General features: G+C 41.3%; 1 protein-coding gene and 1 long non-coding RNA gene across 6 annotated transcripts; one reads left to right on the forward strand and one right to left on the reverse strand.

Annotated features, from left to right (window-relative positions):
• Nucleotides 1-32,979: 32,979 nt before the first annotated feature.
• LOC140734411 (uncharacterized) lies at nucleotides 32,980-192,419 on the forward strand. 2 transcript variants are annotated; one of them, XR_012100538.1, is made up of 4 exons: nucleotides 32,980-33,088; nucleotides 63,615-63,698; nucleotides 168,474-168,520; nucleotides 191,847-192,419. It is a non-coding gene; the product is annotated as an uncharacterized lncRNA (long non-coding RNA). The 2 variants fall into 2 exon arrangements; XR_012100537.1 differs by lacking the exon at nucleotides 191,847-192,419 and adding an exon at nucleotides 181,872-182,523.
• Nucleotides 192,420-196,684: 4,265 nt separating this feature from the next.
• Nucleotides 196,685-203,690, reverse strand: LOC140734410 (protein sprouty homolog 2). Of its 4 annotated transcripts, none has more exons than XM_073058317.1 (2): nucleotides 203,190-203,690; nucleotides 196,685-201,319 (listed from the first exon to the last, which is right to left on the reverse strand). In XM_073058317.1, the coding sequence occupies exon 2, from the start codon at nucleotides 201,268-201,270 to the stop codon at nucleotides 200,368-200,370; it is 903 nt and encodes a 300-aa protein (XP_072914418.1). In that variant the 5' UTR covers nucleotides 201,271-201,319; nucleotides 203,190-203,690; the 3' UTR covers nucleotides 196,685-200,367. The 4 variants fall into 4 exon arrangements, with proteins under 4 accessions (XP_072914418.1, XP_072914421.1, XP_072914419.1 ...); XM_073058320.1 differs by lacking the exon at nucleotides 203,190-203,690 and adding an exon at nucleotides 202,766-203,152; XM_073058318.1 differs by lacking the exon at nucleotides 203,190-203,690 and adding an exon at nucleotides 202,225-202,728.
• Nucleotides 203,691-288,358: the final 84,668 nt, after the last annotated feature.

Raw genomic sequence — 288,358 nt, forward strand, 5'->3', positions numbered from 1 at the left:
AAGCTGGTGTGGGGCGCTTTGGTCGAGGGTTACGGAGGCCAGAGTTGAACTGCCGTCTTGGTGCCCGATAAGCACCGGTGGGTCGGGGACGGGGCGAGGTGGCGCCGACAAAGATGGCCGCCCCCATCCGGGCAGGCAAGATGGCGGCCCCCATGCCTCACATGCAGCGCTGCCCGACCCCGCTCGTGGTTCAGACTTACAGACCTTGGCGAAATGGCCCTTCTTCCTGCAGCTGGAGCAGGTAGCTTCTCGGGCTGGGCAGCGTTTTCGGGGGTGCTTTTCGAGTCCGCAGAAGTAACACTGCGCGGACTTGCGACTGGCAGCAGCCGTGGTCGGTTTCGGGGAGCTCGTGGACTCGCGACTGGCAGCGGCGGCGGTGAATTCGCTCGCAGGTGGCAGGGTCTGTGGTGTCCATGGGACCGGCGGGGGATCACGCGGCTGGACAGCGTCAGCGTTGTGCAGAGCAGCCTCCAGCGTGTCGGCCGTCTCGATCGCCGAGCGTAAGGTAAGATCGGCATTTTCCAGCAGCCAATGGCGCACGTACACTGACCTGATTCCCGTAACGAAGGCGTCTCGTACTAGCAGTTCCGCATGTTGTTCCGCCGTCAGTCCCTTGCAGTCACAAGTTCGCACGAGTGTCTGTAGGGCTCGGAGAAACTCCCCGCTCGACTCATCAGGTCGCTGTCACCGCGTCGCTAAGCGATGTCTGGCATAGACGGTGTTCACTGGCCGCAGATACTGTCTTTTGAGGGCGTCCAGTGCCCCTTCATAGGTCGGCAGGTCCCTGATAAGTGAGTAAACTTTGGGGCTGACCCTCGAAAGGAGGATTCTGTGCATAATAGCGGGCTCAGTCACACGAACCTCCTCCAAGTATGATTGGAAGCATGCAAGCCAGAGTTCAAAGGCAAGAGCTGCTTCTGAGTTTTGAGGGTCCAAGTCTAATTTTTCCGGATGTAAAATACTTTCCATGTTTTAAAACTTCCAGTCAATAAAATTGATGCACCATCAATAACTCTCTGAGACGTGAGGCGAGATATTGGCTTTTATTGACTGGAAGAAAGAACAAGCAGCAATTGACCACCATGCTACATCCTGGAGACTGAGAGGCAGGGCTCAGGCCTCAACCGCCTTTATACCGGGGTCTGTGGGAGGAGCCACAGGAGCAGTCAGCGGGGGGGGGCGTGTCCAGACAGGTATATGTAGTTCACCACAATCGGCAGCTTCTGAGGTACTCTGGCACCAACCATCATTCCACAAAATCACTTAAGCACATTTCCTGGTATGTGGTCTGAACAGCAACTGAGTGGCTTGACCACGTCTGCGTACTTTTATATACCAAATTGTTGCCACGTGATTGGCTGATTTTATATTAGCTTTCATGAGCAGGTTTACAGGTGTCCACAGAGTGTAATTATATTTATTCTTAATATATTTCTGTAAAGCAACTCATTTCTGGTTGCGATATGCCTTGCTCCTCAAAATGATGGGGACATTGAAAGCACTGTTTAAGGATGTTCCTTGGACCTAATTATTTGCCCATCATGATACTGGTTAAACTGATAGATGAAATTTATCATGTATTTTCAGAAACCCTGAAGGAATAATTGGAAATGATAGCTGAATAAAGAAATGGAGATGGGGATATGGCTTACATTTTTTTTATGAAGGTATTTTTCTGGAAATGACAAGCCAGTAAACCTCTCATAGGTTCAATGTTGACAGCTAATGCAGCTATTGCAATGACAATGATCATGAATCACTACAGTGAGCTTGGACAAGGCAGCTTTCTATGTATTAACAGATTGGGCAGGGTAGGCACCAGATGGCAAGGATTGCTGAAACCACTTAGAATTCTTAGGATAATGCAGAAGTGTATGGTTAAAGGGAATTACAGTTCAGCCAGACTTCACTAAAAGTTTTAATGTCCCGCAGTGGAAGTAGAAAATCATGGGCTTTCTACGTCCACTGCAAATGCATTTATGAATTTTCTTCACCAAAATGACCATAGGTCAACTTGGACACTGAGCAGCCAGTGAAACTCCATGAAACTTCTGTTATTCAGAAGATCCTGAGAAGAGAAATGATAAATATTACCCAGGCTGGCCACTAACTCCGGGACTGTGATGGGGTGGTCCAAACAACCACAACCATGTTGATTGGGTGCAGAAGCTCAGGACTTAACGGAAAGGTGAACTGAGAAATTAGGGGCTGGTAGTGTTTGTCTTAATCCTTCTGAAACTATCTTTAGCAAAATCAGATGGATAGATTTCCCAACTTTTAACCAAACTGTCTCATGGCAGTATATGGCCTATTCTATGAGTCCTGATGAAGGGTCTCGGCCCGAAACGTTGACTGCTCATTTCCACAGATGCTGTCCATCCTGCTGAGTTCCTCCAGCTTGTTGTTCATGTTGCTATGGCCTGTTCTGTAGCAAACTTCCGGTTTAAGAAGGTGCTATTGAAGGCAAGCGACAGCTTACTGGTAGTGCAAAAGGCAAGAAATTCGTCAAAAATCATCATTAAAAATGCCTTTCCTGAAGTAAATTGTAGCAAACTTTCACTGTAAATAATGAAGAGGCGAACAAAGGCAAAGTGAATTTGAGGGATGAGTCATGCTGGTACGTTACAAAATCGATGCAGATGGAATTGGAGTGAACACTTCAGAGAGGAGAAGTTGAGGCAGGGGAGTTTTGATGCCTGGGTGTGAGGTTGGCCCTCTCTAAGCACTGTGCCTAGAATGGCTTCAGGCTGAGCGATGAGGCCCAGAGTGAATTGTTGCTCCGTGTGGCATGGAGCATTTTGCTGCGGCGGGGCCTGGATTTTAATACAAGGCACAATCCGCTGTTTGGACAATTTAAATGCTGGCCCAGAGAGACTGGAAAGGCAGGATGTCGGGACCAGAGGTGAGAGTCAGGGTGATTTTGCTCGCTCTCCCACAATGTTCCCTCCTCCCTCCATGACGCTGAGTACATGAGACTGCCCCGGTTGCCGGGATTCGTATCTGCAAGCTTCGTGGCAATTTGCCCCGCCAGTATGACGAACTGAGACTGAAGCTATGGCCTGCTCCGGGCTGCTCCGGGAATTCAGACCCAAGGACTCAATTTGGTTGGAAATGCTGCTGCTCACTTATATTGTTTGCATGATTTGTGTTTTTTTCTCTTTCACTGCGGATTGGATGTTGGTTTTCTTTTTTAATTGGGTTCTTTTGGGTTTCTTGCATTGTGGCTGCCTGTAAGCAGACAAATCTCATATAATTTATACATTCTTTGATAATAAATGTAATTTAAATCTTTGAATCTTGAATATTCTCCTATTTCAATTGCTATATCTATTATGCAGCCATATGATGTCCCAGGGAACCAGGAGAACTGGATGGAGCTCATACGCCTGAAGCAGAAGTCATCTTGCATTACTATTAAACACAGCATAGGCCTATGCACCATCTCCACCCTCCTCCACTCCCACTGCCACAACAGCCAGCCCTCCACCATCTGCAGAACTACTGTGAAATTAACTGCAACTATCACGTATTGGATAAAACTAATGAATCATTTGGCATCCATAGTATACAAGGCTGATAAAGTGAAGCCCATAGCACAGCTTCATTTCTACTGCTGACACAGCTAGTTGGCAGAATCCTCTGCATAGCAAAAGTCATCAGTTCACGGTTTCCCACGAGGACACAAAATGGCTACCAGAAGGATAAAACCATCCTGCCTAGAATGACCCTTGTACCATTAAAACAAGTGGCATTACTCCTTGGGTTGCAGCATGTGACAAACATTGAATGGGTACATGAGTGAAATTTATCACTCTGGGATAGATAAGGCAACTATATTCTTGGGTTTTACAACTTAATAAACAAATAAACAGAATACTAATTTTAGAATGGAATCTTGAGACAAATTACGATATTTTTTATTCCCATTGAAAATATTGCAACCTGTTCTGGTCACTATATTGGAAGAAAGATAACATAGTGTTCAAAAAGATACAAGAGGAGGGCTACCCATTTGCTCTCTGCAAAGAAAATACAGACATTTTATCTGTATGCAACGTTTAACACAGAAGCATAAAAAATGCTGCCTGAGCTTTTGAAGTTTTGCAGCAGTTTCTAATGCAAATTGAGATAGCTTAACCTTAAAAGACTGAGGAGGTCTTATTGCTGATCCAAACTAGAAATGATGAGGGTACAGGTAGAAGTATAGATCATAAAACATTATTAACAAGGAGTTCTGAATAGTTGCAATGGAATAGCCAGGGACGTAATTAAGATTGAATTCAGGCTTATAGTTGCTGAATAATGTACTCTGAACTGCAATGTCTTCAAGGTACACCAAAAATTCTTTTTGGGGTATTGTAAATATGCCTTTGTATGGTCTGGTTACACAGTTAAAGTAAATCCTGATAATTAATTTTATTGCAGTAAATAAAAATGCAGTGGGAAATATATGAGGTTGTCCCCATTATAAAAAGAAACTTAATAATGTGAAATTGAACATTTCCACATCCCAATCCACTAGTGCATCATACCTATAGATTGTCTGTTAATCTGAATAGAACTTTATTACTGTGTTTCTACATCAGTTCAAGTGCTTTTTATATACTGAAGTTTCTGAGATTACTGATGTACTGCATATGGATGTCATTATATAGGTTGAATTATAAGCCTTCATTGAAGGAATTACATCTCCAGCATGCCTGCTGGTGGCTGCATTTTAAAAGTGCTGTCCACATTTATAGTTGGTGTCATTTAACTTACCTTTTAAAAAAACCCTCTCTCCATGAATAGGGCTACTCATTTTGGTTTTGGCTGTACATTCCGATTTACCTGAAGTACCCCACACAATGGTCCCAAACTGCTGGGAATTTAAAAAATTATTACTGGTTGGAAGTGCTGGGGAGTTGGTGCAACTACAGAACTCTGGGAGTTCTGGCTATCAACAGTGTGAGAGAAATGTCTAAAAGAAAAAATTAGAATTTAGTAGGTCCTTCATACAAAGGTATGTAATGTGGGACTTTGAGTATGAAATTATACAAACTTTTAAGTAACTAGATGCTTTATCTAGGATTATTTTACCTGTATCATTTTCAAATGAAGCTCACTGTTTACCAAATGTTTCTTACTCTACTATGACACAGAAGTAGGCCACTGGCTCATGAAACCCATGCCAGTTCTAATCAAGGAAATCCTGTTTGTCTCAGTTCCTCCCTCCTTTCTTTCTTCTCACACCAGGTTCCTGCTACCTGGTGATGCTTAGGGGAGATGTACAGCCAGCTAACCAAACTGTGTATCGGTAGGACAGTAGACCACCCAGTAGAAACTATTTGTTAATGAAGAGAATATGCAAAGACCATGTTACAAAGAACTCAGGAAGGGAATTAAGAAGGCCAAGAGAGACCATGAAAAGCCTTTGGCCGAGTGTGAATAAAGAGAAACCCAAGGCATTCTATACATACATCAGGAGCAAGAGGATAATTAGGGAGAGGGTAGGGATCACTCAAGGACAATAAGGGGGTGTATTTGCTTGGGTGTGTAGGATATGGGTGGAGTCCTTAATGAGTACTTTACTTCAGTATTTACCAAGGAGAAGGATGAGGAGGATAGGGAGATCAGTGCTGAGAGTATTAATATGCTAGGGCATTTCAAAGTAGAGGAGGATATAATATCGGGTCTTTTAAAGAGCATTAAGGTGGATAACTCCCCAGGTCCTGATGGGATATACCCCAGGTTATCGAGAAAGGCAGCTGAAGAAACTGCTGAGGCCTCAATCAATAGCTTTGCATCCTTCTAGCCACAGGTAAGGTCCCAGAGGACTGGTGAGTAACTAATGTTGTTCCATTATTCAAGAAGGGAACCAGAGATAATCCTGGAAACTATAAACTGGTGAGTCTCACATAAGTGGTAGAGAAGCTTCTAGAGAGATTTCTTGAAGATGGGATTTATAGAGAGACAGAATGGCTTTGTGCAGGGCAAGTTGCGTCTTACTAACTTGATTCAGTTTTTTGACAAGGTGATGTGGGTTATTGATGAAAGTAGAGATGTGGGTGTTGCCTACATGGATTTTAGTATGGCATTTAACAAGTTCCCTTGTGGGAGGCTCATCCAGAAGATTAAGATGCATGGGATCAATGGTGAATTGGTCATTTGGATTGAGAATTAGCTTGCCCATGGAAGAGAGAGGGTAATGATTGAAGAGACTGGAAGTCCTCGATTAGTAGTGTTCCACTGGGACTTCTGCTGTTTGTGTTGTACAAAAATGAACTGAAAGAAAAATGGGTGGGTTAGCAAGTTTGCAGATGATACGAAGGTTGGGGGCATTGTGGATAGTGTAGATCATTGGCAAAGAATAGAGTGGGATATAGATTAGTTACAGAAAGGGACAGAGAAATGGCAGGTGGAGTTTAACCCAACCCGAAATGAAGTGTTGCACCTTGGTAGGTCAAATGTAAAGAAACAGTACATTGTTAAGGGAAAGACCCTGAAAGTGTTGATGAGCAGAGGGATCTTGGGGTCCAAGTTCATAGCTCCCTGGAAGTGGCTATACAGGTTGGTAGGGTGGTTAAGGTGGTTATTAGTTGAGGTCAAAAGTCAGGAAGTTATGTCGCAGCTTTATAAGACTCTAGTTAGACTGCCTCTGGATTATTGCATATAGTTCTGGTCACTCCATTGCAGAAAGGATATTGAGGCTTTGGAGAGGGTACAGCAGAGGCTTACCAAGATGCTGTCTGGATTAGAAGGTGTGCGCTATAATGAGAGGTTGGATAAACATGGGTTGTTTTCTCTAGAGCAACAGAAGCAAAGGGGGAGATCCGATAGAAGTTCATAAGGTTATGAGGCATAGATAGAGCAGACAGACAACATCTTTTCCCAGGTTTGAAATGTCTAATACTCACGGGCATGCATTTAAGGTGAGAGGGGGTAATTTCAAAGGAGATGCGAAGGGTAAGTTTTTACACTGAGAGTGGTGGGTGCCTGGGGTGGCAAATACAATAGGAACTTTTCAGAGACATTTAGTTAGGCACATGAATGTGAGGAAAATGGAAGGATACGGATGTCGTGTAGGGTTAAGGGATTAATTTAGTTGGACATTTGATTACTAATTGAATTGGTTCAGCACAACATTGTGGGCGGAAGGAGATTCCTATGCTGAACTGTTCTATGTTCTGTTTTCAAACATATGCAAAAACAAATGTTCAGTAAGAGTGTGTCATTGAACTTGAAACTGCATTCAGTGAACAAACCTGACACAAATATTAATCCAAACGATTCACTCTTCAGCTGATGAATCACAAGCTGAACCCTCCCGCTTACCGCAGCTAAGAGTGTTAACAAAACCCAAATGGTTCTGGCTCTCCATTGTCACTGAGAAAGTGTGTGGGCCTTCTGCATTCCAAGACTACTTCCCATCTGTTTCAGGAGAGCTCAGGATTCATCGGCTGTCATCCACCTGTGTTTCGGGATCCTCCATCACCATTCAGCCTGTCCCTGACTCACTTTCCCCAGGGACGGCAGCGAGATGCTGCTGCAACTTCATCACCTGATACTCACTGCTGATACCTGACACCAACCATTCCACGCATGTGGCAGACCTGCTGGCTTGAAGTTTAAAGGACTGCCTTGGTGACTGCAAAGGGTTTCCCTGTGGGGGTCAAATGACTTGCCCCTTTATCTGAGAGCAGGATATTCCTCTTACATGCTAATACAATGTGATATAATCCCACAGGTTTCAGACTTTTATCTCCAATTCCACACACATCCAGCTGTCATCTGAATTCCCTGCCTTTATTTTATCCGTGTGTTTTGAGATTTTATTACAAATTTCTTTTTGAAGTGTGAGAAATTTTACGTATTTTAGCGATAACTCGCAGTTTAAGTGCTGATTAGATAAGAGTATATAAGGTTTGCACTCTTTTTTCTGTAGAAAGGCACAGCTGCCTGCAGATCTGCCTCTTACAGAACTCCACCTTCAGGTGGCAGAACAAATCGTAAGTGATTATTGCCGTGGGTTAGAGGTGTTCTGTGAGGGAGCAGATCTGGCATTGTGTAAAAGGTGGTATTGTGGTACCGTGGACTACCATTTCAATGAGAAATCTTGACCTGAGCTTAAAGTACCTGCCTCCTGTCATTTCTTAAAGTAATAGTAATCGCCCACATAATCACAGACATTACTAATAGATATTTAATACATATAATCGGATACACGTTGTAGAATGTCACTTCAGCTATTTGGAACCCTCAGTGTAAATCGCACAGAGCAACGAATAATCTGCCGGAGGAACTCAACGTGTCAGAAAGCATCCGAGGGAGGAATGGAACCGTCGATGTTTTGGGTTAAAACATTGACCTCCCTTTCCTCCAACAAATGCTTCTCAACCCATTGACTCCCTCCAGCAGGTTGTTGGTGGCTCCATATTCAATTATCTGTAGTTTCTTGTGTTTGCATAAATCACATGCTCCTGACTGCTGTACACCTGCTAACTTGACGTAAGTAGAGACCATAGCTTCAAACTTAATTCGATTGTTTTGAGTTAACAAATCCCAACCAAAATAGTAAAACAAATAAAAACATCAACATTTATATTTTTAAAAACTCTTAATATAGTGTAATGCTTCAAGGTCACCTCACAAGAAAACTTGCACTCATAAGAAACATTAATATCCTTGGCAAGCAGGTGAAGAAAAATAGCTACTGATGCCATCTTTTTTTTAAACTGTGTCAGATTTGATGTTGATGCCCTGCATTGTTAATGTGCTGCAGACACTAGCTGCTTCACAGATGGAGAATGGTCACAGATAGTGCCAGTGAGCAACTAGTGCAGTGAATTGCAGTGGCAAAGAGGTTTAGAAAACAGGATTGTGGCAAAGACATCACTCCCTATACATAACATATTGTCAGAATGAGATTATGTGACTTGTGCCATTAATTTCCTTTCCTTTGCAAATGCCATACAACAAAAGAGGAACACCATGACCAAGGTCACAAATTAAAGCAGCAATTAAAAGTTGCCTGTTATTTTGAGGGAAACCCGCACATCCTTCATGTCATGCATAAAATGATTCTTCCAGTTAGTTGGATTCTTCTTTTAACAGATCTGTGCCCGTGTTTGCATCTTCTTATCTATATCCCTATATGCGAAACACATGGCAGAGCCAAAGCTCTCCGAAATGACTCAAAATTCAAAGCTTAATGCACTATCAAGGTACATATAAGTTACCATATAATATCTTGAGATACATTTTCTTGCAGGTATTTACAGGAAAAGTAAAGAAAACTACTGACCCTCTTCACCTCTGATCCCCTGATGAGGTATGGTTCACGAAGCAGCTCCAGCTTCTTCCCCTGGTAGTTGATAGTCATCTGTTTGGTTTTGCTGATGTTGCATGAGAATTTGTTATTGTGGCACCATTCGATCAGATTTTCAGTCTCCCTCCTATATGCTAATACATTGCCACTTTTGATTCAGCCTACAACAGTGGTGTTGTTAGCAAACTTAAATACGGATAATTGGAGCTGACTTATTCACACAATCATAGCTACAAGTGAGTAAAGCAGAGGGCTAAGCACTTGAATCCAGGTTCCCATTAAACAATTTACAAGAGCTATCAATATTTATAAACAATACGGACTGTCGGTCGGACAATAACACCTGAAAATGTCAAGCATGGGCCATGTCCATGTCAGTTCCAGAGACCAAAAACCAAAGAAAAGTCCTAGGTAAAATCTGTAAGGAAAAAATAAACACTAGAAGAACCCACAGTGATTATCCACATGCACACTTGCTCCACCTGCCCCTTTACACCCATCCATCACTTCAGGAAAACCATCGACCGGCTCTGACTGATAATAGGAGAAGAATAACCAGAAATATTCCAACATGCCATCTAATGGAACAAGTATATGACCATGGTTCTTCCAAACATTAGGACATCCAGGATAATAAAATAACAGTTAGGATTCAAAATTCTCTTTATTTCTCCATATTTGGTTTCTTTCAAGCCCCTGATTTTGCACTCAGCCTCTGGGTAACCCCCTTCAGAGGCTCTACACTTTGGGAAATCCCAGCAGAAACCTTTTTGCCTTCCTTTAACAGTTTACATTAATCCCACATTGTTGGCCAAGCACCAAGCCTGCTACCTCCTAATGTGACCTAAGGCAGGTTTTATTTTTATATATAATATCCCAGATTACAACAAATAGCAAACTAGAGTTATAGTTCAGAAAACTGGAATTTAATGGCAGTTGTGGAATTTAAATTAGCTTATAATTGGGAATTTATATAATTCAGTTATTTATATTAATGACCACTAAAGAGATGGATTGTCACCAAGACCAAACTGTTCACCACAAGTAAACTCAAAGGCACTAACCTTCATCACTGGTGGTCCAGCTACCTACTTTAGCTATTCAATAAAAATTGCCAACACAGAAAACCCTACCATCAACATTCTAGGGAATCACCATTACCAAAACCTTAAGCACAAAGCAGAGCTTATTCGGAAATCTCCAGTTCTGAATATCTCTGTTTTACATTGTGCAATGTACAATTGTCATTAATACTGTAGCTACATGGCCGCGTAAGAGGCTATGAATCCTGCAGCAAGTGACTCACCTTTTGACACCTCAAAGCCACTCCACCACCTACAATGTACAAAAGCAGGAATGAAATAGTATTCTCATCACTTGCCTGGTTAACTGCAGTCACAACAATATTCAAGGCATTTAACACCATCCAGCATAAAATAGTCTGCTTGACGGGTATTCCATCCTTAAAAAAATCACTTTGTCCATCATCGTCAGCATCTACAAATGCAGCAACTCCCAAAAATGCAAAATCTATAAACAAGAAGGGCAAATGGATCGGGTGCAAAGAAAGACCCATAGCTCATCAGGAGAAATGCAACAGTTCAAGAAGATGAAATTCTACTAACTTACCAAAGTCACTTAGAGTTGTGAAAAAACACTAGCATTGCCAGCAGTGTTCAGATGCAAAAAAAAAAGAATAAATACAAATCTTCAGAATAATTGCATCATTTCAACAGCATTGATCACAGCTGGGATGGAGTTATCAGTGATACAATCCTCTTAGCATCTTCAACTGGGAAGAGAAGGCCCATATTTCTCCTAAAATTAACACCTGTATCCTTGTCAAGGAGGGCAGACACATGCTTCCACTAATGGATGATTATTTTTGGGAGTAAGTGTTGGCTTTCATTCCAATTGACAGAGACTGTTCATTAATGAGAACTAGGGGGCAGTCTTGCCCTACTGGAGTCAAACTCTTCAAGTCAAAAGGGAAGAAACTGGAAGAAAGACAAAGCAAATAACTCTCTGCAGATGTCAACAGAATGACATCTCTTTCTAACATCAGGAAGAGCTCCAAGAACCAAAGAAGCTCTTGAAATCCAATTTGGGCATTAAATTTGCTTAGGAAATAAAATGTACGAGCAGAATTATCTATTTGGCCCATCGAGTTTGCTCCACTATTCAGGCATGACTGATTTATTTTCCCTCTGACCCATTCTCCTGCCTTGTCCACATAACCTTTGAAACCCTTACTAATCAAAATCCTAAAAATTACATATATAAGTTATATATACCCAATTAGTTCCACAGCCATCTGTGGCAGTAAATTCCACTGATTCACCATCCTCTGGCTGAAAGAAATTCCACCTAATGTTGGTTTTATGACTGCAATTGGATATAAAAATATAAAAACTTTAAATGTTAACAGTTATCTAGCTCAATCATTTAATGTTGGTACATCCGCAAATTGAAGGATGCTTTTAATTTTCCCTGAAGGCTCAATGGTAAATGCACAATGTAATACAGAGATATTCAGAGCTGGAATTTTCTGGAATAAGTTCTGTTCTGTGCTTAGCTATGTCATCCGATTGAGAACACTGATGGGAATGTTATCCTTGGCCTCAAAGTTTCTTGATTATTATCAGGAGACTTCAGCTGTTAAGTAAGCATGCAGGTGACCTTGGATGAAGACAAATCTGACCTTGGCATTCATACTTCCAGTGATGGAGTAAACTGGAAAAACACTCACACTTTCATTAGCTTTGCTGTGCTGTTAACCAACTCACTCTCGGTAAATTAAAGCCAACGTTGAATTAAAGGAGGTGGTAGAATCTTGGCTTCATTGTTATGGATCATGATGAAAAGCACCGTGAACATAATGAACATAACCAAGCACTAGTGGAACATGATGCAGTCTACAAACATAAATTCCCATCATCTCATGATGGTTATTGAAGTTCCTCTAATGGAATTGATGTCCACACATTTTAAATTTAAAGTTAGTTTGTATTCTCTAATTTATTTTTTTGAACTTTACCTATTCTACCAGCTGGGTGGGGGTAACGTCTTTACCTAAGGTGGTGTAAGACGCTCCTTCACTCCGCTTGCTTGCAGGTCGCCTTCGGGCAATGTGTAGCACCTGCTTAGGCCCTTCGGTCGGGGCCACATGAAGCTATGGGGGCAGGCGATGGATAGGTCGTATGAACAGCTGGGGTATTTCACAATCCTGGTTATGCGATTACTGACACCAGGCAGACAATCTCTGAAGAATATTGATAATGACTGGGGTCAACCATCTTGTAAAGACACTGCCCAGAAGAAGGCGATGACAAACCACTTCTGTCGAAAGGTTGCCAAGAACATTCATGTTCACCCACATCACAGGACATAACACACAACAAACAAATGACAAGGAAGTGTACAGGAGTGAGGTAGTTCAGCTGGTTGAGTGGTGTCACAGCAACAACCTTGCATTCAACATCAGTAAGACCAGGGAATTGAATGTGGACTTCAAGGAGGGACGCTTGAGGGAACACACACCGGTCTTCATCAAGGGATCAGAAGTGGAAAGGATGAGCACTAAAAGGAGTTTAGCTTGTATCAGTTTACAAGTATAAAGATAAAAACACAGAGGTACAACAGGCATATTTCATTTCTGTGTGCAAAGCTACTTTTGCAGGAAAGTATTAACTTGCTAACAGTTAATCCAATAAATGCAAACAACTCATTCAATAATTTTGCATGTCATAGTTGATATGAAATAAGTAAGTAAAGCTTTGCCTAAGTGCAATATTCATTTTCCAGTTGACGGGGTTATTGGTGCATGTGTATAATAGCAATAACTAGCACTTACATAATATTTAAATATGGTAATAGACTGTTAATTGGAATAAGGAGATGATCATATGATGAAAGATTGGACAGGCTTCACTGTATTTGCAGTACTTTAAAAGAATGAGAGATGACGATGATGATTGAACACTTCTCGGGGGTCTCGATAATTTTGACGGTGGCAGAATGGCTATTCTTGCAGGAAAATTCAGATCTAAGAGCCACTGTTTAACAAATAATGGGTCACCCATTTAAGACAGAATTGAGGCAAATAATTTTCAGATATTATGAGTTATTGGAGTTATCTTCTTTAAAAGCAGTAGAAGGAGTCTTTGAATATATCTAAGTACAGCAGAGGTATATTGATTCTTGATAAGTAAGGGATTGAAAGATTATGTTGATAGGTGAATGTATGGAGCTGAAGTAATAACCAAATTATACAACTAAATTTAAAATCAGTATTGCCTGGTACAGCAGACTCAGGGGCCGAGTGTCAACTCCTGCTCCCAATTTATATGTTACAAAGTGTTACAAATAAGCGGAATGGATGATATAGGAGAGAATTAAAACAGAGATGATATTACTTTAGTTGACGAAGTGGAGAGGCTGTAGTCAGGATTTTAAAGGAAGGGATGAAGGGTTTATTAAAAACTTTCCATACTTTGGGACGCACACAAAGCAGAGTGTGTACGTATAGCATAAATGGGGATTTTCATGGAGGAGACTAGTATCAGAAAACTGATATGTTTGGGAAAGGAGGAAGCTAGTGCTTGAAAGACCAGAGTAAATAACAAAAATTAGGGGAAGGAGAGGTGGGAAAAAGTTGGAGGAGGATACTCAGTAAGAAGAATGAAAAATTTAAGTTGGAAACATAGAGAACAGAGAGTCATTATGGTTTAGAAGGACAATGGTGATGTGTGATGAGGAACTGATGCAGGTCTGAATCAGAACAATAACATTTTGATGAGTTAAAATTTACTAAAAATAGATGTGGGAAGGCATATCTGGAGATGACAGAAACCTGGATTAGAATTTCAATGGCAGATGTGGACCGTGGTCAAGCTGCCTGTTACCACAGGTAATTTATTACATGTGGATAGATTCCTCGTGATTAGGAAGCTACAGGGTCAAAGAATCATCTCAGCATTAAATAAAATACTCAGCTTGCAGTCAGTGGGGGCAAGAGAACTTGTAAACAGGTAAACAGGTAAATGTCTAACATTACTCTGACCTTTTTTACCGCAGCGTGGTCACAAACTAATGCCCGGTCATCTGCTATTTTTATGTCTTACTCACACTATGTGAAACTTGATAATATCAGTCAAGAACCTGTTTAGCTTTGAAACATTTTCAAATAATGTTGAGGACTTTCCAATTCTTTAATTTTCTGATCTATCTGCCTTAAACAATCCTAAATATCATGTTATTGTACCAGGTATTCAACAGCTATTCAAATGAATATTTACAAGCTGCAAAAATCCATACCCTTACATTCATTAAATCCCAGAAGTTTCCAAGTGAACTGGAGTTCAATGCTGATGATTATGAATTCCAAATACTTCCGTAATATAATTATTATTCCAACAGTTGTTTTTCATTGTTTTCCTCCAAAAGTGTTATCCCTTTCATTTAAGGGTCATCTTGAGTGTGTTCTCCTGGGATCTTCTGTTCCTCTGTACATTTCCCTCTGTGTCAGCCTCTGCCACAGTTGGTTACAGGAGCTATGGAAGTTGGAAATGATCCGGACAGATATTCAAGCATTTATTCTTAGTGAAGATCATGGGACATCAATGAAAAGAGAGCATCTAGGATTCTATTCCAGGAACAATGGGACCAGCTGTAATACTATAGGTGGCAATTTAGTTGAATACAGCTACCCAGCAGAGGCCAAAAACCAGATTTGTTTCTCTCCTGCATTGTCTGCACACCCTTGGTTAACACAGCTGTGCCACCAGAGATATTTAATGATTTTGATTTATTTTCTGTCATAGCACCCTCTGAGTGTTCAGCATTCTCAATATTGAAGATATATTGTTAGTCCTACTCCAGGCACAGTAGTGCATAATCTAATATAACTCTTCAACATAGTACTGGCAGAATGCAGCACTACCTGAGATAGTGTATTTCGATTGAGAGTGTTAAGTTGAGGCGCCTTTCTGCTCTCTCAAGCAGAAGTAAATTTTCTCTGGCCCTTTTACAAGAAGAATGATGTCTTTCAGTGTCCTAACCTATGTTAGCTTATCTAATCATTATCTCACAGATCTTTGATGCTGTATTTCCCATTGTCAAGCATTTCAAAAAGTTAGTTGTTGGCTATAGCACAATTTGTGATGCCCTGGTAGGATGTAAATACAATATTTTCCTTAAATTTACATAATGACCAATGCTAGCATTTCAAGTGTAGACCCTGTTGCAAAACTCCATTTGCTATGAGATGCAAATCATTAGTTGGGATTAAAATCCTTGGGAAATATAATTAATGTAAACAACATTAAAAACAAAGTCCTGCTTCTGACCTCTGTAAATGCAGCCTACGTCCTGGGTAAGTCAACTTTATCTATACAGGCTGCATTGTGATTTTATTCTTTTCTTTTTCTCTTCTTCTATGAAAAGGTGCTAAACTAAAGGTAAGTTGCTCATAAATATCTAGAGATTTATGTGACATGAATTTCCGGTATCTACTGGTTACTGTCCAGAAGATCTCAGCCTTGACATCAGCAAGAAGAGGAAGGAAGAGGCACGACTTTAAGAAATATTTTTGTAGGTTTTATAGAACGGAAATAAATAATGGAACTGGTAATATATTGTAAATAAACATTCAAGAACTATGAACATTTATTATATTTCAAAATATTAATACGAGGGAATTGCAATCTGTATTACTTTTCAGGGCTGCAGTATTTGCTATGTAATCATTACAAATTAAAATGCTGAGAAAAATTCACATGAAGGAACAAATTACATAATGTTTCTCTGTGAAATAACCTGAAAATGCTTTGTCAATCTTAGAAATTTTTATCCTTTCAACTGGTTTCCATTGCGCTGGGTGAAGACCCCCAACAGCTGTCTGTGGAGGTGTGGATTTCTGCTTTAAATTACATTTGTGCAGAAATTGCAACGTTGCCATCAGCTTCACAGCGGGATATGACAGTTTTGGCATTGTTGCACTTGTTGTATCCAAGCCATTTAGTGGTTCTATTTAACAAAATGAGCTTGCTGGAAATCAGACCATGTTGCCAGGAAATTATCAATCAGCAGTTTGAAGAACATAATACAACATCCTGAATAATCCCAATTCACTGACTACTACAATAGAAATCTTTTTTTAAAAACTGCACAGTGGGAACTATTTTCGCTGAGATTTATTCTGTTAATCTTCCTTCAGAGAACATGCTGAAGTACTCCCAAAGTAGAGCATTTCTTCCTAATGGCCGGGTTAATGACAGTCAGAGAAATAATAAAAGCACCAGGCTCCCAAGATAAAACTCTGCTTTGAAAAGATACAGTTCTCAAAGAGACACTGAGTCTAATGTCTTGAGTTCATTCCTAATGTTGAAACTGTCCTTTTTGATTAGGATATAAATCCTTACCAATGGCCTGTGCAAAAGATCCAAAGACACAAGCTCAAGCCCACCACTGCATGAGGAAAATTTAAATTTGATTTTAAAAAAATAAATAATGAAATCTTGCATTTAAAAAAAAAGTATCTGTAATGGTTCTTGAAAACTGCTTAGTTGTAATTGAAACTCACCTAGCTGACAGATGCCCTTTGGAGAAAGAAACCTGCCATCTTTGTTCTTGAACACATGAACTCAAGAACATATAAATAGATAAAAATAGGAGTAGATCACCAGGTCCCTCAAGTTTACCCCATCATTCAACTTGACCACTGCTGATATTTGCTGGCCTTAACTTTTCTTATGTACCAGTTACCCAAAACCTCAAATTCCCTGTACTATCATGTACTTGTCAATGTCCACCTTAAATATCTATCTATTTATTTATTTATTTATTTAAGGTGGAGATTTTATATATGTGTGTGTGTCTATATACACATATATTGTATACACTATATATATATAATTATCTGGTCTGCACTACTGTTTGGGGCAGGGGATTGCGGAAATTCACAAGTCTCTGAGTGAAGACATGTCTACACTGCTGTGTTCAAAGTCACCAGAGAGACAGTGAAGCTGGTGATATTAATGTCTTTATTCATCACATCACAACAAGCAGGCATTCTTCTGGAGACTCTCACAGTAGGGTCTCACAAACTCAAAAGTACATCACACTTTTATACCCGTAAGATTGAAAGTAACAGTAGATGATAAAATGCAGTTTCAGTAGTTTGTAATTAGTAAGTAAAGCCAAGATGACTTGATGTTTCAATCCCTATGGTAAGTCGGCCCTCTCGATGTTGGCAGTGGGCTTGGAGTGGTGACAGGAGGGTAGGTACCTCATTGGGGTCATCAGGTGGGCACCCTCCTTCTTTGGCATTTCGTTGATAAGTCCACAAAGTCTCCAGAGGGCTCAGCAGTGCTACCTGGCATCCCAGATACACCCCCCTCAGTTCCGTACCCTCCTGTCTTCATCTTGCAGCCCAGTTGTTGTCTTTCCTTTTAATCCAAATCCAATTGCTGCTTTCTTCTGCTGCATTTGACAAGGACTTGATTGCTTGTTGGAATAACTAACCCCTCACCCCCATCTTCTTCAATAGACTGGTCGTAGACGTAGCCACAGATCTCCTGCATCCCACTTCTACAGGGAAAAGCTTGGTCTTCCAGCTGTTCTGGGCAGCTTCAGTTGCCATTCAGAGTACTTGGTCTTTTTCCTCTCATAAGCTTCTTCAACACCATCTTCCCATGGTACCGTCAATTCCACAACATATGCCAGCTTTGTTGTTGTGGACCACAGGACCATGTCTGGCCAGAATGTTGTAGACGCAATGTCTGGGGGGAAACACAAGCTTTTTTTCCAAGTCTGCATCCATTTTCCAGTTCCAAGCAACCTGCAGAACGCTTACCTCTTTTTATATTATACGGTCCTGTAGAGGGTGGCCTGCTGATACAAATCGTGTGATGTGAACATTTCTTGCTAATGTTTGTGGGAGAACATTTGTGGTGATTCGCCTCTGATTGATGCCAGCTGTCTGAGAACTTGGTTATGCCGCCAGGTGTACTGCCCCTGGCTGAGGCTCATAGTGCATCCTGTTAAAATGTGCCTCAGTAATCCAGGTGCTTGGCAAAGAGAGTATTGTTTACTTCAATATTTTGGGTTAACAATGCTTCCTTAAAATATCTATCTCCAGTGGGAGATACCTCTGAATATTCAAACACCCTGGTGGAACAATCTAATTGACACAGGTGTTCTAAAAACTTCCGAAGACTCTCTGAGTACACAAAAGTTCAGCAATTTGATATGCTAAGTGATAGTATCAGTCTGGTTTGCAAGCTTCCTTGAATTTCTTTACAATGGTGCAAATGACTTAAACATATAGTTGTTTGGATTTATGCAGGCCAATGAATACAACCCCATTGTCTTAAAATTTGGCTGAAGCATATGTAAACTTTTGCAGATCATTTTGCAGACCAAATCTCAGACTACGTCCACACTAGACCGGATAATTTTGAAAATGCTGGTTTTGCGTAATAACGATAGGCATCCACACTATGCGTTTTTGAAAATATCTCTATTCACACTGAAACGGAGATTTCGGTGAATCTCCTCCTACTGCGCATACTCAGGACACATCTACCGAAAACAAGCGACATGTTTGGTGTCGAATCTTGCCGTAAAAGTGCGGCATTTGTGTAGTTACAGACTAGAAAAACTTAAAAGACAGACAGCTGTTGGCTCTCACACGGGAGAACTTAAAACTAAAAAAAAACAAATACTGGAGCATATGGAGGCAACCAACAGGGAATTCACGGACTGTATGACCCGGCTGACGACGAACATTGAAAAACTGACTAACTCTATTGCATTAATAAAGCACCTTGTTAAATGTATAAAACATGTCTGCATCAGTATTATCTTGTATTTCCATACAATGTTACGTTAGGCTGTTACACATCTATTGTCAGAGCAGTACTTGCATAAACAGGTAAACCACCTTCATACGAGCAAGGACAGAAAACAGGGCAAAGTGAGTACAGTATACTTATTTATTCAGTAAGTTATGGGTCAAAGTATTTGGTGAGTACATTTCTAACTCTTCTGGCTTCAGTCTCGTTGCCGTCTGTTCTGAAATTGTTAGGCTGCGTTCAAGAAAACAATGAAATAGTGCGCTGCCATCTGATAGCGTTTTCAAAAGTCTCCGGTTACCCCGTCCACACTGATCTGCCCGAACAGCGTTTTCAAAAGTATCCACCTTGGAAAGCGTTTCTATAAAGCTCGGGTTTCGGGGGACGAAAACGCCGTTTTAGTGTGGACGGAGGGTAAAAATGAAGAGAAAAAGCTTCGGTTACGGATTTATCCGGCATAGTGTGGATGTAGCCTCAGTCTGTGGGGCCAGACTGAGATTTTATTTGCAAAGATGTGTTTTAATGTCAATTTAATGCTTGCAGTTTACAATTTATATCAAGAACCAAAGACTAGTTCTGTTTAAGGTATTATCTGTTATAGTTACATATCTCCAGAATGCTCCCTAACATGCATATCTGAATTTAAAATGTCTGGTCCCTTCTTTTCTATTGACAGCCCTTTTTTCATAACTCTTCCAGTAGTGAGGACATCCCAACAACTATGTTGTCAACATTTGGAAGCTGGGACTGAGTGTAGCGTAGCAAAATTTGCTGATGACACTAAACTGAGTAGAAAAGCAAATTGTACAGAGGATGTAGAGAGTCTGCAGAGGGATAAGTGAATGGGCCAAGGTCTGGCAGATGGAATACAACATTGGTAAATGTGAGATCATCCATTTTGGAAGGAATAATAGAAGAGCATATTATTATTAAAATGGTGAAAGATTGCAGCATGCTGTTGTGCAGAGGGACTTGGGAGTGCTTGTTCATGAATCACAAGAAGTTGGCTTACAGGTACAACAGGTTATTAAGAATTCAAATGGAATGTTGGCCTTCATTGCCAGAGGGATTGAATTCAAGAGCAGGGAGGTCATGCTGCAACTATGCAGGGTACTGGTGAGGCCGCACCTGGAGTACTGTGTGCAGTTCTGGTCTCCATACCTAGGGAAGGATACACTGGCTTTGGAGGCAGTGCAGAGGAGGTTCACCAGGTTGATTCCAGAGACAAAAAGGTTAACCTATGAGGAGAGATCGAGTTGCATGGGACTATACTCTCTGGAATTCAGAAGAATGAGAGGGGATCTTATAGAAACACACAAAACTTTGAAAGGGATAGATAAGGTAGAAGTAGGATAGTTGTTTCCATTGGTAGGTGAGACTAAAACTAGGGGACATTGTCTCAAGATTCAGGGGAGAAGATTTAGGATGGAGATGAGGAGAAATTGCTTTTCCCAGAGAGTGGTGAATCTGTGGAATTCTCTGCCCAGGGAAGCAGCTGAGGCTTCTTCACTAAGAATATTTAAGATACAGTTAGGTAGATTTTTACATAGTAGGGGAATTAAGAGTTATGGGGAAAAGGCAGATAGATGGAGCTGAGTTTATGGACAGATCAGCCATGATCTTATTGAATGGCGGGGCAGGCTCGATGGGCCGGATGGCCTACTCCTGCTCCTATTTCTTATGTTCTTATGTTCTTATAACTCCATCAAGCACCCTCGTGATCATATTTGTTAGAATAAAGTCACTCTTCATTCTTCTAAACACCAAAGAATACTGGCCTACATTATGTTAATTTATCTTTATCCTGTCTGTCCCATAATTTCTCCAAATTCACCATTGACTATCAGTTGGTCTCTGAAGTGCCCCTAAAAGTCCATTTATTTCACCATCACCTTTCAAGACTTATTATCAACACCCATACCATGTGAAAGAATTTTTAAAAAGTAAACCTGACATGCACATGTTATCACATTTTTAAATTAGGAACTCCTTTATCCTCTGCGCTACTTAGAGATGTCAAGGCATTTGATCTTGTGTAAGTATCCTTTTTCATTATGAAGTGCATTTTTCCCTTATGTGTTAGCTTCTTCAGCAAGATATCGAGGTCCAAGAATAAGAGAGAAAGAAAGAGCAACAGTCAATATTTACACTTCAGCTTTAACATGTTAAAGAATTTCACTGATCCATTCCCAGACAAAAATTGGAAGCCATGCCAAAGAAGAGGATATTAAGAGGAGTGATTTAAAGCTTGGTCAAACAACTAGATAAGAAGGGAAATTCTTATTTTAGAAAATAACATAGAGATGTTTTAAACAGTTAACTTGAAACAATGGCCAAGAGAGGAATAACTAAACTATGAAGCTTATAAAGAATACGTTATGTTGTGTTTAAAATGTTTAACTGGATCTGTTACTAATCATATTGGAATAGTTATAAATACATGTACAAGTGACAATTTTATACTGCTGAATGAAATTTAAAAACTTGGACCGTCATACTGGAAAATTACTGTTAACAACTGATACTCTCTTGAAGAAGCTGGTGCTGTTATACTATTATTTATTTATTTGAGAGTACTCAATCAAAGATCTCCTAAAGTCCACAGTGTGTGCTTCAGCTGGCTGTGGATGTTTTCTCCAGCATTTAGTTGCTAAGATAGTTAACAAATTGGTGCCTTGGGAGGCACTTATGCAGTAATGCCTGGAGACACAGTGGAATTATCACTCACAGAGCCATTGCTATGTAGCATTCACATACATTTCTTTAATAATAAGGAGGAAGAAGGTCATGTGGCACATCATGTGTTGGTTCTCAGAGCATCTTCATCTATCCATTCACCATGTATTTCCCTGTGACCTCTCATCTCTCTCATACCCATCAACTCCACCAGAGGCAATATACAGAAATCAAGTTATCTGCAGAGCTTTGGGACATGGGAGGAATGCACCACATGGGGAAACCCCACACTGCCACAGGAAAAATACATAAACTGCACACCAACAGTGTAAAGCATTACCTTCTGTACCGCTGTGCCACCTGTCTACAGAAAGAGCCTTCAGCCACGCTGCTTCACTGGGATTGCTCTCTTTGTTTAGTTAAGGTCACCTTGAATGAGATAAGTAATGCAAAAGGAGACCGAAAACAGTGAAATAGTGTACATCAGTTCATTGTCAATTCAAAAATCTGATGGTCGAGGGGAAGAGCTGTTTCTAAAATGTGGACTGTGTGTCTTCAGGCTCCTGTACCTTCTCCTTGATGGTAGGAATGAGAAGAGGGAATGTTCTAGGTGATGGGGGTCTTTAATAATGGATGCAGCCTTTCTAAGGTATCACCTTTTGAAGATGCCCGTGATGCCGGGAAGGTTAATGCCCATGATGGATGGGGCTGAGTTTGCAGCTTTCTGCAGCATTTTCCAATCATATCCACTGGCTCCTCCATATCAGATGGTGATGCAATCAGTTAAACTGCTCTTCATAGTACATCTGTAGAAATTCTCTAGAGTCTTTGATGATATATCAGACTCCTAAAGAAATATAGCTGTTGTGCTTTCTTTGTAATTGCATCAATATGTTGGACCCAAGATAGATCTCCAGAGATTTTGACACGCAGGAGCCTGAAATGCTCGTGCTTTCCACTGCAGATCCCTCAATGAGGACTCCTATGTATTTCCTCGACTTTCCCTTCCTGAAGTCTACAAATGATATTTTTTGTGATCTATCTCACTCATGTATGCCTCTTTGTCACCATCTGAAATTCTGTCAACAATAGTTATGTCATCAACAAGGTCTTCTTTCTTCAGCATCGGTGAGGTCACCCAAGCACTTGTATTTGAGGGGAGATGATTGAGTCTCCTTTGGCTTTGGTAAGGAACAATTAATATGAAAGGTTTCCACTCTCTTGATGAATCATCAGAAGAAGTTACTGACGGTCACTTTCATGTACTTTGAAAACACACACATCCTCAGGGAGATCAAATTGCCTGGCAGTTCTGTGCCTGGGCAGGATCTATGGGAATGGCTCCCACTTCCTTCCCTGACTGTTAATCCCTAGTCTCAACAGCTGAGTGACACTACAAGGAGAGCCACACAAGAGGAAAATTCTATAAGTCATTTTAAATGAGACTCCATTTCATATATTAGTCTACAATCTTGTTGGAATATACACCCAACAGATCAGGAGACTTCATCTTCATGGGTTGGTTTAGGCATGACTGAGTAATCTGAAAATTGCAGCCAATACCAGAGCAAGATACTGTGAGGTACAGTCTGAAGAACAACAAAAACAAAAGGAGGGGATAATGAGGAAGAAAAAGACACCGAAATGCACAAATCAAAGGAGTGGCTCAACTATCTGTGTACAGTTAACACTATTATACATACTGTTTACACAATGAGAAAAAAGAGTTTGATTTTCTTGGAATGACCCAGGCACTATGACAACAGCAGAGAGTCCTACCCTTACACCTGGAGTTTTTCTTAATAATAGGTGCGAGGGAAATGACAATTTATTGTTCTCAAAGGAGAATTATTTGCCTGTAAGTTAATCCTTGCAAAATATTTGCAGAGATTCAGTGAGTTACTAATATCTGGTATGACTCAGCTCATGACAAGTGAACTTTTTAGCCTAATGCTCACACCTCTGTTTCTTTGAGTCTCCAAGGTGAAGCAATCGAACAGATAGTGAAACATGATTTAGTACCAGTTATTAAATTGTTCCATCTTGCAGTAAGTTGAATAAACATAGCAACAATTAGAAGAAGAATCAATTATTTGTAACTCATATCTTATAATACCTATTTCAATAGATTGCCTGTTAAATGTAATACCTATTTTAACACATCATTCATATTTTGTACTTCTAATGGTCTTTTGCTGCCCAAAATTTCAGCAGTTCTCCCTTTTTAAAGAAGCTCACTCCAGTGAAAGCTAATAATAAATTTGTTTAGTCTTCTCAAGATTTCTTCACCTCTTCTGGCAATGACTGCTTGTGAAATATAAATATATCGAATATTGAAAAGCCTAGATAGAGTAGATGTGGAGAGGATGTTTCCAATAGTGAGGGAGTCTAGTACAGAGGGCACAGCCTTAGAATACGAGGACCTCTCTTTAGAACAGAGATGATGAGGAATTTCTTTAGCCAGAGGGTGGTGAATCTATGGAATTTATTACCACAGATGACTGTGGTGGCCATTGGGTATATTTAAAGCAGCTACTGATGTTTTTTTGATTTGGCCATAAGACCATATGATATAGGAGAAAAATTAGGTCATTCAACCCATCAAGTCTTCTCTGTCATTCCATCATGACTATCTTATTATCCCTCTCAACCCCCAATGTCCTGCCTTTGCCCCTTAACTTTTGATGCCCTGACTAATCAAATACCTTTATGATTTCTGATTTTTAATTTTTCACACCGTTTGGACAGTGCCTTTATTCCTTCTACCAAAGTGCATAACCAGACACTTCCCTATGCTCCTGTGTATTCCATCTTCTGTTTCTTTGCCCATTCTCCCAATCTGTTCAAGTCCTTCTGCAGACTCCCTGCTTCCCCAACACTCCCAGCCCCTCCACCTATATTTCTATCATCTACAAACTTGGCCACAAAGCCATCAATTCCATCATCCAAATCATTGACATATAATGTGGAAGAAGTTGTCCCAACATCGATCCCTGTGGAACATCATTAGGCACTGACAGCCACCCAGAACAGGCCCCTTTTATTCTGACTCTTTGCCTCCTGCAAATCAGCTAATCTTCTATCCATGTGAGCACCTTGCCTGTAATATCATGGATTCTTGTCTTGTCAAGCAGCCTCAAGTGTAGTACCTCATCAAAGGCCTTCTGAAAATCCAAGTAACCAATATCCGCTGACTGTCTTTTGTCTATCTTGCCTGTTATTTCCTCCAAGAATTTCAAAAGATTTGTCAGGCAAGATTTCCCCTTAAGGAAGCCATGCGGACTTTGGTCTACTTTATCATGTGCCTTCAACTTCCCTGAAACCTCATCCTTAAGGATGGACTCCAACATCTTCCCAGCCACTGAAGTCAGGTTAAATGGCCTTTCTTCTGCCTCCCTTCTTTCTTAAAGAGTGAAGTGACATTTGGAATATTCCAGTTCTCTGGAACAATTTCAGAATCTAGTGATAGTTAAAAAATCATCTAGTCCAGGTGATTTATCTACTTTCAGATCTTTCAGCTTCCTAAGCACCTTCTCCTCAGTTATAGCAATTGCACTCTCCTCTGCCCCCTGACACTCTTGAATTTCTGGCATACTGCTAGTGTCTTCCACAGTAAAGACTGACTCTGCCCATTACCACCTATCCAGCGTAATTTTTCCAATAGTCCAATATCTACTCTTGACTCTCCTTTACTCCTTATATATCTGAAAAAAAATTGGTATCGTCTTTGATGTTTTTAGTTAGCTTACTTGCATATTTCCTCTTTTCTCCCCTTACAGTATTTTTAGTTGCCTTTGGTTGGTTTTTAAAATCCTCCCCGTCCTCTAACTTCCCACTAATTTTTGCTGTATTATATGCCCTCTCTTTGCTTTTATGTTGCCTTTGACTTCCCTTGTCAGCCATGGTTGAGTCATCCTCCCTTTAGAATACTACTTCTTCTTTGAGATGATCTCCCCAGCACTTTCCAAATTTCTCCTAGGAACTCGAGCCACTGCTGTTCTGCATCATCCCCGCTAATGTCCCCTTCCAATCAACTTTGACCAACTCCTCGCTTGTGACTCTGTAACTCCATTTACTCCACTGTAATGTTGATACATCTGACTTTATCTTCTCTTTCTCAAACTGCAGAGTGATTTCTATCATATTACGATCATTGTCTCCCAACGTTCCTTTACCTTAAGATCCCTAATCAAATCTGGTTCATTACACAACACACGATCCAGAATTACCTCTCCAGTAGTGGACTCAACCACAAGCTGCTCTAAAAACCCATCTTGTAGGCATTATACAAATTCCCTCCCTTGGGATCCAGCACCAACCTGATTTTTCCAATCTACATATACACTGAAAACCCCATGACTATCATAAACATTTCCCTCCTTGCATACCTTTTCTATTGCCCATTGAAATTTATATTCCACATCCTGGCTATTGTTCAGGGGTCTGTATGTAATTCCCATCAGGGTCTCTTTACCCTTACAGTTTCTTAAACTCTATCCACAAGAATTCAACTGTACATCTTCTGAGCTTATGTCACTTCTTTGATTTCAGCTTTTACCAACAGAGCCGCCCCACACCCTCTGCCTATCTGCCTGTTCTCTCAATACAAGGTGTATTCTTGGATGTTAAATTCCTATCTGTGATCTTTCAGCCACAACTGCCGTGTGAGGAGACTATTAACATTTTATGTCAGTTATCTTTCATCAGAACTGGACAAGTGAGAAAGCAACCATGTTTTGAACTATAAAGAGGTGATGAGTAGAGGGAGCAAAGGAAATGTCTGTGGCAGGGTGCAGACCATGATGTCAAAGTGACATAAATATTGTTGGTGCCATCTAAGATAACTACAGAGGATAATGTATGCCGAATAATCTTAGCTGGTTTGTTTGGAGGAATATAATGTGAAGGCGATGAATCAGAGTGGTAGAAAAATAGGGGGGAAATCATGTTGGAATGTTGGAATCATATGATGCAGAACACAATAGTTGCTGGATCTGAAATAAAGGAGAGTGTTGGACAATCAGCTGGAGAGAGAAAGCCTGGGATAGTGTGAACAGGAGGATGCCCCTTTTATCTGAGCTGGACACCAAAACTGAGGAATGCAGTACAGAATCAGTAAGGGTTCAATTTGTCTCGAGCAGGGGTTCCCAACCACGGCCCCCTACCATTTACCTGGGAACCCTGGTCCTGGTCCAGAGGGACGATGAGCTGCTGTTACTCATGCTCACAATCGCTCTTTTGGAGCAGAGCAGGGGGCTGGTTCACTGCCCTTCCAGCTTTTTCGTTCCATCAATAGTTCGCCGTGTCATCTTCCTAAACACTCCCCTACTCAAGCCCTTTCCAGCCCATTGTGCCTCTGGCTGGCAACCTATTCTTGGCACCTAAACTTAGAGCTCAGTGGCCTGGTACCTGCTGAAGATCTACAGGTTTCCCACACAGACAAAAAGAACCTTTTCCCTGTCCAAATTGTCCACTGATACTCCATGGCCACCAAGGGAGAAGAAATTATTTCAGCAACACGCTGTTAGGAACAGAAGATCTGCAGATTGTGCTGCTTTGCCTGGCATAATTTATTTATTGGTTTAAGAGACCTTGTTGCTCATCTCGGGTTTTCCTGGCCTCCCATGCTACCTGTCATAAGAAATGAATTTGTTTTATTGCCATCACTATTTCCTACTGTGAGGGATGTCAATCTCCACAAGACTCTCGGTAGTTGTTTATACTCTCTTTATTTAGATGAACAAAGGTGTTAATTAGTTGCTATCATGAATTGTTAATCACAAAAGCCAGTTTTGTAATTAGACTGTTAACACAATTAACACTGTAGAGGACCTATTAGTGGTAATACAACCAAATGTGTGAACTTCCCTTCCTTCTGTTTTGTCACCACTTTGTCCACGGGATCCTCAAATTTCAGGAGCAAGTACCCACTGAGCCAGATATGCCAAACATATCAGACTCAGAATAATCCTCACACATGAGTAGAGCTCCAATTTTAACCTGTGGCAGTTGTTGGTCTACTTTAGTTGGAAGTTTTTCAACTGAATCTACAAGAGAAAAAAGCAAGAACTCAGGGGATCCCAAGGTGCTTTACAGTAAAGTAGTTTGATGATGAGCCCCTGAATTGAAATCCTTGTAATTATTTTTAATCTATTGTCAGTTTATTCTCCATGCAGTAAATTGATTTTACAGCTTCCTCATTGAAGCTATACTTTTCTATGGTGATGATGCATTTCATTGTTTCCAGCCAAGCTTCACATCTTGCCTCTCTGTTCATACAGGAATTTTATTATTCCTGTAATCTTCTGCCAACACACATTAAAGGCAGAGCTTTCTTTCTAACAAAAACATGAACAATTGTTTAATTTACACCTTGATAGTTTAACTGATACTTTGAAATGATAATTTCAGGCTGCTGATGTCATGACATCTAAAGGTTTGATAAATAACTACAGGTGTGTAGTGGACAGTATATTGATCAGTAGCATCACAGCCTGGTATGGAAACACCAATGCCCTTGAATGGAAGATCCTACAAAAAGAAGTGGATACAACTCCCTCCATCACGGGTAAAGCCCTTCCTACTGTCGACCACATTTGCACAAAGTGTTATTGCAGGAAAGTGCCATCCGTCTTCAGGGATCCCCACCACTCAGGACATTCTCTTTTCTCATTGGTACCATCAGGGAGAAGGTACAGGAGCCTCAGGACTCACACCACCAGGTTCAAGAACAGTTACTATCCTTCAAACATCAGGCTTTTGAACCAAAGGGGGATAACTTCACTCAACCTCACTTGCCCATCATTGAAACGTTCTCACAATCTATGGACTCATTTTCAAGGACTCTTCATTTCATGTTCTCAATATTTATTGCTTATTTATTTATCATTGTTACTTCTTTCATTTTGCATTTGCAGAGTTTCCTGTCTCCTGCACACTGGTCGAACACCCATGTTGGTTCGATCATTCATTGATTCTATTATGGTTAGTGTTTCACTATGGATTTACTGAGTATGCCTTCATGGAACTGAATCTCAAAGTTATACTATATATGGTGACATATATATGTATTTTGATACTCTGAACTTTGAACTTTGATGGCAAGACACATTGCAAGGGATTGAAGAAATCACAGCAGTGAGGTGAGCTAGAAGACTAGTAGTATCCATAGATCTATATCTTTCATTAGGCTGGCTGGAGATGGTTCAAGAGAAGCCTCTTGATGATTTTGCCCATTGACTAAATGCACCATTAAGCCTCAATTACTATTTCAGCTAAGAACTTGCAATTGATCTGTTATCCAAAAATTAGCCAGTCAACACCTGACAGCCTTGGTCAAATCAGTGCTGGTGATGCAAAAAGACGGAACAAACTCATCAACAAGCCCGGACCCGTCCTTGGCTACAATCCAGACTCTTTTGAGTTAGTGGCGGAGAGGAGGTCACCAAACAAACTGTTATCCATTATAGACAATCGGGCACATCCTCTCCATGACCTACTGAATAAGCAGCGGAGCATCTCTCTGAACAGACTCATTCAGCTCCGCTGTCACAAGGATCGTTACAGGAAATCTTTCCTACCAAATGCAATAAGCATGTACAACAGTTCATCTCTGTGGAACAGGAGAACACATATCATAGTAAAATAGTCTCTGCTTTAATATTTTGTACATTACTATTGCACATTATTGTAAATTATCATTGTTGTGTATATTATAATTCTGTACTTCATTATTAGTTCAGTCTGCACACTGCTCAGTGTGTTTTTAAACGTTGCTGCTGTAACAAAATAATTTCCCACTCAGGATCAATAAAGTAATCATTATTAATGTTATTAGAAGGAGGAACACCTTGTCCTCAAATAACTTATTTACTATAGTGAGCAAATGTTAATCATTAATGACTGTAAAGAAAGTCACACACAAAAAGAAATTTGGACTGGCCATCTTAACTGCCTACTTTTACATCAACTAAATACCTGCTGTACCAAACCAAACCAAACCAAAAGTAAAATTCTTCCACTGAAGAAGCCACTGAAAGTGGTAACAATTTAACCGTGTTGCAAGAATACCAATAATAACTTTAAGCATGAAATACAGAACTAGTTTATTTGCAGTCTTGAAGACTCCACAATTCCCAACATAGTTCACAGCTCATCAAATATTCTGAAGTGCAATTATTGTTGGGAAATATGGTGTATAATGTAGTGAAATATGCTAAACTGTGCATACTACTAACAATAGGAAATGCAGGACTAAATTATGTTTTATTTTATTGTTAATTGAGAATTAGACATTGACAGGATATAAAGACATTTCATCGGAGAAATGCCTTTTGATCTACAACATCCATTTCAGAGGGCTAATGGGTTCTTGGCTAGATATTACATTCAAAAGGTGACATCTCCAATCACATAATATTCTTTTTAATGTAGAAATTATATGCCAATAATAATAATTCTCAGAACTATCCCTGCGATTGACAATGGATTTTTATTCAAGATAATAAAAATATTACTTTCTCTTATAGTCTTATCCACTGGACAATTCAGATACCATTCAAAAAGAAATTTTTCTTATCCACTCTTCAAAATTCTCTTAACTGTATCTTTATTACATCATGAAATCTTCACATCTATGTGCTGACAAAAATTAAACTCTCAAAACCACCACGTGTCCTATCCTTTACTATACATTGATTTCAACTCATCTTCTTGCTTCTTATTCTCATGGAATTCCAATTGCCAATCACACCTGGTCAACCAATTATATTCGTTCTCTGGTTCTTGTAGCAGTTAACTATAGAACAAAACAAACAGAGTAAAGCTTTTGTTAATAAAGTCGCAGTCCGTAAAAGGATTCAGGAAGCAAGGTATTTAGTAGAAGAACTTATTACCCAGAAAAGGAAAGGTCATACAGTTGATGAGAACCTAATAATGCCAGCATGTAAAATTATTATGAGTAAAATGCTAGGACAAGATGCAGTATGAGAAATTGAAAAGGTTTCACACTCAAACAGCACTGATGACATGTCATATGATGCTGAAGAGGTTTTGTGTGATAAACTGAAAAACAACATCTTCTCTATCCAGGTTGATGAGTCAATAGATGTCTTGTTGTAGCATTTGTAAGATTTGTAAATGATGGTGAAATTCAAGAAAATTCTTGCTGTTACAATGAGCAGCCAAAAAAAGCAAAGGCCAAGATATATTTAATGTTTTGTCTTCATATCTGCAAACAAAAGGTCTGTGTTGGAGGAATTGACAATTATTTCTACAACTTAATGATTTGCTAATGTACCATGAGCTGCAGATACTGTGTACATACATCTACTGATGCTCCTGGACAGATCTTCAGTGATGTTCCTGGAATCAACGGGTGTTTCAGGTCTTTCAACATCATACACCCTCCTCCAGGTGACCCAGCTGGGGCTGATCAGACCCCAGCTTGTGTCCAGATGGCCAGCTACACATGACTCCATGGCTCCCCTCTCTTGAGCCACAGCCATCTTGAGGCCCTCTCTGCCACATCGGTGGTACTGCGGATGGCTCTCCTCTTCTTCTCTCCCTCGATGCCCAAATTGCTGTAGGCTCTGGCTAAGGAATGGGCTGTGAATCCCCTACAACCAACCTCCACTGGGAGACACCTCGCTCTCCATCCAGCCTGCTGGCAATTGCTGACCAGTCCTGCATACTTAGATAGCTTCCTTTCAAAGGCCTCTTCCGAGCGATCTTCCCATGGGACCGTCAGCTCCAGCAGCACCACCTGCTTGGTAGACTCAGACACAAGGACAATGTCTGGTCGCAGAGTGGTGGCTGCGATATGGTTGGGGAACCTCAGCTGCCTTTCGAGGTCCACCAACAGCTGCCAGTCCCTTGCAGAGGACAGGGTGCCTGCAGATGTTCTTTTGTCGGGTATTGGCTGCTCCCCAGCTCTGACAAAGGCAATGGTCTGCTTGGAGGGTCGGGTCTGCTTCGCCCACTCCACTCCTGCACTGATGGCTTCAGCGATGGTCTTCAGGACCTGATCATGCCTTCATACCTCACCCAGTACCTCTGTGCAGCCGCTGAGGATGTGCTCCAGGGTTCCTCACTTGGAACACAGTGGGCACGCAGATGACTCTGCTGCGCCCCATGTGTGCAGGTTTGATGGGCTTGGAAGCACATCATACACTGCCTAGATGAGAAATTAGATGCGGTGTGGCTCGGCTTTCCAAAGCTCAGCCCAGGTCACTTTCCTCTCCACCACATTCTCCCATCTTGTCCAAGCTCCCTGTTGCTTCATTCCCATCGCCTTGCTGGTTCTCGTCTCCTCCACTGCTGCTCTCTCCTCCTCCTGAACTAGGCAGCACCTTTCCTTCCCTCTGATGGTGGAATTGACAAATATTTCTACAACTTAGTGATCATGCTAACGTATCGTAAGCTGCAGATATAATAGTTTTTACACAGAAGTTCCCCAAGACCTGAAAATTATTTCAAGGGTCCTTCCAGGTAAATAGATTGAGAAAGGCTTCTGTAGCCTCTTGAACACCATCCTTTGCCTGCACGTGTTCCCGATCTCCAGGAACAACTTTCATAAGCTTAGCTACTTCCCTCTGAGACCCAACTTTTGATCTTCCTGAAAACTTCCTTCCTTTGGTTCAGTAACTATTTTATTATGGAGTGTTAGAGGTACCCCATAACTGAAACCTCTTGCTGATTTTCCTTCTGAATAGACTGAATAGTATTATTATGATTATTTCAGTATCAGGTGCCCATTAATCACTGATAAATCCCCTAGAATTTAGAATATACTATTAAATATGGGAAAAATAAGAGCTGAGCATCCTCTTTAATGGAGTTCTCATTTGGTCCAAGTGAAGATTTGATTTGGAAGAGCTCTACACGTTAGTCTTAGTCTTTGCTGATCATTACTGGTAATCTCCATACTTGTAAACAGAAAATTTAAAAGAAACTAAGAGCCCAAGATGTGTATCCATAGCTATTGATTCATCCATATTTAATGTGTACAATAAGACAAGACTTCAAAGGCATAATCCCTCTGCAGGGTAATTAACTCTTAATATGTTCCTGATGCTGTCTGGGTAATCATTTCTGCTTAATGCCATCTTTAGGGACACTTACTTTCACAAACATATGGGAGCTAGTTGCAACAACAGCTGTCTGTTAGATACATCGCAGAGTTCAGGTGTTCTCTCCGCAAATAGATGTAACGAAATATGTATCAACAGGCTCAAATCCACAGTCAGAACAGGTTAGTATTCATTCTGACAATGAACTATCAATAATGAGCTAATCCATGTAAACAAGCAAGCAACTGGGCTGCTTTTAATCACAGCAGTGTTAATTACTGAACTGTCACAGTATGGCAGCAGTAAGCAAGAGCAAAGTAATGTTATGTGCTGTAATCTTTATGATTTAATTAACTAATCAAGGGAATAGGGATGAAGGCAACATTGTAACACTCGAATTGTAAATGCATTGAGTTGGATTTTGCAATTAATTTACTTCATATGAAAGATGAAACCTTTGAGCAGTAACAGAATGCTTGAAAATGATATCAATCTTTTACATACCACATACAGGGGAAATGTCTTTAAATGTTCTTACATGTTAGTGTAAAGACTTAGACTATTTCTTCAGGAGAAGGGGCTGTTGAGAGAAGGGCATGGATTGTCTCTAGCTACCATTCTAAAGCAAGTCTGACTCTTCCTGCAAATGTAGTATCATAACACTCAAAGGAAGTGACACTAGTCTGTAGCCATATAAAGTTTTAATCCAACAAGGGAAAAATGGTTCAAAACTGTTTCATATAATTCAATGATATGCATATTATCCTGGATATGACCTGCAGAAATAATTGTGTACATATACAAATATAATCTTCATAAATAAATATAAATCTGTAAAATTTATAGAAAAAGCTTTGAGTGGAAATCCTGTTGCTCCTCAACCCTTATTAAATGAGCAGCTTACAAATTGGGATTATAATATAACTGAATTTAATATTAGGTTTGGGAGGAGAGATCCAAAAACCCATAGCACCTCAAACCTTATTAAATGAGCAGCTTACAAATTGGGATCGTAAGGTTAGTATACGTAAATGAATATAGCAATAGGTTTGGGAGGAGAGTACTAAGCCAAACTTGGAAGGAATAAGAAAAATCTGATAGAATCTTAGTTTAAGGAGATTCTATCTAAGGTAATGATGTTATTGAACAGTAGAAAATGCAGACAAATTACCTGGTTGTGTTTCAGTTTATTATGTTCTTGTGTTCCTATTACAAAAATTGACCCATTCGAGACTGGATGAACAGTAAATAAGTAAACCCATAAGTAATAGAAAGAATACAAAGATGTATTTGGTGAGGTTTAATATCAAGTTAAACACTTAAAAGACAAAGGCCATAAATTCTTTCTGTGCATTGTATCTCAGACATAGGTGAACAGTGGACAGGCTGCCATGAAAATAATGTGCAACCTGTGTTTCCATTCTGCTTTTACAAATTTTTTCATGCAGCTGAGGTATGTAAAAACCATGAGCTTCACACACAGAGGCAAGCCATGAGTGAAGAATTGAGGCTCACTTTGTCGTTATATTAAAGATAGTCAAACCACGCATCTGCAATTACAAGGAAGGGTAAATAATCTATTATTGTGTAGAGAGGTTCTTCTTTAAGTACTCCTCAATTTACATTGCTTCTTTTCACTATCTCTGCCAATGGATTTCTTCAGTAACTGTACCCAACCCTCCCCATCTTTGTCTTGGGCATTGCTCTAACCAAATCATCGCTTAATAATCTCCCAAATCATTTCTCCAATCAATAGCCTCCAAGCAAACCCCACACCTCCCCTAATCCTCTACAATTATTTCTTTTCCCCTCTGATTCCTGATCCCTGACCATCCCCACTGAGCTTCTAAGTTCACCTCAGTCATGAGTTCCCCTCACCTTTATGGCTGAAGCAGACATGCGAAAAAGAGTTTGGAAGTACACTGCTAGGCAACAGAATTAATATCAGGGAACCAGCAATATCAAGCGTTTACATGATCAGCCATGCTTGTAAGCAACAAATGAAAGTTTCACATTATCTTATTGTTTTTTTAATTGGGTGATCTTAAATGTTGATGATTTTAATTTTTTTTATATTTTTCCAGAGTTTTAATCATTTTATATTTTTAAACTTCTTAAAATTATCAATAATTATAATTTGAACAAATTACGAACTCTTTTAATAGTATCGATTTTGGAAAAGCTTTTTGCATATTCTCTTAATTTTAATATGTCCAGGAACTTCCAGATCTTTTGATAGTTTTAACACTGATGGTGTAGGAAGTTTACTTAACCAGATGTCAAAACAGTTTTACTGGTGGCCTTTCTGTTTATGGTAGTTAAGCTCTATGCTGCACAGGTCCTTAACAATCAGATGCTGGCTTCCGGAATTTGCTTGAATAGTTGCAGATAAGAGATTAGTGAGCGTAGCACCTAATTGTTCACTCTGGTGGTCAGGATAGAAATGTGAATGTAGTACATTCCTCCACTGGCCATTAAAAGAAATAGTTTGTAAATTATAGGAAATACCTTCAAGTGGTTAGATTGTGTAACTGAGCCATGATTGTGCATGCCAATTTGTAAATATCACATATGCTGGATCTAGCCTACAGTACGTAGTGAGGGAAACAACATTTAAAAAGTATAAACCTACTAGTTTTCACTCTTACCAGTTTACCTGAGCATAGTGCATGATATCAACAGAAGGAATGAACACCAGAAAGCCACCGTTGACTCCAGCTTCCACAGTGAGCACTGCCTCTATCACACTGGCAGCCATTACATTCATGCTCTATGGGATTGATTCAGAACAAAGAGTAGTATCTCAAAGCTGGGCATTTGCGAGATGTTATACACTATCAGAAGCAACAGAATCAAACTTCACCATAGTTTGCAACTTCACTCACTGGAATATCCCACAAGTGATCATTTCCATCAAGTCAGGGTAAGAACCTTGGTTCATTAAAGAGCATATAAGGAACACCAGCGGGTGTACCTGAAAATGAATTGCCAGCCTGGCAATCTACAGCAGAACTACAGCAAAGCCAGAGAAAGAAAGCAACCAGCCATCTACTGGCTTCAATCAATGCTCTAGCTTTTTCTTATTCTGTACAAATGGTGACAGGCATTTTTATAATTAATGGAAGTATTTTTCACAACCATCCCCATCTTAGTAAAAGTAGAGCTCACCAGGAGTGTACAAAAGGAACAAATGAAATGCCAACCATCTTCAGCCATAGGTGATCCATCCCAGCCTCTAGCTTTATCTCCAATCATTTCTGAAGCCTGATTTCTATGAATTAAATTTATTCATTGGGAGATGGGTCCAGTTGCTTGGCATTCAAGATACGATAGTAAATTGGATTAGACATTGGCTTTGTGGAAGAAGCCTGAGAGAGGTGTAGATGGTTGCCTCTCTGACTGGAGGCCTGTGGCTAGAGGAGTGCCGCAGGGATTGGTGCTGGGTCCATTGTTGTTTGTCATCTATATCAATGGTCTGGATGATAATGCGGTTCATTGGTTCAGCAAATTTGTGGATGACACCAAGAATGGGGATGTAGTGGGCAGTGAGGAAGTCGATCAAAGCTTCCAGCAGGATCTGGAGCAGCTGGAAAAATGGCAGATGGAATTTAAAGCAGACAAGTGCAAGGTATTGCACTTAGGTAGGACCAACTAAGGTAGGTCTTACACAGTGAACAGTGGGGCACTGAGGAGTGTGGTAGAGTAAGGGGATCTGGGAATACAGGTCCATAATTCATTGAAAGTGGTGTCACAAGTAGATAGGGAAATAAAGAAAGCTTTTGCCATTTTAACCTTCATAAATCAAAGTATTGAGTACAGTAGGTGGGATATTATGTTGAATTTGTATAAGACAGTAGTGAGGCCTAATTTGGAGCATTATGTGGAGTTTTGGTCACCTACCTACAGGAAAGATGTAAATAAGGTTGAAAGAGTTCAGAGAAAATTTTCAAGGATGTTGCTAGGACCTAAGTTATAAAATAGAATAGGTTAGGACTCTATTCTTTGGAATGTAGAAGACTGAGGGGAGGTTTGATAGAGGTATACAAAGTTATGAGGGGTGTAAATAGGGTAAATGCAAGCTGGCTTTTTCCACTGTGGTTGGGTGGGATACAACTAGAGGTCGTGGGTTAAGGGTGAAAGGTGTGTGGTGAACTACATATACCTGTCTGGACATGCCCCCTGCTGACTGCTCCTGTGGCCCCTCCCTCTGACTGTGGCTCCTCCCACAGATCCCGGTATAAAGGCGGTTGAGGCCTGAGCCCGGCCCTCAGTCTCCAGGATGTAGTATGGTGGTCAACTACTGCTTGTTCTTTCTTCCAGTCAATAAAAGCCGATATCTCACCTTCACGTCTCAGAGAGAGTTATTGATGGTGCATCAAGGTGAAAAGCTTAAGGGGAACTTCTTCACTCAAAGGATTGTGAGAGTGTGGAAAAAGTTCCCAGCACAAGTGCTGCATTTGAGCTCAGCTTCAATGTTTTACAGAAGTTTGGATAGGTACATAGATGGCTGTGGTTCAGGTTCAGGTCGATGGGACTAGGACAGTTTTTACTTTACTTTACTTTATACTTTATTGTCACCGAACAATTGATACTAGAGCGTACAATCATCACAGTGATATTTGTTTCTGTGCTTCACACTCCCTGAAGTACAAATCAAAATAAATATAATAAAAATTTAAATTATAAATCATAATTAGAAAACAGAAAAGGGGAAGTAAGGTAGTGCAAGTCAGGTCCAGATATTTGGAAGGTACGGCCCAGATCCAGGTCAGGATCTGTTCAGCAGTCTTATCACAGTTGGAAAGAAGCTGTTCCCAAATCTGGCCGTACGTATCTTCATCAGAATCAGAATCAGACTTTAATCACCAAGTACCTGTGCACATACAAGGAATTTACTTCTGGCAGATGTTGTCTCTCTGCTCATAACAATAATAATGATAAATATAAATGAAAATATAGATTATACATACAGGTAGTGCAATCCAAGTAATAGTTAGCCAACAGTTAACCGGCAGTTAACTGTTCAGCAAAGTGACCGCAGTAGGGAAAAAACTTCTCCAGTGCCTATTAGTCTTAGTCTGGAGGGATCTGAAGCACCTACCAGACGGAAGCAGATCAAACAGTCCATGCGCAGGATGGGAGGAGTCCTTTATGATGTTCCCCGTCCTCTTCTTCAACCTGGAAGAGTACAGGTCCACAATAGAGGGCAGGGAGGCTCCAATGATGCGCTCGGCAGTCCTCACTGTGCGCTGTAGTCTGGTTCTATCCTGCTTGGTGGCAGCTCCAAACCACACAATGATGGAGGTGCACAGGACAGACTCAATGACTGCAGTGTAGAACTGCAGTAGCAATTCCTGAGGCAGACCGTATTTCCTCAAGAGCCACAGGAAATACATCCGCTGCTGGGCCTTCTTCAGGATGGAGCTGATATTCTGCTCCCACTTCAGATCCTGAGAGATGGTTCATGCTCCTGAACCTTCTCCCGGAGGGAAGTGGGACAAAAAGTGTGTTGGCTGGGTGGGTCTTGTCCTTGATTATCCTGGCAGCACTGCTCCAACAGCATGTGGTGTAAAGTGAGTCCAAGGATGGAAGATTGGTTTGTGTGATGTGCTGGGCTATGTTTACAATCTTCTGCAGCTTCTTCCGGTCTTGGACAGGACAACTTCCATACCAGGTTGTGAGGCAACCTAGAAGAATGGTTTGAATGGTTTGGCATGGACTAGATGGGCTGAATGGCCTGCTTATGTGTTGTGTTGTTCTATGATTCTATGATTTTATATCAAGAAAAAGTTAAGTATATTTGTAACACTGAGGGCAATTGGGCCTAATAATATCTTAACTGCACTTCCAAATGTCACTATTATCCTGAAACTTAAATTGCCTATAGCAAAATCTGTGTATATCAGGGCAAGTCCGAATTCAGAATTCTACAAATGATTCATCTTTGGGCAGAGTTTCATATTCCCTACAAGCCATATGCCTGCCTTAGAAACTGCCCCAAGGTAGCTTTGTAATGATTAACCTTTAACAGGGAAATCACCTATCTGAATTTTCTAGCTCGTTTTAGACTGGCTTTGTCTGTATGTTACCTCTCATGAAGGAAATATTTCAGATCTGGCTTGTTCTACTACGTGCCTATATTGCATACATAATCTGGTGAAAATCTCCCACTGGCACTTCTTTCCTCTGTACCACATACAATGTCTGTAGTTCTCGTTCACTCTAGAGTCTACTTTGTGCCTACTGTTCTCATTTTCTACCTGCTGTGTATATATTAGCAGTGGTTCATAACTTTTTCCCTTTGGAATATGGCTCATGTTCTTTGATCCCTTCAGCGTATATTCACTGACAGACATTCAAAAATGAGCATTACTTCATCAGCATGTTCCATTCAGAACCACTGCTTAATCCTTGCGTATTCTGTATTTGTGAAGGTGTTTAAAATGCTTGAATTTCTGGGTGTTCAGAAATCTTATTAAAAAAGCAACGAAATGATTTATGTATTTCTTCTTCCTGTCCGAGTCAACCCAGATCCATTTAACATCCCCAACTTTAATGTGACAATGTTAATTTTGAGCAGCTAAATGAAGTCAAAAGGTGAGGGGACTGGACTGAGTGACTCATCCCCAAGAGCTTCTATGGGACAACTTCAAAGGGAATCAAACCACTGATACAAAACTGAAGAAAAACTGATTGCAGATTTTTCTAAATTATCTAACTAATAGAGAACAAGGGCACGTAATCAATATGCCACTATTGGAGTATAATTTAAAGCAGTTAGCTGTTATAGTTCACAGCTCAGTGGCTTGGAAAACCTACAATTAATGCAATGTTTCTCCAGCAAAATGCCAATAATTAAATCCTGAAATACTTCACAGATACTACTAGATCATTTGCTTGAGGAGTTTTGTACTTAATGAGGCACACAAGAAAAAAAAATGAACAAAAGCTATCTCACCCTTCACACGTGCTTTGACCCTCTAAGGACAATTTAGCTTACATGGTAGAGGTAGACACAAAGAAGGTATTCAATACTTAACATGGATAAAACATGGAAGAGTACAAAAAAAGTTGTATAAAAGACATGATGAAAAGTAAGATGTTCAATCATACCACCAAGTTCTGATCTAAGCCACAAAGCAGCTTCTAACGTTGGGGGGAAAAAAAAGAGAACTTCTGAGGAAGTCAGTCCAAATTATTACTAAACTCCTTATTGTGGCTGAATGGAAGCAGCTTCTGAAGACACTGGGAAAAGGTCGCTCATCCTGTTAACATTCAATGGTTCATTGCCTCTGTGATGAAGGAAGCAGGGAATAAAATGAAAGATTGTGATAGTCTCAGAAAAATATTACAAAACATAAATGTGTTCCTAATGCCTAAGTAACATTCCAACTGAAAACCTGCTGCGCATTTTCAATGCATTTGCACAAATCTACAGTTTTGTGGATAACCTCACTTTGAGATAAGTTTCAAACATTATTTGAAAGAGTCTAATAAAAAGCACAGGAAGGACAACAGTATTAGCTGTGATACCTGCTTTTTACACCCTATCTTCTGATAGTGGCTGTAGGAACAATACACAAGTAAACATATACACATACAGTATGAATTAGACAACACACACAAAATGCTGAAAGGAAAGATCAGTTAGTCCTGACGAAGGGTCTCAGCCCGAAACGTCAACAGTGCTTCTCCTTATAGATGCTGCCTGGCCTGCTGTGTTCCACCAGCATTTTGTGTGTGTTGTTTAAATTTCCAGCATCTGCAGATTTCCTCGTGTTTGCAGTATGAATTAGAATGAGGATGAGGTGACATGGGGCTTTCAAGGAATTTAAAAAGATAATAGTTCAATTATGTACACCAACAGTAACCTTTCACACCTTTGCATAACAAATACCTATCTACTATCCCTGCCTTAGAAATATTCAATAATATTGCATTCATTGCCTTTAGAAGAAAAAGTCATCATGTTTTAAATAGCTGACTGCTTATTTTTAAACAGTGGCCCTCAGTTCTAAATTTCCTCATGAGGAAACATTCTCTAAACATCCGCCAGTTAAGACCCCAGTGATCTTAAGAGTTTCATTCAAATCCTCTCTTGCCAGTGGATACAAGCTTGTACTATCCAGCCTTTCCTCATATGATAACCTGCTTATTCCAAGTATCAATCTAGTACAAATCCCTGTACTGTCAGGAAATGTAGAGAAGGCTTGATCCAAAAGCAGAGTAGTGGAGATGATTTAGTACTGAGCAATAATTTTAATAATAACTGCAAAATAATAAGCCACAAGGGGCATGAAACAAGAAAGAACAAGTACTAAACACCTCAGGCAACAAGGTAAATGAAGACTAAGATAAACTGTTTGAGACTGGCTGGTTCAATGAGTACGCAAGGGCTGTGGGTGAGAGCTGGGTTTAAAAAGGCTGCAGGTGATGAGTTGGAAACACGTGGCAGGTGATTCCAGAGTGGGGATTGGGAAATGCCTCCTTTAGCTGTCACCCATTGGCCCAGGTTGATTCGGGGGGTTCGGTGGAACTCCTTGATGAGCAATGATATAAGATGAAACCGGACACAACCGAGATACAGTGCGGAATAAGGCCTTCAGCCCTTCGAGCCTCACTGCCCAGCATCCCCCTAATTTAATCCAAGCCTAATCATGGGACAATTTACAATGACCAATTAATTTACCAACCAGTACGTCATTGGACTATGGGAGAAAACTGGAGCTCCCAGAGGAAACACTCATGGTCACAGGGAGAATGTGCAAACTCCTTACAGGCAGAGGTGGGAATTGAACCTGGTACTGGTACTGTTAAGTGTTGTGCCAACCACTACACCACCATGCCATTTGGGCTAAGCAACGCTATGTATCCTGAGCTCTCAGACAAAGCTTTGAGCCAACACTTTCATTTAGACCATCCCTAGATGACCAACATGTAGATCCTCTAACACTTTAGATGGTTCAACTCTCAATCCCAAGACAAGGCAACACCAAACAAGGGCAAGTTCATCCTGGTGTTAATAAAAATGGGGAACTGGAATTTCTGCTGAACATTCCAGCCATTTTGGGTTGCCATGCAGACCTGAGACAGTGGGGGCTTTTCTGGATTCGCTTTGGATTGTATCTGTAGTAATCATCTGCAGCATGCTGCCACCCACACTGGACCCCCTACAATTCACCTACTGACAAAACCGATCGACAGGTGACACAATAGCCACATTTCTTACACATCTGGAGAAGGAGCATGCTTATGTGAGAATGTTGATCTTGGCATACAGTTCAGCATTCAACACCATAATTCCCTCCAGGCTTGACAAGAAGCTCAGAGACCTCAGCCTTCACCCTCCATTGCATAGTTGGATCCTGGACTTCATGTCAGATCACCAGCAGGTGGTAAGAGTGGACTCCCTCACCTCTGCCCCTCTGACCCTCAACACAGGTGCCCCTCAGGGCTGTGTACTAAGCCCCTTCCTTAACTCTCTGTACACCCATGACTGTCACCATCCACAGTTCCAATCTGCTAATTCAATTTGCTGACGACACTGCACTGATTGGCCTAATCTCGAATAATAATGAGGCAGCCTGCAGAGAAGTCATCACTCTGACACAGTGGTGTCAAGAAAACAACCTCTCCCTCAATGTTGCAAAAACCAAGGAACTGGTTGTGGATTACAGGAGGAATGGAGACAGGCTAGCCCATATTGATGACAATGGAACTGAGGTTGAGAGGGCGAACAGCTTTAAGTTCTTCAGCATAAACATCACCAAGGATCTCACGTGGTCTGTACATACCAGGTGTGTTGTGAAAAAGGCACAACAGCGCCTCTTTCACCTCAGACGGTTGAAGAAGTTTGGTATGGACCCCCAAATCCTAAGAACTTTCTACAGAGGCACAATTGAGAGCATCCTGACTGGCTGCATCACTGCCTGGTGAGGGAACTATACTTCCCTCAATTGCCCGACTCAGCAGAGAGTGGTGCAGACAGCTCAGAGCATCTGTAGATGTGAACTTCCCGCTGTTCAGGACATTTACAGAGACAGATGTGTAAAAAGGGCCTGAAGGATCATTGGAGACCCAACTCTACCCAGCCACAAACTGTACCAGCTGCTACCATCAAGGGAATGGTACCACAGCATAAAAGCCAACACCAGTAGGGTCCGGGACAGCTTCTTCCACCAGGCCATCAGACGGATTAATACATGCTGATACAATGTAAAGATTTTTACTTCTCATGTACATGAAGGATGTAAGTAATAAAGGCAATACAATTCAATAAGGAGACTTTCAATTTGCATTAGAGAGAATATGTCCAGAGCAATGTCCCTTTTTGTAAAATTTTCAGGTATTTCCTTTTCCAAGGGTCAATGGGACAATCCATCAGCATTTTCATGATTAGTTGTCCTCTTGAATTTGGTCTGGTAATTTTATCCTCCAAGAAACAGAGCCCATCTCTGCATTCAAGCTGATGCTGTCAGTGGAACACTCTTCTGTGGATTGAAAATGGACACTGGTGGTTGATGATTAGAAAGGAGGGTAAACTCTCTTCTGTATAAGTACTAGTGGAAATATTTTACTCCCCAAACCAGACTCAAGGACTCTCTATCAATCTGTGCATATTTGTATCTCTCTGCAGTGGAAAGGGAACGTGATGCAAAGGCTATGGGACATTCACTTCTATCTCTCATAACATGTGACATGACTGCACAATTACCATAAGACAAGGCGTCACAAGTAAGCTTCACTGGAGAATCTGGATTATAATATGCGACTGCAGTGTCTGACATCGCCATTTTGCCTTGACCTTTTTTTTAAAGCTACCTCACACTGCCTTGTCTATTGCCATTTCTTCCCGACCTGCAGTAATGAGTTCAAGGGGTGGAGCACAGTAGCTGGGATTGGAAGGACCCTGTTATAGTAATGGACAAATCCTATAAGTATCTGCAATTGTGACACATTCTTTGGCCTTGGGGTGTCCACCACTACCTGAATTTTCTCTGCATACCTGTGCCGTGAATGGTCAATCTTGAATTTTTCTGAGTACCCTGCTGAAATGTCTTTAATAATAGCCCGACATTTTTCCTATGACACATGCTAAGCTAAATGGCTTGTAGTTTCCTGCTTTTTGTTCCCCCTCCTTTTTAAAAAATTGAGTTAAATTTGCTAATTTTCAATCTAGAGGAACTTTTTCTCAAATCTAGGCAATTTTGGCAAGTTAAAATCTATGCATCAATCATCTCGCCGCCCACTTCATTTAACAACCTGAATGAAGTTCATCAGGACCCAGGGATTTGTCAGCCTACAGTTTGCTCAGCATCTCTTCATGTTGACTGCAACTTTCCTCTGCTCCTCCCTTCCTTACAGTTCCTGCTCTAGTGATAGTTCTGAGCTATTATGTGATCTTTTATAGTGAAGGTGAAGGTTCCTGTTTAGATTAGTTATCATCCCTGTGATTTCCATTATAAATTCTCGGCCGTAAATTGCTAAACCCAAAGGACACCAAAATGCCTCAATTTGGAGAAACATTGACAGCAGCTCTAGAATTGTATGCCAATTTGAAACATAAATCATTGTAACATTTCTTACTTCTCTCTCAAGTTTTTATCCTTCTCTCAAATGATATGAATGTTCAATAGTTTCTTCTCAATAAAACCTCAATTCCATTTCTTTGGTCAATGCATAGACGGAGAATTTTCAGGAACTGGATCTTGTTTCTCTCAGATGCTCAGTAGCCATTTTTATTGATTGCCTATCCATTAGATTACCTCCTGCTTTTGTTTATATATCCAAAATGTTTCCTTAAAGATCATTATTAGAATGTTTAGCACCTTCTGCACTCCATTTCCTTCTCCATCTCTAAGCCCACCCTCTCATTCTTCAGCCTAGTTGTCAAGTAGATTGAATTGTTCAATTGTTTTGATCTGATCGTTAAAGGTCAGAGCCTATCTGAGAAGAACATATTTAAAATAAGCTGGATCTTTATACCCCATATCTACTGTATATTAATCATGATAATTATGTATGCATGTACTGTGCCATGAAAAATGGAGTTTATGAAGTTGCTTTGGCTCCTCATCTTACTTTCTCCAGTCCTGCTGAAGGGTCTTGGCCAGAGACGTTGACTCTCTTTTCCATAGATACTGCCTGGCCTGCTGAGTTCCTTCGCATTTTGTGAATATCGCTACCATGTCTTGAGAGGGAGAAGAAAGTATAAAGAAAATGAGTCTGTATTCAAACACAGTAATCGGGGTGGTTGGAGTTTGACTCTGGATTCATTCTGGCATCTGTGCTGAATTAGTTGCTGTCAGCTGAAGCATTGATGTGGCACTTTTCCCCAGGCCGGAGGAAAGAATTAGCCACTGCTTATACGGTGATCAGTATTAGAAAGTTCACAGCCCTCATTTGTGAAGCAACTCAGATTTGAACAACCTATTAACGGTCAATGCCTTTGTCTGCATCAAACACATGATCTGGTCATTACCACATTGTGAGAGTTTGCTGTGATCAGATTAGTTGCTATTTCCACCATTGCTTTAAAACTCTTTGTCTTTCCAGAGTAATGCCTAATCACCTTCAGTACAGAATCTTTGTTATTCCTTTTAATCATAGTTCTAACATGCCCAGTTTGTGCAGTGTTAGAGAGTTACCAGTGGTACCACTATATTCTACATTTTCTTGGTGTTACTTTAATGAACCTATCATTTAAAATGAACCATATGGACGACATGCAAATCTGAGTCTTTAACTGTTCCTCAGTACATGTGACAATAATAAACCAATTCCAATTCACCTTCATTTTTAATGTAAGCTAATATGTTGTAAACAATACATGCTATCTCCAGAACATCACAATTGCTAGATCCCATCTATTAAGGGCTAGCATTCTGTATTGCAACTTATTTTGTATTGTTGCATGCGAAGCTGTGTCCTACGGTTTAAAATTTGCTGTGACCTAATTTTCTGGTCTGTATGCTAGCATTGCTACCATTAAATGTAGTGGACATGGTGGTACCAAAAGATCTACACCAGGAAGTGGTGTGGGGCTGAAAACTTCTAAACTACCCAAGGACACACAGAACTGTAAATGTGTTCTTTCCAGCCCCTTGATGTGTGTTTATCCTTGTCAGAGAGGGAGTAGAATCAATAATCTCTCCCAAAAGGTTTAACCTCAGCTTCACTGCTAATTTTTCTTACTCAAAATCTGAGTTAATGTGTCTGAATTAGTGCCACTTCCACCGACTTTCTGAGGGGAAGCTTAAGGAAGATTAATGAGAAATTGTACTGAGCTCTGAATCTTCTTGTGCGTCAGATGAAGCCTCTGTTAACATTTTTAATCAATGGTTTTGTGCTTTCCTTGTGATTTGCACCCTTCTACTGAGCTTCAGTCTGGCAGCTGGTATCTCATCATTCAGTAAATGGCCACTCTATGTGTGTGAACCTTCTCGATGGATATCAGTTGCATCATTGCCTATAGGCTGCTGAGTGAAAATGCCCAATTCTGCCTTCACCAGCATTCACGGCATGCACTGCATCATGGGAGAGCGGCAAAGGCCACTGGGTAATGATCACCACCTCACCCTCTGTTAGCCCCCGTGTCCAGAAGGGCAAAGCCGGGGGAGACTAACCACCCCAGCAGGAGTCAAGAATCAATGACTGTCACTGAGTTCACTAATATGGTATTTCCGTTTGTGGTATGAAGAGTGATTTTTGACAGAAGTAGTTGATTGTATCACAAAAGCAGCAATGAGTAAAGATCTTCAGCTCTGAAGGAAAGAGACAGAATCCAATTTGAGTTCTTGGTTGTGATTTAATTTAAATAAGGGAAGGATTCAGCCTTTAGGTACTGACCTTTCTGTCTGTGCTCTTCATTTAAAATGCTGTATATTACAACTGTTGCTATTCAATTCATGGTTTTCCTCAGAAACAAATATCAGCAATAATTTAAATTTATATTTACATAAAATGAATAATCCCAGCTCATCTCACAGAATGAGATGAAAACCAGTGCACTTCCACTTGAACGTAACATTTCCTCTGCATTTAATCAAACATCAGTGCCTTGAGAACCAAGGTACGCATGACATGTTTTATAAATAATCCAGAAAAATCTTCCTCCAGTTTGCAGAACCCATGATAAAATGAGACACTCTGTAACTCTTTGCAGTCTGATACAAGGATGTTTCAGACTCTGTACAATTCCTACCTATCACGTTCCTGCATTCCACTATTCAAACGTGACAATAAGTGGAGTAATATTAGGTGCATTTGTATCTGTGCCTGATTCATCATATGACTTGGACTCGTGAAAACCGTAAGTTCCCTTCTCCCCAGTTCCCACATGCACATTCATAGAGCTGCCGTAACAATCAGTACATTCTGCATCCATTAGTTTGTCACGGTATTTCCCGTGGTGAGGCTTGCCACACTGTAGAAGCTGTATGGAAAGCTGTGTCCTGTGGTTGAAAATCTTCTATGGCCTAATCCTGTGTTCTGCATGAAGATTTTAATTGGATCACAAATTCTGACTCACTGGACAATTCTCCACTATTTATATTTATTCCATGGCATGGCGCTTTGGCCTCTTCCCTTCTGTGCTTACATTGTAAGGCAGGAAATGTCATCAGGTTTATGCGTGGTCAAAACAACACGTACAACACACTGGAGGAACTCAGCAGGTCGGGCTGCATCTGTGGAAACGAGCAGTCAACGTTTATGGCCGAGACCCTTCGTCAGGACTGAAGAGGGAGGGGGCAGGGGCCCTATAAAGAAGGTGGGGGGAGGGTGGAAAACCAATCAGAGGAAAGATCAAAGGGTGGGGGAGGGGAAGCAGGGAGGGGATAGGCAGGAGAGGTGAAGAAGGAATGTAAGGGGAAAGCACTATGGGTAGTAGAATGAAGGCAGAATCATGAGAGAGGTGATAGGCAGCTAGAAGAGGAGGCAGAGTGAAGGTGGGATGGGGGAAGAGAGAGGGAGGGAATTACTGGAAGTTGGAGAATTCAATGTTCATGCCATGATTGAAATCTCCAACTTCCGGTAATTCCCTCCCTCTCCCTTCCCCCATCCCAGTTTCACTCTGCCTTCTCCTCCAACTGCCTATCACCTCTCTCATGATTCTGCCTTCTTCCACTACACATAGTGCTTTCCCTTTACATTCCTTCTTCACCTTTCCTGCCTATCCCCTCCATGCTTCCCCTCCCCCACCCCTTGATCTTTCCTCTGATTGGTTTTTCACCTGGCACCTTCCCCTCCCCCCACCTTCCCCCTCACCTTCTTTATAGGACCCCTGCCCCCTCCCTTTTCAGTCCTGACGAAGGGTCTCAGCCCAAAACCTTGACTGCTCATTTTCACAGATGCTGCCCGACCTGCTGAGTCCCTCCAGTGTGTTGTACGTGTTGCTTTGGCCACAGCATCTGCAGTGTACTTTGTGTTTATTATGGGTGATCAACAGTCTGCTGAATGGTATAACTTTATATCCCAACTTCCCAATTACTAATGTCTGCTGGTGTAAAGTAGCTTATTTTGGTACTAACAACATATTCTGGTCATTTTACATGTTGAGACGTTATAATTTATTCTAATACTTTGAAATATTTCTTTGAAAATGAACATTATTAAAAATTGTAAATTTATTTGAAGCCCATCAATCAGAATATTAGCAAATAATAAAAAGCAAAATGAAGTGCAAAAGAAAATAAGTATGTACCTGTAAAACACTTGCCTTTTTCCAAAGGGTCGACACACACAGTCCAAGTGAGATCATTATTCATTTATCAGTCATTCCTGATCCAGGTACATTGGAACCAGACCCATTCTTCAGTGGGGTATTGCTCTAACATTGGGTTCAATGGTGGGACTCCAGCAGTGAGCAGATAGCCAGTCTGATCCAGTTCACTGTCTTCCAGATGAAATGTAATTATTACATCTGATTTGTCTATGCATATATTGTAAGGAAGTGCAGTGTTTTTTATTTTTTGCTTCAACTTTCCATCACTTGCAGCTTTTTGCTTTTAGTTTCTCCATTAAATACCAAGCTCCATCTCCTGCACCCTTCCTGGCAAAATGCTCCCAATATTTCTTTATCTCTTTTCTAGATTCCAGTTTTTTTCATTTTCCTGCAGGGCAATACACCTATAAGGCAACCCTTTGGTTAATGACAGGAAAGATATTCCTAGTCTTGAGAGAGCATACAATATTGGTCTGAGAAACTATAATTCTTAAAATTATCAGTGAAATTAGGTTTGCCATCTTTGCCTGCTGTACCTCAATGATAACACTCTCTTCTCAGTTAGTGAGGCTGGGTTTAATTCTCAAACTAGGGCATTTTAAAGAACATGGATAGTGCCTCTTCAGTGTAACACTGTCAGAGATTATGCCATTTAGGCAAGTCACATTTGTCCCTCAAAGGAATGCAAAAGATCTGTGACCTTAGTTTGTTGAAGAAAGGTGTCTCTGATTGTCCTATGTTTATCACTAAAGCAACATCAATATAACAGGTTGTCTGGTCACATCCACAATTTAAGATGAACACATTTTCTCATGGAGTGTTGGTGTAGTTTATTTGAAGGTGGTCTTTGAATTAGTCTAAAATAATCTCCAGGAAAAACCCAGCAACTTGAGAATATGTGTGCACCTTATCGTTAACTAACAACAACTAACACATGCATTTATGTTATATATGTTGAGATGACATTATTGCTTGCACAACTAATTCAAATATTTACTTAGAAGTAAAACACAGTTTTCTCTCTTTGTAATAACACGTACTTATATACAGCAATTATAAGCTTAGTCAGACAACTTGCTTTTTCATTTTCCAATCTCTAGTCATAGTTAATCCTTGATCTGAAGAATGTGCATCATCATGACTCAATTCACTGTTGATTTATGGCTGTTTCCCAGCGTCTGATCCCCTATTCTTTGCCAAAATAAATTCATCACCACAATACATACTGCTGTACCTCCCAGTGCATTCATTTAGTCTGTGACCTTTTGGACCATTCCTCCAAGTTATAAAGATATCATAAAGTTCTGCAGATACAGTGTACTATATTGGCAATGTTCCACTTTACTGTGTCATTTCCTCAGCAGCTCCAACACTTATTTCTTGTGTTGTTTAAACTGATTTTGCTTTTCTTTCCACTCACTTAGACCCTTCATCAGAACTGAGTTTCTAAGGAAGGGTTGCTGACCCAAAGTAGTAACTTGTTTCTCTTTCTGCAGATGCTGCTTTCCTAGCTGGTACCTTCCAGCATTTTTGTTGCTTTCCAATTCATTTAGTGTGTGTCAATTAAATTATCATTACCTTTCTGACAAAAAAAATAACGAGATCTCCAAAATGGTGGCATCAATTGCCTCCGTGCTTATAAAGGTATTTTGGTGTTTTTTCTCTCACTTTTGACAGACTGATATAAAAACCTCTGGGTCTGTCTCAATGTCTTGTCAATATACAGATATTCTGGAATTGTCTTCATTGGTAAAATATTGCTTTGTTCTGAATGTAACTTACCTGACATTCATCCTATAACAAAGCATATTCTATGACTCTGCTCCAGGTATCCGTAATCAGTGGACTATTTAAATGTTCAATTGTAAATGGGTTGTATTTGAGGACTTTAAAAGAATGAAGCTAAAGTTTAGAACAATGAGGGGGGTCCTCATTGAAACCTATTGAATATTAAAAGGACTTGATAGAGTGGAAGTGGAGAGGTTGTTTCCAATAGTAGGTGAGTCTAAGACCAGAGGGCACAGCCTCAGATTAGAAGGACGTCCCTTTAGAACAGAGATGAGAAGGAATTTCTTTAGCCAGAGGATGGTGAATCTGTGGAACTCATTACCACAGATGCCTGTGGAGGCCAAGTCATTGGGTATACTTAAAGCAGAGGTTGATAGGTTCTTGATTAGTAAGAGTATCAAAGGTTATGGGGAGAAGACAGGAGAAAGAGGTTGAGGGGGTTAATAAATCAGCAAAAATTGAACGGTGGAGCATATGCAATGAGCCGAATGGCCTCATTCTGCTCCCATGTCTTATGGGCTTATCTAAATTGGTCCAACCTTTCTGAGTTCCAAAACGTATCTTACTGTGTGGTTTCAGGAATTTCAGCAGCTTTGACTGGAAAAGCCATCATTAATCAATAGTCAACTAAAGATTATGTTCTCATTTCCTACAGAAGAACAGTTGTGTGGAAGTTTGGATGAAACATTATGTTTTGTTTGGGAGAATGATATTCAATTGTATAGTTGCACTAATATAATGGAAATTGCCTACCGCTGCATTCTGGGAACTGTCATGATTGGAATTGTTGAATTTGGATCTAGAGTGGCTAATGAATTTATTATATGTAACTAAAATTAAAAATCTTCTTAATGGAAATTGATAAAGCTTCATAAAGCTAGCACCTATATCTCTATCAATGCAAAATTGCAAAATTCTATTCACATTTACTTAAGAGTGTAAGATGCAAATGCTGTTGGCTGCTTATGGATGTCATCCAAGATGTGACTAATAATAGCTCCTACACTATATCCAACATCAAAATGAACTCTCCCACATTCTCTGGTCTCATTGATTTAACCTTCAATCTGAGGAGCTGGGGTTGAGCAGAAACACAGCTCTTTGAGAATCTGTTCTAAAATACAAAACTTGTCTTCCTCAAGAGTAATGGTCATGAGGACATTATCTTGGTATGAAGTCATGCTCTATACAGGATCTCCTTCAATCTTAATTTTAAAATTTCTAGTGATCACTTAACTCGATGTGGCAGTTTAGAATAAGGGCAAAGCTCCTTTTGTGTCTTTATGATGAGGTAAGCCTTACTTTTCTCACTTCACTTAGTTGAGCATATGCATGTGTCGTACTAACAACTTGAAGAAAACGGTCCCGACCAATTCCCCTCGCTGACCTTGATGTGCCAGCAGCAGTTAGTATATGTTACTGAAGGTCACTTCAAAGTTGCTACAAAACCTTGCCATCTTGCTGGCTTTGGGTACCAGCGACTGGGGATGTCCGTTCATTCTGAAAAGTTTTTACTAAGTCTTCATCCTTCTTTAATGCGCCAAGATCTTTCTCTACCTGATTTTACTTTAGCATGTATGCCAGGGTGGATTTAGCATTAGGGTGGATGTGAGTGTCTGCTTTGAAGACAGTAAGGCTGGTTTAATCATCCTTAAATGTTTTCTCAAATTTGTACAATAACAATTCCAAATAGGATGTTGCAGTATCTGCATGGACACTAAAGATGGTGTTGGTCTGTGGGTTTCTTAGCCACTCCATCAGTCCATCAGTTGTTACAGAGTAACATCAGTCTTTCTTTACGGTCAGCTATGACTAATAATATTTTAATCATACACACAAAGCATTATATATTTCACTATATTTCTTTCCTGTAAATCTCCAGTCTAACAATACTCTATCAAAGGATGATGATTGAATTTCTTCTGTAAGTGTCTCTAGCATTGATAGAGTGATTTGCAATTATATGAATATTCATTCCAAAGCCTCACACTGAGTACTTTTATCTTACCATATTGCTGCATCCCACTATTTCTATTGCTGTCATACCTGCTGTACAATCGTAATTCTGTTCTCTTTAAACGAGCTTCAGTCTTATGCAAAGACCCTCTGTCTATATCACTGCTGTACACATTTCTCTGTGTGAAGGGGTCACATTGGTAGGGTTGCTTTGGTTAGTTGATGTGAATTAGATGTCCTGTCTTCTGACATGCAAAACACCTTGCTTCTTTAAAAGGAGGACTCTTGTCAAGAACAGGAAGAATTCTTACCCTCAAATGGTGCTGACCTAGTTTCTGAAATGGAGCTTTCACTGGTGTTTGCTGCCATGTTTGAATCTGACGATAGATAAAATTAGCAGAACAAGTGCTACACCTGCCCTTACACTTCCTCCCTCACCACCATTCAGGGCCCCAGACAGTCCTTCCAGGTGAGGCGACACTTCACCTATGAGTCGGCTGGTGTGTCCAGTGCTCCCAGTGTGACCTTTTATATATTGGTGAGACCCGACGCAGACTGGGAGACCGTTTCGCTGAACACCTATGCGCGGTCCACCAGAGAAAGCAGGATCTCCCAGTGGCCACACATTTTAATTCCACGTCCCATTCTCATTCTGATATGTCTATCCGTACTGTTAAAATGAATCCAAACTCAGGTTGGAGGAACAACACCTTATATACCGGCTGGGTAGCCTCCAACCTGATGGCATGAACATTGACTTCTCTAACTTCCATTAATGCCCCTCCTCCCCTTCTTACCCCATCCCTGACATATTTAGTTGTTTGCCTGTTCTCCATCTCCCTCTGGTGCTTCCCCCCGACTTTCTTTCCCTCGGAGGCCTCCCATCCCATGATCCTCTCCCTTCTCCAGCTCTGTATCACTTTCGCCAATCACCTTTCCAGCTCTTAGCTTCATCCCACCCCCTCCAATCTTCTCCTATCATTTTGCATTTCCCCCTCCCTCCACTACTTTCAAATCTCTTACTATCTTTCCTTTCAGTTAGTCCTGACGAAGGGTCTCGGCCCGAAACGTTGACAGTGCTTCTCCTTATAGATGCTGCCTGGTCTGCTGTGTTCCACCAACATTTTGTGTGTGTGTGTTGTTTGAATTTCCAGCATCTGCAGATTTCCTCGTGTTTGATAGATAAAATTCCTTGGAGTTTTCATTACATTCTTATCAGGATTGTAGTGGCTGAGTTGGGTCAACTGGAAGGCTAACTGTTAAAAAAATGGAATAAATCCTCTTGTTTTGTAAGTCAAACATGAATCTATGCTTTGTTGATCAGCTTCAGAATTCACCAAGGTTGTAATGTCTGATACACTTTTAACGCGACGACACAGTCACTGACTGTTTCTCCTTCTGCTCTCCTGTATGATAAACCTGTCTGTGGTGGTTGTCCATCATATTCAATGATGACAGGAGCCTCTGAGGGAGAGTTTTTATAGTGGAAAATCTGTTTCACTGGGGCAGTTCCACACTCTAGACTTCAGAAGTCCAGTTCCAGTGCCACAAGTAGTCATCACAACTGGACTTTTCCTTGGTTGCAGTGGATGACTATGACTTCCTCAATGCCTTGTCAAGCCCTTCGCTCTCCATAAAACGTTGCACAATTGCCTTCCTAGCCATTCAATCTCACTGTGGATCTCATCTGCCCAGTCTGCTGGAGCTGACTTCACATGGTAGGACATGCATGTCCCTTATCTCACTGGGATAGGAGACACTGCAGCTAACCTCACCAGGTTCAGCCCGCTTATCGAAGTGCTGTACCGGGGTGTGGCCGCTGTCACATGCAAACAACTACTTGGAACTCCAGGTGAGAGCTGAGTGTCTGGTGGGGACCAAAGGTAGTGAGGTAATGAACCTGTAATTCTCTGCTATTTCTCATGGCCGTTGATTGAAACAATCACTCTTCTGCATGTTGTCTATGAATCGGGCATTTGTGTCTTTCTGTGGGACTCCTAGTTTGATAAAGTGTGGTAGTTCTCGGAGCTAATTTCTATCAACAGCTATTTAGGATTTCATATATTCTCCCATAGAGTAGTAAGTGCTGGCACATTTTTTGCAACATCTACTTGAAGAATATTGTTAGCCCTGAAGAACATCTCTATTCCTGCCATGTTCCCCATAAAGGACTCACATTCTCCACTTTACAATCCCAAGTTGTCCAAGTAGCCATTTTGTCCCCATTCATAACTGAATAGTAGCATTGATCCACACATATCTCCTCTGTCTTACATTGATAGCTTCCGTAATTATTCTTTTCCCTTGTGCTACTCGACTATCGTTGTTCTTCTCTTTTACTGGGATTTGCTGCTGTCTGTACATGTTGATCAACTAACCCCATCATCATCAACAGCATTCATCATCAAAGACCATAACCATCCAAGTCAAGATCTCTGCTCGTAGTTGTCATCAGGAAAGTGATACAGACGCTTCAGGTCTCATACTACCAGGTTCAGGAACAATAATTACCCCTCAACATCATGCTCCTCAGCCAGAGTGGATAACTTCACTCACGTCAGCACTGAACTCATTCCACAACCTATGGACTCACTTTCAAGGTCTCTACAACTCAGGTTTTCAATATTATTTTTCTTTGTGTATTTGCTCATTTTTGCACATTGGTTACTTGTTTGTCTTTTTGTGTGTTTCTTTATTGATTCTAGTATGTTTCTTTGTATTTACTGTGAATACCCACAAGAAAATTAATCTCAGGGTAGTATATGGGGACATATATGTACTTTGATAATAAATTTACTTTAGACTTTGAACTTTGAATTTTAACTGTACACCAAGGAAAACTTTGATGTTCCATATGAAGTTGGGTCGTGAGTGCTCAGTCACTTTCCAACATCAAAGTCATGAGAAGTATAAGCAGCAGCAGGCCAGTTGGTTGCTCTTGACTTCAACATTATCATGGCTGATCTTCCACTTCAGTTCAATTCCCTGTTCCAACTCCATAACATTCATTCCTTTAACATCTAAAGGTATTCACTGTCTCCAGAAAACACCAGGAACTTCCGAACATGGCTCTGTATCTTTTAGCAGACCACTAACACATGTGCTTATATAACAAATGATAATGTCTTTATGCCATGGAGATACAAGGGACTGAGTTGCTGGAATCTGGAGCAAGAAAATATAAGCCCCGGAAGGAACTCGGGCAGCATCTGTGGAGGGAAATGGACAACTAAAAGTTTGGGATAAAACACATTTGACTCATCTACATATTTACATATAAATACTCCAGGGTTAGCTACCCTTTCAAAGTTACATCTATTGCCCATCCTGAAGAAATTCCTGAACCGCTGAGGTCCGTGCGATGTCGGAGCTCTCACAAGGCAGGTACCTAGTAACTGTAGCGCCTATGGCCAAAAACACAGCCCTGAGGAAATCCTGCATTGTTTTGGAACTATTAACATTGGCCTTTGAAAGCTAAAACTCCCTTATTTAGCAGAAGGCATAGTTCCATTCAGTGGAGATGATCCCCACCACCACTAACACCCCCCACCCCCCCCACGCCACTTCTTTACAATTTTGCCAGGATTCATTGATGTCCACCAATGCTGTCTTGACATCAGGAGATGTGGCAGAATGTCAGGTAGATGGGAACAAGATTTATATGGAGAGAAGAGCTGGTCAATGCTTTTTTGAAATTATCCTGGAACTCCTGTTTTTGCTCAAGCCATTTACACTAACTAAGCAATGCTGCCATCTTGTGCTGCAATGGTTGCATTACAGAAGAGTCAGCTACGGAAACATTAAACCAACAATAATAGCTTGTTTTACCCTGTAATTACAGCACAGTGTATTCACATTGAGAAAGTTTCAATTGCAAGACATGGTGTGAAGCATCAGCTCGTTTGTACAGGAAAGGAGAGACATAAGTTTATACCTGGGGATAATGGCAGCTTAACTGAAATGTTCAAAGTGTCCAACAGCTCTGCATTGCTTAGTTCCCTGAAAATACGATATTGCACAAGTGATGAATTTACCATCAATGCAAATGCTTTGAAGAGGACTTGGGAGCTTGTGCTGAGTAAATCAAACATAAGATAATTATTAAATGCAGCAAGTTAATGACAGTCACTGTTAAAATGGTTTGCTCTCTGTGTTGTTCCACTGTTGCTGACAAGGTGGAGACATTGCACAACAGTTGAATTCAAGGAGAATTTGTAACTGATGATGTTCTCCAATGGCCAGTGAAATTTTGAGAGCAGTGAGGCTGGTCTGGTGGGGACTATTCCCTGTGTTTTCATGCCAGTGGATTTTCTTGGTCCTAGCTGAAGGAGGTAACTGATGATTTGCCTTTCCCTTTTATGAAGACATAGACACAGCAAGTGGTTAGACTCTCTTGGCAGTGTGGAGGATCAGAGGGATCTTGGGGTCCGAGTTCATAGGACGCTCAAAGCAGCTGCGCAGGTTGACTCTGTGGTTAAGAAGGTGTATGGTATATTGGCCTTCATCAATCGTGGAATTGAATTTAGGAGCCGAGAGGTAATGTTGCAGCTATATAGGACCCTGGTCAGACCCCACTTGGAGCACTGTGCTCAGTTCTGGTCGCTTCACTACAGGAAGGATGTGGAAGCCATAGAAAGGGTGCAGAGGAGATTTACAAGAATGTTGCCTGGATTGGGGAGCATGCCTTATGAGAATAGGTTAAGTGAACTCTGCCTTTTCTCCTTGGAGTGAAGGAGGATGAGAGGTGACCTGATAGAGGTGTACAAGATGATGAGAGTCATTGATCGTGTGGATAGTCGGAGGCTTTTTCCCAGGACTGAAATGGTTGTCACAAGAGGACACAGGTTTAAGGTGCTGGGGAGTCGGTACAGAGGAGATGTCAGGGGTAAGTTTTTTTTATTCAGAGAGTAGTGAGTGTGTGGAAAGGGCTGCCGGCAATGGTGGTGGAGGTGGATACAATAGGGTCTTTTAAGAGGCTTTTAGATAGATACATGGAGCTTAGTAAAACAGAGGGCTATAGGTAAGCCTAATAATTTCTAAGATAGGGACTTGTTTGGCACAACTTTGTGGGCCGAAGGGCCTGTATTGTGCTGTAGGTTTTCTATGATTCTATGTAAGCAGAGATCAGCTGCTTTGGCCCACCAAGTTTGCAGTAGCTATCAAGCACTCATTTCCACTAACCCTACGAGGGGTGATTGATAAGTTCATGGCCTAAGGTAGAAGGATTCAATTTTAGAAAACCTAGCACATTTATTTTTCAACATAGTCCCCTCCTACATTTACACTCTTAGTCCAGCGGTCGTGGAGCACACGGATCCCTTCTTTGTAGAAGTCGGCATCTTGGACCCCCAGAAAGTGTCCACAGCATGGGGTGATTCATAAGTTCATGGCCTAAGGTAGAAGGAGATGAGTTATACAGCTCTCGTTACATGCACATGCAGTTCAACTCTTTGAGTGATTATGCAGAAAGTTTTAAGTTAATAACTCATCTCCTTCTACCTTAGGCCACAAACTTATCAATCACCCCTTGTATATCTTGTTGATAGTTCCCTCATCAGAGGTCAGTTTCTACTGTGTAACATTAAGGTATAGACTGCAAATATAAGGCACCAACTTGATATATTTACTTTTGTACCAGATGTACCATGTTAAACCTAAAATTCCCATTGTTAGTGTTTAGAAGTGTGGGTGTTGTTGTGGAAGTATAACCACTCTGAAATTGAATACACTTCCATAAAGTTGTAAAGTTAAACATTCGTGTATAAGACCATAAGACATAGGAGCAGAATTAGGCCATTTGGCCCATCTAGTCTGCTCTGCCATTCAATCATGGCTGATCCTTTTTTTCTATCTCCTCCTCAACCCCAGTTCCCAGCCTTCTCCCCGTAACCTTTGATGCCACGTCCAATCAAGAACCTATCAATCTCTGCCTCATATACACCCAACAACCTGGCCTCCACAGCTGCACGTGGCAACAAATTCCACAAATTCACCACCCTTTGACTAAAAATATTTCTCCGCATCTCTGTCTTGAAAGGGCGCCCCTCTATCTTGAGGCTGTGCACCCTTGTCCTAGACTCTCCCACCATGGGAAACATCCTTTCCACATCTACTCTGTCTAGGCCTTTCAACATTCGAAAAGTTTCAATGAAATCCCCCCTCATCCTTCTAAATTCCAGCGAGTACAGACCCAGAGCCATCAAACATCCTTCGTATGATAATCCTTTCATTCCTGGAATCATCTTTGTGAACCTCCTTTGGACTCTCTCCAATGCAAGCACATCTTTTCTAAGATGAGGGGCCCAAAACTGTTCCCAATTCTCAAGGTGAGGCCTCACCAGTGCCTTATAAAGCCTCACCATCACATCCCTACTCTTGTATTCTAGACCTCTTGAAATGAATGCTAACATGGTATTTGCCTTCCTCACCACCGACTCAACTTGCAAGTTAACCTTCAGGATATTCTGCGCAAGGTTCCTGGATTTTCTCCCTGTTTAGAAAATAGTCCACACATTTATTTCTACTAGCAAAGTGTATGACCATACATTTTCCAACATTTGCCACTTTCTTGCCCATTCTCCTAATCTGTCTAAATCCTTTTGCATCCTACCTGTTTCCTCAACACTACCTGCCCCTCCATCAATCTTTGTAGCATCTGCAAACTTGGCAATAAAGCCATCTATTCCATCATCTAAATCATTTATATACAGCAATAAAAGAAGAGGTCCCAACACCAACCCCTGTGGAACGACACTAGTCTCTGGCAGCCAACCAGAAAAGGATCTTTTTATTCCCAATCACTGCCTCCTACCAATCAGCCATTGCTCTAACCATGTTAGTAACTTTCCTGTAATAGCATGGGCTCTTAACTTGGTAAGCAGCCTGATGTGTGGCACCTTGTCAAAGGCCTTCTGAAAGTCCAAATATACAACATCCTCTACACCCCCTTTGTCCATCCTACTTGTAATCTCCTCAAAGAATTCCAGCAGGTTCGTCAGGCAGGATTTTCCCTGAACCCTGATCTTGTCCTGTGTCACTATTCCATCACCTCATCCTCAACAATTGACTCCAACCTCTTCCCAGCCACTGAGGTCAGGCTATCTGGTCTATAATTTCCTTTCTTAAAGAGTGGAGTAATATTTGCAATTTTCCAGTCCTCTGGCACTATGCCAAGAGTCCAATGATTTTTGAGAGATCATTTCTAATGCTCCCACAATCTCTAACACTACCTCTTTCAAAACCCTAATGTGCAGTTCCTCTGGTCCAGGTGACTTATGTACCTTTAGGTTTTTCAGCTTTTTGAGCACTTTCTCTCTTGTAACAGTAACTGCACACACTTCTCTTCCTTCACACACTCCAACATCGGGCACACTGCTAGTGTCTTCCACTGTGAAGACTGACGCAAAATACTCATGTAGTTCAGGACGTACAAAAAAAGCTGAATGAACTCAGCAGGTCGGGCACCATCCGTTGAAAGGAGCAGTCAACGTTTCGGGTCGAGACCCTTTGTCAGGACTAAAGAAGGAGGGGGCAGGGGCCCCATAAAGAAGGTGGGGGGAGGGTGGAAAACCAATCAGAGGAAAGATCAAGGGATGGGGGAGGGGAAGCAGGGAGGGGATAGGCAGGAAAGGTGAAGAAGGAATCTAAGTGGAAAGCACTATGGGTAGTAGAAGAAGGCAGAGTCATGAGAGGTGATAGGCAGCTAGAAGAGGAGACAGAGTGAAGGTGGGATGGGGGAAGGGAGAGGGAGGGAATTACCGGAAGTTGGAGAATTCGATGTTCATACCAAGGGGTTGGAGACTACCCAGACGGTATATGAGGTGTTGTTCCTCCAATCGAAGTTTGTCCTCATCATGGCAGTAGAGGAGGCCACGTATGGACATATCCAAATGGGAATGTGAAGGAGAGTTGAAGTGAGTGGCAACCGGGAGATCCTGTCTGTTGTAGCGGACGGAGCGTAGGTGCTCGATGAAGCGGTCCCCCAATCTGCGTCGGGTCTCTCTGATGTAGAGGAGGCCACACCAGGAGCACCGGATACAATAGATTACCCCAACAGACTCACAAGTGAAGTGTTGCCTCACCTGGAAGGACTGTTTGGGGCCCTGAATGGTGGTAAGAGAGGAAGTGTAGGGACAGGTGTAGCATTTACACTTGCAGGGATAAGTGCCAGGTGGGAGATCTGTGGGGAGGGACGTGTGGACCAGACAGTCGTGGAGGGAATGATCCCTGCGAAAAGCAAAGAGGGGTAGAAAGGGAAAGATGTCCTTAGTGGTGGGGTCCTGTTGAAGGTGGCAGAAGTTGCAGAGGATAATATGCTAGATCTGGAGGCTGGTGGGGTGGTAGGTGAGGACAAAGGGGACACGGTCCCTGTTGTGGTGACGGGAGGATGGGGTGAGGGCTGAAGTGCGGGAAATGGAGGAGATAATTGATGACGGCAGAAGGGAAACCACGATTCTTAAAGAAAGAGGACATTTGGGATGTCCTGAAACGGAAAGCCTCATCCTTGGAGCAGATGTGGCAGAGATGGAGGAACTGGGAATAGGGAATAGGCATTTGGCAGAGGTATAATCAAGGTAGTTTTGGGAGTCAGTGGGTTTATAGAAGATGTCAGTGGACAGTCTGTAGCCAGAGATGGAGACCGAGAGATCGAGAAAGGGGAGAGAAGAGTCTGAGATGGACCAAGTGAATCTGAGGGCTGGGTGAAAGTTAGAGGCAAAGTCGATGAAATTGACGAGCTCAGCATGTGTGCAGGAAGCAGCACCAATGTAGTTGTCAATGTAGATTGGGGGACCGCTTCATCGAGCACCTACGCTCCATCCGCCACAACAGACAGGATCTCCCGGTTGCCACTCACTTCAACTCTCCTTCACATTCCCATTCGGATATGTCCATACATGGCCTCCTCTACTGCCATGATGAGGCCAAACTCAGGTTGGAGGAACAACACCTCATCTACCGTCTGGGTAGTCTCAAGCCCCTTGGTATGAACATGGAATTCTCCAACTTCCAATAATTCCCTCCCTCTCCCTTCTCCCATCCCACCTTCGCTCTGTCTCCTCTTCTAGCTGCCTATCACCTCTCATGACTCTGCCTTCTTCTACTACCCATAGTGCTTTCCACTTAGATTCCTTCTTCACCTCTCCTGCCTATCCCCTCCCTGCTTCCCCTCCCTCACCCCTTGATCTTTCCTCTGATTGGTTTTCCACCCTCCCCCCACCTTCTTTATAGGGCCCCTGCCCCCCCTTCTTTAGTCCTGACAAAGGGTCTCGACTTTTAGTTCATCTAAAAGTCCCCTGTTATTATTTCTCCTGCCTTATTTTCTAGCGGTTTCTATATCCACTCTCATTTCTCTTTTATTTTTAACATACTTGAAAAAACTTTTACCATCCACTTTGATATTATTTTCTAGCTTGATTTCATATTTCATCTTTTCCCTTCTAATGATTTTTTTTAAGTTGCTTTCTGTAGGTTTTTAAAAACTTCCCAATCCTCTATCTCCCCACTAATTTTTGGTTTGTTGTATGCCCTTTCTTTTGCTTCTTCAATACCTTTGACTTCCCTTGTCAGCCATGATTGTACTATTTTTCCATTTGAGTATTTCTTCATTTTTGGAATACACATGTCCTGCACCTTCCTCATTTTTCCCAGAAATGCACACCATTACTGCTCTGCTGACATCCCTGCCAGCAGCTCCTTCCAATTTACTTTGGCCAATTCCTCTCTCATACCACTGTCATTTCCCTTACTCCACTGAAATACTGCTACGTCAGACTTTACTTTCTTCCTAATTGCCTCCGGTTCATTACATAACACCCAATCCAGTATAGTTGATCTCCTAGTAGGCTCGATGACAAACTGCTCTAAAAGCCATCTCATAGGCAGTTAACAAACTCACTCTCTTAAGATCCATTACCAACCTGATTTTCCCAATCAACCTGCATGTTAAAATCTCCCATGACTATCATAACATTGCCCTTTTGACGCGCCTTTTCTATTTCCTGTGGTAATCTGTGGTCCACATCCCAGCTACTGTTGGGAGGCCTGTATATAACTGCCATCAATGTCCTTTTACCCTTGTAGTTTCTCAACTCAACCCACGAGGATTCAACATCTTCTGATTCTACATCACATCTTTCTTCTGATTTGATGCCATTCTTTACCAGTACAGCCTCCCCTCTGCCTACCTTCCTATAGCTCCGATATAACATGTAACCTTGGACATTCAGCTCCCAACTTCAGCCATGATTCAGTGATGGCCACAACATCATACCTGGCAATCCGTAATAGTGCAACAAGGTCATCCACCTTATTTCTTATACTACGTGCATTTAGATACAAGACCTTGAGTACTGTATTTGCTATCCTTTCTGATCCCACATCCCTAATGATTTGATACTCAGCCTATTGGCTGCAACTAAGTCCCGTCACCTGCCTGCCCTTCTTGACAATCTGACTGCATGCTATCTTTACTTTTTTACCATCTGTCCTTTCCTGAGTCCCTTCACTCTGGTTCCCACCCCCTGCCAAGTTAGTTTAAACCTTCCCCAACAGCTCTAACAAACCTGCTTGTGACAATATTGGTCCCCCTCAGGTTCAGGTGCAACCCGTCACTTTTGAACAGGTCATTCTTCTCCCAGAAGAGACCCCAATTATCCAAGAACCTGAAGCCCTGTCCCCTGCATCAGCTGCTCAGCCACACATCGATCTGCCAAATCATCCTGTTTCTCCCCTCACTGGCACGTGGCACAGGCAGCTTTCCCTTAAAATTACATTAAGTCATGTGCAAGCCCCTTTCACTGTCCCACATTCTCTTACTATAGACCCCTATTGACCCAGTCACTCCTTACACATTAGTATTGTCATTCTGTAATTATGTCTACTGTAAATAGCTGCAGCCCAAAGCAGTGAATCTTTTATCATCTCATTAATCTCCATCTGCCACCTGTAGTCCTCACTCTGTTATCTAACTCTCACCATAATGCCAATATATTGCCCCTAATCCAATTAGTTTTAATTTTGCTCACTTCTCCCTTATGCCATCTGAATGTCCAAGTATGCCACGTACACCAGTTTTGAGGATTTTACTAGTTACGTCGACAAAAATTCCGGTTAATTTGTTAAGCAGGTTTCCCTTTCATAAGCCCATACTGATTTTATTCAATCCCGTCACTTGTTAATTGTAGCCTTCTCTTTGTTCCGTAAATTCCTTGTTTTTCTCATGTCCGTGTTTCTGCTTGCAGGGGACTCATCATTGTACTCAGATTCTTCTGTCTAGAGGAGGCCACATTGGGACCATCAAAAGCAGTACACTCGACTGGAAAAGTGTAAGCATACCACTGATTCACCTGGAAAGACCCACTAGTCTGTTAATTACTCCTTTCTCATTGATAAAATCCAATGCTCTTTAGTTAGTTCCTCAATGCATTGATCTCAAAAAAAGCATCATGTACACACTCCAGGAATTCTTTCTCCATAGTTCAGTAGCATAAATGAGTTTAACCGTGTAATAGAATTTAAATCGTGTATAACAGTTGCATAGACTTGGATTTTGTGTTGGCAGAAGAGGATGGAGTTTGCCATTGACCTTGAAGAATGCTCGGCTGAAAACATCTCTTTTTCCATTTTCACTTGCGATCTAGGGATCTCGGATGTGCAAAGCCAAGCAAGCTGAGCAACCAGTCTCAGCAAAGAAAACTAGAAATACAGACCAGGAAGGAAAAAAGCTAAATTTTTAGCTGAAGTCAGCATTTTCAAAAGATTAATCAATTATCTAAGAATAAGCTGATTGCTGAAATATTACAAATCTTTGAAAAACATTATTTTAAAATATTTGTATTAGGATAATTACATTCATTAGTAAGCTGTAATAATGGGTGGCAGGGAGGCGATATATCTCTACCAAAGGAGGTGTAGGACGCTCCTTCCCTCTGCTAGCCTGCAGGTCACCTTTGGGCAATGTGTAGTATTGCTTAGCCCCCCGATCAGGGTCAGGTGAAGCCATGGGAGCACATCGTACGAGCAGATGGTGCATATCATAAGTCTTGGTTATGCGACCCCTGGTGCTAGGTAGACAATGTCTGAAGAGCACCGATAATAGCTAGAGTCACCCATTTTGTAAAGACACTGCCCAGAAGAAGGCAATGGCAAACCACTTCTGTAGAAAAACTTGACAAGGACAATCACAGTTATGGATAAAGAGAGGAAGACCATGGTTATCATTCATCATACGACATGGCACATAATGATGATGATGAATAGTGGGTTTATATGCTTTCAAAGTCCCACAAGCAACATTTTTCAGGATAGTCTATCATGAGACTTATTCATAAATATCTAAAATTTTATTTTTTTAATGATTTCCCATGCATGCGGTGGAGAAACCCAAGGGGTATACGCATATACAGTATCCAGGATTTCTGTGTTTAACCGTGCACGTATGGAAATCCTGAAGTTGCAATCAGTATCACAATCTAGTGACGACAGAAAATGATAACTTTGTTTTCATTACGTTTGCAAAATGTGAGTTGCTGTTAATGTGGCCATGGTATATAATATGATCCAGCAAGTTCAGCAGGTTTAAACCATTTGATTATTATTATTCTAATAGTTTACAGCATTATGAAGGGAAGCAGGGAGCAACATCCAATCTGATTGGCAATCATATCCATTTGTCAACTTTTTTGGAATGGGATTGATGGAGTCATGGCACTAACAGAATCTGTAATATCATGTCATGGCACTACAGTAGCGGAGTGGTTAGCGCAATGTTGTTACAGCTCAGAGCATTGGAGTTCAGAGTTCAATCCCGGCATACCCTGTAAGGTTTTTGTACGTTCTCCCCATAATCGTGTGGGCTTCCTCCCACATCCTAAAGACGTACTGGTTAGTAGGTTTATCCGTCATTATAAATAGTTGTGTGATTAGGCTAGGGTTCAATCGCTGGGTTGCCAGGTGGCACGGCTTGGTGGCACACAAGGGCCTATTCTGCACTGTATCTCTAAATAAAAATAAGTGAAATATTGTTCCTCAGCACCTGAGAGATTGAATTAAGTCTAACTGTATAGACTTAGTAACAAACACAAAAGGTTGGAGGAACTCAGCAAGTCAAGCACCATCTATGGAAGGAAATAAACAGTCAATGTTTTGCGCCAAGACCTTTCATCAGGATCCCTTAGTGTAAAATAATCATAAACAAGTTGATAGACGTGTTAGAGGGAATACAGTAAACTGGAGAGGCACAGGGAAACAAGGAGTGAGGGAATGGACTAGGAGATAGCATAGTGCCAAGGCACAGAAGGGCTTCTTTCACTTTCCTCTTTATCTTCAGATAAAATTAGAAGACACAGTGTGAATAATTACAACAGAAAAACTGAAGGGCAGAGGGACAGATGGGGAGGACGTCAGGGAGAAAAACCAGGAAAAAGACTAGTACTTAGAAAAATTCCTTCCTCAGTTTTCCAGCTCATTGTAATCAGGCATTTTATTTTGCCTGGCCAGCTTGGGAACTGCTCAGGAGTGCCCTGTCACTCACAGCCTTCAGTTCTTTGCCTGAACAATGACTTTTGAACTCTGCTCTGACCAGACGATAGCTTCTCATTCACCCCATCGGATCCGTGAAAGGCAAGAGGCGGATCTCAGCAAAAACGAGTTGTGTAGCATCACCCTGATTGTTCTGAACTATACATTCGCTTCTCAGATCACAGTGAGACTCTTTCAGGAGCTTTTCATGCGCACTGTCCCTCAGAGCTGCTCTCGTTCCTCTTGAGGAGGCGGAGGGTGAATTTATTTGCAAAAGCATTCTACGGAGTCAGGACTATTCACTGGAAGCAGCCTTCCGTTTGACAGCTGGATGTGTCCTGGGAATTCCCGGAGCATGCATTGCAAACAAAGTTCGAGGGCAAAAGAAAGCAGTTAAATGTCAGCCTCACCCCCTCCACAAGCTGAGAGACAAAGGAAACGCTTCGGCAGCTTCAAATGTCAGCAAGGCATGCTGGGAATGAAAGCCAAACAGAAAGAAAGCGAGGTTCAGGGATACAGAAAGAGTTACCTAGTAGCTGGATTTCACCATTATAACAAGGATGGGTTTTGTGCTCTGAAGCCCAAATAAAGAATCATGCAATTGGCTCCAATCCAGGTTGAAATATCACGAGGGTAGTTTGCATTCAATAGAAGCAGTAAGCAGAACCCAATGAGACCGTACCCAAATCTGTTCAGCCCCCAACACTCCATTACACAGCACTTCAAAGGGTTGATCATCCTTAGATTGAGCGGGTTGTTTTGTCAAATATAGTTGCTGGAGCCACTGAGTATACCTATCAAGTGGAGTGTATTCCATTACAGTCCTGACTTGTAACCAGTAGATGGTAGAACGGAGTTGGGTTCCAGGAAGCAAGTTACTTGCCGCAGGATACCCAGCTTCTGACCAGCTCTTGTAGCCAAAGTGCTTACATGACTGTGCCGGATAATTTTCTGAATGTCCGTTAAGTATAAGGGGTAGGACATTTGAATCCTTTTGATGGGAGAGTTATTGCTGGCACTTCCATAGCACTTCATAGTGTGAAGAGCCACATTCAACATGTTGAGAATAGCTTCTTACCCTCATATGAAAATTCTGAACGGCCCATGAACCCATGAACACTACCTCATTATTCACACTATTTATTGATTTTTGTCCCTTACCATATATTTCATGTCTTACACTGTATTTCTAACACAAAACAACAAATTTAAAGACATATTTCGCTAATAACAAACCCAATTCTGATTCTGAATATTACTTGATACTTATAAGCCCATGCCTGAATATTGCCTAAATCTTGTTACTTCCAGGCAAGGTCTGCTTCATTTGCCAAGAAATTAATTATTGAAAGGTATATCATCCAATCATTAGTAAACATCTCCACTTCTGATGTTGTGGTGGAAGGAAAACTCTTCGATGAAGCAGTTGAAGGTGGCTGGGCCTAGGACACTGCTCTGTGAAACTGCATGGTGTAGTTCTGGTACAGTACTGGGTCTTGACATCAGCAGAGGGATCAATCCATGCATGACAGGGTGAACAACAAACTTCTGTGGGAAGTTACATACTTCGACGGTGTCAGCAGCAGAAGAGTTGAGTTTACGAAGGCATTCTTCTTCAGAGACTGCTGTCCCAAACTCCATGAGTCAGCCAAGGTGGCCAGCCTGGACCATAAGGACAACTCTAGGCATAGAAAAGAAAATGTCATCTACTCTCAGTGGGTCAGGCAGCAGCTGTGCAAAGAGAAACATTTCAGGCCCAAGGCCTTCTGTCAGAACAGAAAGAGGAATAGAATGTGTCAGTTGCAAAGCCACAGAGGCAGCCATTCCTTAACAGCCCACCAACTAGAAACCATTCTCTGATAACTCTAGTGGGAATTCTGTCATGTAAGTATACTTTGCTGCAGTAATATAGAGGTCTAGTGAGATTATATTGCATGTAGATCTGGTCTCCCTATCTTAGCAAAGAAGATTCACTGTGTGATTTCTTCAATGATTTATTTTGCTGCATAAGTTGGCTGAACCCGTACTCTCTACGGTTTGAGCCAATGAAAGGTGATCTCATTAAATTTACAAAATGCATCAGTGCTTGGCAGAGTAGATGAAGAATTGGTACTTCATCTGGCAACCTAGAGTTTGTCAAAATAGGGGGTTTCTCATTCAGGTCCTGATGGATTTCCCATCTGGTACAGCTTCACCTGGAAATGATCTCCAGTGTGGCCTACTCGGAGTGAAGTTGAAATTGAAGCCCAAGATGTGAGCACATCTTGCTCCATTTTCTAGTTAGCCAGTGATATTACAGATCCACTGAGACAGAGACAGAAACGCCTGTGAAATGGAAATGTCACAGTTGAGAACATAAATGTTAGATTGAGTGGACCAATGTATCAAAGAGACTGAATGTTGAGGCAGCAAATAATCAGGAGAATGAATGAAGTGGAGGCACAGGTAGAGCAAGAGAGAGAGGAAGGTCTGTTTTACTGAGAAATCTCAAACCTTGTAACTCTCCCTAAATGAGCTGACCAACGGGCTAAAGCCTTCCTAAGGTCTGTGTTGTAGGTGCTTATTGTTTAGTCATTCCCAACATGGAGACACCAGAAAGTCTGCTCATGCCTTCTGCAGTTTTATGCCATTTCAACAAGTTTTTGACCCAGCATTTCATCAGCCTGCTAATGGCAGCCATTGAGTTTCCTCATCAAAAACAACCCAGCAAGAATTGGGACAAATGTCAATAACACTTGTAAATCAGATCATCACCAGGTAGGAACAGGCTACGTGACGATGCCCTTTTCATTTATTTTATTTTTGTTTCTTGAGATACAGCACTGGACAGGCCCCTCCAGCCCTTCGAGCTCTCCAAGCCACGGTGAACAGCAACATCTAATTTAACCCTAGCTTAATCTCGGGACAATTGACAATGACCAATTAACCTATCGATCTGTATATCTTTGGACTGTGTGAGGAAACCGGAGCACCTGGAGGAAACCCACACAGTCACGGGGAGTATGTACGAACTCCTTACAGACAGCAGTGGGAATTGAAGGCGATTGCGGTCTCCTTTTCTCGGCATTGGGTTTTATCTCTCTCAGTCTTCACTGTCTCCCGTGTCTGTAGGATCTTTGGTACCAAAACCCTGCTGCCTGACCAGCACTTACTGGTTTTTGTCTAATTTGTGGTGGGGTGAATCCAGAAAAGTGGCTGCATAAGCTAATAGTAAAAAAATGTTGCTGACCTAACTCAAAAAAAAACATTCTCTTTCTTTTTCAAAAATGCATGCTGAAGGCCAGGATGATTTGGTCGTAAAGAATCCATTCCACAGAATCTGCAATCCTACACTTAAATGATACACTTTACTGAGAACCCCAAGGATCAGCAAATGATTCAGAAAGAAATTAAATGAATAATAAATAAAGCAGGAAGCAATTTAGAGGTGAAATGGTCAAAAAGATTGACTCCCCTAGACAATATAGCAGCAGTGTAGTGAATTCTCTGGAGCACAGTTAGACACATGGGATATTTTACTTATTCCACAAAGGAATCATCTGCACAATATACTCATGTCAGCATTCAGCTGTATTTACACAGACAGCAGGCCTACATGTCTGTATATAGCAACTTGACAGGCAGGAATTCACAAATTAATAGGGTAAATATTTACTGATTAGAGCCCTTTGATAGTTGGCTGCTTCATTGTACTTGCCAATCGATCATTTCCTGTCCAGAGATTATCTTCCATCTCCTCTACTTGCTGTGACATCATCCGTGTTCTTTCCACACTCTTTGAAGAAACCAGGCATCAAACAATTCTTTCCTGCCACTGTCTGGGGGAGAACTTCGGATTTCCTGCAACCTTCAGAACATAAAATAAAAAAAGTAACCTTCAGATTATGAATGGCATCCTCTACTCAGAGCCCTAGACTCCTTCCAAATTCTTTTATTGGCAGCATTAGTAAAGGAAAAGTATATAATTCTTACATATTTGCTTGATAAAATAGCATAAACTCATAGGCATCATACTCCAATGTGACCTTTCGCCTGCTGATGAAAATGTTAATATTATTCTCTTAACCTCTGGACACTGCTTTGCATTTTCTGGTTAGGCCTTTCTCAATTAACGTTACTTTAATAGAGCTGATTATTTTCCAGATAGTTACCTCTGGTGACCACAAGAGGTGGTAACTTATTTCTGGAGTGATTACAAGCATATTAGATAAAAGCAGCAAGTTATTTAAACCAGACAGTCTAATTTGTGGAGCTTCTGTCGTGTTTTAACTGGTTATTTTACTTACAAGTTGAAAGCCCAGGGATATTAGACACCTGAAAGAAGGCAAAACAAATCTAAAGAGCCCAGTTTCAAAATGTTTGCATATTTCTGTGTTGTTGTTGGTACTGCTGTGTTGCTGTCAAATATTCTGATATGTGCCTTGGCTATTTGTTACAAGTTGTTTCATACAGGTCACAAAGAATTTTTACTCATAACTCTCTGCCTTATCAAAAGCTATTGGAAACTAATAAGCACCTGGTTGTCCAACCTGTATTCAGGGGGCTCTAGTATGGAGGGTGAGGTGCTATTATTTGACCTCCTTTGCCCTTCATTGAGATAGTGTTCGGGAAAAACAGCCACCACAGGAATGGAGTGAAAAATTTAAATGGCAGGGAATTAAAAGCTCATCGTTATACTTGTAAACTGAACAGGGTGCCCTGTTACTATGTAATTCATCTTCCAATGCAGAGGCCACATTGAGCAGCCAAAACGAAAAATTATGCAGATCTCTGTTTTACATAGAAACCTTATGTGAGGCTTTGAATGATAGGGAAGGAGAAGTGGAAAGGGTATGTGCTGCAGTTTCTGAGATTGCTTGTGAAGGCGAGACAATATTGGCAGAAATGGAAGAGTAAACCAGCCCATCACAAAGGAAATTATTCTTTTAGAACAATGAGAGGGAAAGAGAGAGAACCACGTGTCCAAAATGTGGCATTATGTTGGGGATGCTTTGAAGATGGGGGGAAATGGCGTGGAAAGTGAGGAACAGGGAATCGCTTGCTCGGGAAGTGAGAAGGGATAAGAACAAAAGTGCGGGAAATGAAATGGTTGAGCACACTATTGACTATATGAAGGGTAAGCCTCAGCAGGGGGTAAAGGAAGACATTCAGAGGCATAGTGTGGAAAGGTGCATTCATCAAAACAGGTGTGGATGAAATAAGGGACTGTGAGAAATTATAGTCCTTAAAGGGCTGGAAGTCAAGAATAATCATGTTGAGTTCTAGCGACTCTGAGTCATAAGCATATCCTCTGAATAGAGTTGAAAGCAGATAAAAGAGGCAAGGAAATAGCATTATTGGAATCATGTGAAAGAAAGAGATTCATTTTAATTTCTAAATTATTTTCCTAATAATTTGCCAGGTAATTCTATTGTGGTATCAGAGAGTGGGAGAACAGACAATAGGGATTCTGAAATCTAAATTAAGCTCTTGGCAAGTAATTCTCCTATGCAGTTCTCAGAGACTAAACATTCCCAGTATGGCATTTCTAAGCAATGCTTTTCCTTGTGCCAAGTATTCCTACATAGAATGCTCAGTATCCACTCAGGCAGCCATATGCTTGATGGTTAACAAAACAATATTATATATCAGAGGTTTCACACAAGTAAACAACTGCAAAGCAAGCCCCATTCCTCCCTCCTATTCTTGCACGTACACTGCCCTCCAACCCCAAGACTTCTTTGGCCTCCAGCCTCCGATGGACACAGAGACTTCCAAGGCAGCCCTTGGGCCCCAGTCTTCGGCATTGTCACAAGGACCTGGTGATCACCAAACATCAGAACTCAAAATCTAGACTCACCAGTGATAGGACCCCAAACACTAGGCCTCGAACTCCTGTCTCATTAACTTGCAAAGCCAGCGGGTCATCCAGACCTCATTCCTCCTGACCACATGGAACCCTGACTCCAACTTCCTAACCTTGGTGGGGGTGGTTTCAACAACCTTTGTCCAACCAGCCCAGCTTGGCTCACTGATGTCCCATATCAGTGTTGTGGGGGCTCATATAAGTCTCTGGCCTATCCTTTAATTCCCCCACATCCCCATCCTTAACCCCTAAACTGACCCAACTCCTCTCTCTGTCCCCAGTATCATCCCCATGAACCAAAAAAAGACACTAAATATCAGCTAAAACTGAGTGCAGCCTCCATGGAGGAACATTTGCTAAGAATTCGTTAGTGAATGCTGATATACTGAAAGTAGCTTTCTTTTAATAGATGGGTTCTTGATGTCTGTGGCCTGGGCTTTCCTCACTGTCCTCTCAGCTTAGAGCAGATATGCATTATCTACTGCACACTTGAAATAAAATATTGCTATGTTGAAGATTCTGATTCCTTGTGCTGCAATAAGCAAATTGATTTTAAAATGGTGGTTAATGTTTTTCCAGAGATTTGAGGATGGACAGGACTGTTAGATATTCTATAAATCATGACAGGTTATTAAAAAAGCAAGTGCTATGTTTCTGTCTCTTGGCACATCTGGTGAGATCAGGTGTTATTTCCTGCGTTGCTTCTAGTTCTCGGCAAAGTGTTTATGTTTTGCTACTTTTTCCTGTTGTTGATGAGAAAGTTGCCTATACTGTACATTTGTAACATGACTGGTGCAGAAATCTCCTTCCTGTTACTTACTAGGTACAGAATTGCTGTACATTAATACTCCTCTCCTAATCTGGCCCCTGTCAATTTGTCATCAGAATACAGTATTATCTTGGCTAGTGTCCAGTATTTGAAGTTTACACTTTAACTTAAAGAGGTACAAGTCATTGTTAAATAGTGGAATCTGGAAATCACTCTCACACGTCTGTGAGCTGTGTAAAGAGTTGCTAACAGCGCACTCTGCATTTTACAATATGAGTATATACTATAATTGTATATTCTTATATATTGAATTATACAATATAATTCTTATAGGTGTCACCAAACCTTTAGCTGTGCAGGAGCATTTTGTACTGCTCTGGAGATACGCAAAACTTGACCACTTTTTCTTTGACGTTTTTTATTTCAGACAGTTTTAAGATAATTCTAAATTGAACACACTTCCATCTATTTAAAGTATGAAGTTATTTTTAGCCCATGCTTTCTTCTAGTAACCTTTCTGATTGTTCTTGCAATTCTGCCAGGCGTTATCTGTGAAGCACAGCATCATTTCAAAAATAACTTCCCATTGCCTATGTAATCCATTTAGTAACCACATTCATTCAGATTTATATTTAGACCTAGCTTCCTGCTTCTGAGAAATTGTCTCTTAAGGTAATATCACAATCTTTAAAAAAAAAATTGTGCCTTTTGAAGTGTTCTCTACTTTTTAGTATCAAAAGGAAAATAAGGTGAATAATACTATTAGGAAACAAAACAATCTCAGCCAAATGTTATTATCCTACTGTGCTTTGGGGACACGTTTTAAAGGACTATGAAGCACTATTAATAGTATTTTCAGGTAAACATTTCAATTCTTGACAATTTTTATCAGGGATACTAACAATTTTCCAATAACCTAGGAAAGTGGTTACAAAAAATATTATGAAGAGTCAATAGAAGCATTAAACAGGGAAGGACCAAACCTGATTATAATGTGAAGATCTGACCTACGTGGTCATTCAGCTTACCCTGTAAATATGAGTCAAAATGAACTATTCCACTCATATCTGAGCTCTTGGTTCATTGTTCATTGCCTTATGAGATATGATTCTTTAAGTACTCATCCAAAGATCTTTTATTAGTGAAAGTGGCTTATTCCAGGACCCCATTACAATCTTGATAAATTATGAACATAGAAACATAGAACAATACAGCACAGTACTGGCCCTTCGGCCCACAATGCTATGCTGACCCTTAAACCCTGCCTCCCATATAACCCTCCACCTAAATTCCTCCATATACCTGTCTAACATTGATAAACATAGAACATATTTTCTATCTTTTACATCTTCATTACTATTTTCACAAATTAACTTAAATTTATGTGCTCTGCTTATCAACTCTTTGCCAAGGTCTTTCTTGTTCAGCCAGTTCCAGCCTTCTGTAACACTGCATGGCTTAATTAAATCTCCTTGTGTACCCATTGTTCCACAGAAAGCCACAGAGATCTCTGCTTATAACTATATTTTTCTAGCTGGCAATATCTTCATAAATCTCCACTGTGCTCTCTATAATGGCATTACATTCTTCATCATCATGGAATCAGATCAGAATCAGGTTTATTATCACCAGCATGTGACGTGAAATTTGTTAACTTAGCAGCTGCAGTTCAATGCAATACATAATCTAGCAGAGAGGGAAAATAATAATAATAATAATAATAATAAACAAGTAAATCAATTACATATATTGAATAGATTATTAAAAATGGGCAAAAACAGAAATACTGTATTAAAGATATTAATATTAAATATTAAAGAAAGGGAGGTAGTGTCCAAAGCTTCAAAGTCCATTCAAGAATCAGATGGCAGAGGGGAAGAAGCTGTTCCTGAATCGCTGAGTGTGTGCCTTCAGGCTTCTGTATCTCCTACCTGATGGTAACAGTGAGAAAAGGACATGCCCTGGGTGCTGGAGGTCTTTAATAATGGACACTGCCTTTCTGAGACACCGGTCCCTAAAGATGTCCTGGGTACTTCGTAGGCTAGTGCCCAAGATGGAGCTAACTGGATTTACAACCTTCGGCAGCTTCTTTTGGTCCTGTGCAGTAGCCCCTCCATACCAGACAGTGATGCAGTCTGTCAGAATGCTCTCCATAGTACAACTACAGAAGTTTTTGAGTGTATTTGTTGACATGCCAGATTGCTTCAAATTCCTAATAAAGTATAGACACTGTCTTGCCTTCTTTATGACTACATGAATGTGTTGGGACCAGGTTAGATCCTCAAAGATCTTGACACCCAGGAACCTGAAGTTGCTCACTCTCTCCACTTCTGATCCCTCTATGAGGATTTGTATGTGTTCCTTCGTCTTACCCTTCCTGAAGTCCACAATCAGTTCTTTCGTCTTACTGACGTTGAGTGCCAGGTTGTTGCTGTGGCACCACTCCACTAGTTGGCATATCTCATTCCTGTACGCCCTCTCGTCACCACCTGAGATTCTGCCAACAATAGTTGTATCATCAGCAAATTTATGATGGTATTTGAGCTATGCCTATTCAAACAGTCACGTCTATACAGAGAGTAGAGCAGTGGGCTAAGTACACAGCCCTGAGGTGCACCAGTGTTGATCGTCAGTGAGGAGGATATGTTAACTCCAATCCGCACAGATTGTGGTCTTCAGGTTAGGAAGTCAGGGATCCAATTACAGAGGGAGAAACAGAGGCCCAGGTTCTGCAACTTCTCAGTCAGGATTGTGGGAATGATGGTATTAAACGCTGAGCTATAGTTGGTGAACAGCATCCTGACATAGGTGTCTGTGTTGTCCAGGTGGTCTAAAGCCATGTGAAAAGCCATTGAGATTGCATCTGCCATTGACCTACTGTGGCAATAGACAAATTGCAATGGGTCCAGGTCCTTGCTGAGGCAGGAGTTCCGTCTAATCATAACCAACCTCTCAATACATTTCATCACTGTCAATGTCAGTGCTACCGTGCGATAGTCATTAAGGCAGCCCACATTATTCTTCTTTGGCACTGGTATAATTGTTGCCTTTTTAAAGCAAATGGGAATTCTGCCCATACAGTGAGAGGTTGAAAATGTCCTTGAATACTCCAGCTAGTTGGTTGGCACAGGTTTTCAGAGCCTTACCAGGTACTCCATCGGGACCTTCTGCCTTGCAGGGGTTCACTCTCTTTAAAGACAGTCTAACATTGGCCTCTAAGACAGAGATGACAGGGTCATCAGGTGCAGCAGGGATCTTCACAGCCATAGTTGTGTTCTCCCTTTTAAAGCGTGCATAGAAGGCATTGAATTCATCGGGTAGTGAAGCATTGCTGCCATTCATACTATCGAGTTTTGCTTTGTAGGAAGTAATGTCTTATAGTCCCTGCCAGAGTTGCTGTGCATCTGTTATTGCCTCCAACCTCATTCAAAATTGTCCCTTCACCCTTGATATAGCCCTCCACAAATCATACCTGGTTTTCTGGTACAGGCCTGGGTTGCTGGAGTTGAATGCCACAGATCTAGCCTTCAGCAGACAATGTACCTCCTGGTTCACCCACAGCTTTTGGTTTGGGAATGTACAGTATGTCTTTGTGGGCACACACTCATCCACACAGGTTTTAATGAAGTCGATAACAACTGCAGCATACTCATCCAGATTCAAAGATGAATCCCTGAATACAGACCAAAGCAGTCCTGCAGGTGCTCCTGTGCTTCCCTTGTCCAAACCTTCTTGGTCCTCACTACTGGTGCTGCAGTCTTCAGTATCTGCCTATACTCAGCAAATAGAAGTACAGCCAGGTGATCAGACTTCCCGAAGTGAGGGCGTGGAATAGCACGGGAAGCATTCTTGATGGTGGTGTAACAATGGTCCAGTGTGCTGTTTCCTCTGGTATTGCAAGTTATCTGTTGATAGTAATTGCTTAGTGATTTTTCAGACTGGCATTGGTAAAATCTCCCAACACAATGGTGAAGGCATTAGGGTGGCTGTTTTGTGCACATTGATCCCATTGCTCAGATCATCTCAAGCCTGCTTTGACATTGGCCTGAGGTGGAATGTAAACTGCTACCAAAATGACCCCAGAGAACTCCCATGGTAGGTAAAAAGGAAGACACTTTACTGCTAGATACTCCAGGTCAGGTGAGCAGGATTGGAACAGCACTAATATATTTGGGCACCATGAAGAGTTGATCATGAGGCATACTCCTCCACCTCTGCTTTTGAGAGACTCTCTAGATCTGTCCTGATGGTGTATAGTAAACCCGTCGATCTGAATCACTGCATCCAGTACGGAAGGGGTTAACCAGGATTCCATGAAACAAAGGATACATGCAGTCCTAATGTCCCACAGATTCGGCACCCTGGCTCTGAGATCATCGGTTTTATTCACCAAAGACTGCACGTTCTCCAGCAAGATCATCGGTATAGGGAGTTTAAAACCCTGCTTCCTTAAACACACTTGCAATCCTGATCTCCACCCACGCTTTCTCTGAGGTTTTCTCCGTGGGCCCTTCCGACCACAGACTGTGTTGTTTCCATTGGTTTTAAGCAGAGATAGTTCATTTAAACGCATTAAGACATCTTTGTTGACGGTACTGACCTTGGGAGCAGTTGTGCTTTTTAGCTGTAACAGGGTGAAACAGGAATATTTAATCCTATCCATTGAGAGTACTGCTGCTACTCGAGTCACCCTAGGCTCCCCGGAATCAAACAGTATGGAAACAAACCCTTCAGCCTCATGGGTCCTTGCTCACCAAAATACCCATCCAAGTTAGACCCTTTTGCCAATGTTTGACCCTTAACCTTCTGAGCGTTTCCTATCCATGTACCTGCTCAACTGTCTATTAAAGATTGTTATTGTATCTGCCTCAGCCACTTCCTCCGTCAGTTCATTCAACATACATACTACCATCCGTGTAAAATGGATGCCTCTTAATTTCAACTAAATCCTTCCCCTCACACCTTAAACTTGAGCCCTCTCATTCCTGCAAAAGAGATTGAATGTAATTACACTATCTATGACCTTCAAGATTTTATATAACTGTCCGAGATCAGCTTTCGGTCTCCTATACTCCTAGTCTATCTAACCTCTCCCTATAACTCAGTATCCAAAGTCTGGGCAACATACCTGTAAATCTTTTCTGCACTGTTTCTTGTTTATTAACTTTTTTCCTAGAGCAGGTTGACTAAAACTGAACACAATACTCTTAAGTGCAGCCTCAGCAGCATCTTGTACAGCCATACCAGAAACTGCCAGCTTACGTATTTAACACGACAAAGGGCAGCATCCCAAAAGCCTTATTCACTTTTCCTGTAGTGTAGTTACCAGAACTGTTCACAAGTCATCCAGCAGAGGAATAAACTAGGGCTTTGATTCATTTTGGCACAACTTCTCTGCACTTATATTCTGTAAGATACTTAATTGATAGTTTTAATGGATGAATGATGTTTTAAACTAATCATAATTAATTTTGCCCTGATGACATGACTTTAGAGAGGTAATCCCTCAGGTTTCAGCTTTGGATGTTAAACAGTACACACATATCAAATATATAGGCAGAAATAAACACTTTATTTGCTCAGGATTTTATCCATATTACAAAGTTAGTTGAAAGAAAAGCCCATTTGAGGCACTATTGTTCTCAAGAGATACTGCTCACACCATTAATTTGTTGATATTTGTTCCTAAAGATTTCTCAAAATTTTAACATTTGATTCCCAATCTAGTTAAGGCCTAATCCATGATCACTGTGGCTTTATGACTGGTTTCAACACCATCATAATTCCTACCCATATGCTGTTGCTGCTGATTTCCAACAATAATCCCTACTAGCACTGTGTTTTATCTGATAACCAATATATAGCTTGATGTTATTAGCTTCCGCAGTTGGCTAGCCTTCTGACACAATATTAACATGGCAGAAGTACAGTATATACCCTTCCATTGGTACTGCCCTCCAGTGTTCACTCAGTACTGCTCTCCAATGTTTGCTCAGTGAAGCTCTCCAGTGTTTGCTCAGTGGAAGATCAAGCTGGATCAGGACAATTCAGGGACTTGGCCTATATTTTTAAATTATTTTTTCTTCTCTTTGTGACTGTATGTTTTTCGTGAAATTCCAACCATATGTATTTTTGTGCTATGTGCGGACTGCTGTGCGCTGTTGGTAATGTGTTTTGTAACTTGGCCCTGAAAGAACACTGTTCAGTTTGGCTGCATTCATGTATGGTTAAATGATAAATAAACTTGAAACCTAAAACTATATTCAGTGCCTTGAGGACTTAAACAAAGGGAAAACACATAATTCTTATTCAGTTGTTTGATGAAGGGGTTAAGTTCTTTCTGCAAGGCTCCAGTGCAATTCTTGATCATTTTTATTGATTTATTTTAATATTCCCAGTGCAGCGAGGCTTGAAATTTAATCTGGAGTTATGCACATCTTGGAGGCAAAACTGGGTTTTGTGTGACAAGTATACACAGAGGAGCCAGGAGCACATACACACATAATGTTCCTGCACTTGCTGTATTCATCCAAGAAAACAAAATAATCCTTCTCCAACCATTCATAACTTCTGAATATCCACATATACAATCTCTAGATTAAATGGATAAATTAGAGGTTAACAATAGGAAAAATATGCATAGTGTATGTATGGAAGGACGAGCATGATGGACTTGATGTTTGCTTCATATCTTCAATTTAATAGCAGCTTCATTTTGGTTTCAAAATTCAGGTTTCTTTTTAACATAGAGATCTCACCTTCTCAGCTACTGAGTAGCCAGTATTCAAATTCTGTGTGTATTAATGATGAAAGAACAGTTCACTCATCTGACACTGCAGGACTGGGTCAAGGGCATAGCTGAGGTCACTACAAAAGAGATCACAGAACAGACTAAAACAAATAATTCAATCTTTTAATAGTAATTTTAGCAAATTGATCATATAAATGAAACAAACTAGTTTTATTGTGAAGATCCTTCGCTGTGAAATTACAGCTATGTATGAGGCTGATTCCATTTCTAAATGATAAATTGACATGGCAGGTGGATAATCACAGTTGCTTGTCTCTTTCTTGGTCCTTAAGGTTGTCATAGCCGAGGGGTGTGGGGAGGGTAGGAGGGGTGCAGTAGGGATGAGCTCCCACTACCTATTAAAAGCTCCCAAAGGTATGAATCTCAAATAGCCTCTGACAACCAGTACAACTCCTGGCCTTCTCATATGGCTCAGCTACTAAGCCATGTCTATTGACAGAAGGGGCAATGTTGAGCGACAATATTAAAACTTGTTGCTCCAGGAAGATGGGGGCTTGTCCGCCATGGTTGGCAGTTCATCTAAAAGAAGGAAAGCTCTGAGTTCAAACCTTCACTGCCTTGTGGCTATACCCATACACCGGGAAGGCTTTGGGAGCAAATCCGAAGAAAACTCCGGAGCTGGAGTCCCTAAGACAGTCCTATGTTGACAGGTAATTCCTGCGAAATCGCGGACACCAAACTGTATCACTCTCTGCTGTTCCTTTGGATTCATCAGCGGAATAAAGAGGAGGAGCATGCAGCGTGGTCAACAGCTTGCTGTCCGTACTATACCAACCTGGCTTGTGTATGTAGTCAAATGGAATGTATCATCCATGGTCAACCCTGACCAACAGAGGACCTCCTTATCTCTTCCTTGCAAACTACTTCTATTCCACTTATTAATTCTCTATTAGCAAGATTCCTAAGGAATCCTCTTGCTCCCTTAATGTAAAATGTCATTTGATAGTTTTTGCTATGTTTAACTATTAACCGCAACAATTCAATCTCTCTTGTTTCACGTTCCCCCTTCGTTATATTGATGATAACATGGTCAGTGTCTTTGTATACTTTACTTTGATTCCACTAAAAATTCAAACAGACTATTATTCATCCATTTACCTTGTCTGCATTCGTATCAGAAATATTTCGCTAAAATGAAAACCCTATGACAATGTTCCTCTTCTCCTTGTACAGTACATAAACTTGCAACATTTCTTTAAAGTTCAAAGTAAAAATTTATCATCAAAGTACATACGTCACCACATACAACTCTGAGATTCATTTTCCTGTGGGCATACTCAATAAATCTATAGAAAGTAGCCATACCAGAATCAATGAAAGACTGCCCAACCAGGACATTCAACCAGAGTGCAGGAGCCAACAAACTGTGCAAATAAAAAAGTAACAACAACAACAACAACAACAACAACAACAACAACAACAGTAATAAATAAATAAATAGATAGATAGATAGATAGATAGATAAATAAATAAGTAATAAATATCAAGAGCATGAGACGAAGAGTCTTGAAAGTGTATTCATTGATTGTAGGAACTTTTCAATGATGGGGCAAGTGAAGTAGAATGGAGTTATCCCTTTTGGTTTAAGAGCCTGGTGTTTATATAAAATAAAGAATATGTTGTAATTACTGAGCAGTTTAAGTAGCATCTGTGAAGAGAGAAATTGAGTTAACATTCCAAGTCAATAATCTACTAGGGATTATTGATGCAAAACATTGGCCTGGATCTTTGTGAGTGCATTCCACCATCTGGACTTGCTGCTAGAATATGTTGGTATCACACAGTCACTACATCTGCATCCAGAGGGGCAGTGTTGCTGGCTGAGTCCATCCTGGATCTAAGTCGGGAGACCGGAGATGACAGGATCTAAAGCTGGCTAACTTAAGCATTTGTCTCCATTAGAAGAATAATAAATTTTTTTATTGATGAGAAAGCTTCACCAACCCCATAGTTGCCTCCTGCACCTGATATTCAGAAAGATTTTAAAATGATTGAAGATGTCAAAGAAATTTAAAAATTGTAAAAATATTTTTAAATCTGGAAACTATTATGTATAATAGTTGTATATTAATTAATAAATTAATAATTGGAAACTGCTACAAACGGAAAGAAATTGAGAAGTTGTAACATTTTCACTTGAATGAATGAGCTCACAGATCTTTCCACTGGTTTAACCTGACACAGGATCTCAGAATAGAATCTGCACCATTCACACTGGGGAATTCTAGTTGGCTTCATATAAAATTGAGCAGTGGAGTGCAAATGAGAACTGGTAGGTTTGGAACTTCCACTTCAAATTGGACTGCCAAACTTGTCAGCATTTTTAGAGGTAAAATAATCCAAGCAAAATCTGGGCCATCAACTCTGCTCCTCACTCAACAGTTGTTCCATAACCTGATACGCATTTCCAGAGCTTGTTGCTTTCATTTGACATTTTTAGTATCCACAATATTTTGATTTGGTAATATCTTTACTTCTACTCTAACCATATTGGCAAACATTAGTAAAGAGACTCTTTGTGCAAAATGGAAGTCATCGCTGTACAGTTGGGCTGCTTTATTGCATTCTTCCTGAGAACATTCTATGGCATTGCAGAGACAGTTTTAATCAGCATCCAATTAACATTTTACATGATTTAATGGCACTGGATTGGAAAAACAAAGGGAGATTTATATTATTTCCAAGCTTTTACACCTAACTTGGAATGGATGAAGTTTCCCATCACTTTCCATTAGCTTAAATAGATGAAGATTGTTCTGCAAATATCCCTTTCCTCAACATGGGAATTGTCCATTGGATCAATATAAAAATTCAGAGTTTGCTTATATAAAAATGCAACCAACTGGATCTAAGCCAAAAGTAAATTGAGAAGCCTTTATGTATATACATGTAATATATAAAATAGCAGTTAGCATATACCTATTAAGTCCTGTCAGTTGGATCAGACAATATTTTCCTTTTCTTTTCTCCTAAAGGTTTGTGGCACAAGGACTATGGCCTCACAAGGATTGTATGCCTTCCAATATTTCATTCAACTAAGATAAAAACAGTGATTACTGTATAGAAATCAGAAGCAGAAATATGGTTTGGTTTTCCCTCTGTCTAGTCTAGAGACTCTGACCTTAGTTGTGCTACCTCTACAGCAACTTATATTTAAAAACATTTACTGTAAGAAATGTCCTAAGGTACTTGCTGCATTATTATCAAATAAAATTTGACATCGAAGCACAAAAAAGGTGGTGAATATGAGCAAAAACATGGAGACTGAGTAATATTTAAAGGTGTATCTTCATTTAGAAAAGAAAATGGTTTCCAGTTTTCCAGATGATGGTTTCTGAACTTTAGGCTTTGAGGAGGGATTGAGAATGCAGAAGTTTTTTTCTTTTCAATATTTATTTGCAGGAAATTTCTGTCAATCCAGTAGTGGATGTCAAAAAAAATATCAATTTAGAAGTAAAGGCAGAAGTGGAACTATGCAAAGAAAATGGTCAATACTGTGTTTGCAGTACAAGCATTACATTAATCTACTGGTAAGGAATTTAAACTATTTTCAATTCTGAATAGAGGGATCAAGAGAGGTCACGGTAGAATGGAACTGGTACAATTTCTTGCATGTATATGACACATATAAAGTATCCCAAACTGCTTCATGAAAGGTGATTAGTCAAAATTAGACATCAAATAAGAGAAATATATGGTAGAAATGGTGGTGAGGTGCCCCAGCTCTAGAATCAGAGATCAGGCATGCAGCCTCCTCTAGGTATATGGCTCAGTACCAAGCATTCTTATTTCATTCAGGATTTTTTCTTTCATGCTGGGAACAGTTCAACATTTTACTGAGAGTCGGCATATTGATTCCAGGAGTTTATCGGCTACTGACAGTTTTTGGCCCCGATGCTGTCTAGCCCGTTGATCTCACACAAGTGAGTTCATCACAGCATCATTTCCTGCGAACCTCCACATTCCTTCCCACCACCCCCACAAGAGCCTGATTCATATTGCTGAGTGCAGATGACTACTCAACCGGTTATACTCAGCCTAGATCAACTGTGCCTGCAGGATCAAGAAACTCCTTTTGGTTACACAAAGTATTAGACCAGGATGTTAGTCATTCCAAGGATTTTCTGTTCTGAGTTATTCCAAAATCATCTTGCTTATTCGTGTGTGATTCACCTGCCGTCCACTGTATGAAATCCCAGTTGACCTCACTCCAGTTAGTGCTCATGTCTTTGGAGCATTCTAAACTTATCATTCATAATTCTGACAAGTCATTCCAGCTGGAAATGTTTTATATTACAATTTCATCTATTTTAATGCCAATAGAAATACTTCAAAAATACCAGTGTAGTGAATTCCAAATGTTCCAATCGAGCCTTAAACTCCCACTAATGAACTTCTTCACCTCTTGGTTTTACCTTTTTTCCTCATATATGTTATATACCATTTCACTGATTAACGTATTCCTACATTCCAGTGAATTTTGTCTTATTTTACAGTTATTCTCTTTCTAATGCTTTTCCTTCCTTTCTGAAGGCATCATCACAGGTGATTCTCTAATGAGAATCTTTAGATAATGAGTGTTGATAGGCTGATCAATCCTGGTAAGTGCCACAGCTGACTTTAGCCTTCTATCCATCTAACATATGAGAAAACACGAGAAAAACCCTGGAGAATTTTGCTCCATCTCAGCCAGACTCTGTAGACATTGGTGGTATTCCACTTGTCACCGATCTGAGGTAAGCTAGCTCGGGGAGAACCCAGAGATCAAAACGGGAACATGAGACTTTGTTCCTCTTTGCCAGGGTGTTTATTGATTTGGGTTTCTCCTTTCTGTACACACTCACCCACAATTCTCCACCCATTAAAGTAGGTGGGTGGAAAGCCACAGGCTGGCAGGTGTAGACGTGGAAAATCTTGGCTGTTGGCTTAGTCACTTGTGGAGTCAACATTTAAATAGGAATTCCTGATCCATTTCAAGCATTATGTTGAAACAGCATTGGCTAAAATGAGAATTATAGCACAATTCCTGATATTAATCTTACAAGAATATTTATTCATGTGAATTAAAATCACTCCCATTCTCTTCAATTCCGTGGATTAAAATCTCTTTCAAAAGTATTTAGAAGAGTTAAAAGTGAGAACTGATAACAATAAGTTCCACAATTACCAAGTAGTTCGAGGAATTCAGAGTTTATTTTACTGCTGCATTCAATTATTTTTGAGCGATTATCACCACTGGTGTTGGCAGAATCTCAGATGGTGATGAGGAAGTGAACGACACACTGCATCCGCAAAGCAAACAGCATTATGAAGGACCCCACGCACCCCTCATACAAACTCTTCTCCCTCCTGCCATCTGGGAAAAGGCTCCGAAGCATTCGGGCTCTCACGACCAGACTATGTAACAGTTTCTTCCCCCAAGCTATCAGACTCATCAATACCCAGAGACTGGACTGACACCTTACTGCCCTATTGTCCTGTTTATTATTTATTGTAATGCCTGCACTGTTTTGTGCACTTTATGCAGTCCTGGACAGGTCTATAGTCTAGTGTAGTTTTTTTTCTGTGTTGTTTTTACATAGTTCAGTGTAGTTTTTGTATTGTTTCATGTAACAACATGGTCCTAAAAAACGTTGTCTCGTTTTTACTGTGTACTGTACCAGCAGTTATGGTCGAAATGACAATAAAAATGACTTGACATGAAAAGTGAAATAGATTGGTTTGTCCAGTCTTGTTGCAACAATAACCTTGCACTCTACACTAGCAAGACTAAGGAATTGATGGTAGACTTCAGAAAGGGGAAGTCAGGAGGACACACAGCATTCCTCATTGCAGTGGGTAAGGGGAGCAGTTTCAAGCTCTGAGGCATCAACAGAGCATCTGTCCTGGGCCCAGCACATTAATGTAATCATGATGAAGACAAGCCAGTGGCTATAATTCAGTAGGAGTTTGAGTAGATTTGGTAAGCCAATGAACACTCCAGTGAGTTTCTACAGATGTACTGTGGGGAGCGTTCTGTCTGAATCCATCACCACCAGGTATGGAGGCACCAAGACTTGAGAGGTTTATAGACTCATCCAGCTCCATCATGGGTACTACCCTCCCCATCCCCCAAAGGTGGAGCTTCAAGAAGCTGATAACCATCAGCAAGGATTGAGACCACTCCCATTGGGACATGCTCTCTTCTCACCACTATCAAAGAGGAGGTGCAGGAGCCTAAAGACCCACGCTCAATGTTTTAGGAACAGATTCTTCCTCTCTGCCATCAGATATCCCAATGGTAGATGAACCCATGAGCACTCCCTCACTATTCCTCTTCTGAACAATTAGATCTATATATTTTTATTGTAACTTATTGTAACTTGCTATGCCTGCACTGTACTGCTGCACCAAATCAACAAGTTTCCCAGCTTATGGCTGTGGCAGTTAACGTGATTCTGGGTCTGAGATTCCTGCCCATATTTAAATATTATCAGCTTGGAAAATACAGAAAGGATAATGGAAACACATTGGCTTCAAAGTCCCCCAAAAAAATCTAAAGCTGTTTTATGTATATCGTGAACAAAAAGAAAATAATGGAATGAGTAAAGAACTTTTTAAGGCCCCTAAGGTCAGCATTTACATGTATATGGATATTAAAATCATGGGTGTCATTCTAATTGTGAGGTGCTACATTTAGGGAAGTTAAATTAAGCAATAAATTGCAGGATTTTGAGAAATGTGGAGGAATGAAGAAATGTTAGTGCACTTAACGTAAAAGTCGAGTCACTACATTCACAGGAATGCTGAGATAACATGAGGGAAGTGGAGCCGAGATTTAGAATTAGTTCCAGGACTGGATAATTTTAGATTGGCTAGCTATAAATGTTTTCCTTGGAACAAAAAGGACTAAGGAAAGACTTAATTTACATGAATAAAATTATGAGAGTTCTAGACAGAATCAAATGACCACCTTCCTAGAAGGCATAAATTCAATTAGTGGATGAATTACAGTGAATTTCAGAAAGAATAATGAAACTAAAGAGAAATGGAATTCTAGAACTATTTGCTTGATTGGTCTGGAGAGACAAAAACTGGATTCTGGAATGTATCCTGAGGAATCGAAAATTGTAAATGTCATTCCACCCTTTATGAAGGGAGGGAAGCAAAAGACAGGAAATTATGGGTCAGTTAGCTTGAAAGCAATGATTGGTAAGATGTTAGAGTCCATTATTAAGGATGGAGATTTGGAGTACTTGGAGGCACATGATAAAATAGGCTGAAGTCAGCATGATTTCCTTCAGGGGAAATCTTGCCTAACAAATTTGTTCAAATTATTTGAGAAAGTACCAGGCAGGATAGACAAAGGAGAATCAGTGAATGCTGTTTACTTGGATTTTTAAAAGGCCTTTGATGAGGCTGCTAAACAAGATGGAACCTATGGTATTAAAGGAAAGACAGTAGTATGTATAGAAGATTGGCTGATTGGCAGTAGACAAAGAGTGGGAATAAAGGTTGGTTGCCCGTGACTAGTGGAGTTCTGCAGGGGTTGGTGTTGGGGCCACTACTTTTTACTTATGTAAATGATCTGGATGACAGAATTAATTGACACAAAATGCTGGAGGAACTCAGCAGGCCAGGAAACGTCTATGGAAAAGAATACAGTCAACCTTTTAGGCTGCGATCACTTGCTTGTGGGTGACAGAATTGATGGCTTTGTGGCTAAATTTAAAAGTGATACAAAGATAGGTGGAAGAGCAGGATGTATTGAGGAAACAGGAGGTCTGCAGAAAGACTTGGACAGATTAGGAGAATAGACAAAGAAAGCGGCAGATGAAATGTAGATAGGTGTATGGTAATGCACTTTGGTAGAGGGAATAAAGGTGTAGATTATTTTCTAAATGGAAAACAGGTTCAGAAATTGCAGGTTAAAAGGGAATTGGAATTCTCTAAAGGTTAACTTGCAGGTTGTTTCGGTAGTAAAGAAGGCAAATGCAATGTTAGAATTCATTTTGAGAGGACTATAATAGAAATGTAAGGATGTAATGCTGGGGCTTTATAAGTCATTGGTCAGACACACGTTTGACGTATTGTTAGCAGTTTTGGGCCCCATATCTAAGGAAGGATGTGCTGGTATTAGAGAGTGTACAAAGGAAAATTACAGGAATGATCTCAGAAATGAACGGGTTATTGTATCAGGAGCACTTGATGGCTCTGGTCCTAGTACGTGCTGGAGTTTAGCAAAATGACAGGGGGATTTCAGTGAAACCTTCTGAATGTTGAAAGGCCTGGATAGAGTGGAGGTGGAGAGCATGTTTCCTATGCTGGGGGAGACCATGATCTGAGGGCACATCCTCAGGATAGAGGGACATCCATTTAGAAAGGAGTTGAGGAGGGATTTCTTTAGCCAAAGGATGGTGAATACATGGAATTTATTATCACAGATGGTGGTGAAAACCAAGTCATTGGGTATACTTAAAGCAGAAATTGATAATTCTTGATTAGTAAGGGTGTCAAAGGTTACAGGGGGACACAGGAAAATGGGGTTGAGATGAAAAGTAAATCAATCATGATTGAACAAGAGCAGATTTAATGGGCCAAATGGCTCAATTCTGCTCCTAATTCGTATGGGCTTCAGTTGAGAAAATACCAAAACAGACAGTAACTAAGGCTACTGACGAACAGCTGAAATGTCAGGTGAATCTACAGTACATGGTTCTTTTGTGGCAAGCACGGATGTGACAGGCTGAAGATTCTTCTTCTCTGTTGTACATTTCTATAATATCTATAATTCAGAGTGGGAAGCTGATCATCCTAACAGATGAAATTCCGTTCTTGATATTTTAAATGGCATCTTCCCAGAAGAAATTATGCAAATTGCAATTTAGAAAATCCATGGCATAAAACCTTAAATGCATCACCACTACCTCTTCATTAATTTCAACATTTATTTTAAAGTGCGTGATAAGTATTAGTCCTTGTTTTTCAAATCACTCTCAGTTACATTCTTATGTTCAATCCTGTCATATTTCTTCATTAGTGGTCTGTACCTCTTTTACTGAATAAAGGTGACTCCCACATTCATTCTTGATTCGTTAGCAGGAGCAAATAAAAGTAAAGTAGGGTGAAAGCAGAGCGGCCATTGTGTGAGTGGATCAGTGTAGGAGTGGGAACTTGAGACTTTGGCGAGGAGGCACAGGCAAGTAGCAGGTAAGGCTTTTGTAGTGGTTCAATAAAATAGTCACTAAATTACAGCCAATTAAATAAAGTAGGGATGATGCAGGATCAGGTAATGTGTTGTAGCTGCATGATGTGGGAGCTGATGGACCCTATTGTGGTTCCTGGTGACCACACCTGTGGCAAGTGTTGGCTGCTCAAGGAACTCGGGCTCAGAGTTGATGACCTGGAATCTGAGCTTCAGACACTGTGGCACATCAGGGAGGGGGAGAGTTACCTGGACTCTCTGTTTCAGGAGGTAGTCACACCCATTAGATTAGCTGTCACAAATTCGGTCTGTGGTCAGGGACAAGAGGGTGTGACTGCAAGTGAGGCGGGCAGTGGGATCCAAGGCTCAGTGCTGGAGGAGCCTCAGCCCTTGAACTTGTCCAACAGGTCTGAGATTCTTGCTCCCTGTGTGGATGATAGTGGGGGCTGTAGGAAGGATGAGTGTGGCACATTAGTTCAGGAAACCATTCAAGAGGGGGGAAAGAAGAGAAATTTGGTAGTAATTGGGGATAATATAATGGGGGAATAGACAGAGTTCTCTGACATGATGATAGAGCATCCCAAAGACTGTGTTGCCTGCCTGGTCCCTGACCTGCAGAGGAATTTGCAGTGGGAGGGGAAAAATCCAGTTGTTCTGGTCCATGTGGATACCAAAGAGAAAGGTATAACAAGGAAAGAGTTTCTGCTGAAGGAATTTGAGCTGCTAGGGACTAAATTTAAAAAGCAGAACCAAAAAGGTAATAATCTCTGGATTACGACCTAAGCCACATGCAAATTGGTATAGGGTCAAGAAAATTAGGGAGTTGAATGTGTGGCTCAAGGATTAGTGCGGGAGAAGTGGGTTTGAGTTCATGGGAAATTGGCACCAGTATTGGGGAAGGAGGGAGCTGTACCAATGGGACAGGCTCCACCTGAACCGCAATGGGACCTGGATCCCAGCAAATCCCATAATGAGGGCTGTGGAGAGGGCTTTAAACTAAATAATAGGGGGGTGCATTCAACAGATTGGAGAAGTGTGGATAAAGTAAAAAAGAAAAATGTGGATAAAAATAAAGAAAAACAAAAGATAAAGAGAAAAGTAAGAGTGGAGCGAAGAAAAACCAAGTGCAAAAGAGTAAAAGATTAAGTACAAGATTTTAAAAGGACAGTGGGTGTAAGGTCACTTTATTTGAATGTCCATAATATTCGAAACAAGGTCAGTGAACTTGTGGCACAAATCAGTACAAGGAGGTATGATTTAGTGGCCATTATAGAGATGTGGCTGTTGGGTGGAGAGGACTGGGAGTTGAATATCCAAGGATTATGAGGTGATATGGAAGGATAGAAAGGAAGGTAAGTTAGGTGAGGTAGCGTTCTTAATTAAAGATGAGATCAGGACAATAGTGAGAGTCAATATAAGATCTAAGGAGTAGAATGTTGACTCCATCTGGGTAGAGATTAGGAGTAGTAAAGGGAGAAAATCACTGGTAATAACATTACAGTGACACAGGCAATAAACAGAAATATCTGAGGCATGTAAGAATGGAACAGCAGTTATCATGGGAGAATTTAACGCACATAAAATGAATGAATCAATTTGGTTGAGGCAGTTTTGAGGAGGACTTCATCAAATGGATCCATGATGGCTTTCTTAAATAGCATGTTACCGAACCTACAAGGGAACATGCTATCTTAGATCTGGTCCTGTGCAATGAGACACGTACCATTAGTGATCTTGTAGTTAGGGATCCTCTTGGAAAGAGTGATCACGGTATGATTGAATTTCTCATACAAATGGAGGGTGCAATAGTTCGATCAAAAACCAGTGTGTTATGCCAATACAATGGGATGAGGGAGGATTTGGCTAGTGTAGACAGGAATACAGGCTATATGGTGAGACAGTTGAGAAACAATGGAAGACTTTCAAAGAGATTTTTCAGGGTGCTCCAATTAAAAGGAAGGACAGTAACGGTAGAGAAAGCCAGCCATGGATAATTAAGGAAATAAGAGAAGGCATCAAACTAAAAGCTTGTGTGTACAAAGTCACCAAGAGTAGTGGGAAACTGGAAGATTGGGAAAACTTTAAAGAGCAACAAAGTACCACCAAGCGAGCAATAAAGAAAGGGATGCTAGATTATGAGAATAAACTACCACAAAATATAAAAGTGGATAGTAAAAGTTTTTATAATTATATAAAGTGGAAGAGGGTGGCTAAAGTGAATGTAGATCCCTTGGAGTTTGAGAAAGAGGAATTGATATTGAGTAAGGAGGAAATGCCCAGGGCTTTGAATGTCTATTTTGTGTTGGTCTTGACAATGCAGGACATATCTAACATGCCAAAGAGAGGAGGTAAAGAACTATCATTGAAGAGGTAGTGCTGAGCAAACTTGTGGGCCTGAAGATAGACAAGTCCCCTGGTCCCAACGGAACGCATCCCAGGGTACTGAAAGAAATGGCAGAAGTTATAGTAGAGGCTTTGGTGATAATTTACCGAAATTCTCTTAACTCTGGGCAGGTCCTGGTGGACTGGAAGACCAGATGTAGGCAAAAGGCAGATAACTATAAGCCAGTTAGTTTAACATCTGTAGTTGGGAAAATGCTTGAAGCTATCATTAAAGAAGGAATAGCAAGGCATCTGGAAAGAAATGGATCCTTTAGGCAGATGCAGCATGGATTCAGCAAAGGCAGGTCCTGTTTGACAAACTTACTGGAGTTCTTTGAGGATATAACGAGCGCAGTGAATAGAGGGGAACAGATGGACGTTATTTACTTGAATTTCGAGAAGGCATTCAATAAGGTGCCACATAAAAGACTTACCCCTAAGATAAGGATGCATAGAGTTATGGTTGATGTATTAGCAAGGAGAGAGGATTGGTTAACTAATAGAAAGCAGAGAGTTGTGATACATGGGTGGTACTCTGATTGTCAATCAGTGGTGAGTGGTGAGCCACAGGGGTCAGTGCTGGGCCCGCAACTGTTCAGGATATACATTAACGATCTGGAAGAGGGGACCGAGTATAATGTATCTAAGTTTGCTGATGATACTAAATTGAGCGGAAAACCAAATTGTGCAGAAGATGTGGAGAGTCTGCAGAGAGATATAGATAGGTTAAATGAGTGGGCAAGGGTCTGGTTGATGAAGTACAATGTTGGCAAATGCGAGGTCATCCACTTTGGAAGGAAAAATAAAAGAGCAGATTATTATTTAAAAGGTAAAAAAATTGCAGCATGCTGTTGTGCAGAGGGACTTGGGAGTACTTGTGCATGAATCACAAAAGGTTGGTTTGCAGGTGCAGCAGGCTATCAAGAAGGCAAATGGAATATTGGCCTTCATTCCTAGGGGGATTGAATTCAAGAGCAGGGAGGTTATGCTGCAACTGTACAGGGTACTGGTGAGGGCACACCTGGAGTACTGTGTGTAATTCTGATTTCCTTATTTGAGGAAGGATATTCTGGCTTTGGAGGTGGTGCAGAGGAGATTCACCAGGTTGATTCCAGAGATGAGGGGGGGTTAGACTTTGAGGAGAGATTGAGTCGCCTGGAACTGAACTCACTGGAATTCAGAAGAATGAGAGGAGATCTTATAGAAACATATAAAATTATGAAAGGGGTAGATAAGATAGAGGCAGGAAAGTTGTTTCCACTGGTAGGTGAAACTAGAACTAGGGGATGTAGCCTCAAGATTTAGAGAAGTAGATTTAGAACAAAATTTAGGAGATTTAGCAGGAACAGCTTTTCCCAGAGAGTGGTGAATCTGTGGAATTATCTGCCCAATGAAGCAGTGGAGGCTACCTCAGTTAATATATTTGAGACAAGGTTAGATAGATTTTTGCATAGTAGGGGAATTAAAAGACAGGGAGGTGGAGGTGAGTCCATGGCCAGATCAGCCACGATCTTACTGAATGGCAGAGCAGGCTTGATGGACCAGATGGCCTACTCCTGCTCCTATTTCTTATGTTTATGTTCTTATAAACAGGAAGGGCATTTTTTTAAAATTCAGTTTTGTGTTCCACCTGTAAATCATAATTAAATAAGTACTGGGTATTAAATTGCAGGGGCTCGATACTGTTATTATGGTATTGTCATGGGATCTGGAATGCACCCCACACTCAACCCCTCTTCATACACCTCCAACTCCACTTATCTGGACTTAATATTAAAACAGAGGCTTGTATTTCTAGTTCCCAGCATTCTCTCCTGTCTCTGTTCCATTTTCTCTTCTCCATTATCCATTCTTTGCTATCATGTTCTGACCTTTTGTCAGTGGTACAGTTACAGAGATCCATCTAATTAGTTGTGCTTAGCAATTTGTATCACTGCCAAAAAATGGCAAGAATGCACTCCAGCTTCCTGTTTTCCTGCATCTTGACAAGGTCAAGCCTGGCTGATAGCAGCTAGTGCACAATCTGACTCACACTGGGGTCTTAACCCTTTCATCAGGGCACCAACAAATGACTGCAACTACAATTATTCGTCAATGCCAGATTAGTAAAAGAACCAAATATGACAGCCCTTGTTAAAGACTGAATTTCTAATATAAATTTGTGACATTTATTTTTGTTAATAACCAGGGTCAAGCCTCCCTGATAATTTTTTGAGTAAATACACCCCTTGCTTTCCACAGAATGCAAAGCAGGAAAATTCCAGGCATGAGATCCAGACTGTGCTACATCACTGATTTCAGATGGGATGATTGTGGGGATGTTGCTACTGACCATGAACTGACTGTTCAGGTTTGCGAGTGTTTACTAGGACAAGGTACAGAAGCACTAATGTGGAATCGGAGTATACACATCTTCAGGTGTTTGACATCTCATATACATTTTGAATTCAAAACATCAAGCTTTTTCTGCACTACCTCAATTAAAGAAGGATATTGTATATAAAGTTAATTGTTGTAGAGTAATTTAAATCCCAGGGCCCTGAGGACCCAACTCTTTACCATACTCTGGCTAAAGTACACTTCCTGAAAAATAATATTGAAGACCTCAGATCAAGATTACAGTACCTGTGTAACATCAGGGTCTGCGGTGTACTTTGGTTCACAGAAACATGGCTCGGCCCCAGCTCTGTGGAGACAATGCATCAACCCGAGAGCTTCACCTTCTGTCACATGGACAGGACAGCAGTGTCAGAAAAATACAGAGGCGACAGCGTTTCTTCTGGATTAACTCTTCTTGGTGCACAGATGAATATGTTCTGTCTCAGTCCTGCTGCCCCAATCTGGAACATGTGGCAGTAAAGTGGAGTCCATTCTGTCTGCCAAAGGAGTTTTCCACTATGTTCCTGGTTCCAGAGTACATTCCACCCCGGCCAATGTCAGGCTGCCACTGAAGGAGCTGCACACTGTTATCAGCTTTTCCCAATCATTGAGGCACTTCAACCAGGCTATCTTGAAGAAGTCACTTACCAACTACCACTAACGTGCCACCTGCGGAACCAGAGGAGCAAACGTACTTGACCACTGTTATACCATCATCAAGAATACTTACTGTGCCTTCCCATACCCGCGCTTTGGCAAATCCGATCATCTGGCTGTACTTGTACTCCCGACATACAGGCAGAGACTGAGGACCAAAGCACCAGTGGTAAGGACCACAAAGGGATGTCCAAGGGAAGTGGAGGAGTCTTACAGTCTCACCGGATGTGGTGCAAAGCGGGGGGCAAACATAAGTGGAGATGTGGAGAAAGCGAACCAGCTGAACAACTTCTTCAATAGGTTCGACAGCACAATCTCACCCTCACTGCAGAACTCCACACCAGGCTTACTTCCCTCACAGGAAAATATCCACTCACAGGAGACCTGGCCCACGTCCAGGTTTACGGCTGCACAGGTGGAAGGTCAACTGAGGAAGATCTGTACCAGCAAGGCGGCTGGACCGGATGGAGTTTCCCCACGATTACTAAGGGCCTGTGCGACTGAACTGGGAGAACCACTACAGCGCATCTTCAACATGAGTCTAGATCAGAGAAGAGTACCCAGACAGTGGAAAACATCTTGTATTGTCCCGGTACCGAAGAAACCACAGCCAAAGGAGTTGAATGACTTCAGACCTGTTGCCTTGACGTCGCACGTGATGAAGACCATGGAGCGGCTGATAATACAGAATCTGAGACCACAAACCAGGCACGCCCGGGATCCGCTTCAGTTTGCGTATAAGGAGAAGGTGGGAGTGGAGGATGCTATCACGTATTTGCTGCACAAATCACTCTCTCACCTAGATGGGGTCAGTTGTGCTGTGAGGATTACATTCCTTGACTTCTCTAGTGCCTTTAACACCATCCAGCCCAAGATCTTAAAGCACAAACTAACGGAGATGGGAGTAGACTCTTACATGGTGGATTGGATAGTGGACTACTTGACAGATAGACCTCAGTATGTGCGGTTGGGAGACTGTAGGTCTGACACAGTGGTCAGCAGCACAGGAGCGCCACAGGGAACCGTACTCTCTCCGGTCCTGTTCACCCTGTACACATCTGACTTCCAATATAACTCGGAGTCCTGCCATGTGCAGAAGTTCGCTGATGACACGGCCATAGTGGGGTGTGTCAGGAATGGACAGGAGGAGGAGTATAGGAAACTGATACAGGACTTTGTGATATGGTGCAACTCAAACTACCTGCGTCTCAATGTCACCAAGACCAAGGAGATGGTGGTGGACTTTAGGAGATCTAGGACTCATATGGAGCCAGTGATCATTAATGGAGAATGTGTGGAGCAGGTTAAGACCTACAAGTATCTGGGAGTACAGTTGGACGAGAAGCTAGACTGGACTGCCAACACAGATGCCTTGTGCAGGAAGGCACAGAGTCGACTGTACTTCCTTAGAAGGTTGGCGTCATTCAATGTCTGCAGTGAGATGCTGAAGATGTTCTATAGGTCAGTTGTTGAGAGCGCCCTCTTCTTTGTGGTGGCGTGTTGGGGAGGAAGCATTAAGAAGAAGGACGCCTCACGTCTTAATAAGCTGATAAGGAAGGCGGGCTCTGTCGTGGGCAAAGTACTGGAGAGTTTAACATCGGTAGCTGAGCGAAGGGCGCTGAGTAGGCTACGGTCAATTATGGAAAACCCTGAACATCCTCTACATAGCACCATCCAGAGACAGAGAAGCAGTTTCAGCGACAGGTTACTGTCGATGCAATGCTCCTCAGACAGGATGAAGAGGTCAATACTCCCCAATGCCATTAGGCTTTACAATTCAACTGCCAGGACTTAAGAACTTTTTAAAGCTATTATTAATGCTTTTTGAGCTAGTGATTTAGATGCATATCATATTATTACTGAGTTAAGTATTGTATTGTATGTAATGAGTTTTTGCTACAACAAGTGTATGGGACATTGGAAAAAATGTTGAATTTCCCCATGGGGATGAATAAAGTATCTATCTATCTATCTATCTATCTATCTATCTACAGGACTGCTTTGAATCGGTGGATTGAACAATATTCTGGGACTCATCTTCAGATGTGAAAGAATATGCCGTAGTTGTCACTGACTTCATCAGGACCCGTGTGACTTTGAGAACACACTGGATATACCCAACCAGAACCAGGGTTCATTGTCTGTTCAGAATGATGGAGGGGAAGAAGCATTGAGAATGTGTGTATTCAGGCTCCTGTACCTCCTCCTTGATGGAAGCGATGAGAAGAGGGCATGTCCTAGTTGATGGGGATCCCTAATGATGAATGCTGTCTTTTTGAGGTATTGCCTTTTGCTGTCCTCTGCACTGGGGGGGCTAGTTCCCATCATGAAGATGGTTGAGCTTACAACTTTCTGTAACTGTTTTATGATCCTCTCCATACCAGACCATGATGCAACAAGTTAGAAAGCTAACATCATAAATGGCTGTTATCCTTCGCTCCGCAATGAACTAAATGCCTTTCATGCACTTTTTCAAAGGGAGAATAAAATTATAGCTGTGTGAATCCCTGTGGCATCTGTCAACCCTGTGATATCTATCTCAGAAGCCAACGTCAGAACATTTTTCAAGAGGGTTAACATTTGAAAAGTCCCAATTGCTTACCTGACAGGGCACTGAAAACCCATGCCAACCAAATGGCAGGACTGTTCTAATACATCTTCAATCACTGAATGCACACAGCAGTTCTAGAGGGTCAGCAATGGAAATGGTTAGCAGCTTCATGTTCCTGGGTGTCAACATTTCTGAAGATCTATCCTGGGCCCTACATATGGATGCAATTACGAAAAGGCACAACAGCAACTATAATTCATTAGGAGTTTGAGGAGATCTGGCATGTTCCAAGGAAGTCTCCAAAGACTCTAGCAAATTTCTACAGATGCATTATGGGAGACATTCTGGCAGTTTGCATCACCACCTGGCCTGGAGGTGCCAATGCACAGGATTGGGAAAATCTACAGAGGGTTGGGAACTCAGCCAGTTTCATCATGGGCACTAGACTCCCCACCATTGAAGAAATGTTCAAAAGGCAATGCCTCAAGAAGGCAGCATCCAATATGAAGGGCACTCACCACCCAAGCCACAACCTCTTCTCATTGCTACCATCAAGGAGGAGGGACAGGAGCCCAAAGATGCAATGTTATAGGAACAGCTTCTTCCCCTCTGCCATCAGCTTTCAGAATGTGCCATAATCTTATAAACATTACCTCACTTTTTGCATTATTTATTTATTTGATAATTTATCTATCCATTTACCTGTTTGCTTACTTATTTATTATTTTTGAAATATTCTTGTTGTAACTTAGAGTAATTTTTCAGGATTGCACTGTACTGCTGTTGCAAAACAATAGATATTATACACTTATTTCTCTTCAGATCATATCAATCTTCTGCTTTTACTGGAGATTTTATGACATTTGTCAGTGATAAGAAATCTGCTTCTGCTTCTGATTCTGATTCGAGATCCACCGCACACCCACGTATAAGGAGCAATTTACAGCGGCCAACTAAACTAGCAACGTGCACATCCTGAGAACGTGAAAGCTGAGCACTTACAGGAAGGTCATACAGGCTTCATATGGATAGCACCAGGATTGAAGTTGTGGAAAAGAAAAAGGGGATGGAAGGTTTCTTGCTGTTCTTTGGGAATTACCATCTCTGGAAGCATGGATACTGAATTCTTACCTGCTGACAGCGGCTTTCGATTTCACTAACTGAATTTCATACATTGTTGTAGTTTTGCTGCTGCTGCTGTTTTAACTGAGATGCTCAACTTCCATAGCCAGTATTCCTGCTATTTTCCAGCCAATCCAGCATGAGGAAACATATCCAATTTGTGCCAAATAGACAAATGGCAACATTCTTTGAGGCCAGTAGAACAGCAGCATTTCCCAAATCTAGGAGTTCCAGATTGCTCCCATGGGGCCTTACACTGGGCAATTGTACAAATGAATGGAATTCCACATTATTTAGAATTGACGTTTTATCGCACAATTCTGCGGCATCCACACTCTTCTCCAAATCACTCACCCCATCTTGGTCAGGATCCTTCTTTCACAGCCTTACCGCAAGGCCAAACATTTTCCTTGTCTGTTCCAGAACTACATCATCTTTGATTTTTCCTTCCAATTGGGCCGCAGCAGAAGGCCTGATTGTCCCACAACTTACACATTCTGATTTATACCCCACCTCCACACTTTACCCCATCCTCAACACCTCCTATGATTCTCTGGCTCAATCACTGGCAGCATGACTTGATTAATAAAATGTTTGATGTCAGTTCACTTGTGCCTTAAGGTTCAAAAGCAACGCATACCAATCCTCATAGAGGGATCAGAAGTGGAGAGAGTGAGCAGTTTCAAGTTCCTGAGTGTCAAGATCTCTGAGGATCTAACCTGGTTGTAACATATTGATGTAATCAAACTAATGCCCTTCCCTTGGACAACATTGGTGGCATGGAGAGGAGAGACTTGCAGCTTGGGCAACTGCCAGTCTTCCATAAAAAAACCCTGCCCAGGCTTGCGCCCTGGAAATTTTCCAAGGTGCAAATCCATGGTTTATCGAGACTAACGGAGGCCTACATAATCATAAAGAAGACAAGACAGCAGCAACTATACTTCATTAGGAGTTTGAAGAGATTTGATATATCAACAAATACATTCAAAAACTTCTATAGATGCACCGTGGAGAGCATTCTGACAGGCTGCATCACTGTCTGGTATAGCGGTGGGGGTTGGCTACTGCACAGGACTGAAAGAAGTTGCAGAGGGTTGTAAATTTAGTCAGCTCCATCTTGGGTACTAGCCTACAAAGTATACAGGACATCTTCAAGGAGCAGTGTCTCAGAAAGGCAGCGTCCATTATTAAGGACCTCCAGCACCCAGGGCATGCCCTTTTCTCACTGTTACCATCAGGTAGGAGATACAGAAGCCTGAAGGCTCACACTCAGTGATTCAGGAACAACTTCTTCCCTTGTGCCATCCGATTCCTAAATGGACATTGACCCCTTGGACACTACCTCACTTTTTAAATATATATTATTTCTGTTTTTGCACGATTTTCAATCCATTCAATATATGTATGCTGTAAATGATTTACTTATTTATTATTATTATTATTATTATTATTATCATTATTTTATTTTGTTTTTTTCTTCTATATCATGTATTGCATTGAACAGCTGCTAAATTAACAAATTTCACATCACATGCTGATGATAATAAATCTGATTCTGATTCTGATAAACATGACCCAAATCCAAGGTTAATGGCACCCCATTGCTTTGTCCATCTAGTGCACTCTTTAAATTAAAATGTTGGTGATGATTAAACCTTGGTTGATAGTAAACAGTTATAATGCTTCCAATTCAAGCCTATCAAGTGCCCCAACTATAACGGAGCTTAAAAGTAAAGAGAATCCTTGCTGATCAAAACCGCACACTTGAATTTAGTTTGATAACTGATTTATTTGAGGAAGTTAGATTAATTAGGCATTTTAAGGTCCATGTTTCATTTAATAATTCATGAGCCATATATAAGCTGTGTTCAATCAGTACCTGTGCTATATATCTGGATTTCTGATAGAGGATGTTTAAAGTTTGGAGTTTCTGCACTATTATACCCTGCACAGAGCATCATGATGAAGATCCTGGCGTAAGTAACTGTGCAGCTGCAGTAGCAGGACCAACAAATGGATTAGGAGGTGCTTGAAGAGGCTGCGGAAGAGAACCCTTGCCAAATGCGAGAGACATTCAGCAAAGTCTCTCATAGAGGAGACCTTGTTCTCCTTTGGAAAACTGCCCACTGCATTAACAATCTTTTTTTTTACATCCTCCACATGTTTCTCCACAAACATTCCTTCACCTATATTACTCTAAAAATCCCACTCAATGCACAGATTTCCCTTTCCCAGCACCTGCTCAAATATGATGCAAAACACATCCGACGCACTACCAGGGATGTTCCGTTGCATCTGATATATGTGTTGGTGCTTATTGTTTGTATGGTGCTTTGCATACACTGTTTGAATAATAACAGAGGAGTTCTGTCAGTGCCGTAGCCAGCATTTATCTGCATATCAACGTCACACACACAAATTATTCAGTTTCCCATCTTTAGCCTGTGCACAGATCAATTACTGAACTTGCCAACATGATTACCATGGCTGTACTTCCAAATAATTTAATCAAATGCAAAGCAGTTATACAAGTTGTGAGGTGATGGAATGCACAAGATAAATGCAAATTCCTTCTTCTTGTTTTTCCCATTGGAGTCAGCATGTGACATCTGTCCATTTGGACCTTTTCTTTTGCTTTGTGGGGCCACTGGCTGACTGTTCATAACAGCTCGATTCTACTGTTGCAGGTACCAAAGGTGGACAATGGCCACTTTGACCTCCTCAAAATCATACCTGGAATCTGTCAGAAGTGTTTAAATTATCGATTCCAGAATATTTCCCCCCCCACCCCCCACCCAGCTGGAAAAAAATGTTCACCAGGAAAAAAGTAATAAAGAAATCAACTGGTTCACTCATATTTGTTACTCATTCCTGTGAAACAGTTCTTAATTCTTAGCTTTCCAATCTTAATCAGTAATGCAGAATTTGCTACTGATAAACATATAAAACACCCCAAGATGGTAAGATGATTAGGCTACCACAGACAAAGGAGAGAATAAGACCACAAAACCATAAACTAAAGGAGCAGAATTAGGCCATTTGGCCCATCGAGTCTGCTCCGCCATTTCACTATGGCTGATTTATTATCCCTGTCAACTCCATTCTCCTGCATTCTCCCCGTAATATTTGGCACCCTTACTAATGACTGTGAGGAAGGACAGGCAGATGATAGGGAAAAGTTGTCTTCAGTGGGATGAGCTGAAGTATAACATGGGGGCAAAATCAAAAAGGGTGATGTTGAATGCATGCAGCATACAGAATAAGGCAGATGATCTTGTAGAGACTGGCTGGTATGACATTGTGGGCAGCACTGAGTCGCGGCTGAAAGAAGATTATAGTTGCAAGTTTAACATCCAGGGTTACACATTGTATTGCAAGGACAGGCTGATAGGCTGATGGGGGGAGGCAGAGTGACTCTTGATAAAAATAATATAAATCAAATCTTTAAAGGAGGCGGCATAAGATCAGAGGATGTGGAATTCTTGTGGGCAGAGTTAAGAAACCGCAAGGGTAAAAAAACCCTGATGGGAGTTATATACAGGCCTCCAAACAGTAGTCAGGATATGGAATTCAAATTATAATGAGAGATAGAAAAGGCATGTAAAAAGAATAATATTACAATAGTCCTGATGGATTTCAATATTCATGTAGATTGGGAAAATCAGGTTGTGCTGGATCCCAAGAGAGGGAACTTGTAGAATGCCAATGAGATGACATTTTGGAACAGCTTGCGATTGAGCCAAGTAGGGAAAATGCTATTCTGGATTGAGTGTTGTGTAATGAACCAGATTTGAATTGGAAGCTTAAGATAAAGGAACCCTTAGGAGATAGTGACCATAATATGATAGGATTCACCCTGTAGTTTGAAAGGGAGAAGATAAAATCCAGTGTATCAGTATTACACGAGGAAATCTGCAGATGCTGGAAATTCAAGCATCGCACACAAAATGCTGGTGGAACACAGCAGCCCAGGCAGCATCTATAGGGAGAAGCGCTGTTGACGTTTCGGGCCGAGAAGGGTCTCAGCCCAAAACATCAACAGCGCTTCTCCCTATAGATACTGCCTGGCCTGCTGCGTTCCACCAGCATTTTGTGCGTATCAGTATTACTGTGGAGTACGGAGAATTAAAGAGGGATGAGAGAAGAGGTGGCCAACATTGATTGGAAAGGGATTCTAGCAAGAATGACACCAGGACAGCATTGGCAGGAGTTTCTGGGAGCAACTTCAAAGGTGCAGGATAGATGAAGAAGTATTCTAATGGGAGGATGACACAACCATGGCTGACAAGGGAAGTCAATGACAGCATAAAAGCAAGAGTGAGGGTATATAATATAGCAAAAATTATTGGGAGCATAGAGGATTGGGAAGCTTTTAAAAGCCAACAGAAGGCAACTAAAAAAGCCATAAGGAGAGAAAAGATGAAATATGAAAGTAAGCTAGACAATAGTAAGAAAGAGGATACCAAAAATAGAGGGCTATGCACTAGGGAAATTCTAAGGCACTCTCTAGAGTAGGTTACATGGTTGGCACAACATTGTGGGCCGAAGGGCCTGTAATGGTAAAATTTCTATGTTCTGTGTTCTATGTTCAGAAGTTTTTTTCTGAGACATAAAGAGTAAAAGAGAGGTGAGATTTGGTTTTGGACTGCTGGAAAATGACACTGGAGAGATAGTAATGTGGGGCAAAGATATGGCGGATGAACTTAATAAGAATTTTGCATCAGTCTTCATTCACTGTGAAGTACTGGCAGTATGCCAGAAATTTGGGAGTGTGATGGGGCAGAAGTGAGCATAGTTGCTATTTCTAAGAAGAAGGTGCTTGGGAAGCAGAAAGGTCTGAAGATAAATAAGTCAACTGGACCAGATGGACTACACCCCAGGGTTCTGAAAGAGGTTGCTGAAGAGATTGTGGAGGCATTGGTAATAATCATTCAAGAATCACTAGATTCTGGAACGGTTCCGGAGGACCGGAAAATTGCAAGTGCCATTCCACTCTTTAAGAATGGAGGGAGGAAGAAGAAAAGAAATTTCAGGCCAGTTAGCCTGACTTCAGTGGTTGGGGAGATGTTGGAGTCCATTATTAAGGATGAGTTTTCGGGGTACTTGAAGGCACATGATAAAATAGGCCAGAGTCAGCATCATTTCCTTCAAGGGAGATCTTGTTTGACCAATCTGTTGTAATCCTTTGAGAAAATAACAGTCAAAATAGACAAAGGAGGGTCTGTGGATGTTGTTTACTTGGATTTTCAGAAGGCCTTTGACAGGGTGCCACAAAGGGGTCTTTTCTGGTTGGCTGCGACAAGTGGCGTTCTACAAAGGTCTGTGTTGGGACCACTTCTTTTCATGTTATAGGTCAATGGTTTGGAAGACTGAATTCATGGTTTGTGATCAACTCTGTGTATAATACAAAATAGATGGAAGGGCAAGTAATGTTAATGAAGTAGGGAGTCTGAAAAATGAAAGGGTTAACGTACGAGGAGCATTTGATGGCTCTGGACCTTACTTGCTTGAGTTTAGTAAAAAGAAGGGGGATCTCTTTGTAACCTATTGAACATTGAAAGGCCTTAATAGAGTGGATGTTGAGAAATTGTTTTCTGTAGTGAGAGAGTTTAGGACAAAGGGCACAGCCTCAGGACAGAGGGACCTCTATTTAGAACAGAGACGAGGAAGAATTTCTTTAGCCATAGAGTAGAGTATCTGTGATAATCATTGCCACAGATGGCTGTGGAGGCCAAATCATTGGGTATATTTAAAGTGAGATTGATAGGTTCTTGATTGGTCAGGATGTCAAAGTTTTGAGAAGAAAACAGGAGAATGGGGTTGAGAGAGAGAATAAATCAGCCATAATGGAATGGCAGAGCAGACTCAATGGGCTAAATGGCCTATTTTTTCTCCTACATTTTATGGTCTAATCAAGAACCTATCAAGCTCAATTTTAAATATACCAAAAGACTTGGCCTCCACAGAAGTATGTGGTAATGAATTCCACAGATTCACTACCCTCTGGCTAAAGAAATTCTTCCTTATCTCTGTTCTAAATGGATGTCCCTCTACTAAGAGGCTGTGCCCTCTGGTTCTGGTCTTCCCCCACTAATGGAAACATCCTCTCCACATCCTATCTAGGCCTTTCAATATTTGATAGGTTTACATTTCACGAGCAGTCATTGCCAGAATAGGTGAAGGAACCTTGAGAGGGCCGAACAGATTTATTATTAGTTACACTGGAGCGAGCTTCCTTAAAAAGGGAGAACTGCTGAAGTCTTTGTGCAGTGAAAGACATGAAGAAGGACAACGTCCTCATTGCGGGACAAAATATAAATGAGATGTTACATTAGGTATAACATTTATTAAGGTAATTCATTGAAATACTGTGGGTATCATAGGATATTTGTTATAAATAATTGATTCCTCTTGTAATTGTTGCTATGTTTGTTCAACTTACTGCAAAATGGAACAACTTAATTTGTGGTAAATCATGTCTCACTATCTGTTCAATTGTTCCACGTTGGAGATTCAACGAAGCAAAGGTATGAGCATTCGATCAGCATTAGACTAAAACCTTCACCTGCCTTGAGCATAATCATACCAGATATTAGTAACTCACTGAATCACTGCAAATATTTAGCAAGTATTAATATGTGTATGTGTGTGTGCGTATTAACTCCTGGTGGAGCCATCGGGGTGCTGTTGCACCGATGTTGCAAGCTTTTTTCACTGATCTTTTTGGTGATTGCTCATCGTACGGCGTGTCTTGGGCATCTGAAACCTCGTGGAGCCCATCCCTCTCCAGGTTTCTTTTTACGAGGCCGAGTTGCTAGCTTGACACTCAACCCAGGCACAGATGGAAAGCGTGCAAGGGAGCTGGCCAGATTCGAACTCAGGACCTCTTGTCCCGAAGTCTAGCGCTGATGCCACGACGCCACCAGCAGGAAAAAGTATTAATATACAGGCAGATAATTCACCTTTGAGAACAACACATTGTCATTACCCTCACAACTATTTTTTTTTAAATTCCAAGTGTAAGGGTTGGATTCTCTGCTGTTGTCTTCGTGCCTGGGTCATTTTGAGACAAAATCAAATACTTTTTCCTCATTGTGTAAACATTATATATAACTGTGTCATCTGCACACAGATAGCTGAGAAACTCCTTCAATTTGTGCTTTTCAGTGTCTTATTCCTCCTTTATATCAGAAGCCCATAACTTCAAAGAACTTGATGTGCCAGCTCTCTAAGGAGACCAATATTCCACCTGCTTTGTTTCATGCACTATGCTAAATCACTCATTGATTTGTTCTTTGCTCAATACATAGTGCAGTGCATTGCTTATACACCAGAGGATTAGTTACAATGTCTGAGGATAAGAAACTTCCCGCTTTTACTTATTGAGAACACAAACATAGGAGGATTCATCTCTTCATGACTAAAATGAAGTAGAATATTCCGTAGATTTTGTGAGAAATGTTGAGTAATATGCACAAAATGCTGAAGGAACTCAGCATGTTAGGCAACATCTATGGGGGAGAATAAATAGTCAATGTTTCAGGCCAAGACCCTTCATCAGGACTCATGAAGGGCAGTGGCTTGAAAAGTCAACTGTTTAATCTCCTCCTTAGATGTTGTCTGACTTGCTGAGTTCCTCCAGCAATTATTGTGTTGCTTAAGCTTTCCACAGCTGCAGGATCTTTTTGTGTATTATTGTGAGAAATGTTGCTGTTCAGTAAAGGGTCACCTCATTGTTAAACAGACCTGAAGTAGTAATCTACATTTAATACTGCAGATTAACGTACTTGGTCTGTGAAAAGCCAATCACTAGTTATTGAGTTCCCAATCTCAGTGGTAAAGCAGAAGGAGGTAACAAAAAGCAATTTAGAGATTCAATGATAGGGTAGGGAGAAGAGTTATGTGAAAAGTCCTTGGGTAACTACATCTTATGCCATATCACATGAAATGCCACTTACCCTGATATCAGACTGAGGAAAATTAACAAAATTTAAGCCAATGGTCTTTCAATCATACTTTGTGAGAGCATATCCTTGGGGCTTGTGATCATCAGATTTGAACTTGTTTATTTGGGTCATTTACTATTAGCTTAGTAGCACCATGCATTCTCCCCACCTTTGTAAAGCAGGTCAGAAACATTGTGATTTGTAAATTACAGGAGAAATGAGTCATTCAAAGAGTTTCCACATATAGGGAGAGGTAGAAAGTCCATAAATTACAAGTTCAAATGTGGATCATGTGTGTTTTCTCTCCAATATCTAACCAAATACTCTCAACAATATGTTAAACATTTCATTTTTCACTCTTAGTTGACCCAGTGAAATTCCTCAATCTCCAGAGTTTTGAATATTTTTCTGTCTGCCAAAGTTTGCCAGGAACCAAACTCAACCTACTAAACCTGTCCTTCTGATAAACAATTTCTGTTCTACACTGTTATAGTCTTGATCCTATCAATTTAATGTCCTTCCATAGATTAAATAAAAATGTATCCAGAAAAGTACAAGACTAGCCCACTAATTCTAAAATCTCTACCACTTGATCCAAAGCCACTTCCCTGCAGCCTCTACTTGTCTCCAGCCCAAGTACATGATAAACAATAGACCCATTCTCAACCAGATATTTTTTGGATTAAGTCATTTATATTAACTTTTTTTTATGAGATGTCTGTGCAAATATCTACCACTGTTTCTGGCAGGCACATCTCTAATCTCAGTCAAAAACTCTCAGTCTGTTTTCAGACCTCCAACATTGCACTTAAGGGCTAAGTTAAATAATTTAATTTAATTGACCTAAGCTATGCTCCCTAACATTTGCAAGTCCAGGGCAATTTTAAACTTTTTATTTTTTCCTCAAGTGAAAGAAGTTCATTTTAACAGCTTTGCCTCATCTCTTAAGTTCCCCGATCCTGGGATCCTCCAGGGGGCTACTTAGAAGTTCTTTTGAGCTTCTGATAGTATGACACACATCACAAAAATTTTCAGTGAATAAATGGGGTTTTCTTCAAATTATATTTTCAGAGAAGTGGTAGTTCATTGTAGGATTGAGATCTTATTATAAATAGAACAACAGCAGTCTGAGCAAATTTACAGTAAGGCCAATATATGTATTATGTTCATTCCGACGCTACTTCACTTGAATTCCCACCCCCCTCCAATACCTCCCCCTAATTTACTCTGCTCTCCTGCTTCTTGCTGGGATACAAATTAATGGCCTTCAGTAGCCCTTCCATACCTCCCCTCAGTGACTTTCCTTTATGTATGAGCAGCCCAGCAGGATATATAGCCGATATATTTACTTTCCAGCAGGTGACATTAGATGGTGATCAAGAGTTATCTATGTTTACCATCCCTGGTTCAGGGGCCAGTCAGCAACCACAGTGCAGTTCAAGGTCTTTCAGCAATGAGAAACGTTTGACTATTTTCACTTGGCCTTGTTTGTTATTCCAGTTCCCGCTTCCCTTGGCCAGTGTGTGGAGCTGGCACAGGACCAGCCAGGATCTGAATCAGCCCATTCAGTGCAATATGACTGAAATCTGCTTTAACAGCAGCCAACTTGAAACTGGCATCAGTGGTGGGAGTTCTTACTCTGAGCTGACATCACAGTTATTCAACCCGACTGAAATGATGATTCCCTTTCAGTGAGAACAGCTGTGGATTACAGATCAGTATTCGTGGTGGTGGCGGTAGCATGGTGCTGTTGGAACTGTTTGCAGCTGAGCATAGTCTTTACAGAAAATCCTCCGGGATGTGTGTCCTTAGTGCAGGAGTCTGCCCTCCTTTACTCCCGGCTGGAGGTTCCAAATGGCTGTCTGTAATGCCTTCTTTCTTATATGCCCAGCATCCCAGGGATTTGAGTGACAGAGTCCTATAAATGGGCAGGCAGCAGGTGGGGGTGGGGTGGGTTTAAACACTGAATGGAAACACTGGGGCTGAATGCCAACTGTCCTATCGAGGCTTTTCCTGAAGTGAAGAAGCTAGCTCTGACCTTCTGACCAAGATCCAGCTGATGATTTGTCAAATAATCATGGACCAGATGTAATCTGTTACTAGTGTCAGATAATTATGGACCAGATGTAATCTGTTACAAGTGGAGCTCTCTAGATTTCCTAATGAATCCAGACGGCGTGCATATTTGTCCTCAATTCTTTCCAAAGGCTTCAATGAATAGAGCTTTCTAGAATGGAGAGTTAATTAGCCTCTGTAAGTTCCCCCTAATGTGAAGGTTAGAGATAGAGTTTACAGGAAGTTGACGGGAATGTGGGGGCAGATGAAAATTGATAGCTGACACAGACAGCCTGTTTCTGCGCCATAGGACTCTACACCTCTAAAAACGGAACAAATTGAGGATTATAATGCTGAATATCCATTGTTCTCCTTTGCTCCTAGCCAGACAATTTATACTAATCTAAAAACAGATGAAAGATCAGCGCTTACAAAAGATCACCAGTGAAATGTTAACAACCCTTCTCTCCACCGCTGCTGTCCGACCCATTCAGCATCTCCAGCTTCATTTCATTTGTTTCAGGTATCTAGCATCTGTAGATTTTTTTAAGTTTTACCATCCATTTTGATTACTACTGGGCAATAAATAATATTACATGAAAATACTTCCGAGGCTCAGAAGGGAAGGGAGAGAAGAGGTAAGCTTGGTGATGGGGGATTCATTGGTCAGGGGTACGGACAGGAGGTTCTGCCTATTGCAGAAAAGGCAGATGAGCATAGAGCATGGAATTATGACATTCTGGCTGTTGTGAGACTTGATTGCAGGAGGGACAGGACTGGCAGCTCCATGTTGCAAGCTTGTGTTGCTTTAGATATGATAGAGCAGGAGGGATTAAAGGGGGAGGGGTAGCACTTCTAGTCAGAGAAAACGTCACATCAATGCTCAGACAGGACAACTGGAGAGCTCATCTACTGAGGCTATATGGGTGGAACTCGGGATTAAGAAAGGGATAAGCACATTAATGGAATTAAACTATAGACCACCTAACAGTCTGTGGGATTTAGAGGAGCAAACTTGTGAAGAGATCACAGACTGTGACAAGGAACATAAGCCTGTGATAGTGGGAGATTTGAACTTTCCGTATATTGACTGGGACTCCCAAACTGCAAAAGGACTGGATGGGATAGAGTTTGTCAAATGTGTTCAGGAAAGTTTCCTTAATCAGTACATAGTGGTCCCAACTAGAGAGAGTGCAATACTAGATCTCCTATTAGGAAAAGAGACAGCACAGGTGACAAAAGTTCTGTACAGGCCCCACCTTCCCTAGAAGAGGATACTTTGCATCTAGTGATCATAATGTCACAAACCCTTTGGATGAGCAGGAGGTCCCCCGAGGGCTCAAGACCTTGGTACTTTACTTCTCCTGAGTATCATTAATTTACCTAATTGTGGCTTGTTTACCTATTAATTGCTCCATGAGGTTTTTTTGTGCTGCTTATAAGCAACTGCAGGTTTCTCGTACGGCCTTGTACTATATAAGTTATGTACACTGAGCACTCGTGGCACCTGGGTTCACTAGCCTGAATTCATTATTACAGCAAGACTGAGCCGCCATTGACCCAGTGGAGTGAGAACAGCTGTTAAGCAGAAGCTGCGGGAGACATGAATATCTGCTCCAGTAGATACTAACTTCGCTGCAGAAGTTCTCTAAGTCTGGTGGAGAAAATTTACGTTATTCTAAGATTGGGACTAGTTCTGAGCACTCACTCACCTGTGCATCCTGCCGTGGATTTCCTTAGCTCCTGTGAAGACCATTAAACCTACCAGCCCCTGACCAGTTTGATAGTAATCCTGAGTCTTGGCAGGGGTTTATTGATATAATGCTCCTTTAGTATTTGAGTTACAGCCTTCCAAGTTCCCTTCAGTTTGAATTAAGGTGGCATACTCTACATCATCTCACTCCTTTCGGGCTGGGCCCTCTTTAATAATGATCTTGGTGGCCAGAGGCCCAGCTGAATATCCGGAGAAACTCATGACCCTGGCAATCCAGAATGATAACCAACAATCCAAGAGAAAGCGAGAAAGACATGATGAATGTTCCCAAAGAACTTTCCTTCACACCCATTTGACACTTTCTTCAACCCCATGTTCAAGGACTCTCTCCAGACCTCCAGCAACTGCTCCTCCTGAGGAGCCAATGCAAGTGAGCAGAATTAGACTCTCTCCATCTGAGCAGGAGAGATGAAGAAGAGAGAAGCGCTGTGTTTATTGCAGAGAGGCTGGCCAGTGCCACCCTTCTTGACCAGAATTATCGCAAAAACTCTCAAGAGCATCCTGGAAGAGGAAGACTGGGATAGTGTCTAATTTTTCTCCTAGCCTTGATACTTCCTGAGTGGTGCTACCTTCTCCCTTATCTTGGAAGGAACGTCCTTGAAGCCCTCATTGCTGTGGGCAATTTCCTAGACCCTAGGCTGGCCAGATGACCTTTTCCCATCTAAACCAGCCACTCTTTGCCAGGGCTCTGGATAGGACACCACTGGTCCTAGGGCAAATTTGTTTCGTTACCTCTTCTCTGAAACTTGTCAGCCAGCTTGTGGAATCTGTTCAATTTTATCTTATCCACTCCCCTGAGATTCCACTCATTCTTGGTAATCCTTAGATGGCTTTCCACAACCCTTTGATCAATTGGTGCACTGGTGCCATCTGGGGTTGGTCAACCACATTCTGACCAATTGCTTACCTCTGAGTTCCCTTTAGGACTTCTTGAATTGCTTCCTAGATCCATCGAGTTGCCTACAAGGTCTCCTGAATTGCCTGCAAGATCTTCCCAGTCACTACTTGGTTCTCCTGAATACAATGTGGATGATGATTATGTTATCGATTTGCTGCCTGGCACTTGTCCCCTTCAGGGAAGACTTTATTCTTTTTCTGCCCAAGAGAAAGCTATGAGTGGTACATTCAGAGGCCCTGATGTCTGGATTTATTCAACCATTCACATCCCCTGCTGTCGCTGCTTTTTTTTTAATCTAAGAAGGATGGTGATTTAAAGCCGTACATTGATTATTATTCTAAACAAGTTCACCAGCAAGAACCGATACCTGCTTCCACTCATGAAGACTGCTTTTGAGCTGTTACAGGAAGCCACCAATTTTACAAAGCATGCCCGCCCCCCCAGAATCCTTGCAATCTTATTCGTATTCCAGAGAGGGATGAGTGTAAGACAGCCTTTAATGCTCCCGCCAAGCATAATGAATACTGGTGATACCCTTCAGCCTGGTTAACGTTCCAGTAAAATTCCAGAGTTTTATTAGCCACGTGCTCTGGGAGATGCTAAAGAATCTTGTTTTGTTTATTTGGATGATATATTTATCTTCTCTCAGTCCCTCCAAGAACATGCCCAGCACGTCCAGTGGATTCTGCAACAATTGCTAGAGAATTAACTAGACGTCAAACTCAAAACGAGTGAATTCCGTATTTCCAAAATTACTTTTCTCATTTTGTTATCTCTAATGGCATTCTACAGGTGGACCCTGCCAAGAACCTAGCCGTGTAGAATTGGCTGCAGCCAGCCTCTGTGAAACAGCTCCAACGCTTTTTGGGTTTTGCTACTTTTTTAATCATTGATTTATTCTTCATTTCAGCTCTGTGGCGGCCTTGCTCACCAGTTTAACTAGTGGGTCAGCTGGACCCTTCCGCTGGATCCAGGAGGCCGAGAGAGTTTTTGATGAGTTGAAACAAAGATTTACAGCAGCACCAGCTCTTGTACTATCAGACCCAGACTTACCCTTTGATGTTGAAATTGATGCATCGAACATTGGAGCCAATTTATCTCAATGACTCACCTTGGATCATAAATTAGACTAGTGTGCTTTTTTTTAACAAGACGTCTTTCAAGTGCAAAATTACGTTGTCAAACTAGCCCTCAGTGAGTGGAGGCAATGGTTAGAGGGGTTAAGGATCCTGTGATTTTGATGGACCACAAGAATTTGGCATATACGGTATGCAGGATGCTAAGACTCTGAACTCCTGGCAGGCATGTTGGTCCCTGACTTTCAATCGGTTCAATCACCCTGGGTTCAATAACCAGAAGCCCGATGCTGTCACTAGAAATTTCAATCACCTGATGAGGCCTGTTACCTAATTCAAGGCTGGTTGCTCCTATCAGATAGGAAATCGACTCCATTAGTGCAGCATGAGTCTGACCTGGGCAACAGTCCTCCTGGTCCTGTCTTTTTACCACGGTGGTTCGATCAGAGGTACTTAATTAGGGACATTCCTCTAATCTTGCTGGAATCTCGGGTGTGGCTCACGCTATGGAGTTTATTAAGAGACTATTCTGGTGACCAGGCCTGAACAACAATATCAAGTCTTATGTACCGACATGTGATGTGTACGCCAGGAACAAAGAACCAAGGTCACAGCTCCAGGGACAATTACAGCCTCTTCCGAACCCATCTCCTTCTCTCCCCCCTCTCTACCTTGGTTGCACACTTCCACGGATTTCATTACCAGTCTCAAGGAAATACAGTCACCGTGGCAGCGGTGGGTCAGTTTTCTAAAGCCTGTTGCTTTGTACCCCTTTCTAAATTTCCAACAGCATTCAAGATCGCAAAATTTTACGGTATAGAATGTCATTCGAATGCATGGTTTTCCCCAGGATTTCGTTCAGAGCAAGGTCCCTAGTTCACATTTAAATTCTGGAAGGCTTTCTGTCATCTCATTGGAGCCTCTGCAAGTGTTTCTCTGGCTTCCACCCGCAGACTAATGGACAGATTGAGTGGATTAACCAGGATCTGGAGAAAGCCTTAAGGTGTCTAGTTACAGGGAATCCTACAATGTGGAGTGACCATTCGACATGGGCTGAGTTCACTCATAACACTCTCCAACATTCACCGATAGGAATATGGCCTTTTGATACCAGTTTGGCTATAATCCCCCATTATGTCTAGAGCAGCAATCTGAGGTGGGTGTTCTGTCAACCAAACAATTAATTCAAAGATGCGGGACAATCCTGTTGGCGAATTCTCAACAGCGACAACGCCATGCTAACCTTCGGAGATGGCAAGGTCCATCCTGTTATTCTGGGCAGCGAGTGTGGCTATCTCCCCATGCAAGTCAAATCCTGGAAGTTATCAGGACTTGAGGACCTGAGTTATAGGGAAAAATTAAATAGGTTAGGACTTTATTCCCTAGAGCACAGAAGAATAAGGGAAGATTTGAGAGGTCTGCAAAATTATGAGGGGCATAGATAGGGCAAATTTAAGCAGGTTTTTCCATCTGAGCTTGAGTCAGACAAGAACTAGAGATCATCGATTAAGGGTGATAGGTGAAGTGTTTACGGGGAAAATGATGGAGAACTTCACTCAGGGTGGTGAGAGTATGGAAGTGTTGGATGTGGGTTCAGTTTCATTTGGATAGGTACATGGGTGGAAGGGATATGGAGTTCTATGATCCAGGTGCAGGTCAATGGGACTAGGTAGATTAATAGTTTGGCACAGACTAGATGGGCTGAAGGGCCTGTTTCTTTGGTGTAATGTTCTATGACTCTAAGATTCTATCCTAAATTAGTTGGGGATGGAGGTATTTGATCTTTCTGCATATTGCTGGATTACAAGAGAGTTACCCCAAGGATAGCTGCAGAAGCAGTGCTTATCGGTGAATAATTATGCACTTTGTTGTACTTTGTTTCAAAGCTAAAAATATTAAGTTGGTGCATTCTTGATTTCCCTGTAAAAGAAATTATTCTGTCTCTCTTTCTCTCCTCTCCATCTCTCTATCTCTCTCTCTCTGTCACATTTTCTTGCTTCTGTCCTTTTCTGTTACTTGATTTTTGTTTTTTTGTTTTTTCTGTCAGTTGATTTTTGCTGTTCCCCATTTCTGGCCAACTTTCTTCTCTCAAGCAACATCACTAAAAGAAAATTAGCTGGTCAAGCAATTTTTTTCGTTGTCTGTGCAAGTTGACTTTAGTGTCAGTTTAACCAATACCAATGACTACACTTGAAAAGTAAATAATTGCCAATGAAAACACATTATGCCAATGTGCAAACATGAAAAGCTGCAAAGTCTAGTCGAGATTTTTAAAAGGACATTCCTAGTTCCAGATGTGCAGCTGATTTTCAGAGCTCAGTTCTCGTGGTGCTCCGGTTTCCTCCCACATTCCCAAGATGTAAGGGTCGTATGGAAGGCAAACGCCATGTTGGCATTCATTTCAAGAGGTCTAGAATACAAGAGCAAGGACATCTAGCCCCAGGTCTCATCAACCTGGTGGGGGGAGGTGGTGTCATCGGCCCTCTTGTCTCCTGCCTGCATGGATCTCCAATCATGGGGCTCACACTGACCTGGGGGGCTGCCAACTCTAGGGGTCATCAGACCTCATCCATGGAAACCACTGACCTCGGTCATTGACTACAGACCTGCCAATCTGTCATCTGTCCATGGCATCACTGGGGGTCACTACCAGGGAGCACTCTGGCACCTGCCCCTGACCTCTAACCCCACCTCATCCCTGTCCCTATAGCCTATATCCCTGTGTCACCCCAAAAACTACCTGTACAAGCCTAACAAAAACAACCAAGCTTGAGAGATGACCTTGACGGGTGTCACAGCTCAGTGCCAGAAGAGTGAGGGTGGGGGAATGACTGTGCACAGGATAAATCCCTCCAGACCTACATGTGTCATGTTGGACACTGGGATGTGTATACAGAAATAAATGGACAGACAGATAGATAAATTCCCCAAGCCCACATTGTGTCAGTGTTGATAGAGCAATCTTCAGTGACTGTCTAGACTACTCCTGCTCCTGTTTTGTTGGAGACAGAGATATTTATTTGTGTGGGAACACCTGAATTTAATCCTAGTTATCAATAATTATTTCATGAAGGGGAGGTCAACTGCATAATGCATGAGTGGATGAAAGCACATTTGTTGGTGTACAACTATGTAAAGCATTTCCTCATCAAATCTAATGCACTCGCTTAAGTAAAAGTTACAAAAGGTAAAGAGGAAAGGCATTCACATAAAGTCAAAAGGAGATGATTGCGAGATGGAGAAGAGTGAGATAAATGATAGACAAAGATGACAGAGGGAGGGCAGCAGTTGTATCTCTGATTCAGTAGTTTCCAGGTTTGAGCTATTTGCTGATTACTTGAATTCAAAAACTTGGGCTGATGTTGCAGCATAGTACCATCAGTTCTCTTAGGTAGGGCATTACTCAAAGGACTCATCCACCCTCTCATATAAACCATATAACAATTACAGCACGGAAACAGGCCATCTTGGCCCTTCTAGTCTGTGCCGAACGCTTACTCTCACCTAGTCCCACCGACCTGCACTCAGCCCATAACCCTCCATTCCTTTCCTGTCGATATACCTATCCAATTTTTTTTTAAATGACAATACCGAACCTGCCTCTACCACTTCTACTGGAAGCTCGTTCCACACAGCTACCACTCTTTGAGTAAAAAAGTTCCCCCTCATGTTACCTCTAAACTTTTGCCCCTTAACTCTCAACATGTCCTCTTGTTTGAATCTCCCCTACTCTCAATGGAAAAAGCCTATCCATGTCAACTCTATCTATCCCCCTCATAATTTTAAATACTTCTGTCAAGTCCCCCCTCAACCTTCTACGCTCCAAAGAAAAAGACCTAACTTGTTCAACCTTTCTCTGTAATTTAGGTGCTGAAACCCAGGTAACATTCTAGTAAACCTCCTCTGTACTCTTTCTATTTTGTTGACATCTTTCCTATAATTCAGTGACCAGAACTGTACACAATACTCCAAATTTGGCCTCACCAGTGCCTTGTACAATGTTAACATTACATCCCAACTCCTATACTCAATGCTCTGATTTATAAAGGCCAACATACCAAAAGCTTTCTTCACCACCCTATCCACATATGATTCCACCTTCAGGGAACTATGCACCATTATTTCTAGATCACTCTGTTCTACTGCATTCCTCAATGCCCTACCATTTACCATGTATGTCCTATTTTGATTAGTCCTACCAAAATGTAGCACCTCACACTTATCAGCATTGAACTCCATCTGCCATCGTTCAGCCCACTCTTCTAACTGACCTAAATCTCTCTGCAAACTTTGAAAACCTACTTCATTATCCACAACACCACCTATCTTAGTATCATCTGCATACTTACTAATCCAATTTACCACCCCATCATCCAGATCATTAATGAATATGACAAACAACATTGGACCCAGTACAGATCCCTGAGGCACACCACTAGTCACTGGCCTCCAACCTGACAAACAGTTATCCACTCTCTGGCATCTCCCACCCAGCCACTGTTGAATCCATTTTACTACTTCAATATTAATACCTAACAATTGAACCTTCCTAATTAACCTTCCATGTGGAACCTTGTCAAAGGCCTTACTGAAGTCCATATAGACAACATCCACTGATTTACCCTTGTCAACTTTCCCAGTAACCTCTTCAAAAAATTCAATAAGATTTGTCAAACATGACCTTCCACGCACAAATCCATGTTGACTGTTCCTAATCAGACCCTGTCTATCCAGATAATTATATATATCATCTCTAAGAATACTTTCCATTAATTTACCCACCACTGATGTCAAACTTACAGGCCGATAATTCTAGGTTTACTCTTAGAACCCTTTTTAAACAATGGAACCACATGAGCAATACGCCAATCCTCCGGCACCATCCCTGTTTCTAATGACATTTGAAATGTTTCTGTCAGAGCCCCTGCTATTTCTACACTAACTTCCCTCAAGGTCCTAGGGAATATCCTGTCAGGATCTGGAGATTTATCCACTTTTATATTCTTTAAAAGCACCAGTACTTCCTCTTCTTTAATCATCATAGTTTCCATAACTACCCTACTTGTTTCCCTTACCTTACACAATTCAATATCCTTCTCCTTAGTGAATACCAAAGAAAAGAAGTTGTTCAAAATCTCCCCCATCTCTTTTGGCTCCACTCATAGCTGTCCACTCTGATTCTCTAAGGGACCAATTTTATCCCTCACTATCCGTTTGCTATTAATATAACTGTAGAAACCCTTTGGATTTATTTTCACCTTACTTGCCAAAGCAACCTCATATCTTCTTTTAGCTTTTCTAATTTCTTTCTTAAGATTCTTCTTACATTCTTTATATTCCTCGAGCACCTCATTTACTCCATGCTGCCTATATTTATTGTAGATCTCTCTCTTTTTCTCAACCAAATTTTCAATATCCTTTGAAAACCATGGCTCTCTTAAACTTTCAACCATTCCTTTCAACCTAACAGGAACATAAAGATTCTATACCCTCAAAATTTCACCTTTAAATGACCTACATTTCTCTATTACATCCTTCCCATAAAATAAATTGTCCCAATCCACTCCTTCTAAATCCTTTCGCATCTCCTCAAAGTTAGCCTTTCTCCAATCAAAAATCTCAACCCTGGGTCTAGACCTATCCTTCTCCATAATTATATTGAAACTAATGGCATTGTGATCACTGGACCTAAAGTGCTCCCCAACACATACCTCCGTCACCTGACCTATCTCATTCCCTAACTGGAGATCCAACACTGCCCCTTCTCTAGTTGGTACCTCTATGTATTGCTGCAAAGAACTATCCTGCACACATTTTACAAACTCCAAACCACCCAGCCCTTTTACAGAATGGGCCCTCAGTTGGATGTGAATGACTTTGAAGAATAAATGGAATTATTTGGCTAGCTATATGCCTTTCAGTCACACTCACAAAAACTAACTTCATTGGCATATTGAAGTTTATAACCATATAACAATTACAGTACGGAAACAGGCCATCTCGACACTTCTAGTCCGTGCCGAACGCTTACTCTCACCTAATCCCACCTACCTGCACTCAGCCCATAACCCTCCATTCCTTTCCTGTCGATATACCTATCCAATTTTTTTTAAATGACAAAATCGAACCTGCCTCTACCACTTCTACTGGGTTTCTTGGATCTTATTACATTCAAGCCGACTGGCTTGCTAAATAAACACCAGAAGTGTTCTATTGGTTGAGAAGTGCTTTGGGACATCATGAAAGTATCTTGACAGATGCAGGATTTTTTATTTTATGTTGTCCTACAGGTCCTTTGTTTCTGATCCAGCTATTGGTGTTGACTTTGTCCATCCTGACTCTCTTACCCTGCCAACATCCTCCATCTAGTTTTTCACATGAAATTCAAACCTGCCCATAAGGGAGTCTGAGTTCAGTCATGTAAACATTGGGGTCATGGGACCAACCACACCAAAGTGAAGCCTCCCCGAATGCAGATTAAAACAGCAATAACTGAAAAGCAAGCAGAGAGGGGAAGAGAAAAATACGCAATTCCTGTCCACTCTGAAAGTAAACAGGAACTAATTACAGACAGCTAATTGAAAGCATGCCATATACACTCAATATTGGAGAAATAGCAGGAAATATACAGAGGTGTTGAATGAAGAGTCCTTATGTTTCTTTTCAGTAAGTGGCTCTTCTTTAGCTGGTTCTGTACAAGGCAGCATAGGGCTGGTTGTTCACAGCTGAACAGCGGCTGCCAAGCATCCTGGTGTGAACAGTTTCAATGAACTAACAATGGAAAGGAAATTGCAGTGCTTCACATATTACTGCCATGCGATGAGAAGTGGCAAGAAAAGCATGATAGTTTATGATGGGTACACAGAGAGACAGAGAGAGAGAAAAAACTCAAACTAACAGGCAACCTTGTTTGACCTCTTTTCATTGGCATAAGAAGGCAGGAAGCAGAAAGCATCTTCACTCACTTGCAAAATAATAATGCCAGGGAAGAACAGTTTTCACAGAAGGCTGTGAAATAGAATGGCTGGTAATTGTTATTTAGTGAGACAGAACAGGGGTAGTGTGGCCCACAGATGTTCTGCATATGCTTCTGCAATGGAAATGATTTTTTGAATGGGCTTGTTTAGACTGAAGATTATTCAATTTATTTAAAGGGACATTCCAGGCTCCACACAATGCTGACTGAAAGCACAGGCATGCAATTGGCTTTGAGGTTTCAGCTGCAGCACATTTTCACCTGCTTTGTAAAAGGATGTTTCTGGCTGAATTACTGCTCCATTTACGGAAAGCAGTCAGGAACCAAATCTCAGATGGCCGATCACATTTATTTTAGTTATGCATTTGGGCAGTGATTTTCTTCCATCTGCCGTGCTTTTGCCAAGTATGCTCCCTGGAGACTTCTGAGAGTGTGTATGTACGTGTATGTGTTTCTGAGTTCTGCTCAGTGCTATCCCTCATTCTGTTTCAATGTTCCTCACAGATCAGTCAATCATTGTCCAGATCTATTGGATGCAACACTCATAATTCCGCTCAGAGGCATCTCAGATCATCCTAATGGGAGAATTTTTTTTTGGACATCAAACTGACCAGCTCTGAGGCTTCAATAATCTGCCATATGACCATTATGTAAGTCACACAGCAGATATATAAAAAACACATGCTTTTTTGATGATGTGATCAAGAAAGCTGATGAGGACAGGGTGATAGACATGTTTTTTATAAACTTCAGTAGGTCTTTGAGAAGGTTCCTCATGTAGGCTGCCTGGAAGATTAGATCACATGGGATCCAAGGAAGACTGGCTAATTTGATTCTCATTTGGCTTGATGATAGAAAGCAAAGAGTAATGGTAGGGGGGTGTTCTTTGGACAAGAAATTTATCTCTAATGGTGTGTCTCAGGGTTAGCATTAGGCCCTTTGTTGTTTGTTATCTATATCAACAGGGCATGGTTAGTAAGCTTGTAGATTGTATGAAAATAAATGGTACAATGACAAGAATGTTATCAAAAATGACAGAGCGAGCTAATTAAATGGGACAAGGGATGACAAATTAGTGTGAAGTGTTTCATTTTGGAAAGTCAAAGCCAGGTAGGGCTTTAATAGTGAATGGCAGGGACCTGGGGAGTGTTGCAGACAGAAGAACTTGGCGTACATGGATATGGCACAAAGAAAAATGGAACCACAGGTAGACTGAAGAAGGCTTTTGGCACACTGGCCTTCATAAGTCCAGACAATGAGTATAAAACATGGGAGGTCATGTCATGGTTGTACAGGATGCACCTGGAGTATCCTGTTCAGTTTTTGCTGTCCTGCTTTAGGAAAGATTTTATTGAACTGGAAAGAATGCAGAACAGATTTACGATAAATTGCCAGGACTTGAGGGACTGAATTACAGAGAGAGGCTGGGCAGGCTAGGACTCTACCTCTTATGGAAATGCATAGACTTAGGACGATGAATGCACTCACTCTTTTTTCCCAGAATTGGGAAAACAAGAAAAAGTGGGCATAGGTTTAAGGTGCAATGGGAAAGATTAAATAAGAACTTAAGGAATGACTTTTTTATATAAAGGGTGTTATCTATGTGTAATGAGCTGCCGGAAGATGTGGTTGAGGCAGTTAGAATAACAATGTTTAAGAGACCATTGGACAAGTGCATGGATTGAAAGAGTTTAGAAAGTTATGGGGTTATGGTCCAAACACTGGAAAATGGGACTAGCTTGGATGGGGCATCTTGTTTATCCTAGATGATTTGGGCCAAAGATCCTGTTTCCATGGTGTATGGCTCGCTGACTCTATGATTGCACACAATCTTCAGGAGGATCTCATCCTTAGCTTTTAACTCAGGAGCTTACACATGCAGAGAGGATTAATAAAATCCAGAGACATTTGCTGTTGATATTCAAATGCAAACCCTTTTCCTCAGGTGCTTCATGGTCAGGAAATCAGTTGCAGCATTTTAAATCACTTAGAGAAGAACTCACAAATTTTACACTAATCCTACACTAACACATTGTATTCTCCAGACATTGCAGTTATCTCCCCCCCACTCATCTACACAACAGGGGCAATTAACCCAGCAACCACACATGTGGGAGGAACCTGGAGGACCCAGAGGAAACCAACACAGTCACAGGGAGAACTCCACACCGACAGCACTGGATTGATCTTAGGACACTGGAGCTATGGAGCAGCAATGTTTCACCGTCACAACCCCTTCAATTTTTCACCACGGACTTAGTGCTCAACAGCTGAGGTTAATGAAATCAGATCTGATTTAATGAAATGATAAAAGAAGAAATATTGGGTTAAAAAAATCATAGAGAAAAAAATATCATTCAAGTAAGCAGCCTCAATTTAAAAATCAGCCAGAATTAGTCAAAAATAGTCAGGCTGAAAAAGTAAGTGCATTTAAAATACATTATTGATCATCTGTGAAGAATGCTGTGAAACAGCCCTTTCAGGTTTCAGCATTCCACAGCATTAAGAAGTTCCTGGTTTCTCCACATCACCAACCCTCACCCCTTGCTGTATCACTTCCTTCCTGTGATCATTACATATGTTGGGAAACTGTGAGATTCCGTCATCGACTGCCAACTACCCTTATTTTACTTCAACTGCTCATATGCACAGCAGCCTATATTTAGCTGCCTGCATGCTGGCACGACTAATCCAGAAATCATGAAGTCCAACTTGGAAGGAATAAATCCGCTTTGTGGCTGCATTATAATTATTCCAGAAAGAGGGACCAGCCTAGATAATTTCTCTGCTCCATGATGCTGAACTATCATAAAATAATGGGTGTCACTGAGTCATGCAATTACACATGTTTGTACAACATATTTATCCTGGATGACTACTGTTTACTTTGGTAAAACTGAACATTTAGTCACCTGGGTCCAATTCCCCACGTTTATGTTGGAACTAAATATCGATACTGACATACCCTGCAAGCCATTAAGTTATAAAGGTTACCACAATCCCACACTCCCTCACTCAGGCATCAGAGGTTATACACTCGGTGCTACAATAATCTCTATATCTGACCTACAATACCTTCAAAAGTTACTGAAAATGTTTTTTCTGATCCCTATCCCAGTCAAAGAAGGTCGCAGATCAGTAGACACACAAAGCAGTTTGGAATTTTTTTAAATATAGTGGGGCAAATGCCCCAAAAGGTTGGGAAGGTTTGATTTTTGGCTTGTTCCAGGTTAATTAATCACCATTTTATCACCAGTATTTCTGTGTTCTGAAGAGCAACTGTTAGCTAGAGATCCTCTTCATTTCAATTATCCTTTGGGAATGTGCATGAACATGAAATATACACCATGCAAGATAATGGATCCTAACTGTAATAGCTAACTTTGAACCACAGTCGAGTTCAGTTAACAACTATAAAAGGAGAAAATAGCGGGATTGATACTTTGTTTTCAACAGTTTGAATAAACAGTAGATGGTCACAGTTGCAGTGAAGGTAGACAACAATTAGAGTTATATTGTTATGATCCATCCATTGTAACTTGTGTTAAATTCAAACTTCAAACCCAGATGTCCTATAATGTCTGTCACCCGAACACTGTAAAGTTGGGTCACTAGTTGCTGATAGTCTATGTCATGATATGACAAAATTCAAAGACAATTAGAAAGGCAGAGCAAAGTTATAAAAATAGAGAAACTGATCCATGAAGTACACAAACACAAACAAGTACATGGACATAAATGATTGTGCATGTTGAGGAAGGATTTACAGGCAATTATTATCTGTGTAGGTGGAGAGGACTGAAGAATGGAGGAAAACTTGCATTTCTATGGAAACTTCCACAAATGCAGGATTTCCCAAGTGCTTCAGGAACAACAAAGTGTATTGGATTTGAAGTGTTGTTACTGTTGAAATGTAAGGAAAGAAACAGACAATTTCTCCCAAGGTATTCAGTAATGTTAATTGGAGGATTAACCCATCATTCACCTGTCAATAACATTTTGCAAGTTTTACTAACCTCTTCAAATGATATGCTTCACCTTACACACACTTAACACAGTTGGAAGCATTGTACCTACAGCTCACAGTGCACAAACAATGCATGCATGGCAACCACATAACCATAAGCATTTGTGCAATGCTTAGGGACACGTCTCCCTCTTTATTGAAGAAAATGCAGAATATCATGGAAGGAGGCAGCTGGAAAAACCTTGAGGAGAGTATCCTGTAGAAGACAGAGAGAGGATAAGAACATGAGGAACAGAAACCTGAAGTTCTACACTCCAGGTTCACGAACAGCTACTTCCCTTCAACCATTTGGTTCCTGAACCCACTGACAAAACTATAGTTCAGGAATACTGTGACCATTTTGACAAATTTGCACTAAAATAGACTTTTTTGTTGTTCTAATTGTGCACTTCTTGTAAAAATTGAGAGTACTTTATGCTTAATTTATTCTTTCTTGTGAATGTTGCTTCTGTGGACTATGTGCTGCAATTAAGTTTTTCATCGACCTATCAATACATGCATTTGTGCGTCTGACAATAAACTTGACTTTGACATTGAAGCTGCTATTCTGCCTGGACGTCTGTGTGCTTGTGATATATCAATGACGTGAATGAAAATGTAGATGGACTGATTAGCAAGTTGTGGATCACACCAAGATTCTGGAGTTAAGGACAGTGTAAAGTGCTATGGTGGAGTTTAATCCAGATAAGTGTCGTAGTTGACTGTGGAAGGTTACCAGGGAGGTGGTGGAAGTAGGTATATTTGGTGGAGTTTAAAAGACATTTAGATAGAGATATACAGGGAATGGAGGGATATGGATGATACACAGGAAGAGAACTTTTTTTTAATTGGCATCAAGATCAGCACAATATCATAGGTTGATTGTTCTGTTCAGAGATGTACTCTATGTTCTATGTTCCAGTAAATACTCCAGCATGTTTTAACTTCCATAAACGTGATGATGATGGGAAAGGGCATGAGTGAAGTCCTGGAATAATCATTGATGAGGCAAGTACTTTGATCAGACTTCTTTTTTTATCCCACTGCTCCCTCGTCCCTCTCTGACTCCCAAGATGTTCTTTCACTGCCCATTACACCACTGATGTTTAGGACAGCAATGAAGGTCCTCCATCTCTGGTGGAGTTCAGGACTTCCTTCATCATGTCACTAGCTTTCCCTTGGTTTTCACTACTGTCAGTCATGCAAGTCCTGGGTGGAATCTCAGGAATACTGTCACATGCAGATGCTGAGGGATTCTCCATTGTTGCTTCTGTAACAGTTTTGTTTTACAGGTCAGAGTTGTTAACCCTGAGCTGAACCCCCAAACCTGGAGGATGAGTGGACCACTCTTAATCTGGCCTCTACTCTTTGACCTCTTTGGCATGGGTTACCCTGTCAGGAACTAAAACCTAAAGCCCTGACTCCAGCCAGCATAGCTCTGTGGGTCATTGAGGCATGCAAGCCCTCAAACCCAATGACAAGGTTGTGATCCTCTTGGAGGTGACTCCCAAGATCCGCATGGCATAATCACACAGGTCTTGCTTTCTTCTCTTTCTCTGGTACACCCCTAACTCTTATACTGTTTCTGTACACAAGAACAGGAACCTCCTGTTCAGATGGTCAGAGAAGGAAAAGGAGAATTGAAATTAAGATAAAGGAATGCCCTTACTAAACCTTTAAACCCACAGGCACAAGCTTGGAAAATGATTCTGCAAGCAGTTAAGGGTAGATCTGGCATGATCGATCACCAAGCACATTAGACACAAACTAGTGCAGAGAGAAGAGAAGCAGAATGTGCACAAAGTCCAGTGGCAGAATTTTCCGATGCGGTCTGTATTGTTTATTTTATTCACTCATAGGAAGTGAATATTATTGACATTTACAGTCCATGATTGCCTTGTGCAGGGGGATAGTTAAGAGTAGTGAGTTGGCGAGGTTGCATGACTTCCCTCTCAAGTGGATAGTTAAGAGTAGTGAGTTTCATGTTTAGGCTGAATGTTTCAGATCTGCTGCAAGGATAAAGGACATTCATGCCCAGGAAAACAATCTAGCTGTACATTGATTGGTTCAAGAAAATGGGTAAATCCACATGAGATACATGTTGTGCACATCCCATGGGGAAAACTGCAATCTGTCCAAATGTCTGTGCTCATTCTTCTTGCTTGTATCCAGCAAAAGTTGGTGTTGTGCAATTGTTTCACTGTGTGCAGAACCTTAGGGACTTTCATATTCATAGATCTATACACTCTGCACCGGGTTGCTTATATCTCCAGAAGCAGCCTCTTAGGAGATAGCTGCATAAAAGTTAAACATAATGGTAACTTTAACAGCCACTAACATTGCTATCCTTGACCTGCCCTATGGTTGCAGCTCTGGCTGCTGCTGTTCACAGATTTCCTTCATGGCAATTCTGTGTAATAAGACGGTCTCATATATTGGTTATTGGTTTGATCCATCGAAGCATCCATCTTATGCTCTTCCATCTCCCAATTCTGCTTGTCCTGTTCCATGTGGCTTCTCTTACAGTATTAATGTCTAATGCCTAGGGAAACCTTTAACAGGCCTTGCATGTTTGAAAACAATTTCTTTCTGTAAAAGTTTTTGAATGAACGATAAATCACTTCAGCTCCAACCCAACCTCTCTCTGCAAACTATTGAAATTGTAGCCAAATGCAGTTGCTCCAGCAGACAGAGGAACTAATTCATCAAATGATCTGCAGGTAGCTTTTGACCTGTTCAGCCATAATTCTTTTGAAATGGTGACCTTGCCACTGCCTAGCTGGAGTAAATGGGACTATGATCCACTCAGTGGCTGTGGTCATCTTATTTTTTCTAGACTACAGTGAGTCATACCTCCTAGCTGACAATCTAACAACTGGATAAGAATTAGCCTGTGGTCATGTTATCCATGACCTTATTTACTCACAGGAAATGGTGTCATACAGAAAAATTAAATGTGTCCTGCTGTTTTACTGGATGTTTCTTTGGGTATCCTGTGTCTGGCTATATTCCTATTTGGCCACGTAGACTACCTTGAGTCTAAATCCCCCCTCACTGATCATAGACATACTGGCCGGATGGCCTTAGACTCAGTTGTTGAATGTCGACCAACATGTCTGGTTCAGCTCTGAACAGCCAGACTTCACAGAAGAGAGTTTTGGTTCATGCTATGATGACAATAAATGCAGGGCACAGGATTTATTCTCTGTATTTTATTCTGTTCTGAAGAAGTTTCTTAACGACTGTGAAATGTGACTATGGCAGAAATTATTGACCAAACTACAAGGATGTGAGTGTAGTGAACTATTTGTCACTCATATGGTTATGTATGTGAAAACACCAACTTTGATATATTAGCTGATATAATTTAGCTTGAAGATTTTGACTTGCCATGACTATCCACATTTAGCCCTTTATGTGTCTCATTAGAAGGTTGCCAGTCTTTTTAGTTAAAGACCCAATGGTTAAACATGATGGATATATTTGTCATCAATTAGCCACAGTCTCTCTTGGTTTTTGGTAGAGTGGATAGTTTTCCATGTAGATCAGCTCTGTAAGCCTAAAAGGATTTCCCCTCCACCCCCTCCATTGTGCAATACATACTAGTGTTGGAAGGGGCTTTTCAAGCCACATACTATCATGTTCAGCCATGCGAGATTAAGACAGGGTACTGTTTGATGTGCATTTAACACTGGGTGTGCTGATATCAAATTATTATAATTTACTAGTCAATGCTGTAATCCAACTGATCTGCGTGCTGCTATCAACCATTAGACATGCTCAAGTGTGTGCAGGCATGCCTCCCTGATCGTCCTTCCCCAGCCACCTCTCCCTCTCCCCAGCACCTTCTCCTGAAATTGAAGTGTAATACCTGTCCTTTTACCTCCTCCCTCACCACTGTATTCAGATCCCTGAATACCCTTCAAAGCGTTAACGAGGCAACCACTTTTCGGGGCACCTGTGCTCTGTCCTCAATGGCCAACTCAAGCTTAGTGATGCATGACTTCTTAACTTCTTCCCACTCCCACACTGTCCGTGTCTTCTCTGTTACTATGGAGAGGCCAAATACATGGAAGAACACCATCTCATATTCCACTTGGATACCTTACAACCCAATAGTATAAATATTAAATTTTCCAGTTTTAGGTAACTCATATTCCCAGTGCTCTCATCTCACATGCACTCACTAGTAGAGTTTTCTTCTCCCTTTGTTCACTGTTCCCGTCCCCTTCCCCCACATGTTTCCATCTGCCCATTATCCCCTCACCAGATGGACTCACGTATCACCTACCAGCCTCTATCCTACCCAGACTCCCCTTGAACAGCTATACTGGCAATCTGTCCTCACCTAACTAAGCCTGAAAACAGGCTCTTGACCAGAAATGTTGTATTACAGTTTTTGCTTCATAACCCACTAAGTTTTTCCAGTGTTTTTGAATATTGATCAATCTGGTAGTGGAGTCATCAATGGTAATTCAATGTCACAGAAATGGAGATATATGGTTGCAATATCCCATTCTAACAGGACATGCTAATGTTTCATACAGTATACAAGCATTTATAAGACTATAAGACATAGATGTAGAATTAGACCATTTGGCCCATCAGGTCTGCTCCTCTGTCATTTCATTGTGGCTGATCCATTTTTCCTCTCAACCTCATTTTCTAGACATCTCCCCACAACCTCCCAAGCCCCGATTAATAAAAAATCAATCAACCACCACCTAAAATACATCCATCCACCTGGCCTCCACAGTTGCCTGTGACAAAGAATTCCATAGATTCACTACCATCTAGCTAAATAAATTGTTCCTCCTCCTCCTCTCTGTTCTACGTGCTCAACCTTCTATTCTAAGGCTGAGTCGTCTGGTCCGAGATTCCTCCATCCTCTCCACATCCACTCTATCTGGGATTCTTGATATTCGATAAGTTTCAATGAGATTCTTTCAAATTCCAGGGAGTATAGGCCCAGAGCCATCAACGTTCCTCAAGCGATAACCCTTTCATTCCTGGAATCATTCTCATGGAGCTCCTTCAGAACCTTCTCCAATGTCAGCATATCCCTTCCTAGATTAAGGGCCCAAAATTGCTCACAATACTCCGTGTGCGGCCTCACCAGTGCCTCATAAAGCCTCAACATCACATCCTTGCTTTTATATCCTAGTCCTCTCAAAATGAATTGCAATTGCCTTTTTCACCACTGACTTAAACTGCAAGTTAACCTTCAGGGAATCCTGCACCACGACTCCCAAGTCCCTTTGCACCTCAGATTTTTGAATTTTCTACCTGTTTAGAAAATGGTTTATGCTTTTATTCCTTCTACCAAAGTGCTTGACCATAAACTTCCCAACATTATATTCCATTTGTCATTTCTTTGCCCGTTCTTCTAATCTGTCTAAGTCCTCCTGCAGTATTCCTGCTTCCTCTACACTATCTACCCTTCCACCTATCCTTGTATCATCACCAAACTTGGCCACAAAGCCATCAATTCCGTCACCCAAATCATTGACATAAAACAGAAAAAGAAGTTGTCCCAGCACCGACCCTGCAGAACACCAATTCTCGCTGGCGTTGCGTACTGAAGCATAGTGAGAGCCGGAACATCGAAGACAGCGAGAGTGACTGGTGGAGGGCTCTGCACTCAGTAATCAATTTGCCAATTCGCAAGTCAGGGAACTCAAAGTAAAAGAGCAAAGCTTCAGACTGACTGTAACATCAAAATAGCACCTGTTGGCTCCCCTGTTGCTGCGGAAGGAGTGATATCTGTCTCTCTCTTGATAGTAAGAGAGATGGCCTGTGTGATGTCAAAATATTGGAGTGAACAGTCCTTGATGAACTATAGACCCATGGTCACTCTTTGGGGGCTTTTCTTTTTCTTGCATGGTGGATGGTGGGAATGCGGATGCATTATGCTGGAATAATTTGTGGGTGGAGGAGGGGGAGGGAGAATTGATGCTGCTTGTGCATGGGAAAGGGAAGGTGTTTTGGGGTTCTTACGTTTTTTTCTGTCATTCATTCTTTGGGGGGGTTTCCTCTGTTTCGAGGATGTCTGCAGAGAGTAAGAATTTTAGGTTGTATATTGTATACATTCTCTGAGATTAAATGGAACTATTGAACTATATAATTTCTTTTATTCTGCCTCCCTCTTTCTTGGAGAGTGGAGAGACATTTGCTATTTTCCAGTCCTTTAGAACCATGCCAGAATCTAGTGATTATCGAAAGATAATTACTAATGCTTCCACAATCACTTCAGCTACTGCTTTCAGAGCTTGGGGTATAGTCCATCTGGTCTAGATAACTTAGCTACCTTCAGACTTTCAGTTTTCCAAGCATCTTCTCACTAGTAATAGCAACTGCACTCACTTTTGAACCTCCGGCATACTGCACAGTGAAGACTGATGGAAAGTATTCATTCTGTTTGTCCGCCATTTCTTTGTATCCCATTACTAATCCTCCAGTGTCATTTCCCAGCAGTCCAATATCCACTCTTGCCTTGCTTTAACTCTTTATATATCTGAAAAATACTTCTGGTATCCTCTTTGATATTATTGGCAAGTTGACTTTCATATTTCATCTTTTCCCTCCTTATGGCTTTTTAGTTGCCCTTTGTTTGTTTATAAGCTTCCAAATCTTTTAATTCCCCATTAATTTTTGCTCTATTATATGCCCTCTCTTTCGCTTATATGCTTTCTTTGACTTCCCTTGTCAGCCACAGTTGCTTGGTCCCAGAAACTCCAGCCATTGCTATTTAGCTATCATCCTTGCTAGTCTCTTTCCAATCAACTTTGACATTCTCTTCTCTCATATCTCTGTATTTCCCTTCACTCCATCATAATAGTGATACATCTGACTTTCGCTTCTTCCTCTCAAAATGCAGGGTGAAGTCTATCATATTCTGGACACTGCCTCCTAAGGTTTACTGTACCTTAAACACCGTAACCAAATCCAGTTCATTACACAACACCCAATCTGAAATAACCTTTCCACTAGTGTGTTCAACAACAGGATATTCTAAAAAGCCATTTCATAGGTTTCTATAAATTCTCTGAGTCTGTTGGGATCCAGCACCAAACAGTAACTGGGAAGTGGACTACAGATTACAACAGGAAATATAAAAAATGTGTCAAAATAGCAATGTTATGATAGTCATGGGAGATTTTAACATACAGGTTGTTTGGGAAAATCAGGTTGGTAATGGATTTCAAAAGAATGAATTTTTTGAATGTCTATGATATTACTTTTTAAAGCAGTTTATCATTGAGCCTACTAGGGGATCAGCTATACTGGATTGGATGTTAATGTAATGATCCAGAGGGGACTAGGGAGTTTAAGGTAAAGGAACCCTTAGGAGACTGTGATCATAATACGATTGAGTTCAACTTGAAAGCTGATAGGAAGAAAGTAAAGTCTGACATGGCAGTATTTCATTGGAGTAAAGGAAGTTACAGTGATTTGAGAGAAGAGTTGGTCAAAGTAAACTGGAAGGAGATGCTGACAGGAATGACAGCAGAGCAGCAATGGTTTGAGGAACGTGCAGGATAGTTGTATCCCAAATACAAAGGAGTACTCTAATGACAAAATAGTACAACCATTGTTGACAAGTGAAGTCAAAGATAATGTAAAAGCAAAAGAATGGACAGACAACAAAGCAAAAATTAGTGGGAAGATAGAGGGTTGGGATGCTTTAAAAAACCTACAGAAAGCAACTAAAAGAATCATCAGGAGGGAAAAGATGAAATATGAAAGCAAGCTAGCAAACAATATCAAGGTGGATAGAAAAAAATTTTCAAGTATATAAGAAATAAAAGAGAGACGAGAGTGGATTTAGAACCACTAGAAAATAAGGTGTAGAAATAATAACGGGGACAAGGAAATATTTTGCATCAGTCATCACTGTGAAAGACACTAGCAGTGTGCCAATATGTGAGGGAAGAGAAGTGAGAGCCGTTACTATTACAAGGGAGAAGGTGCTCAAAAAGCTGAAAGACCTAAAGGTACCGAAGTCACCTAGACCAGAAGAACTACACCCTAGGGTTCTGAAAGAGATTATGGTAGAGATTGTGGAGGCATTAGAAATTATCTTTCAAGAATCATTAGACTCTGGCTTGGTGCCAGAGGACTGGAAAATTGCAAATGTCACTCCACTCTTTAGGAAAGAAGGGAAGCAGCAGAAAGCATAGTATAGACCAGTTAGCTTGACCTCAGTGGTTGGGACAATGTTGAAGTCAATTGTTAAGGATGAGCTTAGGGAGTACTTGGTGACACAGGACAAGATAGAACAAAGTCAGCACGGTTTCCTTCAGGGAAAATCCTGCCTGAAAAAGATTGGAATTTGTTGAGTAGATTGCGAGTAGGATAGATAAAGGTGATGTAGTGGATATTGGATATTTGGATTTTCAGAAGACCTTTGACAAGGTGCCACTCATGAGGCTGCTTACCCAGTTAAGAGCCCATGGTATCACAGGAAGGTTACTAGCATGGTTACAGCATTGGCTAATTAGTAGGAAGCAGTGAGTGGGAATAAAAGGCTTCTTTTCTGGTTGGCTGCCAGTGACTAGTGGTGTTCCGCAGGGGTCAGTGTTGGGACCACTTCTTTTCATGCTGTATATCAATGATTAGATGATGGAATAGATGGCTTTGTTGCCAAGTCTGCAGATGATACAAAGATTGGTGGGGGGGGCAGGTAGTGTTGAGGAAACAGGAAGGCTACAAATTAGGAGAATGGGCAAGAGAGTGGCAAATGAAATAAAATGTTGGAAATGCATGGTCATGCACTTTGGTAGAAGAGATAAATGTGCAGCCGATTTTTTAAATGGGGAGAAAATCCAAAAATCTGAGATGCAAAGGCTTTGGGAGTCCTTGTGCAGAACCTCCTAAAAATTTACTTGCAGGTTGAGTCAGTAATGAGGAAGGCAAATGCAACGTTGGCATTCATTTCAAAAGGTCTAGAGTATAATAGCAGGGATGTAATACTAAGGCTTTATAAGGCACTGGTGAGACCTCACCTTGAGTATCGTGAACAGTTTTGGGCTCCCTATCTAAGAAAAGATGTGCTGGCATTGGAGAGGATTCAGAGGAGTTTCATAAGAATGATTCCGGGAGTGAAAGGGTTATCATATGAGGAACGCCTGATGGTGCTGGGTCTGTACTCGCTGGAATTCAGAAGGATGGGGGTGTGTGACCTCACTGAAACCTTTCGAATGTTGAAGGGTCTAGACTGAGTCAATGTGGAAAGTAGGTTTCCCATGATGGGGAGTCTAGGACAAGCGGGTACAACCTCGGGATAGAAGGGCATCAATTTAAAACAGAGATGTGGAGAAATTTCTTTAGTCAGAGAGTAGTGAATTTGTTACAACAGCAGTTGTGGGAGCCTGGTCATTGGGTGTATTTAAGGCAGAGATTTCTAGGTTCTTGAATGGCCATGGCATCAAAGGTTATGGAGACAAGGCCAGGGAGTGGGGCTGAGGAGGGGAAATAAAGGATCAGCCATGATTGAATGGTGGAGCAGACTTGATAGGTCAAATGTCTTATGATTTTCCCAATCTACTTACATATTGAAATGCCCCACAACTATTGTAGCATTGTCCTTTTAGTATGCCTTTTCTATTTCCCGTTGAAATTTGTACTGCACATCCTAGCTATTGTTCAGAAGCTGTATATAGATCCCATCATGACCTTTTTACCCTTGCACTTTCTTAACTTTACCCACAAGGGTTCTACATCTTTCTCACCTCTTTATATCATTTTTTATCAACAAAGCTATACCAACTCCTGCTACCTACCTGCCTGTCCTTTCAATACAATGTGTGTCCTCGGATGTTAGGCTCCCAACTATGATTTTCTTTCAGCCTCGACTCAGTGACGCCTGTCAATTTCCATCTGTGGTACAAGATCAGTTACCATATTCCATATTCAGTGTGCATTCAAATATAACACTTTCAGTTCTGTATTTGTCACCCTTCTCAATTTTATGATAGATTGTAACTTATCTCACTGAATGCAATTTTGTCCTATCTTCCACCTGTCCTTCCTGACAGTCTCCCTACACATTGCATCTGCTTGTATACCATCTGCCCCATCTGCAGTCCGTTCACTCGCATTCCTATTCCCCTACCAAACTAGTTTATACCCTACCCAACAGCTCTAATACAGTGTGGATTTAGACAAAGGAGCCTGATCAGCCCAATACACAAAACAAAGGCAGGCATTGACAAAGACAGAATCATAGTACATGAAGGACTAATTACACAGAGGGAAAACAGAACATACTGGACACATTTGGCAGGTCAGAAATATTCTGCATTCTAGGTTGTTCTTCAGCAGAACCAGAAAAATGAAACATAGGTTAGTTTGAAGTTTCCAGAGGAGAAAGACTACGTCAAAGGGCACAACTCTGAATGGGTGAAATAAAGAACCTGAAGAAGGGTCTCAGCCGGAAATGTTGTCCGCTGGTTCACTTCCACAGATGCTGCCTGACCTACTGAGTTTCCCCAGCACTTTGTGTGTGTTGCTCAAGACAGATCTACTTGTTGCTTAACCTTCTGGCCACTTGTATGCTCATGGCAACATCTCTCACTGCAACAATAGGAGTGCATTATGGGTGTCTGGCTTTTGGAACAGATGCCAGTTCTGAATACTCAAAGTGGTTCGGCTGGTTGGGATGTACTGGTATTGTAAATATATAATTCCGTAAATTCATCCAACTATATTCAATGTGTTATAGTTTAATAGTTTATTATAGAAATTGAAGCTGTAGTTAACAATTTATTGTTATCTTTGTGTTGAGGTAGATAAAACTGTGTCAAGAGAGAATTTTTTTTACATTCTCCTAGACACATCCACACAAACACACAAATTCATACACACACACTAACTCACACACACACATACACAAACTCTCACACCCCCACAAACTCACACACATACACACAGAAATTCTCACACCCACACACAAACTCACACATACACACACAAACTCACACACAATCTCTCTCTCACTTTCTCTCTCTCTTTCTCCCTCCCTCTCCCTCTCTCTCACACACTCTCTGTCTGTCTCACGCTCTCCCTCCTCTCTCTCTCTTCCTCTCCTTCTTCCTCTCCCTCTCTCTCCCTCTCTGTCTGACTCTCTCTCCCTCTCTCTCCCTCCTCTCTTTCTTCCTCTCCCTCTCTCTGTCTCTCTCTCCCTCTCCCTCTCCTTGTCTCTGTCCCTCCTCTCTCTCACTCTTCCTCTCCCTCTCTCTGTCTCCCTCTCTCTCCCTCTCCCTCTCCTCTCTCTCCCTCCCCTCTCTCTCTCTCTCTTCCTCTCCCCCTCTCCCCACTCCCTCTCGCTCTCTCAATGGTTTGCTGTGTGAATAAAGACTTTTACATTTTCTAGTTACAGATTCCGTGTAGCTCAATTTTAGTCAGTCACAACAGTGTAATATTGTTCATGAAGACATCTGGTTGTTAGATTGTGGGCAGTTAGAGAAAGGAAGAACAAACAAATGCCATGCATGAAGTGCAGATAGAAATCAAAAAGACAGTGTTGGAGATACCCAGCAAGTAAGGCAGTGTCTGTGGAGAGAAAAGTTGTTATTATAGCTAGATAACCTTACAGCTAATTTACCAGGTCCAAGGCAACTAGAAGAAAACAATTACTATATTTAACTTGAAATATTTGAATCTGAATATTGAGTCGCCAAGATGAGATGTCCCTCAGAATTATGTTGGAATCTAGGGTTTCTGAATTCAGTAATCCTGTGATCTCTACACTGGCACAACCAAAAGCAGATTGGGCCACACACAGGGCACTTTCATTCAGTCCACAGGGGGTCCCTGGGCTTCCAGTTATTGTCATTCTAATACTTCTCTGCACCCCTATTCTAACCTATGTCCATGGGCTCCTGCACTGTTCCTATGATGTCTGATAACAGATTTCCAACACGTGTTATTTTTTTTTGCTTTCTCTCAGAGGAAGTGATGTTCATATGTTCCTTCTTCCAATGATCAGGTGTCATATATCAGTCACAAACATGAGAAAGTCTGCAAATAAAATTGCAAAAAAAGCACGACAGCACCTCTCCGTCCTCAAGAGTCTGCGGAGATCTAGCATGCCATCAAAAACCTTGGCAAACTTCTCCCAGTGTGTGGTGAAAAGTGTGCTGACTGGCTACGTTATTGGCTGGTATGGGAACGCCAATGCCATTGAGCAGAAAATCCTACAAAAGGGTGTGGATTCGGCCCGGTATCCCACAAGTAAAACCCTCCCCTCCTTTGAGCACATCTACACGAAGCGTTGCTGTAGAAAAGCAGCATCCATCATCAACGATTCTCACCACCCAGGCCATGCTCTTTTCTCGCTGCTGCCATCAGGTAGAAGGTACAAGAGCCTCAGGACTCGCACCATCAGGTTCAGGAACAGTTACTGCCCCTCAACCATCAGGCTTTTGAACAAAAGGGGGTAACTACATTCATTTACAGACTCTTTTTTCTTGTACTTCATGCTTATTATTTATTGATATTTATTTATATCTGCATTTGCACAGTTTGTTGTCCATTGATCCTGTTTTAGTTATTGTTCTATAGATTTGCTAAGTATGCCAGCAGAAAAAGAATCTCAAGGTTGTATATGGTGACATGTATGTAGTCTGATAATAAATTTTCCTTTGACTTTGAAATGCTGGAAATCCAAGACAAAACTGGAGGGACTCAACAGGTCAGGCAGCAACTGTGGAAATGAATAAACATGCAATGCTTCAGGCCAAGACCCCTCATCAGGACATGATAAGGGTCTCAGCCCAAAACGTCGACTTTTGAATAATTTCCATAGATGCTGCTTGACCTCCTAAGTTCCTCCAGTATTTTGTGTATTTTGTCATATATCAGTAACCATTTTTAGAACTTGAAGTTCCACTAACCATTGACTAATTCCTCCTTCCAAACTCCCTTCAACCACCATAAAAATAAAGGGAAATATTAATATCATGACAGTATTCATTCACAATACCTAGTTATTTGACAATTTGTGTTGACAGAAGAATTGTGCCAGTCCTGTCAAAATCTCTGATATGTTAAAAGTTTTACTAGTGGCTTAAAGATCCAAACATGTCCAATAATATATTTTTTTCTAATAGATCTGCTTAAAACTGTACAGCTTTATAGATTTCCTTGTCATTGTTGAATCAAGCAGTGATTGCATTGTAATTGCAGCAGAGAGGAAGTGATCAGTAATAAAAGGCTCTTTTACATGGTCTGACAGGTTGTCAATACCCTAAGGAAATGGATATTATCTACCAGCCCTCTTCCATACATAAGTACTGACCCTGCAATTCTTCCTTTACCACACATCCTGGGAATTTCCATTTATAATTCTGTTGTAACCTTTGTATAGTCTAACAATTCTGTTCTGCATTCCGAATTCTTGAAATGTAATGACATAGCCATTAACTCTTACAGTACACTGAGAGGGCTTTAAGTAATTAATTGCACTTGAATTGCATTGGGGAACCAGGGAGATGTAATAAGGTGCTTTATAAATGTGATGGTTCTTTTTACGTATGTAGTTTGACAATTCTCTACCTTATTCAGCATTCTTTAAATGAAATTCACCCTAAACCTAGTCCTGGGACTCGGGCAACCTGATGATTAACGTCCACAATCCATGCTGATGCCAGCTACATACAGCAAAATAAATTAGGAGAATTTGATAAAAGAATTCAAAAATAAGATTTTAGTTATGCAGTGTAAAGCAGGCTGCGGTATATTTTCCCAGTGCTGCTGATTCCATTATGCACATATAAAGAAATCTCTGGTGGAGATCCTCAGAGTTTGGGTAATGTTCAGAATTGGTTGGCCGATGAGGTTGGGCACTGAAAGAAAAGGCGAGACTACGTTTTAATACTTTAATGATGCAGGATTACATTCTGTACCTTCCTGTATGTCTTCATTTCTTTCCTCCACCAATATTATCTCTGAAAAGGCAGCAACAAACATCTCTTACAATTAAGAAGCCGGACATTGGAGATAATATTCCCCCCTTGTACTGATTGTTCTCTCTGCAGCCTTTGATACTATTATCACATCATCTTTCTCCTCAACATCTCCTCCACTGACCAGCTCAGAGGAGCTGCCTTGACTTCATCCTACACTGTTGACATATATAATTCTCATGTTTCAAAATTATTTGTTTCTTTTTCAGGGAAAGCTATTAAACATAAGATAGTTTAAAATGCTTTTTGTACTGAATCTTAGTCTAAATAGATGGATTTCTCAACACAGTCCTATGTCTAGCTTTGAAACCAAAGCCAGACAGAAGATTGCCAGTATGCTAATTGCAAGTTCTTTTTTGCTGAAGAGTGAACAATTAGTAATTAATTGGCTTGCCTGGGTCTTGGAACAACCAGCCTCTCTATGGCTTTGGAATCTGTTGTGTATTTAATATTGCAGTAATATTTGAGTGATATTGTAAATATATTGAGCCCTGCTGAAGGGTCTCACCCTGAAATGTCAACTGTTTACTCTTCTTCATAGATGCTGCCTGGCCTGCTGAGTTCCTCCAGCATTTTGTGTGTGTTGCTTGGATTTCCAGCATCTGCAGATTTTCTCTTCTTTGTAAATATATTGTTTGATTAAGCATTGTCTGTTGCTTACCTAATACATTATGGGTTATATGTACAAGTATGTAAATGGCATAGGTCATCACGCCACCATGTGACACCTTGCTTAAAGAACTAATTCAGTCCTGGCTCGAGGAAATCTGTAGATGCTGGAAATTCAAGCAACACACACAAAATGCTGGTGGAACACAGCAGGCCAGGCAGCATCTATAAGAAGAAGTACAGTCGACGTTTCAGGCCGAGACCCTTCGTCAGGACTAACTGAAAGAAGAAATAGTAAGAGATTTGAAAGTGGGAGAGGGAGGGGGAGATCTGAAATGATAGGAGAAGACAGAACAGGGAGGGATGAAGCTAGGAGCTGGAAAGTTTATTGGCAAAACAGATACACAGCTGGAGAAGGGAGAGGATCATGGGACGGGAGGCCTAGGGAGAAAGAAAGTGGGAGAGGAGCATCAGAGGGAGATGGAGAGCAGGCAAGGAGTGATTGTGAGAGGGACAGAGAGAGAAAAAAGAGAGAAAAGAAAAAAAGGATGGATAGGTAAATAAATAAATAGATAGATAGATAGATAGATAGATAGATAGATGCGGTAAGAAGGCGAGGGGGCATTAATGGAAGTTTGAGAAATCAACGATCATGCCATCAGGTTGGAGGTTACCCAGAGGGAATATAAAGTGTTGTTCCTCCAACCTGAGTGTGGCTTCATCTTGACAGTAGAGGAGGCCATGGATAGACATATCAGAATGGGAATGGGACGTGGAATTAACATGTGTGGCCACTGGGAGATCCTACTTTCTCTGGCGGACAGAGCATATGTGTTCAGCGAAATGGTCTCCCAGTCTGTGTCGGGTCTCACCAATATATAAAAGGCCACACCGGGAGCACCGGACGCAGTATACCACACCAGCCGACTCACAGGTGAAGTGTCGCCTCACCTGGAGGGACTGTCTGGGGCCCTGAATGCTGGTGAGGGAGGAAGTGTAAGGGCAGGAAGGTAGCATCTGTCAGTAAGGACCCCACTATCCAGCACATACCCTTCTCCTTACTACTATCAGGGAGGAGGTACAGGAGTCTGAAGACACACACTCAGTGGTTCAGGAACAGCTTCTTCCTCTCTGCTATCAGATTCTTGACTGGTCTATGATCCAATGAACACTACCCTGGTAGGCCTCTTGGTTTGATTTAATTTTGTAATTTATATTTATGTTATATCTATGCACTGTACAGCTGTCACAAAGCAGAAGATTACACATCATATAAATCAGTGATAATAAATCTGATTCCGATTATGAAGATATTATGAAGCTCAAAAAGTTAACCTACGTCAGACCCATATTTGACACTGCTAGATTTATGTTCTGTGGCACAGCAAGAACATGAGGCAATTTCAAATTTACAAAGATCTTTCAATGAAAAGTAGGAAGGAAATACAAGAGAAAAAATTCAAATGTAATCATCAGTCCTAAAATAGAAGCACTTTCTATTAATCCCAGGAGTAATTTGGGCTGTTTGCTGCTTCTTGACCTGAGGTTTAAAGCCTGGCTGTGTTAATGCAGCACTTACATTCCTCCAAGAACTCAAAGTGATGGGAATTAGCAGAGGAACACAGATGCATCCCGACGCCTGCATGACATCCTACTTCCAGATGCAGAAGTTATTTACCCTTAATGCTTAACAAATGTCAGGTCAACCTAGCCTTTCTGAGTGTGATTGGAATAGAGTGGCCTTGTGTAGCTGCAGAAAAAGTTTGAAGGATGTAACTGATATATTGAATTTCCATCTTCAATACCAACACGCATTTCTGTGGAATAAGCTCATCCACATTCCTGGGGCAAACTCGTGCTGCTTTTAGCTTTCCATTAAAACCAAAGGTGCAACCATTGTTTCTATATGTTGTGCAACAAGTAATTTGCTGTAATATACTCCCGTTAGCAGGCCGCCGACAAGGGTGACTGTTTTATTAAATGTTTTCAGATGTTATTAATGTGAAGGCAGAGAGGGAATACAGCCTTGATTACATGAGAATCTTGATGGACTCCCACCCAAGTACCTCTCTACTGAGTTCCTTGTACTTACCTCTGGGCTCCTGCAATGAGGCAAGCAGGCCAACATCGGTATTTTTACACACAACAAATATTAGCAGTTAATCCAAATGATAAGGAAGCGGGGTGCTAAGTTTTGGCCTGGTTTTCTGGGCATACTTAAATCAGGTTTGCAACTTAGCCTATGGAAATTCCCATATTCTATACATCAGATGCACAAGATTCTGTGATACCAGTGTTGCTGCGTGTTATGTGTTGTGATATTCAGGTCATTACACCCTGTGTAAGATGTTAGACCTTGTCTAAAAGGTCTTGTAAAGACTGCCATGTATATTCAGCATAAAATGTTCCAATATGAAATATGCAAAAGAGATGTTGTATTATTCATGCTATCATATACCCAAAGCATTGAATCTTTCTATTTGAATTTCAATATTAGATTGACAATCATTATTGTTTGTTAATTTTATTTTAATAATTTAAAATTAGACAAATATACAGTATCTTCAAAGAATTTCATGTTAAATTAATTTGTTTTTTATATTGTGCATTTTAAAACTTCCTTGCGTTCCAACTCCAGTTAAATATTTTTGAAGAGTGGTCATTCCTAACGAGGAAACATAGCAGAGTGACAGCAGAACATATTTGGTAGGCAGGTAAACAATAAGTATTGATCAGATCTCTAGGAAGGAATCATTTAGTGTATCTCTCGTGTCAATTGATATAAACAATACAATCTAAGATTTTAATCTAATTTCAGAACTAATGTTTTCCATTGTCCCTGTGAGCCCAGGCCTTTTCTAGTGTGCTATCTGGTACCATTTAAACCAATTTCATCTGCTCCATCGCCAGAATTCTGGCAACTGAGCAAAGCTCCTTCCTTGACTAGAGGGAGTGAGCAGGATATCTGACCACCTCTCCCACCACTCCCCCACCTGCAGGAGAACTAAAAGCAAAATCTGTCGAGGGGCTGATGAGCTCCCTAAGAGCCAACAGCCGTCTGTATCTGGAGACCCACCAAGTCAACCAGTCCATAAAATTACTAAGCAACTCAACAAATCTCACACAGAGGTTGGATCAACAATGTTAGCTATTAGAGGATTGTAGGTTTGTTATAACATTTGAGGTGCCCCAATGGTTGCTGAACTCTTTGGACCAGCCTGAGAGAATATCAGCCCAAGATGTAGGCTCAAGTTTTGACTGGGACTTGAAGCAACATGATGCAGATTCAGAGGATCGTGGGCCATGGGTAATTTTAGGGAGCTAGTCATACAGCTGAGTCACGCAACCAGTCATGGTGAGAATAGTGCAATGGACAAATGAGTCTCTGAACCTTAATTGACTACAGCTTATATGAAATGGGTTAACTGCTTTCCTTAACCATTCTTTAAATGAATACAAACATGAGAAATTAATTATAAAAGGCTCTCATGTTTTTTAGGATGCAAATACTGCCATTCAGTTGATGAACTGATAATTAGTCATCAGATCTCTTTCTTTCCGCAAAGTGTAACTTCCTACTTTTCCTGCACTCATCTATCACACTATGATTGATGCTGAGTTCCATAACTGCCTTACTCTTAAGATCCTCCGGTCTTGTTACAGTATAACATCCAGTCCAGATGATGTCCATCCTTTCATCCCTTATATAAGTTAGGCTGGCTGGTGGTGTAGAGGCATCAGCACTGGACTGTGAGGCAGTTTGAATCCGGCCGGTTCCCAACCTCGACAACCGCAGTATCTGCGTGGAAGAAAGGTTTGGCAATCTACTTCTGTATCTTGCCACGAAAACCCTATGGACAACTACACTATCCATAGGGTCGCCATGAGTTAATGACGACTCAACAGCACTCAACAACAACAACATGAGTAAGCTGAAACTTACTTCCATTCTAGTCAATTCTGTTCGTATCTTTGCTTCTTTTCCTTAAAAGTTCATTCATTTTCTAGTCCTAATGCATTTGATAGTTTTAGAATTGGTTGGGTAGTGGAATAAATCGATACAAGTTAAATTTTATGCCTCAAAATTCACACAGTCCACTAATTCACAAGGTTAAAGTATGCCAGGTTGCATCCAATTTTACAGATGCTTTGACTCATGCACCTGCTCTACTTCGAGAGGAAATCAAACCATATAACTCTATTACCTCTCTTCACCCTGAATCTGTCGGTAACACCTTGTCAATGCTGAAATTCAAGTGGTTATAGAAAGAAAATCTAACGGGAGTCTGATTCTGTGAAATCTCTTGTCCTGTGCGTGTGTTTTCCTTTTGGACCTTCCTGTTTCTAAGTCAAGTACAAGCGAAGGTAAACAATGTCAACAATACCCAAGAACGTGTCCCCTTTCCTTCAACCTCAGCTTTCACTAGATTTTACTGGAAGGGGCTCTTTAGAAGTGCACCAAAAGATGCCGAGAAATGGAATCATGTTTCTGTGCCATCCAACTTCTGTGAAAAATAAAATGTCAGTGAGAATCGGAGACTTCATGAGTCTTTGAAGTCTGCAAACTTTGTTGCTGAATCCTCATTATATCCGACATGAAACACACAGGGGAGCTGTGGCATCCAACAAGTGGGACCCATGCCTGGACACCACTCAGTGGCTTCTGGGTGATTCACGCACCCACAGGCCACCCAAGTAACCACAGGCTCTTGATGTGCCCATGAAACCTGCTTCTCTGCCACTTAAAGGGAATCGCTCGAGCAGACATCATGCATTCTGGGTACTCGGTTCACAAAGGTTCTCTTAAAGCAATTTATTTACTCACACTTCTTTGATTCCCCTGAGCCCCTTACCACACCATAGAGAGTAGCATCTTCTGCACCGGCTCACAGCCCTTCTCCAAACCGCACCCCTCCCCCCACCACCCCCAATGAACTCAGATCTCTCTTGACCCAATTGATCCCAATGACAAGCAAAACTCCTCTCCCAAGGCAAAACACACAAAATGCTGGAGGAACTCAGCGGGTCAGGCAACATCTATGAAAATGAACAAGTAGTCAACGTTTCAGGCCAAGACCCTTCATCAGGGCTCCTCATCCAACTTTGACTCTGTCAATGAACCCAACACTTGCAAGTTCCAGTTCCCCTTCCCAACAGATACTCATATCAAACAATTTTCCCCACCACTTCCCAACACCACCAGCACTGAACAGCAATGGGCATCCACTACCCTGCTTCCTCTGGTGATTGGCCTGATCCTTGAAACTTCCCCCTCCCCAACTCTTGGCCTCTCTCCTCTGTGAAACCTTGGACCTCATGCACTATTGAATTCCTTAGCATCAGATCCACAAGGAAAACAAACTTTGTTGGCCCACCATGCAGCAGTTGTTTAATGTGCCTTTGTAGACATGGAGTTCCAGGCACTGGCCTTTAAACCTTGCACAGGACTACAGCAGAAAGTCCAAGGAGGCTCCGGCAATTTATCTGCATCCAGTGGGCCTGCAGCTGCAGCTCTATAATCATCACTATGCCTGATTCACATTTCCAGGCAATTCCCTTTTCGAAGTGACTCTGCACCAGGATGCAATCAAGCTATTTAAAACAAAATCTTATCCCATTAAATTCTAACATCTGGATGTGTGCAGCACAATGAGCAATAACAGGACTCATAGTTCTGCCTAGTGGTTCAATGAAAAGGAATCCAAACCTAATCCATCAAGGTGAGCAAGCCGTACAGATAAACAGTAAGGAAATGAAATAATAATCAGCATCTAAACAGTCCCAGTACTCAGATTCCTTCAACTCGGCAGCTGAAGAACTTGAATTCATCTGACTGAGATAGCCCCAGATGTTCATCCAATTGAGACAGACCAGGGCTCAAACTCAGGTCGTTTGGCACTCAACCATATCCTATTGAGCCAAACTTCAGGCTCGGGTGCACGTAACTTGAATGGCTCTGGGATTTGAGCTTGATTTCTTTTGCCTGGGGTTTAAGAATTCAAGGGGTCAAGTTACCAGGTCATCCTTCTGTTTTTCTTTTCTTTGTTCACTCTAGAATCCTTAGCTCCTCATCTGAGTGCAGACTTTCCGTTGCAGCCAGCTGCCATTCTGGTATGCTGGTGCGTGTTAACAAGAATCAGCTCCCAAGCATGAATGCTTCACATTTTTTTGCCAAAATTTAAGCAGTCAGATTTGGAAAGAAGATTATCATAAATGCAGCTGTTGATTGCATGGCACAAACAGAATCCTGCCGAGTGATCAGGAAGTCCTTCCCTGTCAGAAGCTACAAGACCACACATTTCCTGGAACATAATGTGGTGCCGCTGTTCCCTTTCCATTGCAGGCCAGTCTGAGCACAGCTGGACTAGCCTTTAACCTTTTCTCAACCAGAGCAGACCAAAGTGGACGCTGGAAAGTGTTTCTGGAATTTGGCTAGAACACTAGAGGATTTCAGGACTGCTGGGTGTCTATTCCTCCAGACAAAATGCAGTATTGATAAAGCTACACGGATACAGTATGAAGCATTAGGCTTCAAAGATAGCTCAGTTCCGTGACTTCACCTTACCATTCAGAATTCCACGAACTTACCTGATCCTGGGACACTCAGGAATCACAATTTCAGCTGACCTTTGCCTCTGGCCTCAAATGAATATGCAATCAGAGACAGTAGGAATCCTCTTCCCAGGAATCCCAATTCTGAATAGACTGCATTATGACAAAAATATTTGTTTAGACCTCCATCATTGTGAAACTTGGTCTCTTTCTTCTCACTAGTCTCAGAAGCCTCTGAAATTATACTTAATTTACCATGAGCTATTCCAATCTTGTGCCTTCTCCCAATATATAGACTCTTCATCTTACTCTCAGTTCTTCCCTGTTGTTGACCATGCTTGCACCATGCAGAGGAATTGTCTATTAAAATGCATCTCTTAAATGTCCAACAATGCAAGAAAAAATCATGACTCCTTAAAAGTCTATGTTTACAAGGACTGCAATTAGTCGTACACAAGAAGCACATCGTGGTGTCACAGCTGACAACTGATGCGGCCAGCAGTGGTTTAGCCTCAGACAGTCGTACAAGGTAGAATGAGCCAGTGGCTGGGGAATGGATTTTATGGTGGATGCCAAAAAGAGTGGATTTGACTCCTTCATTTATGATTAAAATTCCAAAATTTTGGAGGAGAATTCTGACCAATTTAGGTGACTGTGGAAAGCTGAGAGAAGCAGTGAATGGTTGAGCTGGGTGGAAACAGATGAATATAAAATTAGGAACAGGAGTAAGATTACACCAGCCTTTGCAGAGAGTTCTGCCTCTGTTGATCTGATTGTAACTTTAAGTCTGCAGTCTCCTCTACCATTTTTCTTGCTTATCATCTATCTATCTCTACCTTGAAAATGACTCCAGGCAGGGCTTCTAATGCCCTTTTAGGAAAAGAGTCCAAAAATTCACATCCCTCAAAAAGAACCTTCCCTGAATTATATCTGATGTACTAACTGCCTTCCTTAAATAAGGATGCCAGTACCATACCAGTACTTTGGATGTGGTCCCACCAATGTCCTATTTAACTGTAGCACAACTTTAATATTTAATCACCCTAGTGATTAATGGTAACATTCTTCTAGCTATTCTAATTAATAGTTGCTTACTGGTCTTTTGTAAATCATCCACTAAGACACCCAAATCTCTAGGCATTTTACAACCCTGAAATATTTACCCATTTAGACAGTATACTTCTTTTTTATTCTTCCAGTTAGAATGAATGATTTCACATTTTCTACATTATACAATCTTTTCCAGATCTTTGCCCATGCACTTAACCCATCTATAATCCCTTTGTAGTTCCCAGAAGTCCCCTTTGTAATTTACTTCCCTGGTGAACTATATGTGATCAGGAAGTTGCTGTTCTTTCACAGAATGTCACTAACAGGGGCCACATAGATAAGAATCAGAAAGAGGCTGAGGTCATGGTCCAGAATCTATAGGGAATAGTGGTGCTGCAGGTAGGGCTGTTACAGGTTTGATTCTGACAGTAGGTGCAATTGGTACAGAGTTTTTATCCCCCTGCTTCTCAAACTTCTTCCCATATCCCAAGACTTGTTGGTTTGTTGGTCATTCAGCCAGATAGGACAATTCAATGAGGAATCAATCATTATTTGAGATGATATTGGTTGGGTGTAAGTGAGACTAATAGGTTTGCTTTGAAAGTCAGCATAGACTCAATGGGCCAAGTGGCCTCCTTCTACGAGGGGTGATTGATAAGTTCATGGTCTAAGGTAGAAGGAGTCAATTTTAGAAAATCTAGCACATTTACTTTTCAACGTAGTACCCTCCTACATTTACGCACTTAGTCCAGCGGTCGTGGAGCACAAGGATCTTGGACCTCCAGGAAGTGGCCACAGCAGGAGTGATTGGTAAGGCAGAAGGAGATGAGTTATACAGCTCTCTTTACATGCACATGCAGTTCAACTCTTTGAGTGATTATGCAGAAAGTTTGAAGTTAATAAATCATCAGTTAATAACTCATCAGGGGTGATTGATAAGTTTGTGGTCTAAGGTGGAAGGAGATGAGTTATTAACTTTAAACTTTCTGCATAATCACTCAAAGAGTTGGCCTGCATGTGCATGTAACGAGAGCTGTATAACTCATCTCTTTCTACCTTAGGCCATGAACTTATCAATCACCCATCTGTGGACACTTTCTGGAGGTCCAAGATCCGTTTGCTCCACGACTGCTGGACTAAATGTGTAAATGTAGGAGGGGACTATGTTGAAAAATAAATGTGCTAGGTTTTCTAAAATTGACTCCTTCTACCTTAGGCCACGAACATATCAATCACCCCTTGTATGTCATAAGTGAGTAACACTTTAATCAAAGGGAATGGTAGGAAGTAATGGGGTAGGCAGCATATGGCCAATCACTGTCTCAGTGCAGGTCATAAGAATGCAATGATGGACTTTCTGCTTGAGTACACAATCTAAACACAGAGGCAATCATATCAGTCTGAATTTCCTACCTGATCTGGAGCTGGATAACATCAAAGAACCAGAGTCTGTCTTAGGTTTACAAACACCAGCATAAAAACATTTTGCCAGTTAAAAACTTTCCATAAAGGCAATGCAGTGGATCACTCCATTAGCTACCACTGTCTTCCTGTGCTGAATAATTGGTGGTCATGCTCAGGAGTTCCTCTGACATTAACGGGTTCTTGCAAGACGATCATTAACAGTGAATATTGGTGAAAGCTCTAACCTTCTTAGAGCCACCCACTGTTTTCCTTCTTTTGTGATTAATATGGGTATGGTGGAGAATCTCACCATAAGGGTATAATGACAGCCACTTGTAACTTTCCGAAATGGGACATCATCACTGAATGCAAACCTTTTTTCTTTGTGAAGACTATTGTGTTTACAACGAAGATCTCTGCTATCTGAGAAGGACTATTTGCATTTGTGCCTGCTAAGGGCAACGTGTCCTCATGGAGATGTTTCCTCTCATGGTGAATCTGTGCATCTTCAGATACTTAAGTGTACTGCAGTGTACTTGAACTGCCAGTAAAACAACTCTTTTCAAGAAACAAATCTATCTTTGATAAAGACATCATATGCCAATTACTGGACGAAGAAGAAACAATTCTGTGATAACATACCTCAGTCATAATGGCAATTTCCCTCTGAGCATCAATCATTTAAAGTCCATGCACTCAGAGCTGGAGTAGTCTTAGAGAGAATATGGAACAGGACTGTTGCTATCTGTTTTGAATCTATTCAGATTCACAAAGATCGGAAGGAGACTGTCTTCCTCCAATCATAATAAAATGCAGGTTTGTGAGTTGAGGAAATGGGTTTCGAAGTCACTGTTCCACATTACTGTCCTGCTATCATTTGGAACATGAGAAGAATTTGGGTTCAATTCAAAATCAGATTCTTGAAAGAACAGCATGTAAATACATTACGGTCAGATACACTTCTATTTAAAAGTGAATGTTAAGATTCGAGTGTATTAAAAGTGGATTTTTTAATGTTTCAAGTAATTTCAAAACACATGCTCAATGCTGCCTGATAATACTAAATGTGTTTCCAGTTACAGTCAGCAGCCTTCTCCTGTTTACTGTTGGCTAGAGCTGAGCTATTTTCGGATCGAGAAAGTTGAAACCCACGACAGGCTGCTGGCAGCAGCTGCCATAAGGTTAAGTTAAGGAAGCACAGTTCAGGATTTCCAGGAAGAAGCTCACTGCTGAAAACAAAGAAACCCACCCTGCCAGCAGTCACTTTGACTCCTTCCTGGTTTTTTGTTCAGTGTCCAGAGAGACATACACTTAAATGCTTTAAAACTCTGCTTGCACATAAAATGCTCTAGCGTGCACTTGGGTAAAGGATTTTGATGTGGTTCCCACACTAAGGCCTCATTAAAATGAAACAGGAGTCAGCCAACAGCACCATAAAAGTTAACTATAAATGACACTTATCGCTTCTCTTTACTTCAAATTCCAGTGTGCGAGACACTCTCCCAAAAGTGATTTTTCTGTAAATTCTTTTGGCCTCCATCATTTCCATAATTTACACTGATCAGCTTACTTGCTTGCACTGATATTATGCATTTTAGTTACTGAGTGATTGGGTTAATGATGTTCTTTGCACTGTGTTCTTGCTACCTCACTGAGCCATGCAGCTGGCCTCTGGAACATTGAGATTAGGGTGGCATGACTTTCGAGATTTGGCATCTGGACATTTATCTCAGTCTCACTTACCCCTCGTTCCCGCAGTGCCTGTTTACTGGGAAATAGTTTGCCACTCTAAATTCAGAAGTGATTGCCAATGCTCTGAATTTGCTCGTCCTGGAACTCCAATTATAGAGAGGTGTTCAAAACCAGTGGAAGACCATCTATGAGAGGTATTGATCGTGTGGATAGTCAGAGGCTTTTTCCCAGGGCTGAAATGGTTGCCACAAGAGGACACAGGTTTAAGGTGCTGGGGAGTAGGTACAGAGGAGATGTCAGGGGTAAGTTTTTACTCAGAGAGTGGTGAGTGTGTGGAATGGGCTGCCGGCAACGGTGGTGGAGGCGGATACGATAGGGTCTTTTAAGAGACTTTTGGATAGGTACATGGAGCTTAGAAAAATAGAGAGTATAGTAAGCCTAGTAATTTCTAAGGTAGCGACATGTTCAGCACAATTTTGTGGGCCAAAGGGCCTGTATTGTGTTGTAGGTTTCTATGTTTCTATTTTATGCACAGGCAGAGTTTTAAAGGATTTAAGCACCTATGTCTTTGTTCCTCTTCAAGATTGAGCATCTTTTCAGCAATTAGAGTCATAGTAGGAGAGAAAGGAAATTATGAGGGGAAATATGATGGAAAAAGTTTTTAACCTGAATCAAACCAACTAAAAAAACTTGTGATTTTATTGCAGGAAGTATGGGTCATGATAATCAAACTGCACACAAGGGGTTAATCACTCTACAAACTATTTTAAGGAGACAACATGTACAGTGCCCTAGTACAATAATGTGGACTCTTGACCTCACAATCTACCTTGTTATAATCTGGCATCGTATTATTTACCGGAATTTCCCTTTCTCTGTAGCATTACTCTTCATTCTGCATTTTGCTATTGTTTTACCTTGATCTACCTCAATACACTGTGTAATGATTTGATATGTAAGGACAGTAAGCAAGACAAGCTTTTCATTGTATCTCAATACATGTGGCACCAATTCCAATTCCAATTCCAAGATAGCCTCTCAATTTAGTTGACTGCAAATGGGAAATAGAGTCTGAAACTGGTAATCAGATCCTGATGCTAAATTCAACAGGATGCCAGAGAAGTATATTTTCCACTAAACTCTCTCTCCATGCCTCCCTATTAATATTGAAGCCTATGTGTTTAATGGGAATTTTTACTGTAGGAAAAACGACAATGAAATATTTAACTTGAAAATTCTCTGCTGCAGGCTTCTGGGGCCATATCTAAAGATATTTATCAGTATTTCCTACCCAATGCTAACTACTGAATGGAGGTGTAAATATTTTTGCACTTATATCTCAATAGCACACATGTGAAGTATACTTTACTGCTCAACCAAAACTTATCACAGAATCATAAAGTCAGTAATGTAGTTAATATTGAAAACTGAGGGGTGTCGGAACAAAGAAACCTAATGTGAAAAAGGCTTTCATCCTTTTCCCCAAACCCTAGTCAGGAGAGTAAATTCAAAAAGGTACAATTAAACAGATAAAATCATTGTTAGAATTTTATATTAAATAGGTGTTTCAGTGATTCAGCAAATTCAGAAATAATTTGATTTGGTGTTTATCACATTTTTGAAGCTATCTTGGAGAATATGGGGGAACTTTACAGTGAGCAGTACTAGTCAGAGGTTTGGGTCTAATTTACTCGCAGTTATTTTAGAGGCGCAGCATTGATAAAATGCTCGCACTCTTGGCTGTGCTAGTTTTTTTACGCACAGCAGCACTGTCAATCAGAAAGATCAAATGCAAAGCAGAACCATTTGCAAATGACAGAAAAGTGCATCGATGTAAATGTAAACACACACTGGAAAATCGCCACTGCATACATGCAGGTGTGTGTATTCGAGCACACTCCCATGCACAGTGGGAAATGTTTCTCGATATCTTCATCAACCACACAATTAGTCACTGAAAGCTTGTGAAGTGAGATAGTTTTAAACCTCATCATTATGAGATGCTTAAGTCTTGAGGGGCCTCTTTAATTCAGGCATAGAATGGTGATTTGAGAGGGGAGTGTGAATACCCTTTGATATGAAAGACAGCCATATTCTTCTAGCATGACACCACTTACTATTATCAACATGCGAAGGATTAAAAACAACTCATTTAACTGAGGCAGACTAAGAAGAGTGCAGCTGGGTTGTCATCTTGATTGGGTTGCTATTTTCTGTTTGTCACCTTTGCCTTTCCATTGAGGTAGGCCGCTGACCCCTGTCCATTAAGCACGGGGTATAGGTGGAGCTGTGGGTGAAGAGTGTCAGACCCCCTGGAGGTAAGCTGGAGACCCATGGTCCTCAACCCCGAGCTGTATATTATTGCTGTGTCCGCACAATGTCCTTCTGTGAAAGCTAAGAGAATGAGAAGGCCAGTCCCGTTGGCACTGTGAAAACAGGCCATCCTGCTTTGTACAGGGGACTGTCAGTCCCAGCAAGATGTCAAGGCCTCAGTAGCTGTAGAACTAAAAAGAGAAATAAAAAGAGACCAAAATCATGACATGCCGACAAAGTAAACAGGAGAATCAAAGAAGGAGCTTGAGTTCATGATGATCATTATACTTCTTGCTTTTATACAACTGAATCTACTTGGGACTGAGTGCAAGCATATATTTAATGCAGGTTTTTTGGGTGCTGGAGAGTATCAGTTTGCTGGCTTGTCCTGAATCTTATAAAGCTTGCCAAACACTGAGCTTTTGCTTGAGAGACAGGCAACATTTCTGTGAATTGTTAACTAATTGACTGGCATATCATACACAGAAAGATCTGCACTCTGACCAATATTTAATAAGCTGTGAGAAACTAGGAGACATCTTCTGCAACACAGTTCAAATTGAAACTGCTTTTTATGTAATTGCAGTTCACGAACCCTGGAGAGGTTATAGAAAGAAGCAGCCGTGTAAAAGAATGCTGGGTATCCAGTTCCTGAACATAGCAAACAGACAGGAAGCAGAATGCCTAATAGGAATGATTCCCAACAGAACCCTGAATTCAAATTAAGCCAATTGATCGCTGCTTCCAGCTATTGCAGACTTCCATTTCTAACCTGATAAAGTCAATCAATATTACTGGACTTTAATTCTGATACTTATGCGCAACAATGTGTGAGCATTTTGATCCACAAAGACGTGTTCAGCTTGGAATGGAGAAATTTCAGCTATTCACTCAGCTTGGGTGGATTTTTATTTGCTCCTTTTAAAAAAAAATATTTAAAGGCACTCAATATTTTTCTGTTAAGCTGGCAGACTATCACTAATAACCACAAGAGATTCTGCAGATGCTGGAAATCAAGAGCAACATGCATAAAATGCTGGAGGGACTCGGTGGGTCAGGCAGCATCTATGGTAATGAATAAATAGTAGATGTTGCAGGCCCAGGCACGTCATTAGGTGTCCTGATGCCGGGTTTCACCCTGAAATGTCGACTGTTTATTCATTTCCATAGATGCTGCCTGACCTGCTGAGTTGTTAAGTGTGCGGCTCCAGACCATCATCAATGTAAACTTGCAGATGAACCTTGACAAATCCAACTCCTGCTTTGAAATACCAGTGCAATTTTGAATTCAGTTAAAATATTTATTGCGTTTTAACCGAGGTGGTAGTGCTGTGTTCCAAAGTACCATTCCAATGGAACCACTGTCTGGAACTGATGAAAAAAAACTCCTTTGGGGGACAGATCTTCCCCTTCTGCCCTGAATATTAATGTGGTAACTTTTCAGAATTCGTTATAAGAGGAAATTTTAGTTACCTAGAGACTTGCTACCTCTTTGTGGTACGGCATTGAACATAGAACAGACAGCACAGCATGGGCCCTTCAGTTCACACTGTGGTGCTGACCTATATAAACGTACTCCACAATCAGACTGGCCCTCCCCTACTGCACTGTCCATAACCCTCCATTTTCTTTCATCCGTGTGCCAATCTGAGAGTTTCTTAAATGCCCCTATTACATCAGCACTTATCACCACCTCCAGAAGTGTGTTGCAGGGAACCACCATTTTCTGTGTAAAAAACTTTCCTCTAACCCCATTGACTCTCACAGCTACCTGGATTATACCTCTTCCCATCCTGCACTTGTAAAGATGGCATCTCCTTCTCTCCGTTCCTCCATCTCCGCCGTGTCTGCTCTCAGAACAAAGGAGACGTCCTCCTTCTTCAAAGAAAGGGGCTTTCCTTCCTCCACCATCAATGCTGCTCTCACCCGCATCTCTTCCATTTTGCGCACGTCTGCCCTCACTCCATCCTCCCACTGCCACAGCAGGGATAGGTTTCCTCTTGTCCTCACCAACCACCCCACTAACCTTCGTGTGCAGCACATAATTCTCCATAACTTCTGCCACCTCCATTGGGATCCCAAGCACATCTCCCCCCCACCCCCACTTTCTGCAGGGATCGCTCCCTACGCGACTCCCTTGTCCATTCATCCCTCTACCATTCAGGGGTTCAAACAGTCCTTCCAAGTAAAGTGACACATCACCTTTGAATCTGTTGGGGTCATTTACCATATCTCGTGCTCCCTGTGTGGCCTCTGCATATCGCTCTGTCTGCCAGAAAAAAAGGAATTTCCCGGTAGCCATCCATTTCAATTCCACTTCCCAATCCCATTCCGTGATGTCAGTCCACAGCCTCCTCTAGTGCCACAATGAGACAACACTCAGATTGGAGGAGCAACGCCTTATATTCTCTTTGGGTAGCCTCCAACCTGATGACACGAACATCAATTTCCCAAACATCTGGTAATTGCGCCCTCTCCTTCACCATTCACCATTCCCCATTCCTGTTTCTCTCTCTCTCTCTCCCATCTCCCTGCCTGCCCATCACCTCCCTCTGGTGCTCCTCCTCATTCCCTATCTTCCATGATCTTTTACCCTCTCTTATTAAAATCCCCCTTCTCCAGCCCTTTAACTCTTTCACCAATCTATTTCCCATTTCTTTATTTCACCCCCTGCCCCTCAACTATCACCTACCACCTTCTTCCTCCCCTACCCCACCTTCTTGCTCTGACCTCATCTTTTTTCTAGTCCTGATGAAGGGTCTTGGTGGAAACATTGACTGTTTATTCATTTCCATTGATACTGCCTGTCCTGCTAAGTTCCTCCAGAATTTTGAATGTTTTCATCTAAACTTTCCTTCAATCATCTTAAGTGTATGTCCTCTGGTATTTTCCATTACCACCTTGAGAAAAGGGTGCTGACTGTTCACTCTATCTATGCCTCTTATCCTATTATACACTTCTATCAAGTCTCCTCTCATCCCTCTTCACTCAGGCTTTCCTCATAAGTCACATCCTCTATTCCAGAGAGGATCCTGGTAAATCTCCTCTGTATACTCCCTGAAGCTTCCAGATCTTTCCTATAATGAGGTGAGCAGAACTGAACACTGTACTCCAAATGCGGTACAACCAGAGTTTTCTAGAGCTGCAACAATACACATGGCTTTTAAACTTAATCTCCTGACTAATGAAGGCCAGGATAGCATGTACATTTTTAAGCATCCTCATCAACTTACATGGCAAACTTCGAGGGATCTGTAGACTTGGACTATGATCCCTCTGTTCCTTCACACTATGAAGAATCCTGCCATTGACATTGTACTCCACCTTCAAGTTCAATCTTCCAAAGTATATCTATCATCTCACACATTTCAAAATTGAAAACCAACTTCTACTTCTCTGCTCAATTCTGTATTCTGTCTATATCCTGTTGTTACCTATGGCAACTAACTATGCTATCCACAGCACCAAGTTTGTGTCATCTGCGAACTTACTAACCCACCCTTCTACTTCCTCATCCAAGTCATTTATAAAAATTACAAAGAGCAGGGATCTCAGAACAGTTCCCCTTTGTGACAGCACTAGTCACAAACATCTAGACAATGTCCACCACCAACATTAAGACTCACTGGTCTATAATTTCCAGGACTATTCCTATTAGATTTCTTAAACAATGGTTTCCTCTGGTTCCACTCCTGCTGCCAGGGAGAATGCAAAAATCATCATCAATACCCTAGCAATCATTTCCATTATTTCCCAAATTAAACTGCGGTATACCTCGTCCAACCATGCTGACTTATCTATCCTAACATTTTTTAGAAGCTCCAACACAATCTCTCTTTTAATCTTGACATGTTCCAGTTCATTAGCCAACTGTACACTGACTTAACATTTGTCAGTGACCATCTCCCTGGTGAATACTGAAGCAAAATATTCATTAAAGACCTCCGCTGTCTCCTCCATCTCCAAGAACATGCTCCCCCTTTATCCCTCCTATGTCCTACTCTCGTTCTAGTTATCCTCCTGTTCTTCATGTATGGTGGAATGGCCTGGGTTTCCTTAATTCAACTCACCATGGACTGCTCATGTCACTTCTATCTCTTCTAAGTCCCTTCTTAAGTTCTTTCCCAACTACCTTATAATTCTCAAGACACCTGTCTGATTTTTTTTTCTCCTTAAACCTTAGGTATGCTTCTTTCTTTCTCTTAGCTAAATATTCGACCTCTTTTGTCAGCGTGGTTACTTCACTCTGTCATCCTTACATCATTCATTGTTAGATTATTGACCCTCTTTTAAAATGTGTATATTTTACTATGTCACATTGTCACTAATCTCAGCACCTACCTAAATCTGTATACTTAACTACTGTGACAGCTTTAAAATTAAAGAAGCATGGTCAGCATATACTTCACATATTTCCAAACGGTGTTGCTTACCTTGGCAGCCAGTCTGTAAATAAAGTCTCCTCACTGACTAGTTGAGTAAACAGAAGACTTAAAGCAGCTAATTCTGCCTTAGCTCATACTCTGAAGCCATTGGCAAGTTGGCACCAACCTGGCAGTGAGTTGTGGTGTTGGCGGTAGGCTGCTGCTCAGACTCTGCCTGAGAGGATGCACAACTCACTTCATCTGTCCACAATGCCCAGGTCAAACATCACGATGACCACTGCCTTCTAACTGTACAATTGTAATAAGGATGTAGGTCAAGAGGTAACAAGATAACACTAAATCATGAGCAAAATAGCAGAGATGAAATAACTGTTCTAGTTCAGTATCAAAAGGGAATATAACTGTTAAACGAATTAACAGAGAAGATAGAACTCCCAGTCAAGATGGAATTTATCTGCATATACTAAAATAAATGAAGCAGGTGATAGCGAAGGCATTATATATGTAAGTTCATTTCAAAAAGAGATAGGATCAGGAACGAGACTGACTGCTATATTTAAAAAGAAGCTAGAACAATCCAGGAGACTAATGTACAATCAGTTCATTCCTGAAGATGGGGACTATAAACAGAATCATTTGTCAGAGGTATTAGAGGGAATCTGAAAAATGAAGATCAGAGTAGAATTAAGAATAGTCCATCAGACCAAATATAGGAGCAGAATTGGGCCATTCAGCCTACAGAGTCCACTCTGCCATTTCATCATGGCTGGTCTATTTTCCCTCTCAAACACATTCTCCTGCCTTCTCCTTGTAACTTTATATGCCCTGACTAACCAACAACCTGCCATTTTCCGCCTTAAGTACTCCCAATAACTTGGCCTTCACTACCTTTTGGCTAAAGAAATTCCTCCTCACCTCCAATCTAAATGGGCATCCCTCTATTCTGAGGCTGTTCCCTCTGGTCCTAGACTCCACCATCATATGAAATGATCTTTCCACATCTTTTCCATCAAGGTCTTTCAGCATTCGATAGGTTTCAATGAGATTGTGCCTCATTCTTATTAACTACAGCAAGTACAGGCCCAGAGCCATCAAACACTCCTCATAGAAGAATCCAATCATTCCCAGAATCATTTGCATGATCCTCCTTTAAACCATCTCCAATGTCAGCACATCCTTTGTTAGATAGGAGCCCAAAACTGCTCAGAGTACTCCAGGTGAGTACTCATCAGTATCTTATAAAGCCACAGCATTACATCCTTACTTTTTTATTCTAGTCCTCTCAAAATGAATGTTAACATTGCATTTGCCTTGCTCACCACAGATTCAACCTGCAAGTTAACCTTTAGGGAATCCAGCATGAGAACCCCCAAGTCCCTTTGCACCTCGGATTTTTGAATTGTCTGCAGGTTTAGAAAACAGTTTACGCTTTTGTTCCTTCTACCAAAGTGCATGACCATACACTTCTGGACACTGTATTCCATCTGCCACCTCTTTGTCCATTCTCTTCATTCGTCTACGTCCTTCTGTAACCTCCCTGCTTCCTCAGCACTACCTGTCCCTCAACCTATCTTCGCATCGTCTGCAAACTTGGCCACAAAGCCATCAATTCCATCATCCAAATCATTGAAATGCAATGGAAAAAGAAGCAGTCCCAACACTGACCCCTGAAGAACACCAATAGTCACCAGCATCCAACCCAAAAAGGCTCTGTTTATTCCCACTCTTTGCCTCCTGCCAATCAGCCAATCTCTATCCATGCTAGTATCTTTCCTAAGCTTGTCAAAGTATTTCATTTGTGGCGCCTAGTCAAAGGTCTTCTAAGAATCCAAGTGCACAACATCAACTGACTCTCCTTTGTCTATCCTGCCTGTTATTTCCTCAAAGAATTTCAATAGATTTATCAGACTGGATTTTGCTTTAGGAAAACATGCTGACTTTGGCCTCCCCAACAATCAACATCTTAATGACTGAGTTCAGGCTAACTGGCCCATAATTTTCTTTCTTCTGCCTCCTCTCTTCTTGAAGAGTGAAGTGACATTTATAACTTTCCAATCCTCTGGAACCATACCAAAATGTAGTGAGTCTTGAAAGTTCATTAGTAATGCCTCCACAATCTCTTCAACTACCACTTTCAGAACCCTGTGGTGTAGTCCATCTGGTCCTGGTGACTTAACCACCTTCAGACCCTTCAGCTTCCCAAATACCTTCTCCCAAGTAATAGCAATTGCACTCTCTTCTGCCCTGACACTCTCAAACTTTCCGCACTCCGCTAGTGTCTTCCATGGTAAAGACGGATACAAAATACTGTACTTACTTAGTTTATCTACTATTTCCTTCTCCCCCATTACAACCTCTGCAGCATCATTTTCCATGGTCCGATGTTTACCCTTGCCTCTCTTTTACTCTTTTTTTTAGATTATGAGGACACTCAGTCCTCATTTATTGTCATTTAGTAATGCATGCATTAAGAAATGATACAATGTTCCTCCAGTACGATATCACAGAAACACAAGACAGATCAAGACTAACTGACAAAAACCACATAATTATAACATATAGTTACAACAGTGCAAAGCAATGCCGTAATTTGATAAAGAGCAGACCATGGGCACGGTAAAAAATAAGTCTCAAAGTCCCCGACAGCCCATCATCTCACACAGACGGTAGAAGGAAGAAAAACTCTTACTGCCATGAACCTCCAGCACCGCAAACTTGCCGATACAGCACCCTGGAAGCACCCGACCACAGCCAACTCCGAGTCTGTCCGAAAACTTCGAGCCTCTGACCAGCCCTCCGACACCATGCACCAAGCACCATCTCTGCCGAGCGCTTCGACCCCAGCCCCGGCCGCCAAGCAACAGGCAAAGCTGAGGATTCGGGGCCTTCCTCTCCGGAGATTTTCCGATTGCACAGTAACAGCGGCAACGAAACAGGCATTTCAGAAGTTTCACCAGATGTTCCTCCGTGCTTCTCACGTCCATCTCCATCAAATCAGGATTGTACATGGCTTCTACTTAACAGATAACAGATACTCATCCCGGAGTGGCCGCTGTGTGCTGCGTCGCGCCGCCATCATTTATATATCTGAAAATACTTTCAGTATCCTCTTTGATATTATCAGCTAGCTTTTCTTCATATTCTAGTTGCCTTCAGTTGTTTTTTTGAAAAATTCCCAATCCTTTAACTTCCCACTAATGCTTGCTCTAATATATGCCCTCTCTTTTGTTTTTATGCTGGCTTTGACTTCCCTTGTCAGCCATGGTTGCTTCATCCTGCCTTTAAAATAATTCTTCTTTGGGTCGTATCTATCCTATGCCTTTTGACTTGCTAGAAACAACAGCCACTGTGGCTCAGCTGTCATTCCTGCTAGTGTCCCTTTCCAATCAACTTTGGCCAGCTCCTCTCTCATGTCTCTGTAATTTCCTTTACCCTACTGTAATACTGATACAGCAGACTTTAGCTTCTCCCTCTCAAAATGCAGGATAAGTTCTACCATATCATGATCACTTCCTCTGAAGGGTTCCTTTACCTTGAGTTCCCCAATCAAATCAGGTTCATTACACAACACCCAATCCAGAATAGTGTTTCCCAGAGTGGGCTCAAACATAAGCTACTCTAAAAATTCGTCTCATAGGCATTCAACAAATTCTCTCTCTTGGGATCAAGCACCAAACTGGTTTGCCCAATCTACCTGATCATTGAAATCCCCCATGACTATAATAACATTGCCTTGTTGATATGCCTTATCCATCTCCCACTGTAATTTATAGCCCACATCATGTCTGAGGCCAGTATATAACTCCACAGAACCTTTAAATCATATTCATGACCTGCTTGTCAAGATTTGGGACCTGGAGAAGATTCCAGCTGAACTCTTGGAAGCCCTGATTGTCACACTCTTCAAAAAGAGTAACAAAGCTGACTGCAGAAACTATAGAGGCATCTCCCACCTCTCTACGACAGGAAAGATACTCACCCAAGTTTTATGTGCCTGGCTGTTACCTCTGGCAGATCTCCTGCCTGAGAGTCAGTGTGGTTTCTCTCCAGCCAGACGAACATCCGAGAAAGCGTGGGAACAAAATCGCTCACTTTATATGGCCTTCACAGATCTTACAAAAGTGTTTGACTCTGTAAATTGGTCTGCCCATTGGTAGGTACTGCCAAAATCGGGTGCCCAGAGAAATATCTCAAGATGCTGCAGCTCTTCCACAATGATATAAGTGCAATAGTCATCAGCAACAGCAGCTATGAAACAGCTCCTTTTAAGGTTGAGACTGGGGTCAAATAGGAGTGCATTATTGCCCCAACTCTGTTTGCCGTTTTCGTTGCCACCATTCTTCACCTCTCAGGCCAAGACCTCCCACAAGGAGTCGATTTTCTATAGTACAGATAGAGGGGGGTTACTCTTTAACCTTAACAGGTTCAAGGCAAAGAGCAAGGTGTCAACTACTTCCATCATGGAGCTCCAATATGCAGACAACAACACCATCGTAGCTCACTGTGAAGAGGATCTGCAGTGCACAGTGGATGCTTCTGCCTGAGCGGACAAGCTCCTGGGACTTGTTCTAAACATCAAGAAAACTTAAGTCCTGCACCAGCCTGCTCCAGATCAAGCTCCTAGAACTCCAGCTATCCAAGCTGACAGCATCCCTCTGGAGAACACTGATCATTTCCCATGTCTTGGCAGCCTTCTGTCTTCAAGAGCCAACATTGACCTTGAAATAAATCACAGAATTGACTGTGCAAGTGGAACTTTTGACAGGCTGAGAAAGATGGTTTTTGAAGATCGGGATATCAAAAACAACTGTAGGGTTCTGCTCTATAAAGCTGTGGTCCTTCCCTCCTGCTATATGGAGCAGAGTCATGGACGACACAGAGCAGGCACATAAAATCCCTAGAATCTTTACCATCAAAGATGCCTCAGAGAGATTCTGAGAGTTAGCTGGAAGAACAAGCACACTAACTCCAGCATCCTGGAGAAAGCTAACATTAACTCCACAGCTACAATCGTGACTCAACACCAGTTGCAATGTGTCGGCCTCAACATCTGTATGCCCGACTCTCGTCTCCCTAAACATCTCCTGTTCGGCCAACTCAAGGAAGCAAAGCACACTCCTGGAAAGCAGAAAAAGCTGCTCAAAGACAATATCAAGACCCATCTAAGGAAGTGCCACATCAACCTGAATGGATGGGAGAAATTAACACAAGATGGGAAAAGCTGGAGAACGACTGTCTATGAGGGGACTGCACAGCTCGAAGAATACCTCCACAGTGCCGCTGAGACTAAGTGGCTTCAGCGTAAGGAGAGACTGGGAAAGTTCCAACCAGCTACATCCACCACTTCAATGATCTACACCTGCCAACACTGCAATAGCTCTTGTGGATCACAGATCATCTCCAGACCCAGAAGTGACCAGATCAACCACCAGGAGAAGACTCATATTCGACTGATGATGCTGATGATATAACTTCCAAAGGGGTCTTTTTTACCCTTGCAATTTCTAAACTCTACCCACAAGATTCTACATCTACAGATCATATGTCACGTCTTTTTAAGGATTTGATTTCATTTTTTACCAACAGGGTCACCCCACCCTCTCTGCCTGCCTGCCTGTTCTTTCAGTGCCATGTGTAAACTTAGATGTTAAGCTCTCAACTATTACCTTCTTTCAGCCACGGCTCAGTGATACCCACAACATCATACCTACCAATCTCTAACTGTGCTACAAGATTCTGTGTACGGCGTGCATTCAAATATGACACCTTTGATCCTGTATTCATTACTCTTAGTTTTCGTCTCCATGTTACACTGCAACTCATCCCACTGACTGCAATTTTGCCCTATCATCTGCCTGTCCTGATCGTCTCACTGCACACTGCATCTACTTGTACACCAACTGCGCCATTCTCAGCCCTATCAGTCTGCTTCCCATCCCCCTGCCATAAACCCTCCACAATCCCTCAAGCAAACCTGCCAGAAGGATCTTGGTCCCCTTGGGTTCAAGTGTAACCCGGCCCTTTTGAACATGTCATACCTTCCCCAGAAGAGATGCCGATGATCCACAAGTCCACTGCCCACTGCCCCAGTTCCTCAACCACACATTCATCTGCCAAATCACCCTATTCTTACCCTCAATTGTGCATGACTCAGGCAGTAATCCAGTGATTATTACCCTGAAAGTCATGTTTTTTAGCTTTTTACTGAAAGTCATCGAGCTACAGACATGGTCAACATTAACGTTAAAAAAAGGTCAGGGATAACAAATCTTATTGAATTCCTTAAGAAAGTAATGAGAAGAATAGACAAGGACAATACCGTAGTGACTACTTGTCAGTAGATTAGTAAGTAGTAACTGAGTTTTTTGAATTCTTTGATAAGATACTGCTTAAGATCCCAATACACTGATGACAAGCGTGGTTGCACTACTCATTAGTGTTTTATAAAGGCTCACAGTAATTATAATATTTTATACTCTATGCCTCTACTTCTGAAGATTAGAATCCCACATACCTTGCTAATTGCACCCTTCAGCCCTACAATGTTAGGCTCAAACATACTTTTAGAACTGTATCAACTAGCCTTTACCGTGTCTCATCATTTTTTTCTGCATCATTGCCTTTTGCCCTTGTTTATATTTGCTATTAGTCTGTCCTTTTTACCACACTCATAACAGACTGAATACCAAAATGGATATAAAATTGAAAAGGACACCTGGAATCAAAATATAGACCGACTGACTGCAAGAGAGTTCAAGAAAATATTATAAGTTTGCAAACTGGGAGTGTCATTGGAACATGATCTTCAGTATGGATGGTACACTTAAGTAGGAAGGATATAATACCCACATATTCATTAAAAATTAGCTTTAATGGGCATCTGGGTGTACTCAACATAGACTGTAAAAAGCAATGATACAAACTAATAAGATTTGGGTTTATTTCTAGTGAGATAGAATTGAAAAGCAGAAAATCTGTGTGAATCTTGTGCAGCATTTTGGTTAGACCACACTAATATTTTCATTTAATCATTCAGGGGATGTAGGCGTCACTGCAAAATCTGCCTGTCCTCAATTGTTCCTGGCAAGGTAGCGGTGAGCTGCCTTCTGGAACCACTGCAGACTATGTGGTGAAGTTACTCCCATACTGCGGTTAGGTAGCTCTGTCAACGGTTCATGGCCATAAATATATAATGGTCAGTGTCAAATTCAGAAGGGAATTCAGGAAAAACTTCATTACCCAGAGAGTGGTGAAACTCATCACCACAAGGAGTAGTTCAGCCAAGTAGTCGCAATTCATTGAAGGGGGAGCTACGGTGCAGGAGAGAGAACAGGATAGGATATGTTCCTGGCGTTAGATGAAAAGGGTGGGAGAAAATTTATGTGGAGCATGATTCTGCTGCGCCAGGTAGCCTGCTAATTTCAGGTAATGTGCAGACACCATTTCAATGAAATGCTGAGTTTCTGAAGGGGACGTCTAAATGGAGGTAACAGGAACCACTCCAAGTCGTGTGAACAATTCTGGTTCAGTAAGGAACGTAAAAGAGCAAGGCTGGAACTGCATTTAGTAAAGTTACAGTAAGAACAAGCAAACATTGAAATCAGAATGCCATCGTGGGAGCTATGCATTCTTTCAAAGTTCTCAAATCCTGCCATATCCTGTCACATGAGAGTGAGGAATAAAATAAACAGAGCAACTGAATTCCAGTGCAAAGGTCAGGGACAGAGTTCCTGGCATCAAGGCAACATCTGAATGGAAGTGGACTTGGAATTGGCTTGTTGTTGTCACAGGTACTGAGAGACACCGAGAAGCTTAGCCATGTGTACAGATAATTTCAAAACAAATGTGCATCAAGGTGGTAAAAGGGAAAACAGTGATGGAATGCAGACTACAGGGTTACTCTTGCAGTTGTAGAGGAAGTGCATTGCAGGTAGACAATAAGGTGCAAGGATCATGATGAAGTATATTGTAAGATCAAGAGTTCACCAGTAATGTACAAGAATTCACTCAGGAGTCATGTAACAGTTGGACAGAAGTTGTCCTTTATCCCAGTTTAGATTTTTCCTGTCTTCTGCCTATTGGAAGAGGGAGAAGAGAGAATGACCAGGATTGAGTTGTCTTCGATTATGCCAGTTGTTGCTCTTGGCTGGCATAGTAACATAACGATTCGTGTGACACCATTACAGCTCCAGCCATCAGCGACCGGGGTTCAATTCATGCTGCTGTCTTTAAGCAGTTTGCAAGTTCTCCCCGTGACCAAGTAATCTTCCTTCAGGTGTTCCAGTTTCCTCCCACGTTCCAAAGACTACGGATGAGAGTTAGAAGATTAGAGCATACTACTTTGATGCCAGAAGCATGGCTGCCTCTGCACATATTCTGACTGTGTTGGTCGTTGAGGCAAATTACACATTTCACTGCATGTTTCAGTGATTCTTTTAAAGGTGAAGATTAGCTTTATTTATCACATGTACATTAGAACAGAGAAACATGTTTCTATATCCATATGACAAATGACCCTAATCTTTAAGCAGAATCAGGTTTAATATCATTTGTATATGTCATGAAATGTGTTGTTATGTGGCAGCATAACAAATGCCTTATAATAAAAACTGTAAACTACAGTAAGGTATATACATATATATATATATATATATATATATATATTTAACAAGTTAAATTAAATAAGTAGTGCAAAAAAAGGGGGGAAAAAGTAGTGAGATAGTGTTCATGGGTTCAATGTCCATTAAAGAACTTGATGGCAGAGGGGAAGAAGCTATTCCTATATCACTGAGTGTGCACTTTCAGGCTCCTCCACCTCCATCCTGATGGTAGCAATGAGAAGAGGGCGTGTCCTCAGTGATGCGAGTCATTAATGATGGATGCCACCTTTTTGAAGCATTGCTCTTTGAAGATGTCATAAATGCTGGGGAGGCTAGTGCCATGATGGAGCTGGCTGTGTTTACAACTTTCTGCAGCTTATTTCGATCCCGTGCAGTGCCCTCCCCCACATACCAGACAGTGATGCAGCCAATTAGAATGCTCTCCATGGTGCATCTGTAGAATTTTGCACAGGTCTTTGGTGACGTACCAAATCTGCTCAAACTCCTAAAGAAATATAGCTGATCTCATGCCTTCTTTGTAGCTGCATTGATATGTTGGGCCCAGGATAGATCCTCAGAGATGCTGATGCCCAGGAACTTGAAATTGTTCACCCTTTCCACTTCGGACCCCTTGATGAGGACTGGTGTGTGTTCTCTCATCTTACCCTTTCTGAAGTCCACAGTTAATTCTTTGGTCTTGCTGACATTGAGTGCAAGGTTGTTGCGACATCACTCGACTGGCTGATCCACCATACTCCTGTATGCTTACTCGTCACCATTTGAAATTCTGCCCACAATAGTTATGTCATTAGCAAATTAATTGATGGCATTTGAGCTGTGCCTAGCCACACAGTCATAGGTGTAGAGAGGGCAGAGCAGTGAGCTAAGCTTACATCCTTGAGGTGCACCAGTGTTGATTATCAACAAGGTGGAAATTTTATTACAATCTGCAAAGACTGTGGTCTTCCACTGAGAAAGTTGAGGATCCAAATGCAGAGGGAGATACAGAGGCCCAGGTTTTGGAGCTTTTTGATCAGAACTGTAGGAACTGTTGTGTTAAACGCTGAGCTGTAGTCATTAAACAGCAACCTCATTTAAGTATTAGTATTGTCCAGGAGATCTAAGGCCAGTCAAATAACACCCATTGTAGACCTACTGTTGCAATAGGCAAATTGCAGTGGGTCCAGGTTAACAGGAGTTGACTTTAGCCATAACCAATCTCTCAAAGCAATTCATCACTGTAGATGTGAATGCTGCTGGACGATAGTCGTTCTCCCTGCTCTTCTTGGGCACTGATATGATTGTTGCCCTTTTAAAGCAGGTGGGAACTTCTGACTGCAGCAATGAGAGTTTAAAAACTTTTTTAAGTACACCCGCCAGTTGGTTGGCGCAGGTTTTCAGAGCCCTACCAGGTACATCATTGGGGCCTGTCTCCTTGCAAGGGTTCACCCTCTTGAAAGATGTTCTGACATCGGCCTCTGAGACAGAGATCACAGGGTCACCAGATGCCATAGGGATCCTTATAGCTGTAGTTTTATCCCCCCTTTCAAAGCATGTATCAAATGTGTTGAGTTCATCTGGGAGTGAAACATCACTGCCATTCATAATGCTAGGTTTTGTTTTGTAGGAAGCAATGGCCTGCAAACTATCCCAGAGCTGAGGTGCATCCAATTCTGCCTCTAACCTCAATTGGAATTATTTTCTTCTTTATCTATTCTGAGGCATCATGAAGTGTTGACAGAGTTCATAGAGGGGAGGCCGATTTCATGATATGTTGAGCCATGTCCACAACTCCCTGAAATTTCTTACAGTCCTGGGTAGACCTACCAGGCTGTGATGTGTCTGGATAGGATGCTTTCTATGGTACATTAAATATTGGTGAGACATGCTAAATTTTCTTCACCTTCTGAGGAAGAAGTCCTGGTATGTTTTCTTAATGATGTTTACACCTTGAAACTTGCAATGGCTGTGGCATCAAGCAATTCTAATGTATATTGAAGGTAATGGAAATCAAGGAGCACAGGAATTGTGGCTTTGCTGCAGTTCTAATTAGATCAAAGGAAAATAGGCTTGGAAATCTGTCATCCAACCTGTAGAATATTGTGACAGGCATTTCTCATGGTAGTGTCCTCAGCCAATCTTGTGTCTTTTTTTGTTTCTTCAATAACCTTCCCCCTCTAACAAGGTCAGAAGTGAATGTGATCAAAGACGATTGTGCGAAGTTCCTTTCTAAATTTCTCAGAAAATGAGGTTTCCATCTCTGCATTTTTCAATTAGAGATTAATAACTTCACCTAACAATGCCATCTCTTATAAGAGAGGATCTAGTGGTGGTATTTCCACAATTATCAGTGTTGATACCACAGATGTCAATGAACAGCATAGTGGCATACCTAGTAGAAATGACCATATAACCATAACCATATAACAATTACAGCATGGAAACAGGCCATCTCAGCCCTTCTAGTCCGTGCCGAACACTTACTTTCATCTAGACCCACTGACCTGCACTCAGCCCATAACCCTCCATTCCTTTCCTGTCCATATACCTATCAATTTTTTTTTAAATGACAAAATCAAACCTGCCTCTACCACTTCTACTGGAGCTCGTTCCACACAGCTACCACTCTCTGAGTTAAGAAGTTTCCCCTCGTATTACCCCGAAACTTTTGCCCCTTGACGCCTCTCACCTCCGGCGACCTGGGTTTGATTTTGACTTTTGCGCTGTTTACATAGAGTTTGCACATTCTCCCTGTCAGTTTCTGCAGTGGGGTGTGGGGGTCTGTTTCTCCCCTACGTCCCAGAAACATGTTGGCTTGCAGATTAATTAGCAAGGTGAATGGTGAGTGATTGAACTAAGGGGTTGATGAGTGGTTGTGGGAAATATTAAATAAGGTTACTTTGCAGCAAGTGTAAGTGAATGCATTGTGATCAGCACAGTCTTGTGGTCTGCTGATATTCTCAAAAGGGATGGGACTGCTGCACCACCTTGAACGGGTTTTGTGATCCTCAGCAGAATCAGTCTCGGACCTGGCAATGGTCTCATACATGTTATACAGCCCTGCTGTTATGAGAATTCAGCAATACCAGTGTTGCAGGGAGCAACTATGGAAAGAAGAAAGAGAAGCAGGGAAAGAGGAAGTAGCGAGAAGGAAAAACAGAAACGGGGGGGACAAGGCAACCTAGATGGTCTCTGTCGAGCCAGCTCATGTCCAATTTTTCATTCACCAACAATACACATTTGATAATCCCTCTATTATTCATCATCTCAGCATCAGCTTGACCACAATGCGAGTTATAACTGCCAGAAGAACACGATTTAGAAATCAAACCACGTCGAAGGCCATGTGATTACCATTGCCCAAGCCCATAGTGAATATTTTCCTTGCACTTTTTTCTCTCCTGTTCTACTGAAGAATGTGATGCAAATAGTTGCTGTAAAGTTGGTAGGAAGTTGCTGGCTTTCAGAAGAGGAGACACGAGATAGCCCTAAAGTGGCAGCAGTCTCATTTGTTGGTAGGAAGCAGCAAATGATCTGTCGTGGTGACAGGAAGCGGGATGCATCAGATTTACGTGCGGTGTCAACACTGCTGCAGCAACTTAGAGGTGCCTCAGCCACCCGAATAATCAGTTGGAGGAGTTGTTTGGGCTATCATGAGTCTGTAAGTACACACAGTCTGTGATTGCATGGCAGATGACCAGGCTTCCTTTGCAATAGCTGATCTAGCATGACTTCTACCTGTGCTACAACAGAAGCTGAGACATTGGCCTTGGACACTGTGTGATTACTCCATCTGTAAACTCTCTAATAGAGTTGCCCACCACTTCCACGATCTGCAAACTCCATAGGAATTCCCGTGCAAGGCTGGTATAGGAGTTCCTTTCTTCATTGGACAGCATGTCAGCTTTTTGAAAGTCATTACACAAAGTGCTTACTTGTGAATGACATCTTCTCCATTACAATCCCCTCTTGCTGCAGAACACCTGTGCAACCTCACCCTCCACTAACATACCACTGCCCTCCCCACCGTCATAAATAACAGTCTTCAAGCTCAGTGATTTACCAAGAGCAGATCATGTTTCTAAGCCTACCTTAAATTACATAAAGTGTCAAGGTATGAGCTGGAGACTAGGATCATTCATTTGGGTGATAATATACTCACCTTCACTCTGTTCTTGTTTTATTTTCAATTAACTAACCAGTCTACGGTCATGACTTACTGAAATGAGAATACTACAAGGTTTGAGGGATGGCAGTTAGGAACTTGTAAATTAGGTAAGCTATGTTCCTTTAAAAACTGTATTGTATTTCTATCCAAGCAAGTATTTTTATTCGGCCGTGACAACTGAAGATAGCCAGATTAATCTGAGGCATCAAAGTAGGAAAATGCTCTCACTAAAGAATTAATGACTTGGGCTACCACTGAAAGTGATGTCAGCAACTTACGTATAATAATTCTAGTGGATATTAATCCTTTCTGTTTCTAACACGGCATTCATGTTGTTTCCCGCTGCTGTGCTTTGAAGTTCCAACTATACTACTCATGAGATACAGGGCCCCTAACTGTTAAAACATTTATCCCAGGACACTTAGCCAGTCTCAGTCAGCAGTCACAACCTAACATCTGATTCTGTACTCTTGCCAAAGTCTAGGTGCAGATTCCAAAAACAGTTAAACTCATCCCAATAGGGCAGACTTTACAGTGGAACAAAAATCTTCAATTTAACATTAATTGGCTGATGTCCACAGTGAGTGTTGTCTGCATTAAATCTAGTCAGTAAACTTAAAACAGTTAATTTAATTTTATTTTCACAACTGTATCATCAAAGGATTTGTTAACAAGTATTGATAAATTTTAGACATCATCTCATTCTGCCATTTCTAGCATGTGACTTGGATTACTAGGAATCCCAACACAGAAGTTTCATCATAGGCACAATTCCACAATTAATTTTGCAATGTATAATTTCAAAGCAAACAATTCTCATCTTTGCATTTTTCAACATTTTCCTCTTTTGAAGTTTGTATATATCCTGTCACACTACACACTTGTAATGGCTGAAAGCCTCCCATTCAGCTACTAAGTTAGCTGTTCTCAACATGTGAATTTATATAATAAATATTGCTCCCCCTATCCAGGCCGGGGAATGGCAGCACAGCCTGGACCTACTATTCAAAAATGTTAAAAGTTATTTAATATTGATTATTTGGTTTGCTGATTAAATATCAAATGAGACCTGTATATAATCTCCTTTATCCTTAATGCACCATCAATAACTCTCGGAGACGTGAGGTGAGATATAGGCTTTTATTGGCTGGAAGAAAGAACAAGCAGCAATTGACCACCACACAACATCCTGGAGACTGAGGAAGGGTCTGTGCCTCCAATCGCCTTTATACCGGGGTCCGTGGGAGGAGCCACGGTCTGTCGGAGGAGCCACAGGAGCAGTCAGCGGGGGGGTGTCCAGACAGGTATATGTAGTTCACCACAATCCTTAAAGAAAGAAGATAAATTATGATATTTAGTGAAGGAGACTAAATGATCTGAACTGTCATAATCTGTCATTTCTCTTCACAGATACTGGACAACCAGACCTGATAAAGACCGAAAAAGACATTGGTGAGGTAAAAACAAAAGTAATAGTTTAAAAAACTAGTATTTTACAGAATGAGATTAATATTAGGAAAGATAAACTGCCGAAGATCAGTTATGGTGTTTTGTTAGGTCTATGTCTCATGATATTGCAATGACTCTTTTGTTTTAATATTTTTTTACTAACATTCAGTGTAGTTTCAGAATTTTACATTTTGTTTTGTCATCTTACTGTGACCAAGGGAAGTTTCCAGTTAAGGAACAAGTATGGTTTATTTGTATATTTTATTCACAGCTATTTATGTACTTAATAGATATTTAGTGATCAATTTTTTTAAGGAAAAGTTCTCAGTACATCTTCTAAAAACAGATGATTGTTTCTGATGTTATCAGAGAAGTAGGAGCACCAGGAGATTTTGTGACCTGTAGCCAAAAGAAAAACACACTAATGTATACATTTGTGTTACACTCCAGCTTGTATTTATATAGCAGCCTTAACATTGGAAGGCACTTCACAGAAACACAGTCAAGCAATATTTAACTTGGAAATACAAAAGGAAATCTTACAGAAACTGTTCAAAAACATAGACTGTAAGAATCTTTAATGGAGGAGTGGAAGACAGGAATACAGAGAAGTGGAGAATGTAATTGAGAACTCATGTCCAGAAACCTGAAGGCCAATGATGAGGTGAAGGGATGCAAAATTTCAGAAATGAAGGATTGCTGAGTTCTTACATTTTTTTGGCTGGAGGGTAGTACGGGCATAGGGAAGGTGAAGCCATAGAGGAACTTCACACAAATATATGAATCAATTCAAATCATTACAGATATTCATGGTTATTTATGAGCAGGAGTGGAGCTTACAAATGTTGTAATACTTTGTGTAATATGAATAACATTTAGTTATCTATTTCCTCTTATAAGTTCTATTTGACAGTCAGAGCCTGGAGAAAGATTTATACCACCACCGTCTAACGTGGAGAAAAATCACCTGGGAGAACGTCATATAATCTGTAATCCAAACCACAGCAGCAAGTGTGTTCTGTTCAGTCCCTGAACAAAGTACAAATTACTCAGACATTAAGCACAAAAAGCTGAGATTTCAGGAGCAAATGTTCACCTGGGGAGAGAATCTGATATACTGAAATTAAGAAAAACATAGATCTGAAACATATGCATCCAGTTTTTCCAGAATATCCTTGGTTCTGAGATAACTTGAAGGAAATAAGAGACTACCAAGACACACATGAAGCCATTTTTACCAGATTCATTAAATATGAAATAGCTTTCCTCCTTGAAGGATATCGGTCAGCCATTTGGGATATTGTAGTATCTATATTTCTCATGATTATTTTCTGGTACTAACCCGGAAATGAGCAGATTTGTGGAAATCAGATCTGCAATTTGCCACAGTCCCAAATTTGAGCTTATTATTGGGATAAGCAAAGCTGTTTATCACTCAAAGTGTAGAAAATGTAAACCTAAATCATGTGTGAAAAAAAAACAAAGAGAATGGGAAATTCTGAAATTTTTATAATATGTTATGGAAAATAAAAACAACAACTTTTTATGCTATAGAGATTGCTAGCCAGACATCTTTTGAATCTTGGGCATTCAAACATGGATGTCAGCCTCAAGATTAGTAGTAGGTGACTAGCATAAAACCAAAGGAGTGAATTATTTTGAGATAAAATATATGGTATATTTCTTGGGTTCAAGTAGGTTCAGGAGATGCATTTACTACTGAATGGAATTAAGAAGATGTCTAGGGAACAACCTCTCGCAGAGTATTCCAAGACATTAGTACAAATTAATTCTAAAATTGAATCCTAAAATCTGTCAGCACATGAAGAGAAATCTGAAAATGTAGAATTCAATGCCAAAAAATATATTAGAACCATATTTTCAAAGGTGGAGGAATTTCAAATGAAACATTTCAGGCAAGTAAACAAAGCCTGAATTATGATTAATTGAAATTGCAAAGAAAACAGTGCTGAACTCCAGATTAATCTTTGAAGAAATAACAAGCAGGACAGACAAAAGAAAATCAGTGGATGTTGTGTACTTGGATTTTCAGAAGGCCTTGACAAGATGCCACACATGAGGCTGCTTAACAAGTTAAGAGCCCATCATATTACATGAAAGATACTAACATGGATAAAGTAGTAGCTGATTGGCAGAAGGCAAAGAGTGGGAATAAAGGGAGCCTTTTCTGGTTGACTGGTGGTGACTAGTGGTGTTCCACGGGGGTCTGTGTTGCGACTGCATCTTTTTATATTATATGTTAATGAATTGGATGACAGAATTGATTGCTTTGGTGCAAAGTTTGTGGACAATAAATTGGTAGGTGGAGGGGCAGGTAGTTTTGAGGAAGTAGAGAGCATACAGAAGAACTTGGACAGATTGGGAGAATGGGCAAAGAAGTGGCAGATGGAATGTAGTGTCTGGAAGTGTATGGTCATGCACATTGATAGAAGAAATAAAAGGGTACTCTATTTTCTAAGATGATGACCTGATAGTGAGGCTTTGGGCCTACTCCAGGTTGCTCAGGGGTTTGGATCTGAGGACTCAATTTTGGTTTGGAATGCTGTTATTGGTCACTTCAATTGTTTGCATATTTTGTTCTTTGTTACATTCTCTTGTGCATCAAGTGCTGGTCTTTTATTTTTATTTTTATCATTTTTTTCTTTAATTGGGTTCTTTCAGTTTTCTTCCTTTGCAGCTACCAGTGAGCAAGCAAAACTCAAGCTTGGATAACTTACATATTTTTTGATAATAAAATTAATCTTGATTCGTGATTCTTAAAAAGAGAGAAAATTCAAAAACCTGAGGCACAAAGGGGCTTGAGAGACCTTCTGCAGGATTCCTAAAGGTTAATTTCCACATTGAGTCTGTGTTGAGGAAGGTAAATGCAATGTCAGCATTGAGTTCAAGAGGAGTAGGATATAAAAGCAAGGATGTCATGTTGAGCAAACACGAGGAAATCTGCAAATGCTGGAAATTCAAACAACAACACACACAGAATGCTGGTGGAACTCAGCAGGCCAGGCAGCATCTATAGGGAGAAGCGCTGTCGACGTTTCGGGCAGAGACCCTTTGTCAGGACGAATGTAATGTTGAAGCTTTTTAAAGTATTGGCGAGGCCTCACTTGGAGTATTGTGAACAGTTTTGGGCCCCTTATCTTAGAAAGGATGTGCTAACACTGGAGAGGGTTCAAAGGTGGTTCATGAAGATAATTCCAGGATTGAACGGCTTGTCATGTGAAGAGCATTTGATGGCTCTGGGCCACTACAAACCGGAATTCAGAAGAATGAAGGCTCACCTAATTGAAACCTATGAAATGTTGAAAGACCTCGTTAGGGTGGATGTGGAGGGGATGTTTCCTATGGTGGGGGAGTCTAGGGCCAGATGATACAGCCTCAGAATAGACAGGCATCCTTTTAGAATGGAGCTGAGAAGGAATTTCTTCAAGGAGAGAGTGGTGAATCTGTGGAATTTGATGTCACAGGTGGCTATGGAGGCCAAATCTTCATGTATATTTAAGACAGAGGTTGATAGATTCTTGACCAGTCAGGGCATGAGGGAGAAGGCAGGAGATTGGGGTTGAGAGGGAAAATAGATCAGCCATGATGAAGTGGCAGAAAAAAAACTTGACAGGGACCAAATGGCCTAATTCTGCTCCTCTATCTTATGGTCTTAATCACTTATTATATCTTATCTAGGATTGTTGAAAACAAGGGTGAAAACAAATCCAACTTTATTTATAAAGGATCAAGGTATCACTGGCATAGCCTAATTATATCCAGGACACCACCTACTTGAAACCCAGACAGTTGTACTTGTAAACTTCCCCTGAATTCTTGTTCATCTTGTCCTTTTCAGTGCTAGTGTTTGTGTCTTTGGAAGGTGCACTCAGAACAGCCTGGATGAGGAACTGTGGTGCATTTCCATATAGTCTACACTCTAGCTAGAGTGCACTGATATGACAGGAAATAAATGGATGAATAAGACGAAGATTGGGTATCAATCATACAGCCCACTTTATCGTAAATGATGTTCAATTTCTTAAGAGTTGTTTAACCTGCACTCATCCAGGCAGATGTAATGTATTCTATCAAGATCCTGAAGTCAAAAAATGTTGAGGGTTGGAGTTTGAGGCCTACATATAGGATATCATCTAAGTAGAGACACATGAGACTGGAGATACTGGAAGCCAGTTGGAAGCTCGTGCAATAAAAAATCTGCTGGAAGAACTCAGCAGGTCAAACATATCTATGGGAGCAGAGGAGGGGGTTGGGCATGAATGGAGACGGAATTGTCTACGTTTCAGTCGAAAACCTCGATGCCTATCGCTAGTGTGCCAGAATTGTTGCTTGCCATTAATTGGAAACTCGTACCTGAATGCAGTCTCACAGTCTCACCTTGCAGATAAAGAGTATCAACTTTTGAGGGACCACAAATAGAGTTGGACACAATCTACAGTTCTGACCTTATGATGAGAACTTGCTGACTCTCAGGGAGTGGAGGAAACTAAATGCTGTTTATTCTATCTCTAACTCATCTTGTGCTTAACAATGAACTTTTCCGTCGATAGCTGTAATGTGTTCTGTTCCCAGACTAATTTCCTCAGTTTGATGACCTCTGGTCCTAGGTGTTGGAACAGCCATGGTTCACAGTTGGACTGACAACTGATCTAACCCTAATGGCTGCAATACATTGTTTGCTTTGAATCCAAACTTTTCAATATATTCCACAATTTTTGAGCATTCCAGAACACTCTGCAAGAGCTTATTTCCTGTCTTCTTAACTTCTCTAATTAAGTGTCCCTTCCAGCATTTAGTTCAAATGAAGCCACCCGCTGAACTTAAAAGGAACCTATTACTAGTCAATCGATGTACTCACTTGGCACTGGCAATACTGGAGTCCAATAACAGAGATTGCTATTTTAGATAGGAATTAACCAGAGTCCACGAAGTATTGTTTGGAGTCCAGTTATTTTATTGGCACAATAAATAATGCATCCCATGCCCTTTATCCTCAATGATCTTTATACCTACTCCAAATTCCATTCCCGACATTCTTTGTAGTGCTGCCTTCACTACAGCTTATCTCATAAAGTAAAATATTTGGAATGGCTAAAACCTGTGGTACCAAAATACATGGAATAGAGATGGGAAAAAGAGGGGGAGCATGATCTAAATATTGTAAGTGGGGGAATAACCACATGAGGCCGAATGGCCATTCTTCATTTTAGGAGTCCAAAGTTCCCATGTGCAAACATCGGGAATAAATTATCATAAGAGGCTGGAGACTTGCCCTCTGTACTGTTATCCCTGATTAACATAAAGCTATCGTTCTCTGGCTATAAAGTAATTCATCTTCATAACACAATTTACACTGCAGCTTTAAAGCAAATTGCCTGTCTCTCCCTGGGTGTGATATATGGTCAAGAAAAATCTAAATCCTTGGGAAAAAAATGTTTAGGTTTAGACACAGCTTTTTCCATGAAAAGTTTTATTTCAACTAATGTAACACTTGGATCCAAAATATACTTGGATCGAGACATATATAAACTTTTCTCTGTCCCAAGGCCCTGTTAATCATTTGTTAAACAATTCAAACCAGCCCCGTTTTAACTTTTTCCTAGTTCAGGTGAGTGTTAAAGATCTTGTGAATGTGCTTGAAAAGAAACTGGAGATTGGATATTCGAGTGCTCTTTCCTTCAATACTCTTACCAAGTATTGACTCTTATCATTGATATTTGTGGGTTCTTGCTGAAAGCAGAATTGGTGTTATATGTGTGTCTACATAGATCATTCATCAAATGTAATCCATTTTATATGAGCCACTTTCAAAAAGGTATCATAAAAAGAGACACGATTCTTTTTGAAAATGTTTTTGGAATTATTTGGTAAGAATGTAAACTAACCTGGATATAGTGAACATTGGTAGTGTTGATTGAACGTTTTTAACACTGAGTAAAACACTACTTGTGCAGATTTCTCACTTCCTAGTCAACCAGACATTACCACCCACTTTCTATTTTCTTTTTCACTTCATGCTGACTTTCCCTCATCCACATCCTCTCCAGTTCAGTTCAACCTGGCATGTTTTTCCTCCTCCCTCAGCTCACAATTCCTCTGCCTTAGGCCAGCTTAATATGCAACAACATTAGTTCGGAATCTGAATCCCTGACATACCTTGTGAAATATGGTGTTTTGTGTCAGCAGTGCCGCGTAATCCATAAAAATCACTAATGGTTACAATAAGAAATATAAAAATATATAAAGGCAGCAAAATAGTGAGCTCATGTTCTTAGGGCCATGGACCGTTAAGAAATCTGATGGTGGGGGAGAAGAAATTGTTCCTAAAATGTAGAGTGTACATCTTCAGGCTCCTGTATCTCCTCCCTAATGGTAGTTATAAGATGAGGGCATGTCCTGGGTGGTGAGGGTCCTTAATGATTGATGCCTCCTTTTTGGGGCAATACCTTTCGAAGATGTCCTTGGTGGTGTGGAGGCTATTGCCCATGATGGAGCTGGCACCTCTCTGCAGAATTAATCAATCCTGTTTACCAGGTGGCAATGCAACTAGTCAGAATGCTCTGCTGGGTACGGCTGTAGAAATTTTCAAGAGTGCATGGAACATATTTATTTCAGGTAGCAAAAGGGATGACTTAGAGGTCGATAAAAAAAACTGCCATGACCTGACTAACTAATATCCAGGTAAACTTTAGAGCTATGTATTACATTAGTTCAAGTAAAACATCTTTTGGAAAAATATCGTATATGCAGAGGAACAAAGATAGGCCACTCAACACCTTAAATCTAAGGAGGAACAGGCTTAGGGGACCTAATGGCCTAGCCTGTTCTCTAAGTTCTATGTGTGTGCAGTGCCTTTTTTCCAGGAAATGCTTTACTTGAATTAATGTAATATGCACATGCAAAATATACTTGGGTACAATATTAAAAGGTAGAATATAACATTATATTCTACCTCCTAGTTCCTGTGGGTAAGGCTACAAGCACTCTGCACCTTAACATAGTCCAATCATGTTCCCTCTTAGCATTTTAACAGCATGTTAAGTAGTTTCAAGAAAATAATGAAGCGATAATGGAGAAGGCAAGTTAATTTTTACTCGTTTTTTACTATTAGATTTACTCCCACACAAAAAGCTCTTATAAAAATTTCTTTCAAAAAACACTTTATTAATTCAGCAGTTAAAGTGTTAGATACAAAGGATGATTCTAATTACAATCAGCAGTGGAACTTTGTGTAAGAATCCCTAACAACCAAATCTGTCAATTATATGGAAAGTAGGAATATTTTAATATTTAATGACGGCACTGCTAGACTGTAGAGCAGTAAAGTTTTTAACAGTCGCTAAATGTGATATTATCCGATGTGACAGGAAAAATAAAAATGAAGCATATTTTTTCATCTATCTCATAGCATGAAGGCAAAAATTTGGCCCATCAAATTTATGCTAGCTCTTAGAAAATTAATATCATTCCCATTCTCCCACAACCTATTCTCTCTCACTTGTCCACCAATTCCCATTCCCACCCTTGAATTCTGCCATCGTGCACTTACTCTAGGTTATTAGCCTACGAACTTGCGTTTGGGCTATGGAAGAAAATCAGAACATGAAAAGGAAGCCTACACTGTCACTGGAGGAAAACTGAAAACTAAGATGCAGGGATGAGGAAACCTGCAGATGCTGGAAATTCAAGCAACACACACAAAATGCTGGTGGAACACATCAGGCCAGGCAGCATCTATAGGAAGAAGCACAGTCAACGTTTCGGGCCGAGACCCTTCGTCAGGAAGGGTCCTGACGAAGGGTCTCGGCCTGAAACGTCGACAGTGCTTCTTCCTATAGATGCTGCCTGGCCTGATGCATTCCACCAGCATTTTGTGTGTGTTACTAAGATGCAGGGGGTTATGTCTTATGATTTTATTGATCATGGCAGGAAGGGTAGAGAGGAAAATGGATCAACCATGATGAAATAACTCAAAGGGCCAAATAGCCTAATTCTGGTCCTATGTCTTGGGGTCTTATGGGGTTCCTTGTGTCTTAGTCCATGATTTGTAAAAGGATAGTATGGATGTACAGCCACAATTAGGAAAGCCAACAGAATGGTATTGTTTATTTGTAGAGGAATTGAGTATAAAGTAAGGGTGTTTTTACTTCATTTACAGTAAAACTCAAATAATCCAGTATCCAACTTTCCAGAAATCGTAACACATACACATCCGGCTCATTCTAAAGTCCAGAGCATGAGTTGGAAGTCTGGAATGCAAGTGGGATATGTGACCAGAGCTGAGGACTGGAATGCAGTCCAGCTGCGTGTTTAGAACAGGGGTTCTGGGGTGCAAACTGGGTATACGGCCTGGGCCATGTTCAGAGTCAGGGACACCAACGGTCAGTAAACTGGATGAGTTTGGAGCTGGGGCTGGAGTACATCAATGTTTCTGCTGTGCTTGGTTCTGTTTTCCATTCCTTTTAAATTCAATGAAATCACAAGAAAATCTATGATAATACTGAGTGGCATGTAAAAAACAGCATGTGGGGGTATTAATATAAATAACCTCTAATAGTCCAGAAAATATGCTCAATTATCAGAGTTCTAGCACTGGTGAAACTACATCTAGAAAAGCATGTACAGAATTAGTTTCCTTATTTAAGAAACAATAGTAATGTGATGGGAAAAGCCCAAGTGCTACTTAAACCAATACCTGGAACAGGCCGAATGTCATGCAGGGAATGGCTGGGCACACTGGAATTGTATTTGCTGGAGTTTAGAAGATCAGGAAAGGAATTGAAGAAAACATTCAAGCTCAGGAGGGGTCTTTAATAGATGGATGTAGAGAGTATGTTTCCCTGTGTGAAAGAATCTAGATTGTGGGGTCACTGGTTGAAAATAATGTGTCACCCATTTAAATCAGAGATGATGTGATTGCTTTTTCTCTGTAAGGGATTAGGAATCCTTGGAAATCTATGAATGACTATTTTTAAGGCGCAGGTACTGGGAGGCCTCATGCTGGGAGAAAATGCAGAGCTGGCTGATGTGACAAGCACAGCAAGCATGATCTTGTTAAATAGTGGTTCAGGTTTGATGGCTGAGGAGCTTACTTCTTCTCATTCAAATTTCAAAATAATAGGTAAGGAAATAAAACTAGGAAAGGTAAACTGCAATTGGGATATATTTATAAAAATAATCAATTGGACCCAGAAGATATATACTGTATACCGCGCACAAGTAAAAAGCAAGTCAATAGAGCAAGGTCATGGATGATTAAAAATAACTGGACAAACTGAAAATAAAGACAGAACATTCTAAACAAAGAAAGGATACCAAATGGGAATATGAAAGGTTAGATGAAAGTCAAAGGAACAGTTAGGAACATAAATATTTGAAAAAAAGGAAATGCAAAATAAACTCAGAAATGGGTACAAATGTTTGTCCACAAAGAAATCTTATACTTTGCTCCACTGGTCCGGGGTTTCGTGAGTCAGTTTTCCAGATGATTTTGAGGATCCACCTGCTTTCCAGGTGGCCTCCAGATGGTGTGAAGTTATATGACTTCCCACTAGGAATGGTTGGGAAACCAGCTTTGGCAGGTAAATGAGGGGTCAAAAGATTAAAATAGCCCACTTCTTTATCAGGGATAGAAAGGCTTTAATGGTCTTGAAGTTTGCTCCTAAATTCCAGCTCCAGTTAAACTAGGTCTACTGAACTATATATAAGGGTTGACAGAGACAGTATATAATGTAACTAATAACAAGACTAAGCCATGTCCTTTCTCCTAGTATACTTCATACTTTATTGTCACCAAACAATTGATACTAGAGCATACAATCATCACAGTGATATTTGATTCTGTGCTTCGTGCTCCCTGAAGTACAATTTGAAGTAAATATAATAAAAATTTAAATTATAAATCATAATTAGAAAATAGAAAAGGGAAAGTAAGGTAGTGCAAGTCAGGCCTGGATATTTGGAAGGTACGGCCCAGATCCAGGTCAGGATCCATTCAGCAGCCTTATCACAGTTGGAAAGAAGCTGTTCCCAAATCTGGCCGTACGAATCTTCATGCTCCTGAACCTTCTCCCGGAGGGAAGAGGGACAAAAAGTACCAAGGTCAATACTGACACAAATATTTTTCATTCAACCAATGTGATCCAAGTATTTCTATAATTTACTAGATTCATTGTGAATGGCCTTGAAGACTGGTGGGAAGACAATTTTGTGAAGAAGTAATTTTAACTAAACTCGCTCAGGAGGACATTGACCAAATTGGAGTAGCTTGTCAGTTGACATATCACCTAATTTCAATATGTGTTGTGACAATGGTCAGAAAGTGGATTTAGGGATAAGGCTGCCAGGTCTGATGTCCAAAGCTACTGCAAATTTTGACCAGGGCAACCTGGTAAGAATTACACACTCCTCTAATCCCTCAGTCACTGCTAACATCAAACCTCCATTATCCTCCCTGTTCATTAGACTATCAGTTGAATAGTCTGCAGGATCCAAAAGTTAGAACTGCATGAAGAACCATAATCTATTCCACTGCACTACCAGCACAGTGTCAAAAAGAAGGTCTTTCACTTATTTTGTCTAGATTTAATGGAACTTTGGCCCATAAGTAGTAAGCATGTGAACCAGAAAGCCATCTGTTCCATGAACAGCATGGTCATGTGCCCGTCAGTACAAACATCTGTGCCAAGACCTCACATGGCACTGAGCCACCAATGCAATTTTCCTTTACAAGCTGCGGGATCTACAAATTGTCACTCTGAGACCAAGAGCGGAGATGCCATTGATGGAGGATAGAATGCTGCCAGTCAGACGTCTCCTTTGGTTCTGCAGTTGGAGATACAGTGAAATCAGAAATTAGGATTGAGGAATCAATTAGGCACTGGCAGTCAGAGGATCTGTGCATCATTTGTGTGAGGTTAGTGATTGGAGGCTCGGGATCCATCAAAGGCATCATAGAGATGGTACTTGGCGGAATCCCAGTCTGACGCTGTCCATTGAAAACATGGCTGACAGAGGCATGACCAAAATAGAAAGCTTCTGGGATAATATGCAGTGATTCTCCCAGACCTTTGCACAACAAATAAAACCAATGGATACATATCTGTTGTGATTTCAGCCTCACTGTGACACTTCTAGGAAGTAGCCAGCAGTATTCTGCAGTGATGTGAATTAATCTGGAATTGATCACTAACCTCAATGAGCACTTCATAGCAAAATAAGCAATGCAGCCCAGTCAAATGTATGGGCTCTCTAGCTCAAAGCTTTTACTTAGAGGAAATAAAGTTAGTCTTACAGGTTCTTCCCATGATAATATTTCCAATAAGTGATACAATGAATACTTTGATGCAAATTATACCCAAGCATTGGGGATATGTGGAAAAAAAGAACTTGTCAAAACCTTTTGACTATTTAACTTCAAGAGATGGAAATTATAATTTGAGCCTCCATCATTACACTAATAATTTAGGAAAGTCCACTGTCTGTTCCATTTCCATGAAAACATTCCTTTAGAACAAAGGTAAAGAATTTGCACAGCTGAAAGGTGGTAAATCTATGGAATTAATTGCCACAGACAATTTGGAGGCTAAGTCTTTGGGTATGTTTAAAGCAATGCTTGATAAGTTCTTGATTAATAAAGATATCAAAACTTGAGGGGGACAACAAGACAGCTATGACATAATGGCAGAGCAGACTCAATGGGCCCAATGGCCAGATTCTGCTCTTATGCCTAATGGTCTAAGTTACATACTGATATTTATATGTATTCTTTTTTTTCTTTTTCAATCTTTTTATTATTATTATTAATATCAACAAAATAAAATTGATACATAGATAATGGGATTACAAACATACACATTTCAACTGAACATGAAAGAATACATAAGCAATGATTACAGTATAAATGAGTATTCCCAAATCATGGACGATACAATATACAAATAAACAAGGTATTTATATGTATTCTTGACAATGTCAGAGGTAATTTTCTGCAAACAGATAGCTTGCTTTTTTTAGTTCAATGGTGGAACTATTCCACAGGATGTAAACTGGACAACAGGTCCCCGCACAAGGTGAGTCAGAGCCTGATAACGTTGCTGTTGCTCCTCTGCATGCTTTGATTGATCAAATTTCAATTGTCTGTCATTCACAAGTTGGACATGGTACAATGTGTGCTCATTCAAAGGTAAAGAGGGAAGGATCTTTGTAATAACTTGTTAGGTATGGACCAGCTGCTCCAGTCACACAAAGACCTTGATTATATGATAAAATCACCAGCAGCTTGACTAAATTCTGCAAGAATCTTATTTAATCCATACTAACACATTTTTAACAACAAGATCACCAATGATCAGACTGCTTCATCCCCTTAAGCCAAAGAGACATTTAAAAGCTGATTTTACAAATAGCAGGCATCAAACTGGCATTCATTTTACAGGACTCTGAAGGACTATAATAATGGTGTTTAGAGTCTGATCATGCCTGCAATAGCTTTGTCTAGTACAGTACAGGTATCGAGGTGAAACATTTAATCAGGCAACCATGTGGGTCCAATTTAGTAAACGATTCTAGACCCTCATAAAGATTGTGAATGAACTCTCGTCCTTTTACTGCTTAAGTACAACTCTGAGTAAGCCTCTAAGCTTCCACAGTGCATAAACTGAATTGTTTTAAAGCAATATAACATGAAAAATTGAGGAAGGGAGAAGTATTAAAATCAAAGAATCATGAACCTTAAATAAATGCTAAATAAGTGGTCAGTTCCACACAGATATCACTGTTAGACCCTGTCTTTGTTAAATCTGGTATGTTGACTGCTGACACATTCCACATAGATCCATTATGCTGCATGTTGTCACCAACTTCATTAGGCACACCACAAGGCTGAATGTATGAATGAATTTGTTAATGAACACCACTATGAACTTCCTTGCCAATGTTGTATTTTGCAAAACACTGTCATTTGGTTTTTAGAACAGAGCCACTCTAGTACTGGCAAACTCAAGGTTTACAGTCAGCAGTTTATGCAGTTGGCTACTTTCCAAGATTTGTACTTAATGAGTGATTGATATCAATCCCATTTAAGCAAATAGCAGGGGATTCGTACCTGTTCCCAGCAGGCAAAAGCCAACAATCATCTTTCACAACACTTTTCAGGTGCTCAGTAAAGCAATTGGAAGATTATTCTGTTAACTGAAAGCTGTTATTGATTAGTTTGTTCATTACATGCCCTCATCTTCTCTATCTTAGTTTCCCAGAATCCTAAATAAAACAATTTCTCTACCATCCACATTCAGAGTGCAAAATTCGTAACACTTGCATATTGAACTCTGCTTCCAGAATGCAAATGGTTTGATGCACGGTGAGTCCAGAGATTGAAGGCCTGAGGCTGAAGACTGAAGGTAGAAAACTGAAGGAGCCTCAAGGGCCTGGGTTACCGGGGTCAGAGATCCATGCAAATCTGGAAGTCAAAGCCCAGAGGTCAAACCTGTGACCGGCGTTGTGGGATGAAGTCTGACGCCTCCATGTGTGAGAATCTGGGGACAAGGACTGAGGCCTGGAGGCAGCCTATCATGGGGTTGGAGAACTGTCCGGGTGTGTGAGTGAGTGGGTGGGTTGGTGGGAGGGATGGGAAAGGGGCTTGTTTTGCTGCTTATGTTTGTACTGTGGAACACTGTGAACATGCTATGCTGGCACCACTTGTTAACGTAAATAATGCATTTTGCTCTATACTTCAATGTACATGTAACAAATAAATCTAAATCTGAATTCAACAGAACTAAAATACAGAAGCAAAACTCAGCCTATGTATGTTGCAACATCGCCTGCTTAGTACATGCAATGCAAATAAAAATTCAGAGAGGGAGATAGAGGCAAGATATTAAGGATCAGGACCTGAATTTGAAGACTAGTTTGAAAGATGATAATAATTCCTCACAGCCCCCGGTATTCTCATTAGTTACTGTTTCTTTTCAACAAAATAGATGGAAAATAGACTTCTCAACTTCACATTCTTTCATCTCTGGTTCTTGTGTATTCTTCACTCTCATTGTTCCACTCTTGGCAGTTGTGCCGTCAGCTGTTTAAGTCCAGAGTGTTAGAACCTCTTTCTTAAATTTCTATCACTGTTTAACTTGCTCTTTTCATGTGACTTTCCTCAATAACTACCACTTCCATCACGCCTTTAATTATTCTTGCTCAATTTAGGACTAATCAAGCTACTGTAAAGCAACTTTAAAAAAACTGTTTTAAAATTAAGGATGCTATTTAATTATAATTTGGCCTAGGTTTATGAATTTTAGTAGGATTACAGTATATACTTAGAAATTTTAAATGGCTCATTCCACTGTAGGTGGCCCAATCCAAAAATATCAGTTTCCTTATATTAATATCTGAGGGATTTCTGCAAAGGCAGAGAATTATGTGCAGTATCACAATACTGATTTCCTCAATGACCTAAGTGTATTTTTCTGTAGATGGAGGACAGAAAATGCATGCCTACTGTGAACCAGAAGTACACTATCACCAGATTGGTAAAGAATAAATATCACAAAGGGGGGGGAAGGAGTAAAAGAGAAAAAAGCAACATAGCATCTTGTATATATGATCTGATTTGACAGAATTAATAAAATAAAATGAATGCAGTCAAGAAGGGAAAGTAACCATTAGAATATAGTTTAGAAGCTCTTGCCAACAGCAGAAGTAAACTAAACTCCTTGAGGAATGAATACAAACTGAAGCATGCAGTTTACCTTGGCTTTAATCCTGACTAAAATTTAACACACTAAAATCACCGGAACAGGACAGCAGAGAAGATCAAGATAGGCATCAAGCAACATATCAACCGGCAGGCTCTTCATGGGGAATAAGTGCTGCAGCCTTTACATTCTGAGCTTCTCATACTCAATAACAGAGCACTGTGTTTCAGCAAGGAATTACTCAGCTAACATGAAATGCCTAGCTTAATCATGTGCATTACTACAAGAAACTTTCCAACCAACTCATGCTCTAAGAATCCTACCATATCACTCCCTGTCAATTTATGTGGGAGATTCACCCAAGCAAGCTGCTCCAGAAGAGAAATGCCAGCTTAAGTCTGCCTCTGCTCAGCCGGTGTGTACTACAGCACAACTAGTGATTGGAAGTGCCACACCAAGATACAACAGAGGAGGTTCCGTGGTAGAAAGTATGATTCAAATTTTTTTTAGCTATTTCCAATTTGGTCAAGTTCCCCTTGCAATTAGCCAAAACAACTGATATCTCTAAAATAGCTGAGCCTAGAACTTGTGGTGCAGACCAAACAAAGGTATATGCTCAATAAAGGTCCCTGCTCACCATATTCAATAGAGGGACCTTGGATTACTGCTTGGTTTAGAATACATATACTGTAGATTCTAACTAAATTCTAACTACTGTGTTCATTTCTGGTCGCCTCACTACGGGAAGGACATGGAAACCATAGAAAGGGTGCAGAGGAGATTTATAAGGATGTTAGAACCATAGAACATTACAACACAGAAACAGGCCTTTTGGCCCTTCTTGGCTGTGCCGAACCATTTTTCTGCCTAGTCCCACTGACCTGCACCTGGCCCATATCTTTCCATACACCTCTCATCCATGTACCTGTCCAAGTTTTTCTTAAATGTTAAAAGTGAGCCTGCATTTACCACTTCATCTGGCAGCTCATTCCACACTCTCTGTGTGAAGAAGACCCCCACTAATGATCCCTTTAAACTTTTCTCCCTTCACCCTTAACCCATGTCCTCTGGTTTTTCTCTCCCCTAGCCTCAGTGGAAAAAGCCTGCTTGCATTCACTCTACCTATACCCATCATAATTTTATATACCTCTATGAAGTCTCCCCTCATTCTTCTACGCTCCGGGGAATAAAGTCCTAACCTATTCAACCTTTCTCTGTAACTCAGTTTCTCAAGTCCTGGCAACATCCTTGTAAACCTTCTCTGCACTCTTTCAACCTTATTAATATCTTTCCTGTAATTCAGTGACCAAAACTGTTGCCTGGATTGGGGAGCATGCCTTATGAGAGTAGGTTGAGTGAACTCGGCCTTTTTTCCTTGGAGTGACGGAGGATGAGAGGTGACCTGATAGAGGTGTACAAGATAATGAGAGGGCATTGGTCATGTGGATAGTCAGAGGCTTTTTCCCAGGGCTGAAATGGCGAACACAAGAGGGCATAGTTTTAAGGTGCTTGGAAGTAGGTACAGAGGAGATGTCAGAGGTAAGTTTTTTATGCAGGGAGTGGTGAGTGTGTGGAATGGGCTGCCGGTGGAGGCGGATACGATAGAACCTTTTAAGAGACTCCTGGATGGATACATGGAGCTTAGAAAAATAAAGGGCTATGGGAAAGCCTAGGTAGTTATAAAGTAAGGACATGTCTGGTACAGCTTTGTGGGCCGAAAGGCCTGTATTGTTCTGTATGTTTTCTATGTTTCTAAATGTTACAAAGAGAACAATCAGAGCTGAAGTTTGCATCTGAACTGTGCTACACTACATTCTGCATAAAGGCACAACTTCTGCCAATGTCACAAGAAATAAGCGGGAATGGAATGAAAATGCTAACTCTATTTCTCTCTCTAGAGGTGTTGTCTGAACTGCTGAATATGTCCAGAGATTTCTGTTTTTCTTTTTCTCAAAATTCACCCAAGCCCTCTCGTACAAGGCATTTTTCTTGCTCCTTTTGATATACTGTATGTGTGATTGAACATTGCCGGTCAGCAGACAATGACAATGCTGGTTATTTCCTTCCTGTTGAATAATATGCCTCATTTAGCAAATTCAATGCTTGCTGTGAAGCTGATCTTGACAAAAACAATCAATAAAGAATCATCCTTGGCAATCCTTCATCTGCAGCAAGACATTCCTCTTACACAAAGGTTTTATTTATTTTTGACACTTAAAGGTGCAAAAATTACTTTTTAAAAATATATCATCAGGCATTTAACCACAATAACATAAACTGACTGTGAACCGGCAAATGAATAACTTTGTCAGTCGTTTCTGAATTAAATGTTTACTTGCATCTCTAAGACTAATCCTCTCACTAAAGAGGAAAATCAATTTTGTGTTAATTTCCTTGGTTTTCACATAAGGCAAGTGACAAATCACGGCCATCTTGTTACTGTGTTGCCATGGATAGTGGCCAGAGTCCTCACTTTCTAACTGGTCTGTACTAAGAAAGAAACTCCAGTAAGGTGAGGATATTTATCTTTCAAATTTCACACAGACTCTATGTGTATGTACGTTCAATCAGAATCAAACATAATTTAGGAGATCTGGTTGTTAATGCATGCAAACCATCAATTGCAATTTATAGACTAGGACTAATAAAGGTTTGCCGGTGCTTTTACAAATAAATCTATGCATTGTCTACAAATCTTACTTGCACATCATTCTTATTAGTCATTAGATTTCTGGGAGCATTAAACATCATAAATTACTACGTCAACATTTACTATTCAAACTTCATTGATTACTGTTTAATTGGAAGGCTGTGCCACCAGCTGCCCCTGTGAAATAGGTTTCTGGAATCCAATACAACATGCTTGGATTTGGTGTGAAATTCAGTTGCACTTACCTTTACATTATTTATTGCAACACCACCACAGGCCAGAGAGCTGGGGTGCTGGTGCTTAGGGAACAACTAGAGTGCATTTTGTACAATGTTCTGTCAGCAATCTCTACATTCTTTCTTTTCTGACAATCCCAATCTATAACCAGAAGACCATAAGACCAAAAGATATAGGGGCAGAAGTAGGCCATTCAGTCCATTGAGTCTGCTCTGCTATTCAATCATGGGCTGATACAATTCTTCCAGTCATCCCCACTCCCCTGCTTTCACTCCATACCCTTTGATGCCCTGGCTAATCAATAACCTATCTATCTCTGCCTTAAATACACCCATTGACTTGGCCTCCACAGCTGCTCATGGCAACAAATTCCACAGATTTACCACCCTCTGACTAAATTTCTCCACATCTAAATGGACGTCCTTCAATCTTGAAGTTGTGCCCACTTGTCCTAGAATCCCCTACCATGGGAAATAACTTTGCCATATCTAAGCTGTTCAGGCCTTTTAACATTCGGGATGCTTCTATGAGATACCCCCTTATTCTCCTGAACTCCAGGGAATACAGCCCACGAGCTGCCAGACACTCTGCATATGGTAACCCTTTCATTCCTGGAGTCATTCTGGTGAATCTTCTCTGAACCCACTCCAATGTTAGTATATCCTTTCTGAAATAAGGAGCCTAAAACTGCACACAATACTCCAAGTGTGGTCTCACGAGTGCCTTATAGAGCCCCAACATCACATCCCTGCTCTTATATTCTATACCTCTAGAAATGAATGCCAACATTGCATTCGCCTTCTTCACAACCGACTGAACCTGGAGGTTAACCTTTAGGGTATCCTGCACAAGGACTCCCAAGTCCCTTTGCATCTCTTCATTTTGACTTCTCTCCTCATCTAAATAATAGTCTGGCCGTTTATTTCTTCCACAAAGTTCATGACCATACACTTCCCAACATTGTATTTCATTTGCCACCTCTATGCCCATTCCCCTAAACTATTTAAGTCTTTCTGTGGGCTCTCTCTTTCCTCAATACTACCCACTACCTACCTATCTTTGAATCATTGGCAAATTTAGCCACAAATCCATTAATCCCATTGTCCAAATCATTGACATTCATCATAAAAAGCAGCGGTCCCAACACCGACCCCTGTGGAACTCCACTGGTAACCGGCAGCCAGCCAGAATAGGATCCCTTTATTCCCACTCTCCGTTTCCTGCTGACTAGCCAATGCTCCATTCATGCTAGTAACTCCACTGTAATTCCATGGGCTCTTAACTTGCTAAGCAGCCTCATGTGCAGCACCTTGTCAAAGGCCGTCTGAAAATCCAAGTACACCACATCTACTGTATCTCCTTTGTCTACCCTACTTGTAATTTCCTCAAAAAATTGCAGTAGGTTAGTCGGACAGGATTTTCCTTTCATGAAACCATGCCGGTTTTGGCCAATCTTGTCATGTGCCTCCAGGCATTCCGTAATCTCATCCCTAACAATCGATTCCTACAACTTCCCAACCACGGATGTCAGGCTAACAGGTCTATAGTTTCCTTTCTGCTGCCTCCCACCCTTCTTAAATAGCAGAGTAATATTTGCAATTTTCTAGTCATCTGGTACAATGCCAGAGTCTATCGATTCTTGAAAGATCATTGATAATGCCTCTTCAATCTCTCCAGCTACTTCCTTCAGAATCCAAGGGTGCATTCCATCAGGTCCAAGAGATTTATCCACCCTCAGACCATTAAGCTTCCTGAGCACCTTCTCAGTTATAATTTTCACCGCATATACTTCACTTCCCTAACACTCTTGAATGTCTGGTATACTGCTGATGTCTTCCACTATGAAGACTGAGGCAAAATACGCGTTCAGTTCCTCTGCCATCTCTGCATCTCTCATTACAATATCTCCAGCGTCATTTTGTATTGGCCTTATATCTACCATTTACTCTCTTTTACCCTTTATATAATTAAAAAAGCTCTTAGTATCTTCTTTGATATTAGTCACCAGCTTCCTTTCATAATTCATCTTTTCCTTCCTAATGACCTTCTTAGTTTCCTTCAGCAAGTTTTTAAAAGCTTCTCACTAGCTTTTACTTCCTTGTATGCCCTCTCTTTATCTTTTACTTTGGCTCTGACTTCACTTGTCAGCCATGGTAGTGTCCTTCTTCCATTTGAAAATGTCTTCTTATTTGGAATATATCTGTCTTGTACTTTCCTCATTTTTCACAGAAACTCCAGTCATTGCTGCTCTGCTCTCCTTCCTGCTAGTGTCCCTTTCCAGTTAACTTTGGCCAGTTCCCCTCTCATGCCATTGTGATTTCCTTTATTCCTCTGAAATACCGACACATTGGAATTTAGTTTCTCCTTCTCAAATTTCTTGCACATAACTTGCACTTCCTTTTCACTCCTCCTTCCCTGGCCTGCAAATTGCAGAAACCTGCTAGGAGGACAGGAAATTTAAACAGAAGTGTCCTCCAGCATAATCCTGTTACAGACCAACTCTGCTACATTACCACCCTAAGCAAACACCACTCAATATTTATATAAACTGAAATTCTCCCAATCTGATTCTTCCAGAGGGACAGATTTCCTTCCACAATACAGACACCATGTCATAGAATTGGACTCTCCCTGTCAATGCTTCCATAACCTGTCCCTTTCCAGATATTCATGCATCACAGTCTTCTTATCACACCCCCCTTTGATCCTTGGGCTTGTCTTCACTGTTTTATTGCACCATGAGACAGTATTTTAGCCCTACTGGATCCCATGGTGACTTTCCAAAACCTGCCAAGCACATTCTTCCAGACACTTGCTTTCCTCTGCTCCTCAGACATTTCAAGATCTCTCCTTCTTGTCAAAAAAAAGGAGTGTCTTTGGCTTTAAGTGAGAGCAGAGGCAATAGGAGAGAGCAGAGGAAAGAACTGGGCAGAGGAGATTAAATAGTAAAAAGATTGATTCAGATTCAGATTTATTTATCACATGTACATCTGAACATGCAGTGATATGCATCATTTGCCTTCACCCACAGATCCAGGGATGTGCTGGGGGTGGCCCACGAGGGTCACTACACCTACCAGTGCCAGTATAGCATTCCCACAATCCTTGGCAGAACAGCATGGAACACAGCAAAATAGAACACAGCAGGCAACAAAACGAGCCCCTTTTCTCCGTCCCACCCACGCACACACAACTGGACGGGCCAGGACTGGCCTCTGAGCCTTCAGTTTCCAGCCTTCAGGCTTCAAACATCAGGCTTCAACTTCTGGACTTCAAATCAACCTTTGATCTTTGGAATCGACCCCTGGACTATCCAATGACAGGACCCCAAACTCAAGGCTCGAAAGGGTGGTACTTGGGCCCAAAACAAAAAAAAAGCTGGTTCCACGGGAGGCATAATCTGTACCATTAATACAGATTAATGGTAATTGTGGTCCCAAATTAAAATGGAAGTAATGGTAATGATCTGAAATTGGTGAAAGAAACACTGAGTGCTCATGCTACAAGAGAGTCAAATTTAGAAATGAGCTACATTTACTCAAGCATTTGTTGAGCTTCAGGGTTGGAAGATGATGTGCTGCTGGGGCAAGGAAATAAAATATTGAGGAGTAGCATCTCAGGATCACTTTGAAAAATTATTCCACAGAAGGAGGCCATTCAGCCCATCAGGCCTGTGCCAGTTAAAAAGGGAGAAAGCAAATTTCATAATTAAAAGTTACTTTCACCAATAATTTAGAGTTTCTATTAAATACTGACAGAAAAATAGATCTTAATTCCACAACTGGTATTAGAATCCTGATCCTGATGTGTTGAATTTAACACGAAGCAAAATAATTATGCCATCTATTTCATGTGAGCAACACCACAGGAGACACATAGCTTTCAGAATGACAAATAACAATAAATGAATTTCTGACTGAAATTTAATCAAAGGTTTCATTTGGATTATAATAGAATAATAATAGGTACACCACGATAGAGAAGCAGTAGGTCCTGTTCCCTTGTTTTGGCTTGTACAGTGGTTTACAGCCTTCCTGGTGTAAGGAACATACAAGGGCACTTCAAAAGAAAGGGTAAAAATTAAAGGAATTAAGGACATAACTGATGACATGTTCAGATGGATGGTTTGGTTTAAAGGGAAACCAAAGGTGAATAGTTTTTGGAGGACAGTCCAGAGAAATATGCTAGATGGTAAAATTATAATTAAAAGCTCGGATCATGATTTTAAAAATTTCTGTGGGAAATTTAGATTACAGTAAATATGTTGTGTGTTATGACAGTCAACAATAAGAAACTATAGGGTTTGATCACCACCTATACAAGTTACCGTAGTTGGTTGCAGCCAGGGATGCGATAGGACTGGTATAATTTGGTACTCTGAAAAGCAGTTTCCATTCCTATTTGGTAACCATACGGCCAGAATTGAATTGAATTGAACTGAATTTACTTTATTACTTACATCCTTCATATACATGAGGAGTAAAAATCTTTACATTACGTCTCTGTCTAAATGAACAATATGCAATTATAGTAATTTATTATAAATATTATGTACAACAGGATAGTGAATATAACATGGAAATACAGTTGTGTCAGCATGAATTAATCAGTCTGATGGCCTGGTGGAAGAAGTTGTCCTGGAACCTGTTGGTCCTGGCTTTTAAGCTGTGGTACCATTTCCCAGATGGTAGCAGCTGGAACAGTTTGTGATTGACTCGGGTCTCCAATGATCTTTCGGGCCCTTTACACACCTGTCTTTGTAAATGCGCTGAATAGTGGGAAGTTTATATCTACACATGCGCTGGCTGTCCGCACCACTCTCTGCAGAGTCCTGCGATTGAGGGAAGTACGGTTCCCATACTAGGCAGAGATGCAGCCAGTCTGTTGTGCCCCTGTAGAAAGTTCTTAAAATTTGGGGGCCCATACCAAACTTCTTCAACAGTCTGAGGTGAAAGAAGTGCTGTTGTGTCTTTTTCACCACACAGCCGGTATGTACAGACCACGTGAGATCCTCAGTAATGTTTATGCCGAGGATCATAAAGCTGTTCATCCTCTCAACCCCAGATCCATTGATGTCAATATGGGCTAGCCCGTCTCCATTCCTCCTGTAGTCCACAACCAGCTCCTTTGTTTTTGTGACGGTGAGGGAGAGGTTGTTTTCTTGACACCACTGTGTCAGGGTGATGACTTCCTCTCTGTAGGGTGCCTCATTATTATTTGAGATTAGCCCAATCAGTGTAATGTCGTCAGCAAATTTAATTAGCAGATTGGAGCTGTGGGTGGTGACACAGTCATGGGTATACAGAAAGCAAAGGAGGGGGCTTAGTACACTGCCCTGAGGGGCACCTGTGTTGAGGGTCAAAGGGGCAGAGGTGAGGGAGCCCATTCTTACCACCTGCCGGTGATCTGACAGGAAGTCCAGAATCCAGCTACACAATGCAAAGGTGAAGGCTGAGGTCTCTGAGCTTCTTGTCAAGCCTGAAGGGAATTATGGTGTTGAATGCTGAACTGTAGACCAAGAACAGCATTCTCAAGTGAGCATCCCCCTTCTCTAGGTGTGTAAGGACGGTGTGTAGAGCTGTGGCTATTGCGTCACCTGTCGATCGGTTTTGTCAGTAGGTGAATTGTAGGGGGTCCAGTGTGGGTGGCAGCAAGCTGCATATGTAGTCCTTGACCAGCCTCTCAAATCATTTGCTTATTATTGAGGTGATGTTATGTTGGTCTTTTTAGGTGCAGGAGCAATGGTGGATTATTTGAAGCAGGAGGGCACTCTACACTGGGAGAGGGAGAGATTAAAAATGTCTGTAATCACACCTGCCAGTTGTGCCGTGCACATCCTGAATACCCGCCCTGGGACGCCATCCTGTCCTGTGGCCTTGCGACTGTCCACTCATTGGAAACACTTGCGTATTTCAGCCTCAGCGATGACCAAGCTGCCGGTCGCTTCTTCTGCAGGTCTCCTCGGGGACTCAGTACTGGCGACATCAAATCGAACGTAAAAAAGATTTAGCTCGCCTGGGAGAGGCATAGGAGCAGAATTAGGCCATTCAGCCCTTCAAGTCTGCTCTGCCATTCTATCATGGCTGATTTATTATCCCTCTCGATCCCATTCTCCTGCCTTTGCACCGTAACCGTTGACATCTTTATGTGTACATTCTAGTACCATATTCATTACTAGAATGTACATATGTAGAGGATTTAGATGAGGACAGGACATGAATAACCACACAAGCAGTAACTTGCAATTATGTCTTCTCCAGTTTAACCCGTGAAAAGGGACACATGGCTGAGTTACTCTGCACTTTGCACATCTATAGAACCTTGCTACACTTTCAGTCATTGCTGTCAGAAGAATAATGAAGATTATGTAGGGAGGAGAAACATTGTATGGAATTTAAAATTTAAAGCATCCTTTGCTTAAAATAGGATCAGATCCCTAATCACCTTCCTCTGAGAAGTGAGCAGCTGCCAGCAACAGGCTGCCTCTTTACTCTAACAGTAGAAACTTGAATGAATTTTTTTTTCTCCCGTGTTCTTTAATCTCACCCGCTATAATGCAACATCATTTCTCAAAAACTTCACTTCCCTTGCCTAACAACTTAGTGCCTAATGGCTGGCTAGCTACAAGGTCTCATCTTCATATTCAATAACATAGACCACATATTGTTGTAGAAAAAAGGAAATAAAAATGCAAGATTGTAAACTCTGTCCTCAATTTCTGGCACCGGTTGTTTGTCCAGGCCATTCAGAGATAAGCTTACATTGCTGTGGTCCATCTTTTGCCTTGCCAACAGTCTGAGTGCTTGGCTGAGCCCGATCCAAATTCATATCTGATGCCTTGCAGTTATTGTTACAATTTGACAAGAGAACTGTAATTGAGCTCCAGTGCTGAATTACATCTCTGGCACAGTAGGCACGTATCCGGCACACAAAGACATTTTTCCATAAGTTCATTATACAGTTCATGTGCTAACAACATTTTAACTGTTTGGTTGCATTATACTAACAAATTTCCTGAATACTGAATGTAGCATTTCAATGCCTAATTATTATGTAACAAATCTGAAATAATAATAAAAACGTGTTTTGGTCATGCCGATATTAGATTCTCTGAAAAAATCTTTCGGGAATGTCAACAAACATAATATTGGTATCGGGGGTTAAAGACATAACTTTAAAAGAGAATCTTAAAGGAAAAAAGTAGAAAGGAAGTCATAGAGTTTGCAAACGTAGGCATAACTTCTCATCACATAAAACTTAAAGATGGCGATGTTCAGCTGATGGACTAAAGGTGTTTGTATCCTGGAGAGTTGGAGAAGACTGCAAATTTAAAATTCAGCAATTGCATAGCTGGGAGCAAAAGTAGGGCGAGTGAAAAGAGGGATGATGCTTCAACAGCTGGAGCATTAGTGAGGGTTAGGATGTACCTTTGTATATTTGTGCAGCCTTATTTTTACAGGAAGGAGAACAAGGAAGATTGTCCAGGACTGAATTTTAATTATGAAGTTCATAGGCAGCAAAGGCATAAATATAAGTTTTAACACTTGTGAGTTAATGCAAACAAATATTTCTACAGAGATGAAAATAAATATCCTTACTGATGGTGTGAGTGTATGATTCACAAGCTGAGCTAGATTTCAAACATTACATCAATCTGGTTCACCCCCAGTCACCCAGCAGAGATACAGATGGTTAAGAGTTAATGGTGAAAACCAAATAGCTTTAGTCTTTCTAACTTTCACTTAGTGGAACTTTTCTCGCATTTAGTAATAGATATTGAATTATAACAAATCAGTGACAGTGCGTCAAGTGTGGGAATGGCTCTTCACATGGCCTTAGACCATGTGGACAACACAAACACCTATGTCAGGATGCTGTTCATCAACAATAGCTCAGCATTTAATACCATCATTCCCACAATCCTGATTGAGAAGTTACAGAACCGGGTCTGGTGATAATAAACCTAACTCTGATACATTGCAACTGGGTCTTATAAGTAAGGTTTTCATAGCACCAGTACATATCTGTATTTGTGCACATGAAAATAAACTCTAATTGTCAGGGTATATGTGGAAACTGACCGTGCTTTTGGATTATATAATGAAAGAGCAGTATATGGATATGAGATAGAATGCCAAGGGTAGATTCGTTTGGGACTCAGTGGCCATGATGCAGTGGCAGTAAGATAAGTCATACTGAGTATGAATGAAGAGAATCAAACCAGATGCATGAGATCTCACCTATTTGGGCAATGGTCAGAATCATTGGAAAAGAAGGGCATTGTTACCCATGTACAATAGGGTCAGAAGGTATCTTACCATTGCTTGGTCCTGAAGAAGATCATTCATGATTCTGTTCCGTAAAGAATAGGATATTAGGAGGGAAAGATGGGTGTGGCATTATATTAAGGAACTGAAGAGGGAAGACATCTCCGAAGTAGAGCAATAGTTTGCAAAGTTATTGGGAGGTAAAGGTTCTTTCAGGGAGTGAAATGTTGACAACTAGTTTGGGGAGGACAGTACCCAAAGAAAGAGAAGCATTAACGTTAGCTGACAGAAGAGCCAAGAAGAGGAAGAGACACCTGATAGCTTGGTAGGATTAGGATTAAGGCAGCAGTGAGTTGTTTGACTGGACATGATGAGCTCAGTGACGGCATGGGAGGAAATAGTGGAAACTGGAGGATTATGTAAATTAAGAATGAAGCTAAAACAAGGGCAATGGAAGGTAAGTCTCTTAAAGAAGCTTTACACCAGTAAGCATTTGGATGATCTATTCTTAGTGCTAAGAGAATCGATGAGAACTTCTCATTGGAGGCAAGCTTGGTAAATATAAATGACAGAGAGGGATTTTGAAGGCAGCTTGCAGTAGGGTGAAAGAAAGCCAAGGGCTGTTTTTACATTTTAGGATGTTGTTGTTACACTGAGCAGCTTTGACCTATCTACTGGTTCCTGAGGCAATCGAGGCAGGTAGCAAATTGCAGAACTGTTTACCTGCCACATCTATTCATGTATGTGTCAATTAGAGCAAAGGAAACAGATATGTTAGTTATATCTGAGTGAAACCGACCAGAGTATAAGCAGCTTTAGAGTACTAGAGCATCTACCATAGGGAGGAGGTTGTGATTAAACAGATTATTGTCTATAGCTGTGGTGATGAATGAAGAGTCAAAGCCTCTACAAACAGCTTGATGAAAATTTTGCTTCAAAGTACGTATATCCTCGATCCAAAATTTGCACAGCTGGTGATTGACAGACAAATTTGGCGAGCATTATTCAAATAAAGATTTTCTGGGATAAAGAAACATTTCTTCTTTCTAATCGGTATACTGTTTTTCATGTTGCAAATAATTCAGTTAAGCAGAAAAATATACTGTAGTAAAATTTTAGTCACAACAGTGTGGGTAAGTGATGCATTTTATTAAATTAAATATTGGCTAATTAAAGGTCTGTTCATTGTGGAAGAATGCTAAAAGCATACCTCATAACAAAGGACAATGTCCTAGATGGAATAATACTTTAAAAACAAAACTAGAGGAGTTCTGAGCATCTTTAAATCTCAAATCTACAGGGCACAAATTGAATTTTCAGAATTGATCATGTGATAGGATAAAAAGACCTGCTCAGTGAATGAGTTTGGACACATGTTAGAGCAAAGGAAAGGAAGTGTCACTGTTATTTTCATATTAGTCTGGTTTTAATTTTGATCGAGTAACCAACTGCATATATCCACTATTAAGTGCTTCTAAAATCTGTATGTAAAAGTCTATATGATTTTGTCACCAGGAAGAGAATGTCTGATTCAGCAGCTAAAACCTTCTAAGAATCTATCTAAAATTATTAAGTACTGCTACGGGTTTTATGCCTACAGCATATGATAGATGAAAAACACAAACATGTTTCATTCGTGTACTCACACACATTCCTGAGCTGGGCCAAAAATCATTTTCTGAAATAGGTGTTTAATTACCGATATTGCTAGTTCCTATTCCCAATGGTCAGTGACCTTGATATTGGACTCCATAATTGACCTCCACCAGTGGCACCCAGAGGCTGTTATATTATTTACAGGATGTAATGTATAACTCAACATGTTTATTTCAATACCACCTCCAGCATCTTCCATTGAGAAGGGTAAGATCAGCAAAGTCATTAGGATATCAGCTATACATAAATCATTCATTCTTTGAGCGTGTTCCTTCTTTATCATGATTGGGACAAAAACCTCCATCTAAAAAAATAGTTTTGGCATTGCTGTGATTCAGAATGAAGGCCATCACAACTTTCCACTACTAAGGATGCATAACACAAGTTACTAGTCAGTAACGTAGCCTTCTTGGCCTACTTAACATTTTGATCAACCAAAGCCATTGCTTCGCGAATTTCTCCACACACAAGAAAGTATGTAAAATGCATGAAAAGAAAGCCATTTGTATTTCCCTCATGGAGAGATCTCTGGGATTCTGAATTTTAATATCCCAGAATGGGAAGATACGGCCTGGGTGCTTTGGACCACGAATGTCAAAGAGAGGCTAGTTCCACTGCAGCCGCAGAATAAAACAAACGAAACACTTTCATTTGAAAATTAATATATTTCTATTTTATACCTTTATTCAGCTCTGTAGTGCCACCCTTACATTTTTGCAGCAAGTTCCGTACAGTATTTTTTTTTCTAAAGGGTGTTGTGTTTAAATAAATATCTTATAAAATAAAACTTCAAATAAATATTCAGACTAATCAACATAATGGTAAAACATAAAAGAATCCGTAACTTTTGATTGATATACAGGAAGCCAATTGTACCTAAGCAATGCAATAACTGGATTTTGTATATAGGGTAATAGAGCCTGATGTTAGCGGGAGACGGAGTCGGACATTCACCTGAATGTACAATGTACCAATAACTGGAGTTCTTCCTTCATATGGCACCATTCACAGTATTAATAATATTGTATATAGAAAAATATATGAAAGTAACTATAACAAAGAGCAGGCTCTTGCCGTGTTCACAGCCCAAAGAAAGCAAGAAAATGCTCGTGAACGTGACGTCTGGTTAGATCTCTTCGAAACGTGCCCGTGTTTCTGCCTCTGATTTCATCAAGGTCCAGACTGTACGCTGAACTGTGATCCTACACGTGCTCCAGACATCCAGGCAATAAAGTGTCACTGCATCATAGTCCAAAATAAAGTTGTTCTCTTCCGGATCCCAACAGGTTCAGTATGGCTTATTCAAACTGATTACAGTCCTCTCAGGTAATGATTGTTAGGTAGCGGGCTGAGCCCACTCCGCTGCATAATTGTTAAACACGCACCGACTTTTACAAAAACAGCACTTTGTCTCCTGATTTTTTTTTCAGATTGCCAAACAGCTTCTAGGAAAACCATGTTGACATAATGCAAATCTTGTAAGAAAATTCAATTATATGCTAGTTACAGTGAATGAGTGTCCCGTGTTGCAAATTTGCAAAGTTTGTGCGGATGGTGGGGGAAGTATTTTTGGAAAAAGAAAAGTCGTTTCTAGGAAAACCATGAACTACCGCCCATAATGTAACAAATCATTCCCTGGCTACTATGCTCAATATGGGTCAATTTGCATTATAAATGCAACCATCATTACAGTTTCAATTTGCACAAATGCCGATGACCCAAGAACTTACATGCTTAAAATACAAATACATAATTTAAGAAACCGTTTTGATCAGAGATACTACAGGGCGAGAGCGTTGCAATTCTTAGATATACTGTTACTGTTCTTACCGCAGACGTCACTCTAAAAGGGCAGACCATCCCTTGGGATAGCCGAAAGGATTTGTGTTTTGAATTATTTAGTAGCCGCTCTATAATAACTAATTGGGAATAGTCACAGGCCATTCAAGTATAATCCTTAAAACGATATCCTCGTTGCACAGAGCTCGTCTCCGTTGCACTGGAAGTCCCAATGCTTCTCCGCAACTACTGTGACGAGGCTTCCCCTTCTACATTTGTTTTTCGATTGCCGGTGTCTTGGCAGCCAGGAGGATCCTGGATACTCCTGGCTGCCCTCTTTAACCAAGAGATTCCCCCAGTCTCCAACCCACGCCCCGCTGGGGTTAATGAAAGAAAGGTCAGCGAAGGTTGAACAACCTTGGCTCTCTTACCTTTCGATCCATTCCACTCTCCTGGAACGTTTAAAGTCCTAAGGAAAACCATTCCGGTTGACAAGCAACCCTGGTCCATGGGTTTTGCGCCTTCCTTTCAGAAGACAGGCTGTATTTCGAGCATAGTAATGTTATATTACAAAGAAAACCCCGAGTTTTACTTCATGTAATGAAATCTTATTGGACTTGGATAGAGAGACCCATGCAAGACCACCGTGCGACCGAGTTGATCGTACTATTCCTTATATTTCAGACTTGGCAATTTGGGGAGGGGTGGGGAGAAGAACTGAACTTACTAATTGTAAATTATTGGTCAGACAAATAGACTAAAAAGAATACAAGCCTAAAAGTGCTGACGATGCCCTTCTGAAATGCAGAATCACTGGCCAAGAGTCAAACTTGATTTATCTCGATATGGAAAAAATACAGAAGAAACACTTAATCTCTAGTTTCCTATAACAATGTTACAATGTAAGAGTCACACTGCAATTCAACAAGGACAATGTTAAACCAATGCTGTAACTCTGCAATGGCTGTTTTAAGTGATTAATTTTAGTCCCCTTGGGGAGTGATGAAGCAGATAGTCTTACAACTAATTAATTAATAACATAACTAGTGTAACTAAAATTTCGTGAAAGATGGGATGAAGTGTAGTGTCTAAGCGGAACCTTGGGAGGGCGATTACGTTAAAAAACAACCAGATTATAATAGGTTCATATCTACATGGAATAATTTATACACTTGTCGGCAGAATTACAGGCAGTAGGCTGGCGTGTTTTAGCGAGATATCTTATTCTGGGATGGGATGTTGCTTATCAGCGGAACTGAAGTCCCCAGGGTCTCACGCTGCCACCCCGAAACGAAGTCATTTTATACAGCGGAAATGACATTTGCCAACACGTACTTGTCAACATGTGGCGCAATAACTTTAGTGCCAAATGTCGTTTAAGCTGCACTTTACCATCCTAGAAGGACCCAGGCCATTTCAGCACGCGTTCCTTCCCAGTAAGGAAGCCCTATTTCGGGAGCTAGTGAAGAGTTACGCGCATTATACTTCAAAGTTAAAAAAAAGTTTGCCGTAAAACTGAGAAATCCTACTTCTTCGCCATAAGTGTCCCAGCCCAACTCTCAATCCACCCACGGCACACACAGTGTCAAACTTCCAACATGTTGAAATCCATATTTAGCCCCTGTGTAACAATGTGTTTCCTCTTAAACGCACAAATCCACCGAATCTGAATAGCAGCCCACTATAGTTAGCAAACACAAAGAATCACGGCCCAACCATCACTCTTCGAATGCATATGAACCGACTAAGAATCAAAACGGTTTCAAACTTTGTCCCTCCCGTAACCGATCTGCGTGAGTAACTGACGGCAAAATACATAAATAATTGTATCTGTGATTGAGGAGAGGGAGAATATATTATCAATGGACTATATCGCATTTCTAGCCAAGCAATAAATATTTAATGCGCTGACGGAAGACAAGTTGCATGGTTTTCCCATAAACTGAGTGGTTTACCAAGGACAGGTCCATCTAGCAAATGGGCTCAGTCCCGAGGTCTCTAACTGGAAGTGAGAAGGAAGAAACAAACTGACTTCCGAGTCTCAGGACCTCCGAGATGGACACCCATCAAGTCCCGGTGAGCACCCTTCAGAGCGAGGGCTGGGGACGGGGGAGGTGGGCGACGGAGAAAGAACATTTAAATTCTCTCGGTTGGTGTACTGAAACTCGACGCCGGGTTTTTCAGCCATTCAGCCACAAGAGGAAGGGTCTGAGCCTGCAACGAACACAGGAAGAACCCACAAGAAGGTGCTTAACATGGAAGGGGATAGATGGTCCCGATTCCCTGGGTAAATTATAAACGCTCAAACTCCAAGATAGTCATAGAACCATTAGATTTTCAGGAAGATGCTCTGTACAAACATCTCGCTGAGAGCCTACACTCCACTCTCTCCTCCCTTCTTGCGCGCACACACGTGCTGGGGTAGTCTCGGCGCCAGAAGTAATTCAATCTCTCTTGGAAATCTCTACAGTGAGTGAAGAAAGCTTTGGAGGTGTGCTTTCTGAACATCCACAGGGTTAATATTGTTCACGGTAGAAGGGGTGTCTTGGTCATAAGGGTTTGTCGAGGGTTTTAGGACAAGGTGCCTTCGAAACCTTCCTGCACACGGTATTGGAGTTCTTGCACCTACAGCCCGGCCTCTTGACGCCGTCGTAACATCCCTGGCAGACCCGGAGGCATCCTTTAGCCGGCAAATAGCACCATAAGCAGGGCAAGAAGATGGAGATGAGGCCCATGGCGGTCCAACGAGCGCAGCAGTGGCCTTGGCTGCAGGAGCACGGATTGTCCGCACAGTTGTCCTCGTCGTCGTTGGAACAGTGGTAGAAGAGGCCCTTGACACAACATACACACGTGCCGTAATCTAGGGCGCTCTGGAATGAGCAAAGGCACCTCTGGTCACAGAGCCAGCACGAAGGCAGAGTCCTCGGGGCTGTGCAGGAGCCGCACTTGCACTGCCCGCATTCCTCGCACCGCAGTGAGTGTTGGTTCCAGTCCTCGCCACCCAGAGTCTTGTTAAAGTCGGGTTTGAGGTCAGCCTTGGGCTGCGCCCTGACAATTCCTTGGGCAGAAGGGGATGAGCTCACGCTAACCAGCAGTCTCTGGTCGGAGGTGGTGCTGCTGCGGGACGCTGAACTGACAGTACTGGTAGATCTGCTCAAGTGTTGCTGCACCTGCTGATGGAGCTGCGTGGAGGAGCGTGGTTCCACGCCCAGGCTCAGCTCCGTTGTCCTTTCCCACTTCTGCGCCGCGCTGGACGGGCTACTGGTCGCGACCTTCGCACTGAGGACCATGGGCCTTTCCACGTAGTCGTTGTTGGCTCGGATGGCCCGGATCTGATCGATGGAGAGCACCGGACCCTGCATCTCTCCCGGGTCAGGATCAATCCGCAGTCGTCCCCTGTCGTGAGCGAGCTGGAGAGAGAGGGGTGACTCCACGTGCGTTGGGGCTTCCATCAGACTGCGACCGGTGCAGGCCTGCGGGCTGGCTGCTCATCGGTCAGACCTGTGGCGAAGACAGGACGGAGAGAAATGTCAGGAAGAGAGTACTCACACACTGCCGCGGACCCGCCCTCCGCCTTCATGTCTTGGCGTTTGGGGGCCCTCCTTTCCTACCATACCCATCCAGTTAACCAGAAATAAGAGAAGAAAACCACTTTACCCCTCCCAACCTAGCCTCCCCCACCTGATCCAAACATCGCGCCCGGCAGAGGCTCAACATCCAGCCTTTAAGTCCTTAAGTTTGGAAGAAGGGAGAAAATATTTAAAACAATTAGGCGATTCAACCTCGTGCAAGACATGACAGGTATCATACACAGTGTCCGGATTTCATAATCATTTTTACCATAGACTGGGCGACACGGTAAAGAAATTTGCAGTCGGAATGGTAAAACATCTCTTTCTAGGTCTAGGACTGTCTTCGTTCCTCCTAAAGCAGCAACCAGTTTTATTTACACATTCAGCAGGACCATTAGAAACACACTGAACTCCAGCTCACAGTTCACACACGCACTCTCCGAGAACGGATTCATCATGACTTCCCTGCTCCATCCACTTTTCCCTTTCAGTCACTGCTGGTGGGGGGTTAACGCCGAGGAAACATTGCTGTTCATCGGCCGAGTGACACCTCGCATATCCCGCTTTCAGACCTACCTACCCGTTCCCAGTCACTTAGAGATATTCCGCGTCAAAAGCTCATGGTATTTTACACATGCCATAGCCCGACAACGCACAGCTGAATGCAAACCATCTGTTGCAAATTCAAAATCGTGACATTGTTTAGCAGTCCGGATTGCAAAACAAGATTCAATTCTACATTCTTTTCCGAGCGTAACTGAGTTTACCCGCTTCCTAGAAATAGTCATCACTCTCTGCGGTGCGGCTGTAGTCAAAAGTGCTGAAATGTCTAACCATGTTCATTGTTCTAGATGCAGGAGGAAGCTGGCTCCAGAGACAGTCAGGACGATACTGAAGCGGAGATGAAGACCCGGCGGAGCGCCATGCTCTTCCAACTGCTATTGAATGGCAGGGTGTTTGCATTTCCGGTTGTGTCGAATCCGATACAGCAAGTTGGCATGAAATGGATACTACATGGGAAAAGTCAAATACTGGACGGGGCTATTAGACAGCGCTACGCACTGACCAGGCTCCGCTGTAAACACATGCAGAACCACCCATTCTCTTCGGCACTGGGACCACATGTAGGAGAGAGAGTTCTCCGCCAGCCTTCCACATAAATCAACCCTCGGGGGCCCCACCCCATCCCACCTAACTCCGGGCACACTTAATGTTCGGGGCACTCCCCCGGTTAGAGATTCGTCGGTGGGAACTGAAAATCCAAATGAAATCGCAGACACTGAAATACAAACAAATGCATAAAAGTAGCTGTCCAATAAATATGTTTAAGAAAAACAATGCCCCCCCCCCCCCAGTTAAGGGATTACACATTTACCATAAAATTCAGGTGAAGACTGGCCCGGTCTGTGTTCAATAGCCAGAAGGAAGTGGACTTTACAGTCTGGCTTTCGGTCTTTAATGGATAGGGCTGGATCCGTTTCTCAAGTAGTTACAGTAAAATAAGGCTGCTCTTAGGTTTTGATCGATATTAAATATAATCTCCTCCCCCTCCCTTCACACCAGTAACAGTATGCTGCGGCGGGGTCTAGTTTAATGCAGTCAGTCCCCTGTGTTAAGAGATAAGTGATCAATGATTGGAAAGATCTTGGCATTTGTTTGAAATTAGTGTTAACCTTGTGCAGAAAACCAGCTCAAGTCTGGCACATTAAGTGTACAGACACGACAAAATAGAATATATAACGAATATACACACTTAAGCAAGCCGTGTTATATTGTAAACCGGCGTGCAGGTCCCTCACCTCGCCAAAGATGTCGGTTGTTCCTTTGCGATGCTGCTGGGTGAACTGTGGCAGTAACCTTGTCTGCTGTGCTTCAAATGCAGCGAGTATCCGATCAATGACAAGCTCCTGGAGTGAAGGGCGCTGTGTCCTGGGCTGTCAGAGACTATCGGCGAAGCATACCCCTCCCGATGCCGCAACAGCTCTGCCAGTGACTCAGATACACTTCACACCAACAGACGATGATTTTTTTCCCCCAAACAAACAGCACCGTCCCGACTCCACACTCTCTTCAGTATGCAGTGATTTGTCCGGTTATAGCTAATGGCTAAATGGCGTCATCCACGTGAAACTGAATAGGCCATTTGCCGTCCCAAAGGCTTCTCCGCATCCGGTCGTGGGCCATTGGTGAAGCTGAAAAACTATTTAAAGCAAGCTTGTTAAATAATCGGCACTGACGGAGCAAATGTGCTCCTCGCAACCTTTGAATTGCGAGTCGAAGTTTTTAAACCCACCCCAAATGTTTCGTGCACTGCGAGTCTCCACACGGGAAACACCCTCAGATTAACATGTTCTCCCGCGGAGATTCATATGATCTTTATGCAAAAGAAAAGACAAGGCGATGGCAGGGGTAGAGCGGACATGCTATTTATACGGTATACTTGGGAAGAAGGCAAGCATTTTTGAAAATATTGATTCATATTTTCGATCCATAGAAAGCCATTACCGATGCTTTTAAAACCACCTAGGTAATCTCAGAGAGAGGGGGGATGACAGGACTGAAGATAGTGTCTCGACTCCCCCCAGGTCTGATTCCCTGTCACCGAGCAGCTAATTGCCACCTGTTCGCGCAGTTTGAGTGGCATTTTAACCTGGCCACCTGTTATGCTGAAACTCTGGTGCTTTTTCTGTATGTTCATTTTCTCCGATTTTGTTTGTTTAAGATGATTAAACTCCACAGCAGTACTGTTGAGAGACTTGCGTCTGCTAAGGAACAATCGGTGTATGAATTACAGCAAACCTGTAACAGGTGTTTGTCCCGGTTACAAGCGGAAGGGTCTACCAGAAACATCAATAAAGTTTGATTTAGCGCGGAAGGTGACTGAATGGCGTAAGAAGCCATTCACAATCCCTGTTTTCTCCTGGCCATTCTTCTGAATCATCTCCCAACATATGACATCAGGGCACAGAGGAGGGACTCCGGTTCGGTCTCTCACTTAGTGGGAGGTCACGGGGTAAACAAAGCCTTTGAACCGCTTGTCGAAAACATACAGGATTTGGCATGAGCTGGACTCCCTTCAGCATTCATACAGCACAGTAAGCTCTCATCTATGACCTTGTGACTGAAAACCACAAAAGAGCAAAATCTTGCCTCCAAAGAGACTCGTTGTCACGTGCTTTGAACAACCATCTCTTCAATTTGCCTTTACACCGTTTTGTATAAATTGTTTAGTTAAGTAGTTTGTATGATTTATTTTCCTGAATGTAGATCATGCATTCCTTACTGCCAGCAAGTGCAGTAAAACCGCCGATTTAAAGGCACTGGAGCTGCTTGGCTCGAAACAATATTGTTACGATAATAAGACATCTGAACTTTAATAATGCTTTATCACTAAATATTAATAATATAGAATAAGCAATGTTAAATGGAACTTAAAGCTAAATTACTATGCACTATAATTATATTGCTAAACACATTGCCGTTCTCTGTCGTTGTTTAGCTTATATTTTTTCCAACTGAATATTTATTTTTCTAACTGAATGTACCTACTCACATTGAAAAGTTTATTTAGACCGCACGACACACATTGAGATTTTGCAGTTTGTCACCTTCCTTAAAAGTAGCTGCAAAGGATGGATTCCCGAGACTCGGTAGACTCACCCAGGTGCATCTGTCACTCTCAAACCAAGCAGATCCTATTTATCGGAATCCCCGAATGTCCAGAAACTCAGACGAACGCTGGGAGGCTTAAATTCCGAACAGACCCTTTATCCCGAGGAATGCAAGCCTGCCAGCCAGTGTGTCTCAAATGGACACTATCTTATGCCGGGATAGGAATGAGAGGGCTGACCTGTTTGACAGTGTTTTCCTTCGTCAAATTAAACCTAAACGGTTTGTTTTTAATCCCTTTCCTCACCCCACAGCCTCTCAACTCCAAAGACCAAGAGCCGACTAAAGCATTTCTCTTCCCTAAAGGTGCCTTTCCCGCAAAAATCCATGAACCTTTCTACACAGTTCCTATCTAGTCTAATCGCTCCGATTAAACTACACCTCTGTTTCAGGTACTGACATTGGTCCTTGAATTTTATTCCAATGGGCTTTCAAAATGAACTTCTTTGCAAACATTTTGTTTATGCATGATTTTCTATTACTAAATGTACCATTAAATTCTTGTAACTTGGACTTGGAGCTGAGGTGGTAAATCGTCTCATTTTGGGTAGGGAAATTTTCAATGAGAAGGGCTTATTGGATAGTTTCCTTTGACATCATCATCACCATCAGATCTAAACCAGATGAATTGGATGAAGCTATTACTTATGTACTGTTAGACTGCCATCACCTCTCCTTGTACCTTGCTCATGGAAACACTTTCATAAAGCAAATATGTGCTATTTTACAGCCTATGGCTAACAATGATCTTTTCAAATCCAGAGCTGATTGCATCATGGTAATAAACATTTGACATTTGGTATCAATAATAAATTACTTCTGGACTCTAAATCTGGCACACCTTTACCAATGGCCTAATATCTATCCTGGTCTACATGTACAACTATTACCAACTCTTAACTTCCCACTGTGTCTGTCAAGCAACCTAACATTGCAAATTACCTAGCAAATCATTTGGTAGTATCACATGTAGATACCACTGAGGAAAATAAATGTCTAAATAATACCCCTACCAGGAATGCTTACATTACAGAGAATGATGTTAATTTTACAAATTTGATGGTCATAAATTGGGACGTTTGAAATAAATTGAATTGTTCCTTGTAAGAGAAGTATGCAAACTAACAGGGTTATCATCATATGGGTAGAATCTATTGTCCAAGTATTTTGGCTGGGAAATTGTTAACACTGTTTTATAATCTTCACAGTCAAGGTGTTCCCCTGAAATGAAGCAAAGGTAACAGCTGAAGCTTCAAGCAAAAAGGAAAAGATAAGAAAGATTACCGCTGCATTACTAGGTGGAAGTGTGAGCGAGAAATAACCTAGAAAGGAGTGAATGTGTGAAGCAAGTAGAATACCTTTCAAAATTGGTAGACTGTAGAATAGGGTTGTTTCTGTGAATTGAGTGATTTAGAAAGAGCTCAGACAGTTTTTGTGAAACAGAGATTTGCCAGGTGTAGAGTGCTTCTCTCAAAGGGGGAAAGGGGGAGGGGGTGTTTAAGAGGTAGAGTTGCTCAGTGAATGAGCAATCAAGCATGTCTTTGTAAATGGAAGGTGGCATGTGGGGGTGGGGGAGAGTAGGAGGAGTGGTTTGCTAGAGGTAGCAAAGCATTTCTTTAACTGGGAGATGAAGGATTCTTTTGTAAACCTGAGAATTTTGAAGGCAGTAAAAAGTAGCCGATTTTTTTCGGTGTTAGGTTGTTTGACAGATGCATTCAAAATGTATTTGAAGTAAAAGTATGGCACTAGTGATTAAAATTCACTGTAACTGCATATGTCTGTGATTTTATCCTTATACAGTACCCTAATTCAGAAATCTGGGAAATTAAGTCAGGGAAAGGCCATATGGTACACCAAGCCTGCTGCATGCTTCAGTGGGATTATATGTTTGAATCCACTCTGCTGCCTGATCTCCATATCCTCTGATTCACTGTGCTGAAAAATCCATCAACCTTGGTTCTAATGATTGAGCATCCAAACTCCTCTGAGATGGAGCATTTTACTCCTCTCCAGTTCTCTGAAGAAAGTGGTTTTTTCTCAATCCAGTTCAAAATGGTTAACTCATTGTGACGTAACATCATCCAATTCTGGATTTTCTACCAAGAAGAAATGATCTCAGCATCCATTCCCTCTGTCCATCTCAGAACCTTGTAAGCTGCAAGATACCATCGCGTATTACCCTAAACTCCAATAGATTTTGGCAAATCGGTCTTTTCCCTTACACAACAACCCCTCATCCACAAAATCAGTCTAATGAATCCAAGGTGGCTATATGCTTGTTTAATGAAACTCTAAATTTCACTTACCCACTTCACAATCGCAACAACACTTCTTTATTTTTGTGCCATAGTAATGGTGACCAACATACGGTACATTTGCCTTCCTAGTTACGCAATCATGAAGAAGGCATGCTGTGGCTCTACCTTATTAGGAATTTGAGGAGATTTGATATACTCCCAAGGGCTCTTGCAATTACCTACAGATGTACGATGGAGAGCATCCAGACTGGCATGGAGGTGCTAATGCGCAAGAATATAAGAGGTGGCAGATAGTTGTAGACTCAGCCAGCTTCATCATGGGCACAGCCCTCCCTACCATCACGGACGTATTCAAGAGGTGGTGTTTCAAGAAGGAGGCATCTGCCGGCAAGGACCCTTATCATCCGCGGCATGCCTACTTCTTGTTACTACCATCAAAAAAGAGGTGCAGGAGCCTGAACACCAACTCTCAGCAATTCAGAAACAGCTACTTCCCCTCTGCCAGAAGATTTCTGAATGGTCCATGAGCACTATCTCATAATTCTATTGTCTTTTGCACTAATTACTTATTTTGAAAATTATTGTACTTTTATGTCTTTGCTTTGTACTCCTGCTGCAAAACAACAAATTTCAAGATGTATGTCAGGGATAGTAAACTTCATTCTGATTCTGAATTGTTTCTTGTAGCTGAATTCTTACTTCCTGTGTTTCCCAACACTTACTATTTCTCATAATCAAAAAGATTGTTTTTTACTCTTCCTACAAAAAAAACACAACTTCATATATTTTCAAGTTATGCTCTATCTTGTGACCACCACTAAACATATCAATATTCTTTTTCATAATCTGTATTTGAGGAGATTACAAGTAGGATAGATAAAAGGAATGCAGTGGATATTGTAAATTTGGACTTTCAGAATGCCTTTGATAAAGTGCCACACAGGAGGCTGCTTACTAGGTTAAGAGCCCATTCTACTACAGGAAAGTTACTGGCATTGTTAGAACATTGGCTGATTGGTAGAGGGCAGCAAGTGGGAATAAAAGGATCCTTTTCAGGTTGGCCGCCAGTGACTAGTGGTGTTCCGCAGGGGTCGGTGTTGGGACCGCTTCTTTTTATGCTGTATATTGATGATTTAGCTGACGGATTAGATGGCTTTGTTGCCAAGTTTGCGTTTGATATGAAGATTGGTGAAGGGGCAGGTAGTGGTGAGGAAACAGGTAGGCTGCAGAAGGACTTGGACAGATTAGGAGAATGGGCAAAAAAGTGGTAAATGAAATACAATGTTGGAAAATGTAGGGCTATGCCATTTGGAAGTAGAAATAAATATGCAGACTATTTTCTAAATGGGGAGAAAATCCAAAAGTCTGAGATGCAAAGGCACTTGGGAGTCCTTGTGCAGAACACCCTAAAGGTCAACTTACAGGGTGAGTCAGTGGTATGGAAGGCAAATGCAATGTTAGCATTCATATCAAGTGGTCTAGAATGCAAGAGCAGGGATGTGATGCTGAGGCTTTATAAGGCACTGGTGAAGCCTCACCTTGAGCATTGTGAGCAGTTCTGTGCTCCTCATCCAGGAATGCAAGTTTAATGGTTCTGGATCTGTACTCGCTGGAATTTAGAAGGATGAGGGGGGATCTCATTGAAACCTTTTGAATGTTGAGTGGGTGTGGAAAGAATGCTTCCCATGGTGGGGAGGGTCTAGGACAAGAGGGCCCAGCCTCAGGATAGAGGGGCATCCATTTCAAACAGAGATGCGGAGAAATTTCTTTAGCCAGAGGGTGGTGAATTTGTGGAATTTATTACCACAGGCAGCTGTATTTAACATATCACAGCTGTATATCACAGGCCATTGGGTGTATTTAAGGCAGAGCTTGATAAGTTCTTTATTAGACATGGCATCAAAGGTTATGGGGAGTGGGGCTGAGGAGGAAAAAAACGGATTAGCCATGATTGAATGGCAGAGCAGACTCGATGGGCCAAATGGCCTAATTCTGCTCTAATGTCTTATGGTCTTATGTACACCCACATCAAACTGCAGTCTCCCATCTATTTCATATGATATTCAATGATTGTTGCACCAAAGAATTTAACATCATTTCAACTCTCTAAGAGTAAAAGATGGGAAATGTGTGGCTTCCCATTTGTCTGTCTCTTTGCATTTCCTACTCTGTATTTTTAATTATAACATATCACAGCAGCAAGGTTTCACTTTCTCAAGTTTATTCTCATAGCTGGTGTTTATGATGTTCCTTCAGTTCATTTCATCTGAGCCTTGGTACTTGTTCATAAGTAAATCCTCATTGTTTTAGACTTGGCAGATTGACTTTTCTGATCAGCAAGGAAAAGGATGTTTTCCAGACTGCTCTACTTTTACTGGCGAGGAAGGAGTGCAGACTGTCCCAGTCCCTTTTGTAAGAGGGAAGAAAAACAAAATCAAAATCATCTTTATTATAAATTTATAATACTACTTAGTTGAGTTGAATAAATGCTCTCCAATAAATGTACTCTATAATTTCATAACAGTACCACATAGAGCAGAAAATCCAATTTCTATTAGGTTAATTGACAATAGCTGGGTGTTGTAATGGATTTCAGGATTGGCACTACTGCAACCCTTTATCCCCACATATTAGTTGCTACCCCCAACCAAACAGGGTAGGAAGGGGCAAGTTAAGCAGTAGTGGAATGTTTTTGAATGTGGACTCAGGTGAAATGAGGATTGAACTCAGCTCTGATCCATTTTCTCTGGCTGCAGAGAATATCCTGCCATCATTCATGGCCAAGGTACATTGATCAAAATTGCCATGTCAGTAGAATGCTGGACAGTAACTGATCCCTGTGGAATTACGCATGACATCTTGTGAAAGTATATATAGTAAGAAGGAGGAAATAAATTTTTCAATGAAAGCAAGAAAAAATGTGGCACTCTGTTTCCATTTAAAAACTGATTGGAAAACAAGTGTCAGCAACTGTGAGAGTCCTGAATCCTTCAGTCCAATGGAGATTAAAGATGCAAATAGTCATAATATTCTAGGATATTACAAAATCACACACACAACTATCAACATGAGCTTCAAGGTGCTTTCTAAAGGAATTACTCTCATTGCAATTTGCTTTCACTTTAGTTGCACCTTTAGCACCAATTTACACATTTAGTGTTATTGTGGTACAAAGTTTAACAAAGGGCATGGTTGTACCTGAACATTTTTAGTTGCACCTTTAGCACCAATTTATACATTTAGTGTTATTGTGGTACAAGGTTTAAAAAGAGCATGGTTGTATCTGAACATTTTTAGTTGTAAGAAAGAAACAAGGAAACAAACTAATGGAAACAGATTAGAATCCCAAATTTACTTGGGTTTCATTAGCCGATATGGGAGAAACGTAATCTATTTCCATAGAACATTACAGCAGCACAGAACCAGGCCTTTTGGCCCTTCTTGGCTGTGCCGAACCATTTTTCTGCCTAGTCCCACTGACCTGTACCTGGACCATATCCCTCCATACACCTCTCATCCATGTACCTGTCTAAGTTTTCCTTAAATGTTAAAAGTGAGCCCGCATTTACCACTTCATCTGGCAGCTCATTCCACACTCCCACCACTCTCTGTGTGAAGAAGCCTCCCCTAATGTTCCCTTTAAGCTTTTCCCCCTTCACCCTTAACCCATGTCCTCTGGGTTTTTTTCTCCCCTAGCCTCAGTGGAAAAAGCCTGTTTGCATTGACTCTATCTATACCCATCATAATTTTATATACCTCTATCAAATCTCCCCTCATTCTTCTATGCTCCAGGGGATAAAGTCCTAACCTATTCAACCTTTCTCTGTAACTCAGTTTCTCAAGTCCCGGCAACATCCTTGTAAACCTTCTCTGCACTCTTTCAACCTTATTAATATCCTTCCTGTAATTTGATGACCAAAACTGCACACAATACTCCAAATTCGGCCTCACCAATGCCTTATACAACCTCACCAGAACATCCCAACTCTTATACTCAATACTTTGATTTATAAACGCCAATGTACTAAAAGCTCTCTTTACTACCCTATCTACCTCTGATGCCACTTTTAGGGAATTTTGTATCTGTATTCCCAGATCCCTGTGTTCTACTGCACTCCTCAAGGTACCATTTACCTTGTATGTTCTACCTTGGTTTTTCCTTCCAAAGTGCAATACCTCACACTTGTCTGTATTAAACTCCATCTGCCACTTTTCAGCCCATTTTTCCAGCTGGTCCAAATCCCTCTGCAAGCTTTGAAAACCTTTCTCACTGTCCACTACACCTCCAATCTTTGTATCATCAGCAAATTTGCTGATCCAATTTACCACATTATCATCCAGATCATTGGTATAGATGACAAATAACAATGGACCCAGCACTGATCCCTGAGACACACCACTAGTCACAGTCCTCCACTCAGAGAAGCAATCCTCCACTACCACTCTCTGACTTCTCCCATTGAGCCAATGTCTAATCCAATTTACTACCTCACCATGTATACCTAGCGACTGAATCTTCCTAACTAACCTCCCATGCTGGACCTTGTCAAAGGCCTTACTGAAGTCCATGTAGACAACATCCAATGCCTTCCCTTCATCCACTTTCCTTGTAACCTCCTTGAAAAACTCTATTAGGTTTGTTAAACATGACCTACCACACACAAAGCCAAGATGATTCTCCCTAATAAGTCCCTATCTATCTAAATACTTGTAGATCCTATCTCTTAGTACTCCTTCCAATAATTTACATACTACCGACATCAAACTTACCAGCCTATAATTTCCTGGATTACTTTTAAGCCTTTTTTAAACAACGTAACAACATGAGCTATCCTCCAATCCTCCGGCACCTCACCCGTAAATACCGATATTTTAAATATATCTGCCAGGGCCCCTGCAATTTCAACACCAGTCTCCTTCAAACTCCAAGGGAATACCGTGTCAGGTCCTAGGGATTTATCTACTCTGATTTGCTTCAAGATAGCAAGCACCTCCTCCTCTTCAATCTGTATAGGTTCCATGACCTCACTACTTGTTTGCCTCATTTCCATTGATTCCATTCCAGTTTCCTTAGTAAATACAGACACAAAAAACCCATTTAAGATCTCCCCTATTTCTTTTGGTTCCATGCTTAGCCGACCACTCTGATCTTCAAGAAGACCAATTTTATCCCTTACTATCCTTTTGTTCTTACTATACCTGTAGAAGCTCTTTGGATTATCCTTCACCTTGACTGCCAAAGCTACCTCATGTCTTCTTTTAGCCCTCCTAATTTCTTTCTTCAGTGTTTTTTGCACTTTTTATACTCCTCAAGTACCTTATTTGCTCCATGTTTCCTATACGTGTCATACATCTCTCTCTTCTTCTTTATCAGAGTTCCAATATCCCTAGATAACCAAGGTTCCTTATTCTTATTCACTTTGCCTTTAATCCTGACAGGAACATACAAACACTGCACTCTCAAAATTTCTCCTTTGAAGGCCTCCCGCTTACCAACGACATCCTTGCCAAAGAACAACTTGTCCCAATCCACGCCTTTTAGATCCTTTCTCATTTCTTCAAATTTGGCCTTTTTCCAGTTTAGAACCTCAACCCGAGGATCAGATCTATCTTTATCCATGATCAAGTTGTAACTAATGGTGTTATGATCACTGGAACCGAAGTGTTCCCCTAAACATATTTCCATCACCTGTCCTAACTCGTTTCCTAATAGGAGATCTAATATTGCATCCTCTCTAGTTGATACCTCTACATATTGATTTAGAAACCTTTCCTGAACACAGTTTACAAACTCTAACCCATCTAGACCTTTAACAGTATGGGAATCCCAATCAATACGTAGAAAATTAAAATCCCCTACTATCACAACTTTATGTTTCCTGCAGTTGTCTGCTATCTCTCTACAGATTTGCTCCTCCAATTCTCACTGGCTATTGGGTGGTCTATAATACAACCCCATTAATGTGGTCATACCTTTCCTGCTTCTCAGCTCCACCCATATGGCCTCAGTAGACAAGCCCTCTAATCTGTCCTACCTGAGCACTGCTGTAACATCTTTCCTGACTAGCAATACCACACCCCCCCCCCCCCCCACCCTTCATCCTTCTGCCTCTGTCACGTCTGAAACATTGGAACCCTGGAACATTAAGCTGCCAGTCCTGCCCCTCCTGTAGCCATGTTTCACTAATGGCTACAATGTCATAACTCCACCTGTCCATGGACCTTTTTTCAGGAATAGTCTGCAGATTGAACATAATGTTGTATGCTCTTCTAGATCAAAGACGAAGCTAGCAAACTATCAGAATATTGGTTTTGTTTTTGCATTTTTTTCCTAATATTTGGTTATCAATTGACTGACTGAAACTTTTTTCCAGACATTCCACTGAGTATCATTTGGGACCAGACAATAAACGGAATGTAACTTTAGTCAGCTCATCACAGAATTCCAGGTAAACCGAGTCCTTAACGCAAAAAAAAACAAAGAGGAAAGGCAAGAATTAATTAGCCCAAATGGGAGCAGGACTACAGCAAGTTTAATGCGCAATTTTGAAGTGGTTATTTATATCGGAGGTTGTGACTGCGTGCGTATGGAATTAGCAGATGCTGAGCTGCCGACTGCGGCGATGATATTCCCTTAGCCTAAAAGAACCAGTGTCTCCTCTTCTAAGTGTGTACTACACAAAGCTGCTTCCATCAGAAGTCAGTGGAATGCATGGCGCTGACCAGATATGGAACCCATCTGATTCACCATTTGAGACAAATTGCATGGAAGCAAACATTTGTTTAAAATCATCTGTAACTTTCGTGCTTTTGACCTTCCTCAATCATCAGCAAAAATGCATCTCCAATCATCGATGAGGCAAATCCCGCCAGCGATCGTAGTATTATGTTGTTCTGGTTGCTTCCAGCTTGCTCAGTGACGGGGAGCTGTTGACACCGCCACTGAAGTTGGGGTGCATGAAACAGGAGCCATTTAGAAGATGTCAATTATGATAAATCCTTTCCCAGCCCATTCGGAAGATCTTCCTCTAACGCAAATTGACAGTATAACTGTAGCAAGTATAGGCCTCCTTTGTTAAGCAAGTCTTCATTTCATTTGTAATATTCCGCAGAATTGTCGTTACGTTGTTTTTCTGGATCATGGGAAATCCTTTCCCCTTGAAAACTCATTTGAAGAAAAACAATCAACAAGCGTACCATCCAGAAAGTAAGGCACGAGAGGTTCCAGATGCTGGGATCTGGAGCAACATACGAGATACTGGAGCTCAGCGAGTCAAGTTGCTTCCATGGAGGAATTGGACAGTCAATGTTACCGGTGGGGATTCTGGACTGAATTACCTCAAACCCAAAAGTCGCCGGTCGACAGATGAAACATGAATGATCGACATTTAAGATTAAGATCATTCACTCAGATGAAAGGCCTCAATGTGAAACATTACTTGTCCATTTTCCTCCGTAGATACTACCTGACCCGCGGAGTTCCTCCAGCATTTCGGGTATTGCTTCAAGAAAGTAAGCAGCGTGATGTCATGGCAGAACAAATCTGTAAAGAAACAGAACGTACCAAAATACTTATTAAAACATTTCTGATGGATTTAAATATTAAAAGCATGGTACAAAAGGAAAACTGATTACACAGTGCAAAGCGTATGATTGGAAGACGATTGCATGCCAGCAGACTTCAGAAATGCCACCAATGACCATTTCCAGGAATAGAGACCAATACCACTACATAGTTACAAAGGAACTTCCTTGCTACCTGTTGAAGGCAAAGTCATCACGGGCTCTTCTTCAACTACCTGCTCCCAGTGAAGAATTGGGTATCTTCGAATAACAGTGCATTTTATCCATTCAGGGTCATAACAAACATAATTCTTCATTGCACTTCAAACTCCAAAAAAGAAGCTACACCTAATGAAAAAGCATTCTCCTGGCAGGGGATTTGTCTCCCTATTATATTTAATTCATGGTGGCATGCAAAGCGTGACCCAAATCAACGTGGTGATGAAATGTATCAACTCCTCCCTGAGATGCAGCTTGGATCCAGTCCAATTTGCCTACTGTTACAACAGGTCAACTGGCTCTTCACTCAATCCTTGAACATCTGGACAGTGAATATGCATACATCAGAATGCTCTTCATTGACTACAGCTTGGCATTCAATAGTATGGTCCCCTCTAAACTAATCAATAAGCTTCAGTCCTAGGCCTCAATACTTCCTTGTGCAAATGGATTTTCAATTTCCTCACTTGCAGACCTCAGTCAGTTCATATTGGCAACAACATCTCTTCCACAATGTCCCACAGCACAAGGCTGCATGTTTAGGGCCCTGCTCTACTTGCTTTCTACTTAAGACTGTGAGACTAATCACACCTCCAATGCCATATTTAAGTTTGCCGATGATACCATTGTCCAAATCGATGGTGGAGATGAATCGGCATATAGGAGGAAAATTGAAAATCTGGCTGAGTGAGGCCATATCAACAACCTCTCACTCTATATCAGCAAGACCAAGGAGATGATTATTGACCAGGAAGAGGAAACCAGAGGTTCATGATCCAGTCCTCATCAGAAGATCAGAGATCGAGAGGATCAGCAACTTAAAAGTTCTTAGTGTTTTAATTTCAAAGGATCTGTCCATGGTTCAGCACATAAGTGCCATTACGAAGAAAGCATGCAGTGCCCCTTCTTTCTTAGAAGTTAGCGAAGATTCAGCATTAATATTGACTGGTTGTATCACAGCCTGGTATGGAAACACCAGCCTTGAATGGGAAAACCCTACAAAAATAGTGGGTACAGCCAGTCTATCTTGGTAAAGCCTTCTCCACCATTGAGAATATCTACATCGAACGCTGTTGCAAGAAAGCAGCAACCATCGTCACTGATGCCCACCATGTAGACCATGCTCTCTTCTCACTGCTGCCATCAGGAATAAAGCACAAGTACCTCAGAACCCATGCCACCAGGTTCAGGAACAGTTATTACCCTCCACTATCAGACTCTTGAACCAGAGAGGTTAACTTCACTCAACTTCACTCGCCCCATCATTGAAATGTTTCCACTGAACTGGACTCACTTTTAAGGACTCATGTTTTCTATATTTATTGTGTATTTATTTTTTATTATTATTTTTTTCTCTTCTTTTTGTATTTGCACAGTTTGGTCATCAAAGGAGAAAGCTGTTTTAGAATTAATACCTCAAATCTAGCACAAAAATCACTGGGCAGTAATAATCCTTGTTTCTCACTCACCTGCATCCCACCCCTACCCCATATGGCTCTGAGACCTTCTCCACAGCAGAAACCTCAAAGCATTGGTGCAATAATACGAACTCTGTCTCCTCAAAATCCACAAAATCCATTGGCAGGGTACGTGTGCAAATGTCCACAGTGGTAAGGCCATCATGCATCATAGGAGCTCAGTCAGCTTCATTGGCCAGGCTACATTGTCTACATGCCTGACACCAGAATCCTGAAACAAACAGGCAGAAGCAAAGATCAGAGAATATTCTCAAAACTTCCTTGAAAATTTGCAGCATCCTTCACTGCTGCCTACAACCTAAATTTATTTATTTACTGATACCAGGTGGAGTCAGCCCTTCCACCTCTATGAACCACGCTGCCTTAGCAACCCCACAACCCCAAATGACCCTAACGCAGGTTCAACTCACAATGACTAATTAACCTACCTGCCATGCCTTTGGACCATGGGAGGAAATCAGAAGATACGGCTAAAACCCACACATTCCACATGCTGGAATTGAACTCTGAACTTGGGACAGAACCTCTCGAGCTGTAATAGAATCGTGCTAGCCATGGCGGGAGCCCAATGGAGAAGAGTCCTCAGGATCTCATTGAACATCTGAAGTCCATGCTTCAAGAACATGCAGAGGTCCAGCAGAAATGGTGAGTGGAGCATATCAACTCACAAGTGATGTATCTGTCTCACCAATCACCATCTCCCCAAATGGGGCAAAATCTGTTTATCCCACATCTGCAGGTTTCATCCAGTCACCTCAGAAACCTCAGAGCAGAATCAAGTCATCTTCAATTGCAAGGGGTAAATTAAGGGGATGATTACACGTAATAAGGTTTAGGACAGTTTGTTACAGCCAAAAATAAGCTACTACTCTGTCATTGCATGCAATAGTTAATTAGCTTTAAATGTTAATCTACCTAACGACTGTTAGGTACATTTAAGCCTATCTGTATCCTCTGGTCTATTTCTTTCAGATCTTAATATCAATTTTTGAGGTCTTCTTTAACTCCACCATTTCAATTTAAAACCACCCTATGAACTTCTTAACAGATCCCTTTGGAGTAATCTGCTGTACTTAACTTCAGTTGTTTACCATTGAATACTTCTGTTAGCCGTATTATATGAGGAGATTTGATGGCTTTGGGCCTGTACTGACTGGAATTTAGAAAAATGAGGGGAGATCTCTTTGAAACCTGTCAAATATTGAAATGCTAGATAGAGTGGATGTGAACAGGATGTTTCCTATAGTGGGGGAGTCTACGTCCAAAGAGCACAATCTCAGGATAGAAGGATGTTCATTGAGAATGGAGATGAGGAGAAATTTCTTTAGCCAGAGTGTGATGAATTGGTACCTGTGGAGGCCAGGTCATTGGGTGTATTAAAGGCGGAGGTTGATATATTATTGATAAGTCAGGCTGTGAGAGGTTACAAGGAGAAGGTAGGAAAACAGGGTTGAGAGGGAAATGAATCAGCCATGATCAAGTGGTGGAGTCGACTTGATGGGCCAAATGGTCTAATTCTGCTCCAAAATCTTATAGTCATGTGGTCTCATGGTTATTAATGAATTTGTTTACTTCCTTCATCTACTCTGGGGGCTTTTAATTCCTCCAGTACTTTACTGACCCAGGTATGCGGCTCCACAGGCATACCCTTCATTTACTCTCTCAAAATATCCGTTGGCTGCCAGATGTCAATACCACATGGAGTATCCCATCAAAAGTAACATGTATAGTTTGCCAGCTGGCCCTATGAAAAAAGTGCTATTTTTATTTTTCTAAATTTGGCTTAATGATTGGCTCTTAAATCCTGTCACAGTGTATAATAGAGGTTTAAATTCAGCTGCAATGAGAAAATAACTTTCATTGAAATTTTATATGTCATAAAATTGACTGAATCTCTTGTTTTTTTCCAAACTCTTCTGTTCAGATGAATAAACAAATTGTCTTTGGATAAAAAAAAAAATGCATATTGTGAGATTTGATCAGTTACATTTGTGCTAAGTGATTATTGAATCCAAGTGCCAATGATGGAAACTTAAGTGACTGGTTGTAACTGAGGAAACTTTGAAAGTGACAGGATTTATTGCATAAGGGAGTTTATAGAAGAGTCAACTGAACAGAATCTTCACAGGGCCTGAAGACATTCTCCAGAACAGCAGCTGTGATGCAGTTATCAAAATATGTCAGCTGCATGCAGAACTGTCGCAGAATGAAAGGGATACGTGCTAAAAAAAAAAGCAGAAGTCAACTCTTATTGGTCAAAACTTAGCCTGATTGCAACAGCTTTTTGTCTATTACAGCTCCCTAACTCAGTAAAGAAAGGGACTGATTGCTCTGGAGAGAGTACAGATGAGATTTACCAGGATGTTGCCTGGGATAGAATGTTTCAGTTATGAAGCAAGGTGAATTTGTTCCTTTTTTTTTGGAGTCAAACTGACAATGTACAGAATTATTAGGGGCATAGATAGGGTTGATTGTTGTAAGCATACCTACCTAGCAGAGGTATCTATAACCGAAGGGCTTAGGTCTAAAATGAGTAAGAGGTTCAGAGGAAATAAAGGAAGTTTTTTTTTTACCCAGAAGGTTGTTAGACTTCAGAGTAAACTGCCTGAGAAGGTAGTGGAGGCAGAAACTCTCACAACAGTTCAGAAGCACTTTGATGAGCACCTGAATGGAAAAAGCATAGAAGGGTATGGATTTAAGAGCAGGTAAATGGAATAAGTATACAGATCAAATAATACAGGTCATTGATGATGGGCCAAAGGGCATTTATCCATGACTCAGGATTACTCACACGTCTTCATTTTTCTCGATTCAGGCCTTACTAGCCAGAATTTAGGCCTCTCTGTGCCATTGAGAAGATGGTGGTAAGCCACCATCTTGAACTGCTGCAGTTCTTCTGGTGAAGGCATACTTAGAGTGCTGGAGGGAGGGGTGTTCAGCATTTATACTCAGTGCTGATAAAAGCACCATGATACATTCCCCAGTCAATAGGATGAGTGACTTGGAGGGGAACCTGTAGGTGGTGCTATTTCCATGTGCCTGCTGCCCTTGTCCTATTTGGGTGCTAGAAGTCACAGGCTTGGGAGGAAATGTCAGATTGGTTGGGTAAAAATACCAGAGTGCATTTTGTAGATTTTGTAGCCACAGTGTGCCAGAGATGGAGAGACTAAATGTTTAGAGTTGATGGAACGCCATTCAAGGGAGCTGCTTCATACCGGATATGTTGCTATGCTTCTTGGAAGTTGCTGCAGCAGCACTGATCCAGGCAAATTTTGACATTACTTCATCACACGTCTAGTTTTTGTGTTGCAGGTGGTAAAAATGCCTTTGGTGTGGAGAGTTCACCATCGTGGTAAACCCAGCCTCTGGCATGCTCTTTTTGTAGCCACCATAGCTGTGTAATAAATAAGTTCTGAGCACACTAAGCTCCTCTGTTACAATCATAGATTTGCTTTCGCAATACAAAGGGTCTCTGTTTCTCTTCCCGCTGATACTACATGACCTGCTGAGTTTTTCAAGCATTTTATTTTCATTTTGGATTTCTAACATCCGCACCTGCTTTTGATTTTCATTTACAAATAAGTGTTGGACCACACTCAAACTTTTTACGGTATGATTACTTTAACATAAGACTATAAGACACAGGAGCAGAATTAGGCCATTTGACCCATCAATCCTGCTCCACCATTTCTTCATGGCTGATCTACTTTCCTCTCAGCCCCAATCTTCAACACCTTCAACATTGCCGCCATTCTCACACCTTCAATGCTACAACCACTGTCAAACCTGCAGTATTAGAACAACACTGACCATTTGGATATTCCAACCGTTCCCACTATCACCATTCACCAGCTTAACTGATACCATAAAAAACTCTATGATTTATGGATGGACAAGAAGTAGAAGCACTTATTTCTCTGATTCCAAATGCTTAAATGAAATCACCTCTCAATCTCCAAATAATGTAACAAATTTTAGGAGAACCTCAGGAGTCAATCCAATGAATCTTTGCTGCCATGTTTCCAGTTTAGGACTTCCCTTCCTTAACTAAACTAGACCAAAACTGCAGATAGGACTGTGGGTGTGATTTTGGCTTTCTTACTTATTTTTATTTACCACACATTTTGCAATATACAGGACAGTAGCATTATGAACAACATAATAACCGTTTACTGCAAGTTAATGATGTTTTCTCTTTTCACATCATCTTTGCAAATTTTTCCTCATCCGCCATTTTTGGAAATATTTGATTTTATGTTGTATTTCAGGCCCAGAGGCAATAATTGATCTTTCAGTACCTCATTGCAAAGCCATTTATGTGTAGCTTCACAACGTATTTTGGGAAAATAGTCAACACAATTCATCATAGATAAGGTTTAATGAATTCATATTTAACATCTTCTCACAAACCTACGTAAAGGACGAGTCAATGCAACAGTTGGGGGAACAATTGCAATTTTCATGGGTAAATCTCAACCTTAGGTGGGACTCACACACTGTAAAAACACTGGATGGGATAGAGTTTGTCAAATGCACAGTATTCAGGAAAGCTTCCTTAATCAATATGCAGAGGGCACAATACTGGATCTCCACTTAGGAATGATTCAGGGCAAGTGACAGAAGTGTGTATAGGAGAACACTTTGGATTGAGTGATCACAGTTCAGAATCTGAATCAGAATCAGGTTTATTATCACCGGCATGTGTCGTGAAATTTGTTAACTGAGCAGCAGCAGTACTGTGCAATGCATGATAATATAGAAATAAATAAATAAATTACAACAGGTATATAAGTGTAGATTAAGTAGATTAAAATTAGTGCAAAACAGAAATAATACATATTAAAAAAGAGAAGTAGTGTTCATAATTTCAATGTCCATTTAGGAATCGGATGGCAGAGGGGAAGAAGCTGTTCCTAAATCACTGAGTGTGTGCCTTCAGGCTTCTGTTCCTCCTTCCTGATAGTAACAGTGAGAAAAGGGCATGCCCTGGGTGCTGGGAGTCCTTAATAATGGATGTCGCCTTTCTGAGGGACCGCTGATTGAAGATGTCTTGGATACTACCAAGGCTAGTACTCAAGATGAAGCTAACTAATTTTGAAACCTTCTGTAGCTTCTTTCAGTCTTGTGAAATAGCCCGCCTCCCCATACCAGTGAACAATGCTGCCTGTCAGAATGCACTCCACTATACATCTAAGCAGTTTTTTTAAAATTCCACGTGTTTCAAGATAATTATGGAGAAGGATAGAACTGGTCCTTGGGTTGAGATTCTCTATTTTGATGGCATCAGAAGAAAGCTGGCAGGTGTAGATTGGGACAGGTTGTATTCCAGCAGAGGGATACTTGGTAAGTGGGAAACCTTCAAAACTGAAATATTGAGAGTACAGAATCTGTAAGTTCCTTTTAGAGTAAAAGGCAAGGCGAACAGGTTTAGGGAACCTTGGTTTTTGAGCGATATTGAGGCCCTCGTTAAGAAGAAGGAGGGGTGCATTTCAGATATATGCAGTTATGGTCAAATGATGCTTTTGAAGAGTGTAAGAAATGCAGTAAAATGCTTAAAAGGGAAATCAGGATGGCTAAAATACGACATGTGGTTGCTCTAGCAGACAAGGTGCAAGAGAATCACAAGAGCTTCCATAGATATTTTAAGGGCAAAAGCATAGCAAGAGACAAAATTGGTCTTCCTGACGATCAGCGTGGTCATCTACACATGGAACTGACAGAGATGGACGAGATCTTATATGAATTTTTCACATCTGCATTTACTTGGGAGACAGACACAGCATCTATAGACTGAAGCAAAAGTGTAATAAGCTCACAGACTGAACCCGGATCGGTGAAGGGAAGTGCTTGCTTGATTTGAGGCAAATTAGGGTAGAGAGATCCCCAGGGCCGGACAAGTTGTCCTTTTATCCCTTGCAGGAGGATAGTGCAGCAATTGCAAGGGCTCTGGTAGAGATACTTAAAACATCCTTGCCACAAGTGAAACAGACAAATCTGGTCAGCACAGACTAAATGGGCCAAAGTGCCTACTTCTCTGTGGCACTGCTCTATGTCTCTATAAGAGTTAAATCAGCACAGGCTGACAATGAACTTGGGACTCTCCTAGTCATTTTGGCTATGATACAAAATCGATTGGCCCATGGAGGTCTTGAGAACCAACAACATATTGGCCAGACTTTCCTCAGAGTTGCTTCTATTCTATCACCAAGTATTAAACTTTAGCGAAGTTATCCTGCCAGATTCCTGGCGAAGTTGCACATGTGGAACAAAAGAACCCATAATTACAATGATACATCATAACTACATTGATCATTTATCTACTGGCACCACAGTAGTGTTGCAATTAGCATGACACCATCGCAGCTCAGGGCATTCCAGAGTCCGGAGTGCTGTGTGTAAGGAGTTCTTCCCATGAGCGGAGGATTTCATCTGGGTATTCCAGTTTCCTCCTACAGTCCAAAGACATATCAGTTTGCAGGTTAGTTGGTCAGTGTGATTAGGCTAGTGTTAAATAGATGGGTTGCTGGGTAATGCGGCTTGTTGGGCCGAGGGGAACCCTATTCTGCGCTGCATTTTTAAATAATGAAATAATAAAATAATCGGATAAACCCATGTGAACTTGAAACAGGGCTTGGTTTCTAGAAGCAACACAAAAAGTGCTGGAGAAAGTCAGCCGGTCAGGTAGCAGCAATGGAGGAAATAGACAGTCTGACTCACTGAGTTCCTCCAGCACTTTTTACGTTGCTCCACATCCCTGCTCCACAATCTCTTTTGCCTCCTCTTTCCTTCTGGAAGGTCTTCCCTTATTATAAACATGCAACATCCTCAGGCTTCTCTGGATCAACAGCTTCCTTTCCTTTGCCAACAGAACCACAAATCTGTTCCCTCTTCTTCATGTTGTGTTTTAATACGGAAAGGCCACATCGTGTTTAACTCCAGGCCGCATTTTCCTTCTGCATCTAAAGCTATTCGCACAAAATAAAGAGTCGTTATTAATGTTTAATAAGTCTTTAAATAGCGAGGTATCATATTCTGAAAGGATGTTAGCTTGCTGATTGGACATTTCCAGCGTGCTGACAAATGAGATGATGAAATGAAAAATGCATCTTGGTCAACAGGTCAAGGTTCACGTTTGATTGTCTGGCACGATGTCGGGCCTGATCATATTCTGTTACTGAAGCCTATCTCTCCATGCTAGCCCCACAACCCCACTAACCTCTTGTGGTTCCACAGCTGCCAGTAAATCTGAAGCCTCAGTTCTGCAGTTACACTATGAGTCCATTAAACCCAAAAAACAACCAGACTTCTGCACTGTGCATCTTGATGTTTGCCCCAAGTACCAACTAATAATAGTGAAGGCTATTATTAAATTCAAACATTTAGAAATAACATTTTATATATACTGTATCACTGTATACATATATCAGAATCAGATTTAATATCACTGGCATATGTTATGAAATTTGTTATAATGGCAGCAGTACAATGCAATACATGATAAATATAGAAAAAGAATCAATTACAGTAAGTATATATATCTGTACATTAAATAATTAAGTTACATATAGTGCAAAAACAGAAATAATAAAAAAGTGCGGTAGTGTTCATGGGTTCAACGTCCATTTAGGAATCAGATAGCAGAGGGAATGTATCTGTTCCTGAATCACTGAGTGTGTGCCTTCAGGCTTCAGTACCTCCTACCTGATGGTAACGGTGAGAAAAGGGCATGTCCTGGGCGCTGGAGGTCCTTAATAATGGACACTGCTTTTTTGAGGCACCGCTGCTTGAAGTTGTCTTGGATACTACGGAGACTAGTACCCATGATGGAACTGACTAATCTTACAACTTTCTGTAGCTTTTTTCAATCTTGTGAAGTAGCCGCACCATAATAAACAGTGAAATGTATATGTATATGTATGTATATATAATATATATGTTTATCTATATCATAAAGATAAAATAAATGATTAAGTACTCCATCATTTGCTTAGGTAAATTATGTTTTTTTTCTTTCTCCATGAAATAAAGAAAATACATTTAATTTACCTAAGCTTACATTTTAAATTATAATCAGATACCCTATTCAAATGACTGACACTCTGAGGGTCCAGAAATGACATGAGTGGACCCCCCATTCAGGGCAATATAGTGGTGCCCAGATCCAATAATGATTCCAAGGCTAAGAATAAGGTCAGATGTGCCCTTCTCACATCTCTATTACTTTGTAATTCTGTGCAGCAAATAGAAGCTCAGAGAGTACCGTTGCCCATATTACAGCTAGCCAACCCTTCTCTGTGACCATTAGAAAATGAGGCCTGTTGCCTTTCAAGAATAGGCTGTTTAAATAATATTCTGAAAGGAAATAAGAACTAGATCCAGATACTGATATCGTCACCCCTAATGGTCACATCACGTTTCCCTCTTTATCTACATTCTCTTCCTATTTGGAAGGTGATGTTGGTGGAAGCATGCACCTCCTAAATAATCTCCCTGCACCATAATCATAATAATTGCCTCCTAATAATACCAAGCACTGACAGCCTCCTACTGAATGCTCTCTACAGTCTATTTCTCCTTCCTCCAGCAGCTTAGCCTGGTTTTTTTTCATGTCCTCTGTTCAAGTATTACAGTAGTCTATGACAAACACCTTCAAACGCATCATACTCTGGGACAGTTGGCTGGTCTAAAAGCCATAAGTGAACAGTAAGTCCATTGGCACACAAAGCTAATGTGGTCCATCAGCCACACATTACCCCACCCCAGCACCCCTACCCCCACCCCAGCACCCCATTCTCTCACACCAACATCAGGAGAATTTGCAAAATAGAGCACCTTTCTAAATCATAGCAAAAGACAGAAAGAAAAACAAACAGAAGCTAACCAGTAATATTCAGCTTTACTTGCAAATGGTTGAAAATACTATAGTGATTGCTTGTCCCAATCATCCAAAGCCCTGAGGAATTGGCATCTGGAAGATTATGCATTGGTCTAGCCTCCCTACATAGGGAGGAGTGCAGCAAAGGAACACCAATTTGATTCCTCTGATGGTCAGATGAGAAGGGATTATGCTGAATGAGACTGTACTCTCAAATTTTGAAATCTTATTGAGAGATTTCTTTGAAACATACAAAATCCTTGAGGGGTTTGACAAGTTAGATGCAGGGATGGTGTTTCAGTTGGCTGGGATATCTAGGACGGAGGGTCACAGTTTCAAACTGAAGCTTGGCCATTCAGGACAGAGATGAGGAGATGCTTCTATATTCTTCAATTCCAGATTCACTATGTTCGGAGGGTGGAGTCTGGAATTTGCTTCCCAAGTGGATTGTAGAGGGTCACTGCGAATATTCAAGACATGGTGGCATCCGTTAGTCTCGCGAGACCATGTATCTGCGCCTGGAAAGTCTATTGGAGTATCCTCTCCAGGGTGTAGGCCTGGGCCAGGTTGTATGGAAGACCGGTAGTTGCCCATGATGCAAGTCTCCCCTCTGCATGCCACCGATGTTGTCCATGGGAAGGGCAAACTTCGATACAGCTTGGCACCAGTGTCGTCGCAGGAGTTGTCAGAGCGAGGTTGAAGGCAACGTCGGACTGCCTCAGGGACTCCAGCTCCGGATTTGTCCTCAGGGTTTACTCCCGAAGCCTTTCCCATGAGTGGGTATGGCCGCAAGGCAGCGGAGGTTTGAAATCAGAGTTTTCCCTCTCGTAGATGGACTGCCTTCCCAGGCTGACGAGCTCCATCTACCCGAAATAGGTCAAGACATAGATTGTTAGATTTTAATATGAGAAAGATATTAAGGGAGTTGACCAAGCACTTGAAATTGGTATTCAGATAAAGAATCATTTGTGGTTTTATTGAATTGCAGAGCAGGCAAAACAAGTTGAATGGCTTACTCCTGCTTCTACTAATGTTCTTAAAAAGATCATTCCTTTTCGAAACAGTTATTTGGTGATTCTTCTTGCTGTTTAGAGGTTTTCTACCATTAGAGCTGATTTTAACTAGAGCACCGAGTTCAACAGTAACAATACATGCAACAATATCAGTACTATCATAAATACAGACTACTTAATTTCTACAAGCATTTATTGCACATGTACTAATGTCACCACTAATGTGTACAAGGGTGAAATTTTCTCCACAATAAATGCACAGCAAGTGAATTACACTTCCAGGTCGAAGGTTACTCATAGCTCTCAAACAGCAGGTATTAATGACTCAAATTTTGTGTCAAGCTCCCTTAAGGAGATCTACGTCCTTGTAATATATAAAGTCTTACTTAATGGGAATTTCATTCAATACATCACAAGACCTCATTATTAAGACAAACATAAACTCTCTTCTAAAGGTACCCACCTAATTCTGCCACTGATACATGTTCTCATGGTTACAGCATGAAAAAAGTTTAACAAGTTGCATCAGTAACATATATACAATACATACCTTGATCACACATTTTAAGGCAATGACTACATATTGTGTTTGTATCGCTTTATAAATAGGCCTGACCGCAGATCACTTTGTATTACAGGATATATTGGCTACCATACAAACTGGTACTTTATAGGTTTCACTATTATTGCATATACATGCCTCATTACAAACTGGCACCAGGGCAGCTCTACGCTACACGATTTACAGGTTGTCACTGAGTAATGGGTATTTATTGTATGACCTACTTGGCTAAGTCTATCTTGACAACCTGCTGCCATTGTTTTATGTACAGTCTATTCAAGTTCAAGTTTAATTGTCACTCAACCTTACACGTGTATACAGCTAAATGAAACAGTGTTCCTCCAGGGTCAAGGTGCAAAACACAGTACATACAATCACACACAGTCATTAAATACTATTACCACAAGTCCCCAAGTGGCGTGGCCTGAAGATTGATAGTGCATGTGATGTTGTCCTGCCGCCACGTCTCTGCAAGTATAAGCACGCAGCAGTTCCTGATTCTGTGCTGCACAAACAAAGGCAATCCAGCTTCTGTAGATCAGCACTAAGTGGAGAGCTGGCCTATAGGGGGCAGCACCCAACCCAGCACGGATTCCAGCAAACCTGCAACACCTCTGTTCTCTCCCACCTAGATGGGTGTAACAGGCGGCACCATGACATGAGGGCCTGGTCCACGCGACAAACAAGACCGCGCAGCCCCCCCACCTTCAGTCTTGCCAGTGAACCGGATTTGTAGCATTTGGTATTACGAATGCTGAGCAGTGTCTTGCGATCACAAGAAAAACATTTTTTTTTAAATTTGCACTTTTTTTTGGACCCAAAGAGGCCGCTGTGACCAAGCATGCCGCCATCTTACCAGATGTACTATATTATTGCAATATAAGTTAAGCCAAGACTGTACTTTGTGATGAAGACAAGAGCAAACTTGTCCATTTCAAAAAAAGAACTGGGTTTCTTTGCAGTTACCAGACCAATAGAACTTTTCATTCAATTACTAAAGCCTCACATTGCTTTTACCATAATATTGCTGTGTTATTTTTGTTGCTACTAATGGTTATAATATATTGAAATATGCAGTTGCAACTCCTTTATAAAGCAAATAATTGAGAATTATGTCCAGAATGATCGTACATCTAATGTTGACTAGAGATGCATCTGTGTGGACCGGGAAGGTTAGAAGACAGACCGACATTTTATTTTCTCTTGTGGTCACTGTGGGCAGCTCCAAAGACATTTAAGAAGCCATTACTTGAGAGGTTAGCCATCTTCATATAAATATCCAAATTAAAAGACAGTTTGCTGGCTACAAAGGTTTATGTAATCATACAGAAAAGGCTCTGCTACAACTTTCGATAGTTTATTATACTGCTGGTAGTTATAGTGTGCTGTAGTTTGCAGTATTAGAGCATCTAAAGACAATAAAACCCTGAGGCAAAGAGGCTCCACACTCGTATTTGTTACCTTCCTGTGATAGATAAGTTGACTGGCTGTAATTAACACTTACCACTCCACTTTAAATGCTTAGACTGAAATAGACAAATTAATGTTCCACGGGAGTTACTATGTGTCTACACAAAACAACTTGCAATGGTAACTCAGTTTCAGCTGTAACTCAATGCCCTCCTCACAATGTGAACAGCAGAATGGCACTTTACGGACAACAACTTTTGCCTTCAAGCATGCCTCTGTCCTCGTCTGAATTTATAGAATTTGTGCATGATTAATATCCTGCATTATTACCTTCAGAATAAATAAATCAGCATGTGCAAGATTTTAAGTTCTTATATAATATTTCCAGCACTGGCATGAGATTTCTATTGGATTATTAGTCATTATAAATTCTGTGTCAAATTATAGGGCAATGAGATAAATGGTGTGACTTACCAATATGCTGTCATCTGTTATTTACTTCATCAGGCAAATAACTTCCAATTAATGTTACACAACAAACATTTAATGTATAGGAGGAACTTGCATCTTCAGTATAATTTTCTTATCTTTAGGATATCACTAAAGATAACTTATTTATGCAACATAATTTATTTTTGAAATGATGATACTGTTGTTTTCAAAGCAAAGGCAAAACCAATTTTGTGCTCAGCAAGGCCCTGCAATGTGACATCATCCACAGACGAACTAGGCAGCTTGTCACAGACATGTTGCTACCTTGTCAAGTTTTCACACCTGACTGGGGAAGAACTAAATTTTGGGACAAGACTTACTGTCATTGGCCAGCAACTCATTAATTCTGTGGATCTACCATTGCCAACAGACTGGACCAAAGCCTTGTGTTACCTGGTGCAGTCACCTGGATGAAGATGATGAGGGGAGATGCAGAACAAACCCCACCCATGAAACAGCGGGGAAAAACCATGCAAGCTGCTAATCATTGACCAATTATCAAATCTGGCAAAAATGTTGAATGTTTCTGACTATCCATTCAAAGCATTACAAAATTATTAAAAATCAAACAAATAAAACATTTAAAAGTTTATTTTAAATAATGAAAGATCTTGAAAATACTTATAACAAAATAAACTAATACTTATTTTGGTCTTCTGTTTCCTTCAAGTTAATAGATGTACTGTTCCTGTAGCAAGATTCACCTGATGTACAGTAGGTTCATTAGGAAGATTCCCAGTCACATGCTGTGGAATATCAGTCCAAAAAGGCTCTATAAAAAAGTATTAAGGAGCATCTTGAAGAAGGACTGGAGGTAAAGGAAGATTTATCAATTGTTTTCCAGAGCTTAAATCAAGGATATGAAGCCAATAAAATCATGGATGATCATGAGGATACAAATGGATGTCAGCATGTATTTCAGAGGGTTGCTAAATAAGCAAAGGAGGAGACCTTGAAGACATTTGAAAAAAAACTGAGAATTTTAAAATTAATAAATTGATTCAAACTAAATAGAGAGCCACAATCTCAAGTTAACAAAGGGCAGAAACGGAATATTCTTCAGAAAAAGCATTCACTATTTGATAAGAACTTCCAAAACATAAATATTTACTTAAGGGAAAAAAAGGGTACCACAGCTGAAGTGAGTGAGCAATCGAGAAGTCAGTAACTACAAAGCTATAGTGGTCATTTGGAGTCATTGGTCAACCAGGATTTCAATGCCATTAGCATGCATATAGTTATCTAGTGAGTGCAACCTGGGGCAAATTAGGATATGGGTAATCCAATTGTTGATGTCCCCAAGTCTATGGCAGGTAGAAAATGGGAGGCGGATGGAATGTCTGAGTATTATCAGATCTGTGGTAATGAAGATATGGGAGAAGAAAACACAGAAATAGCCTATGGTGATGTAATGAAAATAATGATCATTTAGTAATTGCTTGGTAATGTGATTGAAAGATCTTCACTGAATAAGTATGACACTAATGATCCAACAAGACTACTTTAGATTCAAGCAGTGCCAAGGAGACAGGTAAAGTTGGTGATCAGGAGTGACATGGGTAAGTCATGTAGGGATTGATTAGTGTAGCTGAGGTTAATGGGTTTGATCTTCCCAATATTTAGCTAGAGGAACGTTCTATTGATTGAGGGCACCGATGCTTTTTTTGCTGGTGGAGGTGCTGTTGCTTTGCTGCTGCTTGTGTGTGGGAAGGGGTTTTGGTGTTCTAACATTTAACTGTCATTCATTCTTTCAGGCAATCCTCTGTTTTCGTGCATGTTTGTGCAAAGAAGAAGAATTTCAGGATAAATATTGTATACATTTTTCTGACATTAAATGTACCTATTGAAACCTATTGACTGAAATGTTATTGAATATGCAAATTCACTAATTAGACACAGTGGATAGGGTTGAATGCACTGTTGACAACATTTTCCATTACCTTGCTAATGACCAAGAATATACTAGTTGAGCAGTGATTAGCAGAATTGGTTTTCTCTCCCATGTGTACTGTGGAAAGGGCATACTTGGGCAATTTTCAATGTCATTGGATAGATATCACTGTTGCCACAGTTCTGGAAGAGCTTGCTTGAAATTTGGCAATTAACAGAGCATCATCTCTTCTGTACCAGAATCGGGATGTTGGTTATTTCCATCGCCTCCACTGCTCCCATTCATTCCTTAATGTCACATAGAGTGAGCTGAATCAAAGATCATAAGACATAGGAGCAGAATTAGGCCATTCAGCCCATCAAAAACTGGTAACTGCTGCAACATTGGAAAGCAGTTCACAACTTGACTGAATAATTACCAAGGATTAACAATAAAATAATGACCATACTAATAATTTTTAGTTAATTGAAGGGTAAACATTGGCAAGGATTTAAAGAGTCTTAAACTTGAAATACTGTATATCACTGTAGAATTTTATTTCCTTGATTCTGAACTTGCAGAGTGACCAATGCTTCTGAAATGGAAACATTTCTGCTGCAACTAGCACTTCAAAGCATAACCTGCAGTGTTCTTGACAAGATGTGTACAGCTAATGATGGTTTCTCATATGCTTTTACAAATCAATCCAAAAACCTCCCATTGTCCTTCCACCGTTGGTTCCATCATTTTTCAGGGCTTTCCCACTTCACCATTGAAAGAGCTGAGGGGTTCTTCGTATGCATCTGAATAGCCAAACAGACAATTAGTTCATGCATCATCACTTGGACTATATCTCCAACAAATCAGTGCTCTTACAGTTTCAATCCATCTATGTATTCAAGTTCTGCAGCAGTATTTGAACTCAAAATTCCATCGTTGCTCTAGTTTTGGGGGGGGGGGGGGGGGTGTCACTGTTGTACCAGAAAGCAGTTACACCATGACCTCACCATCATAAATGTGTTGTGAATGTTTAGCAAATACTTTGCCAAATAATTCTCTGCATTGACGGCAATCACTAGTATTTCAAATGACAGTCACTGTACGTCCAAGTCAGTTAAGCCTCCACACATTAAACACCACTTAAGGAATGATTTACTCGCTCAGCAGAAATAAACCACAGCATGTGCCGAAAGCAAATTGCCCACTTCACGTTTTCACTGCCAGAGACGTCAGTCCTGGTCACTTGTCCCACACTCTTAATAGTCTGAAAGACAAATGTGTCATTGTTTCCTGGATTGGCCGAGGGTGCCTTCAAATGCAAGGGATAACTGCTGTTTAAATGGTTTCCTATTCCATTCTTCGTCATTCCATTCACAGAGCTTTGGCAAATCCCCCTTTTGTTTGCCAGAGAGCTAATGATAAAATGCATTAATTCATTTTCACAACACACTCAGTCAGCTGTTATCTCATTTTGTCCATTGTGCTTGGTGTGGTGGGCCAGCATAGTTAAACCCTCTGCCGTGAACCAACTGGCCAGCCATGATAAAGGGATAATTATGAAAAAAAATCTTTCTTTATCTAGAGAACAAGACTTCAATTTGTTTGCTCAGACTCATTAGGTATGTTTGAAACTTGAAAGAATTGTGCTTTGTTTAGTGGATAAGGTCATGGGCTTCCTTCGGAACAGCTTCTCACTGTTGTCTGGAACGCCGGCATTCCTCCACAATATCGCTGTTACCAATTCGGGTGTAAACATAGAAATGGCAGCAAGTAGAAGCACGGTGCTCAACCACACAATGACACAAACCTTTGGAGCCAAATCTTTGACTGCAAACACCGTCAATATTTATGCTTGTGGCTAACTTGAGAGGATCCTGTGGCCTGAGCTAACAATAGTATGAATTCTAATCCAAGGCACACACTGGAATAATAAAATAATGGATATGTGTAATTCTAACTGTTGGGGAGACCCTATGAAGACCAGTATTTGGAAGAAAGCAATTGGTTTGTATGGATGGCATAGAAGAAAATGATTACCACTACCTTCATTTCTGCTTACTCCAAACAGGCGTCTGTCTCCATCTCTTCAGTTGGCACTCGGTGCCTCATTTCCTTTACAGCTCTGCCATTTGGTGGCAGCACAAATAGAAAATATGTTGCCGGTAAAGAAAGCCTGTCAAATGTAGGTGAAATTGTGTTGTTGGATGTCACATATCTGAACTGCAATACTTACAATTAGTGAAGGTTGATGGTATATAACAGTTCCTCCTCCTAAAATACCATTAAAGTTTACAAAGTACAAAGGAAGAGATGGTGCATGAAATCATGAATGATTGTAGGACTGGAGGAGGAGCATGGATCTGAAGGGAGTTGTAAACAAGAATCAACATTTTAAAATCTGTGACAAAAACAATAAGACGCATGATGAAATTAGTACAATTTTCTCCTCTGCTTCTCCTCATTGTTCAGAATGTAGAAATGGATAAAATGGGATCTTTTAGGATACAACTGGGTTTTGTAAGAGACTCTTAGATAGGAACATGGAGCTTAGAAAAATAGAGAACTATGCGGTGGAGAAATTCTAGGCATTTTCAAGAGTAGGTTATATGGTCAGCACAACATTGTGGGCAGATGGGTCTGTAACCTGTTGTAGATTTCTATGCTATATGTTCTAGAATGTTTCTAATTAGGAAGAAACTAAATATTCATCGGGAAATAAAAGCCTCTGGAATTGTTGATTAATAAGTTTTCTTTCCTCTCCTTAGGCAGTCCTTTGATGGCAAGAATAACCTTTTACTATTCCATTTCTCTGCAAGGAGTCCTATGTGGGACCTGCAGAACCTGTCACAGGTTTGTTAGGTAGAACTTTATAGAGTGGGTGCATGGGTTAACTGAGATCTTGCAAGCTACTTTCCTGACTTATGCTAACTCATCACAATCAGAGAAAGTGCCCAGCCCCGTATCAGGTTTTTCTCAAACACTTAAATCATTTTTGGGCCAGAGATTTCTGTGTGTCAGAAAGTTCTTCCTAGAGGTTTTGAGGACATCCTTTAAAATTATTCTCTGTTCTCCTGGAGATCTTGGATTAGATTGTTTGCATGATGAGTCAGGTGTGACGCAGCGAACGTTACTCTCCTGTCAGAGATGGTTAGGTAAGATCAGACACTCAATGGTGTGTTTGGTATATGGTCATTGGTTTAGTGTTGTCAGATATACCAAGACACAGTGAAGCTTGCCTTTCATACTATTCACACAAATCAAATCATTACACATTGAGTTAAAGTAAGGTTAAAAAAGCAATGCAGATAAAGTATAAAAGCCACAAAAAATCTACAGTGCAGGCAAACAGTAAAGTCCAAGATCATAATGAGGTAAATTGCGAGGTCAAGAATTTATTTTATCATGCAAGAGGTCCATTCAAGAGTCTGATAACAGTGGGAAAGAAACTGTCCTTGAGCCTGGTGGTAAGTGCTTTGGCAGACTTTGAAGACTTCTGCCAAAGAGGGGAGCAGAGACAATCATATGGTTGGTGGGATCTTTGATTATGTTGGCAGCTTTACTGTCATAGCAAGGAGTATGGACAAAGTCCATAGAGGGGAGGCTGGCTCCTGTGATGTATTGAGCTGAGTTCACAATTCTCAGCAGTTTCTTGCAGACACAGGCAGAGAAGTTGCCATAACAAACTGTTATGCATCTAAACAGAATGCTTCCTTAGGTGCATCAATAAAAATTGGTAAGAGTTGATGAGGACATGCTGAATTTCTTTAGTCTCCTGAGGAGGTAGAGTCATTTGTGAGTTTTTATGGCCATGACACCAATGTGATTGCACAAGGACAGGCCAATCACACCTAGAAAATTGAAGCTCCCAACCTCAACACTGTTGATGTAGATAGGAGCATGTGCAGCGTCACCCTGCCCCCTTCTGAAGTCAATGAACAGCTCTTTAGTTTTGTTGATGTTGAGGGAAAGTATATTGTCATGATGCCATGATACCAAACTCTCTATCTCCTTCCTGCACACCAACTGATCATTATCTGAGATGCAGCCCACTACAGTTGTATCATTTGTCAGTCTGGCAGGAAATTGTTTCACTTAGCCTGTCAGTACACTTGGAGGAATTTGCTGAGGCATCATTGGTGAACCTTCACCAGTACTTTACAATACATGCTGTATGTTGTGCACACCTCCAATGTTAGGGAAGCTTCTGATCACACTATTCAGTTATCCATGAGATTAGTAATGGGTACAATGCCTTGGTTGTCAAAGATCTATAACCTAAACTTGTCAAATGCAAAGATGGGCACTGGGGACAGTGATGGATTTGTCTGACCTCACTCAGGGAAATGATCCACTGACTAGTGCCTTATCATTGATCTTGAATGTCATGTTAGTAAAGGACCTGTGTCTTCTGGATGTTGAGTGCAAGACCCAGTCTCTAGTGTACTTCAGAGAAGGAAACAATAAGGATTAGAGATCAGCCTCCAATCATCCAAAATGCTGGAGGAACTCAGTGGGCCAGGCAGCATCTATGGGAAAGAGTACAGTCGGCATTTTGGACCGAGACCCTTCACCTGAAATCCTGCTGAAGCGTTTTGGTCCAAAATGTCGACTGTACTCTTTCTCATAAATGCTATCTAGCCTGCTGAGTTTCTCCAGCATTTTGTGTGAGTTGCTTGGATTTCCAGCATCTGCAGATTTTCTCTTGTTATCTTCCAATCATTGCCTGCATACTATGATTGAATTTGGTGTGAACTTGATTCTAGAGAGGGGGCAACAACGACTGAACAGTTTCCTGCTCAACACACACAAAATGCTGAAGGAACTCAGCGTGTCAAGTAGCATCTATAGAGGGGATTAAGCAGTCAATGTTTCAGGCCAAGACCCTTCAACAGGACTGGAATGGAAGGGAGCAGAAACAGAAGAAGATGGTGTGGGAGGCGGGAGAAGTACAAGTTGTGTCAATGTAACAACACTTTTATCAGTCTTCCTTTTAGAAATACTTCGCCTCCGGTTGGAGAGAGGTTAAACTATAAGCAGGCCTCTTCCCACTCAAACACTTGGAAAAGTGCTGCTCCTTTCCACAGATGCTGTCTGACCTGCTGAGTTCCTCCAGCATTTTGCACGTGTTGCTTTGGATTTCCAGCATCTGCAGACTTTTCCGTGTTTGTGATTTATGCTGACTCAGTCTTGTTTGGACCGCAGTCTACACTGGGATTGGATCTACGGTTAGTCCCTTGTTGAGGGCTGTAGCTATTTGTCAGCATAGAACAATGTAGCATGCAGATAATTTTTTGAGAATAATGTTTTTGGGAAGGACCTTCGATAACCCCTCTATGTTGATGAATCAGAGGCATTGGTGAGGTAAAGAAGGCCACGTATGGTGTCTGATGCAGGTCTATGCTTATTTTACATTTAAAACTATGTGTCCATTGCACTTATCGACAGGTGAAATCTGCATTGTGATTCTGAAAGCAGCATCTTTGTCCACAAGGATAAAGCACTTTAGCAGGACTCTTGTGATAACTTGTGATATACAGCAGGAAGACTTTTCCTATTTGCCACAATCAAGCCTGTTTCCTGCTTAACAATTAAAATGTCGTTGATATCCTCTAATATACTTACCACTTCCCAGATGAAGATCATAAATTTTTAACAGAAATATTTGTGTTATATTTTAGCTCTTTGTTAGGGATTTTGCCAGCTGTTGGAAAGGTTGTAACAGATGGCATCTCTTTTTTCTCTCTAGTCTGGATGAAGGGTCTCAGCCCAAAACATCAACTGTACTCTTTTCCACAGATGCTGCCTGGCCTACTGAGTTCCTCCAGCATTTTATGTGTGTGTTGCTTAAAAATCACAGTATGTTTTCAGCTAATGAATAAGAGCAAATGTTTTCAGTGATTCAGAAGATTTCATTTCACTATTATAACTTACAATGCTTTTAATTGTTACCTTGTCTTTAAAAGTAATTTGTTTCTTGCTTTCACTTCACTTCTTGAGCTACTGCCACAATTTGAATTGGACTCCTGGTGACGAGTCTTTACATTAGACTTTTGAAGATCAATTGATTGATGCAGCAACTTCCAAACGCTTTGCATTTGGACTACTCCAGCTAAAGTAGAGTAATTCCTGGCAATTCTTTCCCAGTATCGATATGTTCTTGAAGTGCCCTATACTGATTTCTGAAATACTGCATAAAGGAAACATTGCTAACTAATCCACAGGAAATAAAATAGCAGTAAACCAATATATCGAGAGAAAATGCAGATGTTGAAAAAAGGCTGGGGAGAAATTTAATCACAAACACTTGCATGCACCATGCCTATATTTAATTTTGTTAATATTGGGCACAGAGGGTGAACACATTATGCCAAACAATAGATTCAGAGATCTAGATCCTGTTGCAAAACTGAACCCTCAGGGTAATCGCTGAGCTTGTATATTGAATGAGGGAGAGTGTAAAATCAAAGATTTCTGTATTGAGTGAACCCTATGAAGAAGAATGATTCTTCAGCAGTTTGCATGCTGAGTGAGCATAATCCATGTACTGAGAGAAACCCTTCAGAGTTGTATGCATTGTGAATGGCCCTATATGGAGAGGAATCCTTTAGGTTTCTGAATAGTGTGATTGTTGTGCAGTGTTCTCCCAGAGGACTGTGTATTGAGATTCTCATGTAGAGAGTGATCACAAGAATTCTGCACTGAACAAACTTGTGGTGGAGTGACCCATTAGTGAGATGTCTATCCACTGTGACCCCCTCTGTAAAGCGATCTCTCAGATTACTGCCTTGAGTGAATGCTGTAATAGAGAGTGATTCCTCAATTGTGTCTGGGTTCTCTTTTATCTGTTAGTTTGTTGATTGAAAATTTCTGACCTTTGCTGTATGTGAGAGTTAAGTCTCAAGCAGCTCTTTTTATTAATGGATGCTTCATGTCCTAAAAACATATCCATTAAGTGACCAGTGTTTGTGCCATTTGTTTGTGGCAGCCTGTAAATATCATGCATGGCCCACTGCCAGACACTCATTTCCTGCTAATCTAATTGTTGCACCAGACAAACTGAAAATGCATTTCCTGACTGTTGTAAAATTTTTATTAATGTAATGTAAGAGTGCATTAGTGACTTGTGGCAATATTTATACAGTTTAAGAAAGGCCAGCAGAGTTATTGAGTGATAGATTGTCTCAAAATAGAATGGTCGAGCTTTTATTGTCATGAAAGATTTTGGGTTTGAATCATTCAGAAGTTTTAATGAATGAAGTTGTATTTTTACACGTCATTTCAAAATCATTACAAATATTGAATCCTCCTCTGAATCAGAGACACTGGCTTAAAAAATGGTGGTAGTCCACTGCTGTTGAGAGAATGATGGTATTTGTTCTTCCTCCAGTCCCTGCCTCACACCACCACATTGTGCTCACTGCCTCATGGAAGTGTTCGATGTTGTAAATATCCATATGTTCCAATGCTTCATATTCCACTCCAATTACCAAGGCCTCCCAAAGCTTGCTACATCTGATTTACACTGCCCCTGTATGCCCTCAATCCTAGATTTCTCTCTTTGTATTGGACCTCCTTCAATATTTCAGATCCGCTCATCTTCCCCTATCTGCCTCTTTGTCCTAAACATCTCTCTTTATCTCATATCCCTTGTTTCTTCCAAATTTTCCTTTACTTTACCAGATCTTCCATCTTGTCTAAAACCTTCCTAGTTACACCAAATTTATGTCTTAGTTTTAGACTTCCCATTTTGTGATATGCCCCTCCTATTATCATCAGCTTCTCTCCACATCGCATTCCCCCAAAGCCCCAAGTGCATTTAATGCTTCGCTTCACAATACTGCAGATTTTAAATCTGCTTATGGTCACACAGGAATGCTATTGAAAGCCATCAGCAACAACATGCAGTATTTGTTGGAGGATCAACTGGAACAAAGTTCCTTGACTTGAAAAGTGACTTGGAGCAGTTTTCACTGAACTGAAGCTGAAGTTTGCCATTTGTTATTGAACAGAGTAATCCCCAGCTCCATGGCTTCCAACATGGCCAGGAGCTGGGAGAAAGGACTAAAGTCAAGGCCTCCATTACACAGGAAGCTGAAAGAGGAGAGGGAGAAGGGCTCTGGTCAGTAAGAAGTATCCTCAGTGGTTCCTTGGAGCCATTCTTTTTATTTATTCTGTCGATGAACAAGCAGCTAAGATTTTTTAAGCATTGGTGATAAAGAGTTTATGCAGATAGATCTCCAGTCATGCATCTTTGGCTGAACAGCCTGTAAAGTTGAAGACCATTTTGTTAAACCTCCTTGCCACCGGATTATTCTAGGAGATTCTGTTGCTATTTGTCTCATTTGACTCACTGTACATCATCTACTTGACTAAACTGATGGCTAACACTCAATAAATGAAGGCCATTTATAGCAGTTTAATCTCCTTACTTGGTTTGAAGTTGTGCTGTAGTTACAACCATAGTCAGGGTTCACTGGAAGCTTTTTGAAACCACCATGAGGATTGCCAGCATTGAATTCTGCTGCCCACATCACTCAGGGGTATCAAACAGTACTTTCCCAAAAGGTTGCCAGGTTTTGACATCATTTGCTGGATGCTCTGTCTATGGCAATTATGGGAGCACAACCCTTGCTCCTTGAACAGTAGTGGCAAGAATAAGGAGCCCGAAGAGACAGAAGGTGGCAGATGATAACTAGAGAGTTGCTTCCGGGACATTCTGTCAAGGTGAGGGTGCAATTTTGTTTTTTAAAAGAAAACAATGTGCAAGGTAACAAAGTGTCAAAATAGTGCCTGAAAGTGACCATATTCAGCAAATGCAAGGCTCACTATTATCTCAGTACATATCATTCTTAGTCCATTCCTCCATTTTTAGCATCATTAATCAGGAAGTGACCTGGGCCAGGTAATGTGGCAGTAAGATCATGTCAAAGGAAAAGTATTTGCCAGTGCAAATTTGTAAGCATTGACAAGAAATTGATGTGAAAGTTTCCTTGTCATCATAAGAGAAAAAGAATGACCAGATTAAAAGAGAGAGAAAATTGGGAGAAGGGCAGAGGGAGAGAAGAGGGATGAGAGTAGAGGAGGAAAGAGAAAGTGAGGGAGAGTAGTGGTAAGAGGAAGTGAGAAGAGGGATGGAGAAAGGGGAGAGGGGAGAGAGAGAGAGGGAGAGAGAGAAGGAGGGAGAGAGAAAGCAAGGAATTTTTATTCTAGAATCTTGTGAATTTTTGGAATTTTCTTCTCCAGGGAGTTTTGAGATTGAGTCATTGAATACTTCCAAAGCCATTGATGGACAGAATGTTGGTCAATAGTGGAATGGGAGGTTATGGGAAACAGAGAGGAATGTAGATCTGAGGTCAAACCTTATTGCATGGTGGGGAGGCTCAAGGGGCCAGTTAATTACTCCTAATCCTGTGGTTTTATGTTCCTATTTTCAGAGAAGCATAGACCAGTACTACTCCGGAAGGCAGTGTGAGCTGTCACTTGGATACTCCATCACAAGCATGGTAAATTCTAAGTCATGTGTTATTCTCACTGGAAATATATTCTCCCTTCTTGTGTGCTTATTCATCGCCATGCTGCAGATGTAACATGAGTTCCATCACCACAAAAACTGTAGTGGGTCAGAAGGGTGATTCCTCATCAACCTCAGTGGTAAACATTGAGCGACAACAAAAGCTAACTGCTCAGCATCAATCCTGTGAGCATGAATAAATAGAAGAATGAGTCCTCGTGGTAACTGTTCCTTCTGTTACTGATCATCTCAGTAGCTATAAAAATCAGAACCAAGCACATAAACATGGCAAGCATTTTTAGACATCCAGTCATAACCAAGATCATATCATCATTGACTAATCACCCTTGTGCACCCCCTTAGTTCTTGCCTTGTATGTGAACATTCTGACTACTTCCATGGAGTGGCTCACCCTATTATTATAGGCAACCTCTGGCCCGGGGTTGCAGATGGTGTCTTTAACCCTTTTCGCTCCTTATGGAGCATAGGGCCTCAACAAAAGTCCTCCACTTCCTGCGATCTCTAGCAGATGTCTTTGCAGTCTCCCAAGTTTGGCCGGCGGCTTTCAGTTCATCCAAAAGCCTACGCCTCCAGGTTTGCTTTGGGCGACCTCTTCTTCTCTTCCCTTGTGGATTCCATTCGAGTGATTGTCGAGTGACATTCGACTGGCTCTTCCTCAAGGTGTGGCTGACCCATCTCCACTTCCTCCTCCTTATCTGGAATACAATGGGCTCTTGGTTTGCTCTCTTCCATAGGTCTAGGTTTGACACTCTGTCGTACCACTTGAGGTGGAGGATCTGCCGGAGGCATTTGTTGAGAAAGGTCTGGATCTTGTTGCAGCTGGTGTTAGTGATTCTCCATGTTTCGGATCCATATAGCAGGATGGTTTTCACATTGGAGCTGAATATACGGAGCTTAGTTTTGACAGAGATGGCCGTAGATCTCCAAACAGGTCGCAGGGTTGTGAAGGCATGTTGGGCTTTTCCGATCCTTGCTCTGATGTCCACATCTGTACCTCCTGATTTACTGATTTTGCTTCCGAGGTAGGTGAATTTGTCTACATCTTCAACTATTTGTCCTTCAATCCATAATGGTCCTCTTCTTTGTTATTAATGTGTAGAACTTTGGTCTTCTCCTGACTGATCTTAAGGCCTACTTGCTGTGAGGTCTCTCCCAAGGAATCTACTTTCTTCTGCATATCTTGAAGCCGGTGTGAGAGAAGAGCGAGATCATCTGCAAATGCCAGGTCTTCCAATTTCCCTGTTAACATCCACTGGATGCCTCTCTCTGAGCCAGCATAGGCTGTTCTTGTAGCCCAGTCGAGTACCACAAGAAAAAGTAGAGGCGACAGCAGGCATCCCTGTCTGACTCCAGTAGTGACCAGGAACTCTTCGGACAGTCTCCCATCGTGGATGACCCTGCATGAGAAGCCATCATAAAGCTGCTTGATGATATTCACCATCTCTTCCAGTACACCATAATGTCGTAAGATGCTCCACATTGACTTTCTGTCCAGGCTGTCAAATGCCTTCTCAAAATCAATAAAACACACATATAGTGGAGTTTGCCATTCTATTGTCTGCTCCACAATGACTCTAAGTGTAGCTATCTGGTCAATGCATGATCTCTCTTTCCTGAACCCTGCCTGCTCATCTCTAAGTCTCTGGTCAATGGCGTCTTTCATCCACTCCAAGATGACCCTGGTGAGAACTTTGCTAGGAATGGACAACAAGGTGATCCCCCTCCACTTGCCACACAGTGAAAGATCTCCAGATTTTGGCAGCTTCACAAGGAGGCCCTTCTTCCAATCTGATGGGATCTCTCCTGTTCTCCATATCAAATTCAGCAGTATATGCAAATGGTCCACCATAACCTCTCCACCCTCTTTCAATGCTTCTGCGGGAATGTTGTCTTCTCCAGCAGCCTTGCCATTCTTCAGGCTTTTCCGGGCTTTTCGAATTTCTTGCTTGGTGATTTCACCTATACTGATGTTGAGTGGGTCTCCAGGCTCCAGGTCAGGTGGGTTCTGTGGTGGTGGTCTTGCAGATGGTGTAACTGGAAAAAAATGACTGTGAGCAGCTCTGGATCTATTTCATCATCAGTGGTAGTAGTCCGGCCAACTGTATGATGGGCATGTAAGAGAGAATAGGTGCAGGGAATGGTGCTGACAACCAGCATAGGTGATAGACAGAATTGCTTCCTTTTATGTATGGAGACATGACTTAGTCTTCCCTATAATGTCCGAAGTTCAATCAGTGGGAGCAGATGTGCTGAACAATCTCTAATGCCAGGGATATGTCTGCTAGGTTTCCCTTGACTTCAGGGAAATTCACTCAAGACTGGTGTGGATTTTTATCTAGAGATTGATTGAAATTGGACAGACACAGTAGGCCAGTGAGTACTTAGGCTAAGCGTGCAGAGTGGGAAAGTTCAATAACTCATGTGGTCTCAGTTTCAGGACTGAATTACACAGGTCAGGGAAAATTTTTAAAAAATGCAGATGCTGGAAATCTAAAACAAGAAGAAACAGGAAATGTTGGAAATACCTGGAGGCTCAGATCATATCCATTGGAAGAGAAACAAAGTCCATGTTTTGGGCCAGAGACCCTTTATCAGAACTGAAAAGGAAACAAAAGAAGGTTGTTAAGCTCTTGGGGAAGGTGGGGGAGGGACATATCTCTAATAGGGTGACAGGGTGACCATAGAGATAATTTGTAAATAAGGCTATCTGTGATTTTGTTGTACAAGTTAGATAGTGTGGAGGATGATCATGGGGGAGAGTTCTTGAAGGGCATAGCAAAGGGATGGGTAGAGATTGGGTGATGTTGTGGGACCATAAATTGGATCAAGGCTAGAAGATAAAGCAAGTTTCAAAGACACTTTTAATCTGAAATCTATAAAGAGTTGGTGTCATGATTGGTGATGCTAGAAGGTGGATGTAGTAAGGTAAGCTGGGGATCAGACAGGCTGAGCAGGAGATTGGGTTTGGTTGATGGTCAGGCTCCAATTAGTAAAGGGTTTGGGCTTGAAGTAGATCTGGTCAGACTGGGGATGGTATAGGGGGAGGAGAGTCATGCTGCTGGGTCTTCCTTGTTGTGTTTCACACAAGGTTAAAAACTAGGTCATAATAGATCAATTCAGTAATTATGCAACAAGTCCACATCACACGGAGGTGGATGGCATCAGCAGGCTTTACTTTCAGCTTGCATGCCAATTTGCTAAGCAGCGTGAAGTGCATGATCATGGTATGAATGTTGTTCATGGTCACAATCCTGGGCAAATCAGCACTTGTGAACATGAAAAAATGACACTTCACCATCTATTTCCAACTCTGTTATTTCAGTTAAATATTTTAAGCTAAGTAATACCCAGCATTCACTTACCAGCAAGCTATTTTTTCTTTTGGTGACTGTTACAAATATTATAGTTCAAAGATGGGCTGTGATTATGTTTTGACCACAAATGAATGATGAAGAGATCATGGAAGAAATTTGCTCAAATTGGTTTAGTGTCAAATATGAATATATGTAAGCAAGATAACTTAATGTGGAAATTACTGTGAATACTGAGAAACCTTCAGATCTCAACTTCAGGTCTACTGTCATTACTTCCCATCAAAAGCAAGTGTTGACTATTACATCCTCAAAAAGTGTTGTTTATCTCCAACCTGCTTTTTCTCTCAAAATCCCTTGAATATGCTGTTGCCTCCCAAGTTCATGTCCACCTTCACTTTGAATCCTCAGAAACAAACCCACAACATCAATCATAGCACTGGATCTGCTTGTATCAAGCTTACTAATCACTTTCCATGAGACCATGAAAAGGATCATCTACCCCTTATTTTCTCTTCCAATACATCTGCAGCCTTTGATACAGCTGATCACACCATTCTCCACATCCTATTGAGTAGAAATAAATTCAGTCTGTTCTTTTCTTTGGAGAATTAACTCTGCACACCTTTGTTCCTTTTTGAGGATCTCTCTACCATACCCTCAATTTTTGTTACCAGGTTGCACTTGGCAGTATCATCCAAATACATAGCATTGTCTTGCGTCCACGTATTAGAACGTAGGACACAGAAATTTACAGTACATTACAGGCCCTTCGGCCCACAACGTTGAGCTGACCATGTAGCCTACTTCAGAGACTGCCTAGAATTTCCCTAGCGCATAGCCCTCTATTTTGCTAAGCTCCATGGACCTCTCTGAGGCTTTTAAAAGACCCTATTGTATTAATGAAGTCACTTTCCCTAATCACTACTAGTCTTGATTTCACTACTTTTCTTTAAATTATCAGATTGTTGTCTAATGTCTACCACAGGAATAGCAGGATTTTTCTCCAAACAATGGAGTGGTATGACATTCTGTCATCTTCAATCCCTGTAACAAACTCCATATTCTAATCCCCAACTTCATTTCTCTCCCTGAGAGCTGTTTAATTTGGACCAGACTGTTTTGTTGAGGCATTTTCGCTTTAAGTTGCATTTCAGCTTCATATCTGTACTGTCTCTGAGATCTCTGTAACATCACCCAACTCTGACCTCACTTCATTTCTTATGCAGCTAAAACTTCTCTATGCCATTTTCATCTCAGTCTCCTGAAACTCTAGTGCCTTCAACCCCAGTATTTAACCATCAACTGTATGCGTGCTGGCCCAGAATGATTCCTGATTTTAAAATTCCCTTTGTAAACATTATCTCAGAACCTCACCCATAACTCTTTGAGATATCTATGCTGTCCCAGATGTAACCTCTTGAGTAATATTGAATCTAATAACTCCACGGTCAGCTGTGCCTTCAACTGACAGAGCTGTAAGCTCTGGAATTTCTTCCCATATTATTCCTGTTCCTGTACTTTATTCTTATCTGTAAGATTCTGCTTCATATCTGTTATTTTGACCAGATTCTTGTACATCTACCTTGCTAATGTGCTCGGGGTCAGTCTTAAATAACGCATTTGTGAAGTTTCTTGGGCTGGTTCGCTGAGTTAAAAGTGCTAAATGGAAGTTGTAATTGTTGTTTAAACAACAATGTAAAAGTTTCAGTATATCCAGTAGCAGGACAAACCTGGAGCTTATTCCCGCGAGTGAATGAACCAACCAAATGAGCTTCAAGGGCCAAGGTGCAGTGCCATTAACTTTTAAATTCTCAGGCATCATTGAAAGAAACTTTTATCCCTGGTGTAGAAGAAAATTTAAATGGAAAAATTAGTTCAAAGCATCCTAACCCTGGACTCTGACTATCTGTACTTAATTTGTCCTTCTCAGTAGAAAAAATATCAAAAGAAATGTTTAATATCTTCTTGATATCCTTAACCTAAATGGAAGAAGCTCCAGACTGTCTGGAAGAGAGGTGAATGGATATACTACAGCAGCAGCTTATGATTATTAATGATCTAGAAGAGCACTGTGTGTGATTGATATTATTATACCGAAGACTAGAGTTTTAAAGACTTGTCAGATACAAGTGCAAAACAGAGTATCATGGCTCAGAAACTGTTTTCACATGAAACAACAAAGTGAAATTAACATCCTTGCTTAATACCTTTTTTTTGCAGTAAGTGAACTGTGGCATTTGATGTACGTAGCTAAGACCAGACCCCAGTAGGTAACAAGATATTATTGATGAAATATTAATGCAACGGTTGCCATTATGGATCTGTGATTTCAATGATTTTTTTTAGCCTCAGTAGGAGAATAAATGAATGGAAGGAAGTTATTAACTGAAATTTTTAATGAGTAGACATTGAGTTCATAGGTTTTAAAATACCTGCATTCGTAAAGTTTTCTCTGGTGACAAACCTAAGATCACAGAAGCTGTCTTTTAACATATATAAATCTTATCATTAGGAAAAGCCTCAACAAAATAAACTAATAAGATTCTTGGAATCCAGCAGTAGGAAAGACTCTTATATGGAACCAGTGATGCATGATACAAGATCAACTATTGTTATAACTTATGAGTCAAAGTTGAGTTTATTGTCTATATGCGTAGTGATATGAAAGACTTAATTGCAGCAACATCACAGTCACATGGCATCATATAAACAACATTCACAAGAAAAAAATCTAAATCATACATAAATTATACACAGTTTTACAAGAAAGAACACAACTAGAACAAAAAAAGATTATTGTGATGCAAAGTGAGAATGCAAATTTGGAAATTAAACAGTGGCTCAATAATTCAACACCAGCAGTTTGGTAAATGTTCAAGGGATAGGGATGGATCCAAAAATATGAAGTAAATAGCAGAAAGTTTTACAATCTTTAGAATTTTCTCTTCAGGAAACATTTCAATGGAAGTGCATTAGAGGAAGAATGGAGCTAATATTCAGCACTGTTACATCAGTTCTCTCATGTCTTTCCTCAGTCATCAAAGCACAACTACCACAAAGTACAAAGCTGCCAAAGGAGACACTGGTGAAGTTATTAATATGGTTTTCCTGTAATGTTTCAATATTTAGCTACATACATAACTAAAAAGATATCTTATTTCCCTGTGTTCAGCAAATATTTGTCTTTGAATAACATTGCCCTTCTATAAGATCTTCTACAATAAGCAGAAAAAAAGCTACAAATACCTATCAATGATAATGGATCATTTTATGGATGCCAGCTGACACAAACAGTTGCAGAACAAGTAGCATAACTCTAGGTAGTGGGAAATATCCTAAAGTTTGATACTTAATTGACAGGCATAGAGATAGTAATCGTGTCCTCCACCTGATGCACATTTTTCAGATTTTAGGATTCCCAAATTAAAGCCTTTAAAACTTAATGATGTTTTCCCATTCATATACAAAAGTGATTGATGCATATTTAAACTAAAAGACTCAGATTATAACCTTTGATTCTCCTTGGAAGTGAAATTAGTGCCAAAGTATGACAAAGTTGTAAATGTTATCATCAGAAGATTGTGTGACAGACCTGATAGATTATTTAAGGAAATTACAAGAATAAAGAGGCCTGGTGATGATAGTACATTCAAAGTAGCATTAGATTCTTTTAAAAGGCATTTGATAAATTACAACTTACCGTAATTAATGTTTTTAACAAAGCTGAATTGCATAGGTTAAAGTGGTAATGGAAATATGGATATGAAATTGGCTTAGGATCCAAAAACACAGTAGGAATGAATCACTATTCAGATTGAAGAGAAGAGTACTGTGGTATCCTCCAGGGACTGATATTAGGATCATTTTAGGAAAGATGTGTAGGCTACAGAAAAGATTCAAATGAAGTATAAGGAAGTATATGATACCAGGGATGATATTTCATTTAGCTGGTAGAACTAGAGAAGCTATGATGTTCTCCTTTAACTGAAGAAAGTTCAAGGGGAGACTTAATACAGTTTCAGGTGGTGGTTGACCAGGAAACACAGGTTGAAGCCAAATGGCAAAAGAAGCAGTAAGGAAACGAGAAGAGTGTTTATTATGTAGCAGCTTGTAATGATCTGTAGCATGCTGCTGAAAAAGATGATGGAAGCTGATTCAGCAGTAAATTTGAAAACCAAATTAGCTTTTGAAAATGAAGATGTTTGAAAAACCGATGATTCACCTTCATAGGCACAACAAATTGAATGGCTTTATACAGTGCAATAAAATTCAATAACTTCACCGTTTTGTTTAATTTCTTGATAAAAATCTGATTCCATTTCAAATCACAAGTGCACCAAAATACTTTGTTCAATTTGCAAGACATTTTTGTTGCTCAATAAACTGAACCATTAAATTTTCTGGACTCAATTATTTGCATAGATTCATCTGACTATTAAAGAACTCTCCAGCAGAGAAATTTAAGAACCAAAATATATAATATTTAGTTTCTCACACAAAATTATAAATCTGAATGAATAAAGTGGAAAAGGAAAGTTGAGATCATTGTTGAAAGTTGCCAGAATTAGATGAGGCTGTATCTGACAATGGCAAGAATTTACCAAATGTCCCCAACATTACCTTTGACATGTGCGCTCTAAGTCTACACAGGGGAGTGGTTGTATAGCAGCTTGATTAGATTTCCACACATATCTCAGAAATAAGTGTTAGACCTACTTCTAGAAACTATTATCAATATTATATTATTATCAGCTAATTACATCTCTTTTTTAGCATTAGAACAGCTCAGCAAGAGGTCGTTAAAGAAACTTGCAACAAAAAAGCTGAAAAACGCTACTGTCATTTTGGAGTTTAAAGAAACAGGAGTGACCTTCCTGGTTGTATAGTGAAACTACAGGTTGATGAAGGCTGTGGTAAACCTATTTTCTCGCTACTTCCTACACATGTCTCTACTGACCATGGGCTCATTGTACAATCGCTGGCAGCAAGCTTCACATCAAGCCATTACATCCTGGGATAGGAGAGGCATCTCAAGCTTACTAAACTAAGCAGTTAATGCAGGACAACCAATTCCACTTAAGTCCTTCAGCTGCAGAATGACTGGCTTTGTGCTTTTTTTTCCCAGAATCTGGTTGGTACTGATTGGGTTAATAATTAATGTTCATTTAAAGTTGTCGTTGAGAAAGTGGTGTTGAACTGCGTTCTTGAACCACAGCAGTCCCCTGTTGAAGGTACTTAGACAGTGTAATTAACTAAAGAGTTCAAGGATTCAGACCTAGCCACAATGAAGGATCAACAACAAACTTCCAAGTCAGTAAGGGTTATGACTCAGAGGAGAACCTGAGTGGTGATGATCTTGTGTACGCGCGATATTGGCGTGGCTGATAGTAGAGCTTCTTGGTGTGCAAGGTGATATCAGAGTAAATCTAACGCTATCTGAATAAATAACCCTGATCCATTTTGTACATGGAGCTCACTGGAGTGCTGGTGGAGTGAATGTATATTTAGGGTTATGATTGTGGTGCTAATTAAGGTAGGTGCTTTAACCTGGATGAAATTAAACTTCTTGAGAGGTGTTGGAGCTGCTCTTATCCAGTCAAGTTGAGGTATTCTATTATGTTCCTGACCTCTGGCCAGTAAATGGCTGAAAGCCCTTGAGCTCTATGTCAGTAGGTGAGTCATTCCTTGCGGGATACAGAGTACACGACTTGTTCTTATAACCACAGTATTTATGTGGTGGAAGCAGACAGAATGGATACCTCTAGGAAAATACCAATGACTAGCTGATTAGATTACCTCCTTTTGAAAATAATCATTGACTGGAACTTTTGTGTCCCATCTGCATGCAAACTGTTTATGACTTTACCTGTTATGTCTTCATCGTATAGCTACAGAATTTTTTAAATGTGGTAAAAATATTTTCTCTCATGCATTAGGCATTACATTTCCATATGTTTGAAAATGCATAAATACAGGATGCAATATTAGGTATAATCATTTTGTAGATTACTCATTGTAGTTCCGTTATACTGAATTAACAGGAAGCAGTGAAGTATCAGAATCAGAATCACTTTATTACCAGTATGTTGAACGTATCAGAATTGATTGTGGTTTGGTGCCAAGCATAAAACACAGGACAATATCATAGCAGACAACTTACGAGACAATAGTGTAATTAGCCACAAGCAATCAACAATTAGCAGAACGGTCACGTGCACAAACGTCAATAATCTTACTTAAATAAACGAAACGTGAACATACGAACAGACTGAATAATTATCAAAAGCAGGAAAGACCATTTAACAGATGTTGCACAGGGACAGTATTGAAGCAGTTAAACTGCATTGGTAGTCTTTAATATCCCAATCTCAGTGAACAGTCTGAATTTATCTTATTAACTTGATTACGTCTCTATTCACAGACATTACTCAGAGTGATGCTTGGGCCACATCCACCATCCATGCATAATTTAATATAGTCTGCTTAGTGCATCTCAGTCTTTCGTGACTGAGAGCCCCATTTGGAAGGTAAGTGCCTGCCTTGAGATAAAAGCAATCTGCTTTTCTAATCTGAGGCAGGAAGCAATCCTGAGCAAAAAGGAAATGGCATTTTGATCAATGTGCTCATCTCCCTGATAAACAAGGTGAAAGTAGCTGCTTTAATATATCGGAGCAAAGGAGCAAAAATGATATAGTTGCAGAATATGAACCCAAAGCTCCCTATGTAGTTCAGAATGTCATCTTCTAGTGGGGTAAAATGCTGAACAAACGTGGTACCAGAAGTGTCAAGCATTATCTCCTGCTTTTCCCATTTAAGTAACTATGGGTGACCATGGAATAATGAATACTGTTTAAGATGTCATATTTGCTATAGATACTGTTCCTTTTCCCTACTATGAACTATTGTTTGCTTTAAAACAGCCGCATAATTCAAGCAGTAAAAACTAAATGTTAAAAAAAAACATAAAGAAATACAGATACTGGAAATCTGGAACAGAAACAGAAAATATAAAAACATTCAGAAAGTCAGGCAGCATCCATAGAGAGAGAAACAGAGCAATCAGAGTCAAGATTGAAGGCCCATTGATGGATCTGAAACATTAACTGTCTGGCCTGCTGTGTGTTCTCTACCATTTTCTATATTTTTATACGTAAATCAGTTGAATTTCATGTTTTGGTATGTGATAATATTACAATTAGAAATTCTTGCAGCCATTCATCAAAACTCTGAGTGAGGCAAAGAAACTGTGCAAAAGTGTATAATGCCAACCACCAAAATCTTGCAAGTATAAGTTAAAAGCTGTTTATGTTGTTGACACTCCAGGATCCTATGGTCCTGTGGAATACAGTCACTGCTATGAAAACAGCAGTAATAATTCCTGTTGAAGGGTCTCGGCCCAAAACGTCGGCTTTACTCTTTTCCATTGATGCTGCCTGGCCTGCTGAGTTCCTCCAGCATTTTGTGTTGTTGTGTAATAATAAAAGAAACTGCTGAAAATACTCAGCATGCCAGCCAGCCTCTATCTAGAGGGGCAAATATGAACATTTCAGGCCCATGACCTATCATCACTTTTCAGTGCTTGTAAAGGGGGCCATGGGAATTTGCAGCACTATGAAGATCTTAAAGGCCTTTGTCTGCTTGAAGGAGTGAATGCATCTTCACTATTTAAAATATTTAATGAAATAATTGTTACGACCAAAGAATTAAACATTTAGAAAGCCTTCAACTTAGAGCCAAATATCCCTGAATACTTCTGACAAGTTACTTCAACAAATAGATCAGTTTTAATTTGAAGATTCTGAGGAAGAGGTGAAAAATACTGATTATGATTCAAGCAGCATAAAGGGCTCACAACTTTCTAGCTGGTCTTACCAGCCCAGGAATGGTGAGAGGTAGCTGAGATCATCAAGCAAACTTACACCATCAAATACCTAAAGAAAGTCCATGTCTAATCAAAAAGAGATATGAATGTACACTTGCATGCTCCTTGCAAACAGTGTAATGCATCTTACTGACATCTTATTTGATTGCATCATAGGGTATATCATGGGAAGAGTCACCAGTAGTTACTCATGTAGCTTTATCCCAGAGTAGAAACGTCAAGTACTAGAGGGCATGTTTTTAAGGTGAGGGGGGAAAGTATAAAGAAGATGCAGAGGGCGGATTTTCTTTTACAGAGATTTTCTTTTGCTGTGTCCCTAGAACGGGCTGCCAGGGGGAGTGGCGAAGCAGATACAATCTGGCGTTTAAGATGACACATGAATAGACAGGAAATGCAAGGGTAGGGATCATATAAAGGCAGAGATTTACTTTAGTTCAGCATCATGTTTGGCATAGACACTGTGGGCCAAATGGCCTGTTCCTCTATGTCTATGTTCTACATAATTGTCAGCACTTTCAAGCCATTCCCATTGCAATCTAAGCATATTATCTTACTTCCATTTTGGAGGAACTTCTGTTAGTTTAGCAAACTCAGCACCGCAGCCCAGTGGTCCCTCAGTCAGCAGACTACTTTCTCTGCTGGTAATCCAGACTGTGCCAGTCTGAGTCAGCACCCCTACACTGCTGAATAGGGGAAAGTATGGCCCGAGCAAAACCAGCATTTTGAGACCATGTCATTCAGACCTGCTTCACAACCATTCAGTATACTGGTACAGACCTTGCATCTTAGCTATAATTAAAGGCCAATTATACAACAGTCTGAGGTTTAGATGCATTTGCTTTCCTGTATCAGAAAGGTTTCCAAAAAAGGAACTAGCGTAATGGAGGAAATAACTCTGCTGGATAAAAAAGGCAATGGAGCAGCAAAGATGGAACTTAAGGAAGTTGGCTGGAGACTGTGACTAAGTGACAAATTACTTACAGTCTGAATCAGGTTTAATATTAGTGGCATATGTCATGAAATTTGTTGTTTTGTGGCTGCGGTACATTGCAATAAAAACTATAAATTACAATAAGTATATATATTAAAAGAAATAAATTAAATAAGTAGTGTAAAAAGGGAGAAAAAATAGTGAGGTATTGTTCATGGGTTCATTGTCCATTCAGAAATCTGATGGCAAGGGGAAGAAGCTGTTCCTAAAACGTTCCTCCTCCTTGACGATAGCAATGAGAAGAGGGCATGTCCTGGGTGATAGGGGTCCTTAATGAAGGACGCTGCATATTTTAGACAATACCTTTAGAAGGTGCCTCGATGCTGGGGAGGCTAGCACCCATGATAGAGCTGACTGCATTTGCAGCTTTCTGAAGTGATCCTCTGCAGTGACCCCTCCATACCAGAAGGTGATGCAACCAATTAAAATGCTACATCTGTAGAAATTTGTGAGTGTCTTTAGTGATATTCCAATACTCATCAAGCTTCTAATGAAATATAACTGCTGATGTGCCTTCTTTGTAATTGTATCAATATGTTGGACCCGGGATAGATTTTCAGAGATGTTGACACCCTGGAATTTGAAACTGCTCACCCTTTCCACTTCTGATCCCTCGATGAAAACTGGTGTGTGTCCCCTCAATTCCCCTTCCTAATGTTCACAATCAGTTCCTTGGTCTTACTGATGTTGAGTACAAGGTTGTTGCTGTGACACCACTCAACCAGCTGATTTATCTCATCCTGTATGCCTCCTTGTCACCATCTGAAATTTTGGCAATAGTTGTGTCATTGGTGGCCACAGAATCGTGGGTGTAGAGAGAGTAGAACATTGGGCTAAACATGGATCCTTCAGCTGTGCCAGTGGTTAGTGAGAAGGAGATGCTATTTCCAATCCTCACACACTGTAGTGTCCATGTGGGGAGGTCAAGGATCCACAGTGTGGTTTGCCAACATTTCAGCAGTAATGTCATTGATGGCCTGAGTTTCTCCAGCAGTGCTGAGGCCACATTAATGTTTTCATGAGCCTGTCTGGCAGGCTCCCAGTACAGGAACATCAAGGTCCAGAAACACTTTATCTCTATAGTCCTTCGATGGCAGCCCCTCAGAGTAGGATATGGGAAAAGAGTGGGCATATGGTACATCTATGTCACTACGTAGGCCAGATAACAACAACTCCTCCATGGATTTGGTTCAACACAAGATCCTAGTTTAAGAGATGTACCACTGGCAGTGAATGATAGGCCTGCCAGCTACCTACCCAGAAAGTACCATCAACAGGATTCAGAGGGTTACCAGTGATATAGACATTCCATGTAGTGTTATCTAAGTCTAGTCCCATCCTTTGATGATACTTCACCCCATCTCCAGCTTCGGAGTGGGGGGTGGAAGGGAGGTGGTGGTTATGCAATCATTGTAACTAGGTTGATACCAACCCACTGAACGGTTTCATTGGCAAGAGTCTATGGGCAGCGCAGTCCCATATGCTCCCGTTACAGTTCTAATTTTGTTATCGAAGTAAAACACGGAACAACCTCACTATGATCCAGGGGTATAATCCGCCTTCTGGAAGTATTGACGCTGTCTAGAGCACACCCAACAGTCTGACAGGTTAGTACACGGTGCAAATAGATATCTAAAGTGAAGAGAAGTGTTAGCAGTATTAGTGTTGTGGGATACTTCTGCATTTAGGCAGGAAATTACACAAAAATGTATAATATATATGAGTTACACAAGAAGGCAAGAGTTCAGTCCTTATCATTACGGTTCTCCTGGCCACCTGTTCCCTGGTCCAGTGGCACCGCCAGCTTAACATGCAAGGTTTATATCCACTTCGGCTTTCCTTGGACCTTTAAAGCTGTAAGTGGTCAACGACACTGGGAATGGACCTTCCCAGCAGGATTCCAGGCAGCTCTTCCATCGGTAAGCTCTAACCAGTACCCACACTCTCGACTGGCAGGTCTGACACTCTGCAGCCAGCTCAGTCTTCTGGCTTTCAAATACTTGTTGTTGGGAACCTTTAAAAGCTTGTGTTAGATACAATACTGCAAAACGCTTTCACTCATAACCTGGATGGCCATCTGTTTAATTATAAAGGGATGAACGACTGGCAAGCGTACCGGACATCCCAAAACTATCTCATGCGGAGGACCAGTGGAAGTGCCTCTGGCTACTCTAGCTTGATCTCGTCACGCAACTTAGCTCATCTGCTTTTCAGCTGGCCTGTAAGATTGACAGTGATAAGGGCAGGTGAAGTGATGCTTACTCTATAAAGCTTTTGTTAGCTTCTATATAACTTTACTTGTTATCGCAAAAATTTTCTCAGAAAGCTCTGGAATAAATTCTCAAATTTAGCAACAGTTACAGCATCGTTTCTCTGAGTTTGATAAGCTTCTACCCATGGAGATAACAAAGCAATAATTGGTGCTTAATCGCAACCCATACATTTAGGTAACTACATAAAGTCCATTTAGAGATTCCTGGGGGAAGGTCCAACAGCAGCAGATACCAGCAGTGTCTTTTCAGATTACATCTCTGTCAAACCACAGTTCCCTACTACTTCTCTTGCTATGGTTGAGAATCTCTCATTTTCGATTATACCCATCATCCTTTGTAGTCCTGCAGGTAGTGTGCTTTAGTCCAGAAAGTCTGATCAGCCTCTGGTGCATCAGGCAGCACTAGTACTAATTCATCAAATGAATTTGGAAAGTATGATTACACTGGAGTGTTATGTGGCCATAAAGGTCTGCCATTGCTGCTTTAGCAAAGGGGTCAGCTCATTTGTTCTGTCTAGTTATTTCATCCTTCCCGTTAGTATGAGCCACATAGTTAATAACAGCAATTGCAGTAAGTAATTTAAAAGCAGAAAAAAAAGTTCACAGTTAGTTCACCATGTTTTATCGGAGTTCCAAAGAGGTGAGAAAGCAAGTTATTTCCATAATTGTCCATTGTTACGTGCAGTGTAAATGTTTGCAGCTGCACGTGCCGCAAAGATACTGTGAAGGCAAGAAGGTTCAGCTGTTTGAGCAAATCCAGAGGGAAGGTAACTCTGCCTCCTCAGCTGACATTTGACATGCACATTGCATCTCCACTAAAATATTTCACTAATCTTTTCTCTTTATCAGATCATGAGGAAAAGCCGTCAAAGAAAAATTACGTGCGGGCTTACATCAGGTAGCATTTTACAATGGGCAGAATTAAAATCATGTAAGTTCTTAAGTACAGTTCAGGAAGGAGGCATTTAAAGTAAACTACATAGTTTACAGTGCTAGTAGTGATGGAGGCGGAAACTGTTAGCAAAGTTGTCTTGGCCCAAAGGCATCTTCGAGCCCAGTGGCCAAGCTGTCCTCAAACAAAAACTTATCCCTCGCCAGCGTCCCTGTGTTTTACCCCTACTCTGTCTACCATCCCGTTTCCACAGAGAACTGTAAAACCCATGTATTTAGAATAGTATTATCTGAACAACTATGCTGTTCAAAACAAAAATTACCACTCACAAGTGGGTCACATGGGCCATGTGGATAATGTTAAAACCCAAGATTTATACTGAAGTTTTAAGCAGAAGTTAATCTGGTAATGATTAGCTAAAATTTGGTCACCAACAATTTTGATATATATAAAATAAAGCTATAAGCTAAAATAACATCCAAATAGTATAGAACAGCTATTCCAATACTTTTAAAACAACATACAATATTGCCCAGAGACTGTAGTGAAGTCTCACACAAGTAACAGCTTGAATCTCCAATGTTATAATTGATTTTGGCAATATTGTAAAACACTCACAACTTTACTTAACTCTCTCATTTCACATGAGTAACAGGATATGTCTTTCCTTTAACCTAGGTTTCAACTTATCTATACTCATATTTATTAAGACGGGTATCCCCATGTGAGTTAATCTGGATACTTGTGAAAACATTTACACATGCGTTCTACATATTCATTAACGTTGCTGTCTCCTGCCCGACACTGTTTTTTATGCCGATCTACAGAGCAAAATATTTTCTTTAGGCTTCTACCAGATCAGTTCAAGGTACATTTAAATCAACACTTTGCTCATCTCCTTTACACACCTCCACCTCTCGTAGTGCTATTGGGAGCCGCCACCTGTGGCAGGCCCCTGGCTGATGCCGACCTCACCGAGTACTCAAAAAACTTCACTTGCTATGGGCTTTGTTGAAACTATACCTGGGAAAGATAGAGGTATGCCATCCTCAGACTCTGGAGTCAATAGTTTATTTTCAAACACTGAGGTAGAGACTATTATCTGTTGCTTGTTCCCTCTTCCCACACAGACACACGCATTTGCCCACGGCAACACCTCATACGTGACTCCAACCCGGCCCACGGTAACAACTCATACAGGTCTCCAACCCGGCCCACTGCAACACCTCATACAGGTCTCCAACCCGGCCCACGGCAACACCTCATACAGGACTCCAACCCGGCCCCCGGCAACACCTCATACAGGTCTCCAACCCGGCCCACGTCAACACCTCATACTGGTCTCCAACCCGGCCCATGTCAACACCTCATGCAGGACTCCAACCCGGCCCACAGCAACACCTCATACAGGTCTCCAACCCGGCCCACGGCAACTCCTCATACAGGTCTCCAACCCGGCCCACGTCAACACCTCATACTGGTCTCCAACCCGGCCCACGTCAACACCTCATACAGGTCTCCAACCCGGCCCATGTCAACACCTCATGCAGGACTCCAACCCGGCCCACGGCAACACCTCATACAGGTCTCCAACCCGGCCCACGGCAACTCCTCATACAGGTCTCCAACCCGGCCCACTGCAACACCTCATACAGGTCTCCAACCCGGCCCACGGCAACACCTCATACAGGTCTCCAACCCGGCCCACGTCAACACCTCATACTGGTCTCCAACCCGGCCCATGTCAACACCTCATACAGGACTCCAACCCGGCCCACGGCAACTCCTCATACAGGTCTCCAACCCAGCCCATGTCAACACCTCATACAGGACTCCAACCCGGCCCACGTCAACACCTCATACAGGACTCCAACCCGGCCCACGGCAACACCTCATACAGGACTCCAACCCGGCCCACTGCAACACCTCATACTGGTCTCCAACCCGGCCCACGTCAACACCTCATACTGGTCTCCAACCCGGCCCACGTCAACACCTCATACAGGACTCCAACCCGGCCCATGTCAACACCTCATACAGGTCTCCAACCCGGCCCACGGCAACTCCTCATACTGGTCTCCAACCCGGCCCACGTCAACACCTCATACTGGTCTCCAACCCGGCCCACGGCAACACCTCATACGTGACTCCAACCCGGCCCATGTCAACACCTCATACAGGTCTCCAACCCGGCCCACGGCAACTCCTCATACTGGTCTCCAACCCGGCCCACGTCAACACCTCATACTGGTCTCCAACCCGGCCCACGTCAACACCTCATACTGGTCTCCAACCCGGCCCACGGCAACACCTCATACAGGACTCCAACCCGGCCCACGGCAACACCTCATACGTGACTCCAACCCGGCCCTTGTCAACACCTCATATAGGACTCCAACCCGGACCACGGCAACACCTCATGCAGGACTCCAACCCGGCCCACGGCAACACCTCATACAGGACTCCAACCCGGCCCACGGCAACACCTCATACGGGATTCCAACCCGGCCCACGGCAACACCTCATACAGGTCTCCAACCCGGCCCATGTCAACACCTCATACAGGACTCCAACCCGGCCCACAGCAACACCTCATACAGGACTCCAACCCGGCCCACGGCAACACCTCATACTGGTCTCCAACCCGGCCCACGGTAACAACTCATGCAGGACTCCAACCCGGCCCATGTCAACACCTCATACAGGACTCCAACCCGGCCCACGGCAACACCTCATCTTTTGTTTTAATGCTGCAGCTTTTCTATGTCGGCAACTACTCCACATGGGAGGAAATTTGCATTCCAGCAGTAGACTCAGTCCCTTGTTCAAGTGTGAGCAGCCTAGGATTTAGGGCTGATTGGCTACCAGGGCTGGATTCCTTTGTCCGGTATAATGAAGCTGAGGGTTAGCCACTCTACTAAATAACTAAAATCACTGGACCCAGAACACACGCACTCTTATGACGCAAGCATTCCTTTTATTTTACTTGTGCACAAAGAGAACAGCGTGGACCCCTGTCACCCATACTGTTCTGAATAAAAAAGTACTATTTTTATACAGAATTGATTTATCAGTTATGGATATTGATCACTGTAAATTGCATATGATTCAACTCCTTACTAACAAGATTAATCGCCATTCACAATTGAGGTGTTGAAGTCAATCGAAACTTTATACAGACAGCTGATGATATTTTGAAGTTAGTTATGTCAACCGAGACTTAGTTATATGATACGATTCGCATCCAATCACAAGCAAGAGAAAACTCAGAAGGCCAGGCAGCATATATGGAAAAGAGTACAGTTGACGTTTTCTTTTCTGAAACATCGACTGTACTCTTTTCCATTGATGCTGCCTGACCTGCTGAGTTCCTCAAGCATTTTGAGTGTGATGTTTCGCATCCACCCATTACTCCTATCTTGTCTGTCTCCAGCACCCCTATTGTGCAGAGGAAATCTCCAGAGACCTCACGCTTGAATACACACTGCTGCACTCAACCCAGCCTATCTCATCTATACTAAGTAGAGGAGTCTCTGGCGGTCTCAGTTGAGTAAAACTGATCCAGGCTATCTTTGCCTTACTGCAACTTCCACAGTCGGTATTACTGTTATCCAGGTGATCTAAGATGGAGTGGAGAGCCAGTGAGATTATTTCCACTGTAGATCTGTCAAATTGCAGCAGGTTCAAGTCCTTGCTTAGGCAGTAGTTGACTCTTGCCACGACCGACCTCACAAAGCACTTCATCACAGTAGATGTGAGTGCCACTGGGTGATAGTCATTGAATCAGCTCGCCCTGGTATGATTGCCGTCCTTTTGAAGCAGGTGTGAATCTCCGACTGCAGCAATGAAAGCTTGAAGATATCCTTGAACAATCCTGCCAGTTGGTTGCCTTGGGTTTTCAGTGCCCTACCAGGCACACCATCGGAGCCTAATGCCTTTCAAGAGTTCACCCTCTTGAAAGATGTTCTGACATCAGCTTCCGATTCAAAGGTTACAGGGTCACCTCTTTCAAAGTGTATAGAAAAGGCATTCAGCTCATCTGGGGATGGAACGTCACAATCTTTCAGGATGTTAGGTTTTGCCTTGTAGGAAGTAATGGCTTCCAAACCCTGCCAGAGCTAATGTGCATCTGATTCTCTCTCTAATCTCAATCAGAATAGGTTTTTTTTTCTTAAAATAACCTTCCATGGATTATACCTGGATTTCTTGTATTGTTCTTGATCACCAGTCTTGAATGCCACGGACTATCCCTTAGCAGACTATGAATCTTCTAGTTCATCCACAGCTTTTGGTTTGGGTATGTCAGTATGTTCTTGAAGGTACACACTCATCCACACAGGTCTTGATGAAGTTGGTGACAACTGTAATATTTATTCAGACTTGAAGATGAATCCCTGAATATAGTCCAGTCTACCAAATCAGAACAGTCCAGAAAGCACTCCTCCACCTCCCTTGGCCATACCTTCTTGGTGCTGTGGTCTTTCATCTCTGCCTATATGCTGGAAGTAGAAGCTTAGCCAAGTGATCAGGATGCACAGTTTCATGCCTGCTGATTACATTGCTCAGCTCTTCCAGTGCCTTTCTGGCATTACATTGAGTGGAATGCACACCATTCAGGATGATGTCAGGAATCTCTCTTGGCAGATAAAATGGATGACATTTGACCACTAAATGTTTCAGGTTGGGTGAGCAGTACTGAGACAGAATCGTCACGTTTGTGCACCGTAATGAGTTACTCATGACGAATACTCCGTCTCCTCCGCTTTTAAATGACTGAGCTGCCCTGTCTTTGTGGAGAATGGTGAAGCGATCGGGCTACAGCGCTGTATCCAATATTGTGGGCAAGAGCCATGTTTCTGTCAAGCAGAGTACACAGCAACCCCTGATATCTCTCTGGTACAACAATCCTGCTCTGAGGCCTTCAACTTTATTTTCCAGGGATTGTACATTCACCAGCAGGATAGTTGGGAGTGAAAGTGTAAGGCCTCTCATTTCAATCATACCTGTAGACTAGTATGGCATCCCCGCTTCTGGTTCCTGAAAGGGAAACTGCGCTCGTGACCCCAGCTGCCATCCGAGGTTCGCCAATTTGAAGTATCGATAGATTTCTTTAAACATCTTGAAACATTGCTGCTTACTGAGGTAGCCATAGCTGTGACTGCAGACTTCAGCTGTAGTAATTCAAAATGGGAATGTTTGATGAATCCTTGGAGCTGCATGCAAAGAAGCATAATGATACCTACTGAAATTCCTTCTTCTCTAACTTTCTTGTCTTCCAACCCTAGCAATTGCCACAGAATATTTCAACATCTCCTAAAAAAAATTACCTAGTTGATGAACCTTCTTTATTTCCTCCCAATGTTTCAAGAATGGGAATAGCGACAGCCACCAGAATCTCCAGAGCCTAGAGGAAGTAGGACACCACCAACCCCATCACAATTCCAGATGCCCACTCGTATTCCCCAAGGAGAAGTGTCCGCCATAGAATGAAGGAACACGGAATTGTCAGTGGAGGACAGGAAGAGGAAATTGAGGAGGTCTCTTGTTGGATGAGGAAAGTACCTCTTACAAGCAATTAGGTCATTTCTCCATCAGACAAAAACATTTTCCCCACACCAATATATAAAATATATATATTTTATAACTCAGTAATACATAAAATTGTTGCTCATGACAGTGGATAAAATGAAATTCAGAGCCTCTTGATGTTGTAAGCATATAGAGTGAAGAGCCTGGAGTCTGAGGTTGGCATTGACATCTCTTCCTCAGTATAACCACTTAGATAAAACAATAAGCTTGACAGAGTCCCAATGCACTTCCAGAAATATTATTCTGGTAACAACTGAATGTCACTTGCTTGTTCCTGTGCATCTACATCATAATCTGCTGAGCTCCATGTCAAAATGAATATTTGCTGCATTCACACGAGGTTGCTGAATCTGTCCTTGCCTGTTGTTGACCTAGCGTGTTGCAAGCATATGAAGCACCATGCTCTAGTATCACTTTGATGATCCATGAGGCCTCAGTTTCACCAACATGCTGGGACTATGCTCACCCTTTTAAGTGTTCTCTACCAGGCACCATTCAGGTTGAGCACTGTTTAGCAACAACCTGCAAAAAGAAGCCTTGGTAAATTACATTGCCCAACTGAGTAACAATAGCATAATCAGAAGGAAGCAAGTCAATGGAGCACCCTCTCTTTAGAAGTAATCTCATGTTACTCAAAAGGTCCAATGTAAGACTGTACTCTACTACAAATGCACGGACATTCCGAGGAGTGCCATAACTGCTATCTATACATACTAAAACAGTGAACCATATATTCATGATTGTACAAATCTGGTAAACATACTTCTATGGCGTCCATGTAACACAAATAATTGGATCTCCTGGCCACTCCTCTCCAAATCTACTCTTCAGCACGGTGATTTGCTGTCTCCTTCCATTTGTATTAGCTCAATGCGTTATTTTGCAACTAAGCTGACACTGGAAGAATGACAGTATCATAGAAGCACAGAAACCTAAGGCATAGAAATGGGCCCTTTTGATCAACTTCATCCATCCTGGCCATGATGTCACAACCACGGATTCGGCAGCGCAGTAGATACGGCAGTTGCGCTTGTGGATTTGCATGTGTCAGATAATTATTTAATCATGATAGTATTTAACTCCATACTTGTCGCCGTAGTGCTTGTTGAGACTTGGACAGAGCACAGCAATGCTTCACTGCCTGTTTGCTTTCGGCCTTCCCTGAGAAACTGGACTTTTGAGTCAACTAACTCTGAAGACTAGCAGTATTCATTTAATGTTTAGATTTTCTTTTCAGCCGCAGTGTAGGCTTCATTTCCCATTTGAGAGTTGTAGTTAATGGCCCTACTTGGCCTGGCGTTTATTGTTTATTTTCCTTTTAACACTGTTTGCAATAAAGTTTGTGAACTATCGACCTGCTTCGGTGTCTCCCACTCCGCACTTGGGCCATACCCGAACCTGGTGACACATGAAGCCTATCAATGCTGATCTTATTTGCCTGCATTAGGACTGTATTCTTCATCTTTTTTCCTATCCAAGTATCTGCCCAGATGTTCAATAAACATTGTAATAGGATCTGCCTCTAGCATCTCCTCTGGCAGCTCACTCCAAATACTCAGCATCCTTTATGTGGAAACACTTCCCCCTCAAATCTCCATGCATATTGAACGTGTTTCAGGAAGAGCTAACATTTTTAAATTATCTGTCTGTATAACAATTTGCTACAGAATACTTAGAAGATGTATATCTGTTTACACAGTTTATTAATCAGGAAGTTATATCCTATTATTATTGGTGTGTATTATAAATTGTCAGATTTTATCCTCTACTGCAATTCCAGCAGAATTTGTGAGTGAATGTTGATTAAATATACACAGCTGTCAAAGAAAGTACATCTGATAATCAAAGCTTACAAAAACAGATAGCTAATTTCTGACATTTGCTAATTAGTCACAGTCATTTTCATTGTTCCACCAGTTTTCTTTTGGATTCCCTTTCAGCTTTCCGTTTTTGGTTATCAGTGGCTTACCCATCTGGATCTCAGACAACATGATCCTACATGGTCACATTATCCACCTAATCTGATGTACATGTTCTGCCTTTTCTCCCATTTCATAACTAGACCAGAACTAGATGTAATATTTAATCAGTAAGTTCAAAAGCAGTCCTACTGGTGTGGTTAACTTCAACAGTTGTAACTTTGTTTTAAGTATTTGTAAGTATAAGTTTAGCAAGGCACCAGAGCTTCCAAAAAGCTAAGATTATAGTTAACTTTAAAAGTAAGCAAACAATTAATTTACATTTAATGTGCTTCATGCAAAAAAAAACAGAATTTAATTCACTTCATCTAAGGTAACCAAAATAAACAAATTTAACTTTCATCTAGAACAACTAATTTGTGAAAAAATGAATGGAATCCTGAACAGATGTCATAGGAATGCCTTCAGATCCTGCCTCGAAAGATTTCCACCCCTTCCTGACACAGTCCTATTTATATTATTCTGGATGTTCAATTGGCAAAACATCTTAGAAAAAGATGAATTCATTTGCTAATATGCCTTTATCTTTTCAGTAAATTCCGGTACTTTGAGGGAATTGCCAATAGCTTCTCAAACCTTAATAGCCTTTAACATCTTAAAATGAGAATTGACTGTAACCTGTAAAATATCTGGAACATTTGATTCACAACTTGCTGCTTTAATGTCATCTCTCAGACTTTTACTTGATTGTTAAGCTTCTATCATCCATATTCGAGTCCTTGACCACAGCCTTTCTATTTGTAGAGCTTCTAAAATATTAACCAGAGACATCCCATTTTCATTTATTTCCATGGAGATTTAGGGTGTGTCCAATTTGTTCCATGTAACTATATTAATACCGTGCTTCCTTTTTAACATGCTTTATTGATGTCCATGAGTGTTATCTATTCTAATATCACTGGATCTAGAATCAATTCACTCTTCACTTACTAGAAATGTGAAATGCTCACCCATGCTGCTGTTATCACCTAACTTAAACCCCCCCCCCCCACCTCCACCAGCAGACCATCTCAATTCAACATAATACCAGAGGTGAACAACAGTTGCAATGAGGAGAGCAAAAAGGGGAAGAGGCTATTTAATTGACATTTTCAAATATATACATATACAATTCATACTATATTTAGATTTTCTCACTGGGGTGAACAGGAAAAGACCACAGAAGCACTGATATATGGTTACATTTCCTTTATCAGTACTAAAATATGGATTATCGTCACCATAAGTAATGGTTGATGCAGGACTCTACATTTCCATTGCCAAGTAATAATGCAATAATATGAGGTAGAGAAATGTTTAGAACTCTATGGTGGGAGTAGAGATAGATAGGAGTGCTACTGACAATAAAACTAGACAAACACAACAATTACATATCTATAAACAAGAGAAAATCTGTAGATGCTAGAAATCCGAGCAACACACACAAAAATGCTGGAGGAACTCAGCAGGCCACGCAGAATCTATGGAAAAGAGTATCGTCGACGTTTCAAGCCAAGACCCTTCGGCAGGACTGGGGAAAGAAGAGAACTCAAAGTAAGAAGGGGAGGGGAGGGGAGGAAATTATACATCTGTCACTTTGTAAGCTTCTCTGCTCAGTACCATTTCAGTTCATTACTAAGGTTTTATATCCCCCTTGATTCAGTCATTTATCTGCCTAGTTTCATCATCATCTTCTTTGTTTAGTCTCAAATAACTTGCAGCATTCCTACCTTAAAATATCATCCTACCAGTTGAATGGATTGATGCTAATTCAATAGTTTCCCTCCCTTAATACATCAATATCTATTTTAAAATGCTGCGTTCAGTGCTATGAGCTTTCTGTCCTTGACCACACTCATTGGAGGTCCAATACCAATGGATAAACACAACCAAAGGGACAAAACATACCAAAATAAGTTAACACCTAATCACATTAGATGTGCTATAATATAAACCAGTCATTGTGAGGCACGCATTAAAGTTGTATGTTGTGCCTGTTAACATTATTCAAGTGTCACCTGCCTCAGATAGACAAGATACATTTCAAACTAATCCATTTAGACCCAAGATGGTTAATCCATATTCAGGGGTTCCAATCTAGTCTTTATCTACAGTCAGTCCCTGGTAATATTATCCATAAAAATCCATAAAGTTGAAACTGTCTAGAATTCTTTTCTACAATGCACTTATAATTGACAAAATAAAGAGCTTTGAAAGTGGGCTTCAAATGGACTTGTGCTGTTTATTGACCATCACTTCCTTATTTCATAAAAAAAATTGCATCCATCAATAATTGGCAAATTATTTTACCCCACCCCTATTTTCCCAACTGTTGGTAACTCTATCTAAAGATAAAAGTAATATTTACACTCCATTATGCCATATGCACTTTGTCAGATTATCTGCCATCAAGGACACACAAGATATAGAGAGGTGCCAGAAAAGGATAAACAATCCCACCCACCCTGCTCATGAACTGTTTGCTGAAATCCTATCAGGGAAGAGGCTACATAGCATCTACACTAGGACCAGCAGACTCAAAAGCAGTTACTTTCCCAACACCTCCACCCACAAACCCTCACCTCCACACCCTGCACTATCAAAACTTTATCATTTCCTAGCAGTCACCTTATGTACAGATACTCCAGTGCCTAGCAATGTTTTATGGACATACCATCAATCTAGGTATATACAGTAAGCTATCTTATGTATAGTGGCATGCAAAAGTTTGGGCACCCCTGGTCAAAAAGATGACCTGATTTCCAAAAGGCATAAAGTTAAAGATGATACATTTCTTAAATATTTTAAGCAAGATTACATTTTTATTTCCATCTTTTGCAGTTTCAAAATAACAAAAAAGGAAATGGGCCTGAAGCAAAAGTTTGGGCATCCTGCATGGTCAGTACTTAGTAACATCCCCTTTGGGGAGTATTACAGCTTGTAAACACTTTCTGTAGCCAGCTAAGATTCTTTCAATTCTTGTTTGGGGGATTTTCGCCCATTCTTCCTTGCAAAAGGCTTCTAGTTCTGTGAGATTCTTGGGCCGTCTTGCATGCACTGCTCTTTTGAGGTCTATCCATTGATCTGCAATGATGTTCAGGTCAGGGGACTGTGAGGGCCATGGGAAAACCTTCAGCTTGTGCCTCTTGAGGTAGTCCATTCTGGATTTTGAGGTGTGTTTAGGATCATTATCCTGTTGTAGAAGCCATCCTCTTTTTATCTTCAGCATTTTTATTTTATTTTTTTTAAAACAGACAGTGTGATGTTTGCTTCCAGAATTTGCTGGTATTTAATTGAATTAATTCTTCCCTCTACCAGTGAAATGTTCCCCGTGCCACTGGCTGCAACACAAGCCCAAAGCACGATCAATCCACCCCTGTGCTTAATAGTTGGAGAGGTGTTCTTTTCATGAAATTCTGCACCAAACATACTTTTGCTCATTGCAGCCAAAAAGTTATATTTTAACTTCATCAGTCCACAGGACTTGTTTCCAAAATGCATCAGGCTTGTTTAGATGTTCCTTTGCAAACTTCTGATGCTGAATTTTGTGGTGAGGATGCAGAAAAGGTTTTCTTCTGATGACTCTTCCATGAAGGTCATATTTGTGCAGGTGTCGCTGCACAGTAGAACAGTGCACCACCACTCCAGAGTCTGTTAAATCTTCCTGAAGGTCTTTTGCAGTCAAACAGGGGTTTTGATTTGCTTTTCTAGCAATCCTATGAGCAGTTCTCTCCGAAAGTTCTCTTGGTCTTCCAGACCTCAATTTCACCTCCACCATTCCTGGTAACTGCCATTTCTTAATTACAGTACAAACTGAGGCAATGGCTACCTGAAAACACTTTACTATCTTCTTATAGCCTTCTCCTGCTTTGTGGGCAGCATTTATTTTAATTTCAGAGTGCTAGGCAGCTGCTTATTGTTTGGACAAGGTTTGAGGAGTCAGGGTATTTATAAAGCTTTGTAATTTGCATCACCTGGCCTTTCCTAATGATGACTGTGAACAAGCCAAAACCCAAACAAGCTAATTAAGGTCTGAGAACTTGATCAAAGTTATCTGAGAGCTCAAATCTATTGGGGTGCCCAGACTTTTGCATGGTGCTCCTTTCCTTTTTCCCCCCCCACTCTAAAATTGTACAGAACAAAAGTAATAAACTAATCTTGCTTAAAATGTTGAAAAGAATGTTTCATCTTTAACTTTATGACTTTTGGAGATCAGTTCATCTTCTACTCACTTAACTATTCACAGTAACAGAAATTTTGACCAGGGGTGTCCAAACTTTTGCATGCCACTGTATTTATAGTTATTGCGGTTTTTTAAAATTATTGTGCTCTTTATCCTAGTGTGTTTTTTGTGTGTTTACATTCTCCTGTACATTTTTGTACTGGAAATTTCATTGAACAATTATGAATCATGCATCTTGAAATGAATGAGGATTGTATAATTATGGAAGATTCAAAGCAGCAGGCAGTAGTTAGGATTTCAACTAAAAGGAACTGTTGAAAGGGTCCAAAGTGTATTCTTAACTGGCCAGTCTCTTTAAAATATAATTTCCAATTGATCCCCTGTCAGAATAGAGTTTTTGTTAAAATTCAGGAGACTGGCAAACTGTTGTAGACTTAGAATGAAGCCGTGTTGTCGCAATTCATAAGAGAAACCAGAAGGTGCTCTCTTCAACTGATAGTTTTATTGAATCCCAACTGTGAAATATACATGAAGGTGTAATACAGCATTTAGAAAATGGTTATCAAATGCAAACTAGATTCATCCAAAATAGATAAGATTCACTGCCTGCCAGAATAAATATGGGCCTGGAATTTGCATCACTTTGTACCGGTCTCCCACCCATCTTCAGCAAAGTCAGCTCTGGCCTGAAGGGCAAAACTCCAATCCCACCAAAGTGATTTGAAGTCCAATTTAGCTACACCTGCAGGACAAACCAATGGTCAAAGCTTTCAATGTTTGAGTTGCTATTACATTCAGAGCCATAAAAAGCATCCAAAATGATTAAGGTTTAAATATATTAGTAAAATATTTATGAATATTACTTAAAAAATAAAAATGATGATGCTAAACGGCGACTCCTTTGCTTGCATCTTTGGAAACAGCTCTATTTCCATCTTTAATATCTTTATTTTTCCCTTTCAGTGTTCTTTTGAAGACCCTGACCTGAAGTTACATGCTGACTACAGTTCTTTGTGGGAATGGGACCCATTCTCGGATTTTCAGGACTGGCCGTTGTTCGGCACGTCAAGGGTTTGGCCCGAGAGTCCGGCTCGGATTTGGAAGCCTAAGATCTCGGGGCTCTGGAGACGGGTGGATCGAGGGTCGGTCTCAAGACAGGAAACCCATGAGTCATCAGGGGAGTCGGAAAATCTACTGCTGTGGGCCTGAAGACCCGAGATCTTTGCGATCTTCAGGCACAGAGCTCGACAAAAGCACCATAATGGACTTTGAACATCGTAAACCAGTAAGTTCTTTGTTATGTCTCCCCGCTCACTGGGAGAAACAGAGACACCTCCTTCTCCCTTATTAGGGAGAGAGAGAGCCTGTAGTATGTCAAATGTCCGGCAAAACACGAAGTCATGGGAGTAACTGCAAGTCTGTGTCTTTGCGATTGCTTTGCTTGTGCTTGAGTGCTCGGTGGTGGGTGCTGATGTTCTTTTTGCTGGTGGGGGAGGGGGGATCGTTGCTTACTGCTGCTTACATACGGGAGGGAGGGTGCTGGGGGAGGGGGGGACCATAAGACCTAGCAGCAAACTTAGGGCATTTGAACCATTGTGTCTGCTCTGCTATTCCATCATGGCTGATTTTTAAAATCTCTCTTTACCCTATTCACCAGCCAACGGCTTGCAAACCATCAATCAACTGCATGAGAAGTCCTGCATAGTTGAAACAACTATGACGATCAACGCTCACATAGGCATGCACAGTTGGAGCTCTTACATATCTACAAAGATAAGAGGTTTTTGTTTTGTCATGGAGTGCATATTATGTTTTATTTCTTAAACCTAATATGTGTTGTAATGTTGTGGGGATATGAAACAAGTCTTCCAGGGCCTGGCCACAATAATCTTTTGTTTCTGAAACCACTCCACTTAATGATTTTACTTGCGTCAGTTTCCGTAGGTTTTAAAAATGCTGTTGCTTAGGTGGTGAGTGCTAATAGAAATTCTAAGCTGACTGTCACACGGGAGTTAAATTTATATATCTGGTTAAAATGACAATTTTAAATTTCCCTGGCAGCCGCTCGAGTTTGTGGCTGTTTACTTGCTGGTGCTAATTCCGTTTCCTCCAGCCATGAGGAATTCCTCTGTTGTCAGATCTTCAACTCTGCTGTTAGCACTTCAACAGCTTTAATGAACAAAAGAGCAACAGAAGCAGTCAAAAATAATGAGAATATGAAGTTATAAGAAACCTATTTGAGTAATAGACCTTTCCAGGGGTTGTGGTAACAGAATCATAGCAGAGATACAGATACATGTTGGAAATCCTGTTAAAACATTGTGCTTCCATTGATCGTCACTAATGGAGGTGAGAACGAAATCTCACCGTTGTGGCGTGTTGATGGTGCTATTAGAGAAGGTACCGTATTTAGGATGGTACAGCACAGTACAGGCCTTTCAGCCCACAATGTCATGCTGACCTACTCCAAGATCAATCGAATATATCCCTCCTACATGTCCCTCCATCTGTCTTTCATCCATGTGCCTATGTAAAAGTCTCTTAAATGTACCTAATGTAACTGCCTCTGTCACCACCCCGGCAATGCATTCCAGGCAAAAAAAACTACCTCTCACTCTACTCGCTACCTCCCTATATTCTCTTGCAATCACCTTAAAAGTCATTTCTCCTCTGGGGTATGGGCACTGGCTGTTCTGTCTGTCTATGCCTCTTACCATCTTCTACATCTCTATAAAGTCACCTGTCGTCCTCCATATGTTACAACATTATATTTTTGTGATGATGATGATGATGGCGTCTGCCTGTCTTGAAGGACAATGGAGTTCAAGCCTAGGTGAAAGGCATGGAGACCCTAGAATGCCCAGTTGTCAAGATCCCCCTTCTCAGCCTCCAAAGGAAAGTGTTGCAATATGTTTTCCACCAGCCTGGCTGCAGGACCTGCCGGAAGGATGTTCAATGATATCTAGCCACCTTAGGGGCTCCACTTCGGATTTTCCATCTAGGTTTACTCCCGTAGCCTTCATCTTTTCTATGGCTGCCCTCAAGGCAGTGGGGCTGGTTACTCAAAGCTGGGAATCTGGTCCATGAGTACCAAGACTTGTCCATACACCAGTGGGCCTCTGTTCTGTGTGTTCAGGGGCCAGACCACCTTTCCATCCTCTATAGTTTAGCCTGAGTCCGAAAGGTGTTCAGTTTCCCTGTGTCGCCAGCGAGGAGGCACTGTATGAGGCTTGCTGTTGGGGAAACTATGTACTGGCAGGGAGAGACTTACACATTCAGCTCTCCTTTTAACAAGACTGCTAGCCAGTGGTGAAGCTGAAAATGAGATCGACGAGCACTACCCACTACACTACCACACGGCGCGTCACAACAACCATTTGGCACACATATTTATATGTTATACATAATACATACACAAATTTTATGATAAAATAAGTTCTGTAGTATTAAATAATACAAAAAACTGCAAGAACATATAATGTTGGAGGTGACAGTGAGGTGCCTTCTTGCTCCATTGCCGTCCTTCTAGCGAAGGTGCTCTCACGGTGCTCTTGGGTAGGTTGCTCCGGAGGTGATGAAAGAAGGGCAATATGCCCCAGCAGGCCCAGTGTTTCAGAGGAGTCTCTCTGTCCTTGCTTCAGCAGACAGTTTCCATTTCCAGGCAGTGATATTCTGGGTTGGGGCATGATGACCTTTGGAAAGGCCAGCAGCCTTATTGTCAGTGAGATCATGGGAGTATGGACGCAGGGACTCCGCTTCCCTTAGACTTTGTCATAGAGTCACAGAAAAGTACAGCACAGAAACAGGCCCTTCAGCCCATCTAATCCATGATGAGCCATTTAAACTGCCTGCTCCCATTGACCTGCGCTGGGACCATAGCCCTTCATACCCCTACCATCATCCATGGACCTATCCAAACTCCTTTTAAACTTTGAAATTGAGGTCACATGCACCATTTGTGCTGGCATCTCATTCCACACTCTCATGACCCTCTGAGTGAAGTGGTTTCTCCTCATGGTCCCCTTACACTTTTCACCTTTCACCTTAACCCATAACCTCAGTGGAAAAAGTCTACTTGTATTTACTCCATCTATAATGCTCATAATTTATCAAATCTCCCCTCAATTTTCTACATTCCAAGGAATAACGTTGTAACCTATTCAATCTTTGAAAAATGATCTAGTGCTTTCCCAGCATATATGACAACTAAACACTTCTTGGGCTTCCAGCCAGGTGCAGATATCGATTATAATCGATGCTTCAATGACAAGCTCTGCCATCTTCTTCAGGGATGGTGCCTGGGCATGTCTAGTCTGGTAATATTTATACCCCTGTATTCTGTCCCTCCTGATTAGTTATTTCTCATCCAATCAGGTTTCGACTCTCCCATCTTGTTTACTATCGAATTCCAGTTCTTAATTAGAGTGAGACCTTGTCTTTGTTAAAATTATTTTCCTCTAGTTTTACTTCAATGGCCTCCTTTACCAGGCAGTCCCAAAAGCAATTGGTGCAGCACAGTAGTTTTTGTGCCAATGAAGTCAATCCTATGGCCATTGCGAATGTAATGTTCTGCTACCACTGATTTCTCCAGGTAACCCAAATGAATACACCTCCTGTGCTCCTTGGTGCACATTTCAACTGTGCGTCCCTTCTGGCTGATATACACTGCTCCATATTCATGGTGAGATCATGGGAGCATGGACAGAGGGGCTCCACTTCGCTTAGACTTGTCAGAGGGTCACAGAGAAGTACTGTACAGCATAGAAACATGCCCTCTTATCTCCTAGTGGTTGGGAGTACATTGACAGGTCCACCACTGCCAAAGTGAATTAGTTTCATGAAGGAACACGGCAAGGCAGGTCAGGAAATACAACAAACGATCCAAACAAAATGCAGCCATCTCATGATTGGACCCAGAAAGGATTGTCATCAATCAAACTGGGCAAAGTATCGACAAGGCATCTAGATCGGTAATCACCAAGGGGCTAAACCTCACTCCAGTCCCCAGAGCCATACCTTATCGGGGCTACATTGGCAGAGTAGAGCAAGCAATCCAAAACCTACCACCGGATACTGTGGAGGAGGTAAGGACAGAAGTCTGCATGGCCCTCAAAAGATCCATTTGGCCAAAACCAAACATTACAAAAGGAGAGTGACTGGCCCTCCAGGCACTACGGTGAAACCCAGCCATCATGATTTTACCAGCCGACAAAGGAAATGCAACGGTCCTGATGTCCTCTGAGGAATACCACAGGCAAGTCCAACAGATTCTGTACAATCCCACCTACAGGGTTCTACTGCGCGATCCCATGGATTTGATTGTCAGGATGACCTCCGCTTTACTGAAGAAATCCGGACTGACAGACATATACAAGACACTTCTGCCTCAAGCACCAGTACAACCACGAATTTACGGCCTCCCTAAGATACATAAGGACGGCTCCCCCACCCCCGAAGCCTGTCATCAGCGGGATAGATTCTCCAACTTACTACCTCACTGACCGTTTAATGACCATATTATCTCCCTTTGTTGGGAGCTGTGAGCATCACATCACAAATTCGACCGACTGTTAAAAGAATAACCAACATCCAGCTGAACTTGGAACACATAATCATCAGTTTCGACGTGGGGTCTCTGTTCACAAGAGTTCCCATTAAAGACAGCTTGGTGCTCCTGCGGTCAAAGTTTGATAAGAGTAGCATTGACCTTTTTGAACACAGCCTTACATCAACGTACTTCCTCTATAAGGGGAACTACTATGCACAAACAGACAAAATGGCCATGGAATCGCTCTTGGCATCAGCTAGGAGAGGGCTCTGAGTTCATTGCGCTTACACCCCAAATGCTTCTTCAGATACATCAATGAGACCTTCATACTGTGGCCTCATGGACTCCAGGCACTCCCACAACCATCTGAGCTGTATACATCCAAATATTGAATTTACAATGGAGATGAAAAATCTCCTCCTCCTTTTCCTGGACATTCTAATATGATGGAAACCGGGCAGTAACCTCAGACATAGCGTCTATTGGAAACCCATTCACACAGACTTATGCCTCAACAATAACAGCCACCATCATGGAACGTTTAACATGTGATGTATAAAACTGCCCCATTTCAGTATTACTTAAATGACACAGAAATTCATTTTTCATCTTTTTCTTCTCTATCTAGGATGTTCTCTATCTTTGCAACAAGCTAATTATGCATAATTTTTTCTCAATATTAACATGTTTATCTCTGAAACGATAACCAAAGTATCTATTCCTAGTTCTGGACTAGAATCACCAAGCAGTTAAAGCCTTGCTTGAGCAGGCAGATATCTGGACATTAAAGTATCTCAGGGCAACAGTCAGCAGGGCCTTCCCACCTGTCAAAGCCTTTCAAGAGATGGGGTGGCCACCTGTAGTCTTAAAAGCCCTGTGCTGGCAAGGGCCTTGCTGATGCACTAGAAACCAGATTCCCTCTCAAGAATGAACTCAGACATTTGAAATAAACACCCTGCTCTAAATGGTATATGACTGCTGACATCAGGCAGCTCGCTGGTTGTTAGAAGATCTGCCTGTTAGACTCATTGCGGTAAAGTCAAAGCCTGTGACAGGGTTACACACACAAAATGCTGGAGGAACACAGCAGGCCAGACAGCATCTATGGAAAGGAATAAGCAGCTGATATTTCCGCTGAGACCTTTCATGAGGACTGGGGGAAATAGATGAGCGGTCAGATGGGAGGAGGGGTGAAAAAAGCACAAGGTGGTAGGTGATACGTGAAACCAGAAGAGGAGGGGGTGAAGTGAAGAGCTGGGAAGTTGATTGTTGAAAGAGATTAAGAACTGGAAAGAGGGCAGAAGGCCATGGAAGAAAGGGAAGGGGGCGGGGTAACAGAGGGAGGTGATGCACAGGTAAGGAGATAAGGTGAGAGAGGGAAATGGGAATGGTGAAGTGGGGAGACAATTACTGAAAGTTTGAGAAACCGATGTTCATGCCATCAGGTTGGAGGCTACCCAGACGGAATATAAGGTGTTGCTCCTCCAACCTGAGTAAGGCCTCATTGTGGCAGTAGAGGAGACCATGGACTGACATGTTGGAATGGGAAATGGAAGTACAATTGAAATAGATGGCTACCATGAGATCCCACTTTTTCTGGTGGATGGAGAATAGGTGCTCAGCGAAGCGATCTCCCAGTCTAGGTCAAGTCTTGCCGATATACAGGAGGTCACACACCGGGAGCACCGGATACAGTAGATGACCCTAACAGATTCACAGGTGAAGTGTCGCCTCACTTGGAAAAACTATTTGGGGCCCGGAATGGTGGTGAGGGAGGAGGTGTAGGGGCAGGTGTAGCACTTGTTCCACTTGCAAGGTTAAGTACCAGGAGGGAAATCAATGGGGGGGGGGGGAACAAGTGGACAAGGGAGTCATGTAGGGTGTGATCCCTGCTGAAAGCAGAAAAGCAGAAAGTGGGGGGAGGGGAAGATGTGCTTGGTGGTGGGATCCTGTTGGAGATGGCAGAAGTTACGGAGAATTATGTGCTGGATGCAGAGGCTAATAGAGTGGTAAGTGAAAGGGTTTCCTGCTCTAACTCTTTTATTCTGATTGCCTGAAAATATCACTCTTTGCTCAATTATTTCTAAAGTTTTGATGGTTCTATAACACGAGCTCCTTGGTGTCTCTTAAGATTTTCTGATGACAAAGCACTTCACATTTTCTGTCCTCTGTAATTTGATAGCGATTTCAATCAAATCATGAAGATGTACGTGCAAACTGACCAAAGCTTTACCCATTTTTTTCTTCAGCGGGAACATAGCGGGTTCAATCTTTGAGAGAAAGCATAAAAGAATTTCTTCAACCATTACAATCCTCAGTGGAGCCAGGTTCAGTTTTGTATGGGAGCCTGGGATTTAGCTGTCCTTCGTATAAAACAGGATTTAGTAAAGGACAAGACAGTGTATAACAGTTGCCCCAGGAAATCCTGAGCCTCTCTATAGAATTCATTAAACACCAACTGTCAATTCAAGACAACACTACCTGTGGGTTTAGGCTGCACAGTTCTGGAAGCAATCTTGAAATTCAGTCAACATGAACATTAGCAGGGGGACTCAGATTTCCTCTCTTCATTTTGTAATGCCTTTTATGATGCCAGTTGAGGACAGGAAAGGGAAACAAAAGCTGCGACTAAAGTAATGCCTGAATGAAAACTTTGGAGAATAGTAGGCAGTGTCTTCACACACACTAGAGTACATGAATACTAATAGCTCTGCCTGTTGAGAGAGAGCATGGTCACTTTGGAACGCAGACAGAGTACACTTGGCAGACATCCTAAGTGGGATGTGCTTTTTTTTTGTACTGCTTCCCATACAGATGAGAAGCTATTTTTCAGCATCTCTTGTATAGTATTCTAATCTCAAGTACCGGTAGGTTTCAGAATTCAAAAGTTGTGGTAGTCATTACAGCACAATAGACAAAGTGCTATGGTCTTGTTAAATTACCGGTGTAGTGATGCAAAGACCTACACTAATAATCCAGAGACCCAAGTTCAAATACCACCAAGGGTATTGGGAAATTTAAATTTGATTACTCATCTGAAATTTGGGGAGCGAAAAATACAACAGAGCCAAGTAATAACAACACACAAAAAGCCACTAAATATTTGTCATTAAGAACTCTTCTAGTTCATTAATGTACGTGACCTATATATGTCTCAGGGCCCATCTCTCTGTTTGACTTTTAAATGGCCTCTGAAACAGCATAGAAATCTAGATAAAGAATAAAACCCTGTTGGCCATCTGGCACCAAGTTCAGACAGAATTGCTGCCAGCCCTGATGACCATGCAATATCCTCATAATCATCTATAGACCAAGGTCTGAAATGAGAGACCATTTGTAAGCATAGAATGAAACTATGTGCATCACAGTCCCTGAGAATGTCCTGTCCCTTTGACATGCCACACTTACCAGAGATTGTTGTGCACTGATGTCCGGAGAGGGAGGGGGACAACATCATTAAAACTGATTTGATCCTCTTGAGGTCACACGGCATCAGATCAAACATGGGCAAGGAAACTTCCTCCCGTTTATCACGATCATCTTCTGTGAGCTAATGAATAAGGCACCCCTGTAGTTTGAAAGGCACTGAAAATAGCAGGGCACGAACTGTACTTTATATGGTGAGACTTCAATATATTGCCAAAGCTGGTCCTGCCCAGAAGGACATTGCTGTCAGTTTTGGTAGGCGAACCACAGCATGGTCATAACTTATTAGACCTTGACCTCATCAATCTACCTGTGGCAAGTGTACCCGTCCAGGTTTACATTGGTAGAAACGGCCTCAGCAGCTGCTTGTGGAGATGATGTTTTGTCTTCACTCAAAGGACACTCATCACCATGTGTGACACTACACCTGCACTAAGTAGGATAGATTCAGAATAGCTCGGCAGGGTACGGGTATCCTTGAAGAGCTGTGGGCCATTTGCAGCAGCAGTAGAAATGCACGGCACTACATCTTATTCCTCACTCTACTGCTACTGCCAAGTCTGGTTCAAAAAGGAATGCAAATTGGCATGCACAGAGCATACGTTAAATGATGAGGTGGCAGCCTAATGAATCTGTAACATTGGATTATTTTAGTGCTAAACAGTAAAATTAGTATTAAGTATGGACTCCTAAGTGATTTCACAACCCTCCAACTGGACTGAAGCACTGCAGTGGTAGCACATCTAGATATGAATGTGGTGGACAAGTATACACCTCCCATCCCCGTTGGTGGTGGGACCAAGCACATGAGTGTTAATGAGAAAAATGATGCTTTCACAGCTATGTTCAACCAGACCACCCAATAGTTGATCCGTCACAACTTCCTTCAGAGAGCACTACTGTCACAGAAGCCTTTATTTAACCATCTAATTTAATATCAATAAAAAAGTAAGATACTTCAAAGACCATACAAAGTCCCAGCTTTCATTCCAAAAGCCATTCTTCAGAATCAAATGTGCTTTTAGCCAAGAAAACAAGCTGCTGGAGGAACCCAGTGTGCCAGGCAGCATCTGTGGAGTCTCTAGCCAAGCAGTGCCAGTACGGTTAGAAGACAGACATCTGCCGAACAGTGTGGGAAATTGCACAGCTATGTCCTATTACAACCAGGTGTGACAAATCCAGTGCAGCTAGATACCACCCAAAGACTCTTCTCTAAGTTCAAGTTCAAATTTAGTGTCAACTGACTGCACAACCAAAGAAAACAATGTATCTCCAGACCATGGTGCACCCACAAAACAACCGTCACACACAGCACGTAAAGCAAAAATATTACCATAAATAAGTTATTAAAATATAATTCAAAGTGCATGTTGTGCACAGCACAAGTAAACAGCAGATAGCTCACTGGCCTAGTGAAGGGACCTTTGTGGTGGCAGGGTATTCATTAGTCTCACAGACTTGAGGGAAGAAGCTGTTACCCAGTGTGGCAGTCCTAGCCCTGATGTTCCTGTACCATCCTTCTGATGGTAGTGAGTCAAAGAGATTGTGGGATGGGTGTTAGGGATCCCCAACAATGCTTCATCCCTTTGTATGTGACACTAGTGGTTTTGTCACAAATAAGGGGGAGAGAGACCCCAGTAATCCTCTTGGCAGTATTTACTGTCCTCTGTAGGGTCTTGTGGTCCGATGCCTTACAGCTTCTGTACCATGCAATGATGCAGCCGGATAGGACACTCTCGATAATGTTAGAATGGGGGCAGGGAGCTTCGCACATCTCAGTCTCCTCAGCAAGTGTAGAGGCTGCTGTGTCTTCTTGTCTGACGAGGAGGTGCGGTGGGTCCAGGTTAGATCATCCATTACGTGCGCACCAAGGAACTTTGTGCTTTTCACTCTCTCCACAGCAAAGCCATGCAATGGAGAGAGATCGACCTGCGCCTTTCCAAAGCTCACAATCATCTTTTTTGCCGACACTGAGACTCAGATTGTTCTCCTCACACCATTTGACATGCCCCCCCCACCCCCGTTCATTGTTGTTGATGAGGCCAATCACTGTTGTATCACCAGCAAACTTGATGGTACGGTTTGGGCTGGATCTGGCAGCGCAGTCGTGAGTCAGCAACGTGAACTGCAACGTGCTGAGCACCAGAGTGACGGAACTTGAGATGTTGTTGAGTCATCAGTAAAGTGAAAGGAAATGTTATCAACAGAGATACCAAGTGTGATTTCTTACCAATACCTGTTTGCTGATGTCAGTTTAGGTTTTACCGAGAGCACTCTTCTCTGGTCCAAACACGCATCAAGGAGCCGTATTGCAGAGGTGAAGTGAGAATGGCTGCCCCTGACATCAATATGAATGGATATGAAATCAGGCAGCCTTGTTAACAATGAGCTTGAGAGTGACACAAATCCAATGACCGAGATCATAGCTGACAGAAAAAAATGAAGGTCATGGTTACTGGAGGCTGTTCCCCCAAAATCCCCAGGACATCACTGTGGGACTTTTGCAAGGTGATGTAGTAGATTCAGCCTACTTCATCGGTCATCCTCCTTACTTCATGAGATCATTGCTGAGGATGATTTCACAACATTCAATCGCATTTGCAGCTCTTCACACAGAGTCTGCATTTAATAGGCCCAAGCCACTGTTCTTGTGTTGACTCACAAGTCGCTGTATAACACTTGTTCTACATAAGTTCCTGGAAAGGGCCACTTCCCCTAAATAGAGAGTGTTCACCACCTACTCTTGACATTTATTTGCATGTTACTAGTTCACCCACCTTCAGTCTTCTGTAGGGTCACCATTAACCAGAATCTGAATTGAACCATCTATAGAATGCCACAGCTACTAGATTGAATCAGAGGCCAAAGATTCTGTGCCAAATGATTCACTTCCTAACGCCCACATATATAAGGCATGTCATAGAGTGAATCTCCAGCAATTCTCAAGTGGCTCAACGCCATCCAGCACAAAGAGTATCCCACCCACCGACCCAACCATCAATTCCCCACGCAGCACTAACATGATAAAAGAGAAAAACGTGGGAATAACCCCAAGTAAACACAAAGTACACTGCAGATGCTGTGGTCAAATCATCACGTACAACATGCTGGAGGGACTCAGCAGGTCGGGCAGCATCCGTGGAAACGAGCAGTCAACGTTTCAGGCCGAAACCTGTCAGTTTCTTTCCAAGCTGCATACGACCTTGGTTTGGAAAGATATCACTATCTTTCATCATTGCTGGGTTTAAGCCCTCAAACTGTCTATCCAGCAGCACCATGGGAGTAACTCCACTAGGAGTACAGCAATGCTTCAAAACAGCTGCTCACCACCATTTTCTTAGCAGGAATTAAGGATGCGCAATAAAGTCTGGATCCTGAAAAATAAGTTTTAAAAGATTATCAAAGATCATATTCAAGAGGATCTATGATGGATCTAAAATGGGACTAGAACCATAGAACCATTGAACCATAGAACACTACAGCACAGTACAGGCCCTTCAGCCCTCCATTTTGTGCTGACCCATATAATCCCTAAAAAAAAGTACCGGTACTAAACCCACACTACCCCATAACCCTCCATTTTTCTTTCATCCATGTGCCTGTCCAAAAGGCTCTTAAATACCCCTAATGTTTTAGCCTCCACCACCATCCCTGGCAAGTCATTCCAGGCACTCACAACCCTCTGTGTAAAAAACTTACCCCTGATGTCTCCCCTAAACTTCCCTCCCTTAATTTTGTACACCGCTATATTTCCTTATGATGTAAAAGGAGGCCATTTGGAACCATTGAACCTATGCTGTCTCTCAGCGCAATTCTATTCCTCTGCTAATTTTGAGCACTACCTATCTTCGCCCTATTCCAATCGGTTCTCTCCAGATACTCTCAGCTGCATACTGGGGGCAATTCACACTAATCGTAGCAGGGTCGAGAAATAGGAATCTGTGGCATTATTTCCAGAAACTAAGATAGCTGATGTCTACAATATTGCGTTCAGGGTATTGAAAAAAGAATTAGGGAATATGATGAAAGATCCACGACCTAAAGACACTCAGTCGCTGGTCTAAAGAAGAAAGAGATTGCTGTATTTCCATATTTCTTTACAACATAGATGGAGACCATTTGGCCCATTGAGTCTATGTCATTTCCCCCACTAGTTTTTACTGTGACCTATTATCTTCTCCATTTCTATCAAATTCTCCCACGTTCTGCAACTAGTGGCCAAATATCCATGGAAATATCCAATGGCAATCATATAAAAGTGATAATTATCGCAACTTAAGCACACAGCATGCACCAGCAGAAAAGCACTGGAACTCCACTTAAGAGAAAATATACCATAACCCAAAATAAAATAAATACTGCACAGCTAATAGGAAATCCAGCAAAGCCTTTGAATCGAGAGAACCCTGAACAAATGCAGATAGAGGACTTTGCACAGCATAGATTAAACAAAGAAACTAGCACAATCTAGTAAACTGAACACAGACCACAATAATTGCAACTTACCAGGAGCACTTGATGGAATATGATACAAAATAGGGAGTGATTCAAAGGTGTAAACTTTCACTGAAAGGATATACAGTACATGCTTAATAAAACAAATTCAATTGCCCATGCACTCCCAGGAGAAAACATTAAGATGCCATGCAAACCTGACGAGCTCCCCTGTACCTCGGTTAAAGGAAATATCTGTTCAAATGTTTATCTTGGAATGGGAATAATTTCAGGGTTGTGAGCTTTTGTATAAAGTCTCTCCTCATTCTTTCCTGTTTGTGTTTATATTAAATCACGAAGCAAGGAGACTGTGCCCTGAGGCACAAAAAATTGCAAACTGGATATTTTTAACTGAAGTTCTCAAGAAATCTTGATCCAAATGTTTCTTGGCGAACCATCAGGATGTTCCTCAGGATTCAGCTGCAACATGAACAATAGAGAAATTAATCTCTGGCTGTGAAAGCTGACTCCAATCAACAAGGGAGTAAAAATGTTCTCTTTCCGTGTACATCCCCGGCCCATTAACCAAATATAATGGAAAAGAAAATCTTTCCGCTTTCATCACTGTTTCTGTTCATAAATACATCTAACCAAATTTACCCATTTTTCAGATGCTATATTGCCCTTAACATGTATGGTGATTTTCCAATTTTACATGCCCAATTCTCCAAAGCACTCAAAAATAGGTTCTACTCCCAGCTGGAAGAGTGAAGTCAGAAAATATCTCTGGGATCTTTCTTTCCCTTTTACCCCAGCTCTGTAAGTGAAAGCATCTCAATTTAATTAGTAACATAGTGAAAACAACTCTACTACTGTTGCTTGTTTTGCACAGATCGTACATCTTTTACCGGTCTTACCCAACCGTCTTGGTTCCTCTTTCTTTAAGTCGTTGAGGTGACCTCACCAATGTGATAGAGTAGAAATCACCCTGCGTGATTTGGGTGATACCTATGTAGAACCTGATAACCGTTTTGCAGGGTTTCTGTTTGCTTCTGATAATAGACCTGAAGTTTTCAATACAATCACAAAATTCCTTTTCCACTTTGAGCATTCATGGGCCGGGGGATTCCCGGAATTCATTGGCAATTTCTTAGATTCATTGGGGATTTCCATTATTTCTAGGAGGCTTTGAACACAACATTGAAGAGGGGTTTTTTCTGTTTATCTGATAATCTCTTCTCACGACTGTCTTGGAACAGAACGTCTACATCGGGAGCCTGCTGGCAGCCATGTGAACTACTTAGCCTGCCTGATGTACCTGCGTGAATATAGTGTGGGCCTCAGTGATCGGGATGTTGATCTGGGAGAGGATATTGATGGTGGTTCACTTATCCTTACCGTGAGTTTGGAGGGGTGGCGTTACTAGTCAGACTAGGCGAGATAGAGTTTGTCAAATGTGTTCAGGGAAGTTTCCTTAATCCGTACATAGAAATCCAATGAGAGGGAGTTTATGATGCTGGATGTGCTATTAGGGAATGAGACAGGGCAGGTGACAGAAGTTTGTGTAGGGAACACTTTGCCTTTAGTGATCATAATGCCATTAGTTTCAAAGTAAATATGGAAAAAGATAGGTCCAGTCTGCAGATTGAAATTCTAAATTGGAGAAAGACCAATTTCAATGGTATAAGAAGATCTGGCAAGTGTGGACTGGGACAGGGTGTTTTCTGGCAAAGGTGCGCTTGGTAAGTGGAAGGCCTTCAAAGTGAAATTTTGAGAGTACAAAGCTTGTATGTGCTTCTCAGCATAAAAGGCAAGGCTAACAGGTTTGCGGAACCTTGGTTTTCAAGAGATATTGAGGTCTTGGTTAAGAGAAAACAGGGGTACATAGCAGGTATAGGCAGGTAGGAACAAATGAGGTGCTTATGGAGTGTAAGAAATACAAGAGAACACTTAAAGAGGGCTAAACGAAGGCATGAGGTTGCCCTAGCAGACAAGGTGAAAGAGAATCCCAAGGAATTCTACAGTCATGTTGAGAGCAAAATAATTGTAAGGAACAAAATTCGTCCTCTGGAAGATCAGAATGGTGGAGCCAAAAGAGAGACATCTTAGATGGCTTTGTTCCATCCATATTTACTCAGGAGATGGACACAGGGTCTGTAGAAGTGAGGCAAAACAGCTGCAAGGTCATGGATCCTGTACAGACTACAGCAGAGGTGGGGTTTGATGTCGAGGCAAATCAGGGTGGATAATTCCCCAGGCCTGACAAGGTGTTCCCTCGGACCCTGTGGGAGGCAAGAGCAGAAATTGCAGGAACCCTAGCAGAGATATTTAAATCATACTTAGTGACGGGTGAGATACTAATGTTTTTCTACAGTTTAAGAAAGGCTCTGAAATTAAACCAGGAAATTATGGGCCAGTGAGCCTGACATCAGATGTGGGGAAGTTATTGGAAGGTATTCTAAGGGACCGGACACATAAGTATTTGGATAGACACGGGCTGATTAAGGATAGTCAGCATGGTTTTGTGCTTGGTAGGTCATGTCTAACCAATCTTACAGAGTTTTTTGAGGAAGTTACCAGGAAGGTTGATGAAGGCAAGGCAATGGATGTTGTCTACATGGATTTTAGCAAGCCATTTGACAAGGTCCCACATGGGAGGTTGGTCAAGAAGTTTCAGTCGCTCGGCATTCAAGATGAGGTAGTAAATAGGATTACACTTTGGGAGAAGCCAGAGAGTGGTAGTAGATGGTTGCTTCTTGGACTGGAGGCCTGTGACAAGTGGAGTTCCTCAGGGATCAGTGCTTGGTCTGCTGTTGTTTGTTGTCTATATTAATTATCTCGATGATAATGTGGTTAACTGGATCAGCAAATTTGCAGATCACACCAAGATTGGGAGTGTAGTGGACAGCGAGGAAGGACTATCAGAGCTTGCAGCAGGATCTTGACCATCTGGAAAAGAGACAGATGGAATTTAATGCAGGTAAATGTGAGATGCTGCTCTTCACTACGACCAACAAGGGTTGGTCTTACAGAGAGAATGGTAGAACACCGAGGAGTGCAGTAGATGAAGGGATCTGTGAATACAGGTCCATAATTTGTTGAAAATGGTGGCACAGGGTAGATAGGGTCCTAAATTGACCCTCATAAATCAAAATATTTAGTACAGGAGATGGGATGTTATATTGAAGTTGGTGTGGCTTAAATTGGAGTCTTGTGTGCAGTTTCAGTCACCTACCTGCAGGAAAGATGTAAATAGGGTTGAAAGAGTCCAGAGAACATTTACCAAGATGTTATAAAAAAAAAGATTGAATTGGTTAGGGCTTTATTCCTTGGAATGCATAAGATTGATAGAGGTGTACAAAATTATGAGTGGTATAGGGTAAATGCAAGCAGGCTTTTTCCACTGAGGTTGGGTGGGACTACAACTAGAAGTCAAGGGTTAAGGGTGAAAAGTGAAAAATTTAAAGGGAACATGAGGGGAAACTTCTTAACTCAGAGGGTCTTGAGCGTGTAGAATGAACTGCCAGTGCAAGTGGTGCATGTGAGCTTGATTTCAGTGGTTAAGCGAATGTTGGATAGTTACATGGATGGTAAGTGTGTGGAAGGCTCTGGCCCGGGTGCACATTGATGGAAGTAGGCAGTTTAAGTGGTTTGGCACAGAACAGATGGGCTGAGGGGCCTGCTTTGGTGTGGTATTTTTTCTGACTCTACGTTGTGCTGACCTACATATATAAATCTACTCCATGATTAACCTGATCTTTCCCTCCTACATAGCCCATAGCCCTCCATGTTCCATTCCATCATTTGCTATCTAACAATCTCTTAAATGTCCCTAATGTATCAACCTCAACCACTACCGCTGGCAGTATTCCAGAAACATAACAGTCTCTGGGTAAAAAACCTATCTTTGACATTTTCTCCACTCATAGTAAAAGTCATTGCCACCCTAGGAAAAAGGCACCTGCAGCCACGATACCTATGGCTATTATCATCTTATACACCTCTATCAGGCTGCCTCTCATTTTCCTTCACTCCAAAAAGAAAAGTCCTAGCTTGCTCAACTTTTCCACATAAAACATGTTCTCTAACCCAGGCAGGTTCAAGGAAAATCTCTGCACCTTCAATAAAGCTTCCACATCCTTCCGATAATGAGGTGATCAGAACTGGATACTGTATACGTGATACTGTATAAAACCAGAGTTTCATAGAGCGATAACGTTACCTTGTAACTCCTGAACTCCGCCCCCTCTGGGGGCTGCTTTACTGTCCAGAATTATCTTATTTCCTGACCTGTGACTATCTGGATGCCAACTTAAGAACTTAAAGTACTGCAGGTCTACCCCATCAGCACAGTAGCTCATCGGTGGAGAAACCAAAGGAGCTGGGCTTGGAGCTGATTGTATTCCTGCCTACATCAGAGAGGCTTCGGAGGAGTCAGTGTAGTCTAATAGTGAGTGACCATCTTAGTCATTTTTCTTAAGATTGGAAGTCCCTTTTGGACGTTGGTAATGTGGAATGCCGCGAGTCTGGTTCACTGGTTTAGTGGCTGACGGTGGGGGAGCTTCACGGCCTTGGTCGTAGCAAGGACTAGGCCCCAAGCTGCAGTGTTACTTGTTTGCAGCCGTCAGGCGAGAGCACGAAGCTAATGCACTCCACCGGGGCAGTGTGGCCCGGTATCCAGGCTGCAGTCAGTGCTGCAGCCCCGATATTCACTCAGCAGATGACAAACTGTACTGTGGTCGACTGCAGATTTCTGCAGCATTCATGGACTCAGAGCTTCAAGCCCTGGTGTCATCTGTTTACAGCCGTCAGGAAGGAGCCAGTGGCCGTTGAAGCCAGTGTGCTCCACCGGGGCTGTGTGGCACAGTGTCCAGGCTGGGGTCGGTGTGGCTTCCCCCCTCCCCCTCACTCCAGTATTCACTCATCAGAAGACAAGCTGTGTTGTGATCAACTGCAGACCTCTGGATGATTTTTTTCTTGCATGGCTGTACTTTACTGATAATCTTACATGTGTTTGATATCTTGTATATGCTATGTGTGCTTTGTGCTGTGTGTGACTGTTGGTACTGTGATTTGCACTTTGGCCCTGGAGAAACGCCGTCTAGTTTGCCTGTATTTATGGCTATTTATGTATGGTTGAATGACAATTAAACTTGAATCGAATTGAACTAAATTTCTGAGTGATAATGATGTGAAGGTCGGAGCATAAATATAAGTTATTGCTTTGCTTCAGTGACAGTGACTATATCGTTTGAAAGACCATAAGCATAATGTTATGTACAGTATTTATGTGCAATAGACAGAACTCAAAATAACCAAATATGTTTTGTTTTGTACTTTTTTAATTAACGTGGAAAAAGAATATACTAGGCTGTCTAACCACAGTGAGTAATTCCTGCTGGATCTGTAATGAATAACTCACCATACCCCTATGGAATTCTGTCTGTCCCACCAGCCTAATGAATAATAACATTTTGTTCATCCAGTTTAGTACAATTATGTGAGAGAGGTTATTCTGTTTCCAACATCTTTTAGGCTGAGTTGAGCATTCTGTGGTGTGTCTTGAGAAATACAGAGACAGCAATATCATTTTTATTGTGAATATCTGCACATTGACCTTAACAAAGCATCATGTGCACTTTTACTCATTTTGTTATCTCTTATAAGTACACGGGTATAATTACATTGGTCAGATATGTATCACAAATTTGAGATTTTTGAAGTTAACTAAGAAGATTGATGACTACATGGCAGTATACAATCTATATGGACTTTGATAAGGTTCTACATGGTACGTTGCGATGGAAAGTTAGATCTCATGAGATCTAGGGAGAGGAAGCTAATTGGATACACATTTATCTTAACAGTAGGAAGCAGAAGGTGATGGTGGATGGTTATTTTACAGAATGGATAGTGAGGTCAGCTGAGAATATCATCAGAGTCTCTCTTCCCGCTACTACAGACATTCACACCACACGCTGCACCCACAAAGCAAACAGCATTGTGAAGGACCCCACACACCCCTCATGCAAACTCTTCTCCCTCCTGCCATCTGGCAAAAGGTACCGAAGCATTCGGGCTCTAACAACCAGACTATGTAACAGTTTCTTCCCCCAAGCCATCAGACTCCTCAATACCCAGAGTCTAGACTGACATCTACACCATTTATTATTATATTGTAATTTGTCCTCTACTGTGCCTATTGTCTTGTTTGTTAATTATTGTACTGCCCTGCACTGTTTTGTGCACTTTATGTAGTCCTGTGCAGGTGTGTAGTCTAGTACAGTTTTTATGTTGTTTTATGTAGCCGAGTGTAGCCTTGTGCTGTCTCACATAGTCTAGTGTAGTTTTGTGTTGTTTCATGTAGCACCAGGGTCCTGGAGGAACGTTGTTTCATTTTTACTGTGTACTGTACCAGCAGTTTATAGTCAAAATGACAATAAACTTGACTTGACTTGACTTGACTTGACCATTGGGTCAGTGCCAGGCCCATTGCTATCTATTATCTATAGCAATGATTTAGATAACATATACAAGGCATGGTTAGTACATTTGCAGATGGGACTGAAATAGGCAGTTTCATTGACAGTGAATCTGGTTATCAGCATTTTTATCAGCTGGGTAAGTGGGCCAAGGGGTGGCGAGTGCAGTTTTAGTCAGTTAAATAAGAGGTGTTGCATTTTGGGAAGACAAATGAGAGTAGCAGTTTCACAGAAAATGATACAGCCCTGGGGAGTGCTGTGGACAGAGCAATGTAGGAGTACAAGTACTTTGTTCCCTGTGAGACACGGTGGTAAAGAAGGCTTTTGGTGTGCTGGGCTTCATTATTCAGAGCAATGGATATAGAAGCTGGGATCTTATGTTGCAGTTGTACAAGATGTTGTTAATGCATTTGAAATATTGCTTTGAAATATTTAATTACCCTGCCACAGGAAAGAAGCAATTGAGCTGAAAAAAAATGCAGAAGAGACGAGTATGTTACCAAGACTCATGGGGCTGAGTTATGGAGAGGTTGAGCAAGTTGGGACCTTTTCATTGGAACACAGGAGAATAGGGGATGATCTAATAGAGGTGTATACAATTATGAGGGGACAGGTAAGGTGAATGTGCACGGTCTTTTTCCTGGGGTTGCGGAATCAACAATGAGAAGGTATAGGTTTAAGGTAAGAGGAGAGAGGTTTAATAGGAACCCAAGGGGCAACTTTTTCGCCAAGAGGACAAGCAGTATACACAATGAGTTAGCAGAGAAAGTGATTGAGGCAGCTATATTAACAACATCTAAAAGGCACTCAAGCTAAGTACAGCCTCGACTAGCCTCGATAGGAATCATGGTCAGCAAGGACTAGATGGGATGACTGGTCTCTTTCCATCCTGTATGACTCTATGGCCAACATTATTCTTTACTTACAGGCTGTTGTTACTCTTTGCAGGAAGGGAGAGTGATCCCAACAAGTATTTTCTGCTGCCTGTGCCTGTGTAAGCAACAACATTGCTGACCTGATACCTATATACGTACTTACATCGTACTTACTATTAAG

Source organism: Hemitrygon akajei, chromosome 10 (genome assembly GCF_048418815.1).
Source record: "Hemitrygon akajei chromosome 10, sHemAka1.3, whole genome shotgun sequence".
NCBI lineage: Eukaryota > Metazoa > Chordata > Chondrichthyes > Myliobatiformes > Dasyatidae > Hemitrygon > Hemitrygon akajei.

What these genes read in the sequence shown, in the direction of transcription:
- LOC140734410 (XM_073058317.1), bottom strand. Translation starts at nt 201,270, where the DNA reads ATGGAAGCCCCAACGCACGTGGAGTCACCCCTCTCTCTCCAGCTCGCT.